Genomic DNA, 288,358 nt, shown 5'->3' on the forward strand with positions numbered 1-288,358 from the left:
GCTTGAGACCTAGTAAGAGAGTGGTGATTAAGGGGCGGCAGTGGTGGCATTTCCAATTTTCCTGTTAGTGTTTGAAAGAAACACTACCATTCCCACTGCTCAGCCCCTGCTCCTTTAATAAAAGCACTGTGCTTCCCATCCTGGTACCAGATTTCCAGGAACCGCCCCTACGCGTACACCCCATGGTACCCAAGGATTGCCTCTTCTGTCTGAGTGATTCAGGCTCTTCCAGTCGTGTCAATATGGACATCACCCAGCAGAGGGCAGGATTGCACAACGCACCCTAGCTCCTGTCCTGTTAGCAATAAACCCGAGAAGACCGCCTGATTTACAGCATCAGGGCAGATTAAAGCGCAGAACAAATGACTGCCCGTGTGCTTAGAGATGACAGCATGGGAGACAGTCTGGGCTGGGAGTCCATAGGCACGGGCCCCACTGTCTCTCTGGGAGTCACTTTACGGATGGGTCTGTTTGGTGCCAGTCTCAGCCTACTGCTAGATAACCAATGTCGCGGTTGACCCGCCCTTGTGGTTCTTGTTATAATTGCAAGACGCCTTCAGCAATAATCATCAGGAAACTTGGGGGAAAAATAAAGGTTTATTACTTACAAGTCCCAGAAATTATATGGCACACCTAGGACCACACTTCAAGGTGGCAAGAAGAGGGGGAGAAAGGGAGACCGAGAAAAAGAGAAAGGGAGAGAGGGCAGGCCTGGCGTTCTGCTTTTATTAGGGTTGCGCATGGAGCCTAGTGTTTCTCTGGCTCACTCTTTACTGGTGAATTTAAAACATAAAAATGGGAATTTAAACCGTGGCAAGAGAAAACATGAGCAGTCCAAATGGTCAGTCATTGAAATCACACAAGATCTCTAAAACAAAGGAGGGGTAGGGCTGATTTTTATCCTACTCTTGAATGCTTCAAAGCTTAATAAATCAGGCACTTGCATTATAAAAAGAACAGCCAACCATCAGGGCTCACACTACAGGGTTTCAATTTCCCTAGCTGTACGGTGAAGGCATGATCCCGGGTTTCATTTCTCCACAAAACTTCTGTAATACTAAGACTCTTGCCCACCCTGAACTTACTCTCTTGAAGTTGTAATCTTGCTCACAGGCAAATTGGCGCATGTGACTCCCCAGTTTATAGTCTGGGGGTGGGAGTTAGAGTGTGAGCTCATTCAATCCTGATGGCTCCAAGTCTCCTTCAAGTAGAACACAAAATCTCCCTCCTCAGTCAGAGTCAGAGGTCGCTGTTGGCTGCTGTCCTAGTAATAACAATAGGCTAATATTCACTGATGTGCCCTCCAATGGGCACATCACTTTACATGAATTAATTCATTTAACCCTCCCACCAACCGCATTTTCCAGATAAGGTCCCAAAACCACAGAGACATGAGCTGTCCTGGAATATGCTGCTGGGAAATCATGGAGCTGGAATTTGAGCTCCAGGAAAGGAGCTCACAGCTGCTCTCTGTTACTGCCTCCAAGGATTTGGGGGATGGCAGAGGAGTAGATCAAAGACAACTATGGGTCCTTACTTGGATCAAAATTGTTCATTCATTCATTCACTCACATCCTGTCTCAAAGATACACCAAGTACCTACAGGGTCCCGGGAACTTCACTAGGCACTAGAATCTTTAAATGTGTGATAATGGCATCCTGTCCAGTCACATCGTTTTCTACCACAAAACTCAGAAGGCTGGGGTAAAACAATTCAACACTGACCTAGAGTTCTGGTTTTGCTTGGGTCGGCACAGTGAAAAGTGGGCTTTGGGGGAGTGAGAAAAAGTGCTAAGGAGACAGTGATTCAGAAAATCAACCATGAGGTCCAGCGAAAAACAGGAGTGACCCCTCGCGCTACAGCTAGTCAAATTTTCATGGATCTGCCCCCTGCCCGCAGCTTTTCCCCAGCACATTCCTCACTCTGTGTTGCTAAATGGGCCAGTTGCGTCATATCAATGGCCAGGAGTCCCAGATTGCATCTTAGCTCTGCCACTGACCGTCTATACAATCTGGAAAAACCATGACTGTCTCTGAGCTTGTTTCCCTCATCTATAAAATGAGGCACCAGTTATCTCAAGTTGTAGTAGAATAATATTTATGAACCAAGTAGAAAGTACCTGGTATTATGCTTCACGCTGAGGACATAGAGAATAACAATATCCCACCTCACAGAGTTCACATTCTAACACAGTCTGGATAGTTTTAGTCTATAATTATAAAAAGAGTGGTCCTATCTCTGACAGAAGGTTCTACAAGACACCACAACTACTACTTCTAATAGCCTATGTTTTAGAGCACCTAATTTGAGCCAAAATCTATATGTGAATTGTTTTGTGGGAGGTAGAGACAAATTCTGTCTTTATTAGCAATTTACTTTTGCACAGGTTCACTGTGGGAATTAAAATAATTTCGCAAGCCAATAATAGATAGGATAATATCTCTTAATAAGCCAAATAAAGAAATAACATACTCCAAACAAATGACAGATGAATCACGAATGTTCCAGGCAAGGGGAGATGAGAGGAATAAAGTCCCAATGTTAACAGAGGTGTACGTTTTTACATGAAGCACTGGGGAGAGAAGGAGCAAAAGTAAAAGCATGTTGCTAGAGCTCATTGCTAGGGAACAAAGACGCTGGTGTTGGCGGGAAGGCTGACTGACTTAGTTGGATCACTGTAGGCTTTTCACCTTTGCTGACCAAAGAGTCACCCTGCCATGGCAGAAGCTAAATGCCCCAAAGGTCTTCGGAGAATTTTTAGGTTAGCAGTCACCTCGCCCACACTGAAACTGCCAAATAGTTCTCACAAACTCTCAGTACTGCATTTATAGTCTAAATGTCCCCTTGCCACAGTTGCTTTTCTATGTGTTCTTAGTATTGATAGGCTCCCAGTGGGGCCCTATCTGGCCTGCTGACTGGTTACCAATGATAACAGATGTAGAGTGATGACATCCTGGCATGACTTACTTTGTATTTTTATCAAAGCAATTTTTTTCTTTGTCATAAATAAGTGGATTAAAACAGCTCACTTAAGTCATAAACAATTGAATTTGAAATAATATTAAACCAATACACAACATGAATTATTTGTGTAATTCTTTATCACAACCTTCTAGAGCAGATGCAATGCTTATTTCCATTTTACTGGAGGGAAAACTGAGAATGAAAAAGATTCAGTTACTTACCAAAAGTCGCATTGATAGTAAGAGGTAGTAAGCAGAACCACAACTCAAATACAACTCTGTCCAAGACCAGTGCCTATTTGGAACTTCATGGAAACACAGAACAAGGCACCCCACTCTCCTAGCAGATGAAAATTCAACGATTTCAAGTGACGCCTGCCTTGATTCTTGAGAATGAGTTGTGCTAATCTTATCAAGTCCTCTCCTAGAATTAAATTTCTCCATTGACCCTTCAGTCTTTATCCAAGAAAAGTTTGCTTAGCCCACAAAACTGAAATTCGAGGAAACCGGATTTCTTCACGTTTCCCAAAACTTTTGGTGCAGAGCTCTTCAAAAGAGATGTGAAAAGATGTGAAATGTTAACTTGATACATAGTCAAACAAAACAACAACACAGTCTTGTTTTGGCTAATTCATAGCTGTTGGTAGAGCAATGCCATTTTTTTCCAGGACCTGCCTTGGATATAGCACAATTATGGAAAAGGGCTATTGGCACTAATTCCTCCATCATAGACCCAAAAAGACCCACAGAATCTGAAACGCTGACAAGAAGTACAGATCCACTGGAAAATATCTGTAAATCACAGATCTTTTCATTTTAACTAACATAGCAGAAAGTTTTAGCTTCAATGACTTACTAACTCCCACCTTTAAAGTCTTGTGTTCTTTTCTTTCCTATGCCAAAAAATGAAACAGCTTTGACAGTTATGTTTCAGAGTATACAGCCAAGATGGCTGTCATTGCTCTTAATGCTTAAAATGACATTTCAGATATCCTAAGTAACCTAAACAGACACTTCAATAGCCTATTGGTCATTTTTTTTTAAAGTTCTTTAAGAGGGTAATTTATATACCGTAAAATTCATTTGTTTCAAGTGTACAGTTCAATACTTTTTGGTAAATTTTCAGAATTGTGTCACCATCACCCCAATTCAGTTTTAGGGCATTTCCTTCACCACAAAGAGGTTTTTCATGTTCAATTTGCAGTTACTCTTCATTCTCACTCCCAGACCCAGGAAATCCCTCAATCTCCTTCCGGTCTCTGAAGGTCTGCCTTTCCTGGACATTGCACATGTATGGGATCATCCAAAATATGTTTGCATTTGGCCTCTTTCACTTAGCATACGTTTTTGAGGTTCATCAATGTCGTAGCATGTGACAGAACGCTGTCCCTTTTCCTTGCTGAACAGTGCTCCATTGTATAGATGTAGCTCGTGTCATCTATTCATTCACCAAGCAATGGACCCTTGGGTTGTTTTCACTTTCCGGCCATTATAAATAACACTGTGGTGAACATGCATGTATAAGTCTGTGTGTGGACCGACGTTTACATTTCTCTCGGGAGATACTAGGAATGGAATTGCTGGATCATAGAGTAAATCTAAGTTTAACTTCTCTTTTCACTTTGTTTCACTTTCCTTTTTCGTGTAACTTGTTAAGAAACTGCCAAACTGGCTTCCAAAGGGGCTATACCCTTTCAGTTTCCCACGCTAGTCAATTTTAATAAGACGCATTCACAGTAGCATGAGTTTTCTGAGTTGTTGCATTAATTCCACAATGTGGGCAATTTCAACTATCTTTCATCCATTAGAGGCTTTCTGGTTTGAAGCTGCTTCAAATTTGGTTAGTGCTCCATAGGTGGGGAGAAATTGAAAGGGAATAGTAGGCCTCTTAGAAAAGAACCCAGTAATTCTATATTTACATTGCATCCCCCCGCCACCCTTGCACACTTCCTTGTGATTTACAAGAGTTTTCTGGCTTCTCTTTCTGGCTCCACACTATTATTCTCATGTACTCCACTGCCAACACCAAACCTGGTGAAGTGCCCTTTTTCACGGTTCCCATAATACCCCGTACATGCCTTTTGTTACTACATAATTTTCCAGCCTCTCTCAATGAAATATATCTTGCTTATACTTGCCTGCCCAGTATTCTGCATAAACTTTGCCTCACTGTATGTACTCAATAATATTCTATGGATCAACGACTGAATCAATGAGCACAGAACAAACCTACTTGTTCAGTGTATCACCATGGTCTTAATCTCATATAACTGACATTTGGTACAAATGCAGATAATGAGAGGCTTGAATCTCTGTCTACATAAATTCTGATTTTCTTCAATAATAACTAGGAGCTGAACCTAGCATCGACTTAATCCCAAGACTCTAAAGGAGGCTGTGAGCTCTAGCAAAAGGCTGCCTGTTCCATCTCTCCTCAGCTGTGTGGCCTCAATCTAGTTATTTAATTTCATTAAGCATCAGTTTCTTTATCTAAAAGCATTGCTCTGAGGATTAAATGAGATAATCCACATAAATCCCTTCGTTATTATTTTACTGCGTCACCATTCAAACATTTACGGAGCATTTACTAACATCACTGTGAGTATGAGTATGGAGGTTGATGTATCTTGCTTATAAATGCAACGTTCCCTGCTGCAGGCCATCCTAAAAAGTGACGATGCATGTCACACCCCCAGAGAGATTTGGTTTGTGTCCATATAACAATTTCAGGCCATCAACCAACCTCAAAATTATAGTCACCTATTGAGAGACTGTGTAAAATACAAGATTCTAAATCCAAAGATAATGAACGGCAATGACTATGTGTATTGTGCAGAGACACGTGCGAGCGTGCATACACACACACACACACACACACACATACACACACACACACCCCTCCACTTTGTTCCTATCTAGCGGATCCCTTGAATTTCAGAATTTGCATCCAGGGAGATTCTTCTCTGAGGAAGGTTGGTGTTAGCACAACACCCATTATCAAGAGCTACGGCTTGTTGCCAGTGGTTTGACTGAACACTCCCCACCTCTTCAGTCTCTCCCAGGAGATACAACAAACGCCACCAGAAAGCTCTTTGGAATGCTCAGATGGAGAGAACAAACTATTGCTGTGGAAATATTTTCACCACAGATTATCCAATTTGGAAACGAAGGGGTTGCTAGGCTGCACTACAACACTGGTGTTGCATGTACCAGCGTCGTCCACCATGCAGCTATGTGAAACTACAGAACTATGAGGTCTGAACAGGTATGTGTATGGACACACGTACATTTATATGGAACTGCCATCATTGGAGGCAAAATCTGCTTAGAATCCTCACCTACCACTTGCTCGTCTCGGTCAAATCATTTAGTTTTTCTGAACCTCGGTTTCCTCATATGGAAATGGGGATCAAATACTTTGCTGAGCCATTATAATTACATACAGTAAATGTAAAGTTGTCTAGCAAAGAATATGGCAAACTATAGTCACTCAGAAGCAATAGGTATTATTATTCTACAATGTACCTGGGAATATTCTTATCCACACACAAATACACCACTGTGCTAAACCAATTATTCAACAATATATTCATGAATATGTATCCTGTGACATAAATCTCCCAAACACAGAGACAAGAAAATAAAGGTAAGTGCTTTCCCAGGCTCTCTTCTCCATTTTGATGTGCACTGTTTCTTTGACATTGGTCTTCCTATTTGCACTGACTGGTTGCCACTGGGCTGATCGATTGATTGATTTTTGACATGTATATTCTGATTACCTGTAATGATGATGGCGTCACTGAGTCAGTGAAGTAAATGGGCTTGTTGAGAACAGAAGGCACACCTGACCTGCTGGTGCCTGGATACCCCAGGAGATCAAGCAATGAAGAGAAAGATGGCAGGACAGTAGCAGCAGCTGAAGAGATGAGGAGTGTTCAGTCAAACCACTGGCAACAGCCTCAAGTGTCTGACACAAGCCCACGGCCCGCAGACTCCAGGAAGGAGAACTTGCACTGAACACACACCCTCAGAAAACCGGTAACCCCTCAACTGAACCCACTTCCTCCCAAGACCACTAAACCCCACAACACACTTCTCAAAAGAGGAAAGAACGTTGCCAAATGTGATTTGGAGTGCTTTTTCGTTTCAGAGAAGAATCAATACTTGTTTGTCAATGAGAATGTATGTGGTGTGGCATCGTGGCTAGTAAAACCCTGATATAATTTATTACGCTGCATTTTCCTAATTGCTCATAAAACGTATTCTACAATACTGTATCAAGACTCACAGTCACAAAGTGCACTCAACAGATGTCAGCTGTCCTCCACTTAAGCAACTTTGAAACAACCAAAAATAAGTTAAGATTATTGAATACTGATGTGGGAAGCTGAGCTATTAAATATTTAATGCCCTGAACATCATGATGTAGTTGATTTTGTTTCCTTGTTAGTTGCAGCTTTATCATTTTGCATCAGTGATCCTACAAATGCGTTCATTTTCCTGCAAGGCTCATTGGGTGTTGCTATGGAGACCAGAGCTGCTCTGACATATTCCCCCAGGCCCTGTTTGCTGGCTTTTTTCAGTAAACACTTAATTATGCATTGCATTCGGCAATCAATGTGGAGGAGAGTTTGCTTAGCTGATTTCAGGGTAAAGATGAGTTTCCCCTCATACTCGTAAGCAGATGTTTTCATAAATCTGTTGTGCGTGATTTTAAAAAATAGGACAAAATCAAGAAACCACCAAGAGAAAAGCAAACAGATAAGAAGGCACGGATTCGGTCTCATTACTTCTGATAACTGACCTGTATAAAAGCTTATCAAAGTCTAATCAAGAACCTTAACTCTATACTAACAACCATCATAGTTGGGGGAGAAGAATGGATTCTTCTATATCATATAACCTAAGCAGGCAAATCAAACAAAAATAAATATTTTTGAGGATTATTCTGTCTAGGAAGATGGTATTATCAAAATATAAGATCTTTCTTTAGGTCAGGGATTTTCAATGTGGGACTGGATTCTGGGGTCTGATTTATCCACTCTGTCCATAAGTGTAAGTAGAACACTGTTTCGGTGTGTATATGAGCACCTTTCTGGAAAGAGGACCCATAACTTCTATCAGAAAACCATCAGACAAAACAAGATCAAGGACCCCTGATTCTAGTAAAAAGTAAAGACCTCGTGTCCTCCTGAAAGCATGTTAACTCTTTCCTATTACTGTGTGATTACCAAAATGCAGATGTAAGTTCGTTCGTTTGTTTGTTTGTTTGTTTGACATCAAGGACCTCATCTGGCATCTGTTCTTCATCCAAGTCTGAATTTCTATACAGATGTGCCTGGTGCCCTAGAATTCTTCCTCCTCTGAAGCAGCAAGTGCTGGGTTAGAAGCCCCAAGTAAAGAATACGCTGATCTGACCCATGCCCAGCATTCTAAGTTACAACAAAAGTTGTGTCCCCGGTGAACCCCTCAGTTTTACTAAAATGATCTCATTCGATGAAGTAACTATTTGACAGATTCCTGTAGGACTCAGATTTCTGCTTGAGTCCTTTTTACTAGGCATTGACTCTGTACCAGGTGAGGTAGGAATGTTTCTCTGTGAGTCCCCAAATAATGTAAATCATGTTGGATCTGCTGACAGTGTCTGAGTGCGGGCCGGGATCATGTCTCCTGAAGCCAAAGAATGGACACAGGGACCAGGGAGAGGCAAAAAGTTGTAAAGGAAGGTAGTTTATTAGAGGCAGGAGAAGAGGTTGCAGCTCCCGAGTGGGAGGGGGTCCCGAATAGGGGTGCCCAGTGACTGAGGCAAAAGCTCTTACTTTTGTACCTTCCCTTGCCTGTTTGGGGAAAGAGGCTGGAGCCTTCTAATTGAATTCATCTACCAGGTTTGTCCTGTTTGCTCAAACCTGAAGGGATTAATGAACCAACCCATTCCTATCTATCCGATCTGCTCCTTTGTCCGGCCAGAAGGGATTTAAGATTATCTATGAACCTCAAGGTCCCTGTCCTGGAGTGAAGAAGATATTCCAGGACCTGGAGTTTCAGGATATGGCTATTTTTTGTTTATTCCACCAGGGACCCCCGTCTACCTAACAATCATACTAACTAACTTGTCTCATAAGCACTTCCTTATACACGCTCTCTATGTTATGTCCTCCTTGTGATTTCAATGTAGTGATTGACCCTGAAACTGGAAAACAGAGGCAGGGGTTTAGAGTCAGACAAAATTCCGACAGAATGACTGAAACAAATTTGGGGATGAAAAGGCATGCTGGGAACTGCAGAAAGGAAGTTTGCAACAACGGACCATCAATAAATGTCAACAACGTGAATGGGAACATTTGTACAGTGTATAAAAAAACACCATCCCAAAACTTGGGGGCTTAAAGTCATCTCTTATTATCTCTTATGGTGCCATGGGGTACAGAGGGGACAGGTTGTCCCTACCTCACAGCGTCTGGCATTTCCACCGGTTTGACACAATGGCTGCGGGCTGGCCCATTGGACCACCCGGCATCTTGCTCTGTGCAGATTCTCCACGTGCTCGTTCCTGTGGTCTCCCCAGTATGACGAGCTCAGCGCAGTCACACTTCTTACATGTTGGCTCAGGGCTCCAGATCAAGTTTTCAAAAATAACCAGGGCAAAGGCTGCAAGGCTCCTTAGGACCTGACCTCATCAGTTCCAGAACATCACTCCATTTGTCAGGAAAACACTAGAACCAGCCCCGATTGAAGGACGGGGGACATGGCTCTACCTTTCAATGGAAGAAGTAGCAAAGACTGTGTAGCTACGTTCAGCAGCTCAAAAGTCCGGGCAGATATAGTAGGTAACACTACCAAGTAACTGTCTTAACTTCTAGCCATTATCTCAATTACCTCTACAAAGCAGCCCTGTTATCCCATTTTACAGATGTGAAAACTGAGGTTCAGAGAGATTATGTAACTTGTCCAGGGGGTGGCAGAGCAGGGATTCAATCCAGGATTGTCTGCAAATTCTGTGCCATTCATTACTACCCGTCCTGGTTCTACCACGCTTTGACTCAAGTTATGATCACTACCACAGCCATTGGTTTCGTCTCCCTTCCTCCTAACACACTATTTATACTTTCATGAAATATAGTATAATTACTCATCATTCTCTTTGGCATATAGGCACCTCTTCGAAGAGATTGTACAATCACAAAATGGGAGAGCTCTGGGTTCTGAGATAGGGGAAGGAAAGGGATATGCATGGCTAGCATCTTGCCTAGGATTATGCAGATGATTTGAGGAGAGAGAACTGGGCTGAGGGGGTGGGCAGCTCCTGGCTCTGTCTTCTGTTCTGTAGTTTGGGGCATGTATAAGCCTCTGAAAAAAAATGTGTGGTGAAACCAGTGAATATTGGGGATATTCCCTTCCTCTGCATCTTGTCTTGAGCAGAAACTTGTCTAAGGGAAAATAATTTGCTCTTTAATTAGAGTACTTGAAGTGCATTTCTTTCACTTGCTTTGAGATTTCCGTCAAGTTTCTTTCATCTCCTTCTAATCTAATAGAGCCTAAATCCATTTTCAGCTAATTACAGGAAATGCTTCTAATGGGTAAATTAAGTCTGCTACTATGGCAGTAGGCTCACCAACTGATACCTTTTCCTCCATTCCCCAAGCTTCACTTTTCCTTCTTGTTAAAGGGCTTGTCGCTCCCAAATCACCCAGCCTTGTTAGAAGCTTCCAGTGGTCAATCTGCCCTCAGGAAGGAAGGAGTGTGCACCAATTCTAGGTCCAAGAGCCCTAAATTGACCAACTACAAAACGCAAAATTTCATTGTAGAGCCATGAAAGGCTCCTTCTGGCTTTAGGAAAACAAAAGATGGCTTGCTACTTGCCTGGAGGGTTACAAAGCCTGCCAGAAGCAAAGTGGTGGGAGTTGGAATTACTCCCAAAATGCTGTGAAAATGTGAAACCGCCTGTCTCATCCACAGTGCTATTTCCTTTCAGAAAGGAGCTGAAGGAAACTTAGGGTCACACAGCCCTCGGTGCTTGTGCTAATGAAGGGAATAGTGAAGCCCAAAGTGACAGGGAAAATAAAAACTTGGCTGAGATTATGCTTAGCAGTAAATCCAGCTGCAGATATAAAAAGCAGTGCTTTGTATTCCAGCTACTGGATGTTAAACAGGATTCTCCATCATATGGGTCATGAGGTTGAAAAGAAAAAGGAAACACACACACACACACACACACACACACAGAAGTATAGATTCTTTCATATTTCTCAGGCACCCAAGTCTTTTGCTCAAAGCCAAATATGTTGGTCATCTATTCTCATTAATCCTTAAAAGAGTTCAGATTTTGTCTGTAAAACGAATCAAACGAAGCATAGAGTATCCCTTTTCCTGGATGTATCGGATACCTCATCGAGCCCATCTACAACTCCTCACAATTCTAGCTGCCCAAAATGTTCCCCATCCCTGCTTTCTGGTGTCTCCACTTCTGGTTAATTGTACCGCTGTTCCTTAAGATCAAAACAATTTCATTTTGCCTCCTTACTAGCCTCCAGGGCTAATAAATGTTTATGGTAGATATTCTGATAATTGACCTGCAAACTTGCAAGAGAAAATTGATGCCTGGAGTAACTAAATGGTGCATCTAAAGTTTATACACCATTTAATGGAAAGGTTTGAACCCAGGTCTCTAAGTCTCCAAAGCTTAACGCTCTTTGCTGTTTCAAGCTGCCGAATGTTGCAGCCCCACCCCACCATCATCCTCAACTATGAGTCCTTCTTGCCAATCCTCTGAATTCAAAGCTTTGTTACTTCTTACTTAGATCGTTCTAGTCATCTCCACATGAGGCGTCATTATTTCAGCCGTCTCCCCTTGTCTATCCATCTCTTAAATTGCACAGGGATAGTCTTCTCAAGCATAACACGAATTAAGAACTTGGTGATCTTGGAGGTTTGATGGTATTGAGATAGGATTCGGACAGGGGAGTTAGCAGTGCCTGAACCTTTGCCAAGTATCCCTTTATCCTCTGAGGAACGGGTGAAATGGATGCGCTGGGAACCCCTGACCCTGGAAAATGAGGTGCTCCTTTCCAGATAGACTGTATACCACTATCCAAGCAGGATGTCAGAAACATGGGCTGCAGGTGCCCTTTACCCTTCGCCTAACCCCAGATCCCAAGACTATCACCAACCAACTACAGAACCTGAAATCTTGAGGTCCACATGGGAGGTAGAAGAAGAGGGGTAGGAGAAAGAGGGGAAGAAGGGAAAAAGAGAGAAAGGAGGAGGGAGAAGGAAGAGAAGGAGTTGGAGTTGGAGAAAGGAGAGAGAGAAGGGAGGAGCAGAGGAAGGGGGGAGACTAGTAGCAGTAATAGCACCAGCAGCTCAGGGAAGGTTTTCGTGATGGGCTCTAAGTGGGGAACAGGACTTTTCACAAGCTTGTCCCTCTACCTGAAGCAGGACACAAAGGCCACCAGATGCAGGAAACAGTGAGGTCGAGTCAAGGGAGACCGTAAAAAATGTAAGTCGTCTTTGAGAAAACCAACAGCATTCGTAGGAATAATTCTTTCTGTGCTTGGATGGGGAGGATTAGGATAACAGAGATGGCACCTACAGGTTGAGGGGGGCATGGAGGGAATGGAAGAACAGATAACCTTTTACCCAGTAGGTTTGCTGGGTGAAAGCACAAGATCTGAAGACAAAAATGTCTTGCATTCAAATCTTGGGTCTGTAACTAACCTGTGAGCCTCAGGCAAGGAAGCGATCCTCTTTATAATCTGTTCTGTGCCTCTGTATCTTCATCGGTGAAATGAGGAGAACACTATATCTTAGGGATGAGGAATGAAATAAGACTGTGCATCTAATGTTTCTAGCACAACTCTTCATGCTCATCAGTAACTGTTAGTTATTGTTGGTAAGTTCCATTCACCAGGAAGGTCCAGGGATCCATTCAAAGTCAACTCTGGCCAACAGACTGCCAGGTAAAGTCGTTCCAAAGTTGCAGTCTAAAATGCACATGCTGCCTCATTGCTAAGAGAAATATCAGCTCCATACTTTGTGAACTGGAGATGGTGTGTATAGAGAGGAGAGTTTCGAGAGCGTGTGGGCCATGATGTTTGAATTCCCACAGCCTCCTGTAAAATTCAAAATTTAACTGTGTCGTCCTGTCCCAGTGGGTTCTTCACTGTGGATGCTGAAAGATGGAATGAACCAAGTAGCTACGGAGTAGGAGTGTACATTACAGTTGGGTACCACAGGGCCATCTCAGAAGTACCATTTCAGCATCTTAAGAACGTAATTCTCCCTGTAAGAGGCCCCTCACTCAGCAACCCTTACCACACTAGGACCGCTTGCTGGGGAGCTTGCAGGGGGGTACCCTGAGGTTCCAAAGTCCTTTTCCACCCACCTCCACCTTCCCTCCCACAAGACTTTTAAAACTAGAACTCCCATCCTCACTCCTTGTTCTCACCCCCCCCCAAAAAAAAAAACAACCCACCTCCCCTAAAAGAGACCTCAAAGTCAGGATTCGCAATCTCATACCTACTTAACTGCTGGGGGTGCCCAGAGAAATATTACGTTGGTGCAAAAGTGATTGCAGTTTTTGCAATTATTTTTAACCTTTTAAACCGTCATTACTTTTGCACCAACCTAATATTTTGGAGAGGAGTCTGAGAGCGAGTTTTGTGGGTGAAAAAGGAGCACAACACTCAACCTGACAAACTCAAGAGACTGAAATGAACCACATAGGGTGGCCGGAACGTAAAAAATCCCTATCATGGCGGGTAGTCATATCCTGGGCCTGGAGCTTCCTTGACAAAGGCCCATCTTTACCTTAAGTAAACCTGTCTATTGTCTTTTTGCATCTAAGATAACAAACCCTTGGAATGTCAGTTATCTCTGTTTTTCGGGACCGCGCAGGGTACAGCCCACAGCACCAGAGCCCAAGACCACAGACGCCGCAGACCATATCTAAATGCTGCAGATGTTAATTACATGTTGACCACCCTGTACCCACCAATGTGAGAGACGCATGTGTCTCTCCATCGCACTTTCTATCCAATCCCAGAGATTTCCCCGCTTTGCTTTCTCCCACCCCCTTCATCTACCACCAGTGGACTGCATGTAACCCTCCTTACGTCTCCTCCTTTTATTCTAATGTATAAGCTACAACACTGCCATTCTCTGGAGTATTTTCTTAATCTGTTGAGATTTTTTGCTTCCTGGCAATTGCTGTCAGTTTACCTCAAATACACTCATTAAACTTCTCTATAGGTTTGGGCGTTGCTTGCGTAGACAAGTGGTTCAGTGGTTAGACACTCAACAAACATTTTGATTAGTAAATATTGTAGGCCAGTAACTAACTGTCTCGGGTGCAGTGTACATGAGAGACATGGTTCCTGCCCCCATGGAATTTACATTCTGGTGGTAATAGTGCAGTGCTCCATTAGTCATGTCTGTAATAGACTCGGAGGGATTGGTGTGCGGCATTTCTGCCAGCTCTGCACAGGGTTGCGTACTTCTCATTAACCCCTACCAGGAAAAAACACTCTAGAAGACCCATACCTAATTTATGCAAATGTTTTCCAATAACCAAACCAAATTATGGGGTTTCCAACTTTTTTCCCCTCATTTATTGGAATATAACAGTGATTTTGAACCCGGGATCCCTGCCCCTCACCTCCCCCCACTCCCAGGAAATCCATTGATGGTCTCCAAGGAGGCCATAAACACATAAAATTTATGTAGGTGTGCCTATACGGCACAAGGTTTTCTGAAAAGGCAGATCCAACCTTTCAAAAAGGATTCCAGAAGCTTAAATGGTTATAAACAAGAGATCACAAATCTGATCGATATATGTGTGTCTCCAGAGCTATGGCTGGCACCTAATAGGTGCTCAAGAAATGTTTGCTGGATGAATCCATCACTGAATGACTGTTTAAAATCACTAACTTCCTGGTGATCAGATTGCCTGGATGGTCAAAGCCCACTAATCTGGAATTTGGGGATAACCTGAATGGATTCTCTTCTGTCGCCAGGAAGGAAGAGGTACTTGAAAGAGACAAACAAGAATGAGTGGCAACTGATGATGAAGAAAGCCCACCACCAGCCAGCAAAGTGTTCTCGGAGTCACCATTTCTTGCCCTGTGCTTTGAAGCAGCCTCGCCAAGGAACTTTACAAGAGAGATGGTTTCTCTTCCCAAAGAGTTATTGTCTGCACACGAAAGTAACAAAACTGCATTTCTTAAGAGATTTTCTGGGATTTCACTAGTCATCCCTTTTACCTGGACTTATGGGGTTTCCAACTTTTCATCTATGTACTTCGAATAAATCTAAATTTTGGCCATCTTACTGAGAAAAACATGTATAAAATTTAGGACAGAAACAACCTGCAAATTTCATTTTTATCATCTTGTATTCCTTCACTAAACCTACCATGTTTTTGACTTGTTCAAATAGGTAGGCTTAGCTTGAGGAGCTTTCCAAACCATATTCAAAATCCACAATTTGTCTTTTGCATGAAGTGTGTTGATTTGCAGACATGACTTTGCCAGCTTTTAAAAACAGCCTATTGAACATCAAAGAGCAGAGCCCAGGGGATTCTCAACAATGGGAGTGTGTGAGCAAAACCTTGACATTGGGAAGGTAGAAGATAAATTCAAAAGATACTGATAAACCATTCTGGAGCAGAGGAGGTCTCCTAAGGCATGTGCTCTGCTTGATGGTGGAGGGAAGAGAGTTGGATGCTAGGCTAAACCATTTGGGCTTTTTTTTCTTAATGATTTTCTGTTGAACATAGATATTTTCTGTCTAACACTACGTTAGGCTGACGTGTGAGATAGTGAACCCTCTGGCTCTAGAGGTGATCAAGTAGAAGCCAGGACTCTCTGTCAGAAATGCTGCAAAATGGGATGGGGAGGTAAACAAGTTCAGAGGTTATAATGTATGGCCCAATGAGTTTTCTTTCTTTAGGGGACAGGGAAGGGAGACAATCAATAACAAGAAAAATGGGTAAGATAACACCAAAAGAATCCAGATAATCATGAAAAATAGATCTAAAGACACTGGACCCATTCCACTGGCCATAGTTGATAACTAGCAGGTGTTGACCAGTAATTGTTATCCCTTTGAATGGGTCAGTTTCTCTAGTTTTCCAGCTCCTTGTCATTCATTTCAAGTACCTTCTGGGTCCCTGACAGCATCTGTATATTTGCCCCTGGTGTGTGAGGCTGCCTACGGTTTTTTCCTACAGTCAACGGTGAGCAATCATGCCTTGACTACCGGACGTCCTTTATCTTGCTGAAAAGGGATGTGCCAGGTCTGGAGCCAAAATAGGCCACCTAGGCTCACTGTGTTTCCTGAAGAAGGGCAGGGGACAAGACCTTGTGATTCATCACCTGGGTGCTTCAGAAACTACAGTGTCTCCTTCAATCCACATTTTCATAAAAACACTGTCTTCCAAGGAGAACATATCACTTCCCATCATAAAGCCCCTTAAATATTGAATTCATCCCAAACACCCAGAAGACGAAGCAGAATCAAAGACACTTGGATTTGGAAGGAAGCAGGTGGTGATGTCTCCATCACGAAATCAGAGGCTTTCGATATCGTGTTTTTTGCCCCAGGGCTATCATGTTTCTGCAGGGAGAGTAGAGGTGCCTTGTTTGTCTAATTAGCTGAACTTGGCAAATAATGAATGGGAAGCATTTTGAAAATCTAATTTCCTTTCCACTCTACTCTGCACGCTGCCACTGAAGTGATGCTGTGAAAACACAGGTGGATAATTTCATGTGTTTGCTTCTAATCCTCCATCCCTTCTCTTCATCTGCAGTGAGACACCCACGGGTGAGGGGATGTAGGCAGTATGGGGGTTCAGAAGACATCACCCCAAGATGTGCCTCTGTGGCATGTACTTGTTTTGAGCTAAAGGCTACTTTAGCCTTAGGCTCAAGAGAAACTTCTGCCCCTCCCTTTAGCTACCTGGAAGAACTTGAATTAGAAGCCCTGACCATAGTTATGGGACATTATCAGAGATCACCTCTTTTAGACCCACGTATAGGGCAGGGCAAACTTCTATTCTATTAAACATCTGATCTTCTTACCGTGTTTCCCCGAAAATAACACCCAGCTGGACAATCAGCTCTAATGCGTCTTTTGGAGCAAAAATTAATATAAGACCCTGTAATATACTATATTATATTGCATTACATTGCATTATATTGCATTATATTGCATTACATTGCATTATATTGCATTATATTATATAAGACCCAGTCTTATTTTACTTATTTTATTACAGTAAAATAAGACTGGGTCTTATATTAATTTTTGCTCCAAAAGATGCATTAGAGCTAATTGTCTGGCTAGGTCTTATTTTCAGGAAACACGGTATCATCCTGCAATGACCCTTTAAAGCTCCTAAGACACCTTATCTTCATCCCCAGCTCAGAATGTCTTATATACGCTTGTTCCCTTTCTGTCTCTGAACCTCTCCTGTATGTGCGGGTCTCTGCCTCTCTCATGTATGCGGGGCTCCCTTGCATATATATGCATTCGATTTGGTTATTTTCTCTTGCTCATGTCTCATATCTATTTGATTATTAGACGGGCCAGACAAACCTTGAGGGTAGAGGAAAGTTTGTTCCTCCTCAACAGCTCTGTACAGATTAGCCTTTATGTTTCAATAGTCATGTGTATAATTTAATATGTAACAGATAAAAACATTGCTTAGCACATCAAGCTCATAATTTCAGTTGAAATGTAAAGTTTCTTAAAAATTATGTTTAAAATTTTCCTTCCCAAATCCATTTAAATAAACAACATAAATGAATTAAATAAAATTTTTTAAAAACTTCAAGTAAACAGTACTGTGTGGGAGAAGAAAAATAATTTTCCTTCTACTCTTCTAGGTTCTTGGCTGGGACACCATCACCACCACCCCGCCACCACTGCCCCTTCCTGCCCCGGGTATCCTTTAAAAAAGATGGATTAATAGGAGAAAAACAAACAGACACTTAATAATATGGATACCTCCTGTATACATGGAGAGATGCAGGAAAACTGAGGAACTCCTCAAAATGGCTCAAGTAATATCTCCAGCTAAACAAAAGATGTGGAGGGGAGGCCAGTTGCAGAAGGCTACCAGGAAAAGCAGGTTAAACAAGGGTAAGGCTGTTATGCAGATTTAAGTCTTTGCCGTCTCCACTAAGAAGAGTTCCTAGAGATTTAGAGTCGTTCTTCTCTTCCTGTACAAACAGGGACATGCCCTTATACATGGAGATTTCTAGTATAAATGTAAATGTCTTCTACTCAGTTTTCAGAGATTTTCCCATGTCTATTGTTTCTTAAAAATCATCTGCCTAAAATAATCCTTATGCCAAAGAGGCTTGTTTTGGGGTGGTATATTCTGCTCCCCTTCACATGTCTATAGGGAAACATGAAAAATAGTACACTTGACTCTTGAACATGCGAGGGATGGGGTGCCAACCTCCCATGTAGTCAAAACTCCGTATACAACATCTGACTCCCCCCAAATTTAACTTGTATGGACAAAAAAGTGTTTCTACGGAAAGTAATCTCACAGGGTGATCTGATCCTAAATTCCTGGGCAAGTCAAGGTAGGTAGTCAGGCCCAGGCGTGTAACTTCTTTTGTAAAAGGCTTATCTTTGCCTGAAGCGAGCCTCAGCCACTGTTTCTGTGCACCTAGTTCAACACACCTTTGAAATGCCGATTTTTCAGACCCTGCAGAAGAGTAATCACCCTCAAGAGAGCACATAATCTTGTTAACTATCGTGTAATACAATCCCCACCTTGCTCTCTCAGGCAATCTTCCTTGTGTTCCCTCCTTAATTCCAAATGCATTAAAGCAGCTGCAAACTGTCATTCTGAGAAGCACTTTTCTCAGTCTGTGGTGATCTTGCTTCCAAGTGTATCCTCTGCCTGGCTCAAATAAATTTTCATAAAAATTCTCTACAGGTTTGGACATTCTTACATCGACACCTGTCCCTTGGTATCTGGGGGAATTGGTTCTAGGACCCCGAAGGATACCAAAATCCACAGATATTCAAGTCCGCTGTATAAAATGGCATACATGAATGCATACAGTTGGCCCTCCACGTCTGCAGACTCCCAACCTTTGATGGAAAACAGGATAGGCATTCACTGAAGAAATCCTCGTATAAGAGGACCCACAGAGTCCAAACCACTGTCGTCCAAGGGTGAACTGTACTTGAATGGCTGAAATTGGGTTTTAGAAACACTGACCTACAGGACAGAGTCCAAACCACTTGAAATGTCTTAGCTGCCCATTATAGCCCGGCCCACTCTAAGCTCTCTGGGACTTCAAAGAGCAGGAAGACAATTCACAGGAAGATGAGCAGAGCAAATGTTTGGTTAATAGATGTTTGCTGTGCCATGAAGGGAAGTCTTCATGACTGTAAAATGTTATCCCTGTTAAAAGATCTCTTCCTGGCACAGTCCCCCTATGGAAAATGTTTTAGGTAGTTAAGGGGAGGGAAAAACCTTTTCCTGAGCTTGCTGGGTCTAATTGGCTTCAGCTCAAAACAATGCACCTGCCAAAGTGGCACATGTTGGGATGGTGTACTCTGCTCCCCTCCACCGCCCCACAACAAAGAATTAGCCAGCCCCGGACGTCAACAGTGCCGAGGTTGAGAAACCCTGCTCTACAGCACTTCTGTAACGGTTTGCTAGGGGAGTTCATTCATTCCCACAACTTTACGCTCCATCTGTACACGGAATACACAAGAATTTACATTCTTAGCCCTGACCTCTTTGACTTTTATAACTTTCCTGCATTTGGATGTACAACTGGACATCTCCATTTGAAATCACAAATTCCGTATATCCAACACTGAAATTGTGGAACTTCGCCCACCACATTTCTCCCTCCAAGGTTCCCTGTCTCGGCAAGTAATACCACCATCCAATCAGCCGCACGAGACAGAAGTCTGGGAGACAGACCCCTTCGCAATTCCATCTTCTTTCTCCTCCCCAATTCTGTCCAATGCAAGGATTACAGAGTCTGCCTCCTAAGGAGCTCTGGAGCCCTTCCTTTCCTTTCTGTCTGCCCCACACTGCCCTCCTGGGCCCAGTTTCCCTCCAGTAATGTCGAGCCGCTTGCAGTCACCTCCTGAGCTCTGCAGCAGCACTTGACATCAGCCAGAGCGCCTCTTATAATATTCCTCAGAAGATATCACTTACAAATTGCTATGCTGATTTGTTTTTAAGTTTGAAAACTACAAAATAGATATTTTACCCAACGCTGACAATATCCTTCTCTGAGCAGATTTTCCAGTTTGGCCACTGTGTTTATGTGTTGGTGTCTCCTCCACAGAAAACAAATAGCACATTTAAAACAGGATGGTTAGGACCAAGATGGCAAAGTAGGAGACCTCAGCCTCTGTCCTCCAACAAAGAACAACAATTAGACAGCGAGCCACCAAGAAAAATAGCTCTGGGAGAGCTCCGGAGTCCACTGAAGAAGCTTTAGCAACACAGTGGAGCGAAAAACCTGGGATTCATGGGAATATGTGCACGTGTATTTCTTCTCAATCTCAACACTGTGCCTGACACACAGTGAGCACTCAATAAATGTAAAATAAAAATACCTTGGATATACATTGAGCACTTCCTACCATGTTTCCCTAAAAATAAGACCTAGCTGGACCATCAGCTATAATGTGTCTTTGGAGCAAAAATTAATATAAGACCCAATCTTATATTATATTATATTATATTATATTATATTATATTATACCCAGTATTATAGTATAGTATAGTATAGTATAGTATAGTATAGCGGTATATATATTATATTATATTATATTATATTATATTATATTATATTATTAGCTGGTATTATATTAAATTATATTATATTATACCCAGTATTATGTTATATTATACCCAGTATTATATTATATTAAAATAAGACTGGGTCTTATATTAATATTTTCTCCAAAAGATGCATTAGAGCTGATGGTCCGGCTAGGCCTTATTTTTGGGGAGACACGGTCAGCACCAGGTCCTATGCTGAGTGATAGGATGACATTGGAGAAAAGGGCTGACCTAACAGTTAAGGCCTTTCCTGATCATGAACCAAACATCTTCACAAGTACCCCATCCCAGAAGGGAAGTGGTTCTATTCGTTTCCAGTCCAGAGCCCCATGGCCCTGTCCGAATCATCTCCCAAGAACAGTGGTTCTGGGTCCTTCTCCCATTACCTGAATTCTTGCTTGAATTCCTCTTGCCCATTCGGACATTTGAAAGGAGTGTTCTTTACAAGCCTCACTGTTTTGTTTATCTTCTGTAGGATGGAAGGCCTGGGCAGAGTCGTTGTGCAGGATATGAAAAATCAATACGTGGTTGTTCCTCGGAGGAGGTGACGCGCTCTCTATCGATTCACCGGACCACATTAAAGCCCTAAATCGAAATACTGACAGATCCTTGCCCGCTTTTATGGATTTTATCAGGCTAAAGAACTGATTTGTAAGTTTTTGGCTATAAAACATTTCTGCAGCCTGCAAGAACTTCTGGTTTCAGAGCACCAAAACTATTTTATTTGAATAAATTCAGTTGAAGATGCTCCAGAGAGTCACTGATTTATGGCTTAATGACTTTCCAAACACAGTCTGTTCTAACAAATTATCTGCAGGGAACAGAATGCTGTGGTTGACTATAGAGGAAAGCTGTGTGAAGGATCCTTAGTTCCTGTTCTTGTTGCCAGAAATGAGGTGACCGCTCTGTACTTAAAATACTGCCTAAGAGATCCTTGAACCTTTGGCACTTGATGGAAAAATGTCTCCAGTCCTCGGTGGTCCATGCATATGCATAGAGCTTTAATTTAAGTATGTTGCTTGCCCTTCATGCAAAGTCAAAATGGCTAGAGAGAATGAAATTAATGGAACAGCATAGTAGAATGGGAGTAGAAATAAATTGAAAATCAGGAGACCAGGCTTCAATCCCCTAACACTTCCATTTGCTAAATATGTACTGATAGCACTTCTTTCCTTAGTATCCTGACCTGTGAAATGAGGTAGCCGGACTTGATCAGAAATCACAAACTTGCAGCCAACTGGCAAGATTTGGCTTGCAAAGACGTTTTCTTTGGGCCGCACAGCATATACCAGGGATGCCCCAAAAATAAATGTATATAAGTGAACACTTCAGTCAACGTTGCTCAAGCAGTAGTTCGCCGTAATCAGAAGTATCTGGACGCTGATGGTAACCACTCTGAGCACCTGTTGTAATTGCAGACGTCAAACGTGACTTGTATTCATCTTTTGCTATCGGTATATATTGAGTATTGCAATGTTAATACAGTTTTCCTTTCTCAAAATGTGTATACATTTTTTTAGCACTGTGTGTGTATGTGCGCAAACATACCAAAAAACCAGCATAGACAAGATTTTTAAAGTCCAGAGATTTTTAACTTAAATTCCACACTGCCAGGTTCTCCTGAAAAATCAGATTTGGCCACCTACAACTGCATTCCTCACGGACACAGCTGTTAAAGCTCTGTAGCTGCTATCTATTTTAGACAGGGCCCCGGCAATCCACTTTGTCATCCTTTCCGCGCTCCCCATACTGGTCCTTGATATTGAGACAGAAGTTATTTTTCATGTACATTCACATGACCCTATTCTCTCACAGCAGAGAACCATTTCATTTTCCAGTTAGTATGTACAGGTGCAGACAGACGAGGAAAGCCACCGGCTTCAATGAAAGCGGCGAAGGGAACAGGCTTTTGTGTAAATGAAGACTATTTCTAAATGTGTCCTATGCACACAAAGTGTGCCTTGAAACGACACAAAGGGGTGGCTTCACGCACTGATGCTACCTCCCTGTAATGCAGCCACTAGACTTTACACCTCCTAATGAGATAGCAAAGGCCCCTGGGTAAAACTCACCTATGCCATTCCGCAGGGGCGGAAATGAAATTGCTAGGGGGGTGCGTGGCATATGGACATGCTGTATATAGAAAGAGAGCTCATTTCTCTACACGTACATCAGCACCCATCATCTCCAGCTGGAGTTCGTGGATCCAATAACATCCTGCAGTGGCTTGAGAGGGTCTCTGCAATGTCCTAGAAAAATATGCAAAGGTTTGCATGTCTGTGCTTGCGAGCATTTTTTTTTTGAATAATACAGTATCGTTTTCTTTTTTTTCCCACCTTTATTTATTTATTTATTTATTTTAAAATTTATTGGGGTGACAATTGTTAGTGAAATTACATAGATTTCGGGTGTCCAATTCTGTATTACATCATCTATAAATCCCATTGTGTGTTCACCACCCAGAGTCAGCTCTCCTTCCATCACCATATATTTGGTCCCCCTTACCCTCGGGGTAAGGGGGTGGGAGGGTGGGAGATGAGGGTAAGCGCGCATTTTTTTAGAGACGATGATCTACAGCTTGCCCCAAATTCCCCAAAGGCCCATGACTCCCCACCGCCGAAAGTTAAGGACCACTGAGATACACAGGGCATCAATTAAGCAAATCAACTATTTATGTGTTCTTGCTAGGGCAAAATTACAATGACCATGTTTTCAAAACCAAACGTTGTGATACAGGTTTGGCACACTGCTGGACACCAAGATAGGATATTGAAATGAGAACTGTTCCACAAAACCCATGACATACAGTCACTTTAGAAACAGGCCTTCAGGACATGATGGGACCAGGGGAAATGTGGTTTACCCGGGGTCACGCCAAACAAGTTAGAACAGGAAGTTGCCCTGAACAACGCACTGTTACTGGCAAAATCAGGAGCAGAACTGGGATCTTTCAGCATCCTTCCAAGTGGCATTTCCATAAGTATACCTTCTTGCATTATTCTGGAACACCCCTCTCCCCCATTTCTCTCTCTCTCTCTCTCTCTCTCTCTCTCTCTCTCTCTCACACACACACACACACACACACACACACACACACACACACATACGACATGCAACTTGTTCCATCCTAGCTCTGGCTCTTCTCCTAGGCTAGGATCACGTCTCAGAATGATTGTATATCCTGGATTTTTTTTTTCTTTCTTTTCTTTCCTCGCTCCTACCTTCCCTCCTTTCTTTTCTCTTTTTGAACAGCTGGTATTTCAAAGACCTTTTTCTGATATTAGTCCTTGTTTTTAACCTCACAACCCAAATTTTGGTCAATTAATGAGTCTGTATCAGAGTAACAAAACAGAAAGAATAGAAAGGGCATGAAAACCAGACTGTAAGTTCTTGTTAGCCAACTCACAAAAGGTTTTTCAGTTCCTGACGCATGCACAAAATTAAACCTCGCTCCTCTGAGCATGGTCCCAGAATCCACAGTATTAGCTTCACCTAGTAACTAGCCAGAATGCAGATCTATAGGCCCTTCCTCAGGCTTACAGAATGAGAATCTGCATTTATCAGGATGCCAGGGGAGATTTGGATGGACATTACAGTTTGGAAAGCTCTGCGTTAAAGGCATGTGCTCGTCTGCTGAACTATCTGCTAGCCAAGGTCAGTTAGTACAAACGTCTTAACCTAAGTAGAGAAACCAGAAAAGCATCGAAATGTGTCATGTGAACTAGCTCCATAGATAATAGGAGTGCCCCTTTTCCTTCCTAAGGAGTTTAAAATGATCCCACACCAGGACATTTAATGGAGCATGGTGGAAGGGCAAAAGGACCACTATTCTAAATGTCTAAAACCTGGTTTCTAATTGGACCCTGCCACTTACCTTCAAATCACTTTATTTCTCTGAGGCCCTGTTTTCTCTGATACAAAACAGATATTACCTTTTCTGTCCACAGGGCAGCATTTCCGTGAATGTCAAATGGAAGGGAGTACAAGGTCATGGTTAAGAACCTCTGGATCCTGGATTTAAACAGCCCCAATTACTAATTCTATGTCCAGCACTTCTTAGCCTGAGTAACCTTAGGCAAGCTGCATGGCCTCTCTGTTACAATGGCACAATGCCTCTCTTATCAGGTTATTGAAGATTAAACGTTGTAACATTTAAAAAGCAAAAGGTGAGTTGGCCGGGTGGCTCAGGCAGTTTGAGCTGCGCCCTCCACAACTAAGACTGAAAGGACAACAACTTGACTTAGAAAAGTCCTGGAAGTACAAACTGTTCCCCAATAAAGTCCTGCTCCCCTTCCCCAATAAAATTTTTAAAAAAAGAAAAAAAGCAAAAGGCACGTAGTAAGCAATCAATAAGTGTTATCACCTGTGTGAAAACATTTTTGTAAACTGTGAAGAGCAGGCAGGCAGGCCAGACCACCAGTTCTGGGTGAGAATTAAAGATGACTCACATGGCTCATTAAGGAATGTCCCAGACCTCTGTCTCAGGAGCCCTAAAATACACAGAGAGGCACCAACATCTTATTTTCAGAGTAACTTGGCGCTTCTTCACCATGTTCAGCAGCAAAACTATTAAGTCACAGGGCTCCTGATGCTAGCATTGCTGTTATTTTATTTTCAGTTTTGTAGAAAATTATCTTGTGACAGATTCAAATAGATATACAAGGGAGAGGGGCACCAAAGCATTCATCAGTAGCATTTCCTCAATGTTACACACATGATTTTATGAAACTCCTTTTGTTAAAATTGAAACAGACCCCTGTTTTGGGAAACCATTGTGTTTTATGTGCTTTACATGTAGAATGGCATCTGATCCTTACAATAACCTTATGAGTTAGATACCAATGACACCCCCATTTTTACACATGGTAAAACTGAGGCCCAGGGAGTTTTGCCAGGGCCACACAACTGGAAACAGGGGAAGCCAGGATTCTGGTCTGTGGGATTCCAAAGCTGTTGCTTTTCCTTCACCTGAGATGGCTTCACTCTGTTGTTTGGTTTCAGCCAAGGTCCAGTTCCCTGAATATCCGGGAGGAAAAGAATGTGACAACCACCATGGAGATGGGCCTGTTGCATAGCAACCCTGTGCTTGAGCCTGGTGAGGGGAGATAGGCTCCTTAAGTTTTTAAAGCGCCATCACTAAAAATAGCCTGAGATATGACAGCTACACACAAGGTCGCCTCTGAAAAGAAAAACCCATCTTGCAACGGAAATGTCTTTGCTGTGTCGTCCTTGAGAAAAGCGTGTGAAATTATGGGAGGCTGGGCACCCGCAGCTTTTCTCAGCAAACACATTACTTCATTCCACTCGTTCGCCTCATAGGTGAGGGTGCCACCATTTGTAGAGAACTCATGAAATACCTATCGCCATATTTTTTCCACTCCAACGCTGGAATTCAATCCAGGTCAAGGCAAGAGCAGCCTACTTGATTGCAAAACATGCCCTTCAGCGTCCCTGTTATTAATCTCCCAGAAATTAATCACCATGCTTGGGATCACCTTAGGTGCAAACGTTCATCATGCCTACGTTTGTCACTCCCGGAGAAACAGCGCCAATTACAGTGGCACTAAGTATAAATCTCATGCCTTCCAAAGAATATTAGCTATTTAATTAGATCTTGAAATCCTCTTCACTTAGTACCTTAAGGGTCTCCAGGTCCTCTTCTGAGGCTGATAATTAAAGGAAGAACTTTCTCCCTGAGTCTGTTTTATTCCTTTGGGAATCAGAAAGCACCCACCTGAATCACTTAGCCTGAATATTGGCCTGGCTTGGGTAGCCACAAGAGGGAACAAAAGAAATTTAAATGCAGCCATTAGTCCATAAAGCATTTCCAAGCTAGCTGACCATTTATTTATTCAAGGCAGAATAATGGTCCCCCAAAAGGTCCACCTCCTAATCCCCAGAACCTATGAATATACTAATTTACATGGCCAAAAGGAATTAAGGTCATAGATACAACCAAAAAATGTCAACCTGCTGACTTCAAAAATAGTGAGATTAGCCTAGATTATACAGGTGTGCCCAATGTAATCACAAGCGTCCTTAAAAGTGGAAGGAATATGTAACTATTTATGAATCAAAGGAATACATATCTAAGAAAGACACAGAGATGCAGCACGGGTGGCTTTGAAGACGGCGGAGAAAGGGAGCCCTGAGCCAAGGAAGGAAGGCAGCCTCTGCGGATGGAAGATGAAAAAGAACAAGGACAGGCTTCTCCCTTAGGCCCTCTAGAGCCTGTGACACCTTGATTCTAGGCCAGTGAGATGCCTTTGGTGCTTCTGACCTCCAGAACTGTAGGATGATACATGTGTGGTTTGAAGCCACAGAGTTTGTGGCCATTTGTTATAGCAGCCATAGGACACTGTACAAGCACCTACTTGGTGCTTACTTAACCGCTCAGTGCGCAGTACTAGGAACACAACAGTAAAGAGATGGCCAATTCCTTTATCTTTTGCAATTTGTACTCTGGAGGGTGCAGACAAGAGGGGAACACAAAAAACCATAGGCTGCAATATGAGCAATGAAGAAAACCCAAAGAGGAATGGACAGAGAGTCTAACAGAATGGGGATGGGGGACTATAGATGAGAATAATGGGAGGTGTGTCAGTGAAGGTGATGTCTCAGCCTAAAGAAAGAAAGGAACTGTGGGGGAGGGAATTGCAGGTTGAGGGGACAGCTTATACCAAGTCCTCAAGGTGGAAAAGAGCTTGGCACATTCCAAGCACTGCCGGAAAGCCAAGGCAGTTGGAGCACGGAAGGCCAAAAAAAGGGAAACATGAGATGACATGGATGAGCTAAGAAGGGGCCTGTCATGCTGGGTTTCAAAGAACTCGGTGCCAGTCTGGATTGTCTGCTAAGAGTTCTGGGTTTGAAGGATTTTCCGTAGAAGACTGACAGCATACAATTCAAATTTAAGGAGATCCCTTCTGCAACTGTGCAGGAGAATGGATTGAAATGGAAGGGTGCAGAGATACTGGGCTTTTGCCATCCTCCATGGGAGGAAATGACAGTGGCTTAGATGTGGCCAATAGCTGTGGACATGGAGATGGACAGGTTGAAGACCTTTGAAAACAGAACTCAGACCTGCTGACAGGCTGCATGTGAGAAGGAGTGGATAAGGAAAGTATAGCACCTTTCTTGGCATTTTGCCGCTGCTGCTTCTGTTTTCTTAAACAAGAGGGAGACAAGAGGTGGGGTGCATTTTTATACTATCCACTAGAAAATTATGTATAGTCATTCATTCAACAAGTATTTATTGAGTACTGATTACGCACCAAGTGCTGTTTTGGGTACCGGGGATATGGCAGTAAATCAATACATAAAGCCCTTCTCTCATGGTGTCTAAATTCTAGTGGGTTTTAGACACCATAGACAATGGTGTCTAAACCCCACTAAAACCCATAGACAATGGTGTCTAAAACCCACTAGAATGGACAGATACATGGACAGATAAATGGAAAAATGTGTCGTGAAATTCCAGGTGGTACTAAGCAAATGAAAAAAAAATTAAGTGGGGGATGGGTACTCTCAACGGGCTAGAAATCCTGACTAACTCCTGGAGACCATGAGTTCATCATTTAACCTAATTAAGAAATAGAGATATTAATTGTGTGGTTAAGATAATTAGTAATAACTGCAAACAGGAGTTATCGTGAGCCCTGAGGCAGCTAACTCTTTTTCTGTCAAAAAGATTTCCATGGTGACTCTTGAATTGGGCCATGGAGGATGTCTTTATTTTTGACACAAGGAAAGGAGTAGAAAGAAGAGCATGAATAAAAAGTGGAGGTGAGAGGGAGAGAAAAAAATGGGAAGAGCTCCGCCCGGCCTCAGTTTGTACCTCTTTTCCAGCCTAATAATTGATAACAGGAACACTGCACACTTTCTTAGTAACGCACAGGTACTGATTTCCCTTGATTTCAACAAGATAAAGGAAGAAGTGAGTAGGAAGTCCAATCAGGCTAACAAATTTACTTTCACCAACATGCCTGAACTGTATGATTTGTGTACAATATTTAAATTCAGAATTCCCCTACAAAATAAAAGTTCCTTTTTATTCATATATTACTGAAATCGGTAAGACCAGAAAAACACTGCTCCCTAAACTGGAGGTTAACCAGCCTCAAAACAATAAAAGTTGTCGGGTAACCAAAGTCTTTTGAAATGTCTCTGTGCTAACAATAGGAAACCAGCAAAAACGCTAAGCACTTCACAGACATAAAAGATGTTACACTTTGAGCTTCTTGACGGCAGGGGCTAACTTCACAGCTTTCAGTTCAGACCTAGTACATAATAGGTGCACGTAATGATGTGATCACATAGATTAGTTGGTATATTTGAGCAATAAATTAGTAAACTAATAAAGTGTTACTGTACAACCACTGTATAAAAAAGTCTGCTGTTCCTTGAAGCAATGCCTGGGACGTAGTCTTGAGTAAAAACGTTTACCACCTATTTATAGATTAGGGAAAAGACTTATGAAAGAATCAATAAGCATTCTTTAAGCAACTACAACTAAGTATGGGACACTATGCTAGATGAAGGTAAGACAGGATATATATATCACAGCAGAACGTTTGCTCCTTGAGAGGTTTCCATTCTGGAGAGAAAAAGAAAGGACAAAAATAAAACATGAAATTGATGACGGTGATTGATGATAATAAAAAGGAAAAAGTGGAGAAGAGACTATCCACCACCATTTAGTGAAGTCTTACCATTTGTTTAGAACACATGTAAATTGTTTTATATGTATCATTATAGCTAATCCGTAAACTACCCTATGAGGAAATCACTAGTTTTATCCATGTTTTACAGATGAGAAAACTAAGGAAGAGAGAGGGTAAGTAATTTGCCCAAAGTCACACAGCCTACAAATAGTGATGCTGGGGTTCAAACTACTGTAGACCATAGCCCTGTTTTCTGCTGCCTCCCTGTCCAACAGGTAATGAGGGGGCACCTGCTCTACAGAGAAAGTACCAATGAGTGTAAACTGCAGTCTCATATTTCATATTAAATACATGAAAAGCCAGCAGCTATTCACCCTACCAAAGTGCATAGAAGGACTCTTACTCTCTAGCAGGAAGGGAGAGAAAAAAGGACTTTCTTTTAGAGGTTATAACCATCGCCATCATCATCATCATGTGTAGAGAGATGACTGTAAGGACATCATATTCCCAGCTTCCACCGATAAAACAAGCACTAATTCAAACTTCAATCCATCAAAAATGCAGATTTTATTATCCAACTATTAAAATTATACTTAAAAAAAAATCTGGAGAAAAGTCCATGATAATATTATAAATGTTTAGTGATAAAAGCAGGATACAAAACTATGTATATATCATAGCATACTCCAATTTGTACACAGGTAAAAGCCTTTTAGGCTTATTGGAGCAAAAACATGTAAAAAAAAAAAACCAACCAAAACTATAGAAAAATGTAAACACTGTACTGATTTCTGTGTGATAGTATTTAGGGTTATTTCTATTTTTGTCTTTAATTATCTTCTATTTTCCAAGTTTTCTAGACAAATTTATAGTATTCCTTTCTCAGGAAAAAATTAATCTCAAAATCTACATGCACACACACAGACATACACACAAATTTACACACATATTATTGAAAATCAAATAGAAATTATACTGATGTTATTACAGATTATTTCTAAATTTACAGAAGTCCATTTGACATACTGAAGAAGAATCTAGAAATAGCAAGGATAATATTTCTTCTTGATTTATTAAGTCAAGTCTATAACTTCATTAATATGACAAAAGACTATTGTTGTAGTTCCAGGAGAGTGTGAAATAGACTTTTCTCCTTTAGATAAATGACCCTTACCTGGATTCAGAGACTCAAACACAATGGGGGGAAAATGCAAACACACTTTAAGGCACCCTCTATTTTTTCCAGAAATCCAGTGTGAAAGAGAAGAGATGGATGTGAGCAAAAAGGGGAAACGAGTTATAATTTCTCACCACTCCAGATAGAATCGCATATGCCAGAGGTGGAGGGGAACTTTTGACTTTGGTTAGGGGGACTCTAACTTCCCTTGCCAGAGAGGTCAGGCAAATCACTCCCTCCTTCATCCTAGCGAAGCAGGATGGATTATATCCTCATGATTATATATATCCTCATGCACACTACCTAATACTGAGAGAGTATATTCTGTATTTCAAGAACAGTGAAAAGGAATATCTGTGGAGGTGAAGAGGATACCTGTTTTCCCAAAAGTTTGTGATGTAGGTATATAAAAACATTTCACTCTCGTCTTTGTCTTACTTGTGCTGTTGATTGTCTAAAGACAATGGCAAGGGACGCTCAGCTTTAGTGTCTGGAGGACAACAGGAAATTCTGCAGGCTGTGGTGAACTTGAGGGGTAGCCACCAGCTAGCTCCAGATAAGGATGCCATGGCCTAAGCTCCAAATGCAGCCTGCAGCAGAATTACCTGGGCATCTTTTTAAAATGAGAAAGTCCCTGAACCAACAAAACCAGACTCCGTTCACTTGGTCGACGTAGAGCAGGGTTCTGGGATCTGCATTTGAACAAGCGCTTTGATCGGCACGATCCAATAAAAATATAAGGTGCACTGCAACTGCAAGCCACATCCGTAACTTTATATTTTCTGGTAGCCACATTTTTTTAAAAAAGTAAAAAGAAACCAAAGAAATTAACTTTAATATATTTCATTTTACTTCATATATCTATTGTGTCAACATGCAATCATTATCAACAACATTATTTTTTTTCTCCTAAGTCTTCAAAACTACAGCAGACCTCAATTCACAGTAGGCACGTTTCAAGCTTTCAATTGTTATTACTGCAAGAGACGTCTCTTTTGCGTTCAGTTTTGTGGAAGTCGTGCTTTCACTGATGTCCGTCGCTTAAGCATGAGCTGCTTGCTTGTCTGAGTCTGTCGGGGCTACTATAACAAAATACCACAAACTGGGGGGATTATCAACAACAGAAACTTATTCCTCAAAGTTCTGGAGGCTGGATGCCCCAGATCGGGGTGCCGGGGACCCTCTTCCCCAGACGTCTCATTTTGTCCTCACATGGTGGAAGGACTGGGGAGCATTGTGGGGTCTTTTTTATAAGAGCATTCAGCCCATTGATGAGGGTGCCACCCTCATGACCTAATGGTTTCCCAAAGGCCTTACCTCGTAATAACAACACATTAGACTTTAGGATTTCAACACATAAACTTTGGGAGGACACAAACATTCAAACTATAGCAGTGCTCAAAGCAACGTCATGCATTTGGCCACTATCATCTGCCTCAACATCCCTCTCCAGATTGGAAGATGAGGAGACCAAGGTCCCAGTCCCAGCTCTGACTCATAGGAAATCCGCGACCTTGAACAAGTAGCCACCTCACCTGTCAAGATCCCAATTTCCCCCTCTAAAAGTAAATCACTTGAACTAGAAGATTTCTGGAGACCTTTCTTTGAAACCCAGTAGTGCTCACAAATGGAGTACGCACCCTTTGGTCCCAAGAAACTAGTATATTCCTTTTCTTCCTCCCTTTGCTGTGCGATTCTTCGCAGAGAGTTAGGTCAGGCATGGAGAACTCGTTCAGTCCTTTCGATAGCCAACCAGTTAGCGCTGGTGCTAAGAGGCTGTGTGAAAGTCAACCATCACAACCTCTAAGGTAGTCGTACCTGTCTGGGAGAGCCCACCTCACAGAAGAAATGCTGATATCAACTTCAAGCCCACTTACGGGCAAGCTGAGGACCTCCTGGGTGCAGATCATTTAAACTTCCGGCGTTAGTTAGGACAAGACAATGCTGATGTAACAAATCCCCGAACCTCAGTTGCTTAAGACAAAAGCTTATTTTTCGTTCATGCAACACATCCAATGTGGGTTAATACTGTCTCTTATGGGTTGGATTGTGTCCCCTAGAAATTTATATACTGAGGTCCTAGCTCCTTGTACCTCAGAATGTGACCTTATTTGGCAGTAAGGTCAAATAAGTTATAGTTATAGATGTAATTAGTTAAGATGAGGTTTACTGAAGTAGGTGAGTCACTAATCCAATAGGACTGGTGTCCTCATAAAAACGGGAAGCTTGGGACAGACATGCACATGGAGAATGAGCCAAGTGAGGATGAAAGCAGAGGTTGGGGTGATGTTTCTACAAGCCAAGGAACAGCAAAGATTGGCAGCAAACCACCAGAAGCTGGGGGAGAGGCACAGAATAGAGTCTTCCCTACTGCCCTCAGAAGGAACCAACCCTGACAACACCCTGAGCTTGGACTTCTAGGCTCCAAAACCGTGAGGCAACACATTTCTGTTACTTAAGCTGCTCTGTTTGAGACACCTCATTTACAGCAGCCCAAGCAAACTAATATGCAACCCCTGGGAGCCTGAGATAATGAAGACTTTACTATCTTATATAGCTGTGTGATGCAGGACGCATGGTCTTTTCGGTAGTAGGAGCAAGGGAGAGCTGCCAGGAGGCTCCTAAGTACTCTGGCCCAGAAGTGACACAGGCCACTTCTGTACAAAGGCTGTGACTAGGCCAGCACTAGTCCTATAGGTCCTCAGGGCAGGGCTAGAAAACACGGAAAGTGTTTGCTGAGCCTCACCATGGCTGGCACCCTCCCTAACAGGGCCCCTCCCCAGGGACTAAAATCCTTTCTTGAGCGAAAGAAGGCTTTGCTGGGTGGGAACTACATAGTCATTCTGGCCCCTCCTTTTGTATCTTTCAGGGGCCTCAGACTAGGTATGGAGGAGTCAGAGATCCATGCAGGTTTCATTGCATTTCAGAGGACCGGTATAACTGAACTGTCATAATTATAACTGGCTGTCAAGAGTACTGCACTGAGACAGACTCAGGTCTGAATGATGAATATCAGTGGTGCTGAGGGCATGATCAGAGAGAAAGAGAGTGTGTATACCACGCACTTGCCCCTCCAGTTCTAGGGAGAGCAGGCCTGGATGATGCGGTAAATGTTTATTTCTGGGTCCACATAGTAAAGGGGTCAGAATGCCTGATTTTAGGTTTCCGTCCCAAACAACATGATAAAAATCCTTCCCCAGATAAAAAAAATCCTTCCCCAGAAGGTTTGCAAACCTTCATGGTTCAAACTGCTTTTTACTTAACATTATCTCATCTGGTATCCTCAGCACTCTTGGAAGGTAGACATTTTAGATAAAGGGGGAAAAAAGTTTCAGAGGTTAAATCATCTTCCTAAAGTCATACAGGAGTAGTCGCTTTCAAAACCAGGATTGGAGCCTACAGTTCTCAGGGCTCCTACCAGGGCTCTATACCCGTGGCACAGAAGTTAGTATCATGACTAGTCGACCAGCGTCCTGGTCTCAGTTCTAGAATGATTTTTGAAACAGGGAAAGGATACGCTTTGTTCAGCTCCCATTAGTATCACACTCTTCAGCCAAGCTCTACGTAGGAAGCTCTTGAAGTGACTTGAGCAAAGATGGGATCACCATTATTTCTCTTGGACTCACCAAGGCATGGCTGGTTCTGAAGGATACAGTACTTTTGTTCGAATACATCTGTGGTGCAGATGTATTAGAAAAGAAACCGGAGATGCACTGCTCCAATATTTAACAAATAGGCCAGTGGAGAAAAACACATGCACGCACCAAGCTTTGAGGTGTTCATGTATCATGATCAGGTGACATTTCCTTCCCCAAACCACTGATATGAGAAGCTTCCCAAATGGGAAGCATGGGAAAGATGATTAAGGTTTTTTTTTGTTGTTGTTGTTAAATGACTTTTTAATTGCATAATGATAATATCCCAGCATCTCTACCCCACAGAGTGTTAGGAACATATTTTAAAAGCATTTATGTGTCCTAAGAGAAAGGCTGGTACATAATTGCAAATTATTACTACTTCCGCAGGTCTTGCTGACAAGATTATCTCCCAGCAGGCTGACAATCAGAAATCTGCTTCTAATCTCCTGGGTTTCCACAGCTGGCAACCTTTTTCTTTATTCCCCAGATAGAATGGAAATTAGTGTTATGTGCAGAAGCCTTTTCCTTTCATGGACCATTTATCATATCAAAGCCCATTTGTCTGCGTAACCAAATTAGGTAAACAGAGTTCAAGGAGGAACCGACAGCTGGTAGAGAAGACAAGTAATCACAAAACACAAAGCTTCCTTGCAGCAGCTGCCACATAAACACAGTTTTCAGAAACATGGCAGCGAAAAGGCAGCTTAAGGAGAGAATCTTCAGGGAACTGCTTCTAATGCTCATACCGCTTAGTCTGAAATGGAGGCTTCCATTCCCAATTCTTTGATATGGTGGATAAAGCCCTGTAAGATCTGTCCCTTCTCCCCTCAGCTCTTCCTAGCACACAGGTGCCAGAGGCGGTGCTAAATGCATTCCATGCATAGTTTCACTTCATCCTCAAAACAACTCTTGAAGGCAGGCATAACTACCACTGCCATTTTCCAGATGAGGAAACTGCAATTCAGAGAGGTTAAATAATCTGCCTAGGGTCACACAGCTAGAAAGGGGCAGAGCTCCCTGAATCCAAACACTCTTCACTCATATATGTCACGTTATCATGGGCCGCACGCTGTGCTTTGGTCTGGGGAGTGTTAAAGAAAACAATGTTCTGACATTTGTTAAAATGGTAAGAAAGACTTTATTCAGGACTATTGCAGTAGGTGTCAAAACTATCCTCATACAGGAGAGAGATCGGGCTCAACTGCAAAGACAGCTGGGGGTTCACAGCCAACCAGCAGAGCGTGGAGGGTCAGCGGATGAAAAATTACTAAGAGAAAACATATAAGGGATTCTTGCCAAAGGCAGGCCCAGGACTTGCACATCGAAGGTGGGGGGATGAGGAACTTGATCAGATATCAAGGCTGGAGGAATCCTCACTAACCTGCTTTAGCAGGATTCTTGGTAAAACGGAGCTAGACAGGCCAAAGACAGGAGAAGGGCTGAGATAGAGGCTTAGTAGAAGAGGAGGAGCTCTGGGGAGCCTGACTGAAAAAGTTTGCTCCAGGAAAGTCTTTGTCAGGAAGTGAAGAAAATGGCCAATTCCTACCCTCAAGGAAGGAAGAATCTGGAGTCAAACTAAGTGTCAGTCTTAGAGTCTGTGGTGTCACAGCTGTCCATAATGGGACCCTCCCTGGGGTTTTCTTACATCAGTATTTAACCAGGATGTTAGAAGGGGAGGTGTTGGTAGTGGAAAGGGGAAGTGATGAGCGGAGATATGGCAGCCGTGTGGGTAGGTGAGTTTCAGGACCTGACAAACCTAATCCATTTACCCCTGGGAGGGAAGGGGAGGCAGCCAGCCCAGGGCTGCATTTTGATTCAGCTCCCCATATCCCTTGGGATCTGGCCCTTCCTCCCAGGCTGTCTCGTCCTGGGTGTGTCTTTTAACCCTGATGTACCACTGGAATTTGGACAGCACCTTGACTTGGTTCTTTCTGATGGAGAGTTTGCTACAAGAGCAGGAAGACTGGGGAGATCACCTGCTGCTTGATTATACTGGCTCTCTCTCATTGAGCCATCCCACATCCCAGCCTGCTGGGTAGAGCCAGCAGCCAGACAATGCACACACTTCATGTTCATTCATTCAGCCAATACTTAGTGACCATGTAAGTGCTAGAGGACTTGTGCTAAGTGCTAGCGAGATACAGAGATGGATGAGACACTTATTTGCAAGTTCAGCAATCAGCACAGCTCACAGTTTGTGTTCAGACATCCATACAATACATCACGATAGATGCTGAGACTTGAAAAGCTTCACAGGAGAATTACGAACGATTGTTTAGGGAATACTTATCATTATATATGCCCACCATTGTTCTAAGAATTTTATGCACAGTAACAATACTCAACTATTCTAAGAGGTAAATCCGGTCATCAGGCCCCCTTTAAAAGTAGGCCTAGGGAGATTATCTTGTCCCAAGTCAGAGTGATGGAGGAGTGAGGCCAGGACTCAGAGCTGGCCGGCCCCACCGCGTACCCCGCGCTGTGGAAGTTCTGTAACCTCCACCGCGGCGTGGTACAGATAATAACGCATCACGGGCACTCAGATCTGGGACATTCACTTCCACCTGGGGATTCGAGGATCATGAAAACCCATTCAGTGTGATCACGCAGTGGAAACAGACAATGCCTGAACTTGGCAGACACGAGGGAGCCTGACCCATTACTGGTAGCAGCGGAGTTCTCAAAAGCTCCTGTTGTGCCAGAAAAGGCTTCTCTTTCCTCCGATGTGACACTTCTCAGACGTCACTGTGAATACAACCCACCGGGGAGTCGTGGTGACGCTCAGGTTGTGATTCAGTAGGTCTGGGGTGGGGCCTGAGACCCTGCATGCCTCACCGACTCCCAGGTGATGCAGAGTCTGTTAATCCGTTGACTGCATTTGGACAAAGAAGGCTCTAGAACAATGGTTCTCAAAGTGTGCTTCCTGGACAGCAGCTGCAGCAGCATCTCTGTTAGAAAAGCAAATTCTCAGCCCCACCCCAGCCTAATTGAATCAGAAACTTGAGGGTGGAGCCCAGTAATCTGTGTTGAATAACATCTCCCAGTGATGATGACGCACGCTGAAGTCTGAACCACACTCACCGGGACGCAGTATATTCTCCTTTACTCTTCTTCAATTATGGTTTTATTTTTTCTTCTGCGGGAGATTTTGCCTCACTTCCAGATGAGGGAAGAAATCCTGATGTACTTGCTACAGGAATGGGGGGAGTGGAGGGCGAGGGCAACGCAGAATCCCTTCCTGACAAATCCTCTCTCAGCAACTCAAAATGGTAGATTGCGTGGTAGCATTCTTAAAGCCACAGGCCAGACCCCCCCCCCCCAAGATCCATCTTTATCCAGATTTACTGTTAGCCTGAGTACGTAACTATCAAATATGTGTATATGCATGTGTATGTGTATGTGTATGTGTGTGTATGAATGTATGTATGTATGTATGTATGTATGTATGTATATAACGGGGGTACCAAAAAATTGTATACAAGTGGACACTTTGGTCAACATTGCTCAAGCAGTAGTTTTCCGTAATCAGAAGTGCCCGGACACTGATGGCACTTTGAGCCCCTCTTGTAATTGCAGAAGTCAAATGGGACTTGTATTCATCTTTTGTTATCAGTATATATTGAGTATTACAATTTTAATGTAGTTTTCCTTTCTTAAAATGTATATACATTTTTGACACTCTCTGTATATATGGTTACATATATATATGTATATACACACACACACACACACACACACCCTCACATACATATTTGCATATGTAGGCTTTGTACTACTTGATAGATTTGTGGTGAAATACACACTTGACTCTAACAAGCATTTCCAAGATCTAAATGAAACAACATAATAGAAATGAAAACTGCTTAATATGTAGCATTACCGAAAAAATCTCTCACTCTTATTAACATGACCTCAGCATTTGTTAGGTGCAAGGTTATAATTTCTCAGTGGATGCAAGCAAGCTTAGTATCATAATTTTATGAGTCCTCAGTTTAATTTCAATAGAAATTGAGATGTTTGTTTCCACTATATCAAATCTGACTCTGGGTACTGGAAATTTGTATTATTCAGGATAGAATGGGCTAACTAGAAAATAAATAGAAATTTTCAGTTTGTTTTTTCCCTTTCATGCTCGCAGTACATGTCCAGCATGGTGTGTGGGGGTGGTGTGGGCGGGGAGAGTAGCCTGGTCCATGCAGTCACTCAGGACCCCAGGCTTATAGAGCTCCACCATCTTGAGACACAGCTACTTCAACCTGTAGCTTCAGGATATTGATACAGAACAGAAATTGGAGACTTAGCTGAGGCTCTTTCACTCTCTCAACTGGAAGTGACACACATCACTTCCACTCAGATTTCACTGGCTAGAGCAAGTCCTTGACTCTGACTAGCTACAAGAGAAGCTGGAAGAGTAGCCTCTCATATGTCCAGGAAGAAAAAGAAAACTAGAAATTGGTGAACAATAGTAATGTCTCTACATGCAGTACAAATGTGTTGCATTTGGATCCCCATAAGCTTCATAAGTTATAATAATAAGATCAACAATCAATAATAAGATCACTATAGATCAGCATGCATGACGCTATTATTATGTCTACTTTTGTGTCTATTTCATTGCCACTTAATATATACATACATACCTATATACATGTGTATACGAAAGCCCTCAGATGTCCTTTATTTGTAATGTACACTCTGCCTATTTTTAAAAAAATGGTTTAGAGGGATGCCTGATTTTAAAACTAAAAACAACAGGAGAACATGAATCATATACATGGGAAACGGGAAGACATTGTAACAGAGGCTGAAGGCAAGGTGGCAAGATGTTCACTGCACTTAAGTTTATCTTTGAACTTCCAGGTAGCCAAGGGAAGGCTATGTGCTAGGTACTGACTCCCTATTTTACATATATCATATCAACTGGTTCTAAAATAGCCTGTGAGGTGGTCCCGTTATTTATTTAGCCAGCACAAACCTATAACCTATCTGAGGCAGGATTTTAACCCTGTCCCATCTGACTCCAGGGCACTCAGACGCAACCCATGTGTAGTACTCTGATAACAATGCTAGTCACCTGTCATTTCTTCAAAGCTCTCTCTGATTACATATGCCTTTCATTGGATGTTGTAATTAAATCAGATGTTATCGGGGATGGAGCTCAATCTCTGAGAGAGAATCTCTGTAGAGCCTTCTCTATGTACTGGAATGAGTCCTGGACTACAGCCAGTGAGGATTTTGTAAGGTCAAGTCCCTGAAAAGAGCATTAGTCTCACACACACACACACACACACACACACACACACACACACACACACACACACATGATGCCCCCACCCCCCAGGGGTTAGCATAGCATCAAGTCTTAGCTACTGACCTATTCTCCTTTTCTCTTCTGTCCTACTGAGAGAGATGGGGACCTGGTTTTCATCACCAATTAGAAGAGCCCATCATCTGTGGACACGCTACAAGGAAAACGTAAGTTGGAAACATTTAGCAAGATGTACACATGGGATGAAAAAGAGAAGAGCCTTCTTGTTTCCTTCCCTTGGCTACCTGGAAGTTCAAAGATAAACTTAAGTGCAGGAAGCATCTTGCCATCTTGCCCTCAGCTTCTGTTACAATTTCCTCCCATTTCCCATGCATACGATTCATGTTCTCCTGTTGCTTTTAGTTTTAAAATCAGGCAAACACCTTAAACCATTTTTTTTAAATAGGCAGAGTGTACATTACAAATAAAGGACATCTGAGGGCTTTTATACACACACATATGTATAGGTATATATGTATATATTGAGTGGCAATGAAATAGACACAAAAATAGACATAAAAAGGATAAAAAGCATGTTCAATAAGGATCAAAATGTCACAGAACAGATGTTGACAATGGAATGAAATGGTTTTTATTCAAATCCTAGCTCCATCTATACCTGCCCTGTGATACTCAGTTGTTTATCTGCTCTCTGCCTCTGCATGCTCATCTGCAAAAGGAAAGAAAAGCATCTCTACCTGGGAGAGCGGTTATGAGGATGAATTAAGCCCAACCACATAAAGCAATGAACACGCTTTGCTACGACGCTTCACACATAGGCCCTCGGCGTAAGTGGTGATTGGTGATGACCGTGGGTTGGAGTGAGGAGTGTAAAACTCCGATGACTTTAGCAGAGGGTTAGGGAAGAGAAACCAGCACCCCTGGGGCTGCCGTGATAGAGGGCACAATCAGGAATACACTTTTACCTGTATTAAACAGGATGTACATTTTAATCTCTACACAAGGTCAGAGGAAGATTCACATTGTAGAAACTATAAACATCTCATTTCCCGTGAGGCTATACAATTAAGCTAGTTAGCTGCCCAGCATCTATTTGGGGAACAAAATGTATGTTTAATGATGAAGAAAAACAATGTCAAAAGAAACACGCTCTGCTTTTTATGCCTGCCTCTACAGCACATCTGTATTCTGAATGACAAAGCAGAAAGGAAATACAGGCTGGCAGCCCATGCCCTTTCCCAGAGAGATGACTCACCTCCTCAATGAATGTCCTGGGGAGACATGTTTATGAGGATGGCATCCTCTGAGAGCTCCTGGGGGTGCATGTTTTATGCTATGCATGCACTGTGCTTCCATGTAGATAAACTGAAGCACGCTCGCTTTGACTGCACAATCTTGTAACGTTTTCTAAAAGCAATGCTAAAATTTTCTAAAAGCATATCAGTGGATGTATTGTGGGCTGGTAACCTAGCCAGAATGCCAGAAAATAGACTGTGGCCACAACCCCCACTGCCTCTTCCTCAGGAGAGAACCCAGCACCCTCTCAAGGCATGAAAAGACCTCAATCATGTCGCTCCACTTAGAAGTTGCTCCTGTGAAGGGAGCCAGCTGTCCTCTCTCTCCCTGTTCATGGATGTGTCCTTGCATTGTTGTCTCTCACTACTGGGTCCCACCTTTCTCTAACCAAAGCCAGCTTCTACATGGTGCTCCCAGTGCCTTTATTCTTCTGTGCCTCTCCTCCCTTCTCGAATGAGCGTCACCTTCACGCCAGCCCATCAAAATTGTTCCTTTACTTCAAAGCCCAGTTGAAACGCTTCTTCTCATATCTATATCTAGTCAAGAAATACGTATTGATTACCTGGGTGTTGAGGCCACAGCAGTGAGAAAAAGAGGCTTTGCTCCCTCTCTCCTGGAGCTTAGATTTTAGTGGGGGAGGCAGAGAATCAAGGAATGGCAGTATTGTAGGTACTAGTTGGGGCAGCATCACCAGGCTTCTGCATGAGATGAAGGAAACTTTATCTCTAGGAGAAATTATCCATCCTTCCCCTATACACCGACCCGTGACTCTAATGCACCTTGCACAAAAACGCCAGTGCAGATCAATGTCAGTGGGGATTACTGGGCAAAAAGAACTCTGTGGCTGGCTGAGTCCCTCAGAGGAAAGTAGGACTAAACAACATGTGGAAACTTAACCATGTTAACAGATTATATACCTGTGAGAGGAGGTATCAAATGCAGCCACCCCCAAATGCATTTGACATTAGCACCCTGCGACAGGGCACTTCACAAGTCCAGGGTCACTTGGAACACATTTGGGGAAATACTGTATTTCCCCTTCCACAATATTAACTCTGTAAAGACAGCTATGGCATCCGATCATTGTGTCCAACACATAACACAGCTCATGCCACGTAACAGGCATAAAGAAATATTCCCTTTTGTTGCTAACAGCTTATTGTCTTGGGTAAATATAAAGGCCTGTTTCAAATCCCTCACTTAAATGACAGGTGGGGTAAGAGTGCTTGCCTACTGGCGATAACCACTTACTATTGTTTTTGTTTGTTTGTTTGTTTGTTTGTAAGAGAAAAGAATTAATGACACTTGCTTTCATCCTCCGTCCCTTCAACACATCCTGGGAAGAAACCTCTAAGAACTTTGCCCAAAGTATGTGTTTAAGCAGGAATATATGGCACCCTTCGTGGAGGACTTGAGCTGACAGTTCCAAGAAAGTGGCAGGATGGGACTTAGAAATTATAACACATGTGGCTATTTAAATTACCTAAAAGTAAATACAATTTTTAATTGAGTTACTCAGTCAGACGAGCTACATTTCCAGGGCTCAACAGCCACATTCGGTTCGTGGCCACTGTGTCAGAAAGCACAGGTAGCAGAGCATTTCCATCGTTGCAGAGAGCTCTACTGGGCAGTGCTGCTAGGACAGTCCTCCAGCATCAGAGCTGCAATCACTCCGTGACATCCTGCCTTCTTTTCTGGCTTCCACTGAAGACTTCAAGCAACGACCAATGCCCACCCCACCCTCCCAACCACAGTACTGTGGCCAACTTAAGATGGCCAGCTATAGGACAAGTGGGAAATCCGAGTTCAATAGCAAACGGAAAGCATCCTTCTCAAAGGGCCTGTCGGTCTCTCTGCCCATCCGGTGGTATTTATTATCCCAGATAACACCAGGAAAGGCTGCACGCCAGAGGAGAGCACAGATGGCAGAGGTGTAATGAAATGGGTTGGACAAGGCCCCAAGCCAAGTAAGTGGTGGAGTCTGGATTTGGGGAGGGATGTGTTTCCACCTCCCTTCACCAATCTATGAAAGCAAGAGTTTAACCAGGGTTGAGCTGTGAGGTCCTGGTGGGCAGGTCCAAGGCCAAGGTGAGCACTCAGAGGGTAATTCCCTGGAGAGAGGAGTCTGTGCTTCTTCCACAGCCACTGTGCTTCCTCCATGCGCTGGAAAATCTTAAGCCAATTTCACAACTAATTCACAAGCTAATTGAGACCAGACTGCGCCTCATTGTGCGGCATAGTCATGCCATTACGTACATCCTAGGCTGAACCTTCATTTAGATCACAAATTTCCCAGCACAGTTGTTATTGGTAATTAAACCTACTCGATTGTTCCATTACACAGAGATTACATGACAGCAAAGGAATCAGACATAACTAATCTTTAGCTCATTTCTAAAGGTGCACGGAAATGAGAACCAACAATGGTATGAAATATGTGAAGGACGCGCGCCCACTGTTTCTTGTCAGTGTTCGGCAGGCCTGGCTCATGGACACTCAGAGATTTAAGGCATTTTAATATGCAACATATATCACTGTTTTATTGTTACACAGTGAAAATTATACACGGATGAAAAACACCGTGAATTAACTTTGAAAAATCACATTTGCAGTGCCCCAAAAGAAATCCCCAGCAATTTACATTTTTGTAATCCAGGGCAGTTCTAGAAGGATGTTGTCCATAATCTGTGTCTAACCTGTAGTTCTCAGCCCACATTTACTGCCAGAAATCAAGGGCTGTCTCAGGTCACCGACTTCTCAGCTAAAGTGACTATCTAGACTTCCTGGGCATGGCTGATTTCCATTCTTTGATTTTATTTCTTCAGATTCAAGTTCCACTTCTCCCCCCACCCCACACCCTCCTTCAAAGTGTAGGCTACATCAGAATCACCAATCAGAAGTTCCCAATCAGGGGTCTGGTTGCAAAGGCAGATGCCTGGGCCCCATCTGCGGCAGTATCCCTGAGGCTGCCACCCAAGAACCTACACGTGTAATCAGCCCCCAGGAGAATCTCATGCAAACTACAGTCACTCAGCACCATAGTTGACACCAAATCTTTCAAGAGCAAGAATCAAATGTCACGTCCCTCTACATTTCCAGCATCCAGCTCCATGCCTCGCCAAGGATGAACATCAATGGGAGAATGCACTGACCCAAACTCATAAGCTCTTTCCTTTGTAATGGGTCTTAAAAAAAAAAAAAAAAAAAAAAAAAAGCAAAGACCATATTATGCAGGGATCTGTCCCCTCCAGCCCACTTTCTGCTTTCTACAAAACAAGTCATTTACCTCCCCTGGAGCCTCTCCTGAGACGGACCAACTCCCAAGACCAGAGAGTAAGATTGTTCCAATGATACCAGGAGTGGTGCCTCCTGGCACTGGGGCAGGGAGGCGGCCTTCTCAACATCAAATATCTCTCCTTGGAGCACTTAAACCAGTGTCTAATTTTTACAACAAAATCACCTAGAAGCTTACTCAGAGGTGTACGTTCCTGGGTGAATTTCCACCCTGAGAGAAATACCTGCAGGGTGAGATTTGGGGCAGTGAGTTGTCCACGCAGCCCCCGGATGATTTTGATGCTGAGGACCCTGACCCATTCATAGAAAAATTCCTGTTTAAGCCTAATCCTCAAAGAAGTCCCTCAACTTCCTCTCCTCAAAAGCGGGGGAAGGCTGTGCCCCCTTAGCTCTCTCCGATTTGGCAGGGGAGGAAGGGTAAGTGGATGGAGGATGGATGCCCAACACAGACATTATGAGCATTATAGTCTGATGGATATGTGAGACTTAATCTGAGGCCCTCCCAAGACTGCCCTCCAAGAGCTTAGAGACCTTCCCTTAAATTGAGGAAGGAATGAAGGAAACACTGCTAAGTGCTAAGTGGTGCCTATTGTCTACCTAATCACCTCTCCACAGCCTACCTAGACCCCACTGTCTGCTCCCAGGCAGAATTGTTTGCCTGCTGCTCCTGCTTTCCAGAGCATTTAGCCCCTTTCCTGGATTAGAGCATTTATCTGGCACTAAAGCTAATTGTTTGTCGTAGGTCTTTTCCCCAGACAGCCTTTGTTCCTGAAGGCTGGTGGGTATTTTCTTTATCTCAGCAACACCCAGGCCCGGCCATCAGTGACTGTTCAAATAAAGGTTCCAGGTGGGTGGACCGCAGATAAGGTCCACCCAGGCCCCTGGGATGGGCTTCTAGGAGAGAACTGCACACGGATGTGTTGACTTCGCAGGCCGGCCTGAACCTTTTTACAACTTTGCTTCTCTTCAAAATATTTTCCAGAATTTTGTCACTACCAACAAATCTGTATACAAAGCTACAGAGACAAGTCATTTCCCCCAAACATATTTCCCATTAATTGCAGCCTGTGTTGAAGCCTGTGTTGTTTTTCAGTTTTGGAGATATACACACACATATACATATATGTATATACCATACACACACACATACATACATACATACATACATACAATACATATATATCTGTGTGTGTGTACACACACACACACACACACACACACACACACACACACACACATTCCGAGAGGCCAGAGTTTTGGAAGAGCTCCCTGATTGGCTCCTGTCTCTCTCCACTTCCAATCCATCTCCCACCCTGATTCCACAGACATCTTCCTGAAAACACAGACCTGTTATTCCTCTCCCTTTAGGAAGAAGGACAACCCCCATATGACTGTGGCTTCCAAAGCCTTTTTACCTCTTTCTGGGGCTCTACTCTGCAAAATGCTTTTGTTGTCCCAGTCTTGTACCTGCCCCTCTGAACAAGACTCTTCACCCAAGTTTGGCTTCTTCTGTTCCCTTTACCCAGAATGCCATCATCCCCATTCTGGCCTCTTGAAATCCCACCTACCTCTCAAAACCTACCAGAGTGCCAGCTGCAGCTCAGTGAATGGGATCAACAGCTGGCTCCACCATTTACCTGCTGTGTGACCCTGGGCAAAGCACTCGATCACTCTGAGCCTCAGTTTGCTCAGTTTGCTCAAGAAGAGAAACCAAAATCCCCAGACAATAATTTTTAGCCCCCAGCTTAATCCTCTGAACCACTCTCCTTTCCCTTCTCATATAGAGAATACGCTTTGCATTACTAGAGCTAAGAGGCATGTTTATTACCACCCCAATGGATTAAGCAGCCTTAGAGGTCAAGTTGCTACATTTAAGACGTGCCTAGCCCATTGAAGTATGCAATGGATATTAGATGAGGGGTTAATTTATCTCCTCTTTCATAATCAGATCCACATAATTCACAGGTCAGTTGCTTCAGAGAGGTGATATCGAAATAAATGAACTCAGAGGTCAGAATGATCTAACCTTAAACCTTAGCTGTGTGAACTTAAGCAAGACATTTATTATTTCCTAATCTGGAGAGTGAGGATGGTAATGCCTCTATGGAAATAACCCTGCTTCATGGGGGTGCTCAGAGAATTAAGTACACTAATGTGGCTGAAGGGCCCTCACAGTTATTATTGCGATGTCATCAAGCTTTGGGTTTTGCCTCTCCCAACCTTGGCAGACTCACCAGGTGAATATCTGAGCTCAGTGGTGTTAAAGGCCTGTGGCCCAACTCTCCCCCAACCCAGTGCCACACTGTGAATTTTGCATGTCATAGGTAATTTTGGTTTTATGAACCCCTTCCTCCATAAAATAAGAATAATAAAATGAATTCTATTTTATGACTGCATTGGTATAAAGATGAATATGATCCAGGCTGGATTTATTATTATAACATGCTTATTATTATATTCAGTTTCTTCTGATTTTAAAAGAAATTAAAATTAAAACATTTTCGTGGGCCCCTAAGATTACTGTGGGCCCCAGGCATTGCACTTCCTGTGAGGGATGGAGAAGTCAGCCTGGCCTTAGGCCTCTGAAATCTGACCTCTTAAGTGTCACCTCCAATCAGGCTCTCTCTCACTGGCTCTTGTCCTGCCCCTTCTGGGGTCTTTGCACATCACTGAGTAGTTATACCAACTTGTCCTTCTTCCTAGAACTCTCTCCCGTGCCCCTTTCCCTTTGTTTTAACTTTCCCCACATATTAGAGCAGTGGCTCTCGAGCATTAGAATTCGCTTACAGCACAGATCCCTGGGCTTTATCCCGGATTTCGGATCCAGCAGCTCTGGGGTGGGACCCAAGAGTCTGTATTTTAACAGCATCCGGGTGGTGCTGATGCTGCGGGCCCTGAACCACACTTGGAGAACAGCTGCTTTCGAGTCCACTCTGTTTCCATTCTCTCTCCTAAGCCTTCTCGGATCTGATTTGGTCACATTTCTCCCTAAGGACTAAAGGCCCCTGCTTTATCGATGTAATGTTTTGATGCATGTCTCTCTCTCTCTCTCTCTCCCATTTGACTGTAAGCTCCACGTGTCTTTCCGCGTTCTGTGGCATCTGCACCCAGCACACAGTAGGTGCTCAGTAAACACGCGAGGACTCTTCATTAAAGTTAAACCAGCTCAACCTCCTGGCAAGTGAACGCGAGTGTCAGAATCCTCTCAAGTCATCAGCACTGCATTTACACTTTGTCTCGGTGTGCCTTGCCCCCTTTTTTACCGTTGTCAGCATCGGGATCCCTCATAGGCCTCTCATTCTTGAGGCAGAGCGGGTCACGTGCCAGAAACGGCTTGCTGCCACGCGGAAGGCCTGGCCTGAACCTCCAACAGTCCCACCCTCCGGTCCCGCCCCCCCTGCCTGGTCCCGCCCACATCTTCCGCCTACGTCACCCGGCCCCGCCCTTCCCCCCGCCCCAGGCCCAGTGCCGGTCTGCGCATGCGTTCCCAGCCGAGCGCCTCGGAGGAGCCTCTACCCTTGGAAACAAACTTGACCCGAACCATGTCGCGACCCTCTCCCCCGGAGCCAGCCAGGTAAAGCCTCCCCGGCCTCGATCGCGGCGCCGGGGCCTTTTGCTTGCTATTGCTGTTGCCGAGCCCGCGCCCGGTGCACTCACCTCCTTGCCCGCCCCTGCGCACCTTCCCCAGCCCTAAACAGAGCCGGGCTTTGGCCAACTTGAGTGAACACCCATCTTCCTGGGTTCACGCCCCTTCGCCAAGGGCGAAGCGTTTCCCCCTGTCCAGCCACCTTACCTGTCCCGCTCAGGCATCTTCCCGAGTTCAGCCGCAGGAGCCACCACTCTGCACCCGGCAACGCTGGGTCCAAGTTCCTCCGTAGCTACTTCCAGTAGTGGCCTTGGGTCGCTCAGTTATGTAACCTCTCTGAGCCTGGACGGGATAATGCGCTCCTCTCGCTGGGCTGTCGTGCTAAAGAGGAAAGCAAGGGAAAGAGTGTGGAATGAGCTCGTGCTCAGAACGCGGTAACTGCTACTGTTGTTGGTGTTTTTATGGTGCTTATTTCCAGGACCGGCCCCTAATATGGACAGGCACGTTTTTTTGCAGACTTGGGCTTCTGCTGGTCCCGCTGGTCAGTGCTGGGGGCCTCTTAGAAGCCGCGCTGGCTCGGGTCCATCCGCACTGGGTAGGCCAGTTTCCTCTCCTGGCCTACCCCGGATGTGGGCCTGTGTGCATAGGATGCAGGCTGCAGTCCCCTCCAGTGCCAGCATTCCATCATTCTGTTCAAGCCGGTTGGTCGTTTGCACCCCTCTGGCCGTTTTTGCAGTTTTCTACTACTACCTAACCGCAGTGAGCATCCTACCATAGAGAAAGAGGCAAAAAATAGCAAATATCTCCTGCAAACTACTCCTCTAATGAGGAGGACGAGTATGACAGTAGTCACCATTCATTGGCCACTAGCTGAGTACCAGCCACAGTGTCTGAACCGTGTCCTTAAATCCTCACAGACGTCTTCAAGCATGCCACAGAGGAGGAAAGGAGGCCGCAGGGAGCTCATTCCTAAACACTCTGAGACCAGTTCTGGCTGACTTAAACATCGGATTTTGCCCACTATGTGAAACTGCCTTTCCCATAGAAAAATTAAAATCAAACTGTTACTTTATTGGGCTGTCATAACCAAGTGCCACAAACTGGATCGCTTGCAACAATAGAAATTTCTTCTCCCACAGTTTGAAAAGCTAGAAGTCCAAAATCAAGGTGTGGGCAGGGCCAGGCTCCATCAGAAGTCTCTAGGGGAGGCTCCTTCCTTGCCTCTTCTAGCTTCTGCTGGCTTCTGCTGTTCTTTGGCTTATGGCAGCATCACATCCAGTTTCTGTGTCCGTCTTCACATGGCCTTCTTTCCTGTGCGTATCTATCTCTGTGTCCTCTCTTCTCATCAAGACACCAGTCATTGGATTCAGGGCCCACCCTAAATTCAGGATGATTTCATCTTAACTCCTAAACTACTGACATCTGCAGAAATCCTATTTCGAAATAGAGTCACATTCCGAGGTTTTGGGACGGACACTATTTAACTCACTACACAAACCGGCAAGCACATACACCTTGCAGAAGAACCAAAACAAATTCAGTCATGGACGCAGGGCACCATTTGTGGTTATACTTCCAAATACTTGCATGTTATCAGGTAATTGTTCTCAGTGTGTTCCCTGGTCCACAGCATCAGCAGCACCATGGCTTGGGAGTTTGATATAAATCCTAACCCTCAGGCCCCACCCTAAACTTAGCAAGTCACGGTTTGGGGGTGGGCCCAGCAATCTCTTGTAATAAGTCCTCCAGGTGATTCTGTTGCTACTACAGTTTGGGAACCACTGTTGTAAGGCGATTGAATGTTTGATAACAAATGGCATGCTTAAGAACATGACATAAGGGCCAGGTTTAGAGAAAGTCCTTAACCTTACAATGGTCTGACCTTACAGTGACTTACTCAGCACACCTCTTACCTGAATATAACTATGGATTTCAACATTTAACTATTGCATTGTTAAAAGAATAGTTTACCATAATTTAAATTTAATTTAGGTTTCAAATGAACTTGTGTACTAAACTGTGTACCTGGTACAGTAGTCCTCCCCTCATCTGGGGGATGTGTCCCCAGACTCCCAGTAAGTGCCTGAAACTATAGATAGTGTCGAACCTTATATACGCTGTGTTTTCTCCTATACACACCTACCTATGAAAAAGTTTAATTATAAATTAGGCACAGTAAGAGATTAGAAACAATAACTAATAATAAAATAGAACAATTACTATAATATGCTGTAAGAAAAGTTTTGTGAATGTACTGTACCTTATTGTACTGTACGCACCTTTTCACTCAAAGGAAGCATTCAAAGGCTTCTCTTTGGCATATCTGAATTGCCGGCATCACTACTCTTGTGCTTGGGGGCCATTCTTCAGTAAAATACGTGTCACTTGAACACAAGCACTGCTAACACCACAATAGTCATCCCCTCACCAAGAAGGCCACTACATGACTCATGGGCAGGCGGCACATACAGCCTAGATAATCTGCATACAAGGATGACTCACGTCCCAGGTGGAATGGAGTTGGACAGTGTGAGATTTTTACCACACGATTCAGAACAGCATGCAATTTAAAGTGTATAAATTGTGTTTTTCTGGAATTTTTTATATTTTCAGACTGTGGTTTACTGTAGGTAACCGAAACTGCGGAAAGCGAAAGCACAGATAAGGGAGGGGACTACTACTGTAGTCTTTTGCCTCATTTTATCTTGCCGACAATCATGTGATTTGGGTATTATTACTTTTGCCATGTTATTGAAAAGTACACTGAGACTCCGAAACGGTAAACCTGAAGATACACAACAAAGCAGAACCAAAGGCAGGACAAGGAGCTTTTTACCATAACTCTGGTGACTAAAATGTGTGGTTTGTTTCCATTTTAGAAACAGTTTGATAGATGATGCTAAAACCCGCTTAAAAAAGTATGATGTTGGGACCAAATATTCTCACTTGTCGTCTAATAAATATTCCATCCTTTTACCGTTGTTGGCTAAAGAAGGAAAACTTCATCTGTTGTTCACCCTTCGGTCAGAGAAGGTAGGTGACCAACAAATCCTGCCATTAAAATCTCAGAACATTCGAAAACCCCACAGAATTGTGTCTGATTCCATTTATAGGAAATATCCAGGATAGGGAAATCCACAGAGATAGAGTGTAAGGGAAGAGAGAGGGGGATTGGGATAAAGAGCTTTATGGATAGTCTTCTTTCGGGGTGATGAAAATGTTCCGTGACTAGATGGTGGTAGTAGTTGTATAAAATTATAAATATATTAAATGTCGCTGAATTGTTCACTTTAAGATGGTTAATTTTATGTTGTATGAATTTCACCTCAATTTGAAAAAACACAACAGTTTATAAAACTGTTCTGAGGACTCAGTGACAAACATCCTTGTGAAGCAACATGCCCAAAACATGGTAAGCACTCAGTAAAAGTTATCTATTGATCACATTGCTCTTTTCATTATTATTTTTTAATTTTTAAAATTATTTTATTTATTATTAGTTTCAGGTTTTTGTTTTTAATTCTTTCTTTCAGCTTTTTGTTTCTCCCCATCAATGCAAATCTGTTTAATGTGTATGGTATCTTTTGGGGGCAAGTAGAGAAAAATTAGAAGTGAAAGAACTTCTCAAATTTTTTTAAAAAATGATTCAAGTGAAAACATTCTATTTTTTTGTTTTGTTCTTGTTCTCTCCATTATTACCAACAGTGTTAAGAATAGTCTATGGTACAAAATACAAGTTCAGTAAATACTTGTTGAATGAGTATATGGTCCCCAAACTGGAATCACACATTGCAGCTCTGCTCTTTCAATATCCAGCTAAGACGGTCCCCCGGTGAAGTATGCTTCCCTGGAGGAAAGTGCGAGCCTACAGATGTGGATGATGTGGCCACAGCTCTCCGGGAAGCCCAGGAGGAAGTGGGGCTGCGTCCTCCTCAGGTGGAGGTCGTCTGCTGCCTGGTGCCGTGTCTGCTTGATGTAAGGGTTGGAATGGAACGGGGTTTCCTAGACTGTCCTGAGCTCCCAATGGATCCACTATCTAAAGGATGGCCAAATATGACCTTTGAGCATCTATCCTTAAGAGTCAAGAGACTGGTTCTTGTGTGGACTTTGCCCCTTGTGAGCTAAGTGGCCTTGGGCAAGCCCCTTTTCTTATCTGAGCCACTCGTTCCTCATCCAGTAATGAAAGGGGAACTCCATCAGTCGTTTGCAAACATGGTCTTGTGTCTGAACCCTCGTATAGTTAGTATAGATGCTTCTATACTAAACCCCAGGCCTCAAAATTCCCAGTAGAATCTTTCACTTAACAGCACCCTACATTCATTTGCAAGCAGTTTTGATTGTAAATAGAAATCTCCCCACATGTAAACATACATCTTATGTAAAATAGTTATACATAATTATATATATGATTTCCCATAAATGGGAATATAGCACAATTAATACTATGTCACTCTTCTATTGACAAATGGCATATCCTTGTCTATACTGATAGGGAGAGGTATCTGTTGCATTCTTTTTAAAGGGCTGCATAGTATCCCGTTATGTGGATATTCTCATAATGGATCTACCCTAAATGTCCGTCAATTGAGGAGTGATAACTAGAGTTTGGGGCTGTTGCAAATAATGCTTCAGTCTTGTGCAGTAAGACCTCACTTAACATTGTCGGTAGGTTCTGCAACTTTAAGCGAAATGACGTATCATGAAACCAATTTTACCGTAGGCTAACTGATATAAACAAAACTTAGGTTCCCATAGCATCTCATCTATGTTATAAGGAAACAATGTCATTCGAACACCTGCTGTACTTGTATATTTTCTCACCGGTAGGAATTTATCATTCAGATCTACACAAATGCAACTGCTAAGTCACAGGGATAATAGTTTCATAATGCCAAGCTGCCATTCCAACAGATTGTGCCAATTTATGGTCACAAAAGAATCATTTTCAGAGTCATCTCACAGAGGCGGCCTCAGGTAGGGCAGAGACATCCCCCATGTCATGGGGAACATGGAGTTTACGTCTGCAGCCACTTCTTCCTTTTCCCTACCCACCTTAGGCATTGACTGTTTCAGCCTGTGTGCTTGGCTTACATAGGACTGGCATGACTTCAGCATTTGAAACAATATCTCTTCGCTTCTTAATTTGTGTATTTTGTGTTCTGCTTTTAGACAGATACATTGATAACACCAGTTGCAGGGTTTATAGACCCCCACTTCCAGGCCCAGCCTAACCCTGATGAAGTTAAGAAGGTGTTCCTGGTGCCTCTGGAATATTTCTTGCATCCACATGACTACCACCAGAATCACGTGACACAATCTGGTCGTCATTTTATTATTCATTGCTTTGAGTACACAAACCCTGAAGATGGTGTGACTTACCACATCAGAGGAATAACTGCAAAATTTGCTGTGTTCGTTGCCTTAATTATTTTGGAAAGAAAACCCACCTTTGAGGTTGATTTTAATCTCAACGATCTAATGGCATCCTCTGAAGAGATCTTCCTGAAGCTTCGTAAACATGCAACAGGCAAGCTATGATTTATGAGACCAACAAGCAAATAACTAAGCAGCTTTTTTGTGTGCAAATCCACAGAACAACAATAATGCCAGCTGCTGGGTTTTGACAGGCACAAATATTTTTCCTGCAATCTGACTGTAAACACCTTGCCTTATTTCCATTTACTCTCTATTATCTGAAAGAGCAAGTCTTTCAAAAATGGAAAATGTGTCTTTAATATTGCATAATTTCACCCCCCGCCCCCAATATATTAACACTATTTGTCTTACACATGCAAGACAAAATATCTGGCACATAGTAGGTATTTAATAAATTTTTGTTGAATATATGACCATGTGGCTTTTATCTTATTTGCGAAAGGTAATATCCCTTTCTGTCTGTTGTTACATGTGACAGAAACTTCTGGCGAGCCATCAGAATCTATCCTCCCTTTCTTCCATGGCAGTAGACTGGAAGCTAAGTCCAAAGCTCCCCGGTAGAAACAGCATTACCCAGGATTCCTTGCAGCTAAATGTGGCTCTCAGACTTAGTTTAGGCCAATGAGATGCGAGCGAAAGTTGACTTTGCAGGTCATCTCCAATTTAAGAGATAAGCCAGCTTCCCTGGACTGTCTTTGCCCTTTCCATCATCGGCAACATGGATTTATCTGCAACCCAGCCTCGAACATACAGATGAGCACAATTCCTAGAGGAATGGCAGAACCAAAAGATGGTAAGAGCTTGGATCTCTGAATGACTGGAACAAAACAACCCTCCACCCTCGGCTGCTCATAGGGACCATTACATGTGAGAAGAATAAAATTCTTTCTGCCACTGTAATTTAGGGTCATTTTGCTTGAGCAGAGTTATAATCCTAAATAATATACCATAACACTTGAAAATGGCTTAAGGGGTATTCACCCAAACTTGAGTTGTTGCCAGCAGTTAGAATTTGGGATGAGCTGACATCTAACATAGGGTTCTATGACATGCACAGGATGCCCTCGTGTGTTGGTGCAGTTTGGCAGTCATCCAGAGCTGCTGAAAAGGAGGAGTATGAGGGGCCCGTGTGCCTACCAATCAGGAGAAATAATGTTATCTACCTCAGGGTGATGACAGCAGGAAAACCCTGATGTCAAGTACAAGCCCCTCCTCAAAAGTTAAAAAGGCAAACATTCTGAAATGCATGTCATGAATTCTATGGTTTGTACATGGGCATCTCCATATATCACGTTTTAGAGTGAACAGGAGTTTCTTTGTTTAATTAGGGTGTTAACCATCCTGTACGAGGTCAGGGAAGCAGGTGAGTAAAGCGGTGTAATCTCCACTGTTTGATGGCAATTTCCCATCTTACTAGATTTTCAGAAAGCCAACCCATTTCTAATAAGCCTTCGTTATAGCTGAAAATGTCATGCCCACACTAAGCCCATCAACCAGCCATACAACTGTCCATTGCTGCTGGGTTTTTATTTTCTGAGAATTGGCAGAGGAAAATATCCATTCTCCTGCTTTATACCCATAAGTGTGGAAACGGCAGAAATCTGGCTCCAATCACAAAAGCAGATGTTGGGTAAGGTTTCCCACTAACGTTGTATAACTTGGGCTTGCATGTACAGTCCTGAATTGTTTCTGAACAATTAGTCACTTGCAAATGTCTGTTTACAGTATGACAGTGGTGTGATTGTCCAGTCGATTGTGGACCTCTGTGGCAGTACAGAAAGCCGTCTTTCTCAACTGTTTCTATGAACTCCACATAAGAGGAGTTGGCCCAGTTGAAGTCTACAATCTGAAGGACAATCATGGGCACCCAGCTGAAGGGGCTGGATATTTAGCGATGGAGATACTATGTCCTCCCCCGCCTTTTTTTAAGTGGCATATTTTATGACGTCTATGTTCAGGGCCCTAGCTGAACACCCTGTGATTAAAAGAAACAGAAGCCTGGCAAATCTGGCTCAAAGTAAAGAAGTTATTGGCAGGGTACCAATCGCAGGGAATCTACAAAATCACTGAACAAATCGGGCTTAAGAAGCACAGCAATGGGGAGCTACTTCAACAGCAAAAGGTCGTGACCCTTCACTTTTGCATCCTGTCACTGTGACAGTCACCATCTGTTTGGGTTGACCTATATAGATACAGAAAAGCAATAGGAACTCAAAGATTCAGCCCCCAGTTCCTTGGAGAAAGCTTCATTAGCCTAGCGTGGCTCACCTGGCAGGTTTCCTAGAGATACATTCAAGGGCTGGGTCAGACTTGGGACCATGAATGCACACATCTCCCTAAGTCCTCTGACTCATCCTGCTGGCGGGAGTATTTCTGAAGTGGGCTAGGTGGACATTACAAAACCTCTGCTCTCTCCAGTCCCTAAAATCAGTAAATTCTGTGGTTTCTGCCATCCAGACAGTTCACCTCTGTCTCCTTTGCACCCCCACAGCCATCGCAAGCAGGTGGTTAAGAGCTCTGAGGCTGGAGGTCAAGATGCCTCGACTTGAATCCCAGCTCCAGCATCAGCCCATTTGAGGACCTGAAGCAAGTTACTCATTCTCTACAAGCCTCACTTTCCTCTTCTGTAACGTGGGAGAAATGAACCGTTTCAGGGCTGTTGAGGGGTTAAAGGAATTAATGCATGTGAGCCCTTTATGTTAAGCACTCCCAAATGCTCAGAACAGTGCCTGGGAAATAGTAAGGGCTCGATTCTCTAGTAATTATGACATAACTGTGACATTTACTATGACAATAATAATAAGCATTGTCATGGCTCTAATTCAGAACCTCATCATGTTCCTATACCAGAGGTTCCTGACCTTCCGTGGTTCATAACAGTTGCCCTGTGATCTCAGTAATTTTTTCACGGCACATCTAGGCCAAAAGAAGTACCTGATTTGTTTGTTATAAACACAATTTCGTAAATGTTTCTGTCCTACTAACTTGGTAGCTGTTTGAAAATATACTGTATGTATATTGAAAGAAAAATACTATTTCATTCTTAAATAATGGCAATTGCTTGCTAATGGTATATGTGCACCCCATTAGGTGGGCACCCCAATTGGACACACAAGTAAACGGGAGATTCAGATATAAACATATGATAGGGACAAACACGTAGTCAAAGGGAGGAGGGTCATCTCCTCAGATTTGGGACACAGGGAAGAAGACATCCCAGAGGAGGTGGTGGCTGAGCTGAGCCTTGATGGATAAGGAAATGCTACCCCAGGTAAGCAGGATGATAGTGGTCGTGAGGGGGACTAACGTTTATTGAACACCTACTATATACCTGCTTCTTCACTTTATTTCAGTTAACCCTCACAACAAATCTCTGCAGTGACTACTATTATTATTCCCATTTTTAGATAGGAAAATTTGAGGATCAGAGAAGTTAAATATTTGCCCATGGTCACACAGTTTGTAAATGGGAGAGCCGACACCCAAAGCCCACATGTATGAATTTCAAAGCTCGTCCTCTTTCTACTACGCTCACTTACTCCGAGATGAGGCTCATTTCATAGGGAGAGAGGCAAGAATAGAAGGTTACATTTATGTTTCCCTTGAATCACCACAGGTTAAAGGGAAAGCAATACAAACTTAATAAAGAGAGAGCAGAGCTTTTTTAACTTTCGTCATGTCCTCCAGCTCATTCAGCTGATGGTGCACACAGTGAAATGAGTAATTAGCTAGGATGATTTTAATTAAAATAAAACATACCAATTAATAAATGAAAGTGCTGGCATACTTGTTAATTTAACAACTCTGTTCATGGTGCCAGCTTTCCAGTTAAAGAACTGAGATGGGAAAACATTCCTCTATCCCTTCAATAAAATGATTATAATTCAAGTCTATTTTTTTTGTCTCCAATTGGTTTCTTACCTGAGAATAACACCCGATTTTGATAAAACTACTGGAATGATCATCCCCTGGCCCAGCTGTTTTAGACATGGCACACCTGGGGTCCCTAATAACAGGGTCGGTGTGTGTCTTCCATTCAGAATTTTTCATTGCCCTCCCATCACCACTCAGCCACCTCCCACTGCGGAACATTACTCAGGTTTCACAAGTCAATTCCTCTATGCCCACTCTTCAACCACTCCTACTTTACAGCACAGACACTGCTTTATTGCACCCCTTTGCATATCTGTTTAATATATGTATAGCTTTGTGCTTATTCTGGCCACCACCGTGGAAGAGACAGATCCACATACCATGAGATCCCTCCGTCTGACTTCCCCTGGCCTCTGGTGAATGGACCAGAGATCAATGGCCAACTCAAAGATAACATCCATTCTTTCCCCGCATGATTACAGTATAACAACCAATGTGTACTTCTTAATCCTGTCACCTTTTTTCACCCTGCCCTCAACCCCCTCCCATCTGTCAGCCCGACAAATCTAGTACCAATATGACACCATTCATAGTTACTACAATATTATTAACTATATTCCTTAAGAGTAGCATCTAAGTTAATGGCCAGTAATCTATGACTTGTGTGGTCTACTTAAATGGCTAAGTCTATTATCATGTTTCCCTGAAAGTAAGACCGGATCTTATATTAAGGCTTGCTCCCAAAAATGCATGAGGGCTTATGATCAGGGGATGTCATCCTGAAAAACATGGTAGGGCTTATTTTCCGGTTCGGGGAAACACAGTAGATTTTCCAAAGAATTTGAACTATGCCAAAAGATAACATAAGATGTCTGACAATTACGTTCACGATCTTGCTACCATGCACTTACATTGACAGCACTACACAAACAGCTCGGTAAGGTTTCACAACCTTGGTATATCAGTGTCTCACAGCTGTGCTCATGTTGATGTGTGGTGTCAGTGTCTTGCTGAGTGGCATTCATTATTGCTGTTGCATGTTTTGGGATGCAGTCACAAGAATGTCTGAGCTTGAATGAGAGCAATGAACAAACATTAAATTTCCTGTTAAACTTGGCAAGAGTAGAAGTGAAATCAGCGACATGTTAGTCCAAGTTTATTGGGATAATGCTATGAAGAAAACGGCAGTGTACAAATGGATTAAACATTTTCCTGAAGGGAGAGAACGTGTCACTGATAAAGAGAGGTCAGGATGGCCAGTAACAAGCAGAATTGATGGAAACGTTGCAAAAATTTGTTGAATTGTACGTCAAAATCATCAGCTGACTGTGAGAAGCATAGCAGACTAAGAAAACATCGACACAGAAACAGTTAGGAAAACCTTCACTGAGGACCTTGGCATGAGAAAGGTGTCTGCAAAAATGGTCCCGAAGGAGCTCACTGATGAACAAAAGCAAAGGAGAGTCAAAATTTGCCAAGACCTTTTGGAGAGGCAAGACGATGTTTTGGACCATGTTATCACTGGTGATGAAACATGGGTGTACCAAGATGACCCTGAAACAAAGTGTTAAAGTGCACAATGCAAGTCAGCCAATTATCCACGACCAAAAATGTTCCTTCAGTCCAAATCAAAAGTCAAAACAATATTGCTAACCTTTTTTGATATCAGAAGGATTATTCATTATGAATTTGTACCAACTGGACAAACAGTTAACCAAGTTTACTACTTGGAAGTGCTGAAAAGGTTGAGTGAAAAAGTTAGACAACCTGAATTTTTTTACCAACAATTCATGGCTCTTACATCACTACAATGCACCAGCTCACACAGCACTGTCTGTGAGGGAGTTTTTAGCCAGTAAACAAATAACTGTATTGGAACACCCTCCCTACTCACCTGATCTGGCCTCCAATGACTTCTTTCTTTACCTGAAGATAAAGGAAATATTGAAAGGAAGACATTTTGATGACATTCAGGACATCAAGTGTAATATGATGACAGCTCTGATGGCTATTCCAGAAAAAGAATTCCAAGATTGCTTTGAAGGGTGGACTAGGCGCTGGCATTAATGCATAGCTTCCCAAGGGGAGTATTTCTAAGGTGAATGTAGTGATATTCAGCAATGAGGTATGTAGCACTTTTTCTAGAATGAGTTCACAAACTTAATTGTTAGACCTTGAGGCTTGGGAACTATTTTGGCCATCTACATGATGATGAGTAAGCCCAAGAATTCAGAGTTTAAAGGGTAGTCGGCCAGTAATTGGTGGAAGTATGTCTTTGATCTGGGCAGTAGTTGTCATGTCAGAGATTCCACTAGATAGAACCAGAAGAAAAAGAAATATTTCCTGAAGCAACTTAAAGATCCTTTTAAAGTTCTCATACTCAAGTCCACAAAATTTTATTTTATAGGTGTAGCCTTGGTTTGATATTTCCTTGACTGTAACTTTCCTTATTTTTCATTTTATAGCTTCAAGCCTTTATTCCTTACTTCATCATGATTGTCAATAGCACTTCTGTTTCCTGTTTTTGTTTGTTTTTTCTCTGATTTCCCATGTGTGTCTTGAAGTTTTCCTTCTGGTCATTTTGTTCTACCTTTTTAATTCATTTATGTTTCTTTGTTAATTTGTAAACAGATTCTGCTCTGGGCTCATTTAATCTCCTTCCACCAGCCTGGAGTTGTTTTTTTTTTTTTTTTTTCTTTTCCTTTCTTTTTTTCTTTTTCTAACTTTACTACATGCCATGAGCCTATAAAGCATTCTGAGAAGTTACCTTCATTTTTTTTTTCCTGCCTATAAATCTGTATGGCCTAACATCGGACCAAATGATAAACTGAAGATAGTTTTGCTAGAACTCCTAACCTGTTGTAAACATATATCAATCCATCTTATTCCCCTGTACTAGCCCCCAACAGATTATGTCCAAGTCTTAGTCTGTAGTACCTGTGAATGTGATTTTATTTGGAAATAGGGTCTTTGCAGATGTAATTAAGTTAAGGACCTTGAGATGAGATCATCCTAGATCACTCTAAATCCAATCACTGGTGTCAGAAACGAAAGCAGATGGAGATTTGAGACAGACACAGAGACACAGGGAGAAGGCAGAGGTTGGAGCGAGGTGGCCACCAGCCAAGGACCACCTGGAGCAACCAGGAGCAGGGAGAGGCAGAAAGTATCCCCTCGTAGAGCCTTCAGGAGGAGTGTGGTCCTGCCAACACCTTGATTTGGGACTCCTGGCCTCCAGAACTAGGAAAGAACAAATTTGTGTAGTTTTTATACCTACCACTAAGTTTTTATATATAAGGTATAAAAATTAAAATACTATTTATAAAATATCATTAAAATTATAGTTTTTATAAATAGCCACTAACGTCATGGTGATTCGTTCTACTAGCCCTAGGAATATCTCTTCCCTCTGTCTCAGGATTAAGATGGAAACAGTCTACTGTTGACTGTTCAGGGATTGGCACCCAGCCCAAACTCAGTTAATCAGATTGAATCCCTCAGTAATTCCCTTGGGATTAGGACCAAGCAGCACCAGGGTCTGTCTGCCTACTCCCTGGAGAAGAGAGAGTTCTCACTAAGCAGCTTCATTGCTAGACTGTAAATTGTATGAGGGCAGGGAATGTACCTTCCTAGGGCCTGGTATTATCTGGCATACAGTACTTTCCAATGTTTCTTATCTCAGTAGCTCAACTCAGAAATCTGAGTTGTCCTTGACACTCACCCTCACCCTCTATAGCAGACATAGTCAATGCCCTCCCATATCCCTCAGGCCCTACCATTGCATTGAGCTCCAGACCACTTCCAACAGCCAATTCTTAACACCTGTGTTCCTGAAGAATTTTTCTAAATCCATAGCAGGAAGGTTGGAAATGCCCCATATCGGTCCTTAACCAATGAATGATGGCATTTGGTACATCAATAGCACAGCTTCCTTGCCTTTTGGGTGGCATAGTTCTGGTGCATAATTCTTCACTGGCCCCCAGAATGAACTAAGCTCCGTTTACCCACTATGGTAATTGATTTACTACCTCACTGTTTAGTGGCTACCTTCCCTTCCTTATCTCATTTCCCTACTCCTATACAAATGTGCCCTGTATATTCTAATAAATTACTTGAGTCTTTATCTCAGAGTTTGTTTCTAGGTAAACTCAAACTAAGATACTCCTGTATCTAAACCAAATTCTACCGAATTTATCTTCTGAATAGATGTCTAATCTAGTTCTTCCTATCTCTACTGACATTAACTTAGTTCAAACCATCACAGACTTCTGCAAAATATCTATCAGGTAACCACTGTTCTGCATCATTTTCCTCGACAGCCATAGTTATTTTTTTCAACATTTCAATATGATGATATTTTCCTTGAGACACCTTGATGGCTTCCCATTATTTTTTATGACCAAGACTAATTGAGCTTATAAGCCCTGCGTTCTGGCTCCTGTCTACCTCGCCAGCTGTGCGTTGTACCACGCGCCTCCTCCCTGTTCATCCCACTCCTAAAACATTGGCCTTCGTTCAGTGCGTGGATACCACAGGACGCTTGCACAAGCTGATCCCTCAATCTGGAACAACTTCCCATTTGCCTTTGCCTATTGTTAACTCTTGCTCATTGATCAGATCTCAGCTTCTCAGGGAAGCATCCTTAGTTCCCCTACGTATAAGTTCTCTTGTTACCATGTACCTCTCCTTCATAACTCCTATCACAGTTTCAATATTATATCCTTTGTCTGATTCTTTGATTGAGGCCCCTCTCCTCCTCTAGACTCTGAGCTCCATAATGGAGAGATCATGTCTCAGTTTTGGTCCATCATTGCACCCCGAACACTCACTACTGTGCTTGGCAAAAAGTTGATGCTTGATATATAGTTACTAAGTGAAAGAATAAAACTTACTCAATAAAAGGTAGCTATTTCTAATCAAATAGCCAATTCAGTAGGATGAGGAAAAATTCAGTCTCTTCCCAACAGTCCACTTGACAAATATCAACTGAAAGTGACAAACACTGTTGTTAGTCTTCTCCCATTTCCTGCATGAAGTGTATACAGTGCCCTCCAAAGAATGGTCATGAACGAGCAGCTCCTATCTTTAACCAATTTATGCCTTGTTACTTAGATATGTCTTGATGAGCTAATAGAGGGCAAGAATTAGATCCTCTCCATCCATCTATCCCCAGTGCTTGTCATATGTTTGGGGCCCATGTCCCTGCACATCTAGACAGTTGAATCCCCATTGTAATTCCAGCGCGAAGCTCATTTTTCTCCCAAGATTGATTCAAATCCTTAAGGGCTTACATTTCCTCTAATCGTCTCTGGTTCCATTTCCAGCTTCCGTGAACCTTAGTTCTGCATTCTGTATCTGGAGATCTTCCCTTTCCTGAGTGTCAACCCAAATCCAGGACAGAAGCTGCTCTTCCCAAGATTGCCTTTTATATAAATCTCCCAGTGACCTTAGGGGGAGACATAGGAGGGGTCATGCAGGTAAAGTTGTATTGCAGCACAAGGTAGCAGAACTTAAATTTGAATACTGTGTTTTCTTGTTCTTGATAGGTCTTGCCCGTTTCTGCTGAATCAGGTTCCAGGCCGATGCTGTCTCCCTCAGTACTCTTGCCCTTGCTTTTCTGTTTGCTCTCACTACCCAAGCGGCATTCATTTCTTCTGCAGAAGAGTTATCTCTATCTGACTCTTTGTACCTCATGCTCCTTAGGACTCACCTTCCACATCCAATAAGCCTAGCAGTGAATTTTTCTAAATAAGAAGAATTTATCTATATATGGTACATTGATTCCAATGCTTTTTCTCACTCCACTGTATCTTTTTCTTTTCTTTCTTAAATGAAATGACAGGGTCAAGTGAGGACAGCCTTATAGCAACACCCATGGATTCTGGATTGAAAAAAAAACACTTTTGTGCAAAACGCATTTGATGTGTAAATGCACTGATCTTGTCAGGAGCTAGATGAGCCTGAGAAATGGGGGTGGGAGTGAATGATAAGATCAGAAGTCAGACTTGGAGTGAGAAGCTGCATTTGAAGGGTGGGCAGGGGGGATACAGGGATAGGCAGACTGGAGGACAAAGCATGTAGATGTAACAGGGCAGGAAGTGAAGACTTTATCCTGAAGGAGCAGTCAGGACAACTTTTAGGAGAGGGATGGTGAAAGGAGCAACCCTGAAGCAGAAACTACACTGGGTCACCAGCCAGAGGAAGTGGGCATTGGCTTTGGCACTGCCCATTAATATGCTATGTGACCTTGGAGACATAGATCAAGCTTTCTGAACCTCACGTTCCTTACATGTAAAGCGGGCTTGAACTAGTTGGTCTCTAAACAATTCCTACTTCCAAAATTTCTAATTTTGCATTTTTTTTCCAGCCTTAGTTGAACACGTACAGATATTTGAGCAGTTCTGCTCAATGTTTTACAAAGGAAAAATCTGACTGAAGAAAAGAAAAGAATCGCCTTTTTGTCTACTGTTTGAAGCTAAGCAGCATGCAGAGAGTTCATTAGGTGAAAAAATACCATTTGGGGAGATTAATTAAAAATTCTGACATTTAGAGCAGGGATTTGGGGCAGGAATGTACAAGTCCAGAACTCTGGGTAGAATTAGACAAGCATCTAAATATTGAACCTTATTAGGTGTATAATTCGGCATTAAGAAGGAGACATTTGGAGCCAATATTCCAAACCCAAGTGTTGGTTGGCTTTGTGAGTTTTGCTTGAATTATTGCATGTTTAATAGGATTTAGCTACAGTGCCTCTGCTTAACAATCTGTTTCCTTGGCAATGCAATCCTCAGAGGGGCAAAGGCCATATGGAAAACATGGGTCATTTTATAATTCAGTAAGTAAGGTGAAAGGAATAGAATTTAATTTGATATACAGTTTTGTATTCCCCCTGCACACACAGTAAGGAAAAGAGTGACCCACACAAGGTAGACATTTAATAAACAGAAGGTACTATTATAAGTATTAGGAAAAAAAAGCCCCACACTACGCGTTGTATTATAATAGCCCAAACAGGCTATTTTTTCCCAAAATGATCATCAGATACAGTAACTGTTCTTCTCAGTAGTTCCATTGCTATCATCCTTGATTCTGTTCATTTTTTTCCAACATCCTTCGCTTGCATTCCACCAACAAGCTTTGTTCATTTTGCGTCCAGTTCATACTCCAAATTCATTCAGTTTTTCCCATTTCCCCTGTGACACTTGGTCTCAGCCAGTATCACTTCCCACCTGGACCTACAGCAGCCTCCTAAGTGGTCTCCTACTCATGCCTACTGTTGCCCCGTGTATACTCCATCCTTCACTCAACATCTAGAGTGATCTTCTGAATATATGAGTAACATCATGTCACTTCTTGACTTAAAATTTCCTAGTACCTTTCCATTGTGTCTAATTAGCCCAGCTGTACATGTGCATACATTAGGGAAAAATGGGGAAAACCTAGACAATCAACAACTTGTGGGTATTTTTAAAAAAATTATGGTAAACTATAGAAAAGTATGTATTTTTGTCAGTATAATTTTATCCATACCTCTCTCTTTAGAAGAATATTCACAAAAGTGTTTAACATCCTCTTCTTGGGAATGAAGTTAGGATTATGACTAATCTTTAAAACAGAAACTTTGAATGGTTATAAACTCTAAAGAATATTTGACTAGGAAGAGAGAGATTTTTTAAAAAATCCTAATCCCTACATAAAAAAAGACAGGAAATAAAACTCTATATTCTGAAACCAAGATTTTAAGCTGCAGAATTCAGCTGGGGTGATGAGAGAAGGTAATCCGAGGTTCATCTTTGGCAGGTATTGCATTGGCTTAGCTGATGGCTGAGCGTGCTGCAAGACGATGATCGAATACTGATGGCTTTGAGACCATCTTTCCTTTTGTTCTCTGTCCTACTCCATTCCTTGCATGCCCTAACAATGTTATCCTTCCACACCCCAGTCTATTGTAGTCATGTACCTGCACTACAGACCTGTCATGTATACAACACTCAGAGAAGTTTGAGAAGGTTTCTAAATGCAAGGAAGCTATATAAGGCTGTGCCCACTCCCTCTCTTGGACACCTATTTTCGTCAACTAATTCACATGGGGGCTGAGCCCTGTCCTGGGAAAGTAAATTAAAACTTGCAACCATGGGGTCCAGCAATGTGTCAGTACATCAGAACTTGATGGGGAGCCCACTGCAAACAAATTGCCAGGAGAACCACAGGATTCCTAGGAGAAAAGGCAACCTGAAAGGAAGAGCGTCTAGAATAACAGACTGACACTGGACAAAAGAACTGGAGGTTCTTTTGCATTTTTTTTTTTTGAAAAGAATTCTCCATTTTATTTTCCACTCACTTCTATCTTTCCAAGTAAGGATGAGTACCTTCACAAACATGTAACACAAATACACTCAGAATTCTAGACCAAACTGGGAAAACCAAGCAGAGAGCTTACACTTAATATACCCTGGAGCACTGGCAGCCGAATTAACCTAGTGCTTCCATGGCTCTTTGGCTTTGCTTCTTGAATTCATTTTTTTAATTTCACCTCTTAAGGGCTTGCTGTGCATATGTGTGCGCATGTGTGCGTATGTGTGTATTGGGGCGTGAGTTTTGTTGACTAGACTGTATATTCTCTGAGTTAAGAAATGCATAAATCATTTTATTGTGAAACATACTCACACTCCACACACACACACACACACACACACACACACACACACACACACCCCCTTTCCCCAAACAGAAATTTGAATAAAGAAGGTGTTTATGGCAATCACTACTGGTATCCACCCAATGACCCTTCTCCCTTCGTGTCAAATGAATAAGCCCAATGTTTATTTCAGGTGGCGATGTGCTATTTCAAGACTGTTTCCCAGCCTCTCTCACAACTTAGGATGGTCAATGAGACCAAGGCAGAAGTGTTGGGTGGGAATTCTAGGACATCTTGGAAGAAGTCTAATATCCAACATTTCCTTTTCCTTCTTCCTCCTTTTTGCCAAGAATGTGAATAATGTGAATAAAGCTTTGGCAGTCAAAGTGGGCAATTAGGGAAATTTGAAGATGAATGCCCTGAGCTATGGTTAGAGAAAAACAAAAATAGGAAGAGCTGTCACATCAGCTGTAGGCTGCCCAACTCAGGAGTTCTTTTTACATGACAGTAGGATCAAGTTTTATCTCCTTTAAACCACTATCCTTTCTGGTCTCTGTGGCTAGAAGCCAAACACAATTTCTAGCTGATAGTGGATTCAATCATTTGTTAAATTGAAACAAAGCAATGGATTTTCCAAAAAGAATTTAAATATTGCATCTTCATTTTTTGAATCAAATAGTGAACCCCAAAATTATAAATCAAGAAGGAGATAATAGTGTATGGTGAGAGATGTTAACTGGATTTTTTTGTTAATTTATTGGGGTGACAATTGTTAGTGAAATTACATAGATTTCAGGTGTACAATTCCGTTTTACATCATCTATAAATTACAATTCTCTATTACATCATCTTTTGCATTTTTGAAAAGAGAAATCATGGTACAAGATGGACAGCGCCGCCGGGTACTGCCACTGCCACTTTAGCAGTGCACAACATGTCTGAAACTTCTGCAGGTTCTGAGGTTCATGCCACTCACCTGTCTTAAACAATGTTGATGTTGATGTATGCCAAGACCACACCTTAAGACTAGTTCACCAAGGGGGAGGGGAATGCTTTGTAATCCTGCAAAATTTCAAGGCCACTCGACAGTCACAAGCATTCTGAACTAAAGATATGGGTTTCAGTTATGGCTATCTATGGGTAATTATTTGAGGGAAAAAATATTGTAACTGAAAAAAGAATCTGAGACTTCACATACAGAAGAGACTTGCTTCTCATTCCGTAGATTTTTAATAGGAAACTAAGATCAAGTCCCTTTGTGGGATTTGTAGCTTTTGAAAACCTGCATTTCTCTTTTCATTTTAATCAAACAACTCTTTCCCCAGGGCCTCCTCTTCCACCAACTCCTACTGGAAACAGGTGAGTCTAAAAGGACCCATATAACAAACAGAATGAACAAGGGTGTATTTACAGAGTCCTTTCACACAGCTTCTTGTTTAGTTGTCCATATAATCCTATGTGCAAGACAGTGATTTGGTGAAGTTCAATGCTTGCCTAAGAACACAAGGCTGCTTAAGTGAGGATCACTGCTGCAGAGAGTGCCTATTCTCCAGTTCCACCTCCATCAAATTTACCATGAAAGACAGAAGAGAATCAGGTACGTTGCCGTAGGACTCTGTAGCAGCTCTGTTTTTGATCTGCCCAGCATATTTTCCCGTCTCCCTTGGCCATCTGTCATTAATGAACTTCATGGTTATATGTGTCCATTAAATTATTTTTCGCTTAAACTAGTCTGAATCAGGTTTCTGTTCCTTGCAACCCAAGGAGCTCCCAAATGAGTTAACGACCAACATCATTGACTTTCCCTAATCACACCTTTTGGGGTTTCTTGTCAGAGATCCCAGGGCTGTTTTTCCTGCCCAGGCAGCAGACTTTCAGAAAACTTAAAGGACATTATGCAGGTAGGGGAAACACAATACTAGGCAATATTAAGTTCAGAAGACCCTTAGGAGTAACATTAAGAAAATTCACTAAGCAGATGACAGTGCAAATGGACTGGCAAAGAATTCCATCCTTTCCTATCTCTACTCAGGGCAATCTGATAAAATTCATTAATGTTGGCTTCCAGCTAATAACGCCTCAGGAGATAAGCCCACTGATGAACTTTTCCACTTGGATCATAAGGCCATCAGTGTTTGTAGGGCATGCAACGCTATTAAATTAACGCTTATGCTCCACTAGTTGGGGGAAAATAAAGTTGTGTTTCTTGGACCGAACTCATCAAATAAATTCTCTTGGCTATGAGAACTCAGGCCTCAGGGATAGCTAAAAATCAACAAATTAGACTACCTCGATCTATTCCCATTTTGCAGTTAATTTTTCTGTACTATAAAATTACCCTTCTCCAGCTCTGCAGTTGAATCTTGGCTATGTTAATGAGAAATGAGCCATGCTATCTATTATTTATTTTCTTGTATTATCCAGTTACTCTAAGGTTTGATCAATAAAAATTAAATCATTAAGGGGCCGACATATTAATTCTGTAGTCAGGTTTAAAGCCCAAAAGAAAGAATCCACCCCCTCTCCACCAGCACTTCCACAAAACCAATCACTCCAAAGAGGATAAAAATGATTGCTACCAGCCCTGATTTTTGAGAACCGGAAACACTAAGGATGAGGCCAATATGAAGCTGCTTCTAACAACCACACCATAGAATCAGAATTACTACCACCACGTTTAAAGGCTTACTTGTATCTTTCTAAAGCAGAGATCTGCAAACTATGGCCCAAGGCTTGTCTTTTGTAAATAGTTTCATTAGAACAAACACAGCCTAGCATGTTTATTTACATATTGCCTGTGGCTGTTTTTGCTCTACTTCTATTACTTCAAAGACCCGTGACCTGCAAAGCCAAAAACAGTTACTCTCTGACCCTTTGTAGAAGAAGTTTGTTGAACACTTGCCTAACTGCTTTTCCAGCATTTTCCTATTTGACCCTTACGAAGACTATGAGGTACGCTGATGCTATTTCCATTCCCACTTGGCAGATGAAGAAACTGAGACCCAGAGAAGATTAAGTAATTTCACCAAGTAAAGCTGAGGCTCATCCGCTTCTAATGGTAAAATTTAAGGAATCCACTGTTGACATTAGAATGTACACACCTGAAGCCAAAACTGGTGACAATTGCAGGAAAGCAAGATCTCAACTGCTCCGGAGAATAACAGTTTTGCAGTTTCTTTTATACTTTTGAAATTAAGGAGGGGATGTAAGGAAGATGACATGAATGTGAGAGAGAGCAAGGCCAGGATTGGATTACAGGATAGTTAACAAGACTATATGCTCTCTTGAGGGTGGTTATTACTTATTTCAAAAATGTGTTAACCTAGATGCACAGAAACAATGGACAGGGCTTGCTTAAGGCAAAGACAAACCTTATGGTGGGCTGTGCCCCCTGCAACTAGAAACGGCAACTGGACCTGGAGCTGAGCTGAGCCCTCCACAACTAAGACTGAAAGGACAACAACTTGACTTGGAAAAAAGTCCTGGAAGTACACACTGTTCCCCAATAAAGTCCTGTTCCCCTTCCCCAATAAAATCTTAAAAAAACACAAACAAAAAGAATTTATATGCCTGGGCGTGACTACCCGCCATGACCTGCCTAGTTAGGAATTTAGGATCAGATCACCCTGTGAAGTTACTTTCCATAGAACCACTTTCTTGTCCCTAATGCCTACACTAGTATTGTCCTTCCTTACCACCAGTGCTCTCTAAAACCTATAAAATCTGCTGCTCAGGCAAGAAAATTAGCCTTGGGGACTAGGATACAAGCCTCTAAAAGATGGGTTGAAAGGGTAAGTGCTGGAGGAGTTAGAGGGAAGGCCCTTCTCTATCATGCATTATACTCCTACACATATCAGTCAGAAGTCAAAGATGTCATCACAAAAACTGAAACTTCTCTGCCCAAACGTACTTTCCTTTCTCCTCCTAACCTCTGATGATTTGAAAAATCTAAGAAAAATTCAAGGATTTTTTAAAATACATTTTATGCCATAGCACAACACAACACAAACCACCACCAGAAGAAAAAAAAGAGAGAGAGAAAAGCTTGCTACTACAGGACGTGGGCATTCAGCACTGGTAGGCACTGTGGCAAATGTGCGTCGTAGGTCATTCTGTTCCATCTAGGATCATAAAACCAATAATGCGTAAAGACCAACAACAGACAGCTAGGCTGTTTGAAGGCACCAGTCATTTTCACAACAGCTTGAGAATAACAGCTTGATGGAGATTAGTCCTGATTTTCCCCACCACCTACAGCACCAGTACATCCACTCCCACGATGAGGAGACCCACCAAAGCCATAGACCGAGGGAGGGTAAAGGACATGGTCTCCCTCAGGGGCAGCTGTTTGGCCCCTGACACCATTCCTGTCCCATATCCACACGTTCTTTTTCCATTGTATCCCTGTTCCTGTTCCTTGGACTTGCTGAGTGCCCTTGGCCTCTCTGATCGGACTCCTTGGGAGCCTCTTAAGGGTCAGCCCATGCTCGGTCTTCTACTTTCTCTTCTACCCACCAACAGAAAGCGGATGCCTTTTCCTTCTCCACCTCTCAGCCCCACACTCGATGGAGGACTCTCTCTGGCCACTCAGCACCTGGAGTCTCACTTTACCTAAGTGGATGATGATGCCCTGGCCAAAGCTCTCATTCCTTCTCAGCCTGGGTCTTGGCAAGTCCAATGTCAATCCCTGACAATATGAGCCTATTTCACTGGGGGATTTGAAGATCTCCACTGAGGTCGATTCCAGACATTATCGGAAAACAGAAAATCACTGCTCTGTCTGCAAAAAGGCCTGTGGCACATGTACATTACTGATGATCGAGAAAAGATGGTGGAGGACAGGAGGAAAAAAATCCACTTATTTTGAAGTTAGGTAATTCTGGTCCCATCAGGTCTGATCCCATGTGGGTGTGGCCAAAGTTCTTTAACCCTATGTGTCTCCATGTCCTCATCTGCCAAAGAAGCATTAAAGTGCCTACTCTGCAGGGCGGTTGGAAATAAGAGAGACAGTAAACGCCAGCGGCCTCCGAACCCCAACCAAGATAGGCAATCACTGGTACCTTCATGCAGCCAATCCAGGGCCATCACTGCACACTCTCCTCCTGCTCATCAGGGTTTTTTCTCTAACACTCTGTGCCCACAGCTGCCTCTCTAAAACTCTTCATTTTGATCAGTCTACTTATATTCTCCCCACTGCTCTCTACTCCATAGCTACTCAAAGCCTGGTCCCCGGACAAACAACATGTTCCTCAATTGTGAGAAATACAGAATCTCAGACCCTTCCCAGAATTTGTGAGTCAGGATCTGCTCTGCAACACATTTCTGGTGATGCTTATGCATACTGAAGTTTGAGAAGCACTGCTCTGTTTTACTCTTCCCCTGTAACTACTGTCTGTAACTTTTATCCTCTCATACATGATATCTGGTGTATTATAGTCCTATTATTGCCAAAACAAATTATCACAAATTTAGTGGCTTATGACACAGATTTGTTCTCTTGAACTCCTGGAGGCCAGAAATCTAAAAGTAGTGTCCTGGGCTGAAACAAAAGTGTTGGCAAGGCCATACTCCCTCCAGAAGCTCTCAGGGAAAAGCTGTTCTGTTGCTTTTTCCAGCTTTTAGAACAGCATTCCTTGGCCATGGCTCCCTTCTCTATCTTCAGTATAGAGCAGTATAGCATCTTGTTTTAGTCTTCACATTGCCCTGTCTCTCCCTCTGCTGCCCTTTGTAAGGATATTTGTGATTACAATGAAAACCCAGATAATCCAGGATATTCACTGGATTGTAATTTGAAGATTCTTCACTTAATCACATATGCAAAGTTCCTTTTGCCATATGAGGTAATATTCACAGGTTCCAGGGGTTAAGAAGTGAATATTTTGCGGATCCTTATGTAGACTACCATTCTTGGGTCTCTAATCTGACACTTCGTAGGTCTTTAATAAAAGCTGGCTGACATTTTTATTTATCTGGGGGATGGTATCATTTGTATATGCCCACCATGGAGATAGGCAACTAAATAAATTGACTGTAATTTAACATAATTGAGTATTTATGAACATATCCCTTAGGTTCAAATGATTTCAATGGAAAAAGTAATTAACTTTGAAGGCTTCACAAAAGAGGTGACTTGAAAAATGAATAGAAATTCAGCAGGTGACCAAGATAGGGAGAGACATTCCAAGCAGAGGAGGCAGCATTTGAACGGCATGGAGACATGAAAACAAAGCCTATTCAAGGAGCTGTAAGCATGAGGGGAAATAGAGTATAAATATGAAGCCAGGTGATCAGAAGATGAAGCAAAGGGAGTCAGGAAGGATCATGTTGGGAAGGGTTTGGAATGTCTCATTAAGGAAATCAGTGTCTCCGTCTCCCCTGTACATAACAGGCAATCACCGAAGGGTTACAATCAGGAGATTGACAAAAGCAGAATACAGTGAAAGAAAGGTCATTCTGGCGACAGTGTGGAGGCTATTTTGCAAAAGCTTGGCGCAACTAAATTAACTTTTCAGTTCATGGTAGGTGTTTGAGTAATTATCTGCTCAATGTCTCTCATATGTACCATCATGCTTGAACTGCCGTAGGAAAAGGGACCCAGAATAACAAGATGTTCTGTTCCAAGCAGATGCCACTCTGATCTGAGCTGGGGACACAGCTGCTCAGTAGTAATCAACATGCCAGTTTCTGTTTCAATCCTTTTTAACCAGAGAGGGGAGGCCAGGTATTAAATGGTGAGAGAGCTCTTGGCGCAGTGTATCGAGAAGGCCCCTTGATTTCTTCAAGAGAAGCTCAGCTTGGTGCTCAGATTCAGAAGGCTGGCTGGTGCTGGTCTTAATCATCTGCCTTCTGAATGGGCATCTCCAGGCAGCTCTGATGGTCAGCAGGATTAAGGAGCACTGGCCCAGGCATCTGAGCTGTCCTTCAGTTGTCTGAGATCAGTGGGCAAGCCGGTTCAACACAGATAGGCAGCCAAGGCTTTTGCTGGTTTGTTGGCGATAGAGATAACGAGGAATTTGATAACGATAACAATGGCCATTTCATCCCTTACTACGGGCCTAGCACGGGCTTCACCCAAATTGCCTGTAATCTTTATAAGAGTTCCCAATACTGTTGAATATCGCCCACACGGAGAAATTCATTTCATATCGCAATGTGTTACACACACATATGCTTGTAAACAGTCCATCAAACGTCACACTGCGTGCAATGCACTATGGCATTTTCTATTCCATGCTGCTCTATTTTTGTTTTTTTAAATGTCGGTCATCCAGGCACTAAATTGATTTAGTGATCTACAATTCAGGAATAAAAGGTGAATATGGTTGTCCCTATTATCCCAGCAAAACAATCAAAGGTGAAATGAATTAAGCAACGTGCTCAAGGCAACACGAATCCCAGTCCTCTGAAAACTCCAAGCTTTTCCCGGCTTGTCTTCCCTCATCCCAAATTACAGAGTTTGTCCCCTGCTATTGGGACAAACGCCTCAGTGCAGCAGAGAAGTGATGATAACCATAGCATTTTTATCTACATAAAAAGATAATAACAGCTAACACCTTTTAAGCCGAGACGACGTGGTAACCATTGCGCTAAGTGGAGCATGCTGCCTAATTTAAGTGATGGAGAAATAGCACCAGAGAGACAACATAATGCAATGGGACACATACTGAAGGAGCACTGGAAATTTTGCATTTGCTCAGCTCTCACCCCTGACTCTCACTAACCAACCCCAGTGGCAGAACTGCAGTCTCAGATTGCTCAGCTGCTCACGGAGACCATGACACGCCTGACTGCAGCTCACCACACCTGCCCCTTCTATTAGTTATATGAAGGATCAGAAGTGCTAAAGTCCTTTGTAAACAGTACAAATGTCAGTTCTTTACTTGGTTACCATCCTTCAAAGGCCCACTTTGCAAAGAGGTTGGAAAAACCCAAAGCCCTCAGCTTTGTCCTTTCATCAAAGGAGGCAAATATGAAAGTCATGGGGTTCCCTGCTTCGGATAAAAGGGACCTCATACAACAGGGCATTTTGTTAAAAAAAAAAATCCTGTTTCTTTCCAGCAAAGGTAACATAGCTGTCTGGTCCGATGGCTAACATGTACCCTTCAAGCAGAGGTTTGTCCCTTCCAGGGCCACTTGGGATGTGAGTCTCTTAACTGCCATGCCACGTAGGCCCTAATGATAAAATGGGATGTGGGGCCACAGTGCTGGTTCTAGCCCTGGTTCTAGCCCCCAGCAGCACATAGAACGTACTCCATTTGGGCACGCCACTGATCTCTCCAAGGGTCAGCATCCACATCTGTAAACTGAGGGACCGGTGGTACCATTTTCTTGGTGCAGCTGTGAGGATCGGCACCTTAATAGGACCTGTATGATAAGCTCATCACTATCCGAGACTCAGTTTCCCCAGCTCAGGACTACCATGAGGACTGCAGAGTAGGCTGTGTGTGAGGTCCCTGGGACTGGTCATGGCAGGATGAGTGGCTGGATATCTGTTACCCCTGTCCTTGGCTGGGGAAAAGGGAAACCCGCGTTCCTTCTTGCTCGTTTTTTGGGGGCTCTCTCTGTGTTGAACAATGTGCTTTGCACATAGTAGCCTTTTGGTTAGTATTTGTGAAGAGAAGAACATCATCTCAGGAGCAGGTTAACCAAGATTCCAGAAGGCTGAGGGTCCCAGGTCAGACCACATCTCCTCAAATGGGTTCCAGGAAGGAAAAGATGCCACAGGAAGTCAGCTTATGGCTGGTAAGGAGTGTTCAGGAGGTATAAAGGTGGGGTACTAAATAGATGAAAAACCTCCCATCTCCCTGATTTCATTCATTCATTCATTCATTCACTCACTCACTCACTAGTAAATGAGACCTCTGATTTCCTTCTCTGAGCTGACTGAGCCCAAGGAAAAGTTTCATCTTCGGTATCACCCTCTGAAACATCAGCCTGGCCAGCTTCAAAGGCCTTCCAAAAACAGGAGTCCTGAGGACGGGCCATTCTGGCCAAACAGACTGCAGAGCAAAGAGCAGGGCCAGCGCGGACGCAGCATCTTTTCTGCACACCACACAATCGCACCCACGGGCCATGAAAAACACAGGGCACGGGGCCAGGTTCCTGCACTCCAGTCCTGATTCTTCTCACACTTGCTGTGTGAGCCCAGGGTGAGTCACTACCTCTCTGGGCATGCGAGCTTGTTTATATGTAAATATAACACAGCTGTGGAAAAGAATGGGAAGAAGGATAAACAACTCTCTCCTGAAGTGACTAATGTTATCGAATATCATGGCAAGTACCCAAAAACTAAAATTATCTTGTGTGTGTCCCACACTTTGTGGAAACCTGCTGTAGGGGCAGGTAAATGAGGCACTCGCCGTGGATGCAATGTGGTAAGAGGATGCCAGAAAGTAATCCAGGTAAATAACATTCTAGTGCATGACTGCTAGAAATCAAAAGGAATGCAAAAATCCATGATAACTGAAACATGGATATTTTCCTAAGAACAGGCTCCACCCCTGTGTTTGCCCGGCTCAGTCTCACTTGCCTCAACCTAATCTTGGATCTATAGGTAGCCTCTGAACTTGGTGGGCATGGTGGTGCTAGGACTTTTCACTTCTAGAGAGTACTCTTTAATTCCCCAGACATTATTAGCATCTTACTTGAATTTCCCAGCCAATCCAAGAGGGAGTTAGGAAAAGGAAAGCGATTCCTGTTTTATAGTCATAGAGCAGTGGTTTTCATTGAAGAGACCGAGATTCAAATCCTGTATCTGCCTCTTCAAGTACGTGACCTAGGGCAACTGGCAAATGTCCCTTTCCAGAGCGTCCAGACCTTCACCTGCCCCATGGCTTCCTGGACTCGCCCACCACTGCAGAGCTCACTTTGCACCCACTGAAATGTCACTTGTAGAACTTGGAAGGAAAACATCTCTTTATTTTTAGGCTCTTCATTTCCTACTCAGCTCACTCTCATTCACTGTAAGTCTTCTACTGGTTGACTTATTTCCTTCTTTATTAATGGAAGGAGCTGAGGGGCTAAACAATCATTTTCCACCATATGCACCGAGGAGCAAAGACAAGGGGGAAGACCAGAAGCACATTTTCAGAGAGAAGCCAGGAGACACCCAGCACCGCATGGCCCTAGCATCCCCGAAAGCGCAGTCTGGGTTCCAGACGGCCTTGTTTGGCTCTCCCATCTGCCTTTGGCATTTTTCCCAACACAACCTCGCTTTGGCTTTAAACTCACGGTCAAAGGTTTTCATTAACTTTTAACCGAAGACAGTAGTAACGAAAAAGCAAAACCCGCTTTCACTGTCAATCTCATGAATGCATCTATCGTTCTTCTTGGAGAATTCATTGCTTCTCCTCCGACCTGAAGTCAAGTTGCCCATCTCCCAACCAAGAGGTAAAGCGGAATCATGTAATTTGCCAAATACGCCCGCTACATATCCACGGCGGCTTCATCTGCCTATTCAGAATCACTCTTGGATATTTACAGGTTTACTCATAGAGACTTGAAAGCATCTAGCACTTCGGACTGCCCTGTACTTCCTAAGCTTTGAACAGAACACACCAAAGCGTGGTTTTTCACTCTCTTGAAAGACTGTGATTTCCACGATTGTGAACTTACTGTAGGTTCAGTAATTGAGAAGTTTTACTCTTTGGAGAAGATGCTCTAGGGATCTGGGCGTCAGGCATAGGGTGCAAATCCCAGTGCTGCCCCTTATTTGCTGTGTGATCTTGGGCCAGAAACTTAGTCTGTGCGGATATTATAAATGTGGAATCGATAAAGTGGAAATAATATCTCCCTGGCAGGAGTTGTGGAAGACTCAAATGAGATAGTATATATGAAGGAATGAACTTAGCTCCGACATACAGGGTGTAAGAAATGTCACGTTTGTTTCTCTGAATAAAATTTAACTTATTAACAGCCTTTGGCAACTCAGCTATAAACAAGTAAGTAAATACAGAGAGGAAAAATCTATGCTGAGCCCCTCCCTAGGACGGCAGAAATACAATAATCAGACTCTTCCCACCTTGTGAAGGCCCTAGAGGTCTTCCAAAGGGGAGAGCATTCATTCAGGAGGCTCCTGATCCTTCCTGATAGGCTCCTGAAGGAGGATTTCTCTATTGCTTCCATGCTGGTGTGAGTGTAAGGATTAGCCGAGGCTGAAGGTCCCGGTACCTAGAGCTTAGCTCCCTAATGAACCGCCCTATCAGAGTCACTTCCTCTCACGTCTGTCACCTCTCTGGTGCACTGTGAGGGAGTGGGGTGTGGGTCCCAATCACTCTTGGCACCTGCAGCCCTATTTCAGTCTCTGGAAAGTTCCTCAACCCCCATCTATGAGCTGACTGCTTCTGCCATCCCGTCTCCCAACCCCAGAACTCTCTGTTTCCCTTGGGTACATTTCAACCCCATGCAAAATGCACAGGTCAGAAATCATAAGCTCAGAGCCCACAGATGTGTTTTATTTCATTTTAAAAATTGAATTTGTTGTCAGGATTTAAAAAACTGGGTAAAAATAAACTTTAGTACAAACATACAATGGATTGCTAAGCAGCTGTAAAAAGAAGTGAGATCTCTTTGAACTGATAAGAGAACGATTTCCAGGAAAGGTTGTTAAGCAAAAAAAGCAAAGTATGAAAAATGCGTATATAAAATGCTACTTTCTGTGTTAGAGGAGGAAAAAAAAAGAAAATGTACATATATATGCGTTAATCTTTTCAAAAACAAACATAAAGGGTAAGCCAGAAAACAATGAACTTGGGGTAGATGGAGGAACTGGGGGAGGGGGGAAAGGGATGCAGAAGGGAGTCCGGAGTCACACTTTTCTGAGTATACCTTTCCTACACTGTCTAGTTTTGGCATTTGAAAGCATGTTAATGCTCTATATATTAAAAAAAAATAAAGTTAAACCAACAAAGGGCAAGAAGGGAGGAATGGTAAGCCACCTAATGTAAGGCAATCACTTCCACACTCAAGGTCAATGTGAGATAAGGTTTGACACCTGCCAAACAGCCCTAATTTGGAGCTTTGAGTTATACCATATGACCTCTACCAACCCTAGGGCCAATGGCTCCCCTATTTATTCAATTGGTACCAGCTCTCCCAGCAACACAGAGAGATGGGTATGAAGTCATGTCTTACCATGACTATTTTGCAGGTTAAGAAATACTTAACGTCTTTTAGAAATTCTCTCTATTCCTTCCCTCCCCTGCCCTTGGTGTCTCTTATCCTTTCTCTCTTTCCACCCTGGGACGAAAGGGGGTGTCAATTTTCATTCATTCGTTCATTCATTCAGTTTCTCCCGGTGGACCCCTTGGGAATGAAGGTACTGGCTCATCTTAGACCCCACCTGTGAAGCATCAAGGTGGCAGCTGAGCAGCAGCTACACGGCCTCGTGCAGCCATTCCTCTGTGCTGTCCAGAAGAGTCCACCTCTTTCTCTGTATCCTGATACCAAATACTGTCTATTTCCCTGGACTTGGTATACTCTCTGTCCTAGGAAGACGGGGAAGGAGAGAAATAATCCCACCCCAAGGGTAAATATGTGTTGCGTGTTTAAAATCAGATAGACTAAACTCTTGTCGTCTTTCCTTTTCTTCTCTTCTTGAAAAAGAGCTACTCAAAACCAATTTGAGGACAGAACTCTAGGAAATGAAAAGCATGGGTAAAAAAGTCCTCTGAGAGATCCCTTGGGAGTGGGTAACAGCTGGTGTGGTGAATGTATCTGGGTTTTGGAACCAGCTGACCCAGGTTGAACCTAGCTTTCCTACTTTCTAGCCGTGTGCACCTCAGTTTCTTGTAAATAGCAATAAAATGAAGATAAAACTGTACTTTCTACCTCACAGGATATTGTGTTAATTAATGAAATGATGTATATAAAAAACATCAAACACCACATAGCTATTCACTTACTTATTAAAAACGACTTATTGTTTCTCTCAGCAATCAAACTGGAAGGGAAGATGTATGCTGGGATGTTTTTCTTTTTCCTTAAAACAAGGTCATTTCAAAATGGTTAAGTATAAAAGCAGTATCTATTAATTGTAGAAAAATTAGAAAGCCCAGACATGCATAAAGAGTACCATTTTAAGGATATTCATAAAGTCATCAACCAGAGAGAATCACCACTAAGACCTTCCTGGATCTTTTCAGATCTTCTTAACATCAAGTACCTCTGCATTTGTGTAGGTATTACTTATCTGGGGGCTTTTTCAACCGCCTTAAAAAATCATTGCCTTGATAATGTTTTCAAAGGTCCCATGGTTTTCAATTGCATGGGTATGAAAAAGAAATCTCTTCTCCTGACTCCTGTTGTCAGAAGTTTAGATTTCCAAGTTTGTGTATTATAATTAATGCTGCAGTGAAAGTGCTTGGAACTGAAATATTTATTATACACGTCTTTCATCATTTCCTTAATATCGCTTTCTAAAAAGAGAGTTGCTGAGTCCAGGGTTTACATCTTCTAAAGGCTTTTGTTTTACATGCAGAAATTCCCCTCTCAAATGTTTGTACCATTTTATACCTCCAAAAACACTATGCAGAGCCTTTGCCCTTTATGTACAACCACACTGGATTGTAGCATTCAAAGACAGACAGACAGACAGACAGACACACACACACACACACACACACACACACACACACACACACACTCTCACTCACTTTTCAAATTTCCTTGCAGAAGAAAAAAGGTCAGCATTTAAATTGGTAGCTGTTTTAGCTTGTTTTTTCAGATGCCTCTTGCTCACCAACTGGAACATTCTTAAATAAATTGTTGCCCTGTCCGGGTTGTCTGTCTTGGGCCTTTTTCGTGAACAGGGATCGTCTCCTCTTTAGAGCTGAGTCTACCTGAAAATGACTTTCACTTCTGAGCATATGCCTTTCCATGAAATCCCAAGTTAATACCCAGATGTCCAAAAATTACAGATGGAGAAGTCTTAAAAAGATTATGCAGCCCACCAGTTTCCAAAACTCTTCTTATGGGAATAATTTTATTTTTACATAGTTAGAGAAAAGTTGGCAAAATAAATTTACCTGGAACCCTAGAATTTCTTTTTTATGAAAATAATAAAACCTTCATTAAGCACTTAACTGAAGTCATATTAACTGAAGTCAGTTAACTGCTCAAAGAGTCTTGATTAATAGATCTCCTTTGAGTTTTATTTCTAGGGCAAGAAGTGTGGAAAGCCAAGTTACCCTTGGCTGTTCCCCTGGCACTTCTTTTTTTTCCTGTAGAATATTTGGTATTCTTATAAACACCTTGGTCTTTCTTGGTCTAATACCCACGTGTTCTTTCTTCAAGCCGCAGCTGAGTTGCGCTAGGGTTCAAAGCACCTTTTCTTGGTTCTTCTTCTCACACCACATGGAATTCTTTTCTGCTCTGTTCTAAAAACGGCACTTCTCTCCTAGCTCCCACTAACTCAGTGCCCCATCTATTCCTGTCCAGGAGCTGAACACCTAATGTAAACTGTTTCCTTTCCTCCCTTGCCAACGTTTCCCCTTCTGTTACGCTTGCACTTCATGCCTATTCCTACCCATAAACAATGCATAAGATGTAACCTTTGCCTTCCAGGATGAGAAGTGCTAACAGCACGCAGAACCAAGATTCGATTGCCCTCATGTACTGAGCACTTTCCTTACCTTACTTTGGGAACTTTAAAACTTTAAATTTTTTTTATTTTTATTTGACCACCTCAATAACCCTCGGGGATACTTTCTGTGGACTGTAACCAGTCCCCCAAACTTTTCCTTTGCTTCTTTACTTATGACACACTAATGAAAAAAGAAAAGGGAAAGACTGTAGTGGGCCTTCGTCACCTTTTTTGACTGTCCAGCATCTCACCCTCCTTCCTGCGTCTGGGGAATGCCCCACCTTGAACCCAAATCCCACTCTAGAATCTGATGACACAGATGTTTGCTTTGCCAGTTAGGATGCAGGCTCATGGTCCAAGCTCCACCAATCAGGTTCACACCCAACCTGGGCTTTGCAGCAAGGTAGCAGAGAATTGGTTCTGATGATGGGTGGCTGGAGCAGGGGCAGCAGGCCAATGTTTTAGTAATGATAGGATGATGGAATAACCATGGTACCCGGTGCCTGCTGTGCTGCTGGTGGCACAAGCAAAAGTGTCCCATGTTTACCAGAAATGATGCGAGCAGTGCCCCCACCACACAGGTTGCAGGGCATGATTTTGCTGGTGCCTTAGCTGCGTTCCAATCTCATTGTTCCAGCAGGACTGCAGAGACTGCCTCTGTAATCTTCCCAGTGACCCTGTGAGCTACCCAACATCCCTCCAATGAATTCCTGTCCTTTACACGTTAAATCAGACAGTTTCATGAAGAACCTTGATTGATAGATAAAAAGACCATACAAAATGGCACACTTAGGTCATGTGAAGACCAAATGACCTTATCGTGATAGGAGTAACTTTTGCAGAAGCTGGAATATAAAAAGGTGGGGGGGAATCTAGTTTTCATAGGATATCCCTGGAAATCTGGATTCAAAATGACCTGCCCCTTGGTAGTCAGTACCATATGTGTGTTGCAAAATGTGGTTTTGTTTGACTGAACAATACTACCCATCACATCAAGTTATTGTAATTTTGACTTGTATTTTTTTTTTTACTGTTTAAAAATGTAATGTATAAGTTTTTTTGGAGTTGTTTATAAGAGCTGTAAGCATGAGGATATTACAGTTGACTTCATTCATATAAGTAGTATGATGATAGCAATTGTTTAAATCAATGTGCTACAGCACTGCCCAGGCCTTGTGCCCTTAACACGCCCCTCTGTGCTCCTAAGGCTGCTAGCTGAGAACACCTGCCACTCCCTGCCTAGGGCTTCTGCTATGAGAACCTGCTTGTCCAGAAAGCAAGGTGAACAGGAAGTTCTGAAAAGTTAATGCTCCTGAAAGGAGCCCTCAACAAATGATAGAAGGAAAATTATTGGTGCATAAATATTGCAGCTTTATCAGTGCCCACACGGGATAACTCAAAAACATGTTCCAGACTGTCTTCCAGGGTTTCCCATTGGGGATGAGCCCCGGCTGACCACTTGCTTAAGGGTGCACCCTTTGCCTGTTTCCTTTCATTCCCCATCGAACTTTTCCATGCCACTCCTAGTTCTCCCTGGGATCCTCTCCCAAATGAACTGGTGGACTCAGATCCTAGTCTCAGGGTCTGCATTAGGGGAAACCTTACCTAAGACACCTGCCCATCCGTCAGCACAGTCCCCTCACCTGCAACCCCAGTGTGTGGGACTGGCGGGGAGTGCCTGCATCTGCTCATACACCTACCATACATTTAGATTTCTTTCTCAATTCAGTAAGCTAAGGGCACAGGGAGCTTTGGAAGAGTGACTGCTGCCCAGGGAGGGGGCAGATGTAGCATGTTTTGGTGCAGTTTCTCTGGGCCCCAGAACCTCTAACAGGGGCACAGCTGCTGATGACATTGTCACATAGCATGAGGTTTGGCTTTGCCACTGCTCTTGTATCTTCAAGCTTATATCACCACTCCAGAAGAACTTACTGCAACTATTAATATCTACATGCTGCTGTTAAAGGAAACGTTACAAACACATGGATCTCCTGGTTCCTGAATGAAACTACACATCACCAAGGTCGCAACCCCTCGGGGAGGGGTGGGGATGAGGGCTAGAGAGGGTCAGTGCCCAGGAGTCCCTACACAACACCCCTGCCTTTTTGCAGAAAGGATAGCAGAAAGCCCTTTCTTTCTATTAATTTGCCCCAGTTTGAGAAACCCTGCAGCTTGAGGAAAGGAGGAACGATGTCGTACAAAGGCAGCCTGAGGAGTGGGTGACTCACACTGCCTGGGGATGGGGTTAGAGGCGACATCAGCAATGACATGCTGGGTGTATGTATTGGGGACTCCAGTCTGCATTACCCTCCTTTACTCTCGATTCCATCACTGCTGATCCTGGTCAAGGTACCACCCCGACCCGCATAGACCTCATCCTGCAGCCTGCCTCAGTTCCACTGTGGGCATGATGGAATTACATCCTTAAGATGTAAAAGAAAAAAAACAAAAAAACTGTTCGTGACAATGAACTGGATCAACAGGTTCGCGCAATGCCAAAGCTCCGAGTCAGTATCTGAGAGACGGTCTGTATTTGGAAAGGCTGTGGTATATTACATTAAAACATGGCCTTTGATTTTTTTCCTTCAACAAAATACGAATGGCCTCTAACACAAAATTGCCCAGAAGGATTTAGCAGCCTTCTAAAATCAGCTTCAAATTTATACAAGTGCCTGGAGGAAGACCTGCGTGCGTCCACAGGACAAACAGCATTGCCGGTTGGAAACATCCCCCTGCGCGTGGTGTTCCTTTCAGCAGCTATCATTTCTGATCAGTGTCATTTCTGCAGAGAGAGCCCTTGTGCCAGGCCACTGCCAACACTGATGACGGACGTGACCTCAGCCCCTGGGCTGGGAAATCCCTTGAGCTTCAGTTGGTCTAAGTCTCCTCTTTCCCCCGCGAGAACAAGGGCATGTCCAAAGTCACGCAGGCAGCAAGCCAACACCAAAGATCTCCTCGCTCCAGGATCCACGGATCCCTGGCTGAGCAGGATGTCTCAACTTTGGCACTAGGGCCATTTGGGACTGGAGCGTTCTTTGGGGTGGGGGCTGTCCTGTGCATTACAGAATGTTTAGCAGCATCCCGACCCTCTACCTATGAGACGTCTGTAGCACCTGCTGTGACAGCCCAAAACGTCTCTAGATATTGCCAAAAGTCCCCAGGGGGGGGCCAAATCACCCTGGCTGAAAGAAACAATTGCAAATTGGTGCTACCTGGGTGAAATTTGGGTCACAGATATGTTTTGTTTATCTTATGCAATGTTGTCAGGATTTAAAAAATTGGGGAGACTTCACATAAAAATCCAGACTTTTGTTTTCTCTTGACCATTTAGAAGACATGGCAACCGTGAGCACACACTCTCACATGGCAGCAATGAACTGAAGCTAACATTACTCCCTTCAGGATAGTCCTCTGCACTCCTGTGTGCCACAGACCCCACCACTCTCTATTGTGCCCCACACCAGACACATTCTACGATGTTTCCCCGAAAATAAAACCTAATTGGAAAATAAGCCCTAGCATGATTTTTCAGGATGGCATCCCCTGAACATAAGCCCTAAAGCGTCTTTTGGAACAAAACTTAATACAAGACCCAGTCTGATTTTCGGGGAAACACGGTATTTGTTTCATAATCTTCCTGGGCCCCTGTTTAGTGTTTAAGACCTCAAAACTATTAATATTTGTACTTTTATTCTCTCTTAAGTATGCCTCACAGCTCACTGAGAGCAGGCCACATCACTCTCCTTTGATTCCTGTACAGGGTCTACCCCCCGAGCAGGTACTCAGAAATGGTCACTCATTCACTTGTCTAGAGCAGCTAGATATCCTGCAGGGTGCTACTCTTGTGGACTTCAAGTAAAAATCAAGCAAGTTGGGGTGAAGCTCTTTTCTGTATCTCCATTTAGAGATACAAAAGTCGCAGTGCACATTCAGGAGCGGGCATCTTACCCTAAAGGCTCTGCATTAAAGAAAGCTGTTCAACTGCACTTGACCTAAAGTATCCCAAGGTAATCTGACCACGGAACCCCTTTTAGCATCAGTCAATATCCCAAGGAACTACTGTCCTATTGAATTGCTTTGGGAAAGGTTGGACTAGAACTCTAACCTTTCCATGTTAAAGGCAGTTATTGAAACATTCAGTGCTACGACAAAAGCAATTACAGTTGTTGAAACATTCAGTGCTACGACAAAGGCAACAATTACAAAATTACATAAAGAGTAATTTTTCCAAGCATAGACATTTATTTGGATTACCTCTTTTAAATTTCCCCCACAAATCTGAGAAATAGGTGTGATCAATATCCACATCTTACAGATTAGAAAATAAAGCAACAGAAAGGTTAAGGAACTTGCCCATAGTCACACAGTTAGGAAGAATCCAGCCAGGATGGGGACACAGCCTGTCCGACCCCAGGGCCTGTGCAGTTACCTACTCACACTGTCCTGCTTCACTAGGACACTGTGCCATGCTGTTGACATGTCTGTCCCCACCTCAGCGTGTGTACCAGGCCTTACTCATGAAGGAAGCAGAAGGGGAATCCTTGTCCATTCACCAACTGCTATGCGTGGGAAATTCGGGGAAGAGCTTGTCATGGTAGCTCAGGCAGTTTTTCACATGATGCCTGAAAATTAGGTCTTTTGATCCTCATTTAATTTGGGCAACTCTCTTAACTTCTGGGAGCCTATAATGGAGAACTAGTAAATGGAAAACTGGGATCTGGACAAGTTCTGGAAAGAAGGTATATGTTCCACACACCTTGCTTCTTGTAGAGTAAGAAGATAGGAACTGGAGGGATAGATGGGTGGATAGATGGATGGACATTATTTCTTGCCCACTTACTTTGTGTAAAGCATCCCACTAAACTTTGTGAAGAGGAGAGGAATGGGGGAGAATGCCTCCTCCCAAAGAGCTTTTTTCTAATCTCAGAACAGGTTAGACAAAATGTGCCCTTTTCATACTGAGAATTTTCAGTTTACACTGAGATCTTATAGTTTCACGCAGTCATTACTTTGAGAAAGTCCCAACCAACTAGATATGGGCCAATAAAACAATAAAGGACACAAAACTCTCAGGGAAATCAGCTCTTCATCCAAACCAGAGACCTCAGGGAAACAAGAGCCTGAGTTAGCTGGAGGATTATTTCATCCTGTCAGCTTGTAAGAAAACAAAATGGTGGTGACGGGGTAGGGGAGAAAATTCTCCCCCTCTCTGGTTTCTCTTGGACTCCATTTGAGGAAAAAATGCCTTACTTCTGAACCTGAATTTTACATCCCCATCCCATTACCATTATTTACAATGATGTATAGCAAAGTACTTTGGGGAAAACACAGCTCTCTGCAGCATTTGAAAGAAGCAGACAGCACCATTGTAGCCGTGATTCATACAAGAAATCATATAGCCTCACCCTAAGGGGGAAACCCTAGATAATATTCAGGGAAGGGGGTAAAAGAAATCACTCAGAAATTACCTCTTAGCATAAACAAGCCTACAAAAACATAAACTACTTGATTTAAATCCCTTACTCAGTCCTATGTGGCATGTGCATTTTCCTCCTTACTCAGCGACCATGTTTACCAACCAATAGTAAACAATCAATAAGATGATCTCTCTATGGATAACAGTCACTTATGCATAAAAGAATAAGAGCAGGTACAATATTTCTAATTACATTAATACATGATCAGATGCATAACGAGCTGAAATGGTTCTCAGTGTCATGTAACTAGCATCTTTTGGTTATGGAAAGAGAATTGGATTTTCCTGTTATCTTCCATTATAAAATTACAGTTGAATTCCTATGGAAAGAAGATGCAATAGAGTAAAAAGCTCTTAGAGGAATTGTTGAGATGGCATAAGAGGGTTCATATCCTTGGACAGTGTGCTTTCAGGAGGCACAGGAAGTAGCCTCCATTCTCCATGCAGTCTAACATTAACTTGTTAAAAACCCTTTCATGGCATCTGATATATAGCACTGCTATACCTCCCAATATTATCTCTCTTCTTCCCCACTGATTAGAGAACCCTGGTTTTCCCCGGGACATTGTCACTACATATCCAAGTCTTTTTTGCAACAGGACGTGGCCATGAGACGAGGGGCTGGACAGTAAGAGGTAAGTAGATGTATTGTGGTGGGGATTCCTGAAGTCACCTTGAAAAGAAGGATGGGGCCTTTCTACCCCTGCCACCTTTCTCCAGCCTGCTACCTGAAACATGGATGTGATGGCTATATCCTGAACCATGAGAACGAGGGGCGATCTTCCGTCTAGTTGAAGTACAGAGATGGAAGGAATAATAATTCTTGATGAATTTCTGGAGCCTATTTCTGGAGTAGTCTATCTTCATTAAATCATTTTTTATTGGGGGTTTTTATTTGCAACTAAATCTAATATTATACCATCACTTGCATAGTGAAGCCTTCCCTGACCCTCTAGACAACACCTTGTATTTCTTCTTTACAGCACTATCATACCAGTAAATGATTAATTCCTATGTGACTTTTTGGGGGGCGTAATATAAGTAGCACAGACTGTTGGTGCTCTACCTACACCCTTTGGGGACTCACCATAACTACACACAGAGATCCAACGGCTTTCAACTGAAATATCTGCAACTCTTTCAGGATAGCTTGTCTAGGTGCCAATTGCCAAACAGCTCCTGTACAGGACAGATCAGAAGAGTCAGGTGCCAATTGCATCCACAAACAGCCCTCAACCCAGAACTGACAGGAGTTGGTGGACAGTCCGTTTACCTTGTCTCTTGACTGGGATACCTGTGAGGTGTATCCTACACTAGAGTCTTCTAGAGTCATGCAACAGGATTTAACCTGTGTTAACAACAGCAATAACCTGCTGGATAACACACCTTGTGTTGACTTCTTTCCTTTCCTGTCTCATTTCCCCAGACCCCCTGGAATCACCACTCACATAAACCATGAGCACTCAGATTTTTGTACTAAGGAGGGTTCGTTTCTGGGAAGCCCACCTAAACCAATATTTGTCTCCTCAGATAGAATACTAGCTTCATTAAGGTTGATAGGCTGCACACCTATCCAGTACTTCTCTGAGGACAAGGTGTGCTCATGGCACCATGGCCCATTATCTCTTAAATGGCATCGACACAAACTATAAGAAATTATGCACACATCCTTTAATATCAGCCCATGGATTTTACTAAGATATTCCATTGCCGGAATCTGTTACTTCTCTCCATTATTGACCTTCTAAATTTGTCTTCCTCCTCTTGACCTATGACTTTTCTGAAAGATATAGCATCACATAAAACCACAGATAGCATAACATAGTGGTTAAAAGATTTACGTTTTAGAGTCAAATGGCTCCCACTTCAAATCCTAACTCTGCCACTGATTAAATAGTGACGTTGGGGAAGTTACCCTGTTTCTATCAAATTTCCTCCTGTGTAAAATAGGGATGGTATTACCTATGGCAGAGGATTATTTTGAAGATGAAGTAATATATGTATAATAAATGATTCTAATTTTATTGAGTAAGATACAGTAGATAAAATATTAAAGGATATAGTTGAAGACATTGATTGTCTGTCCCAGGTAATATGCAAATACTCTCTGGAAAATTATTGAACCATTCCAAGTTATATAAAACCCATCCCTAAAATTGTACTCAGATTGTTTCCCATATATTCTTACTCAAATATATAACCTCTGTCAGGTGACATTCCCCTCAGATGGCCAATACCTGGAGGGGTTCCTGAATTTGACTCTCCGCAGTCCTCTCACGGGCACATACACCTGTTCCCAAGCCATGTTCAAGTTAATTGAGCTGAGCTGTAATACTATGTTTCACCAGGAGTGGCCGCTGTTTGACATTGCCCTACCGTGTAAGATATTTCACAAGTGAAGCTCTGAGTGAATGCCCACGGAATCAATCTTATAAATTAAAAATAGATTTATTGTGTTTATTTGGAGAGATGCCTTACAGTATGGCTCTCGTGACACTCCACTAGGGAGGAGCAGGTTTGGGAATACTTAACAATCTAAATAGTGGCACATAGGACTCAGAGGAAGTATTCCTCCCCAAGCTGTGGTGTGTTTCCTTTCCGTTGTGACAATCTGCTGCATACCAATTATAACCTGGGGTTTGTAAAGAGCCAGAAGATTCCCTTGGAGGGAGTAATTATATTCCCTTTAACACACTACAGGGCAAACACTTTCTCTTAAACGTGCTGCCTGCTGCCTGCAAAGTAGATTTACTTTACTGATGCTAAAGGGAAACCTTCAAAACCAAGGCAAGGCAAGGAATCTTGCTGGGACAAAGATATGAGGTGGCCAATAAAAGAGCAGAGAATGCTAAAAATGCCACGGAGCTGAATATATGGTATGGCAACTATAATGAAATATATACATATATAGTCACAGGATGTGGAGTACAGCACAGGGAATAGAATCAATGGGATTGTAACTGCTATGTATGATGTCAGAGGGGTAGTAGATTGGGGGAGGGGTTATCAGTTTGTGAGGGGTGTAAACATCTAACTATGACATCGCTGAAACTCATGCAAAATAAAAATTTTTAAATGCCATGGAGAATTATCAATCAGGGCAGAACTGGTTTGGGCCATCCAAATAAACATGCATGGTGAGATGTTTAAAGTATCACTTTGGAGATGGTTTTGTGTCTCCCCACAATCACTGTGTTCCTTGGAACATAATAATGCACATCTTAATACTCACTTTCCTCTTCTGAGAAGTGGGACTAATAATACTTATCTAATAAGGTTATTCAGAGAATCAAATCATGAACCATACCTAAACTGCTCAGAACAGTAGACACCCCCAAACAATACCATATATCAGATGTTACCACTGCTGACCGATATCCCCTTGGAACTCACCGTTACCTGTATAGATAATGGCTTCCTACTGAGCGGATCCCAAGTTCTCTGCTTGGGAATTCTGAGCCCAGGGACATAGCATAGGAAGGAAGTGCTGGGAAGTCAACACTTCCAGGAACAGACCTTGGCCAACCATGCAGAAAATTTAGTGATAAATACCCACTTTCTCACTCCTTGAGCAGGACAACTCCGCGGCTTGTTCCACACTTCCTCCCAAGGGTCTCCTGTGGGTTTGAGCCCCACTTGTTCCCGTAGGAACCTGCTCATTAGTGCACCCTGCATTGGCTTCTATCTCTTCCCTGTCTCACTTTCCTACTTCCTGACAGGAGCTTCCTGAGATTACCTCCAAAATAACCCCTGGCATTCAAAGTCTTGTTTCAGGAAAAAGTCTGTCCTGAACACTATACTCACAATGTAAATAGGTTTCATAATTTGGATAGTTGGGTTTAAAATAAAATGTTCAGTTCACTAACCAAGTCTTGTCTATTCAGCTTCCTTTCAACCCCTCTTCTATCCCACAGCTATTGCCTCCGTGAAGGCTCTTCTCACTTCTTTATTAATTTTTGTCTGAGCTATAGTCTCTAATGATCTCCAAGCTTCTAGTACCTCTCTTACCTAATCCATCATTCACTTACTGCCAAAGTTACTATCCTAAAATGCAGTTCTGGCAAAGTCATTCCCTTGCTTTTGTTTTATAAGACTTCAGTGGTGCTCGGTGCCTCCGTGATTATGTGATAAATTTTGTAACGTGGTATGTAAAACCCCTCAAAAGTTGTTTCCAACCAACCTTTCAGCCTCATGTCCAGTGACTGCTAAACACAGACAATGCTCATCCCACACAGGCCAAGCCAGTGTCATCTCAAAGCCCTTTTACCCGCCACATTTTGATGTGTTGGACTGTACATGTGATCTTCGCTGTCTGAAGAACCTGGCTCGTTCTTCGAGGTCTGGCTCCAATGTCCCCTCTCCATGAAGACTTATCTACAACTCTCTGGGCAAGTGAACCATTCCCTCCTCTGGGTGTTTATCATACCATCTGCACCCACGGACTCATTCATTCATCCGACAAGTGTTTCCTGAGCATGTCCTACTATATACCAATCATGTGCTAAGCCCTGGGGAAACCATCCTGCATAAAAACAGAAATAGCTCTGATCACATGAAGCTCACACAGGAAAAGGAAACAGACATCATCAGGTAATCATAGAAAAGTTTCATACAAATCTGCCACGAGACTTTACCTTCCTCAAGGAACGGGTGCTTGCGTTGAGAGGGAAGTAGAAGTCATCACCAGATAAAGGACACATGTTCCAGACCTAGGGACAACAGGAAGTAGGTGGGAACACAATATTCTTTGAGGAATAGAAGATCAAGGTGTTTCATGCAGAGAGGCACAGGGAGGATGGGGGGAGAAGAGGCACTTACACCATTCACTATGTCTTGTTGGCTGTGTCATCCCTGCCTCATGCTGGTAAAATGAGCCCCTCAAACGTAAGGACTACGTGTCACTGAAAGGCATACCTACCACAGCACTTAGCACAATGCAAACAAATAAAATGAATGTACCCACATTATGGATCAGGGAGTTGAGGCTCAGAAAGGTTGAATGAGTTGCCCAAGACCCCGAAGCTGGTAGTGGCTGCACAGCAGTGAGAATATATACCTATCATTCCTCAACTATGTCTTTTTTAAACTGGCGCAACTCACCCCCACTCCCCACCCCAATCCTTTTTTCTAGAAAATCCAAGTTTTTCTAAGAGCTCCTTTTCAAAGGGCTCAATAACAAAGAATAAAGCAAAAAGCCAGTTACTGGGGTGTGTGTGTGTGTGTGTGTGTGTGTGTGTGTGTGTGTGTGAGAGAGAGAGAGAGAGAGAGAGAGAGAGAGAGAGAGAGAGAGAGAGAGAGAGAGAGACAGAGAGAGAGAGAGAGAGACAGAGACAGAGACAGAGAGAGAGAGACAGAGACAGAGACAGAGAGACAGAGAGAGACAGAGAGACAGAGAGAGAGAGACTGTTGGGAAGGAAGTGCATAGGACTATTTTGGGTACAGCATTCTTTTCTGGAGCCTTTACAATGGCCCGAAATGGGGCTCGTGGTGAATTAGCCATCATAAGACGCTCCTGGTGATGCCGGGAAAAGCGCATCCGCGCTAACACTGGAAGTCCAGAGCAAAGACTCGGGGTTTGGACTCTTTAGGGCGGTAGGTGGGGTCTCTAGCTTCCCGCTTCCCGAACCTCTCCGCCTTTCTAGCCAGGACCACCAGCAGTTTGGGGAACAGTCTATTACTAATTTCCCGGCTATCCCGTCTGGTCCCGCAGACGCAGAAGGTGGAAGAGGTGGCAACCTTGTCTCGGGGAGGTATCCTCAAGGCCCAGACGTTCATCTCTGTCCATTTCAAGGCGTCGAGCCTGCGCCATATATAACCAAGTACGACGCCCACCACGGAGGACACAGCGGCCTCTCTGCGCTGTTTTACTCGCAACTCTTGGGCAAATCTGGGCTCCGGGGCGGCGGTCAAGAGCCTGCCCTGACACTGGTGCAGGACGTGGCGCCGAGGTTTCGCTGGGCAAGGGGCAGAGAAGAGGGGCGCGGGCAGGCGCGCGGCTCTTGTGAGGATTACGGTAGAGGCTGTGGCCCGCGGAGCCGCTCGCCGCGGCTGCAGCCATTGCACAGCCGAGCATCCCACATTCAACAGGAGGGACCCGCGGGAGAGGGGACCCGCGCTCCCGGCACCGCCCCGCCGCCGCAGCCCGCGCGCCCCGCGCCACGCGCCCCGCGCACCATGGCCAAGGAAGGTGTGGAGAAGGCGGAAGAGACGGAGCAGATGATCGCGAAGGAGGCAGGCAAGGAGCCCGCGGAGGGCGGCGGCGGCTCGCAGCGACTCGGGGACGCCCAGGAGATGCGCGCCGTGGTGCTGGCGGGCTTCGGGGGGCTCAACAAACTGCGGGTCACCAGGAAGGCCATGCCCGAGCCACAGGACCGCGAGCTCAAGATCCGCGTCAAAGCCTGGTCCAGTATCCACGCCTTTCTTGCTTTCTCCCTCTTCGCGCTCCGGGGGAGGGGGTGGCGGAGCCTCGGAGGGGACGCGGCCCGGGCTGCAGCCGCCGGGGTGCCCCCCTCGTCGCCCTGACCCAGGGTTTAGAGCCTCCCCGCTGCCCACCCCTGCTGATGGTGGGGAGGATGCTGAGCGCTGGCCTTCCTCCCCCCCTCGCACCCCCCAGGCCGGATCTAGGGGTGAGCTGAGGAGACTGCCCTCTCGGGAGGAGAGGGGAGCGGTGCATAGTGGCGCCTAGCACTCGGGGGCTGCAAGACTGCGCTGCGGGAGCAGTCTGCCGGGCAGGACAGCTCGGCTGCCAGGATAAGGGAGTCGATGATAACACGGTTAAAAAATAACCCTCGGCTGACTGAGTACCAGCCATTGTTTGTTAGAGTTTCGTGTGTGCGATCTGATTTCATACTTTCTGGGACGCAGTGAGTTAGGTACCGTCAGTATCCCCCGTACCAGGTGAGGAAACCAGGGCTCAAAGACAGCTGAGCGACTTGCCCAAGATCACTCTGCTGCCACTCAGTGGCATGGCCAGCATTTGATAACCGATCTGTTTAACCTCCGTGCGAGGTTGGGATGGGCCTGGGGAAAGGGTGCAGGGCTGGGGAAATGCGTCCTTCCCCTTGCTCCGCGCGCTGCCCTCCGTGTGGCCTGGTCTGGGCAAAGGCACTGGAAAGCAGGAGGTTAGGTACCAAGGCTGCAGCCGAACCCTCCCTCTTCCCCACTAGTAGTATCTTCTGTGTTTCTTGGGGGTGGAGCGGGGGGAAGGGAGGGGGAAAAATCAAACTGATCAATCTCCGGAATTGCTCCCATCTGAGAAGGAGCTCATCAATCTGAGTGTCCTGTTACCCTCTCCTCCTGGGGGAACTTCTTCAGACGCAAAGGGAACTGTGATTTCCCCCTGATGTGTTTCTGTCTCCCTGAGTGCTGTCACTATACGGATCCTATCCCTGAAGTTCTGGGAAGGGCAGGCTCACCCCTGAGGGTTCACTGGACCCAACACTCTTGAGTTCTCTTTGCAGTGGCCTGAGAGGCTCCCAAGAGGAGCTTGGTATGTTAGTACCGCCATCAACAGACACTGCTCCCTCAAGCAGCAGCCACCTTACACGTTCCCACCTTAGCATCTCAAAGAAAAATGCCAAGGAGATTGCCTCTCCTCATGCGCAGGTGTCATTTCCCGGACTGGAAGGCAGCTGGTGAAAGAAGTAGAAGCCGGTTTCTGGTTTGTCTGGGTCTCTGGCTCACTCTCCATACATGTAGCTCGTCATGCTTGACTCTAAACGTGACTCTTGAGCCTTTCTTGGGGGAATTCAGGGTAAGGGAAGAGGTTTTTGCAAACGGGGGCTCCTATACAGTTCTACTTTGTTAACCCTTGCTGAACCAAGCTGCTGGATCCCAGAAGGCAGAGCTTACGCGTCTGCCCTTTTCACGGCTAAATCCCCAATGCCCAGCACAGTACATCCTAAATAAGTTATCGCTGAATGCATGAACTGAGGAAAGATGCTTGGAGGGGGTTGTTGCATCATTATTTTTTTCCATTTACTGTTGGAAGAATGCTGCCTAGTAAAATCAAAACCATGTATTGATAATTTGCCTTCCTTAACCACCAATTAAAAAATATATACTTTTTTTGTGTGTATACACATGTATACACACACACACACACACACACGAGTTTATGACCTGCCACTGAAATTCAGAACTGGGATCTAGGACTCTATCAGAGTATATATTCAGAGAGTGAAAATTCAGAGAGTTGAAGCTATTTTTTTTTTAAAGCAAAGAGCATCATCTGCAGTGTAAGTAGGTCTGAGTTCTCTAGCCTTATGCTAAGTGCATAAATACTGATTGGAACTGAAGCATTTTGAAATAATAAATGTCAAGATGAAGGCCAGAAGATTGATTTTCAAAGCCAGACACATAAGCCTGTTCTTAATTGGAGCTGTATGCGCATGTACACACACACACACACACACACACACACACGCACACACTATGGAATCACTGCAGATACCCCCCACCTTGGTCAGAAAGCCAACCAGACCTGGGGTGGGGTGGGGGGCCATTTGGAATGCAATGTTGCAAAGGGCCCAGATTTATTTTCATTTCGCCAAGCTGGAAGCAGAGTTAATCGGTTTTGCAAGGGGGAGGTGGAATAGGTTTGTGAAGATCGCCCGCTGGGCCCTTCCTCCTCTCCTAGGCAGGGATTGGCTACCCAGAGATGCCCATTGATTGTTAAGTGTAGCTTTGAGAGACAGGATGATTCATTCTGTATTTTTATGAATCAGTTGATGGCCTCGTGGATGAAGGTCTCCCTTTTATGCGCTCTCAATTTTTAATGGAAACCTTTTATTATCAAATAGGATATGATTTTTGCTTGGGAATAAAGCATAGTCCATCTGAATTAGCATTATTCAAGCCTTGGATGAAGGTCCCAGTTGGTTACTTTATGAATTTTATGGAAATGGAAGAGAAGAGGCAGGGAAATACATATTTTATCTCATTCACACCCTCTTATTTATGGTCCAATGAGAGAGGTATTATGGTGGAGCAAATTGAAGCTTGGAGAGGTTGAGGTATTTGCCAAAAATATCACACAGATAGTAGTTAGGATCTGAATCCTGGTCTGTTTCTCCTTCAGGCTCTGTTGTTTTCCTTTTATTCTATTTTGTCTCCCTCCATGGAAAAGGTAGAAGACACATGTGATTTACCTCTCTATACCTCTGGCATGTAAGCTTGCTTTCCTTTCTTTCTTGAATGAATATGGCTCCTTTGATCATTTTATGTCTGGCTTAAGGGAACACTCTGGCTGTTCCCAGAGTAATATGGTTTTCCCCCTAAAGTGGAGACATCATGGTCAAATGCAGCTTAAAAAGAACCACCTCAGGGAGTACAAGGTGGGAAGGATAGCAGAGTCTTCCATCTAAGTTGTTACAAGAACATCAGCTTTGATGCGGAACCCATTTCATCAACCATTCATTGAACAAACAATTTACACAGCAAGTGATTTAAGTGGCCAACCAGAAGCAGCATGTGGCCTTTGGAGAAAGACGGACCTGGGTGGAAGACCCAAGCACCACCTCTTTTCTCTCTCTCTCTCTCTCTCTCTCTCTCTCTCTCTATCTCTCCCTCCCTCCCTCCCTCCCTCCCTTCCTTTTTTCTTTTTTAAGGAGGGCCCAGTTCACAGTGGCCCATATGGGGATTGAACTGGCAACCTTGGTGCTACCAGCACCATGCTCTAACCAAGTGAGCCAACCAGCCACTCCTCCCACCACTTTCTATCTGTGTAACATCAGTGGACATATCTCTTACCTTCTTCAGGCTTTCCATGCCTCAACTGCAAAATGGGGATAATACGATGAAACTCATGGTGCTGAGAGGATCAGATGCAAGAAAGAGACTGGCCCACTGACATCACTAAATAAGTAGTAGCTATTGTTGTGACTGTTATCTTTGTTGTCATATCTATGGCTATATGACATACTTCTTGGCAGATTGATAACTGGGAGGCCATCATTTTAATCATATATATATAAGATTGGTGCAAAAGTGCGGTTTAAAAGGTTAAAAATAATTGCAAAAACCGCAATCACTTTTGCACCAACCTAATAATTAGACAATCATATCATGTCATATCTGCTTAACGATTAAGACCTTCCTAGATGAGTCCCAACTCTGCCACAAAACTGGATGTCCCTGGAAGTAGAGCCTGAGACATGGATGCTGTTTTAAATGATTGATTGAGGGTGCTTTTGGAAGAATGAGAGCAAGGGAAGTGGGAGAGGGCAGGGGAAGAAGCCAAGTAAGGATTTGGTTTCAGCTGGATCCCCCCAGGAGTTCTGGAGCATGAATCACACTACAGAGTCAATCTGGCCTTGAAGTAATGGGGGAAGACGCTTCCCCTCAACCCTCTTCATCAGTTAGTTATGGGCTGTGGGCTACTTCCTGAGTAGGGGCATGGAGTCTTTCAAGCAGAGGTGGCTTCTGTTTGACTGAAGTAGGGAAGTGGAGAAGAGGACTGGTCTGAGCCAGCATAGGTCAGTCCTCCCAGCAGTTGGGGGATGGGAGTCAAATGAATGGAGTGAGGCACAAACAGCTACTCTCTACACAGGCTGACCTTGAACATGTTGCTTACTCCTCTAAACTTCAATTTACTGGTCTATAAAATGGAACTAATAATAGCACCTCCCTTTCTAGTGTAATGGAGTTTAAGTGAGATATAGTACATAGAGACCTTTTTGATGATGCCTGGCACTTAGCAAGTTGTCAATGAATGATAGCTCTTATTATTTAAACTAGTATTTTTGGTTTCCATAGATACTCTCTATAGCATTCAAGCTGGAACCCTTTTGAAAGGGTTCTTTTGAAATAATTACTCTGGGACAGCAGGAGCAAACTACTAAACCAGGTGCATGGTCCCCCACCGAACTGATAAGGATCAGATCTGTGCCTTTGCTGTCAGCCATCTTGTCACAGGGGAGCTTCTCTTGGGCAGGAACTGGTAGGATATGAGGCTGAGGGTTTCCAGGTCGGGCTGCAGGAATGTATTTAGGTGGCCATTAACAAGCCTTGTCTAGTTTGTGGCTCAGATTGGCTTGTGGTAGAAAGGCACTAATGGATTGGGGACATTTATTCTCCCAGACGGATTTACAGTGAGAGGCTGCATGAAACTGCTGGAATGAGACCAATCGGATGAAAAATGGTTCCAGCCAGTCATGGCTCCACTGGCTGATCTGAAAATGGGCGAAGGGCAGGCCATAGTAGAGGAAAGCCAACAGATTGATGGGATCCTATAAATCATGAGAATAAAGTGTACTGGAGAGTGGGAAGGGAACTAACATCTATTGAACACTTGTTATGAGCCAGAAACTAAATTGCCTGATATATACTTTGCTTTACTTTATCCTAATAGCAAGTCAACAAGATCAGCATTACCATCTCCATTTTAAAGATGGGGAAACTGACCTTCAGAGGCATGCTAAGATCAGAAGCATGGGAGAGCGTTGTAAAAATCCAAGTTCTGCCTTATTCCTGAGCTCTTACATTTAGGAAAGAGAGAGAGAGAGAGAGAGAGAGAGAGAGAGAGAGAGAGAGAGAAGAGAAGAGAAGAGAAGAGACAGTGGGAGACCGAGACACAGACAGGCAGACAGACACAAAGACTGGAATCAGGAATACAGAGAGAGAACCATGCATGCCTTTGGCTGACTTGAAGTGTAACTAATAAGACAGAATTGCACAGTGCCATCTTGCCCTCCACCCCAAATTGCCATTGTGTTTCTGCACCACTTCCACTTTCCCTCCATTTCTGAGGTATGGGACGCTTTGGGGATCCACCTAGGATCAAATTGCCATGACTGTTGACCCAGAACACCCGTGCTACGTGTAATTAAAGACAATCACCACTCCTTGGAGCCACTCAATGCATCTGAGTCCTTCCTCTGCCTGCTTTGCCTCAGTTGGGCGATTGCTACACTGGCAACTTGAGTGCAGGATGTCCCAAAATAACACTGCATTAAACTGCCATCGATACGGTCAATCCAAAGAAATATGATCAATATCATCTCCCCTGTTTTTATCAAGTAAACAAATAGCGTGCATGAGGTTAAGTGACACAGATGTTTTTAAAATTGAGAAATTGCTTGGAGGGTGTTTAATGCCCAAGCCAGGAACCACTCTGGCACAGAGACTGGAATAAAGTGTTCTGAATCACTCTGTCTTGGATGGAGATATGAGGAGTTGACAGAAAAGGGTGACACTGTGCTGAGTCACACTGAGCCCCATTTGGTGATGACAAGGTGGAGGTGCTACCTCCGGGGTCTTTCTTATTCATCGATATTTACATTTTTTCCATTAACCATGTCCTCCCTGGTGAGGGCTGGGGATGGTGACAATGCCTGCTCTTAAACCAGCCGTGGAATGGATTTCTTGTCTCCCTGCAATTTGCAGAAGAAAGGAAGCCCAGAGTCAGTGATTCCAGTGTTTCATAGGAAAAGGAGGTATAGGACACCTTACAGAAGATTTGGCAGGTAGCAGGTTCTCATCAACAGCAGCCACTGGCCAGAAGCCACGGGCATGCTCATGATGGGCAGGGGTAATGGTGGCTGGCCATCGGGCTCAGCCTACCCTCCACTCGCAGCACCCTCGCAGCCACAAAGCCTAATATCCTCATCCCGTTTGCACCTGACGCTCACACTCCATAAGGTTATTGATCACCCTTACTTTCTAAGAGAGGACAGTGGGACACAGAGATGAAGTGGCACTAGTGAGAAGCTACAACAGACCTGAGTGCAGCCCCTAAGGTCCTTCACCATGGCTGTGTGCTGTTAAGCAAACAACCCTTTCTACTTGCACACATCACCACCTGGTAATAATACCCACTTCTGGTATTGTTACAAAGACGAGCTCAGACACTTGAAAGTCCAGACTGCTCCTTGCCCTCAGTGGGTGCTCAGGAGAGGTTAGTTTCCTCCCTAAGTCTCTCAGCTTATAAAAGACAGACTTGGGACTTGATGCCATTGTTGTGTTTCTTGTTCTCCCACCAGCTACGTAGGCTTTTGAATCTTATTCCCAGGGTTGTGAATGGATTTAAACTGATCTCCTGCTACCCTCATGCAAGCCCTCTGCGTATCGCCCATGAGTGCGAGCAGAGATTTCTCTGGCGACCCAGTGTGCCTAGATATTCAGTCCAGCCTCTGGAGTTTGGTTCACGCTCATTCAAAGGAACCAAAATCCATGACCTTCTGGCATACCACCGACATTCAACACTGACCTCCAAGCTCACCCAGGCATGGGGAAATAGCACCCTATGACTCCAAGTTCCTGGCACTTCTCATTCTTAATAGGGATCTTTTTTTGGCATCTTGGCATTTGTCATAAAAGGAAAAGTTCAATTAGAAGCAAGAAGAGACTCTTCATGGGAAAGGGCAGCAGGCGTGTAATCTCAAATTAGTTTGATTCCTCTGTGTGTGATCTCACACAGAAAATCGGTCGGAGCCGTGGTATTAAAATGAGTCAATGTAATGTCTGAAGGCCCGGGAGACCAACTAGATATTCCATTGACAGGGGCTGTTTCATCTCTGACTGTGATGTTATCTCCATGCAAGAATGCGGTGAGCTGCTGTTCTCACTGTCCTTCTGTTAGTGACCTTTGACCCCTCAGCCACGCCTCATCCCTTGCATTGTTCTAGAGCTACAAATTTGCCCTCCAGGGCTTTCCCAACCAGACCTCCCTTGGCAAGTAAAGCACTGGGTCCTCTTACTCCTGACTTCTCTCAGCGGATGCAGTCCCCAGAGCGCAGCGCAGGCTCATTCCCTTCTGTGAGAGGAATGATCATGATTCCTTCTCGGACCGGCACTGACTGTACCCCCAAATTGGATGGGAGGCAGTATGCTATTTGGTTATAAAATAGTTAATGTTGGTGGTGAAATAGACCTAGGTTCGAATCCTGGATCCCATCATTTTAGCAGCCTCTATCACCTTAGGAAAAGGATTTAGTCTTTCGAAACTGCAGTTTGTTCCTCTGCAATATGGGCATAATAATAATATCTATGGGGCAAGTTGTGTGTGTGTGTGAGAATAAAAGATAATGCATCGGAAGCATCTAGCAGTGAGGTTGGCACATTTAATATTTGTTGAATGAATGAAGTCCTCGCCACACAGCGTATGTTTAACATATATTAATTGTGGGGACAAGATGTGAAGAAATAGGACATTAGAAAGACCCTCCATACTTCATGAAGTTTTCTAAATGGAGTCCCTACTCAGACTCTATGTGTCTCCCCCAAAGGGTATAAGACCTTGACATCAAAAATAGAGCAGATGGGGTGTGCCACCATGCCATGGCATAAACAAGATCCAGATGAATTCCAAAAACAAGAGAGGAAACAAAACCAAAAGCACTGTGTTCCTACTGTGTGCTGGAAACTGGGCCAAGCTTAGAAATCTTCAAAAGGAAGACTGATGACTTCTGCCCTGATTTCTCTTTTCTTTATTTTGGCCATGCTAACCATCATGACAAATTTGTCCCTGGATTTCTAGGCCCTCCCTTTCCCTTTCCCTTTCCCTTTCCCTTTCCTTTTCCCTTTCCCTTTTCTTTTCCCTTTCCCTTCCCTCTTTTATCTTTTCTCACGAGTTAGCTTCAGGCGCCCCTACTGAAATTAGCTTCCTTCTTGAGACTAAGGAAGATGGTGTCCTTTTGCTACAGCTGCCTGGTGCAAGTTTAGCAGGCCCCGGTGCAAAGAGAACTTTATTCTCCTAATTTTCATTTATCAAGGAAGGAATCTGGCCCTTTGTGAATCACATTCTTCCAGCCCCCAGATCTCTTTCTCTCTCAGTCTCTCTCAGTCTCTCTCTCTCTCTCTCTCTCTCTCTCTCTCTCTCTCTCTCTCTCTCTCTCTCTCGATCCAAGGGAATGAGGTTTTGTGATTGGCCACGTCTCTATCTCATGCCCTCCTATCCTGACCTAGGAGAATGGGGCATCATGATTGATAGCCTCATCAGAAATGCGTGTGTGTGTGTGTGTGTGTGTGTGTGTGTGTGTGTGTGTGTGTGTTGCTGTAGGGTAGATACTCCAAAAGGAATGGAGGGTAGTGACCAGAAGACAGCATTAAGAAACATACTGGACTGATCAAAATAGTAGGGTAAGAGATTCTCTTCTTCACCCAGAAAAGTGAAGAATCAGAGAAGGGACTAGAGAAGGCAGCTCCATTCCCTATCCTGGGACCTTACATTTCTCAGCACAAAGTTATCCAATCATATTAAATATGTAATATTTTCAACTTCGAGACCCATCACCTTTTTTTTATTTTTAAAGATCATTATTTTCCCCTAGGATTTCTATTTGCTTTTTCCATATCTAACTGATCAGGTTTTTTTTTTTTTTTTTTTTTAAGATTTTATTGGGGAAGGGGAACAGGACTTTCTTGGGGAACAGTGTGTACTTCCAGGCCTTTTTTCCAAGTCAAGTTGTTGTCCTTTCAATGTTAGTTGTGGAGGGTGCAGCTCAGTTCCAGGTCCAGTTGCCGGTTCTCGTTGCAGGGGGCGCAGCCCACCATCCCTTGCCGGAGTCGAACCCGCAACCTTGTGGTTGAGAGGATGCACTCCAACCAACTGAGCCATCTGGGAGCTCAGCGGCAGCTCAGCTCAAGGTGCTGTGTTCAATCTTAGTTGCAGGGGGTGAAGCCCACCAATCCCTTGCGGGACTCGAGGAGTTGAACCAGCAACCTTGTGGTTGAGAGCCCACTGGCTCATGTGGGAATCGAACCAGCAGCCTTCAGAGTTAGGAAAATGGAGCTCTAACTACCTGAGCCACTGGGACAGCCCGAGACCCATCACCTTTTAAATCTCTTTGATAATTCTGGAAATTTCAGAAACTTTCTCTATTATCATTTAACTGATGAACGCCAAGTCTGGTCTTGGTTAACAGTAGGCACTCAATAAAATGTTGGAGGATGAGTGACTATATTACTGACCCCCAAATGTTAGGTGTACGCTTCTGCAGAAGTTGCCGTTTCACTTGTAAATGTGGCTTTGTTAACACAGTGGTCATTCCAAGCCACTGTGACTTCAAGTTCCCCTCTGTCATCTCAGCTCTCTCTGACAAAAGCCTAAATCTCTCCGACATGCAGGTTTTCAGGAGAACTTGAAAGAATACCAAAGGAGCCATGTTATCAGGGAGGTTTACCTGTCCTTCACACAATCTGTCCTCTTGAGACTAGAAGTTCATCTCTAATAACTACTTGCTCTAGGCTGGAAAATATGGGTCTCTGACTTCTCAGGATGCTCTGTAATCTTCTGATTGACATCAGCTCTACCCAGTGCTGGAGGCCAGGGCTCTTGGAGAGAAGCCACTGTGCTGCTTCTGATGATTGTTTTTCCACAAACACTTCCTCCAGCATTCCTGCAATGCTTGTATACCTGGGGACCCAGGCCCCACCAGCCCAGATGTTAAAACAGTATTGAACTAAACTAAACTTATTGCTCATTTTGCAATATATGCATACATCAAATCATTGTGTTGTACACTTTAAACTAATACAACGTCGATTGTATCTCAATAAAAGGGTAAAATAAATATTTCAAATTACTGGGAAAAAGAAAACAACACTATATTAAAACAAACAGTATATCCAGGACTCTGTCCCTACCTTTCTTTGTAGGTATCAGGGACCCCAAATCCCACCCTTCAATAAGTCTCAGTAGCTGCCAGGGTTTCCTATGGGCTGTGGCACGGGCACTGAGAAACAGTACTCCTGGTTCCTGCATTGACTCTGCCCCGCTCTTATTGCCCTCTTCTGCTCCTCCTACCATAACACTGAAGCCAGGAATGGGGTTCCCATTTCCTCTGCACTCCACAGGAGCCTCCCCTCTGAGCTGTGCCCCCCTTTATACCCAATACAGGTTCCAAAGCAGCGCATGCCACCTGTACTTAATGTTCCTGCTGTTGGCAGTTAATAATAATGACATTCTTGGCATTGTTTATCATCATCATTATCATAATGACCTTTATCGAGTACTTTCTGTGTGCCACACGTACTGGGTTAAGTGTTTTAGGAGAATTTCTATGACAGCAAACATTTTACCCATGAAAAAACAGGATCAAAGAGGTGAGGGAACTTGCTAAAGACCACACAACTACTAAGGCAAAGAGAGCTGTGATGGGAGCCAGGGTTTGTCTCTCTCCAGGGCCTACAGCTTCACTCCTCGACGTAAGCTCCTGGAGCAGAAGGGTAGTCTGAGTTGTGGCAAACACCGTATTCAGAAGCAAGCTTTCCTCTTGTATTGTCGCAGCCTTCTTCACCCAGGCTTATAGTCTCCAACTCACATTTCGCTTAGGATGCTTGTTGTCTTCCCTTAACCCAGAAGGCTTATCTGCTCCTTATGCAAATAGATACATAATGGAGCGGGCCCGCTGCCTGAGATAGTCTGCATTCCACGGTGAACTCTGAGCCTTTCAAACTGCATTCTACTCAGACATACTTGCTTCTGTAGAGAATCCATCAAGTCACACACTTTCTCAAAAAAAAAAAAAAAAAAAAGACAAGACAAGAAAAGGTCCCTTGTCTGAGATCTGAAAGAATTGCTTTTCATTTATCTATGCTATGTCTAGTTCAATCAACTAATGAGGTGCTATTAAACCTACTGTTCTTCTGATTGATCTGACTGATACTGTGATTGGATACTCTTTATCCTCCTGGCGATGCTTGCTAAAATTGTTCTGATTGGGGCCCTTATAATAACTCTGGCTCACCATTCTGCAGCCAGACCAGAACCAGGGATGTGGAACCCAGCTAGCGATGTATCCCGAAACAGTGCTTTCAGGTTTATCTGCCTTCAGACCACTAAGGAGATGGTCAGTGCCTCATGGGAAATAAAGATAAAAGGCAATTTTCACCCTCTTACCCCTTGGGAGCTGCAACATTTCATCCTCAGCCAGCAGTGTTTCTGGGAGACTCGGCTTCTTTCTTTTGCACTCTGAACACTTTCCTTTTCCTATTCTTTTTTTTTTTCTTTCTTCCTTTTGTGTCATTGATGAAGTGGGGCCTGAAGCTCTTGCGTAGAAGCCCAACTTCCAACATAACTGAAAAGCACTGTCAAATTCTGTTCGGTCCTTCAGAAAACACCAAAAGCTGGATCCATTCACGCTACAGAGAAAAACGTTTCAAGAACATTCCCTTCCCATCCACATCGCCCAGTGCCTCCAGTTCCTTCCGAACTTTCCTCCTGTGCTCTGCAAAGTCTCCTGGACTCTCTACCCCTGCCCTTGCTATCTCTTGTCTTTTGCACCTATCTTTGCTCACCTTTCACATCTGTTCTTTTATCTTCCGGGAGTAAATCTTGGCTCTGCACAGCACGTCCATCAAGCAGGGCTTTGATCTTAGTTCTTCCCCTTCCCATTACCCTAGGTACACACAAGGCTGCTTGCCTGATAAGAGATCCTTTCCTTGAGCAAGAAGAAAGAAGGAAAGAGCTTGAGCCACTCCTAGGTATTTTCCTACTTACACTTTGAGCAGCGAACACTGAAAGATGGCTTTTCAGACCAACCCTCTGCCTTGGAGCTGCTCACAGTGTACGGGGAAGACAGTAGGGAGTGATGCCACCACAGGCTCCTTCGTAGACGGATTAAATTGAAATATTAATGAACTGAAAAGAAAAGTGCAGTCCCTCCGTCACAGTAGCCACATTTCATGTGTTCTGTAGCCATGGATGGCAGGTGGCCACCACCTTGGAGTGTGGGTGCAGAACTGTTCCTTTCCTGCGGAATGTTCTAGTGGGCAATGCTGCTCAGTCTTCACTCCATTTTTTCCTACTGAAACAGCTCTTTTACCAAACACTGTCTTTTATCAGCAGCAATGTCACGGGAGATCACTGTCATGTGATAGCAAAAATGGACGGTTTTTCTATGGGGACCCCGTCCCTCTGGGTCTCCAGTGAGAAGTCAAACAGGAATCACTTTGCGCTGAGATGCTTATTGCCTTTCCCGCTCTGTGGACAGGTGGGAGGAGGCTGGAGGTTGAGAGAACGGGAGCAGAGGGCATACCCATTACTAAGTGATACTTTCCTGTGGACGCTTCCATGATTCCAGCAAAGCGGGTGACAGTGGCCCTCTCTGTGCTACCCTTGACCTTTGTACTACTTCCTGTGGGCGAACTGTCATGCTGTGTAGTCGTTTATTTGTTTATCTCTGAACCGCTGGGAAGCAGAGATGTCATTGTCACTGTTATAACATTAGTACTGAGCCAAGTGCCAAACCATGGAGGGCCTGCTGGATTTAAACTGAATTAGATTGAATATTTTACATAAGCAATCACTACCAGGCCCCTGTTTGAAGTCAATGACTTGGTCAACATCTAACATGGAACATACTGAGTTTCACCTTTTCTGGAAACTTCTTAGGAATAAATACCTGCTGTGTACCCAGGAGAGGCTAAGAATAACTAACTCCAGGTCCCAAAATCAAGGGGTTAGTCTTAGCATCAGGGAGAATCTGCGTCGGACCCATTTGCACCGTGATTTTCTGTTTCTCTTGAGAAGCAGCTCTTGATATTTAGATTCTCAATGTATCTCCCTGGCCATGTTGTTCCCGTGTTGAAATACTCCTGAAGTGTGTTTTGAATACGAATTTGGACATATGATCGGACTATATCTCCTCTCTTAGAGGGAATAGAACAGACTTGGACAATGATCGCCCAAGCTGTCTTGCCCTGGTCATCAGTCCGGGTTTTAGGGAGAAAGGGATCCGGGTGGGGCTACAGCAAGCACTACTTATGTCATAGGTGAGGTGGTTGGTTACAAACCACATCGGACGTGATGTCTCACATGGCCACAGTAGTCTGTTTGTGTAAAACCGTGGTTGCAGAGGATGTGTCACAGCTTCACGTAGAACCATATACCGAGGGGCGCAGAGTCAGGAGCCATAGACCAGCAATGGGTAGAAGACAGTCTAAGCACCTATGATACACTCTTTTCTATCTCTGCGGGGAGCACAGGTGAGCTCTATCCTGAGGTCCACCCAGGACACTTCCGGCTGTTCTCAAACAACGCCATTGGAGAGTCGTCCTTGTTTTAGACAATAAGTGTTTGTCCTTTCACAGCAGATTTGTTATCACTCTATTCTCACAGTCTTGAGATAACAAAAGGGTGCTTAAAGAACCCTTCCCCCGCCCCCTCCCCCAAAAAAAAAAGAATTGGGAGCAAGTTTTTCTGACAGCAATGCCTACATTGTTCTAGGCATTTTCAAGTTATCAGCTGAGGTGAACACACCAAAAAACGAAGACTTCAGTCCTGGGGAAATAAGGGAATGGATCAAACATCTGCTTCTTTGCCCCTGCTTTGATTTGGAGTTAAATGTTTTGATGCATAGAGCAGCAGCGAGACTTGAGAAGAATAAAGAAGGGCACACGTTCCAGGGCTGCTTTTGCTCAGAGCAAAGCTTCGCATTAGGCCCTCTTGCTCTTATTAGAGCTGGCAGAGGCCTCCGTGGACGCTTGTCATGGATGTTCAATTTGACAGTGTTCTCCTGATTCAGTGCAGGTCTCCTCCAGCATTCCATGATCTCCAGCTTCCCACAAACACCTACAAAGCCTGAGCTACTACTGCCCATGGATTTGTCCCAGCGATTACCAATCCTGCATGTGTGTTTTTAATAACTGAAAATTGTTGATAAAACCCTGTAAAAGGCTCTTCTTCCCCACTTCCCCCCTCCCCAGTCGTTATTGAGATACAATTGACATAGAACATCTTGTAAGTTTAAAGTGTACAGCGTGTTAATTTGATACATTCATATATTGCCAATTGATTACCACCATAGTGTCAGCTCCGAGCTCTATCTTATCACATAATTACCGTTTCTTTTTTTTGTGGTAACATTTTAGATCTACTCCTGCATGCATTTTGACAGTTCATCTGCCTTTACCCTTCTCTTGTTTCTCCATCTCCATCCGTTCCTTGATTCTTTGATCTCTTCAATTCCTCCATTTCCCTTTCCTCTCATTCTTTCAGGTCCCAACTTAAAGATCTCCGTGTCCTTTCTGCCTTCCCAGTATTCATTATAAGATACCCTAGAGCTTTCCTCCTCAGGGACCACTGTGCAAAGGAGCTCCATAAATATTCACCATCAGTGACAACTGCTCTGTGACCACAAGGGAATGAAACCCTGAAAGGGAGCTCATACCACCCCTCTTGTAGTGGATGCTGGGTGTCACCCAGACACCCTTTCCAGACCGAAGCACTCATTGCCCCAGGTACTGGGAGTGATGGCTGTTGAGGGCTCATGGCTGATTCCCTCCTGAGAAACTGCCCTCAGCTGAAGGACACCTCCTTGCCCAAGGTTGCACCCCCCACACACCCACAAAGGCAGTTCTCATCTGATGACTAGCTGATGCAAGGGTAAAAAGGCCCTGTCCTCTTGCCTTGATTCATGATGACTTGAGGGACCATCCTGGCTCCGGGACTTCCCGTGGATAAATTGAGTCCATTTTTCTACTACATCAGTTTTCGACTTCTCCCTTCTACTCATTCCAGCTTCCCTCACACCCAGATGGGTGTTGTTCCCTGGAGCCCTCCCTAACAGACTGTCTGCATGCAAATCTCAGAGTCTGCTCCCTGGCTCTGGCACCTTCATTGCGTGATAATGATGGCGACAGAGTGGTGGTGGGGACGGCAATGATAACGGCTCATGCTTATTGAGCACTTACTGTGTGTGAGGCACTCTGTTTTGCATGCAGTGTCACATGCAATCCACACCAACACCCCATAGGGTAAGTGTGTCACTGTCCCATTTTTAAGATGAGAGAATTGAAGTTCAAGGAGGTCGAGCCACCCACTTGAGGAGGAGCCCGGCAGGAAGCTAAAGCTAAGAATTAAATTCAGCCTTGGGGACTGCAGAGGACCACCGGGACAATTCTTTGGGGGAAACCTTTGTTTTAGACTTCAGGGTTTCCCTGTGTAGCACACTTGGTGGTTGTGAGCACTCAGCCCACACATCTATAAAACCACTCATCGCAGCTTTGTAATCAGCTTTGATGGTTCTGTTGCCCCACGGGAATTTGGAGCCCCTGCTAACTTTGGATATCCAGTACCTACGTATGTTCAGTATATACCGTTTCCTTGAAAATAAGACCTAGCTGGATAATCAGCTCTAATGCGTCTTTTGGAGAAAAAATTAATATGAGACCTGGTGTTATATTACATTATACTATGTTATATTATGCTGTTATGTTATGTTATATTATATTATACCCTGTCTTATATTGTAGTGAAATAAGACCGGGTCTTATATTAATTTTTGCTCCAGAAGACGCATTAGAGCCGATTGTCTGGCTAGGTCTTATTTTCGGGGAAACACAGTAGCAAATGTTCAGTGTGACTGATGAGTTGAGAAGTCCCCTCCTTGTAACTGGGAAAATGGAGTGATGGTCTCTCAAAAGGAGAGCAAAGTACAGTAGTCAAGGGCAAAGTCTCTGGAGTCACATCACTTTCTTTCACACCTTGGTTTTGTGAATGTCAGTGTGCCTCGATTTTGTTCTCTGTACTTATGGGAAATACCATTTGTCTCTTAGCATTGTTATAAAAATTAAGTGCTATCATGCCTATAAAGCACCAAGCATGATGCCCGACACATAGTAAGCATTCCCTAAATGTTATCTACTACAATTAGTAGCCACAATATTTTCTCCCCATATCCCATCATCAGAGGAATTGGAATGGGGGTTTCTAAATATCTGCTAGCTTCCTGTGGGCCCCTCATACCAGCACAAAGTCCTATGTGAGGACCCTTCTCTGGTCCACCTCTTCTTGGACATTCTCCTTCATGGGCAGAGCTGACAATGGGCCACTAGAGACGTTTTTCTCAATCCTAATGGCACGTGAGAGTGTGTGCCTGGGCTGAAGAGACTCTCAGAGCTGAGGCCTAGGTGTGCGCATTTACAGAAACAAGAAGAATAAAACAAACACCATGATGATCCTGACATGCCTCTAGGAAATTGTACTAGAGACTCAGTTAGGCTGTACCCTCCTGTGATCAGCAATTACTTCTATGGGGGACGGGAATGAACTGCCATTGCCCATAAACAGTGAGGCTTCGTGGTCTTTACAGAGTACTTGTTACACATGAATTCAAAGTGTCTCAGAGATATTTCATAGACTCCTAAGAGCTCATGATTCAAAACAACTGAAAACACGTCCGCGAGCCCTGTGTTCTAAATTCCCTCCACGGCATCTTGCACGGTCTTCATAAACACCCTCAGTGACTGGGAACGTGACAGCCTAGCTGAGATTTTTATCAGCAAGTGGGACGCAGAAGTCAATGGCCTGATAATTACGTTCTCAGAGAATACAAATCCAGGAGGAAGAGCCAAGTTTTTGGATGAAAGAATTAGGATCCGAGAAAGAGCCAGGCAAATTGAATGATGAACTTAATCTAATAAGACCACAGATATGACCCCATTTAACAAGGGCAAATACCATCCTTTGGACTACGATCAACAAATTCAAATGCCCTAGAGGATAAGAGAACTTCTCATTTTCTTATCTGTTTAATAATCACCTATTAATTTTTTTACCTTGACTTGTTTCATGAACTTGCAATAGCTGAAAAAGAAGTGATTCGGCAGTGATTCTCCAAGTGGTGCCCCGGCCACCAGTAGCAGCACCTCCAGGAAACTTGTTAGAAACATACATTTTTAGACCTCACCCTAGACCCACTGAGTCAGGAACTCAGGGATCTCAGGGCTCAGCAATCTGTGTATTAACCTCCCTCCTCAGAATTCTGATACACAATAAAATTTGAGCACCACTGTAACAGAGTTTAAGATTTTTAAAAATGGAAAGTCCAAAGCATTCAGAAAATTAAGAGGAAGTTGTGCTAGAATAACATAGAAAATGAATGACTAAAGTCCTGCAGTTTTGAGAGCAGGGTGCTACCAATTTGGCTCAGAACTTCCTAATAGCCATTGCAAAGAAAGACATATAATCAGTTCTGTACTGTACTGGGCCTGTGAGATCCATACAACAAACGTTGTGCTAAGATTCGAAGAAAACTCCTCTGTCTTCATGAAGAAGCAAATACATATTGTAACAAATGATATGCTCAACAATATCCCTTCAATAAGTAAAGCCATGGGTTTCTGAAGGTTATTTCTTTTGTCATCTGTCTCTTCATTGGACCAGTGATGGGGCAAGACTTGGGATTTCTACTGAGTAGGAGATCAAATATATGATGGAGCTCTGTGTCTATAAAGAAGTAGGCTGCTGGAAGAGGGAGATTTTCCTTATATTGTTCTCTGACAATGTTTGGATTCCCATGGTCAGTGTTGAAGATACTGACAACTTGAGGAAGGAACAAGATGGCAAGAGATCGAAAATCCTTTTATGTAAACAACCCCTGCCCTCCTTTCACCTGGAACAAAAAAGGCAAGGGACCCTTTCCATATCTACTTGCCTCTTCTTTGCTTAATTCCTTCTTTGGGTCAATTTTATCTTAAATTGGGAATAACAAACTATAGCTAGGCTGCTTCTGTCATCCACTTAGTGGTATCCTTTAAGAAATCTTTTGTGTCTTCTCTAATACTATGAGCCTATCTACAAGAAATGAACAGATCCCAAACCACAACTTTGGGGAGAATACACAGCAGACTACCATGGTTTACAGATAACAGAAGGACAGCCTAGCAGTCAAACATTCAAGCTTGGAAGTCGTATGAGAAAGGCTCATATCCCAGTCGGGTACCGACCTGCACAACATACTTTCCCTTCTCTAGGCCTCATCTTCCTCTTGCACACAATGGAGCTTAAAATGGTCCACACATTGTACTTAACATGTAGCATCATCATAATGGGAGATGCTGACTCAGGTAGATGCTAGCAGACTCTACGAGAACACTAGTAGGACACCACATGAAGGCAGCTAAGCCTCGCTCGTGAGACTCTACAGGGTTCACGTCCATCACTTAACGGATAACAGAAAATAAAGGCTAGAGGCGCAGGCTAGCTTGCCTTACTTCAGCTTTTAGAGAGAAGATAAGTATCTGTCATGCAGGGTGTCCGGCGGGGTCTCTGGTCCCGCTCCCCACATAAGAACGCAGGACATGGCGAGGCCAAAGAGGAACACCCACGGAGCCATAGGTAGGGGAGTCACACCACTATGGTCTCACTGGAGGCTGGAGCCACACTGTCCACAACCCTCACTGCTCTGCTTGCAGGCTCAGCCACCATCTTCTTGCTAGCCCCCATTAGCTGCTAGCGTAGCCACGGCAGTTATATTAGTGGCCAATGGCTCACTGGTTACAGCTGACGGCCAACTAGCCACAGCTGATGGCCATCCAGTCACAGTTGATGGCCATTTACCACCTGAGCCAGCACCTTTACACGTGAGGCCGAGAGCCTGGAAACTGCACTCCTGGCTCTGTCCCCACAGTATCCCAAGTCGGTATCTTTTACCAAGACCCCCAAGCATCTCTCCCTTTCTACCTAAGCTTTGATTTTGACGGTATTTTAAGCAGAGCCCACAGGATAAAGGAGCATCAGGTGACCAGAGTACGAGAGCTGGGAGGGCTGCAGGGACTCGGCCATCGCCCAGAAGCTCACGGAAGGCAGCGTCGGAACTGTGACCCATGCACCCTGTCTGTTTCCTTTCACCACTTCCTCTTAGTCTTCTTGTCCCTGCGTCTTGAAACTATTGGTTTTAGTAACATTTGATTTGCTTGCGTTTGACATTTCATGGTGTCATGGTATGCACGATAAGAAGGAGTCTGAAGACCTTAATTCAAGTTCTCAGTTCTGCCAGGTACTCATCGTGTTGTTTTCGACAAGTCAGTTTTCTCATCTGAGTCTCAGTGTTCACATCTGTTTAATGAGAATAAGAATATCTGCACTTCTTGTCTTTCTGGGATTGTTACAAGGTTTCATGAGACGTGTATGAAAGCCCACTGTAAACTGCACTATGCTATGCAAATGGAAGAATACTATTATTTAAGGAAACAGTCCCCCAATTTCCCTGTATCATCTATCACATCCCTCATCCTGTGATTTGAGTTTTTCAGGGTCCCTTTCTCAAACCTCTGCCTCTATTCCTTCAGGAGGCTATCACCCTGGAAGCCTAGCTTTTGCCTAATAATTTAGTGTGGGAGGAAGAGAAAATAAAAATCTTATTTAGTAAAATTATACCAGTCTTTGAGATATATAGAGATACCTAGCAGAACGTTATGTCAGGCAGTTTCTCACACGACCTTTTTTTCAATGATCTCAAATATTTAGAAATTAGCTAAGAGAGAAATCTTAATATCACCCGCTCTGTCAGTCTGAGTCATCAGACACAGTCATTTACCATCCCCCAAAAACTTCCAGGTAAAAGTCAAATCATCTTGGAGAATACCAGAAACTATCATCGTGAAGATGCGTCGCTTGATATGCCCCTGTTATTTTCTCGTTGTGGGAGAAAAGAAAGGTGGTAGACTCAAGATTAAGTCCATGGTTTCACTAGTCACTGTCTGTGTGGTTTTGGGCAAGTACCTGATTATCTTTAAACAATGTTACTGTATTTTTGTTGTTGTTTTTCTCTGGAAAAAAAATACAATGAGGTCAGACATGTCAGTGGAGTGGGTGATTTAGAGTTATGATGGCGTTTGTTTTAGCGTGTATCTTTTGGTTTTATGAGACTGAGACCACGCATAGAATCCAAACTAAGAAGTCTTATTATACAGATGTGTGAAGTAATACAAAAACTCTTGGAAATCACAGACCAGGAGGCACAGCGAGTGTAGAGACTAGACCCTCCCACTCTCTATAACTCAGCAGTGAAGTTTGTCAAGTCTCATTGTGGTGTAGGCTGTAGGGTTGGCTCTACTGCTGTTCGTGCTTTTTCTTGCAACTCCCCTACCCACTGGCTTTTTCACGTATGCTCTCCCAAGGCACAGGTCAACCAGAGTCCCTCAAGCTCAGTTCTCTTTTGTGACATCCTTTCTGATAGGACTAAGTTGTTCACTGGCGGCATGTTTCTCAATTCATAGTTTTTGAGAAAACATCGAGCTCTTGGAGCCACTCATTTATTTCCTGCTAAGAAATGGGTTCGTACGTAGATTATGAATGGCCACTCCTCCCCAGTTGGGTCCACCACTGGTATAATCGGCTGTCAAAGAGATAAGAAGTCATAAACATGGAACCTTGGGTGTGCCTCTTCAGCAAGGATGGTGGTCAAGTTCTCATAAAGTAGTAGTACAGGTTGTGTGTGATGGCTTGGATTCTAGAATTTGCTTCAATTTGAATCTTGACTGGACAGTTTCTAAAGATGTGACCTTCAGCAAGTTACTTAACCTTGCAAAGTCTCAGTTTCCTCATCTGAGAAATAGATATGATAGTTATATGTCATAGGAGTGTAGATGAGTTTTAAATAACAAAAGGGAAGCACTTAGCACCATTTCTGCCACAGATTGAACGCTCAGTAAATGCCAGCTACATCCATATCAGGAGGAGGTGTGTGGGCAGGCCCCATAAAACAGGTCTGGCACAACACATAAAGGTACTGCATGAACAATTGTTCACCTCCCCTCTGCGTTGACATAAACAACACTGACCCATCTCGGTCCCCCAGGATATATCTGTTTCACATTTCTTTCCTGAAGGTGTGTGGTACTCTCCATGACCCGCATGCCTCTCTGAGGAAATGGGATGCTACAGACTTTTATAAAGTCAGTCGTAGCTCTGCTCACTGGACTTGGGTAGCTGGCTCTCAGTTTATCATCAAGGTGCCCATTTCATGCTGCATGGAGACTGAACGAAGGCAGCCTGAGTAGCGTAACGAGCGTCTAGGATGAAGCCTTCTCCAGGGTTCTGGCACGTTTACAGAACTGTCAAGTAATTTCTTCTGGCAGTTCTCCGTCAGGGTCTTGGGAAATCATAGGTTTTCATACAAAAAAAAAATATAGTGAGCTAAAATATGTGTGAAATGAGATGGAGTGTTTGATTTGGGACACAGAAATTCCTTTCATTGTTATACAGTGATGCTTTATTTATTTGGTTGTGTTAGAAAATGGGCTGTTTCACAGAAGTGAAGCTGAAGTTTTCTCATTTCAGCTCTGAAACTATTTTTCACTTTTGTTTAATGGGAGTCTTCCTAAAATGTATCACACACTCTGCCTTCTTTACAGAAGTTGAAAATTTAAAGGCTAATGTTTATGGAGTACATACTATGTATGCAGCACCACATTTAACTGCTTAACTCTATTAATTTTCCCCACAAGCCTGTGAGGTAGGTCCTATCATAACATCTATTTCACAGAGGAAGAAATTGAGACTTAGAGAGGTGAAGTAACTAATCCAGGTTACACAGGTACAGGTAGAGGTGGTGGCATTGAGATTTGTGCCTGGGTCTCCCCAAACTCTTTAGAAACTGGCCATGTTATTGGAGGACATTTTGGTTAACACATGACCCTACTAACTATTAACTTTCAAAGCTGGATCTTTGAAAGTCTACACATACATTTCAGAAATGTGTCCGTGACTCTGAGAGTCCCTTCAGTGCTTTGTAGAAGGAATTAGTATACAAAATGGCAGCCCATAGTTCTAAATATTCATGAATATTCCTTCAATCAGCAGAGGGCACTTGAGTACCTACTATGTTACGGTGCCTTGTACTCTGGAGGCAAAGAAGTAGGAGGCACACAGCTGCCTTCCAAGAAGGCACACATTAGAGGTACTCCAATGGCACCATCTGTGAAACTTGCCGAATTTGTGGCCAAGAAAACGTTGAGAAGGAGGTGATTCTTGGACCCACTTTTCAAGGAAATCCTCCTCCTCACCAATGTCAATTATCTGGGGATGAGACTGAGGAGTGGAGACCAGGTCTCCGGAGTTAGATGCTTCCTTGACTTCAGAGAGGCCGTGGAAGCAATGGGTAAGCTGTGCTTAAGAAATACTTCAACTTGTCCTGCTTGGCAAAGAAGCTGTGGTCAGTGGGCCTTGGGCCAGACGGAGGAGCTTGGTTTCTATAACCTGAGTCTTTCATAGCTGGTGGCTTATGAAAACGGGAAGTACATTAGAACCACATCTGGCGGGGAAAAAAATACATGTTCAGGGGGATGTGTTCTCTCATTTGATTAGTAAATGGGTGTTAAATGCAATTCCCAATTGTAGCTCTTTAAAAACACACACACAGTTTGGAGTATTGGTAGCACCATTAGAGTTAAGTATATGGATTTCTAAGGGAATGACTTTGATATATTTAATAATTTTCTTATTTCAAAAGCAGTAAGTTAGTAGACAATACCTAATAACTTCTTATCCAGAGATAACTAAAAGTTTTAAAACAAATCCTCCAGCATTCCCATATCCTTTGGTCTGTCCCTTTGATCTCTCTTCTTCGAGTCACTCTCATCCAGCTGGACATAATGTCCTCTCTTGATGGCTCACAGTCATCATTATGGTTGCTGTTTATGGCCCGGTGCTGATGTAAATCTGTGTGATGAGAGGTGTGACAGTTGCTTTGAAACCTTTTCAATTAGGTCTTTTTTTTTTCCTCTTTCTCATAGATTGGCTGGTAGCCATTGTGTCTAGCTTTCCACATGTCTTCTTATAACTTCTTCCTAGTGTATTTTTACTTATGATTAAGTGCTAGAATCGCTAACGACCGGTCTCGTCAATATGCGTTTTCTAAAGTAAGAGTAAGCAGGCTCTGAGGGAGGACAAAAGGGCTATCTTTGGAATCAGTGTAGATCTGCAACTGCTATTTTAACTGTCAGGAAAGCATGACTTGTCTATAGAGATAACTGAGTTTTGCTTTCTTGATGACATTGGCCTAGGTAACGCTACACTTTTCGAGAAAGGAAAAAGAAAGGAGAGAGGAATGAAGGGAGGGAGAGAGAGGGGTAAAGAAGGGGAGAAAAGCCAGGCTATTACTTTTTTTGGGATCTCATTTTGAATCTCTCTTTTCCCATTTGCTGTTCACAGTGGTTTAAACTTCATTGACTTAATGGTGCGACAAGGGAATATCGACAACCCTCCCAAGACTCCCCTGGTGCCAGGTTTCGAATGTTCTGGGATTGTTGAAGCTCTGGGAGACAGTGTGAAAGGATACGAGGTAATGTTCTTCTGACTTTTGACGGAAAGAGTAATAATTATCTGGAATCCACTGAGATAAAACTTATGCGAAAACACTTGAAATAATCTATGACGCGTATTGTTATTGATGTTTTATTGTTTGGTTTTGTTAACAATGTTTATAAGTGATAGGACTCTCCAAGTGTCTCATGTACCATCTTGATGCTTCTGGTAGCAGTCTGGTGGCCAAAGGACATCTTATAATCCTCTTTTTTCATGTTATATAGCTATTAAATAAGAGTACTTGGTTTTGGATTAACTAAGTGTGTATACTCCCTCTTCCCACCCATGGCTCCAATTTTCCCATTACTTCAGGCTCAAAAATCAATTATAAAACACAAAAGCTGAGGAGAAATAGTCTCTGTTTACATATTTTGATTCCTTTAAATATCTACTTACTGTACGTTTAAACGATCATTTTTAAATCATTATTTCAGACATTGGCAAAGTGGCATTTTTGGATAAAAATTTTAAAGCCAAAGGGTAAAAGTACCTGATAATGGGACAAATTGGTCATGGGTTGATGGATTTGGGAGTAGGGCAATGGACAAAAAGGATTATTATATTATTCTGACTAATTTTGTACATGTTCAAAATTCTCCATAGTGAAAAAAAATTTTCAGTTGGTGAGAGGACATATGATCCTTCATACCATTTCAATGCAAATAAAATAGAATCCGGTCTATAAAAACTGAAAAACTGTGGGCAAATCAATTGCACAAAACTACTGTAGTTTGGAGTCAGGAAAACCAATAGAAATCAGGTACAAGAGCTCTCGCTTATAACTAAGTGCTTCCCCAGGGAGATGTGAATGACGCTAACACCTGAGAATCTGCTATAACCGGAAACTTGGGCAAATTATCTTTTTTTAGCCTTACCACAACCCTGCGAGGTAAAGATTGTTACTCTCTCCTTAGAGATGAGGTTCATAAGGGTGCAGTAATTTTCTGTGAGGTCCGAAAGGTGAGCCTGGATTCAAGTCACCAGAACCTTTTCACTCTTCTTAAAATATCCTGATCTTTGCCCTTGCTCCCAACCTGCAAATGTTGCAAAACTAAATGCAGGAAGAAAAATCCTATAAAATGCAATGCCGAAACGCCCTTGGAATTGAACTTGAGCCTGCTGCTCAGTCTCAGTGCCTCTGAGCCTCAGTGTACTCTAAAAAAATATCCATCTGCTCCAAATTCATTATGATGAATGTCTGGAAATCTCATCCCACCCATCAGTCTTTTTGTCAGTGGTTTCCAGCTAATACAGCAGAAAAATGGTGAGAGAGAAGTAAACACGCTTTTTCTTTTCTCTCAGATGACTTCACATTTTCTGTCCCCAGGTAAACAATATGACCAGAAGCAGCACCATCTCTCCCTGAAAGTGCTGCGTATAAGAAATACCATGTTTCCCAGAAAATAAGACTTACCCTGAAAATAAGCCCCAGTTAAGATCGTCAGCCAGACGGACGCATTTAGTACGCTATGACGATGTTCCAGAAGAAGATGACATGACTGTATTTGAATAAATGTGGATTGTTGTACGTGAAAAAATAAGACATCCCCTGAAAATACGCCCTAATGCGTCTTTTGGAGCAAAAATTAATATAAGACCCGGTCTTATTTTTAGGGAAATACGGTATTATCTTCTTTTTACTCCGCCCCATGGCCCCAAAGGACAAGCTCATACTACTAACTCCATTAATCCTGCGCAATAAATAAACAACCCGTTATCTTAGAATATAACAGTAGATAGGGATGTTGTTGGCTTTAGTTTGGAGGGAGGACTTTCTATGTTTAATTATATACTGGGGGTGCCAAAAAAATGTATACACACTTTAAGAGATGTTATCTATCTCAAGCAGTAGTTCGCTGTAATCAGAAGTGTCTGGACCCTGACGGTAACCACTTTGAGCACCTCTTGTAACCGCAGACGTCAAACGTGACGTGTATTCATCTTTTGTTATCAGTATATATTGAGTCTTACAACACAGGTTTTTTTTTCCTGCCTTAAAATGTATATACATTTGTTTGGCACCCTCTGTATATTTTCCCTTCTATATGATCTTTCTTTGGCTACTTAGCTCTGACTTGCTTCTTGTCAAACCTCCCCTTCACCCCACTTCCCTCCGGTGCCTTTCAGCTGCACAAAGGAAAGAAACCACCTACAGGTTTCCTGTCAGGGTGTGATTTGGGAGAAAACCAATACTAACAGTCTCTCTATCATTTTGACTTAAGAGCTCTAATCACATTGGAGATGGAATTCCATGCAGCAGCATGCTGAAGAGCTCTTCTGGTTGATGATGGCCAGGGAGGCTGGAGAAGCTGTTGCCAGCAGTACAGGAATAATTTGGGCTCCGTCGCCTAGGGCTCAGCTTTTGTTTTTCCTTAATAGAATCAAATCATGAAGGGAGTTGGATTTTTTCTTTTTTTTTTAAGTCGCCTACCTCTGGACTCTGCGATTGGGCTGATCTGATGGCCTAGCCACTTTTTCCATGTCGACAATGCAATGGAAATGACATGGAGCAAAGGTGACTGAGAGACATGGGGCAGTCAGCCCTACGGGGATGACTATGACCATCACTGTAAGGTGGAGGAAATACCCTTCATTCTACTCGGTGTTGACACTGGAGGCCATCGGCTACTCTGGGGCACTGTCTGTATCTTTGGGTTTTCATGATTCTGTGCAAAAGAGGATGCCAGTGATAGACCTCAGTGATCCCCTGGTCCAAGCCGTTGCATTCAAGATGATATTCCCAACATTCATCATTTGGTCTTCAACCTTCCCCGGGATTAAGACATTCACTGCCAGGGGGACAACCCTTGTGTCAGTTTCTTCGTGAGACAGCTATTCCTTCTGCTTCATGAAATATAATGGGTCTATATTTAGCTGTTGATCAAACTGTGAATTCCATGAGATCAGGAACCAACCTGTTCTTTTTAAGAGTTAACATTGATGGCTCTTTCCTCATTTTACATGCACTGTGCTAAGCGTGTTGCATGCATGTGTGTTATTTAATCTTCATAAGGACCCTTTCCTAATATTATACTCTTTTCAGAGGTGAGGAAACTGAGGCTGAAAGAATTAAACCAACATTCCCAGACTTGGTAGATTCCCGTTGTACACCCTTATATAACTTCACGTCTGCTTTGCAGCACTCATCTCAGGTGTGATGAATTAATTATTTGTATCTGGGTCAGCCTAACCAGATTCAGATCCTGGCCTATCTCCTCTCTAGCTACATAGCATTGGGCATGTGCTGTAATCTCTCTTTGTATAAATTTAAATATCTGTAAATTCTATGATCATTCATCTGTGATATGGGACTCTTATACACCCCTCTCATAGGAGGCTTTTGTTGTTTGTTGAATAGGGGTAGAAGAGAAATGCTATATACAAAAGCCATTACTTTATTAAGAATTCACTATGACCATAGCACATTGACTGCTAGATTTGGAAGTCATGGTGCAAGCCACTAACATACCAAATAGCAGAATGGTTCGCTTTAACTAGCACTTGGCAGCTCCTACACGCTATTACCAAATACTAGTTCATTTATCTGTATTTCCCTTCAGTAATGATATGCTATGAAAAAAACTTAGCATACCATTATGACCATTTTAAATGGAGCACAGCTCTATTTTTTTGGCATGGTGTCTGGCTATATAAGTTATCGGTAAAAAGAACACAGTATTCAGCCATGCCTTAATAGGGGTTTTGTAAAGAGTCCATGTGTTGAAACACGTGACACCCTTAGGACACTGCCTGCCATACAGTACTTGTGCGATAAATGTTAGTTGTTCGTCACACCTGGTGGCTGCTATTTCACTCTAAGCCTGGTTGCTCTTGTGCAGTCACCTGCACTTAGATTTATGTGGCTCGTCTGATGTGCCACATCAAGTCCGCTGTGATTAGTAACCAGTTAACGTTTGATGCAAATACCACAGTGAACTAGCCTGGCAGGAAATCCATGTGGGGTGGCAGAGAACAAACCAGAGTAGATTTTACTCCTCGCCTTGCCCCTTTAACCTGCCTTGTGGCTCAGTTTTTCTCAGTTCCAAAAACAGAGATGAAAGGAGAGGTTCAGCAGTCAAAGGACCTTCCAACACCGACATTCCCTGGTGTGTGATGTGAGACACATTGTGCATTTCTGCTCAAGAAGAGGCGCACAGAGCCTGCCATGAAATTGAGAGGCAGGCCAGGGGGTGCATATTTGAGGTTTTCTGTTTTCTGGGAAAGAATCTACAGTTTTCATCAGATTATTGAGTATTTGAGGAATTCCTCAGAAAAGGTGACGAAACCCCCACTAACCCTGTGCTTCCCTGTGTCCAGATTGGGGACCGTGTCATGGCATTTGTCAATTACAATGCCTGGGCAGAGGTGGTCTGCACGCCCGTGGAGTTTGTCTACAAGATCCCAGATGACATGAGCTTCTCCGAGGCTGCTGCGTTCCCCACGAACTTCGTCACAGCCTACATGATGCTCTTTGAAGTTGCCAACCTTCGGGAAGGAATGTCTGTGCTCGTGCACTCGGCTGGTGGTGGCGTGGTGAGTGGACTGCTTGTGAATCCTCTTTCTCGAGGTCATGCTGGTGAAAGTGGGGTGACACCCAAGTGACAATGAGATGCCTATGTGAGCTGTGCCCGTTCGTAGGGATGACCTCTATAGTTCTGGTGAAGCGCACATGGATGGAGGAGCTCATAGAGATGTTTGTGTTGAGGACAGGGTAAGCCTCAGAGATGGTTTTTCTGGAGTTTGGGAAGTTGTCCAAGGTGGCATGTTAGGACTCAGTGAGCCTCAGAGATGGTTTCTGTCGAGAAGAACTCTCAGTCTTGGTGTCAATCATTGTGAGATGCCTCACGATCCTGAACCACTATTATTTGAAATGCCAAAGTGGTGGATGATTTACTTTTTCAATAAATTGCCGTGGATTCTAGATTGTTCCCATGTTAATGACATCCTTATTCATCTGTGTTCTGATATATTTTCTTGTGTGGGAGAGAGGTAGACTGAGACGATTGTACTAGCACAATGGGAATTACACATAAACCTAAGTACACCCGTGAGGGTGGTTGCATATGTGAATGCCATCTATCAGGTGTGTCTTTGATGAAGGGGAAAATAATACAAATAAAAATTGCTGCTCTGGAGTTCAGGGATGGCAGTAATTCCTTCCATGATTTGGATGTGTCTTGGAGCCAGTCATTCGTGCATATTGCATGCCTGCCACACAGCAAGCACTACGTACCCATCACGGTCTGCTGGGGTTGGAGTCAAACTCCAGTCTTTCTAAGAGTGAGAGGTTGCTCATTGATGCAACAAGTATTTATTGAATACATATGATGTTCTGGACGTTATGATTTAGAGATAAATAAGAAAAGGTCCTGATATACCATCTAGTAGGGTTTGAGAGGTTCTCATTGTTCAGAATTCAGTAGTTTGATGAACTCAGAGATGAACTCTTACGATTCAGTCTATCTTGAAGATATTTTCACTGGAGGTTACACTAACCTTGAATTTTTTTTTTTAATCTTGGCTTTCTATGATTATCAAAACCCTACATAATATAAAGCACATTTCTGTTTCTCTTTTTCCTTTCTGAGAAGGCAAGCTCACATACAAAAAAACAGGAAGGCAAAGAAACAAAACTTTAGGAATGCCTTAAGAGGAATATCTTCAATCACTTTAGCAAAATGTGCTGATGTCTTTTGACCATGAGTAAAGATATAATAAAGCTAAACATCCCTTAGAAAAGAAATGAATGCCAGTGCCAGTTAATCTGCTAACAGCAAGCAAGCCATTTAGAATTCTGGCATTTATGATCTTAGTGTGCTCAGCATACAAAGCGTTAGAGGTTTGTTTTCATATTATATTATCAGCATAAGCACCAGTCTTTACAATGGTGCTAAACTCAGTTCTGCTGAGAGTCAGTGTTTAAACATTGGCACTGATGATGTTTCCTTTCATGTTTTTATTTCATTTTTTTTCATTTGAATTTGTTCCTGGAACAAAGAGGAATGTGTCAGGAGCATGTCTCTCACAAAAGAGAAAAAAATCTCGGGAAATAAAAGTTTTTACCGTGTCTTATTCTGGGCTTACAGACATTACAACAGTAAGAACTAAAATGTGAAACAGATGAAGGAACTGGGGGAAAAGGATAATGAGGGTAGGAAAATCAGTTGGCATATATAATGCAGGCTCTGATATCCTAAAGCTGTGCTGAACATGGACGACGGTCTTGGCTCTTAGCTTCCTAAAAGTGCGCACAAATAAGGAAAAATGACCAGCCACATGAGCTAGTGCTCATTTAATAGAAATAAACCAGTCACTATTAAGGAAAACCATACTAGTGCTGTGTTACAGAGACTGAGGGAATATTTCCCTGTGGTTTCTCATAAGAAATGTATGCTGACATGCAAAGAACATCCTCAACAAAACTGTTACAGTAAATGCAACTATTGCCGTGATGCTTTTTCTTATGGTCTACCCCTAATGTAGTCTAATGGTGCCCAGGCAAAGCAACATTTAGTGAAAGCAAATATCCTGGGGTCAAAAGGATGTGGTTTGGCTTAACCTGGGGCCAGTTTAAAAGTGTGGTTGAACTGCCCATCTCTCAGGCGAGTGGGTCTCCCTGAATAGCATTTCTCCCAACAAGATTTGATAGGTAGTATGCAGCACTGAATTCAAGTTACCATTAAAGGAAAGACTTGGCCAAGTACACATCCATGTATGTGCATACTCAACCAAGCTGGGGTGGACTTGACACTGTCTTACAAAATCTAAGGAATCCTAAGGGGAACCCAGACCATTCCGCTGCCTCACAGTGGAAAGCCCAGTATTCTAACGACCAGATACCTGGTACCTGTGAGCATGATACCTCACATGGCAAGAAGAACTTGGCCGATGTGATTAAGTCAAGCACTTTGAAATGGAGCGAGTACCTTGGATTACCCCCGTGAGCCTAACGTAATCACACAGGTCCTTCAAGATAGAAGAGGGAGGAAGAAGAGTCAGAAAGTGAGTTAAAGACGCTGCACTACTGGCTTTGATGATGGAGGAATCACCGTGAACCAAGGGATGCGGGTGGGTTTTAGATGCTGGAAGAGGCAAGGGAATGGATTCTCTCCCTGGCGCTTCCAGAAGGAACACAGCCCTGTTCACACCTTAATTTTAGCCCAATAAGATTTTTTTGGTTTTTGTTTGTTTGTTTTTTTGACCTCTGATCTCCGAAACTGTAATATAATAAATCTGTGGGGTTTTGTTTGTTTGTTTGTTTTGAGCCGCTCAGTATGTGGTAATTTGTTAGAGAAGCAATAAGAAACGGATACAGCCATTTTGCTGGGCTGCCCCCCTTTTCACTGTGGAGAGCCCACAGAGGCCCGAAGAAAAACAAGTAGCAAGTGGCCAAGCTAGGATTCACATCCTACTCTGGCTGATTGCCAAACCTACTCTCTTTCCATTCTACAACCTAGAATGTTGGGAGAACCCAAGTCATTCATCCCTTACTTATTCATTTGTTTAACAAATATCTGTTCCACTTCTACCGAGTGCTAACTATAGACATTTTAAAGAGCCAAGAGACTGTGGCCTGGCCCCACATTTCCTTACTTGATATTGATGAGGTGACAAAGAAGGTTAAACCTAATTAGCATAGTTTCCTAAATTGAGTTAATATTCTGTATGGAGTTCTAATGGTACCAAGACTTTTGCCTGATTTTTATCAGAGGTTGGGATGGGGAATTTGCAGAGAAAATAAGAAATGCCAGCCTAAACTGTACTTTTGAAGGAAATGTCGATATAGGATGAGAAAATAGTTTGATCCAGAGCAAGTTTCTTTCTCAGTGGAATTGCCCAAGTATCTCTACATCTTTGATGACACGTTTTTTCTCTGACAATAGCACAACCAGACGATTTGAGAGGGGAATCTTTCAAACCCCTAATCCAATCTTTCAAACCTGGTTAAAAATGGGCTTGCAATGTTTTAAAGGAAAAGTAACAAAATAAGCAACCCAGTTGGGTTCATGTCAGGAACTTCAAGATGAGGGTTTTGCTGCCAATCCTATTTAACAAGCTCCTAGAATGACTTTGAATATCTTATCTGGGGATGTGCTCAATTTTTGGAGAGTAACAGTACTGTTACTATGTGGTTATTTGCACCTATGCCTGACATTGGATGCTTTCCAGCTTTTAGAGTCCTTTTACCTTTTTCATCATCTCATCTGAACAGAGAGCGTAGCTGCCTGATTTGGGCCACAGATCTTGGAAAGGAAAGCAGCCCTTAACTTACAGACAGCTTAGACGGCTACCACTCAGTTATAAAATTCTATTCATTATGGATGGGGCATTTCCCAGTGTCATTCAAATCACCTCAAAGGAGAAACCACAGAAGGGAGGCGCAGAAACTGCAGAGGGGCCCCATGAGGCTCCCTGACCTCACATATGGGCCTGGGTACTAATGGTCCTTCCCGAATGACTGATTAATCATACAGCGCTTTAACATTATACTCTGACAGGCTGGGGTGAGCAGGCATCCTCAGTGTGTTGGAGGAAGGACGTATTGGATAGTCATTCAATTTTCAGCAGAAAAGTCAAGACCCTCTGCACAATCACCATAGAATCCTTTGTGAAAAACAATAACCATCACTGATCATGAAAGCCACCAAGATCCACCCAGCGACCCAAGCCAGCGACTGTGGTGAGCTCTTTTCCAAGATGCCACAAGTTCCCAGATCCCACGATTCATTCTTTTGTTTATCCACTCTTCTAAGGCATGCGTAGTGAGGGCCTACTTGGTTCTAGACATTGAATTAGGCACTAGGTATTCAATAGAGAACACGACAGAGTTCCTCCTTCCAAGGAGACGTTCTATAAATCAAGGGTGGGCATATAAATCAAACAATCACACGAATAAAGGCCAAGTTCTATGAAAGAGAGATACAAAGTGATATGAGTGTTTAGAGTAGAGACCTGACCTGGGATAGAAGTGTGTGGTGGGGTGAAATCAGGGAAGGCTTTCCTGAGGAAGTGGCATTTGCACTCCATTCTGAGGCTGATAAACAGCTAAATGGACAAGAGTGGAGGTGGAGGGTAGGGCAAAGGTGAGCACTGCAGGTGGCGAGTGGGCATTTATCAGAAGTGGAGGTGGGGGCCAGGGAGGCTTTCATATAAATAATTCAGACAATAGGACATTTCTTATATCTTCCAGCCTCTCCCTGTCCTATTGACTGCTGCCCCTTCTGATGAGATCCTCCATGCTTTCTCTCTTCCCAGTTTTCTGGCAGATGTCAAGGTTGACCTTGGGAGCACATGGAAAGATGGCAGAGCCTGCACCCTCCCAAGAACCTTAATAACTGCACTTTCATCACCCGTCCTGTCCCTGCCCAACTACCATTGGGACTTTATATGAGAAAGGAGAAGAAAGAAACTTCTGTTAACTACTGACATTCTAGGAGCTATCGGTTAAAGCAGCTAGCATTCCCTTTACTCCACGCACAGGGCATCTGACGTTTCCACCTTTCCAGTCTGCACCTTCCTTCTCCCTCTGCTCTCATAAGGGTGATGGCTAAGGCAAGGGCCCTGGAGTCAGACAGTCTATGTCCAAAGCCCACCCCGTTGGGCAACCTCCTCAACTTCTCAGCTTCCTCATTCACATGGTGGGAACAATGAGAATACATTTACTCCTCAGAGGGTTTCTATGCACAGTAAATAAGCTGATGTTTAGGAAACACTTAAATAAGGGCAGGCATAAAGTAAGTGTTAGCAATTATCATTATTGCTATGAATTGTTGATTTACTCATCTTATCCTCTCCCCCAGCCTTTAAGCCCCTGGGTCAGAGCAACTGGGTCTTGTTCTTTTTGTTCCAGTTTCCTGCCACATAATAAACACAGCAAACATTTGTGAATCAAACAGCTGTCGCAAGCCATTTTTCTACATTCTAGAAAAGCTATCTGCGGAGCTAAGGAGGGCCCTGTCACTGCGTTAATCCCAGGGCGGGAAAAATCCTTCCTGGTGATCTTACATGTTTCAATCTATTCAGCAGTCTTTGGTGCCCTTGCTCACGCCATCCCACATTCTGAATATTCTGCCCAAATTTTGTCAGTATCCAGTGTGCATTATCAATTAAATGAGGCCGCCTCTTCATGGCTCATGGGGCTGTCCCACCCAGCACCCCCACCATCATCCCATGGCCCATCTATGCTCAGTCTGCATTGTTTAACACCACAACTAGCAGGCACATGTGTGATGCCTCAGAGCAGGAAGAAAACAAAGACAGATGCGAACTTGTCTCAAACACGAGCTGTGTACTAGACTCTTTAAAAACATTATTTTAGCCTTATAACAATCGTGCCCCTTGGATAGTATGTGACAGTGAAGAGATCAGATTCTGAAATCTAGAGTGAGACTCCATAGGTTTAATCCCAGTTCTACCTTCCCAACCACTCTAAGACTTAATTTCCACATCTGTAAAGTGGGGTGATTTTAGTGCCAGCCTTACATGGTACTTGTGAACTTGGAGCATGCTTGGCACATGATAAATATCCAGTGAAATGTAGCTGTTAGAATTTCCAGGTTAAGAGGTTCAGTGTTGTTTCCCAGGCTGCCATGTTAATTAATGGGGGGGGGTGTCATATCTGAACCCAAATATCCAGTGCCAGGAACTCCCGATCCAGCATCCTTGGCACCACACCACAGCGATAGCCTCAGAAACAACTGCACCTCTCTCATTTCTTCTGCTTGCCCCACCTTGAGCCCCCAGATGAGAGGGACTTCTCATAGCAAGACCTCGTGGTCCCCAGAGGCCTGCAACTGTAGGAAACGGAAGCTCTGAAAATTTAAAGAGAACAAAGTGGCTCTATCTTATCCTTCATAAATAATCAAAGGGATGAGGACTAACTGTATCTCAGCATTAGCAGGAAGGGCTGTGGCCTGGGGACTGACTGGAATGGATGAGACCCCAAAAAGCAGGTCCTTATCTTCCTACATGTCAGAGATGCTTCAGAGACATGTCATGGGCCTACCTTCCCACTTCTGGAAACCTCTGATGCTGGCAGCCAGTGCCTTGACTCCTCACAAGTCAGCTAAATGCCTTAGGTTAAGACAAACTATATATAAAAATATGTCTTCCAAACTGTGTCTGTGCCTGCAAAAGCCTCACTTGATCTTTACTCTAGTTGCTTTTAACTCCTTTAGAGTAAATCATGACTGGATCAAAGAGACAATCTTTATCATAAATATGATAAAGATTGAATTTGGCCTCTGAGACAGGATTCATTCATTCAATATTAGTTGAATAAATATATCAGTTCATTAGGGGTTAACAGCTAAAATACATTGAACCCTGTAATTTACATATACTGTCTAGGAGGTAGATACTATTACATCCTCACTTCAATGGAGAAAACTGAGAAACAGAGAGGTTAAGTAACTTGCTCCAGGTCACACAGCTATAAAGAGGAAGAGTTGGTGTATGACATCTTTGAATACAGAGCCCATGTTTTCAATTATAGGGTTGTGCTGACAGGTAGGCAGTGCTGAGAGAAGCCCTACTTCTGCTTAGAGCGAGCTGGAATGGATTCCATACCATGGGTTTTGTTAGTGACCTTTCTTCCCCAGGTACTGAGGACAACCAGGGGTTACCCAGGAGCTGAAGAATCCTCAGGAGGAAGGGAAAATCTTCTATTGACACAGCTGAGTTCTAGAAAAGTCAGGCAGTTTCAGCACTGGAGCTGCCCTTCATGTTAACTATCCAGCCGAAATTAAACCCCAGGGCTGCCATGTCCATGAAGGTAGGGGTGGTGTGATCTCATTATCCCTGCATCCTGACTACTGAGCCCAGTGCCCAGCACACTGGTGTTACTTGAAAAATATTTGTAGAGGGAATGAAGGGAGAAAGAGAAAGGAGAAAGAAAGGGCCAAAAAAGGCAGCATTTAAGTTATGGAGATAGTATGGAACTTAAGAGCCCAGATTCTGGAAACCCAGAGCTGGTTTTCATCTTATGTTCTCTGGTTTCCAAATGAGAGACCTTTAACAAGTAATTTAACTTCCTTGGACCTTGTTTCTTCATCTATAAAAATAGGTGTAACACCTAGCTCATAGTTTTTATATGGTGCTTTAAAAGAGGATTATGTAATGGGCTTCACATGCTATCTGGCACAAAGGAAACTCGTATGTCAGCTGCCACTATTACTATTACTCTCATCACATTGTTATTATCATTATTTGATTAGAAAATACTACTCAACGGTACTCTGGCATTTATAGCCAGAATCAAAATAGCAGCAAATAGAGGGAGATTCAAAATGTAGATATAGATAAACACTATACGTGCTTCCTTATGTGGACACATTAAAATTACAACTAAATTGGCAACAATCAACCTGGAGAACTATCTGAAGTCTAGATGAACAGAAATTTTATAACTAAGAATATAAAGAAGAAGACATATAGAGACTGATAGAAGGGGCGGAAATGCAAAATGACTAACTCCAAACCTCCGTGTGGCGGTTGAGAATCAGGCAGGATATCTCAGCCACAGAGGGTTCCCCCAGAGGAGCGAGGGAACCCAGCCCCATACCAGCCTCCCCAGCCTGGAGTACTGCTGCCTAGAAGAGGAGCTCCTATGAGATATGGCTGTGAAAACAGTAGGGATTCCAACCATCTGGGTGGGACAGAAGGTTGCAGGAAACCTAGATGTCCTCTTAAATGTCCAGTACACAGACTCTCTCACTCCCAGGCACTCACCCTAGGCTCTGGCAGAGGGACAGTGACTCAAGCGTCATTGGAGACATATGGGGGACAGACTTAGGTGTGTGGCTTCAGGACGAGGGCTGGAGGACAGTCACCATTTTCTCTGTGTGTCATCCTTCTCCCTTGCAGCCAGCAGGTAGGTGCCATCTTTCCTGTGTTGAGCTCTCCCCCAACACAGCCAAATCTAAATCTGATTGGCCTGCTGAACTCCACTGGGAGCTCACTCCACCTAATTCCTCCAACAGTGGAGGCACTTCCTCCCGAACAGCCAGCCCCACCCACATTGCACTCTTTCTTGGAAAATTATTGGAGCCTGTGGGCCCCAGGGAGCTCTACTGGCATTGGTGTGCTCTGAGACTTGTGCTGAGTAGCTCCAGGCTCAGCAATGACACCAAACCAGAGTCTGCATTAACCTGGTGACCACATCTCTTCCCATTCTAGTGACTTCCTGAGATCTTGCCTCACCCAACTCACATACAGCATGAGGCTAAATCTTAATGGAGCTGGCAGGTGGCAGCAGGCCTCAGGGTAGCCTGGCTTTAAGCAGAGCTACCCCAGGCCCAGTACTGGTGGCAGACGTCCTTGGTTCACAGTGTGGCCTCTCCCATGTGCCTCCAACTTTAGCACAGACAACAAACAACTGCAGATCACTTTGTAGTGCCTACCAGGTAGTCCCCGGCCAGTCACAGGCAGTGGTTGACCTGGGCGGGCACTGGAAACCCTCTCAAGAGGCTCCAGAACCAACATACTTGGAGGCTGGCTTCAGATCACAGCAGAACACTGCCCAATTAGCCCCATAAGCAGCACACACAAAGGGTGGTTTCAACAGGCATCAGGGCCTGCTGGGATGATTCCCACTTAGTGGAGTAAGCAGCCCATAAGCTGTGAACATGGTCAAACCCACAATCAGCCTGAGGACCAATGCCACCCACTGGCATGCCAGTAGCAATAAAAGCTCAACTGTAACAGGAGGGCACACACAACCCACACAAGGAACACCTCTGGAGCACCTGGAGCAGGTGAGCAGGGAGACTCTGCCACTGGGCCCCACAGGACACCTACTACATAAGGCCACCCAGCCAAGACTGGGAGACATAGAAGGTCTACCTAATACATAGAAACAAACATAGAGAGGCAGCCAAAATGAGGAAATAAAGAAATGTGTCCCAAATGAAAGAACAGGAGAAAAATCCAGAAAAAGAACTAAATGAAATGGAAGTAAGCAACCTACCAGAGACAGAGTACAAAACACTGGTTATAAGAATACTCAAGAAACTTAGTATTTCAACAAAAAGATAGCGAGCCTTAAAAAGGACATAACCATTAAAAAGAACCAGTCAGAAGTGAAGAATACAGTAACTGAAATGAAGAATGCACTAGAAGGAATCACCAGCAGACTAGGTGAAGCAGAGGATAGAATCAGTGATTTGGAAGACAAGGTAGCAGAAAACACCCATCTGGAACAGAAAGAGGAAAAAAGAATCCAAAAAAAAATAAATAAAATGAGGAGAGTTGAAGAGCCCTTTGGGACAACATCAAGTGCAACAACATTCTCATCATAGGGGTACCAGAAGGAGAAGAGAGAAAGCTAGGGATTGAGAACCTATTTGAAGAGATAATGACTGAAAACTTTCCTAACCTGGTGAAGGAAATAGACATACAGGTCTGGGCAGTGCAGAGTCTCAAACAAGATGAACCCAAACAGTCCCACACCAAGACACATTGTAATTAAAATGGCAAAGGTTAAAGACAAAGAGAGAATCCTAAAAGCAGAAAGAGAAACACAGCTAGTAACTTATAAGGGAACCCTCATAAGATTGTCAGCTTGTTTCTCGACAGAAACTTTGCAGGTTAGAAGGGATTGGCACAAAATATTCAATGTGATGAAAAGCAAAGACCTAAAACCAATGGTACTCTACCCAGCAAGGCTATCATTCAAAATCAAAGGACAAATAAAGAGCTTCCCAGACAAGAAAAGACTAACGAAATTCATCACCACCAAGACAGTATTACAAGGAATGTTAGAGAGAATTCTTTAAGTCAGGAGAGAAGAAAAAGATAAAAATTATGAATAATAAGATGGCAATAGCTACATATCTATCAGCAATTACTTTCAATGTAAATGGATTAAATGCTCCAATCAAAAGACATAGGAGAGCTGAATGGATAAGAACAAAATCCTTACATATGCTACCTACAAGAGACTCACTTTAAATTGAAACACACACACAAACTGAAAGTAAAGGGATGGAAAAAGTTATTTCATGAAAATGGAAAGAAAAATAAAAGTTGGGATGGCAATACTTACACGAGGAAAAATAAACTTTAAAACAAAGGCTATAACAAAAGACAAAGAAGGACCTAGTAATCCCACTTCAGGGTATTTATCCCCGCCCCCCCCAAAAAAAAACCAGGACATGGCGGGGGCCTGTGTATCCATATGTTTATTGCAGCATTGTTTACAATGGCCAAGATGTGGAGGCAGCCTGGCTTTGATGGAAGAATGGATAAAAAGGAGGTAGTACGATTGCAGTACACTGAGCTCCATAGAGACAGCACCGAGTGCCAGTTGGACGGGCCCTGGGCAACTCTATGCTCACGGAGGAAAAATAAACATGGACAAAGGAGATCCTAAGAAGCCAAAAGGCAAACTGTCAATCATATACATCTTTTGTGCAAACTTGCCGGGAGGAGCAGCAGAAGAAGCACCCATATGCTTCGGTCAACGTCTCAGAGTTTTCAAAGAAGTGCTCCGAGAGTGGAAGACTCTGTCTGCTAAAGAAAAAGGAAAATCTGGAGACATGGCAAAGGCGGACAAGGCCCGTTATGAAAGAAATGGAAACTTATATCCCTCCTAAAGGGGAAACAAAAAAGAAGTTCAAGGATCCCAACGCACCCCAGAGGTCTCCTTTGGTCTTTTTCCTGTTTTGTTCTGAGTATCTCCCCAAAATCAAAGGAGAGCCTCCTGGCCTCTCCATTGCTGATGTTGCAAAGAAGCCGGGAGAGATGCGGAATGCCCCTGCTGCAGATGACTCGCAGCCTTGTGAGAAGGAGGCTGCTCAGCTGAAGGAAAACTATGAAAAGAATATTGCGGCATACCACGCTAAAGGAAAGCCTGGTGTGGCAAAAAAAAAAAAAAAAAAAAAAAAAAAAAAGGAGTTGTCAAGGCTGAAAAGAGCAAGAAAAAGAAGGAAGAGGAGGAAGACGAGGATGAAGAGGAAGATGAAGATGATGATGAATAAGTTGGTTCTAGTGCAGTTTTTCTTCGTGTCTGTAAAGCGTTTAACCCCCCTGTACACAACTCACTTATCTTAAAGAAAAAAATTGAAATGTAAGGCTGTGTAAGATTTGTTTTTAAACTGTACAGTATCTTTTTTGTATAGCTAACACACGACCGAATAAGTCTTTAGATAGCCCTGTCCTGGTGGTATTTTCAATAGCCACTAACCTTGCCTGGTACAGTATGGGGGTTGTAAATTGGCATGGAAATTGAAAGCCAGTCCTTGTTGGTGCACAGCACAAATTAGTTATGTATGGGGATGGTAGTTTTTTTCATCTTCAGTTGTCTCTGATGTAGCTTATACAAAATAATTGTTGTTCTGTTAACTGAATACCATTCTGCAATTGCAAAAAAATTGCAACTGTTTTGTTGCCATTCTGAATGCTTTTAAGTAAATACATTTTTTTATTTAAAAAAAGAGGAGGTAGTACATATATACAATGGAATATTACTTGCCTATTTCTTGCTTATATATGGAATCTAAAGAACAAACTAAACAACAAAAAACAAACAAACTCATAGATACAGAAAACATTTTGATGGCTGCTAGATGGGAGGGGGTTGGGGGTATGGGTGCAAAAAGGGAAAGGCATTAAGAAGTACAAATTGGTACTTACAAAATAGTCAGGGGGATGCAAATTATTACATAAGGAAGGTAGTCGATAGTATGGTAACAACTACGCACAGTGCCAGGTGGGTACTAAACTAGTTGGGGATTGCTTCTTAAATTGTATAAATGGCTAACCACTCTGCTGAACACCTGAAATTAATATACACTGATATTGAATGTCAACTGTAATTGAACATTTTAAAAGGAGGGAAGATAAAGGGGAATAAGAGGTCCAAGTTTTCAGGTATAAAACAAATAAGTCGGAGAGATCCAAGATGGCAGAGTAGTTAAACACTGTGCCCGTGTCCTTCCGTGAACACATTAAAATCACAACTAAATTACAGAACTGGCAACCCGGAGAACCATCTGAAGTCTAGCCAAAAATAAGCCCTAAAACTATAAAGAAGAAGCCACACCGAGACTGATAGTAGAGGCAGAGACATGGAATGGGCCCAAACCTCCCCGTGGCAGTTGAGCGTCAGGCAGGACATCTCAGCCGTGCATGTTTCCCTCAGAAAAAAGAAGGAGCCCAGCCCCCCACACCAGCCTCCCCAGGCCGGAGTCCTGGTGCCGGAAAGAGGAACCCTCACAACAACTGACTGTGCAAAACGGTGGGAATTCCGACCATCCAGGTGGGATGGAAGGCTACGGAAAACCCAAATGTCTTTTTAAACGGCAGGCGCACAGACTCGCTCGCTCGCAGGTACTCACTGTGGGCTCCAGCGGAGGGATGGCGGCACTGGAGACATATGGAGGGCCAGCCTGAGGTGTGTGGGTTTGAGGGGAGGACTGGATGACAGTCAGATTTTCCCTCTATGAGCGCCTCCTCCGGTGCAGCTGGGAGGCAGCCGCCATCTTTACTGTGTTGAGCCCGCCCCCTACACTTCGGGCCAAATATGAATCTGATTGGCTGGTGAGCTCTGCTGCTCCATTCTGCTGACTCAGTGGGACTCTTCCCCACCCAACTCCCCCAACTCTGGAGGCGCTTTCTCCCAAGCAGCCAACCCTGCCTGCATCCCACTATTTCTTGGAAAACTATCAGAGTCTGGCTGGCCCCTGGCAGGGGGTGATTGGCCTCAGGGTGCTCTGCGGCTTTTGCTGAGTAGCTCCAGGCTCAGCACTGGCACCAGAATTTACATTAACCTGGTGACCACAACTATTCCCACTCTAGTGACTCCCTGGGAACCTGCCTCACCCCACTTGTATACTGAATGAGGCTCTATCAGCGGCTGAACCTTAAGGGAGCCAGGAGGTAGCAGCAGGAATCCAGGTGTCCTGATTTTTGTGGAGTTACCCCAAGCCCAGTAATGGTGGCAAACATACTCCGTTCATACTGTGGCCCCTCCCATGTGTCTCCACATATTGCATAGGCAGCGAACAACTGCAGGTCACTTTTTAGCTCTTACCCCGTCGGTCATAGGCAGTGGGTGACCTGGGGCTGCACCGGAAATCTTCCCTAGAGGCTCCAGAACCAACATACTTGGAGGTTGGCTTCAGACCACAGCAGAGCACCACCCAATTAGCCCTACAAGCAGCACACACAAAGGGTAGTCTTAAAAGGCAGCAGAGCCTGCTGGGGCAAATTCTACTCAGTAGGGTAAGCCGCCCTCACAGCAGCCTGTCAGCTGTGGACGTGGCCTAACCCCACAGCCAGTCAGCCTAAGGGTCAATCCCACCCACTGATGTGCCAATAGCAACTACAACAGAGGACACACACACCTACAAAATAGACACCCTGGGGCACCTGGAGCAGGTGACCAGGGAGACTGTTCCAGGGCCTCACGGGACACCGATTACACAAGGCCACCTGGCCAAGACTGGGAGACACAGCAGATCTACCTAATACATAGGAACAAACATAGAGAAGCAGCCAAAATGAGGAAACAAAGAAACGTGTCCCAAATGAAAGAACAGGAGAAAAATCCAGAAAAAGAGCTAAACGAAATGGAGGCAAGCAACCTACCAGAGATTGAGTTCAAAACACTGGTTATAAGGATGCTCAGGGAACTTAGTGAGAACTTCAACAAAAAGATAGCAAGCATAGAAAAGGACATAAAAACCATAAAAAAAGAACCATAAAAAGGAAGTGTGGATTCACATGTTCATTGCAGCATTGTTTACAATGGCCAAGATGTGGAGGCAGTCTGGGTGTCTGTGGATGGAAGAATGGATAAAGAGTAGTGGTACATATATACAATGGAATACTGCTCAGCTATGGAAGGGAATGGGTTCTCACCATCTGCCACGGCATGGCTGGACATGGAGGGTGTAGTACTGAGAGGAGTGTCAGATAGAGAAAGACATATGCAATGTGATTATATGTGAAATTTAAGACCAAAATTAACAAACAAAACAGAAATAAACTCATAGATACAGAGAACATTTTGATGTTTGCCAGATGGGAGGGGGTGAAAAAAGGGGAAGGGATTAAGAAGTACAGATTGGTTGTTAAAAGTAGTTACGGGTAGAATAAGGTATAACATAAGGAATATTGTCAATAATATTGTACTAACTATGTATGGTGTCAGATGGGTAGTAGATTTGTTGGGGTGCTGGATGGGAGGGGTTCGGAGGCAGGGTGGAAAAGGTGAGGGAATTAAGAAGTACAAAATAGTCATGGGGATGTAAAGTAAAGCATACAGAATATAGTCAATGATATGGTAATAACTACATATGTATACTGCCTCATGGGTACTAGTCAGAGGTATCACTTCTTAAGTTATATAAATGTCTAACTACTATGCTGTACACCTGAAATTAGCATAAAATAATATTGAATATCAACTGCAATTGAAAAATTTTTGAAGGTGGGGAAGGGGATTAAGAGGTCCAAATTTCCAGATATAAAGTAAGTCATGGGGATGTAATGTACAGCATAGGGAATATAGTCAATAATATTGTGATAGCATGGTACAGTGTCAGATAGTTGCTAGACTTCTTTAGATCTATAAATGTTGAATAACTATGGAGTACCCCTGAAACTAACATAATATTGTTTGTTAGCTATATTTTTAATAAAAATCTTTAAAAAAACAAACAAACTAGTCATGGGGATGTAATGTACAGCATGGGGAATATAGTCAACAATATTGTGATAGCGTGGTACAGTGTCAGATGGTTGCTGGACTTACCATTTTGATCACTTCTTTAGGTCTATAAATGTTGAATAATTCTTGTGTACTCCTGAAACTAATACAATATTGTAGGTTAACTATATTTTTAATTAAAAAATCTTAGAAGAAAAAGAGCAGCCAATGAGGATAGCCAATTGGCACTGGTTGTGGAAACATGGAGCAAGGAGCAGATAAAGTCAATGTTAGCTCCCCTCTGTGTCTTGCCCGACAGTGGGCTGCTCAGTCTTTTCATCTATTAGTGGGGTTGTCACACAAGCCTCTTCCGAAACATCACTCTCCTCAAACATATGCGGCATAATTAGACTTGAAGGAAAATTTAGTTCTATAGTTCCAACCCTTGGACATGCACCAAGAACTCTAAACACAAGGACTAGTCTTTGCGGAGTTTATGTGACGCCAGGGACCCATCCACTTCCCCATCGAGACACCCAAAAGGCCGCAGTTGCTTTTCAGAATATTATTACCCTTATTAAGATGAAAAATCAGTTCAGCTGGGAAAGATAAGATACATACAAGAAGCAGCCATGTCTTTTCTCACGGTCACTGCTATTATTACTATAATAGCAGTCAGGCTGTCAGCCATGGCCCTGGGTACCCCAGCCCCCAGTCTGGCCACTGGTCACTCTGATTGTGTCAGTCCTACAGCTCACTCCATGATAAACTCAGCAGTATTCCTTATAAAGCTGTCAGTCTTTACCTCCTAGGTGAAAACCCGTACCTGTCACTGTCCTTATCTGTACCCCCTCCCCTGACCCTCTGCCCCCACTATGATCTCCTTTTTTAAATTCTTAGAGAACAAGAGAAACAGTTAATAGCAGTTGTTAAGCATTTAGTCTTTGGAGCAGATGGCCTGGACTTGAATCCTGATTTCTATGACTTACATTTAGCTGTGCTTTCGTTTTCTCATGTATAATATGGTTATGATACTTAGCTCATAGTGTTTGGAGGCTTGAATGAATCGATATTTGTAAAACGTTTAAACAGTGCTTGACCATAATAAGTACTCCATAAATGTGTTTTTTCCTCCGGGGTGGGGTTCAGTGGGCTTTTATTGAGATAAATTAACAGAAATCAAGATTTTATCAGTCACCTTTTCTGAACTTTATAAACTCAACAGAGACTCGGGTCCATATGTGTACGTACATAATATAACATAACACATCCCAACTAAAACAGAGCCCCTCTGGAACATTTGCCGATTAACAGAAAGCCAGCATTCCCTTTCTCCAGAGGCTTTCAAAATTTTGAGTCCCCACTGTTCACGTCTCAGTGGAAAAGGTCCGTTGTAGCTAGGGACATTGAAATTATCTATCCCATTTTTATTGAACAAAAATATACATTTGTTTTCAAGTTTTAGTTTTGTTTCAAAAAAGGGAAGAGCGACTTTGTTTTCTCCAGTCACCTCTCCCCCACAACTGGTGTTTAAAATACAGAAGCCTGTGTCCTAAGGACTCAACCCTACCCCTTCCCTTGCCCTGCCCAGTATTGTCTGCTGGAGAATTTAAATACTCTTCTGTTGGAATGTGTCAGCTGTGGGGGGGCAGAGTCCAGGGGCCACAGGCTAGCTTCCTGACCTCCTAAACTTCTGCAACCTTCGGACACTTAACTCTTTACCCCAAAGATGAGTTTTTAGATTGGGAGAGTGGATTTTTCTTTGAGAGTTTTAAAAAACTATCTTTAAGGACATCAAGTAGAACTACAAGCTCACCAAAGTCCACTTAAGTGCACCAAAAAGTTGACTGACTGTTTCAGCTCCCACTAGGCCAATATTTTGCTTGACAAAGGTGTTTTGCCAACAACTTACACACGGAGTTTTGTGCTGAGTTGTCTGGTTCTAATCCAAGCGTGATGACATCAAACACAAAGCACATAGCAAAGGAAAGATGCCCCTAACTCATTCTGAAAACAATTACATATTAATAACGAGTTACCTCCCCTCTCCCCACAGACTTTGGGACCAACCCATATTATGATGCAGGACCAACTTGAAAATAATTTAGAGATATATTTAGCTTTCCTTCTCCCTGACTTCTTCCCATGGAAGATCATTTTGGAAAACACTTGTTCCATTCCTTAAGGAAAGGCAAGAAAGTTTCTTCATCGGAGTGTATGGAAAGAGGAAGACAGCAAGGTGTATAACAGTCCATAATCCACTACACAACTGTACAGTTACAGGCTAAACCACGAGCTGGATGGTATTTAAATATTAAAAATAGGGAATAGTTTTCATGCAAATGAACCATTGGAAAAATATTACCGTTACTTAAAATAAACACCCAATACTGGGAGAACACGTAAACAGTTTCCAGTAGTAACAAAAGCTCCTTACTGTGAGGGGGGATTTAAAAAAAAAGAGAGACTAGGTTTTGACCTGGCCCTTAGAGCATCTTTCCATTTAACAATTCCTAGTCAAGAGCCGAGCACCAAAACTGGACAGCTGCCTGTCCCAGACTGTCCAGTAGTGGGGTCCCAGACAGCTTGAGGGCCACTCCTCATCAAAGGCTGGACTTCAGTAATACTTTCAGTTTAAAATCTCTGCTTTCAGAGGGACCCACAGGCCCTCAGCTGACACAGTCGGGATGGCAAAGAGGGCTGCACTGCGTGTTTAGTCACCCATACTCTCCTGCGAGATACAAAACTGCATTTCTGAGCTTTTCTTCTATAATATAATGAATGATCCCTCTTATCTTGCCAGAGGTGGGAGAGAAAGAGAGCTGCATCCGTACAAGGACAAGATTTCTTTGGTTAAAAGTTGATGCCTTTGAAATTCCCTTCCTCCTCCCCCTTTCCTGGAAAAAAAAGTTACTTCCTTAATCAGGGCTTGTATTTAGCAGCCAGCATTCACTGAATAGAAGAACCTGTGGCTTGGATACCAAATAAATGAGTGTATTCTCTTTGGGCTTTCTACGGTGCAGCTCCTGTTACAGTTTTGAAGGAGTTGGGGCTATGTCTGATCAGGAGGCATCGGCACGTTTTGATCCTCAAGGAATTCTGGGTTGATCAGAAATCGTTTTTGCTTAAACTGGAGTCAAAAAAGCCACTTGAATAATAAATTTCTTTATCCAGATGAGTTAAGCATGTAAGCATATGCAGGACTTGTCATATTTCAGGGCTTTGAAAAACAATGGGATATGGAAATAATTTTATTTATTTTTTTTAAGGAGGGTGCAGCTCACTGGCCCATGTGGGGATTGAACTGGCAACCTTGGTGTTATTAGCACTATGCTCTAACCAACTGAGCTAACTGGTCACCCCCCAAAAAATTTTATTTAACCCTAGATGCCTCCTGGTTGACCTAATACACTGAGTTAGAAGGGAACTAAAAACATTTTTTAAAAAAGTCCATTGGTTTTGATTCATCTCACTCCTTTTGCCCTGCGATCAGGCCAAACATCAAGCATTTTGGGAGGGGCACAATTTAACATAATGACTACTGACTGTAAAGCATTTGCCAGCAATTTACAATGCAAAATGACAAATAATTCTTGTCACAAAAAGGATGGCAAGCAGCTTTCTGCAGCATGAAAGTTAAGAGCTCTTGGGTTGCCCATTCCTGTAAGTTTATGTATCAAGGGGAGCAGAGGGCAACACACTTGCCCAGGACGTGGTCCACAGAAAGTAAGCCCCAGAACTGCTAACATTACCAAAGCTGGTCCCAGTTAATTCTGAAATGCAACTCCATGCTTTATACCTATACGGCTCAGACACTGCCACTCAATCAAATTCCCACGCTGCAAGACAGATTAAAATGGGGGAAGAAGCAAAAGCAGAGAGATCTTCTCAAAAATAATACCTTGAATTATACCATTATTCTCGTCTAATCCCAGAATTGGCTTGCTGAGCTCTAGCCTGTGACCCACTAGACTTTTGTGCAGACACCCTGGGTGCCCACCCATCGGCCCATCCCTGCAGTCAGTGCAGGCAGTCCCAGTTTAAGCCAGCAGATTCCTGCAGCTCCTGGCCTGAGGTCGTTGTCTGCAGCTTGGCCCTTGCTTGGGGCAGGTTGGAAGTGTCTGGCAGTTCATGCCCCCAGCAGAACCCTCAACAAGTGAGCAATGGGAGCTGGGTGATAAAATACCTGAAATTCCTCGCTGAGTGGAAGAATGATGAGGGGCATTTTACATGGTCAGTGGGGTAAGCCATTTTATAGGATTTCCACCTTCCGTGCCTCACCACCTCATTTCTTCATCTCACTTCCTGGGGTCACTTCTCTCAAATAAACAGTGTGCACACAAATCTTCATCTTAGGATCTGCTTGTGGGGAAATTCAAGCCCTCTGAACAAGTCATTCATGATCAGCCAAAGAGTAACTCAAGTAGGAGGGTTCCATCACCTCCTCCCCACACACATTTTTATCTCCAGCAATGCCTGTCTGTCCATCTTCCCCTTGCAACAAACCACACACTTTTCAACCTGACAGCCTTTGCTGACTCTCCTTATTTCTCTGACTGGCAAATTCCTATTCATCATTTAAATATCACCTCCCCTTGGAAGCCTTCCCTGCTCTTTCATCTCTACAGCCTTAACATTGTTTTACCGATATTGCCTTCACCAGACTCCATCCACCCATCCGTCCATCAATCCATCCATCAATCCGTCCATCCATCCACCCACCCATCCAACAGATATGTATTAGCTACCTCCATAGGCCAGGCAGGCACTAGTATACTGCAGGTGTCCACGGGTCTTCCTGTCTAGATGGGTCTTCTTGAGGTCACTGTAGGTCTTAGACAGCTCTGTGCTTCCAGCCCAGAGCACACCATCCAGGATGAAGTGAGTGCTTGGCAACTGTTTGGTCATGTTAAATTGATGAAATTTCCCCCGTTCCAGGCAGACAGCATCTGTGTAATGATAATGAGGTTCTTAATTACATAGAGGTGGAGACATTGATTAAGCATGTGGAATTAATAAAGGAGTATGTTACCACCAAAATGTGAATGACATATAGACAGTTTCATTACTTAAAATAGCTTGTAAGCCATTAAGCCAGTGACCGTGTTCGATTTCCCAGCAGAAATGGCCATCAGCCGGCTCATCACTGTGTGAACCCCAGAGCCCGGAAATCCTGTTTTGCCTGCCAAACCTTCTCTTTAGAATGTACCAAGCCATTTGACCTTGTAATTTCATACTGGTAGGGTTGCCATATAAAATACAAGATGCTATCTACTGGCAATATCTTTTAAAGAAATCATCACAGAGTCAAATGGACAGCCAGTCTGTATTTAGACTCTGAGCACCTACAGTTTGTCCCACAATGTGCTAGATTCAAAATATACAGGAGCAGAGAAAACACATTTAGACTCTGCTTTCTGAAACTTACAAAGATCTATATACAAAGATATTCACTGAAATATGGTTTACAATAACATAGCATTCTAATTTCCTCCAAGAAAGGAAATATAATATATCCACACAACAGAATATTCTCCAGCCATTCAAAATGATGATGTTAAAGAATGTTTTATGACCCACAAAAATGCTCACAATACAAGCTTAGAAAGAAAAAATAATCAGGGTACACAGTGGTATATTGAGTGTGATTCCAATTCTGTAGCCAACCAAATACTGATATATACATGTTGGAAAACTACTGGAACAAAATAAGCCAAATTTTGTAGAGTATTTACTCATATCTCTGAGATACGGCATTACAGTTGACATTTTTATAGTTTTCTGAATTTTCCTAATTTCATTCTTTTCAATGGGCATGAACATGTGTTGATTTCATAATAATACTTTTGTAAAAGAGCTTAGTAGAGATCAGAATAGATCCTTCCACTGCAAAATATGGCATTCCGTTCTCTCATATATCAGGAGAGCTTACTAAAATGTTCAGTCTGTGCTGTGCTTGGGGAAATAATTAATGGCTTCAGTCTTGCCAAGAGCTTTTCGGGAATGAAGAGGCAGACAGGAAACTCTGGAACTGTGAGTGGTTTACCTTTAGCCCTTTTCTGGATTGTGACCTATAAATATTTAGTGGCTAAAATCAGTGGGGACGGGGGTGAGGAAGGGAGGCAAAAGGCAAACCATCCCCCTCTCCCTCTGTCCCCCATGCCCAGATCTGATATATAAACCCATAGTCCTCAAATTGTGTTGCCCTAATACTGTACCAGCAATACTGCACTTCAGAACCTTGGCAATAATCGACCCATGTATGCACCAGACTTTTGCTATAAAGGAGGACACATATCCTGCTCTCCATCAGAGAGTGGACATGGGAGAGCTCTAAAATGTCACGTAGCATGTGATACCACTTGCTGTGAGTAAAAGGAGAAGCTTAAATGGAAGCTGTTGCCAAAGGAAGGTTGCCTATTTACTGGGCCATGCAAGAAATGTGTCTTATGCGTACAAATAAAGAGAGCCTGGTCAGGCCACAGAAGGGTCCTAAAATCAAGGGGCAAAGCCAAGGGACCAGTAGGATGACTGCCATTGCCTTTACAGACTGTGAGCTAATGCTATGCTGTGGTTGTAAACAGCAACCCCCAAGAGTGCTCCCTATTTGTTTAGTGTCATTTTGATCTTTTTTGGGTTCATTCAAGTGTACTAACCCAAATTATGTTATGCTACATAAGTAGGCTGTGAACACAGAAATATCTAGAACTTCTAATGCTTAAGTGGAGGGAGATGGTCTCTTTGTGCCACATTTAAGAGGATTTCTACCCTACAGACCATTATCCTCTAGACATCCTTTCATTTGCCAAAGAGAAGAGTTAAAGGGATTGAACATGGTCAGGCTGGACAAAAAAGAAGATTCAAGATGCAAGAATGATGTTGGAAAAATCAACAGAGTAATAATAAGGGATACGGGACACACAAGTCTATTGTTTTGTGTGCCATGCCTCCTAGGAGCAGAATCTGCAGGGAGGCTCTCCATAGCACTATATAAGGCCTTCAAAACAATCTGAGTCGCCCAGTAGTCCCCAAATAGACTGGGCTACCCCAGGAGACAATTCGTTCTCCCTCTCCATCTCCGTAGTTTTCTCCTGGAAATACACAGGAGGGAGCTGGGTCAGGCTTCCTACCTCAGGTAGGATACAGAGTGGATGACCCAAGAACACGTGGAGGTCCTAAGGGTCTCCACTCTAGGCCCTCAGTGCTCCTTGGGTTTCTCCCTTCTTTTCCCACCATGTGTGACTGCCTGGTTGAGACCTTGTAGGAGAGACAGAAGAGAAGCCGATGTCCTTAACCATAATATCAGCTGGCATCAGACAGGATGCCCAGTACTTTACAGGGTCTCACTCTTCACTCCTCACACTCACCTTGAGGAGAACAGCCCTGCCAACCACACGTGTGCGAAGACTAACGTTCGGAATGCTGACGTGACTTGCTTAATTCCAGATGGCTGGTAAGTGTAGTCAGGTGAACTGCACAGGCACCCGTGTCCGTAACCTGCCGCTTCTATTCCTACTACCTAGTACAGTGCGTGGCAGAAAGTATGTGGGCGCAGAGCACCATGATATATGTGGGTGGCATGGATTTATGTGCACAGCACGTACATTTTCACTGAAAAAAACCAATAAAGAACACGTAAAATCTGTGGAGCAGTGAAAAGGAGACCATGAAAGGAATAGGGTGCGGGCTTACCGAGATATATCAAAGAAGGAAACAATGCCAAGGGATTATTATTCGTTCATTCATGCATCCCCACACTTTGTGAACACCTCCTTTGTACCTGGGGCCATGATAAAGATGTGATTAAAGACGTAGAGTTGGACCCTGGCGTCACTCTTCCAGTAAGGGAGACCGTCCCTTGATAAACAATAGTGTGAAACAATTTTACACGTGGTACATTTACACAGAAAGTCGGTTAACGCTGAATGTTTGTTATCCATATGAAACGGCAGGACACAGCTTTGGGAAATGCGCTGCTCTTTAAAGAGAGGAGGTCTGAGGCTGAGGAGGTAGGAAAAGTCAGTGGATTGGGCTAAACATCTCCGTGGGAATTCTGATCTGAGGGAGGGCCGCGGCACTTCTGTTCCCTACAGATCTGAATATTAAACATACTCTCATCCAGAAGCATTTGATGCTATCACTTTCCTGCTGCGAGGGGCTCTTCATCACGCAGTCCAGAACCTCAGGTGAGGGATTTGAAGTTGCAGAGAGTCCCGAAGTCTGGTCTCTGATGGCTGGCGGAGGAGAGCTGCGATTTAAGAGCTTGAGTATTTCATGCCCTGTGCGGGTGCTTTCAGTGAAGTTGTTGATCATGTCAGAAGGGTGCTGAAACCAAGGGCAGGCTCCTGTTGAGAGGCCTACTTAATGAGGAGCCTTCCACGAACAGGGACACTCAGAAAAAGGCAGGAAGGCAGACCACTGAGTGGTGAAAACCATCATTCCAAGAAAAGGCACTTACTTCCTGCCGGGCGCTGTTGCAGGTTGTTTTCACAAATCCCTGTGTTCAGGGCGCAGGGGAGGTAGTAGACGGGCAAAGATGGGGGTAGGAAAGAGAGCTTCTACTTCTAAGCCCTCACTGTGCTTTACTCTGTGCAGAGCTTTCTCTGCTATGTCTATTTAATACTCATAACAACTCTGTGCGGTAAGTAATATTATCCCAATTTTAGTGATAGGCGGTTGGAATAATTGGGCCACAGTCCTTCAAGTGATGAGTGGTACATCCAGGAATCCAAGTCTCACAGATGCCTATACCTTTGCTCTCCTTTCCTGGACACCCTATTAGTTCCTTTCCTTGACTTAATATTAGGGTGGCCACACCCTGATTGGTAGGGTCACCCAATTTGCCTAGGGAACTTCCAGTTTATGCTTGTTGAACGGGAAAAAGTAAAAATAGCATCCCCTGTCACTCTCAAAGAGTATCCTAATTTAGACGATAAAGTGTGTGATCACCCTACTTCACAAGTTTTTGGTTGAAATAGGTACATTTATCAAAACCACGGCTCTAAACTCTGGGTACAAATTGTAATTTGGCTGGAAATGTGAATCCGGCATCCCGCTTTGCAAATGTAATCATCCAGGAAATCTATCCAGATGCACTGCATGGAAGGCAGCCAGCCTGGCAGTGGCTCTGACCTACCCTGATTTACAGGCCTAGTAAGGGGACTTTGCCATCTGGTGGGCTGGACTAGCTGCTTGGCCAGGATTCCAGCCACCTGGTTGCTGGAGTCCAACTCTTGGGCAACGTGAGAGTCTGTGGGCTATGGGTTGTCTTGTGGCCACCCATGGTCTCCATCAGTTGGAAAGTAGTACTGATGAGAGACATAAGACTGGTATGATCCCCACAGGGCTGGGTAGTGGAGTTACCATGTGCAGTTGGGCAAATTGTACACTGCACAAAAACACTCAACTCCTGGGGCAAGCAAAGGATGCTATTTGGTATTCTTTTATGAGGTGGTTAGTCAGATGAGACCATAAGAGGAGACAGAGGAGAGGGTCAGGAAAACAATATTATACTCACAGTTCCTAGGGACAGGAGGCACAAAACGTCACACAGGGCCACACAGAAAACGCAAAGGGTGGTCAGGAGGCAGAAGACAGGAGCAGAGGAAGTGCTCAGGTCATGGCTTTCATTGAGGTTTCTGTGGAAAAGGCAAGGCAAGGCAGGGGTTGGCTTGCTTGAATAATTTCAGTGGGGTCTGGGCTGTAGGGACGGTCTCTACTTGCCTGGTATGTGGCCCTGGGATGGTTAAGGCAGAGGGTTATTGTCTCCTGGGGTGTATGGACCCAATAGAGAAGGTCTGGCTCTGGTCTGGTTCGTTTGCCTATCGATGGCATGCTCCCAGTTGGGCCCTTTATTATTTCTAAAAATTGGCGAACCCAGGGAGGGGCAGTCTCTCCCCAGCCACAAAGGTTTTGAAGATGTTGAAACATCATTAATAGACAGACAATTTTAAAAATGTAATACAATATATTAATAGATACCCATATCCAGTTGCCAGAGCTCACAGCCACGCCTTCCAGGAGGGAAGGGACTGGGGCGTGGTGACCACAAATGAACCCTTCCAACCCAGCTACCTGCCCTGCAGTGGGCTATCCTAAACCCCTAAAGCCCTGAGAAAAAGTTGCTTAGCCTGGAACTCGTAGGCTGAAGATCATAACACAGCATGCATCTTCTGTAGTGTAAGAAGAACAACAAAAGAGCCCTAAAATTTACTGAGCATCGGCTCTGTGCGCAGCATGGTAATAAGTACTCTAGTCTGTACTAACCCACACTTTGCATATATTCCATTTCATAGACCAGATCACTGAGGCTCAGAGAGGGAAAGTATCTTTCCAAAGTCACACAGCCCATCAGTGGTATACCGAGGTTTCGAATCCAGGTTTGCGTGACTCAGAATGTGCTCAATTTCACTAATTATCAGGGGAAAGAAAGTCAAAAGTCACTTTCTCACACCTGTTAGGGCGGTATTATCAAAACAGAAAAAAAGATAACAAGTGTTGACAAGGATATGGAGAAAAGGAAACCCTCATGCACTGTTGGTGGGAATGTAAGTTGGTGCAGCCACTATGGAAAACAGTATGGAGGCTCCCCCGAAAATGTAAACTTCTGGGTATTTATCCAAAAGAGTTGAAATTGGGATCTTGAGGGGATATCTGCACCCCCACGTTCACTGCAGCTTTACGTGATAGCCAAGATGTAGAAACAACCCAATTGTCCATGAACAGATGAGTGGATGAAAAAATGTGGTCTAGACACAATGGAATATCTCTCAGCCTTTAAAGAGGAGGAAATTCTGCCATCTGCGACAACGTGGATGAACCTGGAGGACAGTATGCTAAGGGAAATAAGTCCGATACAGAAAAACGAATCCTGCATGATCCCTTACATCAGGAATCTGAAAGAGTCAAACTCAGAGAAGCCGGGAACAGAACTGTGGTTACCAGGGGCTGAGGAGAAGGGAACTGGTGAGCTGTTGGAGGAAGGGCATGTAGTCTGAGTTTCACAGAATGAGTAAGTCCTAGAGATCCACTGAATGGCATCGCGTGTATAGTGAATAACACTGGATAGCATCCTTATGCGTTTGTAGGAAGGTAGATCTCACATTATATGTTATCACAAAAAAAAAAAAGAGGGAAGCAGGAAAGTTTAGCAGTGATGGTGACATTCACAGTGACGGTTTCATGGGTGTATACTTATCTACAAACTCATCAAGATGTATATGTTAAATCATACAGCTTTTTCCTCTACATCAGTGACACCTCAATTTTAGAAAAGTTGGTATTGTCCTTTCCCCGGGTGCTGAGCTGCCGCATGTAGGCCCCCAGAAATGCCATGGCCCAGCCACTCCTGTTCGTGGGAGCAACTCGAGGTACAAAGGGCTGAAATGTCCGAAGGAGATCAGGACTCAGCTTTTTGCTCTTGTGTGTCCAAGGCTCCCTTCCGCATCGGCCCGCTCTGGGTCTTCTAAAAGAGGGGAACTCCTACATTCTATTCTGTTTCCCGGCAGCCCCTCCTCTGTGTTCCTCCCAGGCCCTGTCTCGGGGCTGCCTCTCCTCACTGCTCAAACACAAATACTCCATGTCGTTTGGCCCCTCACACACACCGTGACGGAAATATGATGTTAGGAGGTAGGATGAGATGTGTGTAAAGTGCCGAGCACAGCGCTGGACGAAGAGTAGCTGGCCAGTCAGAGCCCCTCCTTGCCTCCCTGCAGCCTCCAGACGCATGACTGTCCTGCAGCACAGGCCAGGGGTTAAGATTTTGGATGCTGAAGCCAGACAACCTGGGTCACGGCTCGTGTCTGCTGTTTACTTGCTGTGTGACTTCGGGCAGTTACACAGCTGCTTTTCGCTTCAGTTCTTTCATCTGGGAAAGGAGGACGCAGTAGTACCTGCCTCAGGGGGCTCGTGATGCGGATGGAATGAGTGGGTGTTGACAGAGCATGAAGAGCTCTACCTGGCACACAGGAAGCTCTGGGCAGAGGAGGTTGAATAAATAATCCTACACTCTTCACCGCTTGGCCTGACTGCTTTTTCAACTGAGTTTCTGTGCAATGAGCTCAACCCAGGCTGAGCAGAGGAAAAGGTTGAAATAGTCAGCCTTGCAGTCAACTAATGGGCCGAGCTGTGAGTGGCTGGGAAAACCCGGGGGTTCAGCAGCATAGCTGAGGCCCAGGGAGCAAGGGAGCTGGACTTCTCCAAGCACCCCGAGCTTCAGACCTTGCAAATGGGGAGAGAATGAGGGGGGCGGTATTTCCTTTTTTTTTTTTTTTTTTTTTTTGCCTCTCTGACTCACAGGAGGCTGTGTTAGTCATGCCCTGATCTGCAGGATCCCACATACTAAACCCATGTGCTGGGATGTCGACCTCAGCTAGGGCCAGAGGATTGTCACAGGCCCTAACTGACCACATTGGAAGAAGGAAAACTTTATGGAGAGCTGGATCTCATCACAGGCTGCACATCCGAGTTATCCAGGGAACTTATAAAATATATACTAATAATCGGGTGTTAAATACAATACCTGATATTAAGATATTCTGAACATCAGAGGGCCTTAGCATCTAAATCATGTGGAGTGGCGTGGGGCCACTGAGGGTGACCCACAGCGGTGGCGCTCTCTGCTGTAGCCCTTGAGCTGCGTCAGAATCACCTGTTAAAACTCAGATTGCCAGGCTGCAACCACCCCCCCACCCCTCGCCCCCAGAATTCCTGGGTGGGGCCCAGGAATCTGCATTTCTAACACGTCTCCAGGTGACATTGATGCTGCTTTCCTGGCATCACGTATAGAGAAGCACCTATCTACATCATAAATAACAGAGGGAAAAAAAGGTGTTGTCTACTAAGTCTTCCCCCAAAATGTGGCTACTGCTTTTTGGATTTAAAAAAGAAACAAAACAAAACAAGAAAAAAACTTGTCCATACTCAAATCTTAAGCAGTTGAAAAATGCCTGTCCTGCTGTTCACTTTTTTCCCTCCTTTTCTCTCTCCTTCCTCAGCCATGTGCCCCTGAAAGCTTCTTGCTGTGGAAATTCTCCGCACATGTACGTTGCAGGCAGTGTCATGTGTAGTTCAACAGTTTGCAGGGACAAAAGGTAAAGACAAAGGAAAGCTAATTGATTCTTAACCTGTTTCCTGGAAAATAAGACCTAGCCAGACAATCAGCTCTAATGAGCCTTTTGGAGCAAAAATTAACATAAGACCCGGTCTTGTAATATTATATAAGACCCGGTCTTATAGCAAAATAAGACCGGGTCTTATATTAATTTTTGCTCCAAAAGGTGTATTAGAGCTGAATGTCTGGCTAGGTCTTGTTTTCAGGGAAACACAGTAAGTAGTCTGTACTAGGTGAGAACATAGAATAGTTTTTGCTACTTTGATGGCAGGTCACATGGCTCAGCCCACACAGTGGGATGTGAATTTCCTCTCCTTAAAACAGTTGAGTCAACTGAATTGTTGACAGGAAAATGACAGCACTAATCTGAAAAAAAAAAAAAAATCTTTCTAACCTTGTGTGTAAATCCCAACAAGGAAGCTGTATTGCCATAAGAAAAGCATAAGGCAGCCAGTGTATTGGGTTTCACGATAACATTCAGTTCTCTTTTCTCGTCCAAGTGCTTCTATGCATTAATGAAGATGAAAAAGTACACTGACAATCCTTTGGAAGAAAAAAGCTCACTTCACTATTTCCTTTAGGTGTCTTCCCAGTACATTCACAAGCTCATTCTGCTCATTCTTTTCCATGCTTTGACCACATGAATGGTGTGTGGTTTCCATGAGCAATTTAAAAGTGAAAACAACTTTTGGAAGAGATACACATAATTCTGTTTTTCAAGTGAACTCAGAAATGGTCAAGTTAGCAAGAGAGGTTTCCATTTTTCACCGAGCTTAGGGAAATGAGGAAACTTTCATTCTCTTTGGGCGTTCTTCACACAGACTTTCTTGAGCCCAGCTAAAGGACCAGTCAGTGTGACTTACAAGTTCTAGAACTGGAGAGACCATAGAGATCATCAAGTTCAAGTTCCTACTTTATCTGGTCTCTCCCCCCACATGTCCATATGATTTAGTGCATGCCCTCATTTTCTGCACATTTGCAAGAATGTAGTGCACCAATGTGGACTGATTCCAGTGGTTCAGTGGTTGAAACTGGTGAAACTGGTGTTCTATTGGTATCGGTGTATAATTGTACTTTTAATAGCATATTTATTTTATTAATATCTGTTCTCTCTATTAGAATGCAAACTCCAAGATAACAGGACTACATATATATATATATGCATATATACACAAAAATAAATAACTTTGTTTACCTTCAAGCGCCTCTCCTAGTGTCTAATTAGAGACATTCATTAAATAGCCCTATCAGGATAGAATGAATGACTCAATGATGTAACAGAGAGGTTGAGATTCAAAGAATGACTAGAATCAGCCAGGAGAAAAGACAAGAGGAAGGATTCTATGCAGCGGAAATTGCATGTGCAAAGGTCCGTGGTGAGAGAGGGAGTGCCCCTTAGGAAAGAATGAGCATTTTTCCATCTAGTCAAAGCTAGAGTCCTGGTATACAATCAGAAACCTGGCTGGGGAGATAAATAGTTTCTGCATTATAGACATCCTCCTAAGCAAACCATTCTTTATCTCTTCCTTAGTTGACTCTCTGATGCTGAATCCTGAATTTCAGGGCACTGATGTATCATCTATCCTAAATTTCCATTTAGGACGTGACCAGAATTTCAACCAGGCTCAGGCCTAAGTCCAAGACAGTTATAGTTAACTGGTATTTATTGAGCACTTAGTATGTACTAGGCAATGTACTAAGCCTTCTGTGTAGATGTATTTGGTCTTATAATCATTTGTCTACTAGACCTAGCTTTTCTGAACTAGGATCTTGCTTTCAACTGCCAGTCTGTTGATAAGAGTCAGATTTCAGGCATGCAAGACAGCTCTCTTGTAACTACCATTCCTGGATTTCTCACTGTCTATGCTCTGCTTGAGGGAACCTCAATCGCCTTGAAATTTGGACTGATCTGGTTGATATACGTTCACCTGTATGAACCTGAGACACGCTATCCAAAGAGTGGATCAATGAAGCCTTCCTGATTGATGCCGAGGACCCATGGTTTTTCTCTAAGACTTCAGTTCCATGTCACCAATTCGAGTGCTTCTCTGGATGGATAAGAAAACTAAATAGAGTGGTCTTGCCCCTGAGTTTGACTCCCAGCTGTATCATTTACAAGTCATCTAACCTTAGACAAGTTCCTTTCCTTCTCATATTCAAGTATAAAAGGGAAAAAAAAATATTCTACAAGTGGTTTAAGGATTTAACGAAGCCCTTTAGCACAGTACCTGGCTCGTGGTGAGACAAAAGGAACCGCAGCTGCTGTTCCCGCTGTATTGTTAACCACAGGGACGAGAAGCAGAGACTTGCTGTAGAATTCTTACATTCTGAGGAAGGAAAGGAAAATCAATTAAAAACAAGTACATGCATATCTCCATTTACTGCTATTGCTCAGAGAATGGATTGTCTTGTTCATTTTATGTTCTGGGTCTGTAGGTAAATTGCAAAATCTTTTCTATTGAAAATTCATTTTGTCTTCCACAAATGTTATTGAGTCCATGCCATTTGCCAGGCATGTGGGAAAAACAAGGATAAATTAGGTGACAATCCTGCACTCACCTTGGGAGTTGGAGAAGGGAGAGGACAGATTTTCTATACATGTGAGGGAAAGCACTGTCCTGCTTAAATACAGAATGATGAACATCATTTACTTTAGACATTCATTGAGGGTCTTGCAAGGGCCAGTCATTGCCTGATTGAATTAATGCAGCGCTAAAAGGTGAGGGGGGGAGGTATGCTGCAAATAGATGTGCACTGGATTTGTATTTTCCACCCGTTACTTACATATACTTATATATTATAATAATTATATATTACGTATACATAGAACAATCATATTAATGATGAATTACAGTAGTGCCCTCTTATCCACGGGGGGGGGGGGGGGCGTGCAGTCCAAGACCCCCAGTGGATGCCTGAAACTGCAGATAGTACCGAATCCTATGTATACTATGTTTTTTCCTATACATACGTACCTATGATAAATTTTAATTTATACATTAGGCACAGTAAGAGCTTAACAACAATAACGAATAATAAAATAGAACAATTATAACAATATAAAAGTTACTCAAACACAAACATTGCAACACTGTGACAGTTGATCTGATAACCAAGGTGACCCCTAAGTGGCTAACGGAAAGGAATCCAGTACAGTGTGGAGATGCTGCCAAAGGGCTGATTCACGGCCTGGGCAGGACGGAGCGGGACAGGGAGGGATTTCATCACACTCCTCAGACAGGTGCACAGTTTGAAACTTATGAATGGTTTATTTCTGGAATTTCCATTTAATATCTTCGAACTGTGGTTGACTGCAGGTAACTGAAACTGTGGAAAACAAACCTGCAGATAAAGGAGGACAACTGTATTATTATGCTAATTATATATGATAAACGGAATGTTGTGTACTAGTTCTTATTGATTATATATGTATATGGACGTATACTAATTATACATGTGTACATATAATACCAATACATTATTCTAATGATATTATCAATATATATAGTTGTATATGACAATTATTGTATTGTATATGACATATAAAATATTCATAATATTATCTATTAAATAATAATATTATCTATTAAATAATAACATAAATATATATAAATATATGTAAGTAATATAAATATATAAGTAACTCAGTTACTTATATCATCTCATTTTTCTACCACATGTATCTTTCTCTTAAAAATGGAAAATGGTAAAGTTCTGGGTCAGAGATTGGACATACTAATTAAATCTATGCTTTGTTCCTGCTCTGCAATCTGAAGGACACAGAAATCTGCAAAATGATGAGGGGGCTCCCCCCCTACATCAAACTCCTCTAATGTCTCCAGCAGGCATTCAAAAGCTTTAGCGAACACCTGCTCTGTGACAGGCCTTGGGGTACAGGGCCAAATGAAACACAGTCCCTGAACCACGTGGTGCTCACAGATGGGTCAGTTAGTAGCCACAGATGGCTGTCTTGGAGGAAAGAACCACAGGTCTATGGTGGCACAAAAAGAGGCAAGAGACTGCCTGGGACGCTGGGAAGGGAGATGCCTCAGGGGACGTGGCTACGATCTTGAAGATGTGGAAGGACTGGCATGATAGGCCGGGGAAACTCATGTGAGAAAATCAGCATGAAGCTAAGAGAGCATGACACATTCAGGAGCCGGCGGTGCGATGGTGGTGGGGCTCCTACTGCTGATGTAATAAAAACACCAAGAACACCAGTAATAGGAGTCATAGTAGTAGCAATAGCAAATGTTGATTGCCGTTCGCTGTTCTAAGCCCTTAGATGCATTATGTTATATAATCGCACAACAATCTTCGAGTATACATAGTATTACGATCCACATAGTAAGACAAGGGACTAGAGGGACCGATATGTGACTCACAGTTGTACAGCTGATAAGTACAACAGACCACGGTCTGCCACAGCTCACCCTCGTGGCCTTGGACCAGGTACCTAACCTCTGTAAACCTCAGCTTCTCCCTCAGTAACATAAGGTTCAAGGCTCATTCTGAGACAGCCGTGGGATGAGGACTGCAGAGGGCCATGCTCCTGGGGAGTGTCAGTCAGTGATGGCTCAGGCTCTGTACGTTGCTAGGGAGCAGATGTTGGAAGACTGGAGGGAAATCATGTTAATGAGATAGACTGGGTCAGGTCCAGGAAGGCTGGCCTTGGGCAATAAACTGAAAGGTATGCATTTCATTCTCAAAGCCATGATAGGCATGGGGAAGCTTTGAAACAAATAGTGATATGCTCAGTGTTGTGTAGGAGAAAAATCACTCTGCCCAGGGTGTAAAATACACTTGGAAATAGCCAGGCCAGCTAGGAGAGTGTTGCCATAATCTGGGAGAAAAAGTCTGAGAGTCACAAGAGATGTTGAGTGTAAATAACACACTTGCTGACTCATTGAATGTGAGGGTGAGGGCAGAAGAAGAATCCAGGATAACCCCATAATGCTTGGCTTTAGAGATGGGTGAATGGTGCGATACCATCCACTGAGGCAGGAAATGCAGTAAGAGGAGTGTTATGGGTTGAACCATGCCCCCCCCCACACACACACATTCACATGGTGAAGTCCTAATCCCCAACACCTTAGAATGTGCCCTCAGTTAGAGGTAGGGTCTTTCCAGAGGTAATCAGGTTAAAATGAGGTCATCAGGGTGGGCCCTAATCCAATATGACTAGCATCTATTTTATAAGAAGGGACAATATGGACACAGGAACACATCGAGGAAAGACCATGTGAAGACACAGGGAGAAGACAGCCATCAATAAGCCAGGGAGAGAGGACTAGATCAGCTCTCTTTCCCTCACAGCCATTAGAAGGAACCAACCTGCCAACACCTTGATTTTGGACATCTAGCCACCAGATCTGTGAAACAATAATTTCTGTTGTTTATTCTACCCAGTTTGTAGTACTTCGTTCCAACAGTCTTAAACTAATATAAGGAGTAACTCAGTTGGAGATGGCTCTGAGTTACGTTTTAGATCAGTTGAGTTGGATGCATTGTTTTTGAAAACTAGGCGGCGCTAGGTGCCAAAATCATAGTTCAATACAAAAGTCCAGGATGCAGTGAGGGCTTTGGGAGTAGAATTAGAGATGAAGGTGTGTCAATCATGTCTGACATTCTAGCATCTATAGCACAGTGTGACTAGTACATAATAGGGATTTGGAAAGTAGTTGAGTGGATAAATGTCATGTTTGCTTAAGGACAGAGGGCAGGAGGGACCACACAGATATTGGAACTAGTTGTTCTGATCTCCATCCCAGCACGAAAAATCCTGTCGACTCAAGTCCTGTCGAATTTTAGAGGATTGCTAGGTCGGTTGCTGATATTTACATTCAGTAATTAGGGTAGTTCCCTCTTTGTTCTCTAAATTCAGGGGATAAAAAAAAAAAAAAAAAAAAAAAAAAACTTAACCAAATAGCAAAGCTATTTTTGGAATGGAGAATGATAGCCTGTCTGGAGTCTTAGCTTCACACCCATGTTCTGAAATGTTGACCTCCAAGGGAGTGTGCCCATGCTGTGTCCATTGTAAGTAGCAATTTAAAAGTCTGCTCAGCTTAAATGTCAAAATAAATGGACAACATGGCATAATAGAAAATGGCAATAACTGGAAATCAGGAGACCTTGCTTTAAATCTCAGATCTGTCTCTGAAGAACTGGGTCACCTTAACCTTCCTGAGTTCCCTTCCCTCATCCACAAAATAAAAATGGGAGGAGGTAATTGGATGATCGTCCAACTCTGGCATTCTGATTCTCTCAATGTTGTCTTTAATTGTGAATGTTGGAAGAATTCAATTTCCGCAAATTGACCTGCCAATCTAATTGAGTCCACCAATCTGAAAGTATGTAAATAAAGCGAGAGGTAGAACTTAATATCACAGATGACTTTGGTAGAGAAATTTCCTTCCTTAATAATGTCTGCCTCCTGGAGATAACAGATGAGACATGGGAAAGAGACAGTACTTGGTTTTAGAATGCATCTTATTTACCAGCAAATTAGGTTTTATTGGAAGGTTTCTGAATGTACATGGTCACAGTATTTAATGACGTAAATTTCTGACCATATTGGAAAAGGATATGGAAAAAAATCATGTATTTCTAACTGCATTTATAATTTCTCCTGATCATTTAATAGTTAAACCTCATGCATTGGCCTTTTCTTTACATGCCTGGACATCTCAGCCCTGGCATATAATAAGCCACTAAGGGGTACAGATGATTAAAATTCATTGAGTACCTATTAAGTATCATGTTTTGTGCCAGGTGCTTGGCCTGTATTACATAGTGGCCAAGTATTACATGTATTACATCGTGGCCTGTATTACATTTGCCGCATAGTGGCCAATGAGTGGCCTCATTTGACACCCCTGTAACCAATGCTGTCAGCCTCACTATATCTTCTCTACACTCAATTCATCATGTCGAAGGTTGTTTGCTTAGGGCTTCTGTCTGGCTGTGGCAGCGTACGTGGCCCAAAAGGACAAGCCAGACATGCATAAGAGTTATGGCTGCAGAAGCAACCCTCAATTGATATCAGTTGGGAATTCTGTGGATACGTATTCAGCTTCCTCACCGCTCGGTTGGGATAACTCTGAAGTGTATTCTCCACGTGCTCACTGAGTTCTTCAGAGGGATCGACTCCCAGTTGCCCGAGGTGGATGTGGGCTCAATCACACAGCCTTTATTGGCAGTCTTCTGGTTCTGTCTAGATACCCTGGTATTTCCTGCCATCTCATTCCAGATACAGTACTTGCCACTTGGATTTTCACCTCAGGGTCTGCTTCTGGGGAATCCAAACTAACACATCTCCCAAGATCCCTACAGAGAAGGGTAGCATCATTGCTACTTTCTATGCGGAACCCCAGGCTCAGTGTGGTTAAATAACAGGTGTTAAGTCTTGGTGCTGGGGTTTTGCTGGCTCGCATTGACTTTTCTCTACACTAGTGGTTCTCAACCAGGGAGGTTTTGTCCCCCAGGGGACATTTTGAACTGCCTGGAAACACTTTGGTTTGTCAAAATGGGGGACATGGGGGTGCTCCTGCCTCCCAATAGGTGGAGGCAGGGAGGCTGCTAAATATCCCATGAACGGGTCAGCTCCCTACAATAAAGACTAATCCAGCCTACACATGGTCATTAGTGGCAAGGTTGAGACTTCCTGCTCTACACCCAGCAAGACTGGTTGTTGGGTGGTAGCTCTCCTGTGTGACTTGTCTATTGTATTCCACTTCCAGGGCCAAGCTGTGGCTCAGCTGTGTTCCACTGTCCCCAATGTGACTGTCTTTGGAACAGCTTCTACTTTCAAGCACGAAGCCATTAAAGACTCTGTGACCCACCTCTTCGACAGAAATGCAGACTATGTGCAGGAAGTGAAAAGGTAAGGTGTCTGCCCGAAAGAGCTCCAGGTCGCCCCTTGCTCTTCTCTCTCTGAAAGAACAGTTGTGTTCATTTAGGAGGGCTAACACTACTAATAATAGAGATAATATTAAACATCTATCAGGGGCTTAGTCGGACTAGCTCTGTACTAATTATTCCACATTTTGAGCTGATTTAATCCTCTCAACAACCCCATTACTATCCCCCTTTTGCGGAGGATAAAACCCGGGAACAGAGCAGTTAAGTAACTTGCAAAGCTAATTTATAACTTGCAAAACTGTTATGCTAGTTGATAACACTGCCTTAACCCAGAGAAGCATATGTCTCATTCATTCACACAACAGCCCAAGGAAATGTCGACTCCCACCTGGGTATGACCGCACCAGCGAAGGACAAAAGTGGTGACACGATCAGATTTGGGTTTTGAACAGTCACTGGTGGTGCGTAGAGAATGAATGGGGCCGGGGTGGAGGCCAGAGGTCGGGAGATCAGTCTGCCAGCTGTTGCGGTCACCCAGGAGGACACTAGCCTATAACATGACCCACTTATAATCTGGAAGGTATTGATCATGGCCATGTGCATGTCAGCACAGGGAATCAGATGGTAAACCCAGCTGCCACCACACTCTCAGATGGTTGGTGCGTGTCGCCCCTTCTGCTGCTTAGAGCTGGAGGCTGATTCTTAGGTTCAGCTCCACTCACAGCTCCTGACGGAATTCAGGGATGTCCCAGAGCCAGTGTTTCTGCATTTTCATTTCTCAGCCCTAAATTATAAGGTGCAAAGGAATTAAGTGACACAGTAAGAAAATTGAACGACAAATGAATAGATTCGGTTTTTTGAGGTGATAGTATTAGACCAGAGTAAGTGAAACTCGGGAAGTTTCTTAAAAATGAGAGTCTTCAGATAATCTGAGTTTTCAGGATTGTTTTTAAATTTTTAATGTAGAGATTTACACATAATTTAAAGTTGTCCCAATATTTCCAGTGGGATGTGAACCGAGAGCTTTAAAGCTAGATATTAGAAGTTCGCTGCCTGGTTCTCAGATGTCTAGAGATTGCAGGCATACTTTAAAGAATTCCTAGATAGACCTTTGCCTATTTTCATAACCCGCAGGTAGCTTTTCCTTCTGTTAGCTAGCGTCACTCAAGCTGTGGTCTGGACAATGGCAATATGTACCATTATCCCGTCGACAATCTTTTCTTCCATCCTCATAATGATATTATTGTAAGCATCCTTCCCTTTATTCATGCACCGACCGCTTACTAAATACTGAATGTCTGTGATGGGCCAGAATGGTGCCAGGGCTGGGCATCCAGCAAAACCACCTTGAGAGTCACTGTCTTCAGGGAGTTTGAGTCCAGGTGAGGAAGAGGGAACAACAGAAATAGTTTTAAAATTCATTGATTTACTCTTTTGCTATGTGACCTGGTGGAGAAATACAAGGTACTAGGGAACATAATGCAAATGGGAAATCAGACACATCAGCCATCAAAGAGGGAGATTTGGGCTGAGAATTGAAGGGTGAGAATTTGGCCAAACGAAGAGCATTTCTGACCACAGGGAGTGGTACGTGCTCGGGCCCAGGTGAGAAAGGGTTGGTCAATTCGAGAATCTGAAAGGAGACCAATGCAGCCAGAGGTAGTAGAATGTGGGAAGTATTGAGGGAAGAGGAGGGGCAGTTCTTCTAAGAAGTGACAATCCATGACCAGGTGACTCCTGTTCTCCCCACTTCTCATATACCTGCTCCCTCCTCTTGTTCCCTGTCCTGGACCTGCTACCCTTAGCCCCTGAATCAATGATTTCTACTGATTGGCAGACGAGCAGAAGGCAACAGCATCTGAGACCTACCTCACTATCACCTTCTTTCAAATAGGATTTCCAACAATTCTTTGTGTTTCTAAGTAGAGACCCTAGAATCAGGCTAAAAATGACTGGGAATCTGCAAATATGTTGATGCCCTCTGTCTCACAAATTCTAAGCTCAGGAAATAATCAAAAAGAAGAGAAAAGCAACAGGTCCACAGTCGCCTACTGCAGAGTCGCCTACTGCAGAGCCAAGCACTGCTTCTGATTCCCTGGAGGTGCTCAGCATATGCCGGGGTGAATTGTAGCATTGCCTGCAATCGTGAAAATGCAGAAACAGCCTCCATTATCAACAGAAAGGAAACGGTTCAGTGGATTATGCCGCACCCACACGCTTGAGTATTATGCAGCCTCTAAAAAAAGATAACTATGAAGACTGTCACAAAACGGGAGAAAAAGAAAAAAAAAAAACCGTGGTAGCATAGTGAGTGAAGAAAGCAGAATGCCAAATTCCATCCACACTGTGATCGCGGCTTTGTATAAATTGTTGGCTCAAAAGGACAGAAAAAGAAAGGAAAGGGAGAAAAAAAAAAATCCAACCACTAACATGCAATAGGAGTGGAATGTAGAGCCATTTCTCTGTATTTTTTTGATCATGGGATATTATTTGTTATACTATTATGTGTGTGGTAAACTAGAAAAAATAATAACAGAATTCCTTGAGATGAAAACTCTTTTACAAACCATTTATTCTGTAAGCTGCTTTTGCACACATTCTCAGCCTTGAGCCAGGCATTGTACAGAGACTAGGGAACAATTATTTATGATACAGACCTAACCTTTACATCACTTTCTCCTTCTTTGGGAGGAGAGAGATGGCTATGCTTAAAAACAAGTGGAAGAGTTAGAAGCCTTGAATCGTGGGCAGCTGACGATAAGAGCCACAAAAATAAAGAGGAGAGAAAAACCAGAGAGAGTGCCAGGGTGGACAGCTCCTGAGGGGGCTGCTTGAAAGATGGGGATGCTTGAAAAGGGGTGCTTGAAATCATTCAGTAGGCAGAGGAGGAAGTTGGGAGGAGTCCCAGGCAAGGAGAATGAGCCCAGGGCAAGGTGGATAGTACCACCAGGCTTTGCTAGTCTCCTATCACTCTGCTGAGCACTTTGATTAGACCATTTTATGTGGACCTCAGACAATCCTGCAAGTGAACCTTTCTCATTTACAGAAACTGAGACTTAGTGGAAATTACTGAGAGTGCCATCAGCTGGGGAAAAGAAAGAGAAAGTGATGAAGAATTTCTAGAGATGGTATCGTTAAGTACATGTGGAAGCCACTAATAGTAAACATTTGCTAAGAAGCATACTGTGTGCCAGGCACTGTCCACGCAGTGCCTGGAATAGCGTATCCCTCCATCATAAGCTTGGAGGTGATGGTTAAAGCTACGGCACAGGTGAGTTCTCAGAGGAAAGGGAATTCTGAAAGAGAACTGAGGGGAGAGCCAAGGATCCAATCGGAAATAAAAGTTACAATTCAGCGGAATTAATTTGGCAAAGTGGAAGGGTTTCTCTGCCAGTAACGGCTGTATGGGACCTGCCACCATTCAAGAGAAATTCTTCACTGATCCAGGTGGGTGGGAAGCAGAGAGGTGGCATTCAGAATAAAGGGGTTGGGGACCGAGGGAGGACAGACGTGTAAGTCTCAGGCCAGCAATTCCAAAATATCTTGCTCCTAAATCTGGCCCAGAGAATTCCTGCACTGGGGCTACTGGTGTTTGTTTAAAATCTACAGAGATTTATGACAAGAGAAGGCAGACATAGCAAGTGTGGTATTTGGCCCTCTGTGCTCACGCTCTCCGTGTTTATGTAATTATGTTTAGACATGTACAGGCAAGGTGGACACCCCCAGAAACTGGGGACCTTAGAAATCAGGATGACACTGTGTCTGAGAAGTTACCTTGCTCTGCTTGTACAATCATTCCATTGAAAGGAGCTGCTAGCAGGAGCTTGTGAGCTACTAGATGGTAGGAATAAAACTGAGCCTCCATCTGCGTATTCCCATTTCAGCACACACAGAGCCTCACAGAAAGTGAACACTTCCTGAATGTTTGTTCAGTGGCTGGAAATTTAGGGCAAGTGTGTAGGACCCTGACCTTGGACATCTCCTATCATCTAGAATGAAAACAAAACAGATTGAAAATAGAAACCTCTAGGCCTGCCTGGGTGGAAAAACATGGTCTAACTCTGCATATATGTGTATTTATTTTAAAAGACAAAGTTTAAGCCCAAATTCTTCAAAGACTAAATTAAGTTGATGGCTCCCCAGAGCTGCTTGCTAAAGCAGTGCTTCCATAATTATACTGGTCTGAACATTTATTATGTCTTAAATTCAGAGCGGTGAAAAAGCCATCGGCATTGCTGTTAAACTAGACCGGCCTTTAAATTCCAGCTGTGCTAGTTATATAAGCTTGGGAAAGGCATCGCTTTTGTGATCCTTCATTTCTTCACCAAAAAGGTGGAGTTAAAAATGCCTGTCTCATAGGCTGGTCATGATGATTAATTATGAAATTCCTGGTATATAGTAGAATTCAGAAAATGTGTCCTTTGAAGGAAGCACAGGTAGAGAGATGTGGAATACTAGTCTAATATGTTTTCTTCATTCCTTTCATTTATTCATTTACGTATCCATTTAATCATTAATTCATACAATCCATCATTATTTCTTGAGAACCAATGCTATGTCCAGAAGGTTTGTGGATTCTCTTGAGTCTGGAAGCTTCCATTGCTATAGGAAGATCCTCTCTATTTAACCCTTTTCCTCTAAGACTATGTTTTAGATTGAACCTGGAGATTAGACAAGTAGAAGTTTGCAAGTTAAATTAATGTGCCTTTGATAGCTTCACTGAGGAGGGATGTGGGGAGGGAAGAAAGCCAATCCCTATGAGACCAGAAGCCCCAGGAAGATGGGGAACATGTTTGCTTTTTTCACCACTGTATCTCCAGCACCTTGGACAGAGCTTGCTTGGCGCATCATTCAACCTCCACAAATGTTAATTGTCGACTGAGTTGTGGGGTGACTGTTACCCTGTTTCCCCGAAAATAAGACCTAGCCGGACAATCAGCTCTAATGCGTCTTTTGGAGCAAAAATTAACATAAGACCCAGTCTTATATTTATTATATTATATAAGACCCAGTCTTATTTTACTATAAGTCTTATAGTAAAATAAGATTGGGTCTTATGTTATTAGTCGCAACTAATGCTGGCACCGGGCCAAGCATTTCGTTTGTCCCATCACTTCATTATTAGCACAAAGAAAGATGTTAGTTCTACTTTACAAAAGACAAAGCTAAGGCTTAGAGAAGCTGATGAGGCAGCTAGATACAAACAGACTGTCTCACTGTGACATCCATGCTTATTCTCCTTGCTCAGGCTGGTTCCCGATATCAGTCACCAGCCAGATTCTTAGCTGCCTCCAGCTTTGTGAAATTCTTATAGTTGGACCCAGCAGGATAAATCCACCTCCCAGGCCTCTGCCCAATTCGCTGCTACTCTGAGAGCTACTTCCTGATTCTGGAGTAAACAATATGGCACAGCAAGGGAAAGGGACCGACTGTTTGGTCTTTGACAGCTTATAGTATTGTTCTTTGTCTTCTCACCATGCAGAATCTCTGCTGAAGGAGTGGACATTGTTTTGGATTGCCTCTGTGGGGACAACACGGGGAAAGGCCTCAGCCTTCTCAAACCCCTGGGAACCTACATTTTATATGGTGAGTGCTAAATTGTAGCGGGGACGTGGTCACTGCACATGTGTTTACAGACAAAGGCTCTGAAAAATGAAGCATGTTGCTATGTTAGGGGAATGAGATTAGGGTGTTTAATTTTTGGATGTTTCCCATAATATTGCTAGTGCCATTACTTGTTTTCAATGATAAAAGTAACATATGCACCTACTGCCGTGATATTCCCATGAGTACGTCTCATTCCAAAAGGGGTAAAGCCAAGCCCGTGTAGTCACTGGGATGGAACTGGACCCATGGAAAGTGGCACAGGTGGCACATATTAATGGCTTCAAAGGAACGTCAAAAAAATGAAGGAATGAAGGACCCACAGTAGGATGGAGAGGAGTGGCTAAGATATGGGGGGCGGTTTAAGGGAGGTTTTTCAGTATTGGAGGTGAAATTACAAAGTACAGACTCTCCTACCTCTAAACTACTCCTGTATGTCCCAATCAAGACCAAAGCCCTGGATGGATTGAGCACAGATCTGCTTCTGAGTCTTGGGTTTGGGGGGATTTATGAAAGACATCTGGGAGTCGTTTTTTTCTAGCAGAACGAGACCCCATAGCCTCCTCTCCCTCTTCTTCTCTTCTTTTGAGACATGCAAACTAATTTAAATGCTAGTTGCCATGAAGTCAAAAAAGCCTATCTGAAGCCAGATGTCACAGTCCAAAGCAGAATGATAGTGGGATTCTCCAACATTTGAGATTTTTGATACCTCTTTGCCCTGTAGGTATGATAGAAAATTGAGCCTTGGGGCTCTGTATAACTCAGAAAAAAAGACAACACTCAATTTTCCTGTTATTAGTTGAGGAGATTATAAAAGAGACATTTGAGAGGTGTAAATATTCAAGCATCTTTTTGTTGTCATTAAATCTTATAAAAGAAAGAGAGGAAATAAGCTTATCACTGCTGGAGCATTTCCGTATTTTCAATAGTGGTCACGTATTTGAAAGTCCTTAGCAGTAGATGCATATTTTTTAAATTTTATTATTGAGAAAAGAAGCGCTGAGCATCAGTGCATAATGTAAGGATACTGGGTATGACTAACACACAAGTCAAATGCAGATGGACAATTTATTCATCCTTACTTATTTACCGATTATGATTTTGCCCAAGTTTCATTTCATTTTGGTGGAATACAACTTGATTATATTACAAGTGTCTAATTCATTATATTGATTACTTGTCTACTAAGTAGTCTCAGCCTAGTACTATGATGTGTGGTGGTAGTCACTACATAAAATTAGAAACAGGGATTAACTGACGGCCTACTAGTTTACTCGGGCCAAACTATTAAGTTTAAAATATATACTGTTTTTTCATTAAACAGCAGTTCTCTGAGAAGGACTTTCTCCGAATTCTTTGGGGACAAGGAAGGAAAGTCCTTGAAAAGACCCCAATATGGTAACTGAACTGTGAAGAGCCCTCTCACTCACCCCCTCTAGGAACCCCCCAGAGGGGTCTTTTCTCTTTATAAGAGCATCTTAGGGAATCTTTCCCAACTTCATTTCCCACCTTCCTTCTAAATAGTGCACGTTCCAATTAACAAAGCTCAATTTCTCACACCATTTGCCTCAAGTAATTTTTACCTTTCTGCTCAGACTTCTTTGGAGCTAACACATTGTTCACACTATTTCTGTGGCTTCTGAACGTGTTTCATCCTCTTCTGCTCCTCTGTACCCCGTTTTTTTCCATCTATCTAAATTCTAGCTCAGCCCAACCTCTCCCCACCTAGGTCAGAACCCCAAACCTGTCACTTGCCCAGGGATCAAATTCAAACCATAAAGAAAGCTTACATAAGAGTTCATTTCTCAGTCTCGAAGAACAGAACCAACAAGACATTTCAGCAACTTATCATTTTATTAGAATGTTGGCTTAGATCACATTTTTACCATATGCCCAAGTTTCCGAAGTAATGAAATAGTCACCTTGAGAAATGTTACTTCCTCGTTGATCCAGTGATCTTTAGTTAAAATTAAGTCAACTTGACACCACCCACTCCCTCCGTTATCATCATTTTTTTTTCCAGGCTGACTCAAGCTCTTGATAGTCTTGGACCAAACAACTGCCATTCCTCCATGCGTAATAAGAGATGGTGAATTTCATTAGCAGTAGTTTGATTTGGGAATCTTCTGTTTTCAGGTTCATCCAACATGGTGACTGGAGAGACCAAGAGCTTCTTTAGCTTTGCAAAATCAGTAAGTATCCATGCACATCTCACGTACTATGGCAATGTAGTGATTTGCATGTTGTGAGCTCTTCCATCTTAAGGACATTCACCTACTAACCGGAACCTTGTTTGTCCTTCCTCGTCCGTGAAGCCTGCATTCCCATCATGCTCACTACACACGGGCAGGACCGTGACTGGGACTACTTTTGTCTAAATGAGGCAGACATGTGGGAACGTCAGTGAAACTCCAGAAAGCTTTACAGTATTTTGATTTCAACTAAGATTGCTTACGTGTTTTTAATCATGGCCGAAAAGGAACTTAGCATTAGTGTATTTTATTTGCTCCGTGGAGAGGCCAACCTTTGAGTTTGGCCACTTTCTGACCAGGTTTCTGCAGGTACCTGAGATTTCTCTGCATCCCCATCCTACTGAGTTAGAGATACAAGTGGGATCCTACAATTTGAGCGAGCTCCTGGGGTGATTTTTAGACATGGGCATGTTTGTGAACCACTGTCTTAGGTAATCATGTTCTAAATACAGTGGTTACTTTGTCTGCCATGGAAAAGCCACATGCTTGGGCATTCACCCCATTATGAACCTAATAGGATCTCCATTCCCACCTAGAGCTACACTTGCTAGAATTAAGCTAATCTGGGCTTGAACTTCAATTTTACCCTCTTCCCTCTGACAACAGAGGGGCGCTGCTTCTCAGAAGAGCTTGTCTTCTCTCCTCCCAGCCTCCTAAACGGCCACTGCAGAATGGATGATTCACTCACTTACTCTGCCAGCATCTTAGGATCACCTAGTATTTGTGGCTTTGTGCCAGGCACCAGGTATCACAGTGAATGAGAGAAGTACATTGTAAGCCCTGGTGATTCTTACATAATAATGAGGGAGACAACTGAAATAAGCAAAACATATTAATAACATCATTGTCAATGGTCATAAAGGGTCTGAAGGAAATAAGAACAGGTGGTGAAATAAAAAAGGGCAGGATAGAGGAGAGGCATTTTGAATAGGGTGGTCAGGGAAAGCCATGGTAAGAGCTTTAGAATTCATTCTAAGTGTGGCTAGTGGGTATTCTCATGCCTCCTGAGTGCCAACACTGGCTGCCAAAGGCATCATTCCCCCAAACGTTCCCTGATTCTGAATGATTAGTACTTCCTGCCCCATGAGATTAGAATTAAAGGACCTCTGTTTGCACTTGAACTTTGAAGTTCTGGTCAAGGATCATCTCAACTACAGAATAAACAGGGAGCAAGAATGGAGTCTAATGAAGGATGCTGTCTGGAGCATATCCCCTGAAGATAGGCTTTGTGTCACTCACAGCTGCTTTGTTGCTGTGGCTGTAATTACCATGATGCTGACAGCCTGCCATGGGTCACCAAATTGGTCCCAAATTACACAGACTTGGAAAAAGTGTTTTTCCTTTCTTTCCTAAATGCACAATCACAACACACAGTGTTAATAAAATAATTTCAGGGTGGCCAGGTTGGATGAAGGTGCTCACAAAAACACAGTCAGGATGGAGGTTGCGATTTTCCTGCCCCAAAACAGGGGTGCTGATTACCAGAATGCTTTATAGTTGGAGGTCAAGAATGAAGACTGTTCCCTTTCAGAGGCCTGGTCCAATTCTGGTTGGTGAGTTAGAAGCAAACTGAAGAAAGGGCATGCCAAGGAATGGAATGATGGCTTTGTTCTGGAAGTTTCCAGAAAGGAATTTTATTCCATACATGCAAGAAAGGCTTAGAAATAAAAGGCATATTTGGAATCATACAGTAACTTCTTTCTCAGCTATGTTAATTATGTTCCACCTTAAAACTCCCGCAAAGCTTGTGCACACTCTTTGTCAGACATGCTGTTTGCTTTCAGACCCTAACGATGATGATAGTAACAGGTGAAGTTAACCATACAAAGCAGTCTGACTCCAAATTCACAATTTCACAAAATCAAAACCATCCCTTCTAACTTAATATGATAATAAACATAGTTTGTATGTGTAGCGCGCCCAGTATATGTCAGACACGGAGCTAAGCATTTTGTATGTATTAACACATTTACTCCTTACAATGGCCCCATGAGGCACAGTTGGGAAACTGCGTACAGAAAGGTTAAGTGACTTGCCTAAAGTTGCACAGCTGGGAAGTGACAGAACTGGTATTCAAAACCAGGCATGTGGCTCTAGCACTCACTGAACCACAGCTGTGTAGCTGTTGTACATTCGGCCAGCCTTAAATTTCACGAACATTTGTTGAGGGATGGCAGATACATTTTCAATCAAGTTATTAATCATTTCTTTACCTTTGCTGTTGTGGCAAGGAGCCCATGGCCAAATTACATGGCTCTCCTGGAACCAACCCTCAGGCCCTTGGGGAATGGACACTGGGAAAGAATTTGGGGCACGAGCTGGATGCTTGTTTTGGACCTGTCTTTCTCACGCTTATTTTCCTAACAACATGATTTTCCCATTTAAAAAAAAAAATTCAAGACCTTTCCTCTTTTGAACTTCTTCAATCCTGGAAGGAGGCAGGATATAAATAAACAGAGAAATAACACAAATATTGTCAATGTTCATAAATGCCCAGCCCCATTCCTTTTTGCCTCCTATATTAAACCGGTATTAACCATTTCACCTCTCAGAACCCTCCAGAAACTGGAACTTGGACACTCTACATTCTACCCAGCACCAAAAGAAATACAACTAAATCAGCACGAAGTAGTTGGATAACCATTTCTATAGTTTGTTAATGGATTATTTACTTATTTTCATGTCTGATGTGGGGAGAAGGAAGACTGGAAAAGGGGCAGCCATTGTTGCCCGTTGTGTATATCCCCTAGAGGGCTTTAGTCCAGGGTTTCTCAACGCGTGCTATTGACCTTTTGGGCTGGATAGTTCTTTGTTGGGAGGAGCTGTCTTTGCACTGTAGAATGTTTAGCAGCATTCCTGGCTTCTACATACTGGAGGCCAGTAGATCTCCTCCACAATAAAAATACACCCAAACATTACCAAATGTCCCCTGGGGTGGGGGACACTGCCCCAGTTGAGAACCACTGACTTAGTGCCATCACTATGGCTTCATTACTCCATCATGCTGTTCCTTTTTCCTATATTACATTTCCTTACTCCTCTTTAGCTGATGCATTCCTTCCCCCCCTCCAGCCTTGTCATTGTTCCTCACCAGGAAAGCTGCTCCTACAGTTAGAGTTGTCACCACACTGTGGCCCCACCACAGTGTGTAATTCTCTGCCACGCTGCTCCTTTCACCCACCCCATCACCACCACCACCATTCACTAAATCAAGTGCTTTACACTAAATTCTCCCAGGATACATCAGAGACAATATCCTGCCACTGTATGTAGTTGAAAACAGTGAAGCACAGAGAATAACAGGGAGCAAGTTGTAGAGCCAGAGTTCTACTCCAGACCCGATGGTGCTAACCATATGCCTCAGGGTTCCAACTCCATGTGGTCTCGTGGTTGTTTTGCAAAGGGCTCTTTCTCCCAGCTAGAACCTGAGTTCTTCTCAGAAGCATCGCTGTCTGTCCCTTCCTTTGCACTTGCAGCAATGCCTAGCCAGACGCTCTAAAAAGTACACCAACGAGAGCTACCTCGTGGCCAGCTAGAATCTGGCCAACTGCAGCCCTGGTCTCTCCCCGCCAGGCTGAGAACGTGGCCTGGCATTGCGTCCTTGTAACCTGGCCCCCTCTCTCCTTCCAGTGGTGGCAGGTTGAGAAAGTGAACCCCATCAAGCTCTATGAAGAGAACAAAGTCATCGCGGGGTTTTCCCTTTTAAATCTGCTCTTCAAACAGGGCCGTGCTGGCCTCATTCGAGGAGTGGTGGACACACTCATAGGGCTCTACACCCAGAAGAAGATCAAGCCCGTTGTGGATTCCCTGTGGGCTCTGGAGGAGGTAAGAACGGTGATTTTTTTCCCCCAGTGAAAAATCTCTTCTTTTTAGTCCAGTCAGGTTTGGGCAGCCAGATACAATCTTTTACTAAATGATTTTTCACCAGGTTTGTTTTAAAGGAGGGTCCGAAAAGTCATTGTTCCATAGTATCGTGCTTTGGGTGCAAGAAATACTTTACGTTCCCCGGTGGTTCTTAAACCACATGCCTCACCGTACCTTCTGTACCATGAACCCTTGCCAAGTAGGCCGCCGAATTTTAATGGATGTAGACGATTCACCTTGGTTACAAGACCGCACGGCTATTGCTCCAGCGTCATTTATATTGTCACTTTGTGGTCAGAGGTCACGATCAGGGCAGACAAGGGCTCAGAGCTGAAATAATTTGTGTGCCGAGCCCCGATATTTGGGGTCCCTGCAAGATGTTAGCTGCCACGGTGAGCATTGTCATTATTGATGAATTGTCGCATCTACTGTTGGACTGTTTTCATTAATTTTATTAGTGTCAAAAGTTCTAGTATATGAAACCATCCCTTGCTTATGAAAAAAATTAACAACGCCTAATGGAACTCTGAAGGATACTGAATCATGAACTGGTTGTTTTCATTCAGGTGGGATGTGCTGGGAGGAGACAGGGTTTAAAAAATCCTTCAGACAAAGGAAGTTTTGGAAACCAGTCATGACAGCTGTCTGGGAGGAGAAAATAAAGAGATTTGGCCTAAGTTTCAAGAGGCATTTCACTAAGAAATCTCCCTAAACTAGGATTTTATAATCTTGGCTTCAGAGCGCCGTGAAACCCATGAGGAATATTTTAAAATATGTGGGAATGTGTCATTTTTTTTTCTGTTTGGTTTTATATTTTGCATGAGCGAGTACTTATAATACAAGTACTTTTGGAAGTCACGACACCTTTGAAAAATCTAACAAATATGAAGTTCTGTGGTACAGCTCGTGGATGCTCTCCTGGCAAGAAAATCGGTGCTACTGTGTTTCCCTGAAAATAAGACCGGGTCTTATATTAATTTTTACTCCAAAAGATACATTAGGGCTTTTGCTCAGGGGATGTCATCCTGAAAAATCATGCTAGGGCTTATTTTCCGGTGAGGTCTTATTTTCCGGGAAACACAGTATTTGCCTAATGGACTAGGTTGGCCTAATCCTATGGCTTCCCTAAGGACAGAAGTCCTCCTTTAAAAAGCTTTCTGGGGGTCACCGTGTAACCAAATGGACTGGTCCTGGAGCCACGGACCAGGGGTGTGCCTCACCATGTCTCTCTGATACAACAGCATCACGAGTGGTCTTAAAAAACCCAACCACCAAAACCCTTGTTTCTTATGATAAAAGAAAGAAATGCTTATTGTTGGAAACTCCTAAATTCACTAAAAGAAGGAGAAAATGAACTGCAAGGCCATATTCCAGAGATGGATGACATTGTTAACGTTTTGGTTTGCTTCCTTCCAGTCTATTTTCTAATGCATATGCTCACTGTGATTCAATTTTTTTGCTAAATCAAATCATATAATCATTCACGTCTTCTGCTGTGTAATTTCCAAGATGGTTAGCCTATCACTACATTTTTGTAAAAAATGTTTTTAACTTAAAGAGTCAGACGTCTGTATGATATTCACTATGGCATGGGTGTATGGCATGGGTGTCCAAACTGTGGCCCGCAATCCATTGTTAATTGGCCCACAGCAAATTCCAGAAATATATTTAGTTTACTTAAATAAACCAGGTGAGGCAATACGTACTTTACCTCGAGTGAGTGGCCTGGCTGTTTGTGTATTTTACCGCATGTGGCCCTTGGTGAAAAATGTTGAAAAAAGTTTGGATACCCCTGCACTACGGTATCTCAGTGCCATAGAGTACAGCTAAACTACACGGTTATTGGGTTCTCAGTGGTCAGGAAGGAGAGAAAACTGGCCATAGTCAAGACCAGGGACAAGAGATGAACTTGACCATGGGGCGAAGAAAGGGCTTATACTTAAACTCAGTGCCCAAAAGAGACCCAACAAATCTGACAGCATTTAAAAGGCAAAAGATTTATACGATCTGAAGAGAAACCAGAGTATGTGACAGCATTTAAACAAAGGCAGAAACCCAAGAGCAATCCAGTTGCCCCAGTGGTTCCTTGTTCGTACTTGAGATCAGTCTCTGGTCACAGAGGTAAATGATCACTAAATATGCATTCAATAACTACCACATGCCCAGCACTGTGCACGTAGAGGCTGGGGATATAATGGTGACCAGATGGCCAAGATCCATGGGTTTCATGGAGCTGAGATTCAGAGAGGCGGGGAGGGTCAGAAAATACTGAAGGGAACATAAATAAGCAAGATATTCACAAACTATAAAAAGTTCTTGGAAGGAGTTAAATTAGGGTGTATATTGGTAAGTAAATGGGAGGGGGGAGAAAGTTTCCATAGAGTAGTGTTTTTCAACCTTTTTTATTATTACCCCTCTAAGGAGCCTTTTTAGACCTTTTTTTTCCCTAATGAACCCCCCTTCCTGTGAAATTTTAACACCCTAGGTATACCACCTATCTATCTATCTATCTATCTATCTATCTATCTATCTATCTATCTATCTATCTATCTATCTATCTATCTATATTTGTCTATCTACCTACCTGTCATCTATTTATCTGTTTATGTCCTGTATGTATATCTGCTTTATACATTAAAAGAGTAAGATTTTTTTCATCCTCCAAGAACCAATTTTTACCCCTCTGGAGTTAGGACCACTCCCATTGAGAATGCATGCTGTAGAGTGAAGGGAAAGTTAGGTGTCATTTGAGCTGGGACATCACAAAGGCAAAGAAAAGCACAACTGGATGAGCATACAAGGGAGAGAGACCCTCAAAAGCAAAGGGACAAGGGAAAAAAGATCTTGGTGGATTCAAAGAATGGATATGTGTCCAGTTTCCCTGGATTATTGTACGTGAAAGAGGACATGGTGCCGGGAGAGCCTGACTACGTCAGCAGGGGCCAGATGGAAATGTGACTTTTACTTTAAGTCCCATGGGAAGGTGCTAAAAGGTCAGGGTTAGCACATTGTGTTCCCAAGGATATTATCCACAAGGGAAGAAGCAGAAATTGGTAGGCAGGGTCCCTGGCTCCAGCTGCAGAAGTCTGATATCCAAGGAAGATCTTTGTCCGACTAAGAAATATGGGTAGGGGACACCAAACTAAGCTCAGCTCTCATCAGAGAGGATCTGACCAGCCCTCTGACATGTGTAAAGCAGCTGCAGAAAGAGGAGCTCCACGCATGCTCGAGCTAAGTCAGGATGGTCTCAAGAACTGAGTAGACCGAGGAATGGCAGAGCAAAAGTTCTCAGGACCCACACGGATTAGAGATGAGAAAGCTAAGACTGGCAGCCATGGTTGACTTTGTAACGGATCATATGCGAGCAAGTCTGGGGACTTTATTCCAAATGCGTCCCAGATTCACTCACTTCCTTTCATCTTCACTCATGTCACCGTAGCCTAAGCTGGACTCCTTCCTGTCTTGCCCTTCTACAGGGCATTCGTGACCCAGCTGCCTGGGTTGACTGATCACTACCTAACCCAGATCATGTCCACCCTCCTTCAAATCCTCCATGACTTACCATGGCACCGGCAATACAGTCCAAATTCATTTCCCAAGCCTGCACAGCCCTGTGCAGTCGTAGCTTCTGCCCCTCTCATCAACCTCATACTGTCTACCTTGCCTCCTCCATCCAAGATTTACTGGCATACGCGTCGCTGGTCCTTGAACGCACCGAGCCTTTCCTATCTCGGACTTTTGAACCTGTTGCTTCCTCTATTTGAAACATTCCTCCTCCAGATTTTCAGAGCTGCTTCCTTCTCATCATTATGTCTCAGCTTCCAAGTGACCTATATAGAGAGGACGTCCCAAACCTCACTACTCCCAAAAATAGCATCCTGCAGAGTCACGCTGCCCGGGTCATCGTCTCTCCCTTGACCTTGTTTGATATCCTCCATTGTATTTAGCACTGGTTGAGATCATCTTGTTCATTTATTTGTCCACGTGTTTAGACTCTTGTATCCCTTCCAGTAGAATGTAAACCCTAGATGAGGAAAGCCCTGACTACGCTGTGTAAGACCCCAGTGCCTGGAATGCGATAGATAATCAATAAACTTGTATCACGTCAGTGAGTTAATGAATCCACCAAGACACAGAAACAGAGCTACTTGGATCTTTTCTACGTTTAGCAATAAACATTTCTGAATGAATAAATGAATGAATGAACAAGCTATGCGACAATATTATCACTGTAAGATGACTGGGGCACAACTGACATTTTGGCTGAAAACTTCTTTGTAGGGAGGCCGCCCTGTGTATGGTAGCAAGTGTAGCAGTACCTCTGGCCTCTACCCACTAGATGCCAGTAGCACCCCCACCACCAGCTGTGGCAATAAAAAACATCTCCAGATATTGTCAAACGTCCCCTGGGTGGGACAGAAGAGGGGCACAATCCCCCCGAGTTGAGGACCACTGCCTTAAAAGAAGCTATGTTAGTTAAGATAGACATCAGGAAAACAAAGGAATTATAGGTTTCCATAGCAGCCTAGTCATCCATGGATGGGAGACAGAGAGCTGCCGCCTGTGTGCCAACAAAAGCATCCATAGCCACTCATCAGCAACACACACCAACTTTCTGAGGGTTCTTTTCTGCAATATTTACAGACATCTGTTTAGAGCTCCAGTTGGGCCAAACGCAGCTATTTGTCAAACCCACACAGCACTTCTGGGCTTGAAGAGAGTAGAGCGTGCTTATTATTTGTGAACCTCAGAAGGAAGACTATCATGCTTTTTTCCCCCTCCCCCTTGGTAAATGATCTCACAAAATTGCTTTTCAGGCCAGCTCTAGAACTTCATCTGTGGAATATAAGGTCCATCGGGATTAACAGAAATTTTTCTTGGGCTCTCTGAGCCCCCAACTAGATTTAATAATATCAGAGATGACTAGGGCTCCTTTTTAGCCATCTGTCTTTGACTTTATTGTAAATTTAACACACAAAGCAGGGTGGATACGCTGCAGCCTCAGGCTTGCCTCCGGATATTAAACGTGCAGCTGTGCATGAAGTTGGAAAAAAGTTAATCTCTCCAAACAGAAAGGGATGAAAAATACCTACATTCGTCAACCAAGCAGCAGTGATATAATTGAGCACCTACTATGTGCTAGTCCTATTTTAGGATGGCGAGCCTACAGAAGGGATAGACCACATATTCCCCGATGCTTGAGTTTATGATTTAGTTTCTGAGTCAACTCTAAGACGTATGCAACAAGGAGAGAATAATTTATGGCTCAATGGTGGGGTGTTGGTTTCCAGGGCAACTGGATTTGAAAACAGGGAAGAATGCTGTGAAGGAAGAATGCATGCTCATAGATGTTTTCAAGAGTGAGGTGGGTCTTGGTTGAGAACGGAAGGATGTAATTCTTTAGGGGGTGCTGAGGTTAAAAAACAAGGTATTAGAAGCAAGACGGATAGTGTGAACAAAATCACAGAAGTAGGAGTGAGTTTGGGGTAGGTGGAGTTGAGAAGCGTAAGCTAAACCACGCAGAGCTTGCTGACTGAGGAGGAGAGAATATAAGATTGGTTTGGTCAGTGGAGTCGAATCTTGGAGGCCTCTGCTGCCAGGCAGAGGAGCTGGAGTCAACATGCTGAGGGAGGGGATTGCTTGTTACACAGAGTGTAGCCTTCCAGTTCCCAAAAGCCCATCATGGTCCCAAAAGCCCATCCTGGTCCCAAAAATACACACCTGGACTATATATAGCGGTGCCCACTGCTTAAAACTTTTCTTTCCCAGCTGCCATTGACTAGTACACAGAGAGCTCTATTATAAGCTGAACCACGTCCCCCTCAAATTCACATGTTGAAGCCCTAACCTCTGGTATCTCAGACAATGAATATATTTGGAGATAGGGCCTTTAAAGAAGTAATTAAGTTAAAATGTGGCCTTGGGGTAGGTCCTAATCCAATTTGACTGGTGTCCTTATAAAAAGAAGAGATCAGGACACACAGAGAGCAAGCAGGGATGTGTGCAAGAGGAAAGACCATGTGAGGAGGCAGCGGCCATCTGCAAGCCCAGGAGAGAGGCCACAGAATGAAACCAACCCTGCCAACACCTTGATCTTGGACGTCTAGCCACCAGAACTGTGAGAAAATGCATTTCTATTGTTTAAGCCGCCCAGTCTGTGGTATTTTGTTATGACAGCCCTAACTAACTGATACAGGGCTGCACGGAGATCTTCTCAATTTTAAAATCTTCTATTAAAGGCATTGTTTGTAGTATTGTCCAACACTATTTACATAAATGTCTTTGACAACACTTTCTAATATGGTACCGCATGCCAGCCACACATGGCTATTTCAATTTAAATTAGGATGAAATCAAACTAAAAATTCAGTTCCTTAGTTGTCCTGGCCACGTTTCAAGCAGTCAATAGCCACGTGTGGTGGTTGGTGGTTACCATATTGGACTGTGCAGAGATGGGAGAACGTTCCCATCATTGTAGATATTTGGTTGGAGCTGGTCTACGAGAGGATGTCATCCTTCTACTTGAAGGTAGGAAAAAATTTGCCCCCCAGTAATCTGGCATGATGACCTTTTAGTAAATTTTGTTAATTATGCCCTTTCTTGTATATCTCTCTTCGGCTTGGCTGCCAGAAAGTTCACTGCCCAAATGTAGTCACTTATTTAAGTGTCTCTAATCCCCCATTATGGGTTCACTGCATTTTTGCCTTAAAGTTAATAACTGTGGTTTAATTACATATGTGTCTTTCATTCTATGCCATCACAAAACCTCTACAGAGATAGGTCTGTCTAAAAGAATAAACGAAGGAAAAATAACATGAGCTTGAAAGGGACCCTTACCTGTCCTGGAGCAAGAGGGTGACTTGATAAAAGGAAGATTAATGTTGAACCAGCAACAAGGAGGGTGAATGACCCAATATACATGGCTGGATGTGGGCGTGATTGTCAGTTTTAAAGAAGCTACAGGCTTCAACTCCAACACTATTCTGGGAAGTTAAGAGAGGGTGAAGCCAAGCATCTAAAACAGATGTCCAAACCCAAACTCAGAGGCAAAGACTCAAGGAGAAAGCATGGAAAATCCCACTTAATTATGGCAGGTGGCAACTGGCTGGCGTGAACCTTCTTTAAAGATTTAGAGGCTCCCCCTGAGGCACACTTGGAGGTGGGGAGAGTATTTTAAAGACACCACGCAAAAGCCGGCAATGTGTATGGTATCATGTGCACATTAGTTTGAAGAATGGACGGGGGGCGGGTAGCTAGTCTGGCCAGGAGTCCATTGCAGGTTTTTTACTTGAGTAGGTGAGACCCCGACTAAAGTGGAGGTCATAGAATGGGAGCGAATGAGCGAATCCCAGAAATTGGACAGGATGGAAATTAGAAATAAAGGGCAAAGGAGAAGCAATAGTCAGAGATGACCAATGGTCCGGGAGATCAGGATGGGGGTGCCAGCAATGCTGGTTCGCAGTGATAGAAGCTGCCGTGAAAAATTGGCGAGCTGAGACGTGAGTTTGATATAAGATGATAGTAGAACGTGCAGGTGGAGATGTCCACAGGTAATTCAAACCCACAGTCACATAGAGGTGACAGAAGAGGGCTGGAGAGTTACTACTGCTGTTGCCATTTCTAGAGGATTTGCTATGTGCCAGTCATTGCTCTGTGTTTTCTGTGTATTAACTCGTTTACTCACTCCAACAACCGTAAGACCCAGCTACCGTTATCCTCATCTTACAGGTCCCAATATTGAGGCTTTGGGTCGCTGAGTCCAGAGGACGCAGAGTCAATCATATGCAGGAACTCCCTTGCCCAGAGTCTCTGCTTCTAATTGAATTGAATGGGAATTTGAATCCCAGGGAAACCTAATGCGTAGAAGTTGTGGAAAAAATGACCACGAATAAACTCACTGAACAAAAGAATAAGCAAAGTAACTATATTAGCAAATGCTTAGCATAGCACGTGCCAAGGACTTTGCCAAGCACTTTTCATTAATTAACTCATGTAACCTCCACAATAACCCTGAGTGGTGGGTACTGTTACTACCGCTGTGATACAAATAAGGAAGTGGACTTAAGAGTGAGACGGAGTAAGTTCCCCCAGGTTACCCAGCGGGTACATGGCAGAGCTGGCATTCAGACCAAGACAGCCCGGCTCTCCAGTCCATGCCACGGGCATTAACTTCTTTACTGAAGTGAGGAGGGGCTTAAAGCCAGAACCCTAGCATCATCCACCCTTTTCCACACAACAGACAGGCACCACCATCTGATGGGTCTCTGTCTGCTGCTGCTGACAAGTCAGGAAGCACGCAGAGGAACAGCCTTTCGCTTTGGCTGGGGGTGGGGGGTCACTGCTGACCTTTCAGAAAGTCCTTTCAGTAGGATGATGAGGCCATGAGTTGAATGCAGAAGGTCAGGGAGGGGAATGCATGGGTAGGAGAGGCTGGCAGCCAGCATAAGCCTCCCATTTGGCGCTGAGCAAAACAAAGGCCTGAAAGATAGGCCGAGGAGTAAGGTCTGGGGCAGGGCTATTTAGCAAGTAGATTTGTGGTGGCCGAGGGCTGAGGGGCTTGGGGGGACAATGGAAGGGACTGCTAATGGGCAGACATTTCTTTTTGGAAGGGTAAAAATGTTCTAAAATTAGTTGTGGCAGTCGTTGCCCAACTCTGTGAACACAGTAAATCATTGCATTGTGCATTTTAAATGAGTGAATTGTATGGTGTATAGTTATATCTCAATAAACCTGTGGTATGCAGAAAGAGAGAGAGGAAGGGAGAGAGGTGCTGTTTATAGCTGAGATAGGGAACTTGGGAGACAGAGGGGAGGTACAGTTTGGGAAGTCCAGATCTCTACCTCAGTCCTTACTAATATCCTAGCTGCATGGCCTTGTAAAACCATCCATACAGCCTGGCCCATTCTCCCAGTTTTCAGATGAGTAAGCTGAGGCTCCAGAAGCAACTAATGTTTGCTTTATGTCCCTGACTTTCCTTTTTGATTTGCTGCGTATCCCTCTTTCTCTCAAATGGAATCCTAGACTTTTTCAGTTCAACAGAATCACCCCTCCACTACAGCCCATGTCACATTCCCAATTCCCACACACATTCTCCCAGCACACCCAGGTCACATGTCTTTTCTGCAGGTCAAACATTAGCATTATCATGTCCCTGAGCCCTTCACCCTGCTCTGATCTATCCAACAGATCAAAGAAACTGAGGCACAGCTCTGGTTCAGCTTAGGTATCTGTGGTAGGCTGAATAATGGCCCCTCAAGATGTCCCCGTCCTAATCCTTGAAATCTTTGAATATGTTACCTTACATGGCCAAAGGGACCTTGCCAATGTGATTACATTAGGACGATGAGATGAGGAGGTAATCCTGGATGATTTGGCTGGGCCTGATGTAACATGAGGGTCCTTATAAGAGGGAGGCAGAAGAGCCAGAGTAAGAGAAGGGAATGGGACAAAGGAAGCGGAGGGAGAAAGGGGGATGTGAGGCCGCGAGCCAAGGACTGCGGGTGGCCTCTAAAAGCTGGAAAGGGCAGGGAAACAGTTTCTGCCCCAGAGACCCCAGAAGGAACTAGCCCTGTTGACACGGTGATTTGAACGCATTTCAAGCTTCTGACCTGCAGAACCGTAAGAGAAGAAATTGGTGTTGTGTTAAGCTGCTAAGTTTGTGGTCGTTTGGTATACCAGCAATTGAAAAATTAATACATCATCCATTCAACAAATACTTGCAGAGGCTGAGCTTTGAAGACACCACACTTGCAAGTGAGAAGGCCTGGGTCTGAGCTCAAGGGGCTGCCAGCAGGGAAGACGTGAACAGCCAGACAATTTCTAAAGCAGGAGGTGCAGCCTGAAGGATGAGAGCAGGAGAGGGTGTGACCATCGTCTGGGCAAAGGCCTGGAAGCTGGGACAGAGGGGAGGTTGGCACATCGAAGCCCAAAAAAGAGGCGCATCCGGCTGAGCACAGAGTGATGGAGAGGCCAGGAAGGCAGGTCTGCATGAGGGAGGGAGAGGAAACAGGGTAAGGTCAGAACTCCCACCCACTGCTCCACTATACCCATCACTCCAGCCTCCCTGGACCATTGTGGTTCGTCAGAAACCTGAGTCTTTTGCCTCCTTGCCTTTGTTTGCACTGTTATCTCCACCTGCTATGCCTTCCATCATCCTTGTCTTGAAAAAAACTCCTGCTCGCCTTTCAAGACTCAGGGATTGTGTTGGCTCTTCTGCAGGAATATCCCCAACACCCCCCAATCCTGTCATGACCCACAACCCTGGGTTATAAAGTCCTGATTTCAGGTCCCATGGGTTTGCCTCCCTCATTGACACATTCTTGGACAGTTACCTGTGAAAACGGAAAAATAACAGTACCTTCCATCAGTTCCTAAGTGGAGGTATTAAACGACCTAATGTACAAAAGATACTTGACCTAATGCTGGACAGATAGTAAGTGCCCACTAGCTATTATTTTTACAGTGCATTGCAAATTTATCCGCCCCACCTCTTATCCCCCCAGAGTTGAGATCTTTGGGGTCAGGGCCTCAGGCAAGACAGCAAGCAGGGAGTGGGGGTGGGACGCAAAAAAGTTCCTGGGGCCTCAGGGCAGGCGTTTCCGTCAGCCTGGTGCAAACATCTGCCACCCAGGCCCTCAGCAGACAATTTCGTCTCTACCAGAAACCACAGTGTGTTGCAGGATTAGGTTTATTCACAGCTCAGTGCTCCTTGTTAGAAGTCTGGAAGCTCAGCTCTGAATATATTTCTGTTATGAAGAAAACGATCGCTCTCGCCTTCACGCCTGGCATTTGGCTGAAAATCCATCACAAAACTGGATCTCCCTGTGAGCCAGAGAAGAGTTGGGGCAGGCTGCTCTTAGATGTGTGTTTAGAAGACCCCGGCGAGGTGCTGCTGCTTTCAAAGGCTGGAAATGTCTATTTGTTTTGGTTTGCCTTCCAAGTCATTGGAGGAATCATTTTATACGTCTTACTTGCAAGGTGGCATCGAAAGGACTGTTTTCCAGTATTTTCCAAGGTGTCTGCACTCATGTGTTAATCACAGATTCTAACCTATCCGCTAGACCAGATAAGAAGGATAGCTGTGCTACAGACCAACATTGTGTGGAGACCAAAACATACGTTTAAATCAGAGAATGTGTGAGTAAAGGGCACATCCCGGCAGGTAAACATACTGTGTGGATGTTAGCTCCACCTCCACCTTCTGAAACCCACCTTCATCCCTCAGCATCACTTTCCGCCAGTGAAAACGAGGCCATTCCCTATTATTGTAAAGGATCTTATGGTTATTGGACAATCGAGTCCGTATGTGTTGAACTCTTATAAACTGCAAGTCACTCTGCCAGCAAGAAATGTATCGTGCATTGCAGGAGCGGCTCCCATCAGATGGCACAAGCATTTGAACAGGAGACCAAAACAGTGGATTCTTAACCCTCCCACTTCTTGGCTGTTTGGCCTCTGACACTCCAATTCCTCTGAGCCTCCTTTTGCTAGCCTATGAAGTAGGAACAATGCACCCTATTTCCCAGAGCAGTTGTGTAGGGGTTTCCTAGGGCTGGCGTAACAAAGTACCCCAACCTGAATGGTTCCCAGCAACAGAACTTTATTGTCTCACAGTTCTGGAGGCCAGAAGCTGCGATCAAAGTGTTGGCAGGGCTGGTTCCTTCTGAGAGGAGGAAGAGAAGGATCCGTTCCAGGCCCATCCTCCTGCTTCTGGGGGTTCGCTGGCAATCACGGGTGTTTCTCGGCTTGTAGAAGCATCGTCCAGTCTCTGCCTTCATGTTCACATGGGGTTCTCTCTGTGTGAGTGTCCGTGTCCAGATTTCCTCCTCTTGTAAGGACACCAGTGATATTAGATTAGCGCCCTCTCTACTCTCGTGTGGCCTCATTTTAACTAATTATATCTGCAGCAACCTTACTTCCAAAGAACGTCACAGTCTAAAGTTCCGGGGGTGAGGACTTCAACATATGAATTTACTGGGGGCCGGGGATAGGAACCAGGATGACACAATTCAATCTATAACAGTGAGTCAAAAATGGGAAAACATTTTGTAAAGGGCTGAAGAGACCACATTGAGCCTAAGGACGAAAAGGGCAGGTTCCAGAATAGTTCAAGTGCTCCTTCCTCCAGTAATATCTGGGAGTCCTCAGAACAGTCACTTGTCTGGGCTCCCCTTTATCTTTAATGGGGATAATCGCAGCGTCTACTCTGTGGGATGACGGTGAAAATGTCACGAGGCCGCGAGGGGACAGCTTTATGCTCTGGCACACAGTCAAGTCAGCTTCTGTGGTCATCTTGAAAGGGCAGGATGTGTGGCGCTCGGTCTTGCCAGCCCCTTGCAGTTAAACTACCCAGGGCCGTTTTCCTTCCGGATTTCCCACCGCCAAGAGGCAGACAGGCTCCCTGGTGCTCCTCCCACCTTATGCTTTCACTCATTTCCAAAGGCATCCGTGGGAGCTGCTTTAGGGAACAGAAGCTCCAAGCAGCACAAACGATAAACACATGCTGGTGTTTGGATCCTACCATCCTCCAGCCATCTAGATGCTTACTAACCACTAAACCATCTGATTACTAAACTGTTAGCTTATTTTGGAAGGTGCTGCCAGGAACATGCCATGTCCTGGTTAGTCATTTAATAAACTCTAAATGAGCAGCTGCCTGTGGAGCTTGGACAAGTGACAGAGTAACAATAGTGGCTAAAGTTTGGTGTTTACACAGAGCCAGGCACTGTCCCGAGCACATTGCATGCACTTGCTCATCTAGACTTACCACAATCCTGTAAGGAACTTTTCCCCCATTTTACAGATCAGGAGACTGAGGCTCAGAATGGGGGTTAAAGGCCCTACACAAGGTCACACAGTCAAGAAGTGGTGGAGCCAAACTGGACTCTCAGGCTGGCTCTCTCCTGAAGCCATCCTCATAACCAAAGCCTCAGCCGTCGCCAGGAGTGGGGATGACAGTCCCCACTTCACTTTGCTTGTCCCTGCCCCAATTGCAGGCATCCTGGTTCAAGGAAGAGGACTAGTTTTCAAGACCCTGGTTCATCAGTTTCTGACTTCTATGATCGCAGACAGGTGACTTTACATCTCAAGCTTTAGTTTTCTGCATCTGTAAAATGAGGCAGGTGACCTTTGCTCTTCCTGCCAGTTTTAAAGCCTGTTGCGAGCCATGTGTAAGCTATAAACTGCACGCTCTACAGAAATACCTCAGAGTGGGTGCTTAATACTTTAGTTTGTTTCTTCCTTTCCATTTCTCTTCCCAAACACGCGTCATTTTCATAGCTTCCCTAGCACATTCACACGCATTATCATTCAGCAAGTTTGCTCAACAAACACCAATGGGGTGAGGATGGGGACATGGTGACTAAGCTGACAGTCATGTGATGAAAACCTCAACCCTGTGGGGTTGGTGTAGTTATGACCATGTTTCAGATGAGAGGACCGAGGCGAGGAGAACTGATACCTCCTCCAAGACACAGGCCTCTAAGTGATATCACAAATTCCCTTGACTCCAAGGCCAGTACTTGAGTTTCCCTACCTCCCTCTCTGTCTTGCTTTAGTGCCTACCACTATGAATTAGTTGGGTTCTAATTTCATTGCATTTTTATTGCTTGGCAACTGGACATACTCCAAATGATCACCTTTGCCATCCAAGTCACTGAATGCAAGGCTGTGCTGGAAACTGTAGAGCCGACAATTTCCAGAGACCATATACCTTCTATTTGCACAGCATTTTACCTGCCTTGTGGCAATCAAGCCTCACAGTAAACCCACAGAGATAGGTAGGTCAGGTGGCATGCCCATTGTACAGACCTTTACAAAGAGGAACTGAGGTCATTTGAACCAGATGTTACAACCAGGAATCCAAGCCAGTCTTCTTCTTCTGGAGCTTGTGTGTGTTTGTGAGTATGCGTGTGTTGGTGTATATCTGTGTGTGTCCTTTGTTTATGTGTTTGTTTTGCCTTTTCCCCAGCATAATGTTTTTTTCTTGCAACTAAATTACATAAATATCACATAACCACAATAGACAACATTTAAAAAATAGGAAAAAAGATCATCCATAATTTGCCACCCTGACCAAAACTACTTTTACTGTGTTAATGTACCTCATTCTTGTCTTTATTCCTATCCATATGTCCCCCCACAGTTGTAATTGTGAATGCCCCAGTTCTGCTCATGAGTCTGTGTGAGCACATTACAAGTCTGTTATTCTGATGCTGTTTAAGGAGGGACATGGGTCACAGCAAAATGGAAGAGGTGTTTGCTTTGGACCTTTGAGGGTTAGGGCTACGACATATAGGTTTGGGGGGAGAAACAAACATTTAGTCCATGATACTTCCAGAATTCCCTAGAGAGACTTATATATCAATCCTGTTCTTTCTAACTAATATAAGAACGTCAGGTAAAGAAGTACACTTTCAGTATTGTTTGGGCTGCATTTGGATTCCTTCCTTGACCCATTTTTTAATTTAAGAAAAAAAATTGTTTTCTTCAATTTCCCTGAGGTGGCACGGAATAGTTTTCCATTCATTTGTAAACCAACTTGCATTTCTTGAGCACCTACTATTTGCCAAGCCCAGAGCCAGGCCCTGGAGAGAGAGAAAAGCAAAGCACCCTTAAGGAGAGTACCACGTGCTGGTAAAGCAGACCCGAGAACAGATGATTAAAGCATAGTGCTGCAAGCTCAGTGATGGGAGAGTTTCCTACGAAATACTGATGGCAGGTAGGAATTCCACTGTGCTTGAATGGTTGTGTGGCTATGAAAGACCCTTATAAACCATCCCCTCCCTGTCCAGGGACCGAACTTTCATTTGTACACCTCCTATTGGCAACTTACAAAGACAACTGAATGTTTAGGTGCTCTAGATCTTGAAATAATTTTCCTATGGCTAAAAAAGGAAAGGTAACGTGAAATGTGTTGGCGTGGCTTCGTTCTCTTTAAAGAGGAAAAGAATCTGAAGCAGAATCAAGAAAGAAAAAGCAACAGCTGAGAGGAGACAGCTACAGTGATTCTCACTGTCCTTTTCTCTTTGCCAAGATTCTAACCTTATTTGTTGCATTTAAAATTTTGACAAGGAGCTTTCTTCAGGTTTTCCCTGGAGGAAGCTTCCGAGAGCCAAAGTAGATTAGTCCCTGCGACCCCCGCTAGGATCATTTTTCTGTGCAGATCGATGTTTATGTTGTTGTCCTGGTTTCCACTTGGCCGCCACTTTTCAGCGTCTTCTGTTGTCCTGTAATTCAAAGGTTGACTTTCTTTGTTCTGTTTTAGGTTGGCAGGCTTCCCTGCATCATTATTTTCTGTTTATATCATTAGATGCAATTTAGGTTTGTTGTGTTACGGGATCTTCCCTCAATGTTTTGCAAATATGACTCACTCTCTATAACTTTCCTCACCTATGTGTGCGCTTCCCCTAAAGTGATCACAAGCTTATCACAGATCTGCAGTGTTGAGAAACATGCTTTTTAAAAAACAGTCATCAAAAATCATCACGAGCAACGTCTACGGCTTCTCTCATTGACATTCCAAGCATTTTGTTGGATCTGGGAGATTCAGGCTTATATTTACTACAGGTTAGATTGTGTACTTTTTCTTGCCTGTTGTTATTGGAGTTTCCTCTCACCATTGCTCTGTGATTTTTGTAAGGCCTTGGCGCATATCAGGAAATCACTTCACTGTCTTCCCCGAACAATGCGTGTTGAATGAATGGGTTATCCCAGAAGTGCTAAACAGTTCTTTAAAGTGCTTCCTTATTCATGCTTCCAAAAGATTACTGATACCTACTCTGTGCTAGACGATGCTGTCAGGTGAGGAAAACAAGTCCCATTGTTTTAGTGTCCAGAGTCTGCCTGGAAGGGGGAAGTTCTGACGTGTAAACCCATCAATTCCAGTACAAAGTGGTTCCCTTGGGAGCAAAGCACGACCAGGTCTGGGGGAACCAGGGAAGGCTTCAAAGAAGAGGTGGTAGCACTTGACCTGGTTAGCCATCACTGGGCCACTTCCTACTTATCACTGTGGGTATCACCACAGCACTGTCATGTAACTGATGGGCAGATGTCAACAGACTCAGTTAGAGGATATCTTAGGCTGGGATCCTCTCAGTGCAGAGCCTGGGATGCAAGAATTTAAGTGAGAAGTGATCCCAGGGAGGACAAGTGAGGGACAGAGAGAGCATTCAGGAACTGAAGCAAGTATGTGCTGTCAAAGGTCTCCAACTGTATTCTTCCAAGAGCCTGAGGTGTTCCCGTAGGAGCCACTCTCAGAAGGAGAGAGTGGAGGGTATTCAGGCAGGACGGAGGGGATGGGCAGAGGCAGTATGCAGGTGTGGACAGATTCAAAGTCCCAGTGGTGTGGGTTCCAATCCACCTCTCCCACCAAGCAGATGCATGATCTTGAACGAGCGAACCTCTCTGGGCTTTTGTCTCCTTCCCTGCTAATGTCCGATTGGCTGTGGGGGGCTTGCATGAGAAAATATAGGTATAGTTCTCAAGTATTAGGGGGATTTCGGAAACGCATCTCAGAAATGTCTTCCTGGAAACAAAAGGTGGAAGCGTTGTCAGTGACTGTCACTCCCCATTAGTCAAGGTGGCCCCACAGGAACCAACTCGCCAGCACACCTGGGCGGTGCACGCATGTGAGTGGACTCCCCACAGTCACCTGAGGGACCCCTGAGGGTGAAGCACAGGTAGAGGCAGGACCCCAGGCACTGGCCCAGGTTGCATCTGCATGAAGCTGGTGCATGCCTGTGTGGTTCCAGCAGCAGTAGCTGGAGAATGAAGGGGTCTCAGAAGATTTCAAGAGGTGTCCCATAGAGTGGAAATAAAGTTTCTTTCGTGGAATACGATATAGAGACCTATGAAGTGGTTACCCCTTGCTAGTGGCAGCACAGAAGACTCCCAAATGGGGGTACACGCAGTGGCACGCTGGTACGTGTTTTAACAACCAGCCTTGTAAACAAAAGCCCTGATATGTCACACTTGCCAATTTCCATCACCAATGTCAAGAACAGGACATCACGGAATGCCCAGTGGGGAAGGGACACACACAATGAGTTGTCAGAGCCAGCCCCCCGGGACACAGTCCTTGGCCACAAGTTCTATGGGGTGGGCTGAATATAGGGTCATATGGAGGGTGGATTCCCCAGGCATAGAGCTCACTTTTGCTAGACTCCCATGTGGAGAAACCCTGGCCATGCACCTGCTTAACCACCTGGTGCAATATAACTGGGAGAAACAACCTCAGAACATTCCAGAATGTTTACTGTGACACTGTATAAAGAAACAAACAACAACAACGAAAACATACCTCAGTATCCAGGCAGAACCTCCCTCAGCAGTCCCAGGCCTCAGGACCATTCTGGCATAATTCCTTAGCCTTCTGTCTAGCTTCCATTTCTTGGATACCCACCCCTCAACTCAAACCCCTCTTATGTGGCCCCAGCACCCAGTACTGCCAACAAAATATAGTGTCTTTTCATTGGTCATATTCCCCACCAAACCTTAAGCTTCCCAAAGGCTGGTGCAGATGTTGTATTTGGTTTTACTTCCCCAGCATTTCATTTATTAGCACAGTGTCTGAAATCTCATAACTATTAGTTCCCGTCTCTTGCTCATGGAGGAAGACTGAATAATGCCAAGTGCAGTTTGCCCTTAAGCTGGTCAGTTCTGTTCTGTGAAAATAAAAAGGCTGCAGCTATGTTTCTCACCATCAGTGATTAGAGAGAGGGCATGTACTCATTACTTAGTGCCTGTTTAGAGAGAATGGTAGGTAATAAAGCAGAGTGGCAATGTGACGTTGGAGTAACAGCTCAGACCATAGAAGAGCCATTGTGAGGCTCTCCATGATTAATTGGATCAAGTGGATAATAGAGACTAGATGCTGTTAGCGTTCAGAGAAGGTGGAGAACACTTGTGGAAGGGTAGGTGGTCATTTTCGGACAGCAGGGATCTTTCAATGACTTAAAACAAGCAAAGGAAGGTAGCATTGAGAGAGAAGAAAGGGGAAGCAGGAAAAGATGAGCAGAGAACGATGACAATGGCAACAAATCATCATCATTGTCATGAACACACACGGAACACTTACTGTGAACTGGGCACCACCCTAAGTACCTTATATGCACTGTATCTCATTTAATTCTCACATTAACCACAGGAAGTAGATGGTATTATGTATCCCGGTTCCACAAGAAGGAAAATGAGGCACAGAGGAGTAAAGTTACTTGCCCAAGGTCACACAGTAAGACCTGAAAGATAAGGCAATCATTTATTTTTGAAGAGGTTTTTTTTTAGTTTAATTTTTAATTAACTGGTAGAAATTTGGTAACAGCGCTTTCTCAATCAATTGTGTATTTCCTCCATCCCTGACCTCCTTCTGTACTTCTTTCCCTCACTTCTCCACAATAAGGATTGTAAAGATTTCTTGAGCTACGCAGTGCTGGGCACGCTACGTGTATTTTCTCATGCAATCCACTCACAACCAAAACCATTTTCGCAGGTCAGGAGATGGGAGCTCGGAGGGATTCAGTAACTTGTCCAAGACTAGACATTTACACAGTGGAGGAGGTGGGATTTGAACCCACATTGCTGGCACACTGACTCTCTCCATGTCTGCATACTCTCTCTGTCCCCCCAGTCCTGTCAGCTCACCCTGCCCTCACTCTGCCCGAGAGCAGTTCCTATGAGAACCTCAGGATCTTGGAAAAATACGGTTGGAAACCTTTTATCATGAACACGTGAGCAGCCAAATTGCTAGAGAGGGGTGTCTTAGGAAATTCCTCTTCTGATCACTTTTGGAAAACAAGAATGGCCAATAAGGGGAAATTCTATTGGAGCTGGCATATGCTTTACAAACATATGAGTTCTTCCCAAAAGGAAAACAAGGATCCCTAAAACTCCACTCCATGGCCTGGAGCTGCTGTGTGGGCGTGAACAATACTGCTGCTTCAAGGGAAAGGAACATGAAAAGTTGGGAGACAGTAGCTGCTCTTGTCTCCTGAAGGGACAGTTCAAAGATTTCCAGAGAAAGCTAAAACTGGGCTTCTCCCAGTATGTTTCACAAACATGAATACCAGTGCTTTTAGAAATTCAGCACGCAATATCACTTCTTAGGAATACACTAGGTATTGTGAGATCTTAAAGACTTTGAGAAGTCCTGCATTAAAGAAACCTCATAAATACTAGTTAAACTATCATTTCCCAAAGTTGTTACTATATTGCTATTGTTATTATTGTCATCTTACATTATTGGAGCACATACTATACAAGTATAGCATGCCAGGCATTGTGGTTAAGAGCTTTATATCTCATTAAACATTAAATCCTTAACGCGTCTATAGGGTACAATTACTATCCCCATTTTATAGATGATGAAGCAAAGGCTTAGAGAGATTAAATAATTTTCCTGGGGTCACATGGCTAATAATTGGCATCTGAACCCAAACCAGTTAGCAGTAACCAGCCAGTGTCTAAACCAGCCTACATCACCTAGTAAGACCAATGTCCAAACTAGAATGCCAGTTTATTAATTGGCAGTGAGAAACATACCCTCAACCTCAGATATACAATATCTTTGAAATTCACCCTGGTGTCCCAGTTGAGGAGAAAACAGGGGAATCCAAATGCTACAGACAAGATCTGTGATTAGAACAAGGAGTAACAAAGAGGTGACTGACAGCTTCCATTACTTGTCATTTCCCCCAGTATCAGCCCAGAGACCAGACCTTCTACCTCTGGCAGTTTGGCAACATTTACTGAGACAGTGGGTGAGGGCTGCCTTTTTTTCTCAAGCTCTTTTGTTATCTGCATTTTTGAAAGCTAAAGCCACTCACTCATACAGCAAATATTCAGAGAGCTTTTACTGCAGCTTAGAACCATGCTAGCCACTCAGAATTACAAAATAGACACAGTGGTGTGCTAGAGCTGGCTCATACCAGCTCACAAGAACCTAGTGTTAAATGTCTATGAATTGTGTGAGCCGGTCATTCAACAAAACTATTTTATTAAATATTGAAGTATTTAAACTTCAAAATATAAAGTATACAAACATACAATTAAAAAATTACAACCAAAGTTTCTAAAAACTAAAAGTTTATTGCTTCTTAATTATTTTACTATCTATGCTCTTGAGGTTATTCCCATTTATTTTATCTGAATGGGGAAAGTACTACCTAATAGTGTACTGTCGTGTGTCACTTCCCAGCTTTACATTCAGTGACGTGACTTGGGTAGCTTGAAAATTAGCCCTGCTGGGACTATTCACACCCAGAAAATCAGAGCTAGATTTGCCATTTTGTTGAGTGTCTAAATTTAAGAAAATAATGGAAAAATGTGAATCATGCAGATAAAACTTAAAAATGTGTCCTGTCCACTGCTGAAGCTGAAAGAGGTGATAATGTATCAAGTGAAATTTGTATGAGAGTGAGAAATGGTTTAACAGTAGATCAGCTATCAATCACACTTCAGAGTCAATAACCCCCAATCTATTGGGTACAAGAGTCATTGGATCAGGACGCTACTCAGTTTGTGAGATCATGACATAGGTTGGCTACAGATAGAAGAGTTCAGCAAAAATCAATGAAAGAAGTCTATGGTAATGAACTCACTATATAGACTTTAAAATAAAGAGTATTGTGTATTTTCTTGTCCCTGACACATTCTGTATATCAGTAAAATTTATAATAAACATATGTATGTACATATAGGCATACTTTTTTTTTCCCAGAGAGCCAGTTATTCAACATTTGCCACTGGCTGTGGGCATGAACCTAATACACAAGAACTTAAAGTCTATTTGGGGGGGGGGACAAATGGCATGGATGACAAATAGCATTGGGGGACAAGAAGATACACAACAAAGAAGTATACTGTTTAATGGGGGGAAATGTTGCAAAAGGCCTGGTAAGCAGATGGGAGGGACCCACGTGAGTGTCTTCAGGGAAATCCTCACAGAAGAGCTGAACTTGAACAAAGCCTTGAAGGACACATAGAACTTGGCAGGGCAGAGTGTGGATGAACACAACATAGCAAAGGCTTAGAGGCAGGAGCGTGTGTTGTTGCTGTCCCCTCACTATGTAAATTATAAGACCGAGCCTATGGGATTAGAAGATGGATGGATTAGGAGATGCATGTTGGGGTGGAAAAGATGAGATAGGGCCAGATAGAGGGTCTCACAAGACAGAAACAGTCAAATGCAAGATATTTCTTTAGGATCTAGAACATTCTGGTGGAAGAGGTGGGAAATTGAGACAGGAAAGGGAAGACAATCTGCAAAGTGCATCCGCAAGCCGGCTACACCTGTGGGGATCTGGAAGTTAAGCCCACAGGGGAACTATGCACAGGACCATAAAACTCCCACCACAGGGCAATCCCACTGAGGGTCGAGAGAACCTGAATATTTCAGTGTCAACTCCCGACAGTCATTGGCTGAAAGCTGTCCCGAGGACAGGGAGCATTCATCCTCTGGCACTTCTGGCGCTCTGTGCCGGCAGCACCAGCAAGAGAAAACCTTCAGACAAAGAAATGGATGAGTGGCACTGGGAGATCAGTTGGGATGAGGGATCAAGGTTAGGGCAGTGATGACTTCTGCTACATCCATAAGTCAGTTGGGGTTTAGTGAACTCAACAATAGGGATTCACTGAATGTTCCTGAGCAAAGAAGTGTCCTGGGAAATGCTGCCTCCCAAGGACTTTTCCTTAAATAGGATCTCTATGACATGGTACAGAACACAGTGCACTGGGTTCAGAAGATCTGAGTTCAAGTCCTACCTGGGCCACTTTGTAGCTGTATGACTATAAAACTCAGAATGTTCTGATCTCCTCCTCATCTGTGAAATGGGACTATTACTATGACCCCACACGGTTGTTCTGAGGATTAAAATATACTTGTACAGAGGGTGTCGAAAAAATGGATACACATTTTAAGAAAGGAAAACTGTATTAAAATTGTAATACTCAGTATATGCCAGTAACAAATGATGAATACAAGTCTGAATACAAGTCACGTTTGACTTCTGCAATTACAAGAGGTGCTCAAAGTGGTTACCATCAACATCCAGACACTTCTGATTACGGCAAACTACTGTTTGAGCAATGTTGACAAAAGTGTCCACTTGTATACATTTTTTGACACCCCCAATATATATGAAGGTGTTTTGTACATTGGTATTTTGTTTTGGAATGTTGATATTTCAAAGAAAGAAAGAATGAGGTTTTCAAAGGAATCTATAGCAGTTTTTATTTTTAAGCCTAAAGGGATCCTTCTAATGACACATCAAGTTTTGTTCTGTTTTAAAGGCAGGCACATCTTCAAAGCGACCTCTGTCATTTCTCCACTTTGTTGTTGGCATTCCGTGCAAACAGCGCCCTCTGATTAGTGGTAATTGCACTTACAGCGACATTAGTCATCTTCACAGTAGCAACCGTGCCCACAGGCAGGAGTTCCAGCCGAGGCTGCTTTGATAAAAAACCATCTCTGCATATTACTTCAGTGAATCAAAGTTTATTATTCATCCACCGGCACTTGAAAGATTTAGATAAGAGATATTCTTGAGTAATCTGTCTCGTTGGCCTAATGGAGCCTCTGAAATATGACCTAGATACTCAGTGTCGCCTTGCAAGCCTCACTTTCACTAATTGAGGGCCAATTTGGAAGGGTGATGAGAAAAAAAAATAAAGGAAGGGTTTTAAAAAAAAATCTAGGCTCATTTTCGTAGTAAGTATTAAGATGGAAGGTGGAATTTCTCAGGAGGGAAGAAAAACAGGAAGAGATGAGAAAAGGAAGGTTAAGCTATTGTGAGCTCTAAGATATAGCTACAGTGGTTCCCCCCTTATCCATGGGGGGGGACACATTACAGGAGCCCCTGTGGATGCCTGAAACCATGGATAGTACAAATCTCTCTCTCTCTCTCTCTCTCTCTCTCTCTCTCTCTCTCTCTATATATATATATATATATATATATGTATATATGTATATATATATATATATATAGACACATACATATATAACATAAATATATATAATATACAGAGGGTGCCAAAAATGTATACACATTTTAAGAAAGGAAAAAACTGTATTAAAATTGTAATAATATATACCAATAACAAAAGATGAATACAAGTCATGTGAATACATTTTTTTGGCACCTTCGGTATATGTTTCTTTATATATATGTTATGCTTTTCCCTATACATACCTACATACCTATGATAAAGTTTAATTTATAAATTAGGCATAGTAAGAGATTAACAATAACTAATAATAAAAACAAAACAATTATAAAAATATACTGTAATGGAAGTTACGTGAATGCGGTCTCTCTCAAAGTATCTTATTGTACTGTACTCACCTTTTCACTTAAAGGAAGCCCTTTATGGCTTCTCTTTGGCCTGTCTGAATTGCTAGCATCACGACTCTTGCACTTTGGGCCTTTATTAAGTAAAATAAGGGTGACTTGAACATAAACACTGTGCTATCATGACAGTTACATGACCATCGAGATGTCTGTTAAGTGACTAACAGGTGGGGAACATATACAGCATGGATGTGCTGGACAAAGAGATGATTTACATCCCGGGCAGGATGGAGCGGGACTTCAAGAGGTTTCATCGCACTACTCAGAATGCCACACAATTTAAAACATATGCATTGTTTACTTCTGGAATTTTCCATTTAATATTTTCAGACCATGGTGGAGTGTGGGTAACTGAAACCCCGAAAAGCAAAACCACTGCATTGTGTGGAAAGTCATATCTGTGTTTTATAATTTCAATGATATTACCTTGTATTAAAGTGTTTCCTTTAACCATATCACCTTTAATACTGGATAATAAAAATTGCTAAAGGGACTCAGGTCTCACTGCAAATTTCATAGAGATAATTAAATTCATTTCAGTGCAGTCCCAAAGATCCCTGTTCAACTTCAAATCATTGCAATTCAGAAGGCACTTTTCAATCCAACTCAAAGCTCCAATGGCATTTTCTTTGGTGTGCTTTGTTTTCAGCATCCATTAATAGGCTACAGATAGGAAAACTGAGGCTCAGAAAGAGTGGTGTAGGGTGGAGAGAGATTTGGATTCTTTCTGGCTAATTTAAGTGTCCCTCCACTTGCTTTTTTGGTTCTGATGAATTTTTCAGAATATAGGAGAGATTATTACTGAAGTACAGTGAGGAATAATGAGCATATATGACTGTTCTTTCTCTGAGTGGTAGACACATGAGTTGGAAGGATTCCTAATTTCCCCATCTTCATACGTGGGGGGACACCAGGAATGGAAATTAATTGAAGCCAGACTCTGAAGTTCTGGATATGACACTCTAGATCTAAGCAGTCATTTCCTGTCATCCTAGGAAACAATCAATTATTTGATAGCCAACTACGCAGGGAGACAAAGAGCAGAGGCACGCTTTGCTTTTTTTATTAAAAAGACACACTTTGTACAGTTTCATGGTCCAGTAGTGTGTGAATGGGGAGGTATGGGAAAGCAAAGCAAAGGCATTAAGCAATTTGCTAATTGGCTCATGAAACTAGGTTTTTCTCACTGACCTCACACCAGTTGGACCGGCAAACTATTTATTCTGTGTTGTCTCAGAGGCCAGGAAAAGATGACACAGGGAGCCCAATAAGCTGGGTACAGATTCAGACACTGCAAAATATTCTCATCACATCCCAATTAACCATCCACATAGGTGGCCATGGTAGAAATCACTCCTTCTCCACAGACACATGAATATATTTTGTCCATTCTTTTCTTTAAATGTTTCTTGAATCTAGTCCTTTCTCGTCACTCGCACAGCCCTGCTATAGTTCTACCCACTGTCTTCCTTCAGTTAGACTGTGTCACTGGCCGCTTGTCTCCCTGCCTCCTGTCCCCTTGACGTCCTTGTGGCCAACACTGGGGTGTCAGGTCCAAACGCCTGCTGAGAGGACAGGTACTACCCATGGTGTACTTGGTTGACCTGAGCTGTAGAGAGGATGGAAAAATCCCCTCACAATTGTTTTTCAACATCCAGCTCCATCTCTGAATAGGCTTAAAATGGGAAGGACATGCCTTAGCCTTCCCAAGCTGATCATGAGTATGCCTCCCATGGGTCAATGATCTGGGTTTCTTAAACGTTCAGTCCATAAATAGTCTACTTGGGATGAGCTTCCAGGTTTCTTGCCTTCTGTCCTCCCCATAGTCTCCTGGGTCCTCCCCTTCCCCTGACATCCTACAGGGTCATGGCTTCATTCTGGAGTGACACAGCTGCTACTGTATGTACTCAAAGAATCATATTGCCTTTCACACTCTCCAAAAGGGACGTCTATACGCCAAACAGACCTTTCTCTTGGGGATAGTGACACCTCTCCCAGAATACAGCTTTGATGTGTTACTATGCTAATAAGCTATTTGTTTCTTTTTAGTCTCTTACTTAGAGGCAACCACACTCCAACACACACACACACTCACACACACACACATGCACACCATGATGAGGAGGAGTGGGGAAGAAGGGTACAAGAAGAAAAACAAAATCATGTTCTACTAGGAATTCTTTCAGACTCAAACCAAGTTATCACCACCTCCAGAGAGCTTTCTAGGCTTTCTCCCCAGAAAGAGCCAACAATCCCACTGCCATGTACCTAGGACCCCCAGGTTTCCTTTGCCTCACCTCTTACCACATTCTACATAATTCTTACTTTGCCTGTCCGTCTCCTCCATCCAACTTTGAGCTCCTTGGAGAGCTCCTTGGGAATCTTCCCTTATTCATCTCAGAGTTCAGACTGTATAGCACTATACCTGGCCCAGGATAGGCTCCCAGGAAACATTTGTTCAGTGGAATAAGCTCTCATGATTTCAGCATGGCTATTAGTTAAAATTAAATTGCTTAGAAAGTAGGTATTAACCATCATTCCTTCCTATCTTGCTTCTTGTTTATTCAGAAGAGCCTTGGCTAGATAAACAACGTGGTCATTTCTATCTGCTGTCACAGTAGAGGCTCTGCCCATGGGAAAAGGGAAGGGCATTGAAGCCAACCAGCCACTAATGAAAGGCTAAAAGTCCCTCCAGAGCTTTTAGGTGTGTGTGTGTGTGTGTGTGTGTGTGTGTGTGTGTGTGTGTGTTCAGGGATGCTTTGCCTGCAACCTGGGCGTCCAGAGGAAAACAGAAAGCTCCCAATTGTAAATCCAATCAGGCCCTTTGTTGATGGGTGTTGTACCTAGACCAGAATGCTGTTTTGATTGGAAAGGATGCTGGGCTCATTAGTTGAAATAAAACATTCTCCAATTAACAGAACTAGAGTCTGGAGCTGGAATGGGAAGTGTTCAGCGACAGCATTGCCAGGCAATCTATTTAAAATTAATTATAGGTGGAGATATGTGGAAAGAAAGAACACCCACTATTCCCCTACTCACTGGGCTGGAATACAGGGAATAGGATATGGGAATATGTGAGGGTTCTTGAGTGAGCTTGAGCTGTCTTCTCAGAACCCATTTCTTCAAGTGGGGGCTCTCTTGTAGCATGTAGCATGCATTAAAGTGAGTCTATAGGTAAAACTGAGAAAAGATCACTGTGACAGAGGAAAAACTTGTTAAAAAAAACATCCCTTACTATCTAAATCTCCTTGGCTCCTGGTTTTGCAGAGCAGGAGTTCAGAAAGCAAGAAATGCCTGGAACTATTAAGACAGACTCAATATATCTCATTTGTCTAAAAACCAAATTGTGTCCAGACACAGCCATAATTCTAGAAGAAGGGGCAAAGCAAGCACTGTTGGGACCACACAGAGCTGCCAAAAGCATATGCATAGTCAGGCAAGACCTAGTTCAGTTCCTGGGACCTTTCACTTTTCACAGAATTCTAACCACTGCAAATCTTAGCTGCTTCTCATCTGATCTGGTGTGGGGCATGGAATTTCAAAAGGTGGAGGAAACTGACAGAGGCAGGTCCAGTGACAACTTCCAGGGTGACAGCCACTAGCCCAACAAGGGGGGAGGAGAAGTCGAGTAGACCTCCAAAAAGCCGTCCAAAGTTCTCACCAAAACATAGCCACTATTTATAGCAGGAGCAGAAAACACTCCGCGTATCTCATTAGTGCTTGAAAAGCCCCACTGAGTTACAGAATGTTACTTGACAATCATAATGATTGTATTGTATCTCCTAAATGTATGTCTTATATACTCAGCAGACTAAACACATGTGTGTATACATGATATGTCTGTGCATGTATATGTGTATATAATATGAATGTGAATGCATATTCTATAAATGTACATAGTGTGTATGTGTATATATATATATAATGTGTATACACACACACACACACACACAGAATCCATCAGAAGTTAATCCATCAGAAGTTAATACAAATATCCATTTTGTTAGACTAGCAGTGGCAACCAAGTTTTATGTCATATACCAGTTTCAGTGGGTTGCCAGTGGCTCCCCACTGGAAATCTGTGTTGCCAAATCTTATCTTGAGAAGAAAGAAAGATTATTACTGATAGATGATATACATGTCATGGGACTTGGGAGGGAAGTGATTCATGACAGGCTTCCTACTCTTTCCTACCGCATTTTCCCGAAAATAAGACCTAGCCGGACAATCAGCTCTAATGTGTCTTCTGGAGCAAAAATTAATATAAGACCCGCTATTATATTATATTATATTATATTATATTATATTATATTATATTATATTATAATGTTTATTATATTATTTTAATGTTTATTATATTATATTATACTATATCATATCCTGTCTTATAGTAAAATAAGACTGGGTCTTATATTAATTTTTGCTCCACAAGATGCATTAGAGTTGATTGTCTGGCTAGGTCTTACTTTCGAGGAAACACAGTAGTTGGAAAACGTCAGAGCCCAGAATACTATAAATCAAGATCCTTTTGCTCCATCTCCTCGGAGAATTGCTTTCACTGAACTGTGTTGACATTTTCCTATCTTTCACCAAGAGATACTGCAAGAAGAAATTCTGTCGTGTACCTCATAGGGGTGCTTGAAGAACTTTATGCACTTCAGAGATTCCTCTTTATGAGGACCCCCGGGAGAAAGACATCCAATGGGAGAGAGCACTGTGTTTCTCTCATGAAATGGGTTGTTCTGGCCTTCTGGGGACCACAAATCCTGCAATGAATTAGGTTTCCCTCTGTGATGGCTGTCCTGTAAACCTGCGCAGGACCTCTTTATGTATTTTAGTTTTATGTATTTTATGTATGTATTTTATCTGCTCATCCTACCCCGGCTTAATTTTATGTCTTCATTAATATTTTTCCCTTTGTCCTAATTTGATCACTTTATTCGAGACTTTTGGGCATTTCTATTTTTTGAAGCCACCTCAAATCCTACTTCAATAAATGCAACTAAGGAATCATGTGCACTTGAGAAAAACTGTTTTTCACATTGGCACCTCTGAGATAAGTTGTTACTGTCTGGAAAATTCAAGCATGTATAACACTGTGCTTGATAAATGAAGAATAACTGTATATCTGTGTGTGTCTGTGTGTGTGCACATGTGTATATAAAATGCAGGTGGCTCTTAGCAGGGGTTGGAGTGAAAAGACACAGTGTTCAAGCTGAGCTACGCAGAGCGACAGAATTACAGTAACCACAAGGCCAGTTCCATCAAGGCAGCTGAGCCATCCACGTTTCAATGGAACAGACGAAGGGAGCCTAAGCTCTTGTTAGAAATGTGCTGCTTATTAATAATGGCTTCAAGGGAACATTCTTTTTCTTCCTTGGTCTCAGAATCAAAGGAGGTTAATTCCTTAGGATGAAAAAATAGGCAGCTGCTGGCAGCTTGTCACAGCTGGGAATGTGATGAAGAGAGAGGTGATTTGGTCGGTGTGGGCAAGAACAGGGCTTACATTGGGGAGACGCAGGAAAGAAAGCAGCCTCTCAAAGTGGGGCAGAGGGAAAACATATTAACATTTATAAAGCTCCTACTGTGTGAGGCACTTTTTAGAAATCCTCATTAAACATTCTCACCCTCAACAACTTCCCATTTGGTGGATGAAGAAGCCTGAAGACAACTGGCACCCCTTTATCTTTTTGTTGTATAAATTCGTTTAAGAAATTGGGGATTTCAATTGGGTAAGGAGAAGGAGAAGATTAATTAAACACAAAGGGACCAGGAGCGTTCCCCATGGCCGCATCGCTACTACAAGGCAAAGCCAGGATTTCAACCTAGGTTAGTCCAGCTTCCCAACCCATGGGATTTGACCTTACCGATGCCCTTCAGACTGTGGTCTGTGAACCCCCTGAGTTCTGGGAGCTTTGTAATGCAGATTCTGGGTCCCCCATCCAGACCCAATAATTCAGAATCTTGGTTGACTCCTACCTGTACTCAATCTTGAGCCATGACACTAGACCTGCTGGCCTCTGAAAGCCCACATTATCTTGCCACAGTAGGTAGTGGGTTTTGGAAAGTCCTCGCACCTCACAATGCCTTCCCGCAACAGCAGGCTACGGAGTCTGAAGACCCCCTCAGAACGCAGCTTCCTGAGGGCAGTTCTGTGGAGAAGAGGCAGCTCTGAGTTTACTGCCACAGCATTCATTAAAAGGAACAACCTGGGCGCTGAATCAGGTCTTCAAACCCTTGTGCCTGGGAGGAAGGATTTAACAAAATCCAGCTGAAGTCCTCACTTGTCAGGCTTTTTCTGTACTCTGTTGGGCTTCTGTACAATTCCTTTGGCGTTTTTCAGAAGCCGGCCTCGTGCCTGGTCACTGGGTTTTTTCCTCTGGGCCTGGGTTTTCCAGTCTGTAAAATGAGGGGGATGGACAAGGACGTCCCCAAGGCCCCTTCTTGTTTCAAGTTTCTACCCAAGTTGGTAGACGCAGCTTCTGAAAACAAACTGTCTTCGTGTAAAAAAGACTCCTGAAAAGACTGTCCCAGGACAGGTATTTTAATCTTAGTGGCCAGGTGCTGGCATGTACAGGAGTCCTTTGTCAGGCTAGCCATGTCTCCACATTCTGATTTGGGGCTCACCTTCCCACCTTCCTTTTTCCCCAGCACAGACAAGGATGTCTGTTTATGCAGCTCTGAAACTAGACACACCAGAAGTTAGATCCCCATTGAATCTTATGGGCTGTGTGACATTCTGCAGTTGACTCAACCTCTCTGAACCTCCTTTTCTCCATTTGTGTGTGTGTGTGTATATATATATATATATATATTATATATATATGCCCGCTGGGGGCCCCTTTCCCCTTAAAGAGCCATATGGACTTAGACCTCCAGCCAATCCTCTAGTCTATAAATCTCTGAACCTCTTCTTTCTATATCTGCTCTTTCCTGGTGAGGGGCAGGGCTTATAATCAGATGTTCTTTCTTCTTCTATGGGCAAGACCTCTGTTTCACCTGGGTGCACCCCGGCATCAACCCAGGACCTTCGCAGAGTTCCACAGTCCACCCCCACTGCCCCCAACACCACACACACATCGAGCATATTGAGCTTTAGCAAAAGTTGCTTGAGACTCAGGGGTGTATGAGGGTGGGGGTAGGGATTCCCTCAAGATACATGAACGCTCAACCTTCTTTAAGCCTGCACCCATTCCCCCTTCTCTCCAACTCCCTCAACCCTACCTCCCAAGACTTTCACATTCTTTTCCCTCTTTCTGGCAAAGTAATTTCTCTTAAGACTTGGTATCAGCAAACACTTAAGCCCTGAGGCAGGGAGAAGGCCAGCTCATTCTCTGTCCCTTTGTTTGATCAAAGGATTTCTTTCCAAACATATGGCCCTCTCCATAAGAGTAATTCTGGTGCCTGAAATTATCTCTATCTAATCATGTGTACACTGAAGGTAAATATATCTTCTCTCAAGGTGTTTGAGAGGATGGGCAGTCCTTTATATAGAGCTCCTGACACAGTGTCCAGTTCACAGGAGGTCCTTAAAGTGATTGACCCATACCCCATCCCACCAATGCTGACAGCAGGGTGCAAGAACGAGGAATTCAGGGTGCAAAATTTAAGGAGGTCCTCGCTCTCAGATTCATGTACAACCTTGAGATTGAGTGCCTCCTTACATGCTGCTTTATCTCAGTCTTGGCTCTTGTTACAGCACTGTCTGCCCCTCGTGATTATTTGAATCTGACAGATGTGAATTTATCCTGACAGATGTGAGCTTTACCAAATCCTCACTATCTGAACTTAATCAAGTTGCTTAAGCTTCACCTATTTATAACATTGGGCTTCTACCCCTGAAATGTAAACGGCTTTTGAGGGAAATTAAAGGTGTCCACAAATGTAGAGCACTTCATTGAAGAAATGCTGCTTTCCTCTGCCCAGAGCTAATACAAGAAAAAAAGGAATGGTATCAGTTTCCCAGGTTCCGGTGTTTTGTTTCGTTTAATGAAATGAACTCAGCAGGAGATGAGACTAACCCAGAACCACTTTTCACAGTTTCCCTTTTAAAAATCAATTTTGCTTTCCCCCAGCACTGCAAATGACATAAAAGTCTAGAGGGGAGACGAAAGGCAATTGGGAGTAAAATAGATTGTGGACTTGGGGACTCGTTGCTGGATCACAAAGCAGTGGTGCCTTTTGAGAAATCTTTAAAACAACATAAAAAGCCGGAAACACCATCTCTCTTTAATCCCTCCCCTCTTCTTGCTTTGAAAGTCCTTGACCATGAAATTGACTAGACGCTTATTTGGTCCTTTGATGATCAATGGTATATGTTCATTTGATCCTTTCCTGCTAATGACCCATCATTAAAAAATAATGGGAAAAAAATGGAACATTCAAAGATATAGCAGTTGATAAAGTTCATGGAAATGTGGTCAGATTTCTTTAAAAGCATCTCAGAATAAAAAAGGAGAGATAATGGCTTCTCTAGTATCTTTCCTGGTATTAAGTTGGCTTCACAGCCCTCTGCAGTCCTACCCCCACGCCCACTGTGCTTTTCTGACTGTGCAAATTACCGACCTAGAGCTCTCCCTGCACATTTGTTTTCAGCCCAGAGACACAGCCATGTCTCATAACGCTTGCTGTCTTCCTTTGTGGGGCACTTCTCTCTCCACATGTGACCTGAAAGAGACTCTAGCTCCTCGGGTCACTTCATCATGGCTGCCCCTGAAGTTATAAATCAACCAATCACGTCCTGAAGATTTTTGAGGACTGTTAACATTTACATATTCTAACTGTCTGGTTAGGAATATGCGATATAACGTAACAATCATTAGCTATTTATTGAGAGATTAGTACCCATCGCACAGTGAGAAGAGCTTTGCAGATCGTCAGTACTGCTATTGTCCCCATTTCTAGATGGAGAAACTGTGGCTCAGCAAAGTTAAATAACTTGGTGATGCTTGAACAGCTAGTAAGAGGTACGACCACAATCAAAACCTGTTAGTCCATCTCCACAGCCTGTACTTTTAGCCACGACACTGTGTTCTTTCCATAGGTCGTCCTAGATACACCTGTTAATTCACATCAGTTCTGGTTTGCATTTCGGAAAATAAAATTGCCATAGCCATCAAGTTTTCAAAATTATTGTCAAGTTCTTGTAATTAGCATTCCTGATCTATGGTTCTGGCCCCCTTTTTTTCATGGAAATCACAAATCCTTTGACCTCCATTTCAATCATGTCCCTTTACTGTGAGTTGAGTTCTCGTCAAAGTATCAGAACAATAAAGCAATTTAGTATTGTCACTGTCGACTTAGCACAAGTGGAACATGTTCACAGCAGGACTTATTGACAAGGCTGTTTTAATGTAGTTGAGTTCAATCAAAGATCCCAGAGCTGGCCTCCTTTTGAGAAGACTTGAGAACAGGGAGACCCAGGAGACACTAGAGAAGCCATCAGCTCTCCTCTCGCCTTTCTGACAAATGAGTGTGTGGATAACTCTAAATGAGAAAAATCGTATAATCACTTAGCACAGGGTCAGCATTTATAACTGTTTCCTAGCCTCACGACTGTCACTACTATTATTTCTCTCTTACTGTTATTAAGTCATGGATGGGGGGGCCTCAGGGATGGAGGGAGAGTGTCTCTCAGCTTTTTAAAGTCCACCATCAAGTGTGAGACTTTGGGTAACACTGTATTATATGTGAGACAATAGTCATATCCAAATGTTCCATAGCTGCCATCTCAGAAGCCTCTCTTTGGGTGGTACATCCAACAGTTTTCCCTTAAAACGTGTGCCTCACTCTTCCCACCATGATGCCATTTAAAGAAATAGTTATGATCAAGGGAATGACATTTGAAAGGAAGCCCCTCTTAAATGGCTTGTTTCAGAGTACCAAAGTCAATTTTAAAAACAATTGCACAAAATGTCTTATATTGATAGAGGAGTCAGAAAAATACATTGTTTTTTTTAATGAGTACCTAAAACCTTCCAGGTGGTTACACCAGGAAGCTCTGGTACTGATGGACTTTGAATGCTCTTTACTCGAGCTATGAATTCTCTAGATGGATGACACACAACTTCCTTTGTCTCAGGAAATCCCCCTCCCTCTCCTTCAATACCTTAGTCTCTTGGCTCAGTGTCAGTGAGGCAACTCTCTTCCAGGCAGGGATCAGTAGTGAGGAAAAGATCAGCAACATTTTTCTACATCGGCAGAAACAGCAGTTACACGAGCTCTCTGTGCATGTGTTGTTAAGAGCGTGTATTTGCATCATTCCCTAAGGAGTTTCAAGACATGCTAAATTCCTTTCAGTGTTTAATACTTCATAAATAAAGCCTTAGTAGCAATTCTCAGCTCCAGCAAATCATGGATGTGTTCCAGAGAACATTTAAGATATACAAGTCAATTCCAAATGGAAGAAAAGAGCCTCATTTTCCCAAATAGTCAACATATCTCAAACCACTGACATTTTCAGAATGGAGAGGGTGGCAGATAAGGAAACAGATGAGCACTCTGGTAGGGCAGAGAACCCTTCCCAGAATGCCTCAAAGTCCACCTTCACGCTCATACTCACCAGATGACACGACATAGGTGCTCTAATTATCCCCCATTTTACAGTAGAGGAAACACTTAGAAGTTAAGCAGATTGTCTGAGGAGACCCAGTTGGTAAGTGATAGAACTGGGATTTGAAGTCAGCAGAAGGATTCTCAAACGTGCCTTCCAAGCCACTCTCCTATGCAGCACAATACAGTCTACTTCCTGTACACCTTTCCAGAAAAAGCACCATGCTTCCAAATGATCCCCCAACCTATACCCCATAGCCCATGGGAATCACCAACATCCTTTTTGGAATGAATCACCAACATCCCCCCACAAGCCCAAATTCCTTCTCTTTCTTGGGATGAATCACCAACACCAAGCTCATATACCTCACGCTTCCTGGAATGAATCATCCACACCCATCCCCGACCCCATCTTCCCTTTGTTTCCTGGCCATGCATAGCCTGGGTGGCAGCCATTTCCCCACTGTTATCACTGTTCTTTGGGTGGCAGTTCTCAACTGTTTTCCACACAATGGCCCCCCGCCCCCTCCATCCACTGGTCCTGTTTCTCACCACAGTGAGTGAGGAGAGCCAGCAGGAGTTTGGCCTGAGCCAGTCCTTTGACTCTCTGCCATGGCAGGAGAGATAGGTTCCCACAGGGGTGTTCTATAGATGATACCTTGCCGAATCATGCTCAACAATACACTCCAAATCCTGATCCAGTGTTCTAGATGGTTCCCGGGGCTCCTGTCTCACATCTCAGGGTGAATTCTCTGACACCCAGTAAAACCCCGTGCAAGACATGGGTCACCTTTTGGTGCTTGGATGATGTTAATCCCACAGCACTGAAAGCTTTGACTGTTAAGAAAACCACTCGTGCTCCCAGGAGGTGTATGTCTCCTCTTGACCCACCCAGATATTGCAGAGTTATCCAAGGGAGCATGCAGGTAAGCACCCTTCCCTCTCCTATTGTGTATATTCATCCTTCTAGAAAGAACCGATGAAGAACAATGGATAGGCTGGTCTCTTGATACTTCATCCTCTCTGAATTGGTCTCGATCCAACAAAGATATAACATGTGACATAATTTATTGAGGACTTAGGATGTGTCAAGCACTGTACTAAGTATTTCAATTTGGTCTCCTTTAAGCCTCTCAACTCTAGAGGTAGATAATGTATTATCCCCCTTTTACAGACACCTAAAAACATGGTCACTTGCTCAGGAACCCATAGCCAATCAGGGGTGGAACTGAAATTCAAACCAGGATCATTTTACTCCAGAGGCCAATGGCTTAATCTTCTTATTCGATTGCCTCCCAGAGCAGAATTATTGCCTCAACAGAACATTCTTCTATTGAAGGGGGTGAGTGGGCCTTAAGCAGCTTAGACTCATACAAAATGACATCGGCACACACAGAATGACAGAATGTTGGAAGTGAATGTTTCTAGGCTTTAACTGTTTTAATAGCTCCCTTTTTTATTAGGTAAGGAACCGGAGGGCTAGAGAGAGGAAAGAACTTGGCTAAGATCACATGTTTTTCCTCTGGGAAACAAATAGTAACAGCCGACATAGCACTAACTTTTACATCAGATTTTCCAATGTGTGTTCCATGGAAGAATAAGGCCTGTGAGATGTTAAAAGGTAGATCAGGGAAGGGGGTGAAAAGGGTCCTGGGGTGAAATACTGCATTTGCTGGTGCTCAAAATTCACATTATATGAGATATACCTCCTTTTCATAAATTTTGTGCAAAATAGTACTTTTCATCACACTTTTTGGAAAGTGATTTCATTGAGGGAAAAAACTTACACATGTAAATGTAGAACATTATATAGTGGAATCCTAGTTGGAAATCATAAATCTCGATAAGTAGCAATGCCTCGTAAACCCCTGAGGGGATATGAAAATCACATAGCTAAAAGAAATATATTGGTCTTAGTGAATGCTGGCACATGGTAGGCTTAGTAATAATAGATTTAAGTGCAAAATATTAGGGAGGAAATCCAAATTCTACAAGCTTACACAGCTCTGTAGACTTTACCTTGCTATTTTTGATAAGAAAACTTCTGATCTAATGACTGATGTTTTTAGGTTGCCTGTTTTGTCCACAAAGGGAGTCATCATATATTATTTTGCCTTGGGTTTTCATTCATTCATCTATACCTGGGCATTTAGAGCAAGGTAATTTTTGGATTCTTACTCTTTTGTTGCAAGGTGGTAAGAGGAAATGCATTATATAAGCTTGCAATAAACTACGTTTGAGAAACACTAGATTAGACAAAGTTCAACAGGTTCCTTTCTTGCAAGACTTCTTGTCGATAGAGTATATTGCACTGTCCTACTTATTTGACTGTGAAAACATTTTTCTTTGCATCTCACTTAATAAAATTTCCTGAGACGTGGGTGTTCCATGGAACACAGTTTGAAAATCTAACTTCTTTACAAACATATAACTATATTTCTGCTATCAGATTGTCAAATCCTAGTGATGCAATAGTTCTAATTTGGGAGAAGTGCTTCACCATTTAGAACTCACAGAAGCAGTGCGTCTGGGGAAAAGAATGCCCCTTCCTACCAATGAAGCAATCCCTGAGATATCACCACTCATTATTTATGCCAGCCATAGCACCCCCAGGCCTTTCTTTCTTTCTTTCTTCTATGCCCACAGAACTGCATTCTTGTTTGCCTCCATGAATTCACAGAAATCCAAAGGGAAAAAACAAAGGGGGTCTTTCTTAACCAGGAGTGCAGAGATAGCATGCAAAAGAATGAATGTTAGGACTCAAGTATGCCAGAACTCCACACAGAGGGACAATGCAGTGGGATTTCAAAGACTTGGGGAATATTCTCCCACACAAGTCTCATTGGCTAAAACTGGTCACATGATCACATTTAACTGCAAGGAGGCTGGGAAATGTACTTTTCCTAAGTGTCCAGATTTCGGTAGCACAAATGTCTCAACCTCAAGCCTCTAAGTTCTTGATAATTTCAGTGGCCAAGAGAAGAAAAAGAAATTAATGTGATAGAATACTTCAAGTATCACAGTTTGCCATTTCATTTCTCTATCTCATTTGAACTTCTGGTAAACCTGCAATATATCTTAATTTTTATTTTCTGCTAGGGAAACCATTGCTCGGAATGGTTGAGTAACTTGCCCAAGGTCCTTCAGCTAATTAGGGAAAAAGCCAGAATTAAACCCATATCTGTCTGACTGTAAAAGCTGTATTTACCTTACATGGCTGTTGTGAGGACCGATTAAATTTAAATTTATTCCTTCAAATATCAAATACCTACATATAACATTCACTTTTCAGGATATGGGGGATTCAACAGACACTGCCTTTATAGAGCTTAAGTTCATACTGTGATAAAAATAATAAACAAGAAAATAACTAAGTGAGTTCAGTTAAAGACACATTCTAAAAAGAAAAATTAAATGAGATAAGTGGACGAAATCAGAGGGGGGTGAAGAGGGCAGCTATTTCAGATAGGCGAGTCAGGGAAAGCCTGAAGATGTGATTCGTGGACAGAAGCCTGAGGAAATGAGTAGTCTTAAGCAGAGCAGGAGGAAGAGGGAATAGCAAGTGCAAAGGTCCTGAGGTGGCATGGGCTAGGAACATTTGAAAAAATAGCAATAAAGCAAATATGGCTGGAACAAGGGAATAAGTGAGGGAGTGCTATGATCTGAAAGTCTGTGCCCCCCAAAATTCATATGTTGAAACCTAACTGCCAAGTGATGACAGGGGCATGGAGATGGGGAGCTTTGGGAAGTGCTTAGGTCGTCATGAGGGCTCAACCCTTATAAGTGAGATTGGTGCCTTTATAAAACAGGGCCTGAAAAACTCCCTTGTTCCTTCCATCATGTGAGGACACATTGAAAAGAGTCTGAACCAAGAAACATGCTCTCACCAGACACCAAATCTGTCAGCACCATGATCTCACCAGCCTCCAGAACTGTAAGAAATAAATTTCTGTTGTTTATACGCTGCTCAGTTTACCGTATTTTGTTATAGCACCTCAAAAGGATTAAGACAAGGAAGAAACAGTAGGTGAGGTCAGAGAAGCAAGCAGATGGTGCATAGTGTAGAGTTAGGGGGGCACAGTTAACAAAACAAAACAAAACACCTGGGACTTTTCTAACTGGAATAGGAAGTAAGCCATTGGAGAGCTTTTGAGCAATGGACTGACATGGTCTGATTTTCTTGTTCTTAAAGGTGCTTCTGGTTCCTTTGTGTAGAACAGATTATCCAGAGAATAAGGTAGAAGTAGGGAGAGTAATTATGAGGCTCCTGAAGTCATTCAGACAAAATATGATGGTAGCTTGGATTACAGTGGTAAAAAGGAAGATGTGAAACATGGTCAAATTCAGGATATATTTCGAATGTTGAGCCAACCAGACTTATTGGTGGATTAGTTGTAAAGATTGAGGAGAAGAAAGTTAAGAAAAACTCCTACTTTTAACCCCAAAAGCCAGATGCATGGGTTGTGGTAGATAGAATAATAACCCCTCAAACATGTCTATGTTCTCATCCCTGGAACCTATGATATGTTACTTTACATGACAAAAGGGACTTTAAGATGTGATTAAGTTAAGGACCTTGAGAGGGGGAGATTTTCCTGGATGTTCCAGGTGGACCCAATGTCATCCTAAGGGTCCTTTGAAGAGGGAGCAGGAGGGTCAGAATCAGACGGATTTGAAGATGCTCCACAGCCAGCTCTGAGGATGGGGAGAGGAGCACAAGCCGAGGAATGCAGGTGAAATCCAAAGAAACAGGTCCCCCTTAGAGCATCCAGAAGGGACACAGTGCTGCCGACACCCTGATTTTAGCCCCGTGAAACCCATTGGACTCTTACCTCCACAACTGTAAGATAATAAATCCGCACTGTTTTAAGCCACTAAGTTTGTGGAAATTGGTTACAGCAGCAAGAGGAAACTCATGCAGTGGTACGTGGGTGGAACAGTGCTTTGACAACTGTAAAACAGTAAACATAACCACCACGGAAAACTGAAAATCACAGTAGAGAGGACAGAGGGAGAAAGGATGGGTTTATTGTTCAACCCTAAAATGGAAGTGTACTTAATCGTGTGTCATCCTAGAGTTTCCAAGCCAAGCAGGAGGTGTCAATTGATGGCAGGTCCTGCAGCACATGAAGGAGGTGTAAGGATGAGTAAGAGGCAGGGCCAGGTCTCATGGACAAATACTGCAGGCCTGGGGAAAATGTCATGGCAGCCTCTCACTTTCCCTCTAAATTTTCCCTCTGATCTAGTTTTCATGTTTGAATAGAGAAAAAAGTGCCTCACGATGCTGAGTTCCTTTTCAGGCAGGTCTTTTTCTCTCTCTTGCTTTTGCTCTACCATGTACAGTTTTATTCCACTTGGTTCTGATGTTCAACTGAAACCAGGAAAATGATTCACAGAGTGTATGGCATCTCTGAAAAACTAATAGAAGATTCATTTGAAGAATGAATTTGCTCTTTGGTTGTATGAGATGTCTCTTCATCTAAGCTGATATCATTCTAAAGTGATAATTGAGATTTTTATGGAGTGCAATTAAGAAATGTCATTACTGCTTATTATAGATAATGAAATAAATTGACGTGTAGGAAAGAGAATTGGTATTGTACAGAATTATAACTCTTTGGGAAATCAGAGGTGAGCGGCCTCTTTGGGGCACCAGGATTTATTTTAACATCTTCCAACTAGCAAGAACCTGGTACTCCACAATCTCTCTGCTGTCCATTCATTGATGTTTATGAGAAAATCCTACCCTTACTCCAAATCTCAGAGCAAGACAGAGACCGGGGCAGGGGGAGGGAGGGAAAGAGGGAGAGGGAGAGACGGAGAAAGGGAGAGAGAGAGAGAGAGAGAGTGAGAGAGAGAGAGAGAGAGAGAGAGAGAGAGAGACAGAGAGACAGAGAGACAGAATTGCTCAGTAAAATCATTACTGGCTGTGAAATCAAGCTGAGCAGAATCGGAAGCCCATGTCTGGCATAAACTACCCCGTGTGGCCATGGACAAGATGTCTAACCCCTCTGAGCTTCAGTTTTCCAACTATCAAACTGCAGTAATAACACCCGTTTACAAGGCTGTTGAAAATTCTGATGCGATGATCCAAGTATGTCTAAAGCGGCCGACACTCTCTAAAACATAGCAGAAGCCTAATATTAATTTCATTCTTCAGCACATCCTGCTGCTCTCTCGTCTTGACACCCCGATTTTTCTCTTCCAAGAGTCAGTGACATATGACTGGGTGAGGTGACTGTAGGTAGGAAGAAAGTGGGAGGTATGATAAGGTTGCAGAGAGATGAAAGCACTGATAACTCTTATCAATTCCATGGACTGATTGGGGAAGACGTATGGGTACAGTGGGAGTTTCTAAAACCCATGGACCTTCCTGATTATCTTAATATACTGAGACTTAAGGTTAAAACACACTTGTGCTTCTGGGGCCATATTTCCTCCTTGCAAAAACCCTCTGGAGTGATACGTATCCCATTTTAGAGCTGGAGAAACTGAGGCTCAGAGTGGTTTCCTGACTTGCCCAGGGTTTCTAAGTTCAGTAAGAGGATCCTGAATCTTCTCAATTCACCACGCAGGCAGCTCTTTCTGCCACCTTGCACCTGCCTCCCACCTTCATGTACAGCTAACGGTGATAAGAAGGAGCCAAGTTCTGAGACCAGGAGAAAGACTGCTGTGATAAGGCGAGCTGCATGTCTAGAGGTACACGAAGCGGGGAAATAAGCTGAACCTTAAACTAACACAAGAGGCTCATAAGCCAGAGGTATAAAGAGAGGTGGCAGTTACCTAAAGGAGCCTGCCCAAAGACTTGAGACAGAACCATAGTCTTCTGAAAGACCATGCTAAGTCACTGAAGGTTTAGGAATTGGGAAAATGTACGGTTCCAAAATTAAGCAGCATTGCTCTGAACAGGTAAGATGGTTATTGATTTCACCACTGACTCTATTTGATGCTGGTGTCAGGCACAGGGAAAGCCACTGATAATTGAATTGGGTCTGAGTCCACTCAGAGAAAAGACCACAGCTTGGCTCACATCTCCCCAGCTGTGCACCCCCCACAAGTCCACTCAGCTTCCTGCCACCATCCAGGAAGGGTGACTCTAAGAGCATGAATAGCCCAACCCTTCCTCCTACGAGCTGCAGCCACTGTTTCTTACTCCCTCTGACTACAAAGACTGGGTTTCTTTAAGGGTGGACCACCCGGGGCCAATTCCTGAGCCCTCCCTCTGGTCCAATGATTTAGAAGTTATTGGAAATGGGTCTGGGATCTTTCATTTTATTATGCTCCCCTGGCGACCCCAATTCCCACTGCAAGTTGGAAACTTCTGCTCTCAGCTCCTGACTTGTGTCTCTCTCCTTTGCCTACTGGATCCTGATTCAACAGCTATTTATTGAATTCCAACTGTTTGTCAGGCTCTGTTTTACATACTTGAGCTACATCTGTAAACAAAACTAACAAAAAAAAAAAATATCTCTAGGCCTTACATTCTATTGTATGGGGGTGGGTGAGTGGGGGAGGAAAATAATAAGCAATAAACATAATGAGTAAGTAAATTGTTTTTCACTTTATGTTAGGAGGCAATAGATGCCAAGAAAACACAAAGAGGAGGGTAGAGTGGGAACATGAGTGCGGGGATTGGAGACAGGCGTGAGTTGGCTCTCTCCAGTGAAGCCTTTCCCCACTCCTGGAATGAGGCTTCGGACGTCTGCCACCTGCACCCACCTGGACTGCTCAGATCTCAGTTTCCTGCTGCTAGCTGCTTCCTCCCCTGCAAGTGCTTCCGCTGCCCCTTATGGCTGTTATGGGCTCCACTCACTGAGGACACTGGGGTAACCCTGTCATTGCTGGCCAGTATTTGTCACCATCTTTCCAAGCTAACTCTGAGAAAGTACCCATCTATACTCTCTGTAGGGGTAGGCACTTCCCAGTTCTCTGAAATGTTGGAAGGACTGGAGCGTTATTGGAGCAACTCAGTGGTCTGCTGGAGCCCTCTCCTGACAACCCATTGGCAAGCATTAGTGAAATTACACTGGAGCTTAAAATTGCCTTTGGTAGGAGTAATTGCACCAAGAAATTGCAAGTGCTACAACTCAGGGCTCCCCCACCCCACACACCCCAAGATTCAAGACAAATATGTTATTACAAATTTACCATCACACCAATGGTAACACTTAGGTGCCAGATATAGCCACACAGAAACTTAATTCCAAACTCCCACCCTTTCCCTGCATCAGGTAACCTGGGAGTGGTCCCTCCCATGCTTTCTAGCTGAGAAAAAAAACAAAGGGTTTGAGATTTTGGACCAAAAAAATACACAGAAGTCTTGGAATAAATGATATGAGGGAACACAAAGGGTGAAAAATTCCTGTCCTCAATTTATTGTCTTATGTCTTGTTTATTGTTGTTTTTTCCTGGTAGTCACTAGACATTCAGAAATTGATGACTTCCCAGGGCATTATAAATTCCATACATTTAGCAGAGCCAGCACTAAAATAGCTCACTAAAGAGTATGGGTTGGGAAGAAGAATTGTAAGTGTACTTTATATACAATAATCAATTATAGCAAATTTCTCAGCAGTGTTTTCTATTACTTTTCTTTAAGATACAGTAATGAAAAAAAGATCATCAGACTTAAGGATATTACTCGGTGCATCTCAAGTTTTTTCCATACAAATTCTCCAAGGCGAGAGAAAGGGAATGGACGTCCCCAGAAGTCTAAGGCTTTAGCCTAAAGAGGTTTACACAAGTTCAAGTTGGCATGGAAAGCTTTAGCTCGTGGTATACTAGTGAATGTTTTAACAATCATATCTCAGAGTGTGGGAAGCTCGGATTTGTAGCATCTGCCAATTTATATGGTGTAAAGATTCCTACCACGGCCAATTTCAAGCTAGCGATGTGCTGTCAAGTGACTTGCTAAATTCCTGAAAATGTAACCAGTGATTCTCATGAGCCAGCACAAGCCAAGTCCAACACACCCCTGACTTTGGCTTTACAGTTAATAGGAATTTTGTATTTAATAATACATCCAGGGTTAATCTGAAAATAATAATAGCTTTCTTTCTGCCTTCCAATCTTTTAGCATCATGTAATATAGTGTTTCCCAAAGTGAGCTCTACTCTCATGTGTGACGAGCGGGGTAGAGCATGAACATGAAATAGCCTCACATTGAATCACTTAGTGGGAAAGGCATTTCCTTTGTATTTCTCGCTCAATCCCCCTCATTATGTAAAGAGTAAAGTCTCAGGGGTGCTAATGTGCTTTCACACCTCTAGAACACTTTTCTCCCTTTTTAACAAAGAGGGAGCCAGCCTCAGATTCAAATCTTCAGGCAGACAATGGTATAATGTAATAAAATTGTTTCTTTTTATTTTACTTCCTATGCTTAGTTTTTTATGGCAAATAATACTGACTTTTCTCCATTTATGGAAGTAGCACAGAGTTTTCTTTTACACATGTTGCTACTTTTACACAATATGCTACTTGGACCTAGGAAGTATCTGGATGAAGCAAAAGGCACTTGCAGTTAGGAATCTTCAGAAGATGAGACCCAGCTTCTCATGGGGTGTGCTTGTAGGGCCCTCTGGGGACAGAAAGGCCCTGAGGCCGCCTGGTTGGTTAGCTGTTGACTCCATCTTTGGGATCTCCTGCTTCCATTGGTCTAAATCACACAGATTTAGATTCAAGCAGTGGTGTGCTGTTAAATGCTGATAGCTAGTGCTTACCAATTTTCATGGGGTAAATATCCCTACCGTGGCTGATTTCAAGCAACCAACATGACATTGCTGAACTCAGAATTGGGCAGAAATGCACACAATCAGCTTTCATGAACCAATAGGAGCTATCTCCAGCACACCACTGGATTGAACCACCACTCATAGTGGGTTTTGGATTACGCCAGGCACTTTCACATGCCATCTCATGCAAGCCCCCAAAGCTATAGTTGCTGAGAATGATTATCACCATTTCGCAGTTGAGTAACTTTGGGCAGAGAGGTTACATGACATGCTTAAGCTCATTCAGACAGTAAGTGACCGAGCTGGGGTTTGAACCCATGGGCACTCTAATCCATCCCTGGAGCGGGTACCACTGCACTCAGTGCGTCGTCCTCAGGCATCCCTTCCCCAGCATAAAGAGTCCAGCTCACTTTCTCCTACCACGTGAGCCCTGAAACACTCTTTGTGGTACTTGAAATTCTATCCATCTTGCCTTATCACTCTTTATACACATCTGCTGCCCAGAGTCCGTCCATGTAATTTATATATATATACATTTTTTCCCCACCAGGTCTTTCATTAGGCCCTGATTCAGCCCCCAGAAAGGCCCAGTCATCTCCCTGCCATTAAAGTTGACGTTCACCCTGGCCATGACATTGAACATCCTACTTCAGTAGGACAAAGAGGAAGAAAGGACTTATTTATTGAGTTCCTGCTCTATGCCTAGCTCTGTGCTTGTGGCTTTACCCCATTATCTCATTTTATCCTTACAATCATTCCATGAGGTAGGCATTGTTGTGCCACTTTAAGATGAGAAAACTGAGGCTCTGAGAGGTTGAGTGACTTATTGCAGGTCACCCAGCTTGGAAGTGATGAGGCTGGACTTGGAGTTCTAATGCCCACTTGGAGCTAGTCCACCAGACTAGCCCTGCCCCAGAGCCCGGCACAAACTCCAACCCACGAAATTCAGGCAGAATCTTCTGTGACAAGGTACGGGGCAGAAGGGCCGTAGGGGAGGTCAGTGGACCTCATAAGCCTGGGCCTCCCAGGGCAATGGCTGCAGGACTCCCACTGGCAAAGCTATTCCCACGGTTTGTTGAGTTGGATCACCCTGGAACGTGTCGATTATACTGGAGTATTAGAGGGACTCCACAGATTTCCATCCTGAGAAGGAGCAGCATAGCCCCTGTGGGTTGAAACTAAACCTCACAGTCCCCACACAGAGTTAGGGACCATGTTCTTGAAATGCCAGCAGCGCTTGCTTTATCCCCCTGCGGTAGCCCCCACTGCTCTGCATGTAAGTGTGTTTGTCTGTTTGACCCTCCCTGCCGCCCAATACTCAGCCCCTAAGGCCAGGGAGGAGGTGTTGTCCCTTTGCAGAGGATGGATGGGATGGGCCGATCAATACTGTTGGGTTGGTGTCTCTTTTTCGCCCAGGCGCTCTGTCTCAGAGACAAGCTCTCAGAAGTGAGGAGTCTTGAGGCTGCGCAGAGGGGGAGCGTGTGGTCTGAGGCAGGAGTCTCTGCAGCGGGTGTCTAACACTGTGGCGGGTGGCTGCACTGTGGCCAAACACAGTCGTTACTAGAAAGGTCGCCGTGGCTCTGCCGGTTCTGGAGGCAGGGAGGGTGAGGGTGCTAGCACCCTATAGAGAAAGCAGTACACAAGGTCTCATTAGCTCCTTAAATGATTCATGAGATACCCAGGCCAAGGGCTTCTTAAACACTTGCACCTAGGTGTCACACAGACACCCCGTCTCATCCTATTTCAGGTGAACACCGGAAGGCAGCAAAGAGAAATGACTGGCAACAGGTCAGAATTCCCGAGGTGGCGAAGCCGTAACTCCATGGCAGAACTAGACCCGTAGCCTCCCCTTTCCTCACGCTGCTCCGGCTGAATCACATGGCTTGTTTGTACGTCATTCAGCTGGCCTGTGTCGTAAGCCTCCACACTGACTTCCGTCTTCCAAGAAGAGAACCAGGCTTTTCAAGTCCAACAGATTTGGATTTGCATTCAAACTTTGTCACTTATTAGCGGTGTGGCCTTAGGCAAGTCACTTTACCTCTCACGAATCATTTCCTCTTTGGTATTTTTTATTCTCTATCACTGCAGGGTTATCATGAGACTACGAGAAGATGCCATGGTCTTAAACAAAAGATGAGTAAATGATTGGAGAAGGTGATGTCCAAGCCTTTTGTTAGTCTTATCTACATGTTATAACCAAGTCACATTTCGTTCAGTAATTAACTGAAAAATGAGTTACCCTTGGGCCAGACAGTGAAGGACAGCAGCGCCCTCCACAGGTCAGAGTGGTAATGGCAGCGGGGATAGTGTGAAATTTTTGAAGGAGACATCTACTTCTTTGGGGAAACAGGAGCCTTGCAGCCACAGTTCTCTCTCCCCCTTTCTCCAGTTAGTGACCTTGTCAGCTTAGGAGGCTCAAGTTAAGGAAAGCTCCAGGGTCACTTATATGTGTAGGCAGTGCTGTGCAGTGGTTTGGATTCAGAGACCCGACACTTACTAGCTGTGTGTCCTCAGGCATGTCATTTCACCTCAAGTAGCAATGCTGTTTCGATCCATGCATCCATCCATGAACACCTAGGTGACTTCCATATCTTGGCTGTTGTAAATAATACTGCAATGAACAGAGGGATGAAGACATCTTTTCCAGTTGGTGTTTTCATTTCCTTTGGATAAGTAACCACCAGAAGTGGAATTGCTAGGTCATATGGTGGTTCTATTTTCAGTTTCTTGAGGAACCTCCATACTGTTTTCCATAGTGGCTGCACCAATTATGCCACTTGTAATTTGATAAAAAGAAAAAAATTTAAGTCAAAAACAATAAAGACATACAGAACACCGAGCTCTCACATAGCAAATGACAGCTCTTAGGATGCTATTAAGATCACCATCCCTATTTGCGTCCCGCGACTGCAGAACCCGCGCAAAAGAGAATTGTTTACAGATGCTAGGCCTTCTGAGTTCTGTCTTCGCCTGTGCTTGCTCACCTGACGCCTGGTCACAGGCTGGCTCCCCTCCAGCCTCCGACTTCTAATGCCCACCTCGAAGGCGGTGGTTCTCAACTGAGAGTGACTTTGTCCTAGGGGCAGGACAGTTGGCAATGGCTGAGGTCATTTTCGGTTCTCACAACCAGGGGGACAGTACTGATATCTAGAGGGTAGAGGCCAGGGATGGTGCTGAGCAGTCCTCAACACACAGGACCGCCCCCCGCCACAAGAAATTCTCTGGCCCATTGTGCCACCAGTGCAAAGTGTGAAAAACCCCACTCTAAAAATTGAGTGAGCTGGGTCACTCTGGAAGATGTGTTTATTTTATGGGACTACTGGAGAAATCCTTAGAGTGCCCATCCTGAGAAGGAATGGCATTGTCCCTGGGGGTTGTAATGAGTCTCACACTCCCCAGGCAGTTGGGGACCCTCTTGTTGGGATTGCAATAGCACCTGCTTCATCTCCCCACAATCGCTCCCACTGCACTCTCTTCTGGTGACTGGCTCCCGGGTAAGGTTCAAAGACACCTCTCAGTGAGGTAGCCCCATAAAGCAGCACCTGGTTTCTGGGAGAGAGAAACTAATCACAGAACATGAGAGATTTCCCCCGCTTCAGTCACAAGCTATGGATGGACACTCTGATGCGGGGTGTACAACACAGCACTCCTTTGGTAGTAATTCAAAGACGTTGCTTTTGTGTCGCTGATTATTTCGTTCGAGGAAGGATGCGCCTTGAACCCTCTCACTGCCTTGCTTCGCGATTCTCAGCATCCATATGTTATTTACTCATCCTCTTCACACATCTTTTGAAGCACCTGTTCTGTAATGGGTCCAGGGTTAGGTGTCAGAAATGAAATATTTACCTGACATTCTTGGCCACACTTAGGTGACAGGGCCACCGCGCTGTGGGAGGGGAAAGGAAGCAGTCTCTAGAGACACATGGACACTAAGGAGTGTGAATCCCAGCTATGCTGCCTTTTAGCTGTGTAACATCAGGAAAAGGTACTCAAGCTCTCTCGGCTTCGGTTTTCTCTTCCTTAAAAAGTGCAATGAAGCCCCACACTTCTCAGGACTAAATGGTCGGAATAGAACAGACTTTAAGTACCCCACTTCCCATCTTTAAATCCTACTTTCTCCACCTTTTTAACTGTGACCTTGAGCATATGAAGTTCTAGGATTCTCAATTTCCTCGCTCGTAAAGTAGAAATAATGTACCTGCCATGTACAAAGTTGTGATGATGCTTATAAACCGGTTACCTGCTTATTGCTGGCATGTTGTTAATAGTCAATAAATATAACCACTATCATCATCACTTTTACTACTATATTGCCTACAGTAATCAGAGTTTAAGTAGCTATTTTTGTCCACATTATTATTCTAGATCTATTTCAGTGTCTTCAATAGCTGTGGGTGGCTGAGAAGCACATAGGCTTGCCTCATCTTTGTGCCAAGACTGCAGACTGATAAGCAGTGGGAAAGGAAAACACTCCAGGCAGATGGGACCTGCATGGGGGCAGGTTGCTCATCATTCCACCTGAGCATATGCAGAGAAGCTGATCGCTCTCTCTCAGGCTTTCTTCATCCACGGGATAATTTCTTTAAAACCAGCCTGGAATCCCAAGTAATGAAGAATGATGAGGCTAATTAGAGACTCCGTGTGACACACAGGTCTGTCTGCTGTGTGTGTTCATACACATTATCTGGGTTGAGCCAAGGTCCATCCAGAGTGCTCAATTACAGAACTATCCAGAAGCTAACAGACCTAGTCTGTCAAACCTGTGAGGGCAAAGATGCATATCAGTTGGTTTTGCAACTCCCACAATGCCTGCAGTTGTTCTGACACATAGAAGAGCCCCCACTTCCTCAAAAAGGGGAATGAGTGGCTTGTGGTATCTGCACTTGGTGAGAGCAGCAACTCGTTCTCCTGGAAACATGGCTGGTTCCTAATTGTAGCATTCATTTTTTTGATCAGGAAATCTTCCAATAGGAAAAATGACACATACTCAATAGACCCATTTAAAAATATTCCCCTTCAAAGACAAAAAAAAAAAAAAGAAAAGAATCTATATTCCTATCACCCAATAAGTACCCTGTGTACATATTTTTCCCCTCTATTATCTCTTTGTTTTGACTGTTTTGCTTTTTTTTTGTTTTGGAGGTTTGACATTTTTTCAAAATTATAATCACACTGTGTAAAAAAGTTTTGCAGACTGTTTTTTTTTTCCTCTTAGATTCATATAAGCATTTAAGCTTTCATGGCCACATAATATTCCAACAAATGGGTATATCAGAGGTTACTCCACTGTTCCCCTGTTCTTGGACATCTAGGTTCTTTATCTTTGTTTTTTTTTTTTTAAATTTAATTGGGGACTACTGGGGAACAGTATGCCCCTCCAGAGTCCATCATTTTTATTGTTATAGCTGTAACAAACATGTTGGATATAAAGCTTATGTTCTTATTATTCCAGATATAAGATTATTTCCTAAGGATATATTTCCAAAAGTGAAATTGCTAGGTCAGAGAATTTTAAAGATTGTGCAAAGTGTTTATCAGAACTTTAAAGACACTGTGAACATTTCCTGCACGACTTGTTGTGGATACGACTTTGGTGTCTTATTAGTAAATGGCCACCCACCTCCCCACCTTCTACCAAATTCTTTGTCTGTTATGGGGACCTTCCCAGATCCATCCTTCCTCATGACTCCAGAGGGTCTGACTATTGTCCAAAGCTACCCTTCAAAGATCAGTCCAGTCTGACCACCCAGGGAACCCTAGTTTGAAACAAGACTACCCCGACTCCATCTCCTACACATTGCCTAGTCACCTGAGGCAGGGAGCCCCTAAGTAGGAATAGAAAGTGGCTGGAAGACAACACCTTCCGTGTCCATTTCTGTTTTCCCCTGTTTTTTGTCTGGTTGCCATGACAACACAATCTCAAGACAATAGATATTAGCCTTAGTACGTAGAGGAAAAAATATCAACGGACAGACAAGCGAGAAAGATTCAGGAAAGAAAAGATTAGCTCCGTGATTCTCCTCTGCGCCTCAGCAAACGGGCAGAGATAATTAAAAATTAGACTTTAGCGTCACAGACCCTGGCATAAGGAAGGTTCCAGGACTAGCCAGGTCATCTATTTCCAATGCTAATTAAAATGGATGAAGGTAAATTACTTTACCTCAGCTCTCATTTCTGCTTGATGGAGAATCTTTCAAAACAGAGATTGTTTTAGAGAATCTTTCCACCTTTTGAAGAATTATATGGCTTCTAAATAGCCTGAAATGATCTTAAAGGAGAGGTGGGATTTTACAGCATATTTCTAGATCCCACCTTCAAATCTTGTCAGTTTCACTTCACCAGTATCCTTAATTCCTAGTTCTCATTGGTCTCCTAGTCTCTCCTCCACCAGGGCCCCATCTGCCAACTATACTATAATATCTGGGCCATCTTCTCAAGAGAAACTTCTGATTAAGGCCAAGTGAAGACCTCTCCTAGCTCCCTATTCCCCCCAGAAGAGAGCCCAGCCCACTAAGATGGGCACACAGTATCCCACAGGGCACACGGTGCCCTCCTCACTAACTTTTAGTTCCCTGGATAAGCCATCCATTCCCTTGGAGGACTCTGTTCTTGCCTTGAGTACATGCATTTTCTCTTCCTGGAAAACGCCTCCCCACTCTTAAAAACCCAAGGCAAATGCCATTTTTCTCTAACTTGAGTCATTTCTTCCCCTGGGTTTACACGCCTCTTCTTTCATATCTAGAATATACTCTTCCCACGCTCTGTTGGAATTGACTGTTTCAGCGCCCCCCCCCCCCCCGGCAGCCTGTGGGCCCGTCTAGGGCAGAGGCTGTGTGTGTTCATCTACCTGAATGCTGCCTGGTACATGGTAGGTGTCCAATCCTGGAAATTGCTACCCTCGCAAAGCTGGGTTATTTGGTTAAAAGGATACATTTTTCTATCGGGGGATGAGAATAACACCTTGAACTGCTCTAGCACCGAGCTTCTAAGGAACCCAAACCCCTCATTTATCACCTCATCATCAAACATGCACTGGGGTCCTGAAACAATGATGTAGCAGTTGAGCCTTTGGGTGCTGCAAATGTTGCTATGGTTGTTGTTTGGGGAACAAAGCTCAGAATTCACATTTCATAAATGTTCTGGAAGATTCCAAACATATTCAAAAGTAGCAATAATAGAATACTGACACCCTCTGCCCCCAGCCATGTACCCAGCAACTCAGCTTCTACAGTGATTAACATTTGACCCATTTTTTGTTGTTGTTGTTGCCTTTCCTTCCCCTATTATTTTTCTGGAGTATTTTAAGGTAAATCCCCACATGACATCATTTCATCTTTCAATATTTCATAAACATTCTAGGTTGAAATCCCAGCTCTTCCACCTACTCTGCCTGTGACCTTAGGCAGGTTAATTCACCTCCCTGATCCTCATTTTCTATATCTGTAACATGAGAATGATTGTGATACATCCATCATAGGGTTGTAATGAGGAGCAGTGGATTATTCTTGGAAAAACACTTGACACTTAGCACATGCCCAGCTCATGTGCTAAATGGTCAGAGTTAGCCCTCAAAGTCACTATTATTATTATCTTTCCTAAATGTACAGCACAGTCTCAAGCACTTGTGACGTGAAAGATATATATATAACTATCAATCAGTTATCATGGCTCTGACAGCTAAAGGAGGGCAGACTGGGGAAAAGTGGAGCCTTAGAAGCCAGAGAGGAGACTAGAAAACTCATCCTGGAGGGAGCCGCTGGGGCTCTGAGCTAGGTATTTACTAAGAGTGGAAACAACACACAGGAAGAGATGAGACAACATGTGCGAGGATTGCCAGCAAGCAGCAGAAGCTGGGAGAGAAACAGGGTAAAGACTGTCCTCAGAGCTTTCAGTAGGAGCCAGTCCTGCCGACACCTTGATTTTGGACTTCTAACCTCCAAAAACGTGCAAGAAATGTCTGGTGTTTTCAGCCACTCAATCTGAAGCACCTTGTTTCAGCAGCCCTCGGAAACTAACACACTAGCCAAACATTACCATGTGTGCATAATTTTTTTTAATGAAAAGAATCATTAGTTTAGGGGCACACTAGGTGTGATTTTTCAAGGTATTTCCAGGTTCTTGTCCATATGCAAACAATTATTCACTTGGCTGTAGTTGGAGTCAAATACTGTTTTATTTCTGGATTTTCGTTTTCACTGGACAGAACACTCATTTGTATTTATTAACGGTATGCGTCTCTCCTAGCCATTGGGTCACACTAGATCCTATGGTTTCCTTCTTCAACGTGCAAGAAGCCTTCCCGCTGCATTTGCAGCATGCAACTCTGGTTCTGATTTTTCTGCTTACATCACAGTACGAGCTGGCTCATTGCACCATGATTCCTGGGTTGCCCAAGTAACCCACTGTGACCCACTAACTTATGCGCACACATCCTGTGACCCCAGCACAGAGATCATCCCTTGCAATCATAAGCAGATGCAACTCAGCTGCTGGGGCTTTTGAGGGGTCACCTAGAGACCCTGAGTGGGCTTAACTAACGTCAAGCAATATCCTGCAGGTTTCTTAATGCACTGATGAGAAATCATAGTGTGTGATTTCTGCCCAGGCCTGTGGAACCAAAGCTGAGATCTGATCTCAGTTGCCCTAGCCGGGGAGAGGCTGTAGCTGTGGCTCTCGGCCACTATCCAACCTACAAGGATATTTACGCCCAGTGTTAAAGTGCACCCTATTCCAATAGTAAAACGTGGAGCACCAGCCCAGCCTCTCGGGCCATCTTAGTCAGCCAGGCAGGGGACTTGTTCCTCGCTGTGAGTCAGCCAAGCCCAGGGCCGGCCTGACCCGTGGTGGGCAGTGTTAAATGAACCACCCCACCCGTTAAGTTCAAGGCTCTGTACCTTCAGAACCCCTCAATTACAGTCTCGCCAAATAGGGGTAGGTAGGGGGAGGCCAACACATCACTATTTAAAAGCCGCACTTTGTGATTTTGATGCAGGCAGCCTTTAGTCCACACTTGGAGAAAACGTCATCTAACCAATGAGCATTGGGAGGTCAGAGACCATATTGTGTTCTTCTGATATGGAGCACCTGCTGTGTACAGCACTCTCTTCCCAGTTCTGGGGATAGAGCAGCATCCAATCTCCTGTGGGCAAGTCCCTGTTCCAGGTGTCACGTGGGTACTGAGATGAGGCAGCTGTCCACCTTTGATGGAGGTGGGAAATTTGCTCTCAGCGCACCATAGCTTTCAACTGGAGGTGATTAACCCCTAGGGGAAATTCGGCAATGTCTGGAAACATTTTTGTGTGTCACACTGGGGAGTGCTACTGGCATCTAGTGAGTAGAGGCCAGAAATGCTGCTAAACATCCTGGAATGCACACGACACCCCCCACAATCAAGAATTATGGAACCCAAAGTGTCAATAATTCCTAGGTTGAGAAACTCTTCAAGACAGAATGGAATAAGTGTCATAACCAAGGAAGAAGTAAGGTGCATATGAAAACAGAGGAAATAAGGCATTACTGGGTCTACAATCCAGTGGTACCCAGAGACCCATGGCCTTCCTTTCTTCTACTTCTTCACTCTCCCTTGTCCAGCCCACTCTCACAAACCTGCCAACGATGCTTTAAGCCCTCCAGTTACACAGAGCTTGGTTTGATATCTGGCTTCCCCATGTTTCACTATTTAACCTTGAACAAGCCATTTAACCTCGCTATATCTCAGGTCTCCTCTATGATCAACAAGGACTCGAGAAGAAAAGGTAGAATATTTTTATGTACTTCTGATTGACAGTCTGACAAATCCCCACTTTCCTCATGGGGTTGATATAATGCAATGAGATCATGCATATAAGGTGTTTTGCTCAGTGACAGCACCTGCTCAGCATTTGTCATATGTTAGCTGCTGTGATATAATGAACAACATTGTTCGCTATCACCCCTGACTCATCCCTTAGATTTACCTAATTTTCAGATTCTGCTCTTTCCTTGAGACTCTCAGCTTCTCCTAATACAACTTACAGGCAGTGGTGACTCTCATATCACCACGGTCTTATGTCTAGAGCCTATCGCCCTCCCACATTCTTTCCTCTAAGTGGGAGGATCCACAAGAAACCCCTCTTCGGTCAAAGTGGTCAAGAACCAGCTTTTGATAGAACCAGCATTGTATACAAGCACTGCTTTGGCAAACACCTCTTACACAAACACAATCACGCTTTTATTTCCACTCCTTACTTTAGGCCATTCCACAGGTCCCAGACTTATCTGCCTCTGTTGACCATCTCCAGTTCCACATCCTGGGCACCCTAGCACATGTCTAAATTACAACGATGTCTAAATGCCATAGTCAATATATCTCCATTCCCTTAGGTACTAAAAATGCCTGCAAACACCTGCAAAAATCCCTTTCTCTCCAAGCCAGAAGAAAGATCACTTCTACATTTTAAACTGTACTTTCCTAAATGTCAGCAGGTCTGGCTGTCATCCTTTTGAAAAAAAATGGCTCCCCATTTGCGAACTTTCAAGGCTGTGAAGGATCTTTGGGTTTCTTATGCTTTTAACCCTTTCCCATAAACTCTCATGTTTGGCAATTCCAGGGAAGCCTGTAGGGGCATGAATTCCAGTACGATCTGGAAGCAAGGTCGTTACATCATTAAAAAGGAACTAGAGTCCTCCAAGTGGAAACACAGAGTATCTCTCTCTGGTTGGAGGATTTTGGTAACAGATTCAAAGCAAGAACCAGATGAAATTATATTTTGTACGTGCTTCCACTGTCATGTGGAATTTTAGGAGCAGCAGGAGCTCAGGTTACTTTTTAGCGCATGTCTAGCGCACTGGAAGACCTTAAGCAAGTCATGAGGATTTTGAAAGTGTACCTCACCATCACCACCCTCCGTGCTCTTATGGTCATCAATGACTCATTCTCTGAGTAGAGGAATATTTCCTTAGATTATTTATTTGGCTAAATGACGAACTTCTACTTGACCTTCAAGTCTTAGATTAAAAGTTACTTCCTCTCAATAGTTTCCCCTGGTTTTCATCCCTCTCCCATCCCCAATTATTTCCTCTTTTGTGCCCCATCACAATTCAGATGTCTTACAGGTTGTACAACAGATGTTTTCCTGCAGGGACTAGAAATCATCTCATGTACCTTTTTATCCTCTCCCTGAGGCCTCAGTTCACATGTTAGAATAAACATCCACTGAGTGTCTACTTCAGTTCTATTCAACCACCCAAATCCAACACTGGGAAACCTTGCTAAATAAAACATTGGAGATGATTAACTTGCTTCTTTTCATCTTTTGCTTTAGTTCACAATAAGATAAAACTACACGGTTTGGTTTCGTTATGGATTGCACATTTCTGCAGAATGTCCTGGCTTTTGGTTCAATGTTTAATTCATTTGAACCCCTCATGACCATGACAGGTATATTTGATCAAAAGAGTCCATGGCATCCAAGTACCCAGGGAAAAAGGACCAGTGACTACATCCAGATTCTACTGCCTTGCATTTTTGCCTTCCTTTCTTCCTCACTCTTAGAATGTTTTTTGCCTCTTCTAAGCCAGCGTTCTTACTCATGGCCCCTTTAAAAATCCTCTTGGAGCATCTCCACTGGTTGTCCTGTGGCCAAGCAGATACTTATGATAGCTATTTAATGTTTCCCTTCCTTTAAAAGTAATAACCATCCTTGCACAGCCAGGACTAGCATTGGGCAATAAAGGTGACAAGAGAGCAATATTCAAGGAGACCCTCATTTTCAGGTCCTGACCCAGCACTTGCTCGACTCTGAGAGTGAGCACCACCTTAAACTTTGCACCTGTCACCTCTCTCGTCCCAGCCTACTCCATGCCCTGCATATTGCAAAGACCCTATGTACGAGTGGTCCAAAAAGAACTTGAGTGTTTGAATCTTTTATCTGCCTTCCCCATGGGTCAATCCACGGTCCCTGACATTTTCCTTTTCTGATTGCTCTTCCATCTTCGTTAAAAATCGTGGGGGCTCACTCACTTCAGACTCCCATAGCTACTTGACAGAACACAGAAATTTCAGATTCCGGATCTTCTTGCAACGAATGTGTTACTTTTCAACACCCAATTTAGATTTTACACAATGCCAAAGATTATTAATATCAATAATTTTCCACAGATGACTTTGGTAGATGTGCTTCTTAATTATAGTATTACTCATTTTTTATTTTCAAATCTTTTAATTTATCATCTCATAGGCACAGCGATCCATGGAATAACCCATATTTATTTTATTCCTATTTTTAGTTGGCTAGACTTATTACTATTCATAGCGCAAGCCAAATGCTCTGATTATTAAGTGGTGTTATTTTTACCCTAATGACTTTTTGCCTTACACGCCATTCAAAAGGAAATTGAATATTACGAAACATTAAGTGAGGCTCCAAACAAAGACCGAGCATTGTTAACCCTCATTACCCGAGTGTGAAAGAACTGACCATTCAGTTAGAAAGTGACTGGAGGATATTCTAGATTTGTATGCTCAGTGTGGGCAAATTCATCCGGAATTCTTTGGAATATAGTTCCAAAGGCCCCAAACAACGTTCCCAGCATCTTTCCCCATGTTCACTTTGGCTCTTTGTCCTCATGCCACTGGCCTTTCTCAGTCTCCTCTCACATTCAGTTCCCTGTGCTTGGAATGGTCCTCTCTCCTTTCTTATCTTAGCTACTTCCTACACATTCTTTCAATACCAGCTCGATTATCAGTTCTTTAGAGAGCCCTCCCTAATCTTCCCAACCAGCTCAAATCCCCTATCCACATTCGCATAGCTCCATCTTAGAATGATCAAGTGGCAGTCTTACAGTTATTTGGGTCCTTCTTTGATTAATTCTTTGTCTCCTGTAAGACCATAAACTTCATGAGGACAGGGGATCTTGTAGATGTTTGCTCACCATCGTTTTACCAGGCTTCCAGAAACCCCACCTCTTCTAGTTCAATTGCAGACAGAAATCAGAATGATCTTACTACTGCTCCTCTGCAAACATGGCCTGAGCCAATGACATTTTCCCATGGGTCATGCTTGAATGCCATCTTAAATGCCAGTGGACTTCGTGGAAGCAAGAACCAACGGTACAGGATCAACTCTAGCGGTTTAAATAAACACATTAGGAACACATTTTACAAACTGTGAATGTCTTCTTATTAGCCTACTTAATAAGTGAAGCTGTGATTCCCTTAGGACAGAGAAAGCAGATCTGTTTCACCCATTGCTCTATACACAGCTGCTAGAACAGGGTGTTGACACTCTTGAATGAGTGACAGAACAGGAGAGGAGAGGTGAGGAGAGGAGAGGAGAGGAGAGGAGAGGAGAGGAGAGGAGAGGAGAGAACGATAGCTATTATCACTTACCATATTGAGAAAGTGAGGGGCAAAGAGATGAAGTGACTTGGCAGAGTGACATCGCTGAATCAAAGCGGAGCCTAGAACTCAGTGATATTCTCACTGCTTCCTGCCACCATCGGCTTGGGATGGTATTGAGGCAGTTTCCCAGGACTCAGAAGTGTCAGAAAAGACTCAGATGGCCTCTGTACTCAAGATCTTGGCATCTTGAGGTGTTTCAATGACATAACTCCCACTATCTGGACGGGAAACCAGCTCCAGTGGAGATGGCCTGAGTATGCCCAGAATCCTTAGCTCTGGAAAATCCAGCTGCTAAGACCATATGTAGCCAGCCATGCAGCTGGCAGTGGTATCTCAGAGGGGGTGTGGGGGACCATGGCCTGATTATGTACAGAATCCACTGGGCACCCCAGGCAGCACCGAGCAGGCCACCAACAGACAGCTGCCTGGGCCAGGGACTCTGGGATGTGAGATAGACAAGATGGAAACATGGCATCTCACTCTCCACACATCCAGGTGCTCACTCATTCATTCATTCATTCTGTAGTCTATCATAAGCCAGATACTCCTTTGCACTGGTGTCCTGAGGTTGGTGCCACTGTCCTGCCCATCTAAAAGCTGCACTCCAATATGGCCCCCACGACCCACAGGCAGCCACTAGGCTCTTCAAGTGAGGCTAGCCTGAATTGAGACATGCCATAAGTGTGAAATACATCCTGGATTCCAAACACTTGGTAAAAAAAGAAAAGGAATATATAATAGCTCATTAATACCTTATTATATTGAGCATATATTCAAATGATAATATTTTAGATATCTTTGCTTAAGAAATATATTGTTAAAATTAATTTCACCGGTTTCTCTTTACATTTCTTAATATGACTAATTAGAGAAATCTCGGTTACATCTGTGGCCCAGCGCAGATGGTCTAGACTTGTGACGTAGACCAGAGTAGCTGACAAATAAATCCCAAGCCAAGGGTCAGGGTGATGTTACAGGCTCCGAGGTGCTGAGGGAGCCCAAAGGAGACCTGGCCCAGATGTGAGGGGCAGGGGTGAGGGGAGCAGAGCAGCTCCCTCAAGAGTTCACAGTGAAATTGATAGCCGCAAGACAAATCCGAGTTAGCTGCAGGACCCGGGGCACTCCGGGAAGGAACCCAGAGGCACAAAGTTGAGAGGCCCCGTGAACTTCAGATACGGCTCCAGTGGTGGATGTGAGAGAAGTGGGAGAGGGGAAAGGGAAGCAATAAAGCCAGAAAGGGCAGGAGACATCAGCTCCTAACAACTGCGTCCAGTGCCGTCCAGCACAATTATAACGTGCGTCTCGCGCAAAGTTTCCCATTTCGTAGCAGCCACATTCAGAAAAGTGAAAAGCAGACGAAATGAACCTTACTGCTATGTTTTACTTAACCCAGAATATTTAAAATGTTATCGTTTTAACATGTCATCAGTGTAAACAATTCTCAATGAGGTAGTTGGTTTTCTCTCTCATTGCGATTAAGTCTTTGAAATCTGGCGTGCGTTTTACATTCCAGAACATCGCAGTTTGTGCTAACCGCTTTGCAAGTGCTCAGTGCCACAAGTGGCTACGGTATCAGGCAATGCAGGTCTCCGAGACTTTTCTCTTGCGTGCTGTGGGTAAAGCAGAAGGGCGCCTTAGAAAAATCTCTCTGGTAGCCTCAAGAGAGACAAGTAGCTTCAGGGAGGCTGTCTCCTCCATCTTCTGGATACTGTCATCTGCTGGAGCACCTCAGTTTGTAAACTGGTAACTTGGGAGTAAAATTTCTTTTTGCACACTTTACCCTGCGATGCTATTATTTGAGGGCAGTTTTAGGGCACAGACTGTAGAACCCTGTCCTGGATTTTGTCCAGAGTCCTGAAAAGCAGAAGCTCCTCTCTGAATTTCCATGTGGTTTCTAACCACCTTTCAGAAGGCAACCTGGGACAGATGCCTTACGTTTTTCACCTTTGGGATTCTTATCTGTGAAACTGTAATGCTATAATGCCAGACTCGCCTCAAAGGCTTCGTGTGCAGATAAAATGAAGTAACATACGTAAAATGCCTTACACCATACCTGATAAAGAATTGATCAAGAAATCATAGTTTTTTTCCTTCTAAGTTATCATCATAAAATATTTTACATCTCCAAGAGATGTAAACTCAAACAGCTTTGCTGGGGTCAGACTGCTTTCTTCGTCTCTTGGAAGGACTCCTAACCCTTTCTCCATTTCCCCATGTAAGAGACTTCAAAGAGTCAGTTCATTTAAGAAAGAAATGTCTAAAAAATATGCAGATTAGAGCCAGCCCTGCAGGGGACTTTTTTCTGGCATCACAATAAGCTTTAACTGGTAGGAAAATAGCGTTTCCCTTTTTTTGGGCTCTGTCTTATTGGAGAAGCAGCTTTAAAAATTATTCTCAACCTCCAAGGAGTTTCCAAGTGTTTAATGCCTTACCAGGGTAATAAACAACTGAATTCTGGGAAACCATTATGTGAGATGTTACCTACCACCTTCCCTTGCCTTTGAGAATCAAAGGAAGCAACACAGTCTGGGTAGAATTGGGAAAAAGCATCAGTTTTGAAGTCTGACAATCTGAGTTTGAACCACAGTTCTGTTGGCAATAGTCACAGAATCTTTGGACCAATTGCTTATATCCTTGATCATCAGGTACTTATCTGTAAAATGGGTATAATATATATCTTTCAAGGTAAGAATTACGTATGCAAGGTAAGAATGTATTAGTTATCTATTACTGCATAATAAATTACCCCCAAAACTTACTGACTCAAAACAACATTTATGATCTCATTGTTTTTGTGGGTGAGGAATCTGGGCATGGTTTAGCTGGGTCCATTGGTTCAGGATCTGTTCCAAAGCTGCAATTCAGGTGTCAGCGAGGGTTGTGCTCTCATTTCAATGCTCAACTGGGGAAGGATCTGCTTCCAAGCTCTCTCATTGGCTGTTGGCAGGATTCAGTCCGTCAGGGGCTTTTGGACTGAGGATATCAGTTCCTCTCTGGCTGTTGGCACGAGTTTTCCCTCAGTTCCTTGCCATATGGGCCTTTCCATAGGATAGCTTACAACGTGGTGGCTTGTGTCATCAGAGCAAGAAGGTAAGAAGAGCCAGATACAGAGAGACTGCAAGAGAGGTCACCATCTTTTATAACCTAGTTTTGGAAGTGACCTCCCATCTCTTTTGCTGTATTCTATTGGTTAGAAGCAAGTCAGTAGCTCTAGCCCACATTCATGGAGAGGGGATGACACATGCGTGTGAGTGTCAGGAAGTGGGGTCAGTTAGGAGCCATTTTAGAAGCTTTCCGCCATGATATTTAAAGATTCTCAGTAAACAGTAGCTATTATTATGACCAAATTGGAAAAGCAACATTCACCACAGAAATCCACTGGATTATGTTTTAGGGTCAGGAAATTTAACAATCATATGACACTATCCGTATATAAAAAAGGTTGATTCTAACCCATGCGAGGTTATCCACAGTCTACTTTTAAAGATACGTTTAATTTATATGAAATACAGATTTCATAATATGTTACCAAATAACAATGTTTGGACACTAGAGTGAAAAGGCACTCATTTCCCCTACATAATGTTTTATCATATATCTGAATCCCAGTCTAGTTATTTTAGGATGTCCATGTTTTTATGGGAAAGCAGATAAAAATATACATCTTGATGTTCTCATTTAACAACATTATAAAGGCATTAAACCCTGCTTACATTCTTTATAATTAGCACTTTAACAGCCATCTAAGAGTTCCATTCAGTTGATAAATGTAAGCGCCATGGTTTATTTAAGCGTTCCTGTATTCTGTGAGGCGTAAGTTGCTTCAGTGCTTTGCCATTAAAAGCAATGCTGTGATTGAGTTTCTTTTGTGTGGGCAAGATTTTCTACCCATAACTTGAATTATGTCTTTAGGATAAAGCCTTAGAAAAGCAATTAGAATACACGTATTTTAATGGCTCTGTCAAGTTTTTATCCAAATGAGAAAACGACTTTGGTTTTTATATAAGCAAACACTGCTCTATCAGCCCCACAGTGTGTGCTTCAAAGGCAGACACCGTAGCTGAACTTTCAAAATTTTTTTTTTTTTTTAAGCCATGGCATCTAGCCTACAAGCAACATTTAATGAGTGTTGTGGACTGAATGAATATACAAAACTATTTTAAAAATCTGAGACTTTAGGGAAAATATTTAGACTAGATCTATTGAAATTGTTTTGTGTGTGGTTTTTTGTTTTTTTTTTTAATCAAGAGCTGTTGCATTTCCATTTAGAAATCACTAAGAAATGCAGAGGACAAAAGATGCCAAGCACTGCCTTCCCTTATCTCATCTAATCCTCACAGCGCCCCCTGCAGTTCATTTTCCAGAGGGCGGCAGAAAGAGACGCTCAAAGCATAAATCAGACTATGTTACACTCTTGCTCTGATAACGATGTCCCATTAGACATCTGTTGGCCCCCATCATTTGGAAAAAAACAGTAGGTCCTTTTTTCTGGGGAGATACTAATACTGGGGAAATATACTCCACTGAAGTAGTTCAGTGGAGACAACATTTTCACCCAATACCAGAAATCATGGGAATTTTCTTGAATGTAGTTCCGCCTGAGTAATGAGTCATTTTAGCCCAATCATGAGTCACAGTGATATAACACTGTGGTAAGCAGGGCAAAAATGACCCTCAGAAAATAATTTTAGTGGACAAAATTGACTCCCTGATGTGCCCTGCCACTCTGCAGCATGTAACTCTTGGAACTTCACAGAACCCTCCTGCCTCCGTCCTTTTTAAAAGGAAATTTTAGTGTACTTATTTCAGGAGCTACCACTCTCATGTTTTAGACCCAGGACACCAAGTTGCTTGTGCAGATAAGAGTGTGTGAGTGACACAACCAGACTTTATTTGCACCCAATGTCCAAAACCATCTCAGGTTTAGCAACTAAACTTAAACCACAGCGCGCCCTGGTGGACATCCGGTGGTTTGGCTTTCCAGGCCTTCTTTATACTTGGGCGACATCTCACCTCACCAGCGTTTCCATGTCAATCTCCATCTCTCAGGTGAAGGAGGCCATGCAGCGGATCCACGACCGAGGGAACATTGGCAAGTTAATTCTGGATGTAGAGAAGACCCCAACTCCACTGGTGAGTCAACAGCAGAAGGCTCCGTTCAGGTCAACACAAGAGGTCTTATCAGGTGCACGCACAGGTAGAGCAGAGGGAAATCCAGGCAGCTCCTGGGCCAGCGCAGGAGACCAGGGCTGAACAAATGATCTTGCAAATGAGGGGTTAGTTACAAATTGAGATAGATACTGAGAAAGAAAGGAAAATGCTTCAGTGAGAGCATTTCAAGAGCAATCTTGAGGGCAGTCGGGAAAGGATAGAAACAATCGACCGGTGTCTATTCTAAGTGCTATCTCTTGGCTGCCACAAGTAGAAGGAATTCCTGGTAAAATCCAATAAATTCACATTCACATGCTCGACAGGTTGATGCCAACTGCTTCCGAGATGCCTCCTGAGGATTCCCTTGATTTTCGTTAGCTTTTACCAGGATGAAACCTTTCTATTCAGGGACGTGACCAGGTGGGAAGCCTATCAAACTCACATGCCAGCTGGTCTTGCAAGGACCACTTGAGGGGGCTGTGTAGTGCGGTGGTCAACACACAGACTGCATGATTCAAAGCCAAGATCTGAGCCCCTGTGTGGGCCCCTGGCAATTACTTTGCCACTCCAGCTTCAGTGACCCCGTCTGTATTTTGGAGATTGATCGATTCTCACAAGTCAATTAGAAGGATAGGCATAAAACATTTTCTCATACACACTAAGTCCTAGGAAAGGTTTTACAGAGAAAATGCTTAGGAAGTTTTTTTTGTTTCGTTTTGTTTTCTCACATGTTTAATCTTAGAGCTGCATCAGTCATTACGAAAGAGAAAATTAAAATGTCTTGCATATAATCATCCAAAGTGTGTATTTTTAAAAGTGTTTATTTGGATTTTATAACCATAATGTAGTTTATGTATCATGGCCATTTCTCTCAACGGACGGCTTAATGAGAGGACATTTTACAACGTGTAAGTGACGGATAGCAATATGGATATAGTTTATGAAATGCTTACTAAGTTCCGGGACTGTGCCCAGCAAATGTGTGAAGGCAGATGAGGGAATCAGGTTAAAGAGGAGAAGGCAGCTGGGATCCCGGGTCTTCTATGTAACTACATTATGTTCTTTAAACACGACACCAAGTCTGTTTCAGGCCCATCAGTACAAGGCAGACAGGTCCTGGACTGCTTATTGCTTTCAAGCCAAATAGCTGATAGTGGCTTCCCACTTGCTTCCATTATACATGACATCCTGCTGGGCCCTCTGGTCTGTAGGAAGGCCTGCAGGAAGGCGGGGTTGGGGAGGATTTTCATCAGAGCAGGAGCTGAAAAGCCCACCTTTCATGGTGACAACTCCAAACTTGCCTTGGCATATGTCATTGTCCTTGGCATATGTCATATGACATATGCCATATGGCATATGTCATATGTCATGTCCTAGGAGGACTTTTGCCCTGGGACCTAAAGAAACGAGATGATGGAGAGTGGGTCTATGAGATCTGTGGTATTTGGAGCGTCTCTGTGGTAGGTGGAGGCCACTGCCCACCTGGACAGAAGACTGGGCTCGAAGGAATCGTCTCCCAATTCCAAATCCTGGCACTGAAATGCTTATCTCAGAGCCTCCTTCTTGAGGGTGCTCAACAGAAAGTAGCTAACACCACATTGCCTGCCTGGGGAAGCAAGCAGCGTTAGCTCTTGGCCTTGAGAGACGCTCTCTCACATGGCTTGATGCTTAGAGAAGGTGGCGGTTAGGTTGCAGAGCCCTCTCACAAGTCCTCTGTTGAATTACAGATGGCCAATGACAGCACAGAGACCAGCGAGGCGGGAGAAGAGGAGGAAGACCACGAGGGGGATGGTGAGAACAAGGAGCGGATGCCCTTCATCCAGTAACAGGACCCAGGCAGAAGAATGAAGGATGGTGTGGAAGAAGAGAAGCCAGCTGAGAAAGCTCTTCTGTGCCCCAGTGAACAAATGCTGTAGTCCCGTGTATCGTGTTTGTCTGCAGTCGGCTGAGCTATAAAGCTGTTGATCACTGTTGTGTTTTGAAATTAAGTGCCAACCCCTTCCATATAGTATTATGTCCCTCCCCCATCTGTGTGTGACACTCTCCCTTCTCCCCTGTTTCAAAACCATTCATCTTTGGGTCCTTCTGGATGGTTCTAGAACAGCCTTGCAAATTAATACCAAGCCCCCAGGCCCTACACCTAAGACACCAGATGTGGGCAAAGACAAGTTTGGATTGAAAGGTACTGTCACAGAGCGCTACCCACATCCTAGAATTTTTCAGGCCAATGACACTTTTCACTGCCAGCCACCCATGCTTCTGATGAGAGCTTTTGCCAATTTGGCTGGCAGAAAGAGGGTAGGCCAGGAGATGTTAAGATCTCTTTAAATAATACTTTCCCTCTCCCCCTTTAAGAGGCGACAACTTCCTTACATCCATTCAGTTGTTTCATGGTCCAAAGTTTGACCTACTCGCCTCTTACCCTCTGATGCTTGATCCCTTCACTGGTTCTTAGCCATAAACACAGGGAACAGATACGAATTTTTCAGGATAAAGGATGGGTCAACAGCATGAGGCTGAGGACCAGCCACGGAGATTTTGCCTCTGAAACCGCCTCTCATGAGCAAAATCCTCTCCCCCCACCCCCATATCCGCCGTATATATTTTATTTTAATTCTAAGAAAATTCACCACGTGTGGGACTATTTCAGAAGTCATTACTGAGACTCGCCTATGTTTGCACACTTGCCATTGGCTTTACCAATTTTACGATATTCCTTTCCTAGCAGTGAGCAGCCACCTGTTCTGTGGATCCCCCAAGGAAGACTTCTCTGTAGACCATATTTGGGAAAAAAATCAACCAGTATCTCGTTACTTGCCAAGGCATATTCTACCATGTAACAAATTCTAATGATATAAAGGTGGGCGCTCAGTATCAGATGCCAAACGTGCAGTTCCTCTCCTTTGAAATATAAAATTATGATGCCTACTCTTTGCAGGAGCCCTTGTTTAGGGAATGGGGGCCAAACTACTTGACTGTACACGCTTGTCCAAATTTCCAGCTCCTAAACCTCTAAGAAACCCCATCCTCAACCCCACCCGACTTTACATGGCTTGAGGTGAACAGTTCGCCTGCAGGAAGAGAAAGAGGCTCCATGTCTCCACCAAGGGGTGCCTCGTTCCCTCCTCCTAGTTCTTTTGGCCCAAAATGTTGACTCTATCACTCACAAACCAAGCTGGAGACCGAAGAAGCCCAGATGATTAGCACCCCCAACTCACTTTACCTTCTGGAAGACATTGGAGGGTTCCCATACTGCCCGATCTCGCCAGCAATGAGCCGTGGGGTAGATCCAACTCTTCCCCCAAAGTGATGGGAATGAATGCATTTCAGCCATTACCTGTTTTATGTCCAAAGTCCTTTTATAACCAATGTCACCTCATTAATCATGTTCTGTTTTTTCCTATCCTAAGCTTGTGATGATGACTTATTTATGCCAAATATTTATCTGAAGGGAGTTTCTCCTCATTGTGAATGTACGCGTAAAAAATGAAGACGAGAAAGGGTGCTGCCATCTGACGTGCAGAGAGATGAGAGTGTCTCAGAGAGGACAGGATCCTCTTCCTACCCCAGGACTCACCAATATTCCAGTTCTGGGCCATTTAGGGAGATAATGTTGATGTTTTCTCCCCCAAATACCTTTGCCAAATGTTGTATTATTAGTCATGTTTCTCCCATAACCAAGCTGACACTGGGGGTCTTAAGAAGAGCCGTTACTCAAGTGATACCCCTGGTGAGCTGGACAGGAATGACATTTTCCAGGGCTGGGGGAACAAAGAGCCACTGGCCGTATCAGTGCTCTCTGCTGCCAGGTGAGGGGGAACTCTAGATTCAGAATCCAGACGGCCTTTGTTATATCCAGAGGAGAAACATAAAAAGTCACTCCTGCCAAATCTGTTTGTGAAACTAGCAAGGTTAATATAATAATCACAAAAAATACCAGTCGGTTATAGAAAACCCTTTGTCGTATCCTCAGAATACAGAATGAGAACAAAACGCTAGAATTTGATGGAGAGAGTTTGATCAATTTATGCCATGAAGAATAAAAACTACACATACATATATATGTGTATGTGTATGATACATATATATCAAAATTAACCAATTAGTGCACTGTCATCTTAAGCACCTTCTTTCCCATCACGTGATTGTTTTTCTGAAGGAAGGGTAAAGAATGTCTCAGTTTGCCTTAAAGGAACTGTGAAGGCTTCTCTGTAATTTAAGCTTGATTGGAGTGAACTGAAACATTGTCTAATGTATTTGTGGCTTTAGAGCTTTTGTTATATTGTGCCTACAAAGCAAATTATGTTTACATAAAAATATAAATAAAGTATTCAGCATAGCATAGCCTCGCCTGGCATCAGTTACTCCATATAAATAGTTGTTGGAAAAGCAGCGCTCCCCCCACCCCATTGAAATGTAAGGAAAATAAAAAGCATGTGATAGAAGAATCTCCAGATGAGAAACTAAAGACTACATAGAAAGCCTGGGGTTGAGATGAGCCAAGCCTTTAAAAAGACATTCAAGCTCCCTCAAGGAAGAAAATAAAACCACTAAATAAAAGAACTACTAAAGACATCATATAATAGTAATGATAATAAGAAGTATAATTATAATGGCATTTATAAGGCACCTCCTATATTCTGTTAAAAGAGCTATGTATGTATTAATTCTCTTACCTTCCAAACAGCCCTGAGAGGTGAACTTTATCATTACACCCCTTTTATAGGTGACAAAACTGAAGCATCGGAAGGTGATCACACAGTTAGTAAATGATGGAGCCAGGATTTTTGAACCAAGCTAGAATTCATGCCCTTAACAGCCCTATCTTGCTGTCTTGGCTTAAGTAAGATTAAAATATGATGCATTTCAAATTACCATCCCTTGGTTACCAGAAATTCTTCGGGGATTCTGTTTCCTCTGATTTCAAGGATATGTTTGTAAGTTTGTTTTGCTTTGTAGCAAATAATATGCATATCAAAAAGCACTTTTTTTTTTTCTGGCCCTCTGTCCAAGTGTTCAGCGAAGTACTGATTTTAAAACTCACACATCTCAACCATTTTCATTTTTCTGATCTAAAATATCTTCAAGGTTATCAAAGAGATACACACAAGTAAATCTCCAACAGCTAAGATTTCATGAAAGAAGCATGTGTGATGAGGGAGGCTTTACTGTATTTATCCTATGTTTCAGCAGGAAAGAAGAAGGAAGAAAAAAAAGCCAGTTCCATGTCAGTAAAACGCCACATAGGTAAACCTGAATTTACAAAGTAGAAAAGTTAGTCCCACTGCCAATGAAATTCTTACAAAGTCACTGCATAAAGGATTTTCTGCTGTATGCCCGTTTAATGCTCATGTAGTCCATGGAAATCTCATGGCGTCACACAGCTAGTGTTGGTGGACTGTCACATTTCAACACAGGCCAGCAACAAACACTGGAATCTCAACTAAATTCCACAACTTTACTTGTAACGGAAAATGGGGAAGAGATCTAGCAGTTGGAAACAAAATTCTTTTCAGCCGTGTGGAGGGCGTTAGGGTAGTCATGGACACCCTTCACAAGCCATTTAGGGCACAGCGAAACATTTGTGTAAAAGCAAAGAGGTGTGAACTTTGGAAGGGCCTATTGAAAGAATGGAGAGCAGAACATGTAGATGAAACACAGACATGCAGGGAGGGAGCGGAGTGGGAGACATGCATGATGGGAAACCGGTAGTATCTGCTCGGAAGACACAGCCTCTCCATCTCATCATGATGACTTGTTTCATTGGGATCTTCCTGCCAATTTTCAGGTCTCTTCTTCATGTGGGGCCAGAAAATCTGGGGGCTCTATGTTACATGAAACCCCATGTTTATCCAACAAAATTTTAATGAACATTTACTGGGTGCAGGATCCTGTTCTGGGTTCTAGAAATAGAAAGAAAAGATACAGACTTTTCCTTAAGAAATTTATAGTCCAGAACTATGCTATTCGATAAAAATATCTGGGAGCCACGTAAAAAAGTTAAATTTTCTTGTTAGTCACATTTAAAAAGTAAAGAGAAATGAGGAAACTTAACAATATTTTATTTAACCCGATATATACAGAATGTTATTATTTCAGCACATAGTCGATGTAAAGTTATTAATATTTTACATTCTATTTTTCATACTAAGACTTCAAAACCTGGTATGTATTTTATGCTTACAGCACATCTCTGTTTGGACTAGACACGTTTCAAATGCTCAGTGGCACTTGTGACTAGTGGCTTCCATTCTGGACAGGTAGGTCGAGAGGAAAGGCAGAAAAGGACACCAAGATATGGAACGTGACTCTAACGAGGCAATGTAAGATGGCGGAGGGGGCACAAAGTAGAAAAGGGTCGACTCTGTGGTGGAAGGGGATGGCAAAGACAGCACCTGGGAAGAAAGGGATGCTAAGTGACATCTTTTAAGATGAGTTGGTGTTGTTCCTGAGAGTAAGGTACTTAAAGCACACAGCACAGTGCCTGGTACATAGTAAGTGCTCAATAAACATTAGCTTCCTTTCCCTACTCCCATTTACCAGTGCTGGGAAGAATGAGATACTTGAGAATACTCAGTAGTAGCTTTCCTCCTTTTTTTTTAACAAAAGAGAATACATAGGTCTCAATATTTTGCACCCAAATTTGGTTGCAGGAGGAAAAATAAGTTGTTATGGACTGAATGTGTGTGTGTGCCCCCGCCTACTCATATGTTGAACCCTACCACCCATCCTACTGCCTACCAGCAGCATCTTAATTGTATCAGGAAGTGGGCCTTTGGGAGGTAATCAGGATTAAATGAGGTCTAACGGGATGAGTGCCCCTGTAACAGTCATGACATAACTGGCTTCATCTTTTTCTCCCTTCTGTAAGTATACAATAAGTCAACAGTCTGCAACCCAGAAGAAAGCCTGCATAAGAATGTGACCTTGCTGACACTCTGATCTTGGACTTCCAACCTCCAGACTATGAGAAATAAATTTCCGTGGTCGAAAAGCCACCCGGTCTGTGATACTTAATGAAAGCAGCCTGGACTAAAACATACGTGCTTTTGCGTTCTCTCTGCGATGAGCAGAATGATCAGCGCTCCTGTACCAGCCAAGCAAAAACGCTGGGAAGTATATCCCATGAGTTATTCAGATTGGCATCCAAACACCCAAAGGAGTGACTCAGACAGGAGCAGCTGAAACCTCAACATGCCACATGCTTATGCACCCACCCATGTGCAGTGATTCAGAGCGTAAGCCTTGGAATCTTGCAAATCAGGGATCAAATGTCGGCAAATTGCTCGGCATTTGAGCTTTGCCTTACTAAAATGGGGATGATCATATTGTCTATTTCCTAGAATTGTTATGAAGATCAAATGTAACAGTGTATGTGTAACCAGATTGAAACCATGACCCACAATTTCCAGTCTGGAAGCCAGATGGTAGATGCTTTCAAAATGAGTTTGTTTTTTTTACATTCATTCAACAAACAGTGATCAAATACCTAGCATGGTCCCGACACAGCATTTTTGGGGTCTTAGCAGGAAAAATAAGATACATAGCCTCTGCCATCCAGGAGCCTAGAGTTTAATGATGTGATAACAATCAGCTTTATATATTGTGCAAATGGCAATTTGTTGGTAGAGCCTGCCTTGGAACTATGAGCTTATGTGGGTGGAATGATACAGAGTGGTATAAATGATGAAAATTGGCCTTTGGGAGTAGCTGAGGAGAGTTGTCTAGGAGAAATAACTATGTTTAGGCACAGCAGGGAAGTGCAAGGAGGTTCATGGAATGGTCCATTAGCTACTGCATGTATCGAGCGAAGAAACAAAAGATTAAGACTGGATTGTAGAACTCCTTGACTGTCCCTTCAAGCATTCTGGCTTTTGTACTAAAGCAAAGGTATTAATCAAGGAGCTACTGGAGAATGTCAGAGAAGACCATGAGAAATCTTCCCAAAATGAACTTCACCATTTTACTTGGTCAAGTTTTGGGAGCTGGAACAGATAGGTGGGCCATATTAGAATAGTTTTTTGGCGAGTCCCCCAAGGTCCGTCGTAATCTATCTGGTCATGAGTGAAGGCGGCCATGAAACTAGCGTGAGTGGAGGAATGGAACATGTCTCCCTCTCAGGAGTGGGAACACAGGGTTTGGTGACGAACGCTTTTCCTGGTGAGTGGGCATGCTTGTCCACTGAGGTCCCAAGGAAATAAATCACCACCCATCAGAGCTGAGAGTCCAAACTAACATAATGTTACCAAGCAAGGGTTCATTGCCTGACGTGCCTGAAGCCAATAGTATGACACTGGTTTTTAAGAAAATAAAAAGGCTTTTACTGTGAGATCAACCGGTAAGGAGACAGAAGGCAAGGCTCACATCTGGTTCCCCCATCCAGGGTTCGGGCAAGATTTAAGGGGTATCTGCACTGGATGTTCCTGGATCTCAGACCCTTCACCTGTGCCAGGTTTTGGCATTCAGATTCGGGTCATGTCCTCCTCCTTGGGTTCCATGGGGGGAAGCAGTTAAGGGTTCACAAGTGTTACTCGTGTGTGGTGTATCCAAGGTTTAAACTTTGGTTCTGGGTCTTGTTAGATACAGGAGATGACCAGTTTGGACTGGTTCTGTGGTTACAGTAGGCCAATGGCCCCTGTGACATGTCCACAACACTCACATTCGTAAGTGAGTGTTTCCACAAACACTCACATTCGTAAGTGAATGATTCACATTGGAATCATTGTCAAGAAATTGTCCCGGCTTAAGAGTTCAGAGGTTTCCATAAAGTGAAATAAAATCAAGGCAAACCACAACAAAACTAACATTTACTGAGGATTTGCTATTTGCCAGGAATTGTACACATACCCTCACTGAACAAAAACAATACGTTGAAAGGTAGACATCATCCCTACTTACAGACAAGGACACTACATTTCAGCGAGATTAGGTAGCCTGCCCATGTTTATTCAGCTAGAAAGTAGAGGAACCCTGTCTAGAACTCAGGACTCCATTTGGCAGAAAGATTTTTTCCCCCAGCAGCTGGGAAAGATGGGGGCCCACAGTTCCAAATTAACATCCTCCTGGTAGGCTAGTCACTATCCCTACCTTCCCACACTCTTTCCTCCATTCCCTTCCATCCCCCAAGAAAAAGAACTTCCTTTCCAACAGCTCTGGTGTGAATCAAGGTGCTCTCAGGAAGGCTCTGATTAGCCCAGCGTGGGTCTCAGGGCCATCCTAAACCAATCAATGAAGAAGGATGGCTATTCTGATTGGCTACCCTGTGTCATGTGACTACCCCGTGACAGGTTATGATAGGGGCTGGCAACCTGATTGACAACCCTAGAAAACCACATCAAGTGACACGGGGATAGACCCCCACAGAAAGGGATGATGGACAGTTAAAGCTGTGTTGAGGGCTGGCCCGGTGGCTCAGGCGGTTAGAGCTCCATGCTCCTAACTCCGAAGGCTGCCTGTTCGGTGGGCCAGTGGGCTCTCAACCACAAAGTTGTCAGTTCAATTCCCCGATTCCCGCAAGGGATGGTGGGCCCTGCCCCCTGCAACTAAGATTGAACACAGCACCTTGAGCTGAGCTGCCGCTGAGCTCCCGGATGGCTCAGTTGGCTGGAGCGTGTCCTCTCAACCACAAAGTTGCTGGTTCGACTCCCGCAAGGGATGGTGGGCTGCACCCCCTGCAACTAGCAATGGCAACTGGACCTGGAGCTGAGCTGCGCCCTCCACAACTAAGATTGAAAGGACAACAACTTGACTTGGAAAAAAGCCCCGGGAAGTACACATTGTTCCCCAATAAAGTTCCCCTTCCCCAATAAAATCTTTAAAAAAAAAAAAAAAGAAAGAAAGAAAAAACTGTGTTCACTCTAGCTGCAGTATATGGAGTACTCATAACACACCAGATACTGCTTTACGGCCTTGGAGCAGTCACCATTGATCCCCCACCACTTACTGTCTGGGTATGCCAGAATTCACCCACAGCTGTAGACAGTTACCAGCATGCTGACAGCTTCCCGCCTCAAGCTCCTGCCTTTGTCTTTCTTCTTCTATGCCTATAGGCTTACTCCAGTACCATAGGCACAAGTGCACAAAGGTAACCCTGAATTACCGTGGTGGGGAGTGGGGTACAACACCTCCAAGGCAGCCTCAACCATGGAGGATGGGCAGCCAGTGGATAAATGTCCAGATTCCCTTTCTCTTGGTGTCATGATTCTGAGGCACGTTCCACACAGTATGTCAAGAGTCTCCTGGTGGGGTCAGGCCGAGGTTACTCACAGTGGTAACTTACTCATTAGCACATCCTTATTGGCCCTTCTTCCTTCCTTAGCTCATTCTCCCCACACCTCCACACCCCCACTCCTGCTTTTTGACACCACCTTCCAAAGAAACTACCTGAACCCAAATCTTATCTTATCTTATCTTGGGGGCTACTTTGGGGGTACCCAAATGCAAAAAATACCATTTTCCATGTATTAACTTGCAAAATACTCATAACAACCCTATAAAGTATCCCCAGTTCACTGATGACAAAATGAACTCAGAAAAGTTAAATAAAACACCTAAAACTACACATAGCAACTGAGATTTCAGGACTGGGCTGAGAAATCAAGCTAAGCTCTCTCTAATGCCCACGTCACTGAAAACACACAATACCACTTAACAAGTTGGAAAAAGTTATTCAAAAGCTAAGCTGTGTCAATTAAAAGGACTTCTGGGGCCAGCACTTCTCAGTTTTTCAAAAGCCTGCCCAGGGAGTGAGACAGGATTATTACTGTTTTCCCGACTCTGGAGAATTCTACCCCAGGCCAGCAGGAGGGGGTCCAGCAGACGTGATGAGTCAAAGGGCTGTGCTGTGAAATAGGGAATTGGACCAACACACACAATCGAAGGCCTTTGATCTCTTCATCCTTTGCAAAAACAAGCCTAAATACCTAGTTACAGTGTCAAGGCTAATGTTCAGGTTGACTGCTGCTGGTAAGAGCTGGTCTGACTACTGTCTCTGTGTAGGGACAGCAGTCTGGATATCCCAATGATCCTTTGAGACTCATCAACCAGCAAGGCAGGAAATCAGTGCACTATCAAATTGGCAATGACAGTGTTTATCAACTAGATGAATTAAAGGTATATCACAGTTGCCATTCTCACTCAGGATCAAGTGATTTGTCTGTCCATCTATCTACTAAGATCTGTCTGTCTCTGCTAAGGCAAATATTATTAAGGAGATTAAATTTAATTCTACAAATATTTGCTAAGCTTTGGCTATGTGCATGGCCCTGTTTTACGTGTTGTAAAGGATTCAGAGAAAAATGCTGCCTGGTCACTGCTGGCCAAGAGCCCACTGTCTAGAAGGCTGTGAGGCTGGGACCCCAATGACCAGAAAAAAGGCTACCTACCCAAAAGGGAGAAATACATGGGGCTCGAGGGCAAAATGGGGAGAGGTATTGTTTGGACAAAGAATGACACAGTCTCTACGGAATGGAAGTGGGCTGGACACTCGAAGTTTTGCCTGTCGTGAATTGTTGGCACCTACTAATAACTCAGTGGTCAAAAGCGGGACTCTGAAGACAGATGACCTGAGTTTGAATTCTGACTCCTGTACTTACCAGCTGCACGACCTTGAGCAAGTTATTGAATCTCTGTGCCTTTGTTGCCCCCTCTGTAAAGAGGGATAACATTACAATGTTGTCAGGTTGTGCTATATATTAAATGAATCAACAGATGTCAAATGTTTCACCAAATGCCTAACGCACAATAAGCACTTCTCCTTGTGAGGTAGAAGTGCCATCCATTCTGTCCACTGCATCCGGTTTTCCTCTGGGGAGTGACCCACCCATTGTATGTTGCATTGGGGATCCTGTGAATAAAAGTGCTCTGCCCTCCTCTAGCCAAATGGGACTCATGACTCAGGGAAGGATAAATAGATGTTCTCCTACTAATTCGAAGCTTAAGCAGGGAGATGCAAGCACAGGGAATTAATGGAGCCCATCCATGCTGATGGTGGGGCCCTAAAAAGACTCCCCTGACTCCCTGCTACCCAGAACCCCAAAGCTGCCCATATTTCTATTTTTCTCCCTAACCTAGGTCTGCAGGCTGGTCTTGGATTCTGTGAGCAATCCATACATACAACTTAAGTTAGCCAGACCTGATTTCTATGGCACACATCGAAAGGACCCCACCTGACCCGAAGAGAGCCTTTGAACTGGGCCTTGAATAAGCTGGTCGGGTTGGTACTGTTTGTATCCATATACACAGCACCTTTACTTCCCAAAGGAAGGTCAGGACATGTAGCCTGGCAAAGGATTATTACTGCGCATTGGGGAAAAGAGGCAGTGTAAGCGACAGAGTGTGTGTGTGCGTGCCAGAATACAAAAACATTCCAAGTGTTTAATTGGGACACAGCAATCAAATATTTGAAGTATAAAAAAAAAAATAGAGCCAACATACCCACAATGCAAGAGTAGTAATTTTGCAAATTTCAGAGAACCTCGAGGCCAGTTTCTTCTTAATAAAAAAGAGATTAGCAAGTTTTAGAAAGGTTTTAAAAGACATAGCAACATCAAATGAAAACTGTCTCCTTGACACCATGACGAGGATTTAAAGAGAACTGGAAAGGAAACAGCCTTCACGCTGTGTGATCCAGGTTCTTTAACATATGGGCCCCTGTGGTATGAATATCAAACTTTGGGGAAACTGCTCTCCAGAAAGCAAGGCTTGTAGAAGCTTTGATGTGTTGACCAGCTGGAAGCTGGAGGCTGGAGACAGTGTCAGGGGGAGGCCAGGGCATCTGACTTTCTTGTTAGTGCTTGGCTGAGAAGACATGCCAACACATATAATTTAACACCCAGGTTTCCTCTGTAAGAAATTTGCTCACAACGGTTTGGAAACCGATCTTGCTTCTGGGTGGGGACAGTATTTTCTACAGCCAGCCGTTTCTATTTAAATGCTGGCTAAAGCCAACTTCAACAATGAATCATCGAAAGTTTTATTTCCTCCACACCAGGAACCGCAGATGGAAAGACAAATCATCTGTCAGCCACTTCTGCAGCCCATTTCTAGCTGCCAAGCACCTGTAGTCCCTAAATTGGGATCGAATCCCCCAAGGGACCCCCTAAAATGGTCCCAGTAGTTTGAAAGGGCTACATGTTAGTGATACCAGAGAGCGCTGGAAAGGTAACCATAACCATGTCTATTGAACATTTAACTGTGGCTGTGGCAGGAGTCTTAGGGATTCCCAACGTCATCCCCAGTAATAGTTATTTATTACTTACCACAAGGCAGGGGCCCATTAAGCACCCTGCATGGATTATTTCATTTAATCCTCTCACTATATGCTCCCATTTTACAGATGAAGAAACCAAGGTTAGGAGATGTTAAGTAACTTGCTGTGATTCCACAGCCAGCTATGTGGTGCCAGGATTCAGACCCAAGCCGTCTGCTTCCAGAGTCTGTGCACTCAACCACCACCACCCACGAAGCCATACTGCCCCACGGAAAACAAACAAGGCACCTCACTGGTGGGTTGCCAGGGAAAATACAGGATACCCAGTTAAACTTGAATTTCAGACAAACCATGAATACCTTTTTAGTATAAGTATGCCTCAAATATTGCATTAGACATACTTATACAAAAACATTATTTCTTGTTTCTCTGATACTCACATGTAACTGGGCATCCATCCTGTATTTTAATTTGTTATAATCTGGAAACCCTGTACTTGGTAGCACCCAAACCCACAGCTCCTGGCTCAGAAGACACGTGGCTTAACCATTAGGACATGGGCTCAGCTACACCAGTGGGACCTAGATCTTCTGGAATCTTTCACAAACATCGACACGTCCAATGTTCTTCTGGTCATTTCAGAATTTTTGGGTAGTGATATATGAGTTCTAGAAAAATGTCAGAGAATTCCACACATAATTATTATAAAGAACTAAGGTGTGCTTGTGCGTGACCCTGCAGTACTGGGTTTGGTGAGTGACACCGAGAAGCCTGAGCCTCGAGTCTCAAATGCAAGATAAGCCCTGGACCTAGCTTTATGACCTGTGACACTGTGTGACCTGTGTGACACTGCTCTCCTTTCCTGATCCTCAACCCCCTCATATGCGGAGTGAAAGCACTGGTCTAGGTGGGGAGTTCTCAAAGTGCCATCCCCAGGCTGCCTGCACCAGAATCACCCAGAGAACTTTTCAAATGGGTAGATTCTTGGCTCCCATCACAAACCAACTGAACCAGAAATTTTAGGGTAAGAGTCAGGAAAACTGCATTTTAATAAGAGCTCCAATAGATTCCGATGCATCCTAAAATACAAGACCAACTAGACTAATGAACCTTGAAAACATTATGCTAATTGAAAGAAGGCACACACAAAAGGCCACATAATATACAATTCCATTCATACAAAATGTGCATAACAGACAAACATATAAAAACAAAACGTAGATCAGGGTATTGGAGGGAGGAAGGAATGAGGAGTGACTGCTTAATGGATGTGGGGTTTTCCTTTCAGGGTAATGAGAATGTTCTGGAATTTGACAGTAATGATCAAGTTCATTTGATCAAAGCTTGCATAGCCTTGTGGATATACTAAAAACCGCTGAATTATATACTTTAAAATGGTGATTTTTATGATATGTGAACTGTATCTTTAAAATGGTAAATTTTATGACATGTTAATTATACCTCAATTTTAAAATATACTAATACATTGAAAATGGTAATGGAAAATAAACAATTGGACTAGATGATCCTAGATCAGGGTTCCCTAGAGTATACCCCAAAATTCTCTGATAGAAGCTTCTGTGGGAACTGAGTAGTAGAACCCCCCCCAGAAGGTCACGTGCAGCTGCTAGCGGGGAAAGACTCTGTCATGAAAAGAAGGAAAATCTTTAGCCCAGCAATTCCTACACTTACCTTCATCCTAAGGAACACATGATGAAATATTCATGAAATGGCCATATGTAGGTGGATATACATACATACATATATGTATGTATATATACATACACCCACGTATATACATATATATGTGAGACTTTAGTGTCTCACTCCACAATCGATCTATATAGTTGGTGTACAGATTTGAGGTCCCCTGGCCCGTCCAGGGATTCCTGTTTAGGGAGGCTGGTGATTCCCAGGAATCTGCATTTTTATACACTCCAGCTCCAAGTGAGGCAGGTGCGTCATGAAAAACGTTGCTTCAAAGCCAGGCTCGTCCTGCAATGGGAATGAGCCCTGAAGCTGAACAGCCCAGTGCCATTTCACAATCAGTAGGCCGGTTCCACAGGCCACACAAGGATCTGTACGGAGTCAGGAGGCGGGACCTCTCAGGTGTGCCTGTACGTTGTCGGGGAGGCAGAAAAAGAGGAAGGAGGGCCTGTTCCTTCTGCTTTTGAGACTGTTCATGCATTTAAAGAACTGAAGAAATGCTAGATTTAGAAAAATATACAGATCTAGAGTTACATGAAGTTTTCCAATCCTATCTGTGAATTTCTATGACAATGGAAATAAATTCATTTGTCTAAGGGAGAGGCCTACTGTGAAAGAGGTCTCCTTGCTCCCTTCTCCTTTCCCCAAGGCAAGCCTTAGATAAGAAAGATAGTCAAGGCCTCCCGAGGAAGGCTCCCAGTCAGGTGTCCCCACCCCCACCCAGGGCAGCTGGGCACCTGAGCCTGGGCTCGGCATGATCCTCCTGCCACCTAGAGGTAAGTCCAAAACACACCATGAATTTATCTAACCCTCTATGCAGTTCTGCTACATCCAGCAAAACTTTGTCAAGCACCTATGGTGTCGCCAGTCACTTTGACTGAAGTAAAGAAGACTCTGTTTATAAAGCTGGAAGGAACCCTACCAATCATTTAGATAAGTCAAGTCACTCCCAATGGTGAAGCTGAGGCCTGGGGGCTGAGGGGACTTGCGGAGGTCCCACGTCAACATCTCTGACAACTTACCTCACACATTCTTTCCTCCACAAAACAGGGTGGGGGTGGGGAATTGGGGGAGTGTAAGTCTGAATCACCTGTGGGCTTTTTAAAAAAAATGCACCTGTCCAGGGGCCCACTCCTAGAGTTTCATATTCGGAAAGTCTAAAATGGGCCTCCTCATGGTAAATATATGCTTTAAGCTCCACAGATATGTATTTCTTCTGCATCCCTTCAAACACGCGTGCGAGCACACACACACACCCCAAGTTGAAAAGTTTGGTTTTATATCAGGAGGCTCTTACCTAGTTTTCTATGTGATAAGGATCTCTGCTCATAGTATTTTACAGTCTGCAAATGCCCTTCACATATGTTATTGCATTTGACCTTCACACAACCATGTGCCAGCATAACTTCCATCTTGCAGGTGAGGAAACTGAACTTTACAAAGGTTAATTCTCAGGGTCACCTAACTAATCAGAAATAAGGCAGGCTCTCAGATCTCATCGTTTCTGCTATCGTGGGCTGTTCCTGGACAGTGGGTTGGACAATACTATGCACGAGGCCGACTGGGGACTGATCCCAGTTTGGACCAGCTGTTAAAGAATTACGTATCTTCAAATATATGGTGATGGAAGGAGAACTGACTCTGGGAGGTGAACACACAATGGGATTTATAGATGATGTAATACAGAATTGTACACCTGAAATCTATGTAACTTTACTAACAATTGTCACCCCAATAAATTAAAAAAAAGAATTACGTATCTAAAATTTTTTATTTAATAGATGTTTTGGAAACCTGCAAAGTCCAAACATAGGGAAGGAATAGTCTTAGAGATCAACAAGACACAACTCTGCCTTCAAGGTCCTGAGATTGTCCTCTGCGATTACTGTCACCTATATCTCCACTTAGTCCTCGCTGCCCCACACAATACCCTTAAGACACAATCATCCATTCACAGTGGTGTGTTGGCAACCTAGCTCTCCGGCATCCTCTTAAAACTCGATTTTGTAGCTGCTGATTTCTGTAAGTAATTCCAACACGGTCACGTTCAGGCTTTCAAGAGTTTGACAATGAGCTTTCAAAATTCCCGAATACTTAAAGATTGGTTCTGGAGTGCTGATGGGAGCTGCTTCCTGTACACACGACAGCCACGCAGGTAACACAATACCACATCAGACTAGCACTGTATTAGTTTCCAATTTCTGCTATAATCGATTACCACAAATTTAGCAGCTTAAAACAACAGACGTTTATTATCTTATCACTCTGGAGGTCAGATGTTCAAAAATGAGCCTCATAGGCCCAAATCAAGGTGTCTACAGTGCTGCGTTCCTGCTGGAGGTTCTAGAGAAGAATTCATTCCTTGCCTTTCCTGGCTTCTAGAGCCCGCCCACATTCCTTAGCCTGTGGTCGGTCCCAGACATGGCCTCTCTCTAACCTCTGCTTCCATCATCACAGCCTTCTCTCTAATTCGACCCTTCTGCCATCCTCTTCATGCAGACATTGGGCCCACCCAGATAATCCAGGACAATCTCTCCACCTCAAGATCCTTAACAGGATCACATCTGGAAACTCCCTTCTGCCATGGACCCTAACGTATTCATAGGTTTCCAGGGATTAGGACATGAGCATCTTCGAGGGGCCTACCACACTTTGTTTCTGCCTACCACAAACACTTTGATGAAAGAATGCACGCAATCCTGGAAGGACCAGCACTTGTTCAGCACATTCTGTGTGTCCGACACTGAAGAAGAAAAGCTGCTAACAAAACGGCAGAGTTCCCATTCTCAAGGTGCTGACTTTGGGAAGATCCAGGTAAACCACCAGGTGGCATAGACATGTGGTGTCAAGCTCTAATGTTAGTGCTGGTCTCCGAGGACCATTAGCAACATTTACCTAAGTCTACATCTATTCCTGTAAACATTGTCACATATGAACCGTATAGCATGGACCTATATTGGACAGGTGCTACATTTATTTCAAAAATGAGAAAGCTGGGGCTCTGTCTGCCTAAAGTCAGGTAGTTTGTAAAGGGTGGAGCCAACATAAGAGGCAATTAAGTCCAAACATCTCACCCCAAAGTCTTACCTCATTCCATGAGTAGGGGCCTAGGGAAAGAGCTCTACATTGGGATCCTGCATTTCTACAACCTACACCCTTGTCCCTTCCACAAAACAGAGTTGTGTCAGTCAGGATTCTTTCTGTTGTCAAAAATTCAAGCTAGCTTGGGGATGGGAGGACTGAGGAATAGGGAGTATCTCATTGGCTTATATAATTTACAAGTGCCAAGCTTATCAGAATAAAAGCTCTAAGAAGTCAGGAGTTATATCTCTTTTCTCTTTTTCACTTTGGCATTCCCCAGCATGGTACATAATACCTGATACGTAAAGTAGGTACTTGTAGCAGACACACTCATTGGTGACCCCCAATGAGTCACATCCTGTGTAATCCCTTCCCCTTGAGTGGGGCAGAACCTGTGACTTGTTTCCAACCAGAGGAATATGGCAAGCATGATAATGGCATCCCCTAGATTAGGCTATCTTGTATAATAGTCTATCTTAGCAAACTGAAGCAAGAGATTCTCCCTTGCTGGCTTTGAAGAAGAAGTTAAGTTACCAGGTTGAGAAAGAGCCTGTGAGTGGGTCACATGTCTAGGAACTGTGGGCAGCCTCTAAGAGCTAACAGTGGACCCTGGCTGACAACCAGCACTAAAATGGGTCTCTCAGTCATACAGCTACATAGTGTAGAAGGAATGAGTGTACAAGGAAGATTCTTCCCCAATCAGGCTTCCAGTTGAGAACACAGCCTAGCTGATGCTTCGATTGTAGTCTTGTGAGACCCTGAGCAGCAGACCTGCTAAGTCTGGACTCCTGACCCACAGACACTGAGATAATATTAATTTATGTTTATAATAAACACATCTCTAAGTTTGTGGTAACTTGTTACACAGCAATAGGAAACGAAAACAATGTTCAATAAAATTTTGCTGAAAAGTGGGGAGATGAGAGAGGGAAGTAGAAAGGAAGAAAAATGGGAGACAGAAACCGTAAGTAAGCAGGTCAGTTCAGGAAGATATTTGACTTTAGCACAACTGAATACAGAACCTAAAAAGATGTCAGTAAGACCATTTCATTCTCTCTCATGCGTGGGGGGAGGGGCAATAGATAGCATGTGACTTTTTGGCTGCCAGTGACTATCTAGTAATCTCAGCAAGGGGAAAATCAAGCCTTGGTGATAGTTCTGGTGGTTAAGCCCCAGGGACTCTGGCCTGACCTGGACGAAAGATTTTCTGGTTGGTTATATCTAGTTTACTTCTCCACTTCAGGAACACTGGCATGGGAATGGTTCATCTCCACCCAAACCGCAAAGAGTATGTTTCTTACAGCAGATGTTTTGTAACTAGGAAGAAAAAAAAATTTTGGGCAGAAAAAAATATGCTGTGTATGTCCATCATGGGGGATAACAAATTATATCTCACCGGTAATTGTGAGCATCAATTAAGACTGCATGTAATAGTTCTTTAAATAGTAGGTATCAGAAAACATTAGAATGTAAGCTCTTTGCAGGCAGAGATTTTGTCTGTGTGGTTTGCTACTGTATCCTTGTACCTAGAATACTTCCTGACACATAATCGGGCCCAACGGGTATTTAGTAAATGGACAGACCAGAAAGAAGGATGTATGTAGATAGAAGACGTATTCCAGTCAAAACCAACCAATGATTTTCTCCATTCAAAGTCCAGCAAACCAGGTCTGACACATGTCGTCTTCTTGCCCCTATCTATTCTCCTTGACTTGACAAGCCTTAGGGAAAAATGGCATTATTATTCCAGAGAAAGCAGTCAGGAGGGTGAATCCTAAGTTATGAACAAGAGCCAGCATTGTATCATTAAACTCAGGCCCTGTTTCCGGCAGAGTCTGTTTAATATTTCATCAAGCCTTGTCAGTCATGTAAAGTAAAGGATAAATCCAATCCCCCTGTCATGGGACTTCTCATTCAAAATGGAACGCTGCATTTGCTAAACATCCAACATCGTGCTCTATTAAACAGCTATGCCCAACAAATCAATTGAACATCCCTGGGACAGATATACAAATAAAAGTCAGTGGAAAACTGGAAATGTTATGTCTCACAATGATGCCCATCGATCAGAAATAGCAAAAAAGAAGAGAGGGAGAGTGGGAGAGGAGAATAACGTTCTTGGGGTCAGTGTACCAGATCTTGTATCCTTAGGTATAAATCATGAGATGTGCAGTCCAGCAAGAGATACAGGTGGTGTGAAATAACAAACGACCCAAATTACCGTCATTGTCGTTCCAAAAAGAAAGTACCCACTATTTCACGCCCCCACGAGTTTAAAAGTTCAGACGCAGTCAGAGAAGTCCTTCCCGAAGGGGTGGGAATCGGAAAGGTAAATAGGATTTGGGCAGGTGAAGAGTTTGTGGCAGACCCTATTGGTATCTACCTGAAAGCCATCCCCCTGCCCTTTTCCTTGCTAACAGAATGCCTGCTTTGTTCAAGTATCTGGTAATGTACCTGCCACCTCAGGGAAAGTGGACCTGGTCCCTGACGAGGGGCTTTGTGACCTAAACATTAAGGGGAAATCTGCTAGGGAACATCTGAAAGCGAGGTTCTCTCCCTGATAAAAGGGACGCATGTGAGGACCAGCTTTCTGTCCCACAAAGCCCTCTGTTCACTACTTTCAAAGTGATATGAAGATGCAATGCTTGGAGCCACTGCAGCCATCTTATAACTGAGGAGAAAGCCTCGGGAATTGCAAAGATGACTGAACTGATACCCGAATGTGGAGCTGCTGAGCCCACACTGCAATAGCTCCCTCTAGATTTCTTATTATCTCAGAAAAATAGACTCCCTCCACAAGCAAACTTGTTCAAGATGATGTTACTTACAGCAGAACACACACCTAACTGATTCAAATTTGTACCATGACTGCCAGGATGTTAGAAAGGACTTCTGCATCTAGTGCTAGGTAACAAACCACCCCAAAACTTAGTGGCCTTAAATAACAGCCATGGCATCGACTCACAGTTCTCTGGATCTAATACTGTGTAACAAATTACCACCAAATTTAGCAACTCAAAATAAATATACATTTTTATTTTACGTAGTTTTTGTGGGTCAGGAATTTGAGAGTAGTTTAGCTGGGTGGTTCTGGCTCAGGGTGGACCTCTTCCTAGAACGAAATGACTATCTTCATGATACAGCATGCAGCTAGCTTCTTCCAGAACAAGAAAACCGAGAGAGAAAGAAGTGAAAGGGGCAACGTATTTTATGATCTAATCTTGAAAGTCACATGCTACCATTTCCACAATATCCTAACAGTGATACCGGTCAGTCCTGCGCATAGGAGGGGACCAACAAGGGTGTGAACACCAACAAGTGAGGACCCGCCATTGACTGCCATCTTGAAGACTGGCTACTATCGTCCCCTTTCTAAATCTATTATGAGACAGGATTCAGTCAGAGAAGCAAAACCATCAGGAAATACACATACATATATGAAAGAGTTTACTACAGGGATTTGACCTGATGCAATTGTTGAAACTGGTGAAAGAATCTCCACAAGGCTGTAGTCTCCATGTCTGAGGCTGCAACTTGAAGTCTACAGGGCTGGCTGTGGGAAAGGGAAGATAGAAATAAAGTGGAAGAGAAGGAGGACAAACTAGAACCCAGAAGCGTGAGCCAGAACACTTAGCCGTCTATCGTGCCCTCTACTTTGAGGATGTGGGTGTTTTGCAGGGAAAGGCGGTGCCTCACCATAATCTAAAACACACAGGGAAGGGCATTCTGGGAAACATAGTTGAGCCAGGCTGAGTTGACATTTTCCAAAGCCACTGCAGTGGCTTCACTTTTAAGGAATAGTGATTAGGACAGGGCACAAAGAAGCTTCTAGGGTGCTGGGAATATCCTACTTGTTTTTATCTAGGTACTGGTAGCAGAGCCATACTTACATTTTATGAACAATCAGATAGGCATGTTTCTGTGTGTTATACTTCAGCGGAATGTATATATACATTTTATGTATATATATTTTATACATAAATGTATATATGTGTGTATATATATATATATATATATATATATATATATATATTTTATATTCAGTGATACATATTTTATGCAGAAGACTTGGGAAAACAAAGAGAAAAAAAAAACTAATTTCCTCACCCAGTACAACCATTATTGCTATTTTGACCTATCCCTAATCTATACGGAAATTCACATGTGCACACCTCTCTATCTGTGACTCGGTTTTATAACTGTTTTTTCCCCTTTAGAAATTCACTGTGGGTATTTTCCATGTCAACCAATATTATTTTGTAATTGAAATTTAATGATGGCATAGAAAATTAATTAATTAATAATAGATTGATCCTCTTTGAGTAATCCTCTTTGCATTTTTGGTTGTTAAAAATAATTATTTTGCTTACTCCATCTAAACTATTGTCAACAGACCTAAGCCAGGACTGTTTGCTCCTTTATTTCCAATAAGAGATACTTAAGGTAAGTACTAGGTTTTCAACACTCCCAGATATCTGGTATGTATTTTGGAGGATGGCCTAGCCTCCCTGTGCAAAAATAAATTATAGAAAGAAGCAGACGTGGTGAATGCAAGTCTTTCAGAGACATCAGGCTGTCTCCTGGACTTGCTGTCTCCACACCCAAGCAGCCAGGCTCTGGGAACGTTTCCTGTCTGGTTTCCACTGGAAGGAAGATTTCATCAAAAAAAACAGTATCCAGTGCAAATTGGATGGTTCTCTGCTCATCGGAAGAAAGCCGAAGCTGAAAAAGACTCCTGAGATGAAACCTAGACATTCATCAAATATTGACTCCTTCACTGTTTATCAGACATTCAAAGTGGACGTACTAATGGTTTCCTGAAAGGAAAGAAATATTCTAAATTTCATATTCTAAAGCCCTAAAGCCTTTGCCTCTGAGAAAAAGAACAGTGTTTTTTTAGGCACCAGCACAATGCTCCCTAACCTGTGGGACCTCTCCATACAACTAAGAAAAGATATAAAATTGAAATTTGCTTCTTACATACATTTTTCCTGGTGAGAAAACAAGCACATCCCTTTTAAATAGAGTTATGTGCGTTAATAACATTTGGGGCATTATTAGATGGTATTGTGGTCCAGGAGTTCAGAAATACCTGGATCCTGCCTTGGCCCCCCAAACCCTCTCTTCCATGCATGAGAAACAATGATGAGTGGACACTAGCTTGGCTAGTACAGAGCTGGTGTCTCAAACTCTACTACAAAGCACTTCTCAGTATACTGGGCTGGAACACATAAAATTGCCCCAAATTTAGGAGCCTCTGTGTCTTTCTTAGCCCAGGCCCACATCTCAGGACCTTAGCACCATCCATCCAGGGGATATCACATCATGTTACAGAGGAGCAAAGAGATGAGGAGAAATGCTCATGTGAAGAAGCAAAGAGAAAGAGCCAGCCATGTCCATGTGGAACCCTTGTAAGAATCAGTGACCATGGCTACTGGTCCATATGGCCCAATCTGTGTCCTGAAACTGACCCAATCTAATTACTGGTCCCTCCTCCTGGGAAGGAGATAAGCTAAGACCTCTTCCTCTTTCTCAACAAATATAAGTAAGAATATGTACCAAGAATCTTAAAATAGTCATCCCCTTTGACCCAATAATATTAATTATTATTTATTAATGCTTATTATAGGCTAAACATTGTTTTAAGTGCTTTACAAGTATTAATTTATTTAAGCCCCACAGTAACCTTATATTGTAAGTAGTACTATTGCCTCCTATTTTATAGATGAAGAAAGGTGTGGGGAACTTGAGAAAACTGCTCACGATTCAAGAGTTGGTGGCAGAGACAACCTTTGATTCCAAGCAATCCAGACTCTAGTCTGCATTGTTAAGCATTAGACTATGCTACCTTGCAGCAAATCCACTTATAGAATAGCATGTCATAAGAAAATAATCTAAAGTACAGGGGAAAAAAAGATGAACACACAAAGAGGTGTAGCTCATCATTATTTATAAAGGAAAATAGGAAATCAGTTAAAACATTGGGGAAACTTTTATAAAATGAAATACATGAAATATTATGTGTCCATTAAAATAACGTGTAGTCACCTGGATTGTTGGCAGGCTAACAGGTATAAACCTATGGCTACTGTAGACCTACCCAAGGCTTCTACCTGATACAAAGAGCAGGGTTCCTCTGAGCCCTCAGCCAGCCCCCTACTGTCCTATAATATTAGGGAAGAATCAGCCTGCTAGTCTTATAGGAGAGGGTCTCGGACAACTCACTAAATGCACTATTAGTCCCCCCCACCCCCCGATAGAAAAAAAAAACCCACAAAAAACTGCAGCCCAGGGTTAGGACCTCAACATTTCCACGTATTTAATAAGCATTGTTAGCATTTACTATTGGACAGGCACAACTGTGCACTCACTAATGTAATCTCCACCTAGGAGGTAGGTACTGGGTTGGTGCAAAAATAACTGCAGTTTAAAAGGTTAAAAACAATTGCCAAAAACCGCAATTACTTTTGCACCAACCTAATAACTATTGTTACACCTTGTCTTCCTCTGAAATAGGAGATGCCGCAGCAACGGCACACAGCTGAGAAGTCATAAAGCCCGAATTCAAACCAAAGTACATAGTTTGGTTCTAGAGTCTTCAGCTGTCACCACCACCCCACACAGCCCTTTCAGCACAGAGCTCTGCCCACCAGCCTGTGGGCTCGGATGTGTGTGGCCCAGTGGTCGGCACATTCCTGTACTGAGACATTGTGCAGGAATGCAAGATTGTGGGTGTGGACCTGGGTCTTTGTCAGGAATGGGGTAAAAGCAGAGACTCAGGCAGGAGACTGAAAAGGGACAGATTTCCCCAGACCCCTGCACACACACACCCTACCTATCTGCCCTAACACACAAGCACAGATGTTTGTGTAGGGGCAGTGGGTATATGGGAAATCTCTGTAACTTCCATTCCCTTTGGCTGTGAACCTAAAACCACTCTTAAAACGGCTATTCAAATTTAACTTTTGAATCTCTGCTTACTATGGCCCTCACTGCAATCTGGCTCCCGTGTCTCATGCATTACAGAAATTGCTTGAAGTCATTTTCTAACTCCCAAGACCGATGTTTTAGTCCTTTTCCTATTTTACTTCTTTGACATACTTGCCAGTTCTGTTTTCTCCTTCCTCCTTAAGAACCTTCATCTTACGTTGAAAAAAATGTTTGTTGAATCAGTGAAAAGGAAATGCAGTTTTTCTCTAGCTTTCCTGACCACTGAATCCCTTTCCTGTCTCCACCCACCCCTTAAATATCTGGATTTGTGCCTGATGCTCCTCTTTTTCCCCTGTAAGTATCTTGGCTTCATATCTGTCATCAGTTTCCCACTATTAATATGCCATTGATTCTCTATTAATAAATCACTGATTCACTCACTCAACTCTTTTCTTTTTCTACCTCACTGAAGTGTCCAACTATCACTTCCAATCCTCGAATAGATAAACCCAGCTGAGTGTCTCATGAACACCTTAAGATCAATACTGATATCAAACTTATTTCAACCCCTCCATCCTCTCCACCTGCTGCTTTTCTTCCTCTTTCTCTTTATTAGTCTCAGATTCAAAAGAAATATAAGTATGTAATGCCTTGTACATACAATTTATCTAGCTAGTTGGTTTTGTTTCCTATTCTTTACGAGAAACAGATATCATAGACATCATTTCCTTGGTTTACCCATTAAGGACAATTTCCTCAGTTTCCCCATTCAGGGTTTAACTGCAGGAAGCACTTGCTGGAAAGGTGGCCAAAAGGCAATCCCTTCTTCTGCCATCTACACCAAAAGCAACAGCGTGGCTGTCTACTTGAGGCAGCTCAAGGAGAACGCAAGATGACTTTGATTCTGTCACTAAATTTTCACCAGTAAAATGCTCATAGATTGAAAACTGGAAAATCAGTTAAAACCCAGGAAGGCAGGCGTTCACTCTGCAACCTGCAGTCATCTCGCTCTAAGCACAGGCAGAGTCTGCAAGCCTCTGAACTCTGAGGACAAACAAGGACCTCACTGTTGTCCCCTGAAGGTCGAAAACTCATTCCACCCAGTCCAACCTTGGGAGGCCCACAGGGAGGAGTTAGGAAGGTTTTCCACTGTGGGCTGCCTTTGCTCTCGGTGGAAAGGAGGTGAATACTGACTTACTTGTATTCTTGGACTATCCTGGCAATAGGGCCAGGCAAAACTCACAATAAATTTGAAACATGGGTACACCTAGGAAAAACAGACCAACGGAACGTTTGCCTTCCTTAAAATATGCACTGTTCACCGCAGTGAGTGCTTGGAGGAGAGGGCAGAGGGGGTATCCAGATGGGACAGGTTGGGTGGCTGAGGAGGAACAATTTCACAGTGAAGTCATTAAGAGCAGGGGCATTATAATAATGATGATGGTGATAATGATAATTAGTCCACACATGAAATATCTCTAATGCATCAGCCACTCTGTTGCTTGCTATTAGGGCAGCTTTTAAATCTTCCCAAGAATGTTGGCAAATAGTCATTCTGATCCCCAGTTTACAGGAATGTGAGGCTCAGAGAGGCTAACGAACTTACTCAAATCACATAGCTGGCAAAGGAGAGAGCCACGATCCAACCCTGGGTCTGTATGACGTCATTTGTGCAGTTTCCACGACTGCATGTTGCTGCAGGAAATAAGACTGAAGTGAAGTGTCCGACTGCTTGCAGCCAAGGATGCAGTGGCTTCGGCCACTGTCTGAGAGGCCCTACAAAAATGTAGGGGGGCAGAAGAACACTTGCTCCTAGAAGAGGGAAGGAAGCCGGTTCAAGATGCGATCACACACTAGAAACCAGCTCAGAGAAGTAACTGCCACAGGCCTAGAGCAGAAGCAGAGGGACTCAGGTAGAGGCTGCCGTCACTAACATCAGGAAGAACACAAAGAAATTAATAAAAGGATGGAAATAGTGTCAGCAAGGCAAGCCAGGCAGTCATGTGAGGCGGCATTCATGAATTAAACTGGGGGCTGTAATTTTCTCTTGCTGGCTGCTGAGAAAGAAAGCGGGTCACAATAAGAAGGGAGAAAACAAAGAAGAGAAAGAAGGATGTCTTCTGGGTAAGGCAGAACTTTCTAGCAATAGAACTGGCTGCCTTGCTGGGTAGTGAATTCTCCATCATGAAAGTGTTAAAAGCAGAGATTTGTCTCTCCTACACTTGGGACTCCATTGTTCAAATCCCACCACCCTGATTTTACCAGAAATATTCACACTGACCTCCTAGGTGAGCCCAGGAAGCCCCAAATCTCCTTGCCCACCAGGGGGGCCTCACACCTCAGCTGAGTTCTGATGTGGGAAACCCAAGCTTGACTAACACTTAGAAGCTGAGGATTCTAAGTCACTTCACTCTCTAAGGCTAGGGCTCATCTTCTATAAAACAGGGAAAACAATGCCTTCCTTTACTGGATTTAGATGAAAAATTCTATCACAATAGTTAGGATGAGGTTAACTAAATCTAAATCACCACTCTCTGTACTCCAAATCCTCAGGGTCGAACCATTTCATGTAACACAATTATTCAATATCCACTAAGCATTAATCACTCTGTGAGGCACTCAAACTGTAGTACCCAATATGGCAGCCACTAGCCACTCACTGTCAGATGGTGTCATCAAGCAAATCAGAAGAGAACAGGGCGAGATCCATGTCCAAGGTAAAAAGTGTGGGGAGCCAAGTATAAGTATAATATGCTTATAAGTTTTGTGATAGACGTATGTTCAGTGTGAGTTCAAATGAGACCAATCTGTGGGGTTGGGGTCAGGGCAAGGGTGAGTCTGAAGACCTTGTATGGATATGATGTTTCATACACCTATATGATGGCAGTGAGAGAAGCCCAAGCTCCCCCTGATCGATTCCCTACTGTGACAAGATGTGATTTGAACATTTTACATACAGATTAATTTTTTCAACCATTCTGCAAGACAGATGAGGACACCACGTTTCAGAGATATGACAGTCTGACCATGGTCACACAACTAATAAGTAACAGATCTGAAATTTTACACCCCAACTATCAGAGTCTTTGTTCTTTACCTATATTCAATGCTGCCACATTTTAGCAGTCTCTGAACCCCCTTCCCTATAACTCATCCCCAGCCTTCTCTTCAAATGCCCTGACGCTTTTACGAGTCACAGGTACAAGTAATAGTTCTAAAAAGAAATGAGACAACTTGCACATACAACCATAACCAATCTTTCCTCCAAGCATTTCAACTGCGCTCGTACTATAGTCAAGTTCAGTGCAATCACTCCCACTAAATGCTGCCCTTGAACCTCTGAACACAGCCTCCAAACAGATTCAACCTTGAGTATGCACAGACAAACAGCAATGAAGCCAGATGGACTTGTTTGTTAGAATTTGACATTGGAAAACAGCTTAGAGCAACTTTAAAATGGCAAGCAGTGGAATAAACACACCCGTTACACAGGATGGTCAGGGGATATGTTGTAAACAGCAATTTATTAAATAAAGTAAAACGCTGGTGACAGTTTTTAAATCTTCACCAAAACGCTTTTTGACTAAAGGCAATATTTTTATAGTTTCTATTCCCTGGCTATAAATGTGTGCTTCTTCTTAAATAGCCTTTTCAGAAGCCCAGGTCCAGCCCAGGAGATGAGCGGGTGACATCATCCTGCTGCACAAAAAAAGGGATTGTTCACCCTCCAAGAAAACTGGGTGAGGTCTGCCTTCCTCAGGGACAAAGTGGTGACAAGGCCACCCATCCCCATTATCTTTGATGTATGTTAGCTCTTGATGTGATACACCCACCCCCATCACTCCAATTCTTTTCCTGTTGAGGTTTTGGGAGTGGGGTTTCACCCAAAGTGGGGAGGCCATGTCTGATGGGGAGGCCATGTCTGATGTCAATTGGCATTTGGGACAGGGACAAAAATCCTTACCTTGAGAATGTTCTCAGATCCAACTCTAACCCCGGACTCCCATCCCTCCTCCTTTTCTTCTAGCCAGTGCTGCAGCCATTTAGTTTCCACTGATTTTTCTCTGAAGGAGGATGAACTGGACTTGGAATCTCTGTAAGAGGAAGAGAAATTAAAGGAAAGTTCCCCTCCCTGTCTGGCCTCAGGTCCAAGCACCTACAAGACAATCAGAGCTTCCCTAGGGATGAGAATGATGGTTTCTTAGCATGACTCCAAGTGTTATCACACTTAGTGAGTCTTGGTCTCTTTATTCTCCCATGAGTTCAGGTGTTGTTTCTTTCGTCAGTGTTGTTTTTTTTTTTTTTTTTCTGGAGCCTCAGAGTGGTGGTAGGAAGGGAAGGAAACAAAAGCAAAACTGTTCTGCCACACATTAATACAAATTAATGCTATGCGCCAAGTGCTGTGCTACATGTAGAGTTGAGGTAACCTGACACAGCTCCTGCCCTCTGGGAGCTTACAGCCTAGCCAGAGTCTGACATCCAGCAAGGAAATCAATTGAGTGAATACATTTTTAAACGAATACCAAATTGTGATAAGCGCTACAAAGGAAGCAGGGTACTTTGATAGAGATAACAGAGTAGGACCTTTCTGGATTATTCAGATAGAAGAGGTATGTCTGAGAAGGTGATATTTGAGTTCAGACTAGAGCACAAGAGGAAAGCAGTCACATACAGAATGGCATTAATTTGGACATACACCAAGATTTCAAGTTTGGGAAGGGGTAGGGTAAAGTGATAGAGAAAAAGCATGTGGAGAGGCATAGTGGGGGTGGAAGGAGAGAATTAAATGTGACTCAAAGTTGGCAAAAGTTCTCTGCAACAGGAGAAAATCACCAGGAAGAACCCAGTAAGGTCTTACCAGATAAGAGGGCCTCAGAGACCATGATAAGAAGTCTGGGCTTCATTTTAAATACAATGGAAAGATTTGGTGAGTTTTAAGTAGGAGGGTGACAATCACGTTAGTGATGTGTGGAGCATTCATTTGAGTTGGGCAGGAGGTGGGATGAGCTGGATGAGGACAAGCGCTCCTGGTGAGTTAGGAAGGGATGGTGGCCTCTGAGAGGAACAATGCCTGTGGAGGTAGGAACCACAGTTCTAGCTGTTGACAAGGTCATGAGGAGGGACAATTCGATTAAAGGCATTGGTGCTCAAAGATGACTCTCAGGTTTTGGATTTGGCCCACTGAGTGGATGTGGAGACATTAACTAGGAGAGGGAAGACTCAGTAGGAAAGGAGCTTTTCCAAATTCATGGGACATTGATGGGGTAGGAATCAGAATTAATTTTAACCACCACGATTTTGAAATGTCTCTGAGACATCCAGCTGGAAGTATCATATGGACAATCGGATATTAGAGTCTGAAAAAGGAGATCCAAATTGAGAGGTAAGTATAGGAAAGTCTCAGACAGAATTTGAAGCCATGAGAAGGAATACAATCATCTAGTGAGAGAGTGTAGAGATTAGAGCAGCCAGGAGAGAATCTGAAGACTGCCAGGCAACAGAGGTGAGGAAGAGATGAATTTTCAGATATTTTATTAGAACAAAAATTGTGCGCTTCAGCTACTATAAGCTGGGTACATGACATTCATTCATTCATTCATTCATTCATTCATTCATTCATTCATACAAAACTCATAGAACTGTACAACACAAAGAGTGAACCCTAATGTAAACTATAGACTTTAGTTAATATATCAATAATCATTCATCATTATAACAAATATACCACACAAAAGCAAGATATTAATAATATGCATAGGAGAAACTGGAAGGAGGTGTGGGACAGGGAGAGGGGGTATGAGAGCCCTCTCTACTTTCTGCTCGATGTTTCTATAAATCTAAAACTGTTCTAAAAAGTAACGTCTATTAATTTGAAAAGAAAAAAGTATGGGCTTTGAGATCTGGCTACAAGAAAGAAAACAAATCAAAAAAGTGTTAGAAGCTTTCCTGGAAAGAAAAAAGAGTTTGAAAACAATATAGATTTATTTTGAAGAAAAAAGACAGCTGATTCTTGTAAGTCCAGTTTAAACATAGCACAGATCGAAGACCCAAGAGAAATCATTGGCTTTCTACCAATGATGTAGCTTGGATTCTCGTCTCAAGAGTAAAGGATTTGAGAAACTGGCAGAAAGCATTTTCGATCAACTGTAAGATCAATCATAAAGCATTGATCCTTTGCCCTATTCAAATCAAAGCACATTTTTCACAGCCCAGGTCAAAAAAGAGGTCTTCGAAGGTCAATCAAAACTAGATTTTAATTTCTACTCCTACTCTTGGGATCTGAGTGATGTTGAACAAATCCACTTAACTTCTCTGAGGCTCAGTTTCAATCATTTATAAAATTGAGAGAATACTTATCCATAAGCTTGCTATGAACACTAAAAAGATCTGGCATTCCGTAAATTGTACAAACTGTTATAATGGTAAGGTTAATATATGTATTACTGTTGTTTTCATCATCATTATTATTATTAAGCACTGGGCTAAGTGCTAATAACCATTAGCCCAATAATATTGGGCTAAGTGCTAATAACCATTATCCTATTTAATCTTCCTAACAGCCCTGTGAGGTAAGCGTTCCTAGCCCCATTATTAAGATAAGAAGACACTTGCCCAAGGTCACACAACCGATACATGGAGGGAGGTAGAATGTGAACCCAGCTCTGCTTGTTTCCACAACACTCTCAAATGCCCACTCATAGATTCACCATATCAGTATAAGGCGTTTGCATAATAAGTAAAATATTTTTCTTCGTTAATTTCATACCTACATTGCTAAATTATGTCAGACTTCCCTACATTAGTGGACTGACGGTGGTGTAAATATGTGGGTAGGTTACAAACTGGCTTTAGCAGGGAAGAAACGAAGGTGGAGTAGACTGGTTTTTCTGACTCAGATTCAGAAGGAATCAATCACCCCTTGATTCTTCCTGTATTGTCTCAAAAAAATAAAATGAAATAAAATGTCATTTTATTTATGAAAAAAAAGTGAAATAAATAAACAAATAAATGATAAAATGAAAAAAAAAGTGAAAAAAAAATCTGCTAGCCCTGACCTCCATCTGCACCTGGTCATCCAGGTAACAATGTGGATGGAGTCAGTCCATAGAGTTCTTTCCCTGAGGGCCAACTCACTCCATCTTGGTCACAGCTGTACAGAAGTCCCCCACTTTTGATACAAAAGCCTATCTGGCCCCTAGCACTTGTCCTTCAAGCTCATTGTAAGGTAAGAACAGTTATACTAAGTCTTCTGTTCTATTTCTCTGCTATTTCTATATTTCACCTGAAAGTGTTATTTAAGTGTTTGCGGTAGTTTCAAAGAAAAAAAATGTATTGGGCAGTGGGGATCCTCCATAAGATAACTATAGTTGATATTTTACATTAATTCTTATGGAAATAATGAACTGTTTTAATTGTCTGTTCACTTTAAGAATGTCAGTCTTGATGGATCCACAAAACCTTAATAAACCCTTATACTTTATCGTGGAATATCCACTTCGGCCATCTCATTACTGTCTGTGAGCAAACCATTCCCAAGCTCCACTTGAGCTGTGTAGACACACGAGTGGTATAGACACACAGGTGGTGCTGTGGTAGCTCTCTCTCTCTCTCTCTCTCTCTCTCTCTCTCTCTCTCTCACACGCGCACACACACACACACACACACACACACACAGTAACTTTCCTATTTCTGGGTCAGGTTTTCTTGATCATTTTTTGCTCTGAAACCTGAATTAAGTACATTTCCCAGAATATTACATGAACTCCAAAGCTCCGAAAGAAAGACTTAATTAAATAGGAGTGTCTTCATAGAGACCCCAAGCATCCTGAACTTAAAAAAAAAAAAACAAAACTGTTCTAAAGAAATGAAAGCAGGCAAAATCCTTCGTACCTTCGTTAACGCTGATATACCTTGAAAAGGCAAGTAAGTCAAGTTAGGGAATGTAGCAGAAATATTAAAAAAGAAAAAGTCTGACATGAGGGCATGAGAACAAAGGGCCACCTTATGCCGTGGCCAGCAGAGTCATTCAAACATTTCCTCAGCAGGACTGCGGCCAACCTCCCAGCTCACTTTTATAAAGCTCGCCCTGGGATGCCAGGGCACAATGTGGCTGTGTAGTCTACTTGTCCCTTAGCTACTTCATAGAAGCTGGCACAGTGGCCATCAGACTTTCCCGAGAGCCATGGCAAAAAGTGGACTTGTAATTTACGTCCTGGTTATCACCTTACTCCTGGACCAGACCACCAGCCACACGTCCAAATTCAAAGCCAGGAAGCACAGCAAACGCCGAGTGAAAGGTAATGGGGCTTCTTAGTCCAGCAAAATGTTAGGCTTGCGCAGTGTGGGGAGGGGATGCTGATTGCCAACCTTCTCCAGGAGACGGTTCCTGGTGACAGTAACACACTATCATGTGGGTATGGCATTTCAGGGGACTGAGTGAACTTTTCATTCTCTGGAACGTTTGTTATTTAAAAGAATCATGTGATAGGGTTTTTTCTTTTATACAGGAAAAAAAAGCTCTTGTAATGTTAAAAAAAACAAAAAACTGAACACCTTCTATATTAAATATCCTTTGCCAGGTGGAATTAGATACGTAGACTATTCTTTAGAGGTAGTCACCTGGCTATGGGGACATCTGGTATTACGAATGAGGGGTCCAGCAGGACATACTAACGAGTAGAGTACACTGTTTCACTCGTAGAGATTGTGTAATTCTATTCAAAGATAATTTTAAGATAACTATAATCTCATTCAGTGTGTTGTAGAGGATAGAGCTATTGGTAAATGTGACTTCTGTTTTGTCACTGGTTATCAAGGAGGTATATTTTCATAACCCTTGCATTATAAGGACAGTCTATACTATATATCAAAGCTTTTCATGTCATAGAAAAAGTAAACCTCTCTTTAACTTAAAAATATTTCAATATGTGAAGCCATACAGAGTTTGAAGATATTTTAATGCAAAATTGAATCTCCAAGCAATCTCAAAGGTTGGGTGGCTTCAATTAGCTAAGAGGTAAAACAAATAAATGTTGCAAAGAACAAAGATGTAAGCAATTTATTTGCAACATGCTCAAGCCAATGCAAAAGGAAAAAGCATCAAGAAAGACACAGGCTGGGCGGCCGGTTAGCTCAGTTGGTGAGCCCGCAGTGCTCTTAACAACAAGGTTGCGGTTCGATCCCCTCATGGGCCACTGTGAGCTGCGCCCTCCACAACTAGATTGAAACAACTACTTGACTTGGAGCTGATGGGTCCTGGAAAAACACACTTAAAAAGAAAGAAGGAAGGAAGGAGGGAGGAAGGAAGGGAGGGAGGGAGGGAGGGAGGGAAAGAGGGGAGGGAGGAAAAGAAAGAGAGAGGGAGGGAGGCAGGGAAGGAGGGAAGGAGGGAGAGGGAGAGGGAGAGGGAGAGGGAGAGGGAGAGGGAGAGGGAGAGGGAGAGGGAGAGGGAGACAGAGAGACAGAGAGACAGAGAGACAGAGAGACAGAGAGACAGAGAGAAAGAGAGAAAGAGAGAAAGAGAGAAAGAGAAAGACACAGTCTAATGATTTATCTCATTCTCTGAGTCACTTTCATGTCAGGATATTTCAGGTAAATATTATGATACTATTTCCTTACCAATTTTCTTTCCTTGATTAGTAACAAAACACACACACAAAAGATACCAACAAAGTTAGTCTTGATTTTACACAACACAAATGGCTGGGGGATGAAAAGGGGTCTTGTCTTGTGTTTTGATGATTATAAAGTGTGCTTTTCTAAGGGAATTTGTTTATACAATTTAGATCTGATGCAAGGTTTCATATGGAAACTTTTTCCCTTATAGAATCTTATAGTGCCATGTTACCTCTTTTAATGAAAGATTAAAATATGTCTCATATGTAGATAAAGTATATTGCTGAAGATGAGGGCAGGGGAAGGAGGAGAGAGAAAGTACTGGGTGACGTGGCATATTTTTGTTGCCAGCATCTCCTCACCACGCTCAGGGCGTGGCAAAGTGTTGACCACCCAACAGGGATGTGGGGAGGGGTACGAATATGTGAGTGTGTATGTGTGCTTGTTGCTGAAATAATTGCAGTACAGGTCATAGAGAGCTTCCCCCTTCCCCTTCTCACACACACACACACACACATACACACACACACACACAGACACACACTTTTTTTTTTTAATGACTGGGTACACATCTTAAATATCATCCTCCCAAGGCAGTTTTTGCTAATTTTTGCCATTAGGTCCAAAAAAGCAGTCTCTCCAGTAGGTGAACTAGTAAGGCCAGATTTGCAGAACATTTCTTTCCTCTACCCTCTCACACACTTAAAATGTTTTAAGTTCCTGCAAATAATACTTTATGAAATCTAATGGGAAAGCCATTTTCTCACTCCCAATCCTCTCTGCAGAATCACCTACTATTAACTGTTGGGAGATAATAGTCCCATTTTTTTAAACGCACATTTTGAAATTGATGCTTTTCACAAAATAAGAATTGGCTATACCAAATAGCTGGCAGGTAAATTAATTTATTTCATCTATTAAATCTTGGATAGATGTCAACACCAGGTATACCTCAGCCCTTTTACCAGCTGCATAATATTCCATTGTGTGGCTGGATCATGACCTATTTAATCTGTTCTCTCTTGGTGAACTTCTGCCGGGTTTCTAATCCATGCCTTTTTTATCTCATGCCTCTGGGAACTGCTGCGTCTACAGATGCCCCTGACTTACAGTGGGGTTATATCCTGATAAACCCATCATAAAGTGAACATATTGCAAGTCGTAAATGCATTTTATACACCTCACCTACCGAACATCACAGCTTAGTCTAACCTACCTTAAATGTGCTCGTAACACAATATTTAAAAAACACTGACCACCCTGCAGAGTATCATTTGTTTACCCGCGTGATCACATGCCTGATTGGGGGCTGCAGCTCACTGCCGCTACCCAGCATCATGAGAGAGTACGTACCATATACTACTCACCCAGGAAAAAATCAAAAGGCAAAATTCGAAGGACCATGTCTACTGAAAGAGTATCTATTGATCCCTGTGCTAGGATGTTATGATACATTTCTAGACACAAAACTGTAGGTTAATCACACTTTCTAATTGTCTCTCAAAATGATAGCATCAATCCATGCTCTCATCTTCAGGGTAGGAGACTGCCTGTTCCCACACACTTTGATAACCCAAAATCAAACCAGCAGTGTAAGCCCTGCCAACAAAAGAACAAAAAACTTCTTTTTTTTTTTTTTTTTAAATTTGGATTTCTATGATTGTTGATGAGGCAGAGGTATTTTTGATTTGTTTAACTGGCCATTTCTTCTGGGAGTTATTTTCACATTTCTATTTTGTACCTATTTTTGGAGAACACAATAAAATGAAAGGGAGCCTTTTTAAAAAACTCAAAATGACACTTGAATGATTTAACTCCAAACACAAGATTCCCCTGGTACTTACTTCATAGGTTTCAAAAAATTATGTGCTGCAATAATGAATAAAAATAATTTTGGGGGGAGGGAGGTTATCACTTTGTGAGGGGTATGAATGTCTTACTAGTACATTGTTTTGTACACCTGAAACCAATAATAAATAAATAATAGTTTTTACAGTAAAATAGTTGCTCCCTGTATTAACTATAGACAAAACACATCCACATTTGTCATAAAAAATAAAAGCAGAAGCCAATGACTTCCATAATGGTCTCCCAGGACCCTAATATTAATTCATGTGTCTTTATGTTAATTACAGGTTTACAGCTTCCTTGGGGAGGCCACTTACTTAAACAGAATGGAGCAGGGGTACTAGATTTATGGGGATGATAGATAGGAGGGAGGTTGGGGGCAGGGTGAACGAGGTGAAGGGGTTAAGAAATACAAATTGGTAGTTACCAAATAGTCATAGGGATGTAAAGTAAAGCATGGGACTATAAGTCAAGAATATGGTAATAACTATGAATAGTGCCAGGTGGGTACTAGACTAGTCAGGAGGATCACTTCTTAGATTATATAAATGTCTAACCACTGTGCCGGACACCTGAAATTAATATAAAATAATACTGAATGTCAACTGTAATTGAAAAACTAAAAAGGGGTGGAAAAAGTGAAGGGGAATAAGAGGTTCAAATTTCCAAGTATAATAAAACCAATAAGTCTTGTGGATGTAACGTACAGCAGAGGAAATATAGTCAATAATATTGTGATAGCACATAGGTGTCAGATGGTGGCTGGACTTATGGTGATCACTTCTTTAGGTATATAATTGTTGAATAACTATAGCATATAACTGAAATGAATATAATATTGTATGTTAGCTATATTTTACTAAAAATCTTTTTAAAATAAGCAAATTGAATGGAGCAGGAAGCTGAGAGGGATGGGGGATGATATTTACAGAGTTGACAATTTGTAACTTGAAAGCAAGTCTTCAGGTCTTTGCAAATCTGGCCCCTAACAACCGGTGGTTTTGCGTTCAGAATGTACTCTTGTATTTATTCTGGATTGAATGGTCCCATTGAGGAAATCCTTGGATTACTGTATTTCTGAGCTGCGTTATTGGATGCTTTGAGAATTGACATGCAGTGTCAAGGGAAACAAAGGTGGAAGCCACCCCTGCGTATCCCTGAAGGCATTTTCCTAACCCAACTGTGGAAACACCTGGCTTGCTAAGCACATGTTTAAGGAGTTGGTGAATTAGCATGTTTGGATTTGGGACTGTCCTAAAAAATCCAGGACAAAGCATAGATTCTCTATATGGCATTCCCACAAAGAGGCAGGTGGGGATATTTCATAATAAGCTTTAAGCATCTTCTCTGTCTGAGGTCACATGTTAGGGAATGAACAGTAAGGGCAATTACTGTACCAAAGCAGATGGGAGGGATGGGAACAAAACAGAATTGGAGACAATGAGGGTCAAATCCCGACTCTTCACCTTACTATCTGGGCACCTTCTGCAGGTTAATTCTGCTTCTGTGCCTCGATTTCTTCTTCTGTGAAATGAGGATGATAATAGTGTCTATCTCATAGGAATATGGAAATAATTAGCCTCCAGGCACACAGTGTATGGTGGCTTTTAATACTTTTTATTTTTATTATTTATTATGCATTACTATTATTATACTATTCCTGCCTTTGAAGAGTTCACAAGCTGTCAATATCTAAGACAGTTCTGGAACGTTGTTTATTCATTCAACCAACATTATGAGCACCTATTATGTGCCAAGTATTGTGTTAAGCGTCAGGAATACCATAGATAGACAGGTAGACAGATAAAAGTAAGTAAAATAATTATAGACTGGAGAAAGTACTGTGAAGAAAACTAAAGGTTCAAAGAAAGAGATTAGCCAGAGGAATGCTAATGTAGAGAGGATAATCAGACAAGTTTTCTTCAAAGAGGAGATGTTTGAACTCAATAAGCTGCTGGACAGGAACGTTCCAGGCAGAAGGAACCCAAAGGAAAGGGTCCTGAGATGAGATAGCTTGCTGTGCGATGCATCTGAAAGTCAACGAGTCTGAAGCCTGATGGAGGAGACTCCCACAGGACTGAGCTGGAGAGACAGATGGGAGCTCCATCTCAAAGAAGGACATTCTAGTATTCTTACCCCCACCAAACCCTTATGAATCTTCCTGACCAACTTATTTTCATGCATTACGTTTCATGTACACTGGGCTCAATTGCAGCAAAACCACCCTCGCCTTAGATTGTGGATTCCAAAATTTATTTTATGTTGTTATATTTTCATCTTATTTTAATCATCTACTTTTCATTCCTCCTATCCCACCTCACCCCCACCTCCCAGAAAAGAACGGAGACCTGAAGACTCAAGTTGAAAAGCTCTGGAGAGAAGTCAATGCCCTAAAGGAAATGCAGGCCCTGCAGACAGGTAAGGCCCCCTCTCTTCGAGGCCTTGTCTCAAAAGAGATCCAAAAAGAAATGGTGATTTTCCAGCAATGTAAACCATAGCTAGAGTACATGTCAAGTTCTAAGTGATGTCTTATTAAGAGAGACATTGATAAGCCAGAGATATGTCTAGGAGAAAGAATCCAAATGCTGAGGAGACTATTGTCTTAGGAAATCAGATTGATTTTTATTCCCTTCTCGTATATGTGGGTGGTATGGAAATAAAAACAGTCATTTCGATAATACCTTTTAAAAGACTGCTCATAAGTCTTCTCTTATAGACAATGACAGAATTGAAGCAAGTATTAACTAGCTTACATAATTAACATTCATTAGATGTTTACTAAGTGCCCATCGGGAGATCTGCTGTGATTCAACTAAACACAGGGTCACAGGACTCACTCCTGCCACACACATCAAATGCACATGGAAGGACATTGGTTAGAACTACAGTTTGCCAACAGAGGGAAGCATCGGGCATTCCTCTTTTCTTGTGTAGAGCTCCCAGCATCCTATGCAGCTGTGCATACTATTGTCCAGGAGCTACTCTCTTTGGCTCTCAAGGATGAGGAAATAAGAGCCACATTGGGTGGGTTCAGAAAGAGCCCAGGAACCAGTATTCTGCAGGCAACTCCAAAAACAGAGCTGTGAGTGTCCCACAAGAGACCTCCCCAATTACAAGAGTTACAGCCTTCAGGGAAAGCTGAAGTTATGGCTTTCCATCAAAGTATTTATAACTCCCAGACCAGCCCTAGGTTACCAATTCAAGGTCATTTTTACCATAAGCACTGTTGCATAGTAACACTGGTGACCTATTCCCTTTATCAGGTTCCCAGGGGAACAGAATTAGAAAGTTAAAGGAAGGAGAAATGAGCAGGCCGAAGGGGGGAAAGTTTTGTTAACCCTTTACTCACAATCAGGCACTATAAATACTTTATAAACATTAACACATCAATCCTCGAACAATTTATGAGACACGTGCCACTATGATTATCCTCATTTCACAGACGAGGAAACTGAGGCACAGAGAAACAAAGCAATGTGTTCAAGGTTTACACAGCTAGTAAATGCATCCTGGATAATCTAAACAATATTGCCAGGGCTGATTTATCTGCATAATAAATCAGATTAACTAGAATAGAACTAAATAAATCAGATTTACTAAAACAGACCAGTCTCTCCATATGAAACCTCAGAGTTTAGTTTTTCATAATTATGAAATTGCATTCCAGTTCCAAATGTCTCAAGGAAATTCAGCACATAATGGATTTACACAAACTAAGAAGCCTGTGTATATCAAAGCAGCATGAGGCTAAAGGCCATGTTTTGAGGATGGGACAGATGTGGGTGTGGAGAGTTGTGATCTTGCATGCTATGTAAAGGACATTTTTATATGCTAAGTAGTTACAAATAACAACTTCTCTAAGCCTCAATACACTGATATGTAAAGATGGCAGTGATAAAATTCCACTTCATGGGATTGTTGTGATTATTATATAAGTTCATTTATGCAAAGAGCTTGGCACAATGTCAGACACACACAATGTTAACTCTCCAATCAGTGTTAATGTATCATTATCATCACACGTCATTCATTCCACAAATACGTCTTGCTATTTGCCAGGTCCAGTCCTGGAGATATTATACTCAAAAAGCATCTTACTATGTCAAATGTCACATCTTTACAGTCTGTCTCCGAGGCACAAAAGTTCACAAGAAATGCTACCTTGCTTCAGAAGGCTTGAAGCACTTCCACGAAGCCAACGAAGACTGTATTTCCAAGGGAGGGACCCTGGTTATCCCCAGAAACTCTGAGGAGATCAACGCCCTTCGAGACTATGGTAAAAGGAGCCTGCCAGGGGTTAATGACTTTTGGCTGGGAATCAATGACATGGTCACAGAAGGCAAGTTTGTCGATGTCAATGGAGTTGCCATCTCCTTCCTCAACTGGGACCGTGCACAGCCTAATGGTGGTAAGCGGGAAAACTGTGCACTCTTCTCCCAGTCAGCTCAGGGCAAATGGAGTGACGAGGTCTGTCGTAGCAGCAAGAGGTACATATGTGAGTTTATCATTCCTTAGTAGGCCCTTCTCAAAGGCGTCTTCCAAGAAAGATGGGTCGTGATTTATAGGCTGACGGTTCCCAAGAATAAGTCAAATTGTTTTTAGGAATACAAGAGTCAGCCAATTTGCTACCATATTTCATTGTGATTTTGCCCTTCATGGGTCATGGAGGATCATAAAATAATAATCCAGCTATATGCCCACGGTGTAAGTGGCTTCTACAAAATGGGCTATCAAATCCTTCTCTCTTTCCTAGTCCTCTCACTTTTATAGACCAGGTCTGTGTTAAAATACAACAGCCAAAAAAAAGCAACCTTCTCTTGAGAGTTTTGTGTATATTTGATTGATGAGAATTCTCTAAATCAGAGAGTCTAGGTACTATACAATCCCCAAACTTTTCAGTCTGATGCTCAATCTGTTCCATCCTGGTCATATAACTTGTTAGCCCACTGTCTTTTGTTTGAGTTGCTCCATCTTCTGGTGGGACTTACAACTATATCTTTTCTGCCACATCAGAACATAAATGTCTCAGATTGTAAATGTCTCAGATTCTGATTAACTCTTTTTCCCTCAAGCGCCTCCCCACCCTTCTTTTTTGGTCAAGTTCCTAATCAAGTCTTGAAAAGTAGCATATTTGGTCCACTTACACTCCCAGCATTACATAATTTCCATTTTGAATGAGTAATCCTAAAACAGAACAAAAGTAGCAGTTTATATGAGAAAAGAAAATAGAAAAGAAAAATGTCTACTTTTTCCTTGCTTCAGTATCCTGCCTACCTTTATGAAATTGAAGGGAGACATTATATATGTTATATACGTTAATTTTTTTACAGACTTTATATACTTATATGTATTTCAGTAATCATATATTTAAGTCTATTAGGGGCAATCTATCTTTGGAAGTTGACAATTGGATTTATATCATGCTGATTTGGAGTTACACATCCATGCAATTTTCTATTCTGTCAAATACTATTCCATTTAATTGTTTAAATTGCTTGTGTAAGATCACTTCATTGCTTGATATGAAACTACAAAGTTTAGGCTTGGGGGAAATGGGCTTTTTAAAAGCAAACAATTCTAAGTATGTTTTGTTCTTCAAATATCTCTTTTTTTGGTAAATATTGAATGTGTTTTGCGAACAATATCCTTCTCTACAAATTTTAACTACATGTGCTTGGAATTAAGTTTTAGTTCTTATCATTGTGCAAAAATAAAGCCTCAATTCTGATCAATGTGGATGTATTTGGATGTTGATTAGTTATTCAGACTATGTTGGTTTATATCGAACTTGGCACAATTTTGCAGCAAAATACCCTGGATTTCATCAAACTGTTGATTTACATGTACTGATAATTTTACCTGACCATAAAGGGGGTAAAATCTGGGGGAAGGAAAGGAACTTTAAAAAGAAAATTGTACCTGCAAATGTTTTAGGTTCACCCTGGCCTACTCTCTACTTCAATACAATTATAATCACCTTAAAGATGATGACAATAATAAAATTAGAAGACATTAATGGTAGTCTATTCTCATCATATTCCGGGTACTGTGCTAATTTTTTCTTAATTTTAATGTCCAGAACAACCCTGAAAATTAGGCTCTAGAATCATTTCATTTCATAGAAGAATAAACTGAAGAAGAGAGGTGTAGTAATTTGCCCTAAGTCACATGCCAGGAAGTAGTGAAATTGTGACCAGAACCCAACAAGTAACTCAGATAGGGGAGCTATGACAAGGTCAAGCCTGTTCAAGTAGGCAATGGAAGTGAACTCTAACCTATTCTCCCAGTTCCTTCAACTGGGATAACAATTGGACAAACAGCTGATCTTGGTGAGGCATTCAGTCTAAGGATGCTTCGAAAGGGCTGCAAACAGACGACTATCACCACACAAGTCAGCCTCAGAGTCAGGGTCCCTCGGAGATGGAATTAGATAAAATCATCTTCCCCCAAGCACCCTACCCAGAAAGCTCAAGAGAAGAAGCTTAATTCAAAGGAATAAATGAAGACTAATGAGGGGAAATCAAGATAAGTTAGCAAGACAGATGAATGGGAGACACAGAAGGAGTGGAAGGAGTGAATTAAGAGATTTTCTGGCTGGCCCAGGGTCAAACTCATGACCTTGACTTTATTATTTAGCCATTCAACCAAAAGTCATACCCACATGATTCACTAATCTGGACTTTGGTTTATTTTTCCTGTTGGGCACTATTTAGCAAACGATTGGTCTTTAGACAAGATTGATAAATAGATCCTAACTCTTAGGCCAATGTCTGTCTCCATGAAAGCTGCCTGGACTATAGAGTGGAGAAGAATTCGAAAGCCTGATGAAAAGAGTGCCACGAGCAATTAGCAATATTTGTCACAAGCTCATGGTAGGAAGATGTCAATATTTGTACCACAAAATTGTCATCTCTACAGTAAACACCTGGCTTCCTGCAGATACCAGTTATATTCAAAGCCCAACTGTCATGGCCCTATAAGCCTTACCAGGAAGCTGATTCTGCTCCCTAAAGCCGTGCTTCTCAAACTTTGTCATGCTTACAAATCACCCTGGAACCTTGTTAAATTGAAGATCCCATAGGTCTAGGCTGAGGTCCCAGTTTCTGCATTTCCAAAACCTTCCAGTGGAAGCCAACAGTACAAGACTGCACACCACAGTCTGATAACAAGGGCCTAAAGCTTTAATAATTTGCTCAGAGACAGTTGCTGATGGACTCTAGCAATTTGGTTTTCCTTTAACTCAAAAGTCAAGGATAGGGTCTACAGTTCATCAGAGTGAAGAACAATACTGAGAGCAATTTTTCGGCCTATCACAGATGCTTCCATCCATACTGTTAAATGAGGTACAAAGTAAAAATCAATTAGTTAAAGGAAACATCAATACTAGAGACTCAAATTAGTGATCTGAAGGAGGATTTATCGCAAGTCCCGATTGTTTCTTTCTCTTCCCTAGCATTGTTGAATAGCACTTCTTAAGCTAAAAATAAAGATATAGTCTTTCCTACTCTTAGATTAGTGAAAACTTTCATATCCTCACCAAACAAAACATGTCCAATGAATGCAGTTGCCCACAAAGTTATCTAGTTAAGTAGCTAATTTATTCTGATATAAGAAATTCAAAGGATACCTACTAATTAGAAAGGACTATGCTAGGTGATATGGAGTGACAGAAGGAAGTAAATTACCTATACTCAAGGATATTACAACCTAGCACACAGGAGAGCGAAACTAACCAGGGGACTCTAAAAAAAATATATTAGGAGTTCTCATTACATATGGAAGTGGATTTCAAGATCATTTCTATCTAGTTTTACCTAAAATGATACCCACAAATGGCCAATGATTTAAATAAAATCTTTCAAAGAAATACCAAATTGAATATGCATACAGCAATAATAAAAAACACATGCACGCATGCTAGCACATACAGCTGACATTTCTACTCCTAGTATGATTGGTTCAGAGAGGCAAACAACCCAAGCAAAGCCAATCAGAATCTTCTCCAATGGTTGCAATCTGACACTGGGGGCAATGAAACTTTTTCTGATGGAGATCTAAATTGGGACAAAGTGAATTTATGGCTTCTGGAAGAATTCCTCCCTTCCAGATTGATGCAATGTGCAGAATGAAGTAAAATAAAGATAAGCAGTGGTGAGAAACGATGGGGCACGGTGGGAGGGAGAAAGGGATTGGGGAGAGAGAGAGAGCACACTCAAGCTTGCAAATATGTTTGTGTTTTCACATAGTGCTGAGTTTGTCATTCTTAAGGTCCTGGTTTCTATTTCTATAAGCTACTTCACCTCCCTTCAAGCTACACAAGTTATCATTTTCATTTGAGCTAGTTTTAGTTTGCATATCAGCTAGGATAGGCTAGGTTCTACCTAAATAGGCAAAACATACAATCAAAGGCAAAGAAATAAAGAACATCATTTCTGAAAATGTTATGACAAAATGTTGAAAGGTTGACATGAAAAAATCATATAACAAAGTGACACAATGAAAATGACAAAAGAAGAAAATAAAACTGGGAAATAAAAGATGGTGTAACTAGGAGGAGCAACATCAGACATGATGATCCACCCTTCTAATACAGCCCTCTCTCCATTGAAAGATAGAATGGAAAAGAGAGTCATCTTGTAAAATATCAGGACAGGAGTCCAAGAAAGAGAGACCCTGAGAAAAGTGACTTATCCAAAATCACCAAAAAAGCCAAGGAAATGGCAGGGACTAGAATTCAATTCCATGTCTCCCAATTGAGAGCTTGAAACATGCCAGCTTGGTTCAAGGTCAGGTAAGGTCAAGGGACTTGAATTCAGAAGACCCAGACTCCACACTTACTATGCGTGTGATTTCGGGTAACAATAAAGTTTTGGGTCCCGAGTTCCTCATCTATCACTGGGAATGACAGCACTCAACCCACAGAATTGCGATCTGAGATTGGAAAATAAAGTTTATGAGCAAACAAACACTCTAGATATGGCATCTTAAAAAACATTTTGTTCCGTTATAAAACCAAAACATCTCACTATAGAAAAAATTGAAGAGCAGAAAAAACATTTTAAAAATTGTCCTTCATTTGAGTCTTTTTTACTCATTTATCCAATTAATTTTTATTGAGCACACGTGTCTATTCAACAGTGTCTAAATCTACCCCCACCCATGCAAAGTTGTAGTGGTTACAGTACTAGGTAATGTTATATCCTGCTTTATTTTACTTGTAAAAATAACCATTTTCCTAATGTTTTTTCCATGGTTCCATACTATTTCAACGTGTTATTCATTGAGCACATATATGACTGCAATTTTTAATCCATTTATGATTGGAATTTTACTTAAGCCTCTAAATATAAATATTTAGTATTTATTTAAACAAATGGAAATTTTGATTTTCATTTTTCTTCTTCTGTAATTGCCATGATGAACATCTTTGTAGTTACATATTTTTTTTTTCTTTTTGACTTTTGATTTTTCTCTCCACTAAGATAGATTTCCAGGAGTGGAATTATTGAATCAAAGAGTAGGGATAACTTCAGATACTTTGTAGCATGGTACTAAATTGCTTTCTAAAAGGATTGTACAAATTGAAGGGGCAGCATGCCCTGTAATGCCACTAACTCTGGAGTCCGATAGTCCTGGGTTTAAATACCAGCATCTATGCTCACTCGCTCTGTGACCTGGAACAAGTTGTTTCGCCCCGCTGAATACTTTCCCAACTTGTGAATAAACCGATAAAATTAAGACAATAATATAAGGGGGTTCATAACATTCATGATATTTACCTTAGAAAATTGTTAGGATTAAAAATAGAATTAAATTATTTTGATAATAATTGATTTGACAAATATTAATTATCCGATTAAGCTAAGAAAAAGACTAGGATGGTGTCGGGGAAAGGGGTATTTGCAAAAAGCTTCAGGGGTAGCAGGGAACATTATTATTACATTCGGGTATATTCATTTGGGTTACATAAATTCAAGCTAAGCACCGGAAATATAGTGAAGAACAAAAATGGATGGAGACCAGCATTAAATAAAAAGTTAACCCCCACAAAAAATAATTACCAACCACATTTTAAAATAAAGTAGGGGGTGGTGTTAGAAGATCTCAACAAATGACATCGAGAGAACAGACTGCAAGGGTGACTAGAGTCACCCTTGAAGGGGCATACTTATCAGCACCCACTTTTGGAACTTTTTCTGTGTGTGGTTCCTCTCCTGCTGACATCACTAGGAGCCCTGAGAGAGCGGACAAGATGGGTGGTGTGTCCAGGCCAGTGGGGTGAGGCCCCGCCTTAGGGAGTGGCTGCAGCACAGGATCCCTGGCCTGTGGAAGGCGGCTCAGAGCGATGGGCGCTAGGACTATAAAGGGCGAGACGGCGCGGAGGCACAGCGCTGGATACTTTGCTGGCGGTGATGCTGCTGGTCAGGGTCAAGGCATCGATGGACCGGCTGTGGCGACGGAGCCCTCACTGTGGCACTGGTGGTGGGCGCTAGTCTTGTGTGGTTTGTCGCTGTCCGCTCGGGCCAGGTGCTGAAGCTGACTGCGCAGGACTCATGTGCTCTGGGCCCACTGCTGGGGCACCTGCAGCAGATTGTGCTGGACTCCCGCCCTGTCGGCTTCCTCCTGTCATTGGAAGTAGATGTCTACAACACAGAGGGCTGCTGGCGTAATGGCCACTTTTTCACTCTTGTTGGCATCTTCCAGAAGCACCTGCTCAGTCTCCTGGAGAGTAAGGGGCAGAGACCTGGCTTCCGCCTTTTCTGGGTACCAAGGGGAGGAGGGGTCTGGGAAAATAGTCTCAGCCTTTTGAACCCCAATACCAGCTGGTTACAAGGGTCCAGAGACAACTAATGGACATGACTCTCTTCCCTCCTGGTCTGCTCATGGCAAAGCTAGATTTAACCGGACCAGCTTGTTTTGACAGAAGCAAGCAATTCACAAGCTGATTTGGTTTCCTCATCTGTAAAAGGCAGGTCATATTTGAGAACATCCAGAAAATGGAATAATATTCCCACTTCATTAAAGTTTTTATGGCAATTTCATGAGACAGTGCAGGTAAAAGGGCACTGCACAGTATGTTGATCATAGGAGATGCTCAGAAAATGAAAATTACTATCACCAGTTACAAACTGATTTCCAAGAACTGGGGGGAAAGGGACCCTCATGTTTGTAGAAGGGACTGCTGGAAAACAAAATATCAGGTGGCTCTGAGAAAAGAGAAATTTCCTGAGTACTCAAAGAACAATGAGAAGAAGGTTAAAATGACAGTAATTTTCCAAGGTGTGGATTTAACCAGAATGAGCAATCTAAATCAGCCATAGCATTTCCCTTTGAAGAGTGAACAATCTCAATTTTAAAATTTGTTGTTTTCTAGCATGATAACATTTTTTTAAGCCAGGCTACCACTTAACATTATAACACCATGGCTTGTTCGCTTAAAAAACCTTATATGGCATGATAAGACATGATTTAAAAAGAGATTTTTTCTGAGTCTCACTATGTAACTCAAATTTATCTAGTGATTTTTTCTTTGTACATATTTTCATCTCACCATAACTGTATGATGTGGGTTTTTACTATGCCATCTTAGCAATGAGGAAATTAAGTCTCAAAAAGATCCAGTAATTTGTTAAGACTACAAAGGTTGGAAATTGCACAGCCAGGATTAGAATCCATATCTGAATGACTCCAGGGCCAGTGTTCTTTCTTATACCCCATGCTGCCACTCCTTTCTGGTGGCATAATACAGATTAAAATTAAAATTAACAAGTGGCGTTGGTGGGAGTGCAGACTGGTGCAGCCGTTATGGAAGGCAGTGTAGAGGTTTCTCAAGAAATTACGAATAGAATTCCCATATGACCCAGCAATCGCTCTCCTGGGTATCTACCAAAAAAATCTGAAAGCATTCCTCTATAGAGACACGTGTACTCCAATGTTCATTGCAGCTTTGTTTACGGTGGCCAAGACATGGAAACAACCAAAATGTCCTTCAATAGATGAATGGATAAAGAAGTTGTGGTATATATACACAATGGAATACTATTCCGCGTTAAGGAAAGATGATATAGGAGCATTTGTGACAACATGGATGGATCGTGAGAGTATAATGCTAAGTGAAATAAGTCAGACAGACAAAGCAGAGAACCCTATGATTTCACTGATATGTGGTATATAAACCAAAAACAACAAGACAAACAAATGAGAAAGAAAAACTCATAGACACAGACAATAATTTAGTGGTTACCAGAGGGTAAGGGGGTGGGGGATGGGTGATGAGGGTAAAGGGGATCAAATATATGGTGATGGAAGGAGAACTGACTCTGGGTGGTGAACACACAATGGGATTTACAGACGATGTAATACAGAATTGTACACCTGAAATCTATATAAATTTACTAACAATAGTCACCCCAATAAATTTAATAAAAAAATAAAAAAAAATTAACAAGTGGCTATATTATCTAATTAATCTATTAGCACCATTAACATTTACTTATCATATCACATTTATGTAGACAAGTCTAGAGAGTGGGCTCTCAAGGTCAAACACCCAAAGGAAATCAAGTACCAATCAGGAGGAGTAACTTACAAAACAGATTAATGTTGTTTATAGCTGTAACTGACAGGAGTTTCACAGGAATCAAAAACAAAACAGACTCAGGTCAAATGAAATGCAAAAATGATGTTGTCCACATAGCACAACTATTTATTAAGTTTACAAAATATCAGGCACTCATCTAGATTTTTAGGCATATAGCCATTCACAAACACTCGTGATTGAAAGAGAATTCATTCAATTATTAAACAATGGGTGATAGAATTTTATGGGTGAATTTTATTTTCTTTGTTTTCCTTATTTTACACACTTTCTAAAATAGGTATATATTACTTTTAAATCAAGAAAAATGTTGTATATATGTAAGTGGACTTCAGTGAACCAACTTATTTTAAAACTTTGGTGTTCGTCAAACACATCTTACAGTTACCCCCCCTGACACTTGAGATCTTAATATTTCAGCAACGAAAATGTCCATTGATTTAAGTTGCAGCCTACTTGGTAGGAAAAACAGAGACATTTTGAACAGCTAGAGTGTGTCCACCAATTCAAAGAAAAAGGGTGGAGAGAAGAGGAAAAGAGAAAAATAATCATGTGAAGTAGAGACCAAGTCTTAAGAACTTTTTCATTTGCCAGTAACATTGATCCAGTACCCAGAGACTAGTTCTGATCCCAAGTTACAACATAGAGAGTGGGTTATGACTGCGGAGTCTCAATCTCAGAATAGCGGAGTAAAAAGCAATCCTCACATGTACAGATATTGTAGGAAACTTGGACCAGAAGCAAACAATGTCATACTTAATACTTCTCTCCTTTCATTTCTTTCAAATATTTTTCATCAAGTTACTTGTGCCTAGCAATCTGTACAAGACCACAAAAGAATAAGAGCTCTATCAAGAAATTTAAGTAAAGAAGATATGGAAGAGATATCTTCAAAGGATTCTTGCCCTGGATTCAAAAATCACCAGAGAAGAACTGACTCAATTCATAGGCAGAGGAGGGCATTTTGGGCAAATAATGTGTTTCCAACTTCACAGAGAGGAATTACACAATGTGTAATTAACACTCTTCCAGCTATCTTTGAAGACTCTCCTCTTCCAGTATGCTATAAAACGTTTCTGTTGCTTTTCTGTATTTTACAGTACTAAGTGTTTATATCGTGTTAGCCTCTTAAAAGTCTCTTTGCTGCGAAAGTGGTGTGTGTGTGTGTGTGTGTGTGTGTGTGTGTGTGTGTGTCTTAAATGGGGTGACATCTGTGTACTACCAGTAATGCAGAAAATATGAAAAGCTTAAGTTGCTCTTTTGCCAGTGGAAAAATCAAAGCTAATGATCAAGTTAAGATTGGTATGTTAGCAATAACCCAATGATAACAAAGATTGTGTTGGAGTCATAAATGTCTCTTTACCAATGCCAAGGGCACAGGCAGACATTTTATGAGCTCTGTGGATATTTATTCAAGCATGTCTAGCTTGGTTGATCTAGCGCTTTTGGTATTTGTTGGCAATTTTTTTATGTTAAGAAAATATTTTTTTAGTCAGATGAACTTTATAGTGGTCAAAGGTCAAACAACTAATTAAAATTAACAGCAGTCCCAAGTACGTGAATAACCACCAACAAACTAGAGAGGGAGGTTATCTCAGGTTGGCAGCTCTGTAGAAGAGCTGTGCCATTAAGCAGTAAAATTTACTTGGCTGAACTGCCCAGAAATAAAAGGTTTCTGTGGTTTAGCAGCTGTTGAGTTGTTAGGTATGGAGAGAGAAATCATTCTCGACATCAAATGCATTGCAGCAAAGTAATTAAGGCTCTGAGGTCAGACAGACCCAGGTAGGAATCAAGCTTCCTTCACTTAAAAAGTTAACTAGAAACCTTGTCTGAGTCAACTGGGGCACGTTAACTTCTGCAAGGCTCACTTCTCATCTGTAGATATAAACTAAAATAGTACTTGGCTGTCTGAGTCACTGTGAGAATTAAATATGACAATGTTCATAGGCAACTTAGCAGATGTGCATAGTATGCAATGAATGCTGGCTCTTCTTGTTCATTGCCTTATCCCACTGTGAGCACAGTTTCCCAAATGCAGAGAAGACGCCCTCCCCCCCCCCACAAACACACCCACACTCACACTCCACTGAAGGCATCTGCTAGATTCTCCAAGGGGGCCAAGGTTAAATCCAGGCCTCTGGAGAGCATTCTCAGCTGCCCAGTAGCCAGATTCTCAGATCCCAAATCCTGTGTGCTCACCTGTTGTGACAAACATTGGAAAGCAGCCCGATGTAGATAAAAATAGTAACACTGAGTGAGCCTGGGTTCACAGATGGGCTCCACCAATGACTCATAGCCAGGTAAGATAAGGCAAATTTCTTAATTTCTCAGATACGCAGTGTCCTCCTAAAGATGGGCTATACTTGTACCACGCTCAAAGGATTATTTTTGAAGATTAAGTGGAATGAGCCATATGGATGTGGCAAGTAAAGTGCATGGCGCAAAGGAAATGCTTAGTTAGCCCTGGTTCACTTCCTGACACTGAGTTTGCGGCATCCCTGTTCTGAGGGTCTCCTGTTCTGAGGTACTCCCAAAGTGCCTTTGGGGTGCTTCTAGTATAATCTCCTAAGTGGAAACAGGCAGAAGGTAGTAATTTTATCCCCACCAACATAGCACGTGTATTTACTACACACAAATAATCATGTGATCAGAGTGCTAGGCTTGAAATCTAGGACTAAAGATGGAGCCTGGGCAGAAAGATGCTTTGGGGATATGTGACCATATGAGTGCAGAATGAGAAGGGGCTGGGGAAGGGATACTTTGATTATTAAAGTATCTAAGTGGCATTCATAGTCAGTGGCTTTCTCTCAGCTTCAGTTTCTTTCTGAGCAAAAGGAAGGAAGTCTAATTAGAATATTCTTCCCAGACCTTTCAACTCTGAAAATTCTGCCATGCTACTCAGAATTGACCATTCCTTTCAAAGTAAATGAAATGGACTGGTGGAAGGGAAAACGCTGAGAGCACTTGTGTCAGACCTCTCTTCTCTTCCTCTCCCTCCTCGGATAGTTCCCTCCGTTAGTTAAAAACAGTCCCTGCTTCCATGCTTCAAGTTAAAAGCAATTTCTAGGTCTTCCTTGATCATTCCGAGAATTTGCTTAGAGAGGAATGAGGAAGAGACTCACTGTATAACAAGAACAAAGCATCCACGGTATTTATTAAATATACTTCACCTCTTATTTTCTATGTGATTAAGGATAAGTTCCTCAAATTCCCTGAGCTTTAGTTGTCTGGTTAAAAAAAAAAAAAAAGAATGTCAATTAAGGGAATGGACAACAGCAACCTCATAGTTTTGAAAGGTAAATAGGATAATACATGCTTTTAAGAGCCTGACACAAAGAAAATGCTCAATGATGTTCACTTCCCTTCCTTTAATTTTAAGCCTCAAAGGGATTATAGACCTAGCGAGGTCAGATACCTTTTACTTTTTGTTACACCCCATACAACCCGTATACATAGCCTGGTATATAATACATTATAGAAATATTTCCCGGATGGATTCAAACACAGATGGATATTTTAAAACAAGGCAGAAGCTCTCAGCACAATGCCCAACTCTCAGATGAGCAGAAAAGAACCGAGTAGAGACACTAAGGGATGGTCCAGTTGCCAGATGCATGGTGTCACAAGGGATCAAGACTTTCCATTTTGTCATCTGCATGACACACCAGAGTCCCCTGATTGATATTAAGTGTCAATCTAGGACCACTTTTTAGTAAAATCAGGAAGAAACCAAGAAGTGGACATGAGTGACAAAGGAGGAAAAAAGAGAGTTTGGGCTTCTTTCTTTTTAACCAGTGGTCCTGTATTTGGTGGGGGTCGCAAAGCCCATCAGGAAGGCATACGCCCTCCTCCCGTAAAACGCATGTGTGCTTACACACAAACCACTTCACATCCAGTTTCAGGGGACCGATTAGCTTTACTTTAGAATTCTCTCTTTCAATCCATTTAAACTCAAAGTCTAAAGTTTGTAGCCAAAACATGCGCAAATAATTAAATTGCATTGATTTTGGAGACTGAGCTGTGCTCTAAAAAGTAACTTAAAGTTCCCAGAGTACGAGATTTGTGTGCTTGCCCTGCTGACGATCTAGGAAAAAAGTCCTTATTAAACAGCTCAGAAGGCTGTGTTTTACAGTTTAACTGCTGGAAGAGACTGTTTACAGACCCTTCTCCTGGTGATGAGGTGAGCTGAGGCTCCATGGAGGGACATCACGAAGACTCTACCTCTGTGAGCCCAGACCACCAAGAAAGAGGCCACACTTCTCATTAAGCAGAGTTAAGAAAGGAAAACTTTAGTCTCCAATTCAGCTTGTTTCTAAAACTCTGGATTCCCCAGACCCTAGTGTAAAATTTCCACCCCAGGGCCTTAAGCTAAGACATTTCAGAAGTCACAAGTTCAGTGTTGAGAGTGAGTACACCTGAAGATGTAACTATAGCATGTTTTATTCCATGCGAATTTCTATAACAAAATAGCAGGTAAACGGGGTGGCTTATAAACAGCAGAAGCATATTGTTCACAGTTCTGGAGCTGGAAGTCCAAGGTCAGAATATTGGTATGACAGGATTCTGGTGCAGACTGCTGAATTCTCAGGTTTCCTCACATACTGGAAGGGGCTGGAGAACTCTGTGGGGTCTCTAATCCCACTCATGAAGGCTTTGCCCTGGTGACTCAATCACCTCCCAAAGACCCCACCCCCTAATACCATCGCCTTGGGGGCTAGGATTTCAACATATGGATTTTGAGAGCACACAAACATTGAGCCCATGGCAAGGATGTTTTGGATAATTTCAACACTGACTGAATTTCTGCAAACGAGTGAATTTAGCATAAAGGGTAAGAGTAAAGAGCCTAGAGTGAGACAAACGGAGCTCAGATGTCACCCTTTGTCATTTACTATCTGCATGTCCTAGGATGAGTAATAACTACCTTGTAATAGAGACTGTGGTTCAACCAGACCACCCCCCCTGCCCTGCCCGCCCCATAGGCTGCAGGCACTCATCCTCCCACTTGCTGGAAGCCTGAGCACCCGGCTGCTCACAGATGAGCTCCCCCCTCTCCCACCCCCCACCACCATCCCGCCAGGGATTGCCCTTGACTAAAAGGAGCAGTTTCATTGAAGGTTATGCACTCTCCTGGGCAGCCTACATTGATGACGAGCGATAATGACGAGCGACAACTGATGTCTCATTTCTGGGCCTCATTGAAGGGCCATTTCAGCTTCAGCTCTCCCCAGGGGATCAGCTGAGATCAGCTTTACTGTAACTGCATCCCATTTAAGCTTCGCCCTCTGCCCAGCAAGCTTCCCTCCTGCCTTCCAGCTGTTCACCCTGAGGATACTTCTCAATAAACCTGCTGCATGTAAATCTTGTCTCTGAACCTATTTCTCGAGGAACCTGACTAATGGCACTCTGAAAGCCTCACTGTCCTTATCTGTGAAGTGGGCCTGGGAACTGCACCTCCACCATAGGGTACTTTGAGGGTGCAATGAGATAATAATACCAGTAAAGTGCTTAGCACAGGGTCTGGCACGGAGTGAGCCCTCCCTGAATCCCGAAATTGATATACAGAATCAGTGAGATCAGGATCAAAATCCAAGCTGGCTTCTTGGCAGAAGGAAAAAGACAGAAGACATATAGAAATTGACCAGCTGATCCTAACGTGCATGTGGAAATGCAGGGAATCAGAATAACCAAAACGATCCGAAAAAAGAGCAAAAGTGGAGAACTCACCTATCCTGACTGCAAAACTTAGTACAAACGTAGATAAATCAAGATAGTGTGATATTCGCAGAAGGATGGACATAGATCCGTGGAATAAAAGTGAGAGTCTAGCAATAAACTCATATATTTATGGGTAATTAATTTTTGACAAGGGCACCAATATCACTAGATGGGGAAAAAATAGTCTTTTCAATAAACGATGCTGGGACAACTGAATAGCTAGCTACATGCATTAGAATCAGGTTGGAATCTTTCTTCACACTATATTCCAAAATTAACTCAAAATGGGTGCAACACCTAAATGGAAGAGCTAAAACTATAAAACGCTTGGAAGAAACATAATTTGTGACTTTGGATTAGGCAATGGTTCAAGCCACATAAGAAAACAATGGATAAATTGGATTCCATCAAAATGAAAACTTCTGTGCTTCACAGGACACCATCAAAAAAATGAAAAAAGACAACCGACAGAATGGGACAAAATATTTGCAAATTATGTATCTGGTAAGGAATTTGTATCTACTGTATAAAAAGAACTCTTTACAACTCAACAATAAAAAGACAATCCAATTTAAAAATGGGCAAAAGATTATGTTCTACAATTATTTGATTATGTTCTACAATTAAGTTTGACAATTATTTCTGCACATGAGTCATCTAACCTTCTAGGTTTGAGGGCAGACACTGTGTTTTATTCCTTTCTGCATCTCCAGCACCTACCAAAGGAGTGGCAAAAAGCATGGACTTTGAAGTAGGAGACCTATGTTCAATTATGACTCTTATACTTAGCTAGCTCTTTGAGATTAGACAAGTTACCTCATTTCTCCGATCCTCATTTTCCTCACCTATAGAGTGGGCTTAATAATAACACCATACATAGAATTGTTGAGGCTGATTTCGAGCATACACGTTAAACTCTTAACCTAATGCCTGCATATAATAATTCCTAAATTGTAGCTATAATTGTAGGAGTTAATAAAGTTATTGTGAATGGTAACATGATTGTTCTGCTTGAATCTAGTTCTTCCATTAGTTCTGGAAAATCTTACCCAGTTCAGTTTAATGATCTTAAGTTATCAGAAACCTATATTCTAGAGTACTTGTCAGTGTTCTTTCTACAAATCTCTGTGAAGATGAAACACCTTTGTAAAAGCATCAGAGTACAACAAACACAGAGTACAACTATCTGTACTTGACAAAAAGACTTTAAAAAATAACCATGTTTACAGATCTGATGCGAATTCGTTCAATAAGGAAATGTAGTTATTTCTGTGGCACACAATAATTTAGGATAACAATTGGACAATGAGGGTATTGATAACTTTCTGGAAACTTTAAGCAATTTCTGGAATACCTGTATTAGTAACATATGTCCATTCATATATAACCTAAGGTTTATCATTACTTCTTACTTGACAGTGCTTCCCACATAATTTAACATACTTAATAAACCTAATTAGTTTAACATCACTTTTTACAAGGTTAGAAAGAAATCTCTTGACATTTTCCAGGGACCTCCAGGAAATCTCAAAGTTACTTTGAGGTCAAAAAGACTCCATTTAGAATCTGACTTGGGGAAGTTGTTAAAATGTCAAAAGGTTTGGATATTTGACTAAAAGGACTCTCAGATAATTATGAAATAAATCTTTATCTCTTTCATGAAAGTGAGAATAGAAAATTTTAAGGGAAAATACAGAAGGTTAGATAGTTGTAAACAAAACTAAACTTAGCTCTGTTAATATTGAGAAGACTGGGTTTTCTTAAGTAATCAAAGATCCAATAAAGACATGAGGCACAGTAAATTATTTTGGTAAGACACAAATTTGTTGCTTTCCAGGTAGATTACCGAAAAGGCAAAAAACAAACAAATAAACAAAACTTTTCACAATCTCTTATCAAAAGCAGACCAAGAAAATTTGGTCTTTTTAACAGAGAGAAAAACCAAATACTAATTTTACACCAGTGTACTTTTGTTATTAAAACCCATACTTTAAAAACTTAAATAAATCTATTTCAATTTAATCAACTTGACCACACATAAAATTCCTTTCCAAGATTCCTTTTCCACAAAACTTCTACAACGTTTTTATACCCATTTACGTTTCTCCTATATTTTTTTCTTTTTATCATTATTCTGGAACAGTCATTCTACTTTCCTTATCTACTTTTCATATACAGTTGTTTCCTGTCACCCTTATGATTTATAAATAGTTTTAATTACATATATTGAACAGAATTCTTAGTCCTTAGAATCCTTTATTCCTAGTGAAAACCAAGAAGTAAGCAATTGTGAGCTCTTACACTACCATTCTGTAGATTGACAAATTTATAAATACATTTCACAAAGTCTACAAATATATTCTTCCTAACAGTAAAATTTTCAATGTGTCACAAAACATGTTTAATAAAAACCCAAATATTTTTAGTTCCTCTGTAAAAGGAAGCCAAAAGTGTCCAGTAATTAATGTTTCAGTATTTTATCTTATTTGGAAATGATCTTGATATTCAATGAATAGCCATCATTTAACTTACCTCAATACAACATTAAGATATCAATTTATCAAAAATATTTTGGAAACTATTTTTAAGTAGACATACCACAAAGCATAATCATTATTGAAAAGTTTATTTTTAAACTCTGACATCTATTTAATTTAGTTGTTTTTAACAACTATGTTTAGATTACTCATGAAAATTTCATGAGACATTAAGCAGCTAACTATCATCTTAAGCTATCTTTTTGCTGATGAATTCTGGAACAGAGATAACATAAGCTTACTTGCTATGGGTAGAACAGGTAGAATACATGTATTATATTTAATGCTAACAACTCTAAATACATGCCTGTTTAAATTAGACCAACAAACTTAAACTAGCTTTTATTTACCAAAGATTATCCTAGATCATGTGAACTTGAAAAACATTTGGGTTAGTTTCCATATTTCTGAGAGCATACTTGATTTCTATAAATGCTTGTTTCTCTTTAAGCCAATCAAATGGAGCTCTTTACAAATTAATTTTGGCAATACCATCCAGAGGTAGAAAAATACTATGCATCTATAATGTACATACATAGAAATATATAAACATACAGACAGATACAGAGATCTTACAGCTTTCATTTTAAAATTTTAGTCATGAGTATAATACAAAATTTTATGAAAGAACTGTTTATAAAAGAACTAGTTTATAAAACAGTTGGATCCAAATTGTGTTTCTGGCAGATAGAATAAGTTAAGCTTATCTGCTCAGATGGCTAAAGCTTTTACTAATATTTGTGGAATATACTTTTAAGATTTTTTCATTCACCTAATTCCCAAATAGATTTTCTTTTCTGATAAGTTTGCATTTCAAGAAAGGACTCTAGGTTCCCAGAGACAAGATAGAGTATTTACATATCACAG

At 42.9% G+C, this 288,358-nt stretch overlaps 3 protein-coding genes and 1 pseudogene across 4 annotated transcripts; all 4 read left to right on the forward strand.

The window, feature by feature from the left end:
* The first annotated feature begins 47,584 nt into the window (after positions 1-47,584).
* NUDT7 (nudix hydrolase 7) lies at positions 47,585-54,048 on the forward strand. The gene is made up of 4 exons (XM_081031946.1): positions 47,585-47,702; positions 50,594-50,747; positions 51,531-51,689; positions 52,884-54,048. The coding sequence occupies exons 1-4, from the start codon at positions 47,608-47,610 to the stop codon at positions 53,250-53,252; spliced, it is 777 nt and encodes a 258-aa protein (XP_080888072.1). The 5' UTR covers positions 47,585-47,607; the 3' UTR covers positions 53,253-54,048.
* A 37,732-nt stretch (positions 54,049-91,780) lies between these two features.
* Positions 91,781-234,589, forward strand: VAT1L (vesicle amine transport 1 like). The gene is made up of 9 exons (XM_081031343.1): positions 91,781-92,119; positions 115,597-115,726; positions 120,067-120,282; positions 156,251-156,393; positions 161,854-161,957; positions 164,112-164,167; positions 167,858-168,052; positions 230,146-230,229; positions 231,975-234,589. Exons 1-9 carry the CDS (start codon positions 91,893-91,895, stop codon positions 232,071-232,073), a joined length of 1,254 nt encoding a protein of 417 aa, XP_080887469.1. The 5' UTR covers positions 91,781-91,892; the 3' UTR covers positions 232,074-234,589.
* LOC308489799 (high mobility group protein B1-like) lies at positions 131,100-131,726 on the forward strand (annotated as a pseudogene). Its single transcript has one exon. The product of its transcript is annotated as a high mobility group protein B1-like (transcript).
* A 28,687-nt stretch (positions 234,590-263,276) lies between the features above and the next one.
* Positions 263,277-272,367, forward strand: CLEC3A (C-type lectin domain family 3 member A). Its single transcript, XM_081030959.1, has 3 exons — positions 263,277-263,472; positions 268,973-269,056; positions 270,762-272,367. Exons 1-3 carry the CDS (start codon positions 263,358-263,360, stop codon positions 271,151-271,153), a joined length of 591 nt encoding a protein of 196 aa, XP_080887085.1. The 5' UTR covers positions 263,277-263,357; the 3' UTR covers positions 271,154-272,367.
* Positions 272,368-288,358: the final 15,991 nt, after the last annotated feature.

The sequence above is a fragment of the Rhinolophus hipposideros genome (genome assembly GCF_964194185.1).
Source record: "Rhinolophus hipposideros genome assembly, chromosome: 21".
Lineage (NCBI taxonomy): Eukaryota > Metazoa > Chordata > Mammalia > Chiroptera > Rhinolophidae > Rhinolophus > Rhinolophus hipposideros.

What these genes read in the sequence shown, in the direction of transcription:
- NUDT7 (XM_081031946.1), top strand. Translation starts at nt 47,608, where the DNA reads ATGCGTTCCCAGCCGAGCGCCTCGGAGGAGCCTCTACCCTTGGAAACA. An exon ending in TCTCCCCCGGAGCCAGCCAG is followed by an intron (nt 47,703 to 50,593) that starts GTAAAGCCTCCC and finishes TTTCCATTTTAG; the next exon opens with AAACAGTTTGATAGATGATG. An exon ending in TGGTGCCGTGTCTGCTTGAT is followed by an intron (nt 51,690 to 52,883) that starts GTAAGGGTTGGA and finishes TTCTGCTTTTAG; the next exon opens with ACAGATACATTGATAACACC.
- VAT1L (XM_081031343.1), top strand. Translation starts at nt 91,893, where the DNA reads ATGGCCAAGGAAGGTGTGGAGAAGGCGGAAGAGACGGAGCAGATGATC. An exon ending in GGGAACCTACATTTTATATG is followed by an intron (nt 161,958 to 164,111) that starts GTGAGTGCTAAA and finishes TTCTGTTTTCAG; the next exon opens with GTTCATCCAACATGGTGACT. An exon ending in TCTTTAGCTTTGCAAAATCA is followed by an intron (nt 164,168 to 167,857) that starts GTAAGTATCCAT and finishes CTCTCCTTCCAG; the next exon opens with TGGTGGCAGGTTGAGAAAGT.
- CLEC3A (XM_081030959.1), top strand. Translation starts at nt 263,358, where the DNA reads ATGGCAAAAAGTGGACTTGTAATTTACGTCCTGGTTATCACCTTACTC. An exon ending in CAGCAAACGCCGAGTGAAAG is followed by an intron (nt 263,473 to 268,972) that starts GTAATGGGGCTT and finishes CCCACCTCCCAG; the next exon opens with AAAAGAACGGAGACCTGAAG. An exon ending in AATGCAGGCCCTGCAGACAG is followed by an intron (nt 269,057 to 270,761) that starts GTAAGGCCCCCT and finishes ACATCTTTACAG; the next exon opens with TCTGTCTCCGAGGCACAAAA.